The sequence below is a fragment of the Eumetopias jubatus genome, unplaced genomic scaffold (assembly GCF_037043125.1).
Source record: "Eumetopias jubatus isolate StellerSeaLion01/CBP00866 unplaced genomic scaffold, mEumJub1_p1.0 scaffold_13, whole genome shotgun sequence".
NCBI lineage: Eukaryota > Metazoa > Chordata > Mammalia > Carnivora > Otariidae > Eumetopias > Eumetopias jubatus.
Genome location: NW_028274819.1, coordinates 54997252 through 55250522, shown reverse-complemented (window position 1 = coordinate 55250522; position 253271 = coordinate 54997252). Strand labels below are relative to the sequence as shown.

Here is a 253271-nt window from a genome sequence, read left to right as displayed (position 1 = left end):
TGGAATCTCACCCCAGTGTATCTACTGGTTTGGTGTTTTGAACGTAGTCTTGCCCCCATGGCTCCACTGGGCATTGCCCTAGTGGGAGTTGTCTGCTATGGCCTGACTCCAAAGCAGACCTCAATCTGGATTGCATTCCACAGGCTCCTGGACAATCCATTCTTTGGAAATTAGGTGAAGATAGTCACACCTGGCACTGTGGATGCTACCAAGATTTATCATTTGTGCCCTCTGAAGGGGATGCCACTGGAGCCTGCCCTACTCCTAAGGCAGCTGAAGTGCTATGCGCTGGAATTTGGGGAGCAGAGCCTGCTACGTGAAGGGGTGCCTGGCGTTGGAGATCTCCTTTGAAATCCTTCTGCCCTGCAGGCCCATGCTATCTGCAACTGCAATGGGAGGGCCAGCCCTGAAGATTTCTGAAATGCCTTAGAAGTCATACTTTTATTGCTTTGGAGGATATGTCCTGGCTTCTGTTTAGATGGCCAATAAATTCTTAGCTTCTGTGAGATGGTAGTCTCACACCAATCTTATCAAATCTAGCCACACCCTTCATGTACTCTCCAGAAATTAGCTTTCTTATTCTTTCAATACTGATAGGCTGAGAATTTTCTAAATTTTAAATTTCTGCTTTCCTTTTGATTAAGAATTCCACTTTTAGGAATTGTTGAATCATTACTTAGTGCTCATCACGATAAGTGTACTCTGAAACTAATATAACACTATATGTCAATTATATTTCAAATAAAAAACAGAAGTAGATATAAGTGTAGAACAAACTTGTTTGGGGGATAGGCAAAATAGTTGAATGGGATTAAGAAATACAAACTTTAAGTTATATAATTCACAGGGATGAAAAGTACAGGGTAGGAAATATAGTCAATAATATTGTAATAACTTAGTATGATGACAGATGGTAACCACATTTGTGAGCATTTTGTAATGCATATGATTGTTGAATCACTATGTTATACACCTGAAACTTATAATAGTGTATGTCAATTATGCAATTAAAAAATAATTCCACCTTTAAATCATTTCTCTTACATTTTACTGTAAGCATTCAAGAGAAGTCAAGCTACTCCTTCAGCATTTTGCTTAGAAATTCCTTCAGCCAAATATCAATTTATCACACACAAGTTCTACCTTCCACAAAAAACTAGGACATGAACACAATTCAGCCAAGCTCTTGGGCACCTTATATTAAGGATTGCCTTTTCTCTGTCAGAGACCGCATCAGAATGGCCTTTTCCATCCGTATTTCTACCACTATTCCGGTCACAACTGCTTAAGTATCCTCTAAGATTGAAGCTTTCTCTATAGCTCTTACCTTCTCCTGAGACATCAAGAGAATTATCCTTAACAATCCATTCACGGCAATCAATGTAGGCTTTTTCTAGCATGCACCTCCAAACTCTTCCAACCTCAGCCCATTACCAAGTTCCAAAGCCACTTCCGCATTTTTAGGTATTGGTTTTAGGAGCAATCCCACTTCTTGGTACCAATTTTTCTTAGTCCTTTCGGGCTGCTCTAAGAAAATACCACAGACTGGGTAGCTTATAAGCAGCAGATATTTATTGCTCACAGTTCTGGAGCCCAGAAGTCCAATGAAATTAGGGTGCCAGCATAGTCATGTGAGGCCTCTTTTGGGTCACAGACTTCTTGTGGTATACTCACATGGCAGAAAGGGCAAAGGATCTCTGTGGAGCCTCTTTTATAAAGTCACTAATCCCATTCATGAGGGCTCCACCCTCATGATTTAAGGACCTCCCTAAGCTCCACCTAGGAATACCATCACCTTCGGGGGATTAAGATTTCAGTGTATGAGTTTTGAGGTAGACAAACATTCAGACCATAACACATTGCATTTATTTACATCTTTAACTTCTTTCAGCAGTGTCTTAGTTTTCAGCATACAAGTCTTTCATGTCCTTGGTTGTTAGGTTTATTCCTAATTATTTTATTCCTTTTGGTGCTATTGTAAGTGGCATCTTTTTAATTTCCTTTTTGGATTGTTCAGTGCTAGTGTATAAAATGCAACTGATTTTTATGTTGATTTTATATCCTGCAACTTTGCTAAATTTGTCTTATTAGGTCTAACAATTTTTTTGTGGAATATTTAGGGTTTTTAACATACAGTTGATCCTTGAACAATGCAGGGGTTAAGGGCACTGACTCCTGTGCAGTCAAAAATCTGCATATAAGAAACAAGTGTTGGTGAGGATGTGGAGAAAAAGGAACCCTCATGCACTGCTGGTAGGAATGCAAACTGGTGCAACTACTGTGGAAGACAGTATGGAGTTTCCTCAAAAAGTTAAAAATAGAACTACCTTGTGATCCAGTTATTGCACTACTGCCTATTTACCCAAAGAATACGAAAACACTAATTCAAAGGGATACAAGTACCCCTGTGTTTATTGCAGCATTATTTACGATAGCTAAACTATGGAAGCAGCCTAAGTGTCCATCAACAGATGAATGGATAAAGAAGTGATACATATGATACACACACACACACACACACACACACACACACACATACATACAATGGAATATTAGCCATAAAAAGAATGAAATCTTGCCATTTGCAACAACATGGATGGAACTAAAGAATAAAATGCTAAGTGAAATTAGAGAAAGACAAATACCATATGATTTCACTCATATGTGGGATTTAAGAAACAAAACAAACAGAAAAAAAGAAACAAAAAACCAGACTCTCATCTATGGAGAACAAACCGATGGTTATCAGAGGGGAGGTGGGTGGGGTAATGGGTGAAACAGGCGATGGGGATTAAGGAGTGCCCTTGTGGTGAACAGCACTGGGTAGTGTACAGAATTATTGAATCACTATATTGTACACCTGAAAACAATATAACACTGTATGTTAACTATATTGGAATTAAAGAAAATCTGCATATAACTATTGAGTCCCCAAAAACTTAACTACAAATACTGTTGACCAGAAGGCATACCAATAACATAGCCAAATTAACACATATTTTGTATGTTGTTGGTATTATATGTTGTATTCTTACAATAAGGCAAGCTAGAGAAAAGAAAATGTTAAAATCATAAGGAAGAGAACATATATTTACAGTACTGTACTGTATTTATTTGAAGAAAATCTGCATGTAAGTGGACCCATGCAAACCTGTGTTGTTCAGGGTCAACTGTATGAGATCATGTCATCTGTAAACAGAGATGATTTATTCTATTCCAATTTGGATGCCTTTATTTCTTTTTCTAGCCTAATTCCTCTGGCTACAACTCCCAGTACTATGTTGAATACAAGTGACAAAAGTGGGCATTCTGTCTTCTTTCTGATCTTAAGGGAAACCTCACTTTGTTTTCTATAGTTAAGAGTCGGTTTCTGGTTTGTCTCTTTTTTTCTTTGTTTTGTTTCTTGAATTCCACATATGAGTGAAGTCCTATGGTATTTGTCTTTCTCTGACTGACTTTTTAAAAAAGATTTTATTTATTGTTTGAGAGTGAGTGGATGGAGGGCAGAGGGAGAGGGCGAGATTACCAAGCAAACTCTGCACCCTGCAGGGAGCCTGATGCAGCGCCCGATCCCATGACCCCGAGATCCCAACCTGAGGCGAAACCAAGAGTCAGATGCTCAACCAACTGAGACAACCAGGCCCCCCTCTGACTGACTTATTTTACTTAGCATTATACTCTCTAGATCCATCCATGTCGTTGCAAATGGCAACATTTCAATCTTTTTTTATGACAGAGTAATAGTCCATTGTGTATATATACCACATCTTTATCCATTCAACAATCAATGGACACTTAGGCTGCTTCCATAGTTTGGCTATTGTAAATAATGCTGCAATAAACATAGGGGTACCTGTATCCCTTTGAATTCTTGTTATATATTCTTTGGGTAAATAGCCAGTGGTGTGATTATTGGATCATAGGGTAGTTCTATTTCTAATTTTTTGAGGAAGCTCCTTACTGTCTTCCACAGTAGCTGCACCAGTTTGTATTCCCACCAGCAGTGTACGAGGTTTCCTTTTTCTCCACATCCTCACCAACACTTGTTTTTTTGTGTTTTTTATTTTAGCCATTCTGACAGGTATGAGGTGATATCTCGTTGTGGTTTTGATTTGCATTTCCCGGATGATTAGTGATGTTGAGCAGTTTTTCATGTTTCTTTGGGCCATCAGTGTGGCTTCTTTGGGGAAATACCTGTTCCTTTTTTTTGCTCATTTTTAACTGGATTATTTGGGGTTTTTGGTGTTGAGTTTTGTAAGTTCTTTATATATTTTGGATACTAGCCCTTTATTGGATATGTCTCTCCCATTCAGTAGGTTGTCTTTTGGTTTTGATTGTTTCCTTTGCTGTACAGAAGGTTTTTATTTTGATGTAGTCTCAATAGTTTATTTTTGCTTTTGTTTCCCTTGCCTCAGAAAACATATCTAGAAAAATATTGCTGTGGTCAATGTCAGAGAAAATACTGCCTACAGTCTCTTTTAGAATTTCTATGGTTTCAGGTCTCATATTTAGGTCCTTAATCCATTTTGAGTTTAATAATTCTTTAAGTGTTTGGTAGAATTCATCACTGAAGCCATCTAGTTATGGGCTTTTCTTTATTGGGAGGTTTTTGATCATTGATTTGATCTACTTACTAGTCATAGATCTATTCAAATTTTCTATTTCTTTATGAATCATTTTGATAGGCTGTATGGAGTTTGCCGATTTTCTCTTGGTCATCCAATTTGTTGGTGTACAATTGTTCACAGTATTCTTTTATAACTGTTTTTATTTCTGTGTAATCGGTAGTGATTTCCCCACTTTCATCTCTGAGTCTAGTAATTTGAATCTTTCCTCTTTCTTTTTTTTAGGATTTTATTTATTTATTTGACGGAGAGAGACACAATGAGAGAGGGAACACAAGCAGGGGGAGTGGGAGAAGGAGAAGCAGGCTTCCCACTGAGCAGGGAGCCTGATGCGGGGATCCGCCCCAGGAACCCGGGATCATGACCTGAGCCGAAGGCAGACGCTTAATGACTGAACCACCCAGGTGCCCTCTGAGTCTTTCCTCTTTTTTCACGAGTCTTTTTTTTTTTTTAATTAGCTAAAGGTTTGTCAAAAATTTTTTTAAGATTTTATTTATTTATTTGACAGAGAGAGACACAGCGAGAGAGGGAACACAAGCAGGGGAAGTGGGAGAGGGAGAAGCAGGCTTCCTGCAGAGCAGGAAGCCCGATGTGGGGCTTGATCCCAGGACTCTGGGCCCATGACCTGAGCCAAAAGCAGATGCTTAATGACTGAGCCACCCAGGCACCCCTAAAGGTTTGTCAATTTTGTTGATCTCAAAGAACCAACTTTTGGTTTCAGTGAATGTCTCCATTTTCTTTTCTTTTTTTTTTTTATGGTCTTTTTAAAATTCTTTTTATTTTTTAAATTAACATACAATGTATTATTTGTTTCAGAGGTACAGGTCTGTGATTCATCAGTCTTACACAATTCACAGCACTCACCATAGCACATACCCTCCCCAATGTCCATCACCCAGCCACCCCATCCCTCCCACCCCCCACCACTCCAGCAACCCTCAGTTTGTTTCCTGAGATTATGAGTCTCTTATTCTTTGTCTCCCTCTCTGGTTTCGTCTTGTTTTCATTTTTCCCTCCCTTCCCCTATGATCCTCTGTCTTGTTTCTCAAATTCCTCATATCAGTGACATCATATGATACTTGTCTTTGACTGACTTATTTCATTTAGCATAATACCCTCTAGTTCCATCCATGTCGTTGCAAACGGCAAGATTTCATTTTTTTGATGGCTGCATAATAATCCATTGTGTGTGTGTATATATATATATATATATATGTATATATATATATATATACATATATATATATATACCACATCTTCTTTATCCATTCATCTGTTGATAGACATCTAGGCTCTTTCCGTAGTTTGGCTATCGTGGACATTGCTGCTATAATCATTGGGGTGCATGTGCCCATTTGGATCACTACATTTGTATCTTTGGGGTAAATACCCAGCAGTGCAATTGTGGGTCTTAGGGTAGCTCTGTTTTCAACTTTTTGAGGAACCTCCATACTGTTTCCAGAGTGGCTGCACCAGCTTGCATTCCCACCAACAATGTAGGAGGGTTCCCCTTTCTCCACATCCTTGCCAACATCTGTCGTTTCCTGACTTGTTAATTTTAGCCATTCTGACTGGTGTGAGGTTGTATCTCATTGAGGTTTTGATTTGGATTTCCCTGATGCCAAGCAATGTTGAGCACTTTTTCATGCGTCTGTTGGCCATTTGGATGTCTTCCTTGCAGAAATGTCTGTTCATGTCTTCTACTCATTTCTTGATTGGATTATTTGTTCTCTGGGTGTTGAGTTTGATAAGTTCTTTATAGATTTTGGATACTAGTCCTTTATCTGATATTTCATTTGCAAATATCTTTTTCCATTCTGTCGGTTGTCTCTTGGTTTTATTGACTGTTTCCTTTATTGTGCAAAACCTTTTTACCTTGATGAAGTCCCAATAGTTCATTTTTGCCCTTGCTTCCCTTCCCTTTAGCGCTGTTTCTAGGAAAAAGTTGCTGCGGCTGAGGTCAGAGAGGTTGCTGCCTGTGTTCTCAAGGATTTCGATGGATTCCTGTCTCACATTGAGGTCTTTCATCCATTTTGAGTCTATTTTTGTGTGTGGTGTAAGGAAATGGTCCAGTTTCATTCTTCTGCATGTGGCTGTCCAATTTTCCCAACACCATTTGTTGAAAAGACTTTTTTCCATTGGACATTCTTTCCTTGCTTTGTCGAAGATTAGTTGACCATAGAGTTGAGAGTCCATTTCTGGGCTCTCTGTTCTGTTCCATTGATCTATGTGTCTGTTTTTTTGCCAGTACCGTGCTGTCTTGATGATTACAGCTTTGTAATAGAGCTTGAAATCCGGAATTGTGATGCCACCAGCTTTGCTTTTCTTTTTCAACATTCCTCTGGCTATTCGGGGTCTTTTCTGGTTCCATACAAATTTTAGGATTATTTGTTCCATTTCTTTGAAAAAAGTGGATGGTATTTTTTTTTTTAAAGATTTTATTTATTTATTTGACAGAGAGACAGTGAGAGAAGGAACACAAGCAGGGGGAGCAGGAGAGGGAGAAGCAGGCTTCCCGCGGAGCAGGGAGCCCGACATGGGACTCGATCCCAGGACCCTGGGATCATGACCTGAGCCAAAGGCAGCCGCTTAACAACTGAGCCACCCAGGCGCCCAAGTGGATGGTATTTTGATAGGGATTGCATTAAATGTATAGATTGCTCTAGGTAGCATAGACATTTTCACAGTATTTGTTCTTCCAATCCATGAGCATGGAATGTTTTTCCATTTCTTTGTGTCTTCCTCAATTTCTTTCATGAGTGCTTAATAGTTTTCTGAGTACAGATTCTTTGCCTCTTTGGTTAGATTTATTCCTAGGTATCTTATGGTTTTGGGTGCAATTGTAAATGGGATCGACTCCTTAATTTTTCTTTCTTCTGTCTTGTTGCTAGTGTATAGAAATGCCACTGATTTCTGTGCATTTATTTTATATCCTGCCACTTTACTTGAATTCCTGTATGAGTTCTAGCAGTTTTGGGGTGGAGTGTTTTGGGTTTTCCACGTAAAGTATCATATCATCTGCAGAAAGTGAAAGTTTCACTTCTTCTTTACTGATTTGGATGCCTTTTCTTTTTTTTTTCTTTTATTATGTTATGTTCGTCACCATACATTACATCAGTTTTGATGTAGTGTTCCATGATTCCTTCTTTGCATATAACACCTAGTGCTCAATTCAATACATGCCCTCCATTCAATACCCATCACCGGGCTAGCCCATCCCCCCACCCTCCTCTCCTCTAAAACCCTCAGTTTATTTCTCAGAGTCCATAGTCTCTCATGTTTAGTCTCCCCCTCCGATTTCCCCCCTTCATTTTTCATTTCCTACTTTTTTTTTAACATATAATGTATTATTTGTTTCAGAGGTACAGGTCTGTGATTCATCAGTCTTGCACAATTCACAGCACTCACCATAGCACATACCCTCCCCAGTGTCCATCACCCAGCCACCCCATCCCTCCCACCCCCACCACTCCAGTAACCCTCAGTTTGTTTCCTGAGATTAAGAATTCCTCATATCAGTGAGATCATATGATACATGTCTTTCTCTGATTGACTTATTTCACTTAGCGTAATACCCTCTAGTTCCATCCACGTCGTTGCAAATTCAGATGCCTTTTATTTCTTTTTTTGTCTGATTGCTGAGGCTAGGACATCTAGTACTATGTTGAATAACAGTGGTGATAGTGGACATCCCTGCCATGTTCCTGACCTTAGGAGAAAAGCTCTGTTTTTCCCCATGAGAATGATATTCACTGTGGGTTTTTCATAGATGGCTTTTATGATATTGAGGCATGTTCCCTCTATCCCTACAGTGTGAAGAGTTTTAGTCAAGAAAGGATGCTGTACTTTGTCCAGTGCTTTTTCTGAATCTATTGAGAGTATCATATGGTTCTTGTTCTTTCTTTTATTAATGTCTTGTATCACATTGATTGATTTGCCAATGTTGAACTTACCTTGCAACCCAGGAATAAATCTCACTTGGTCGTGGTGAATAATCCTTGTAATGTACTGTTGACTCCTATTGGTTAGTATTTTGGTGAGAATTTTTGCATCCATGTTCATCAGGGATATTGGTCTGTAGTTCTCCATTTTGATGGGGTCTTTGGTTTTGGGATCAAGGTAATGCTGGCCTCATAAAATGAGTTTGGAAGTTTTCCTTCCATTTTTGTTCTTTGGAACAGTTTCAGAAGAATAGGAATTAATTCTTCTTTAAATGTTTGGTAGACTTCCCCTGGAAGCCATCTGGCCCTGGGCTCTTGTTTGTTGGGAGATTTTTGGTTACTGCTTCAATGTCCTCAGTGGTTATGGGTCTATTCAGGTTTTCTATTTCTTCCTGGTTCAGTTTTGGTAGTTTATATGTCTCTAGGAATGCATCCATTTCTTCCAGATTGTCTAATTTGCTGGCATATAGTTGCTCATAATATGTTCTTGTAATTGTTTGTATTTCTTTGGTGTTGGTTGTGATCTCTCCTCTTTCAGTCATGATTTTATTTCTTTTCTCTTTGATAAGCCTGGCCAGAGGTTTATTAATCTTAGCTCCTAGTTTCATTGATCTGTTCTACTGTTCTTTTGGTTTCTACTTCATTGATTTCTGCTCTGATCTTTATTATTTCTCTTCTTCTGCTGGGTTTAGGGTTTATTTGCTGTTCTTTCTCCAGCTCCTTTAGGTGTAGGGTTAGGTTGTATATTTGAGATTTCTTGTTTCTTGGGGAAGGCTTGTATTGCTATATACTTTCCTCTTAGGACCGTCTTTGCTGCATCCCAAAGATTTTGAACAGTTGTTTTCATTTTCATTTGTTTCCATGAATTTTTAAAATTCTTTAATTTCCTGGTTGACCCATTCATTCTTTAGTAGGATGCTCTTTAGTCTCCATGTATTTGAGTTCTTTCCAACTTTCCTCTTGTGATTGAGTTCTAGTTTCAAAGCACTGTGGTCTGAAAATATGCAGGGAATGATCCCAATCTTTTGGTACCGGTTGAGACCTGATTTGTGACCCAGGATGTGATCTATTCTGGAGAATGTTCCATGTACACTAGAGAAGAATGTTCTGTTGCTTTGGGTTGGAATGTTCTGAATATATCTGTGAAGTCCATCTGGTCCAATGTGTCATTTAAAGATTTATTTCCTTGTTGATCTTTTGATTAGATGATCTGTCCATTTCAGTCAGGGGGTATTAAAGAACCCTACCATTATTGTATTATTGTCAATGTGTTTCTTTGATTTTGTTAATTGGCTGCTCCCATGTTAGGGTCATAGATATTTACAATTGTTAGAACTTCTTGTTGGATAGACTCTTTAAGTATGATGTGGTGTCCTTCCTCATCTCTTATTATAGTCTTTGGTTTATTTTTATTTTTATTTTATTCATTTATTTGACAGATAGAGGCATAGCGAGAGAGGGAACAGAAGCAGGGGGAGTAGGAGAGGGAGAAGCAGGCTTCCTGCCGAGCAAGAAGCCCGATGTGGGACTCAATCCCAGGATCCGGGACCATGACCTGCGCCAAAGGCAGACGCTTAACGACTGAGCGATCCAGGCACCCCTATAGTCTTTGGTTTAAAATCTAATTTGTCTGATATTAGCATATAGATGGGTCTTGTTTTTTTATCCAGTCTGATACCCTGTGTCTTTTGATTGGGGTTTTAGCCCATTTACATTCAGGGTAACTATTGAAAGATAGGAATTTAGTGCCATTGTATTGCCTGTAAGGTGACTGTTACTGTGTATTGTCTCTGTTCTTTTCTGGTCTATGTCACTTTTAGGCTCTTTCTTTGTTTAGAGGACCCCTTTCAGTATTTCTTGTAGGGCTGGTTTGGTGTTCACAAATTCTTTTAGTTTTTGTTTGTTCTGGAAGCTTTTTATCTCTCTATTTTCAATGATAACCTAGCTGGATATAGTATTCTTGGCTGCATATTTTTCTCATTTAGTGCCCTGAATATATCGTGCCAGTCCTTTCTGGCCTGCCAGGTCTCTGTGGATAGGTCTGTTGCCAGTCTAATGTTTCTACCATTGTAGGTTACAGACTTTTTGTCCCGAGCTGCTTTCAGGATTTTCTTTTTGTCTCTGAGACTTGTAAGTTTTACTATTAGATGTCGGTGTGTTGACCTATTTTTATTGATTTTGACAGGGGTTCTCTGTGCCTCCTGGATTTTGATGCCTGTTTCCTTCCCTGAATTAGGGAAGTTCTCCAGTGTAATTTGCCTCAATATACTTTCTGCCCCTCTCTCTTTTTCTTCTTCTGGGATCCCAATTATTCTAATATTGTTTCATCTTATCGTATCATTTATCTCTGAATTCCCTTGTGATCCAGTAGTTGTTTATCTCTCTTTTTCTCAGCTTCTTTATTCTCCATCATTTGGTCTTTCTATATCACTAATTCTCTCTTCTGCCTCATTTATCCTAGCAGTTAGAGTCTCCATTTATTATTGCACTTCATTAATAGCCTTTTTTTTATTTCAACTTCATTAGATTTTAGTTTTTATTTCTCCAGAAAGAGATTCTCTACTATCTCCTATGCTTTTTTCAAGCCCAGCTAGTATCTTTATAATCGTCATTCTGTACTCTAGTTCTGACATCTAACTAACGTCCATATTGATTAGGTCCCTGGCAGTCGGTACTGCCTCTTGTTCTTTTTGTTGAGGTGAGTTTTCCTGTCTTGACATTTTGTCCAGAGAATAATAGATGAATGAGAGAACAAAATGCTAAAAGGGTAATGACGACCCCAGAAAAATATACACTAAACAAATCAGAAGGGGGGAAATCAGGGGGAAAAGAAAGAAAGAAAAATATATATAATCAGGCTGGTGAATATAACAGAGCCACATACTAGATTTTGGGTGTGTTTTGGTCTGTTAGAAGAAACTGCCCCCAAAATTAGAAAAACATATATATACAAAAATAAGGATAAATACGATGAAGGGATGGAATATGACTGTAATGATGAAAATTAAAAAGATTTTTAAAAAGGAATTGATAAGAAGTTGGTTGAAAAAAGAAGAAAGATTAAAAAAAAAAGAGAGAGAGAGAATGTGATCAGGTGGGAGACTAGAACAAAGCCATACACTTGACTTAGGGTACATTTTGGTCTGTTAGAAGACACTGTATCCCAAGATTTTAAAGAAAGAAAAACTTATATATATACAAAAAATAAGGTTAAATACAATGAAGGGATAGAATATGACTGTAAAAATGAAAATTAAAAAAGATTTTCAAAGAGTAATTGATAAGCTGTTAGTTGAAAAAAAGAAAAACTAAAAAAATAGGAAAAGAAAAAAAATTTTTTTAAATTAACTTTAAAAGATGAAACCATAATGGGAAAAAAACCATAAATTCTATGTGCTGTATTCCCCTTGCGCTGGGGTTTTGCCATTCTCATTGATTGGCTGGATGTTCTTGTTGATCTTCTGGGGGAGGGGCCTGTTGCAGTGATTCCCAAATGTCTTTGCTGGAGGTGGAATTGCACTGCCCTCGTCAGGGGCCAGGCTAGGTAATCCGCTTGGGTTTGCTCTTGGGAGCTTTTGTTCCCTGCAAGCTTTCCATACAGTTTTGGAGGACAAGAATGAAAATGGCGGCCTCCCGGTCCCTGGCCCCAAAGGAGCTCGGGGCCCCACTCCTCAGTGAGCCCCCAGAGAAAAGCAGTCAATCACTCCTATCTCCCCGGTCTCCGGCCGCACTCCGTGCTCACCCGGCCTGTGACCGAGCGTTTCTATCTCTGGCACACGACTCCATGTGGAGTCTCCAAACCCGGCAGATTCCTGTGGTGCACTCCCGTGCCGCTCCTCCCAGGGGAGGAAGGGGAGTCTCCCCAGATCTGCTGCTTGTTGGGTCCCTGCTGGAAGTGCAGTGGCCTGACTGTGCCGCGGATCACAGTTTATGGCAACCCCAAGCTGAGAGCCCACTCCTCGGCTCCATCTCTGCAGCCAGCTTCCCCACTCCAATACCTGGGAGCTCTGCTGCACTCAGGCACCCCTGGTCTTTCTGGGACTCCAGGGTCCTGAGACCACACTGTCCCAGCGAGGGTTCCACCCCCCACTTTGCCACTGGAGTGACATCCCTCAGTGGAGCATACTTCTAAAAGTTCTGATTTTGTGCTCCGCTGCTCTATCACTTGCCAGAAGCAGCTGACGGAGGCCCCATCCCCCGCCGTCTAGCCTCCTGAATATCGCCTTGGATTCACTTCTCCGCAAGTCCTACCTTCCAGAAAGTGGTCGCTTTTCTGTTCATAGAATTGCTGCTATTCTTTTCTTCAATCTCCTGTTGAGTTTGTAGGTGTTCAGAATGGTTTGATAACCATCTAGCTGAATTCCTGGGACCAGACAAAATTTAGGTCTCCTACTCCTCTGCCATCTTGTTCCTTCTCCATTTTATTTTCTATACTCTTATTTCATTTATCTCACACAGTCTGTATTATTTCCTTCCACCAGCATTTCTTTTTTTTTTCAGTTATATCTGTCTTCTTTAATTCTTTTAATATATTTTTAGTGGACTTTTTTTTTTAAAGTAATCTTTATACCCAATGTGGGGTTCAAACTCATGACCTCAAGATAGGAGTTGCATGCTGTACCTACTGAGCCAGCCAGGTACCCGATTCCTTCTACCAGCTTTGGGTTTAGTTTGCTCTTTTTAAAATTCCTTTAGGTGTACAGTTAGGTTACTGATATGAGATCTTTCTTCTTTTTTAATGTATGCATTTACAGCTATAAATCTCTCATGTGACACTACTATCATCTTCCTGATATAGTCACCCTTTGTCTTTATGAAATGCCTCTTTAGTTCTAATAATTTTTGTCTTGAAGTTTGTTTTGTCTGATATTAAAATAGCTATACTAGCCTTCTGATGCTTACTCTTTACATGGCATATCTTTTCTGTCCTACTTTCAGCCTATCTCTGTATTTTAAAGTACATTTTTTAAAAAAGATTTTGAGAGAAAGAGAGAGTGCACGAGTGGGGGGAGGGGCAGAGGGAGAAGGAGAAGCAGACTCCCCACTGAACCCGAAACAGGACTTGATCCCAGGACCTTTGGGATCATAATAAAGGCAGACGCTTAACCGACTGAGCCACGCAGGTGCCCCTTAAAGTATATCTTTTGTACACAGCATATAGTTGGGTCTTGCTTGCTAACTCATTCTGACAATCTCTTTGTGTTTTTTTTTTTTTTTTTGTCCACTTACATTTTAAAAAATTTTTTTTAAAGATTTTTTTTTTTTTGACAGAGAGAGAGACAGTGAGAGAGAGAGAACACAAGCAGGGGAAGTGGGATAGGGAGAGCAGGCTTCCTGCGGAGCAGGGAGCTCGATGTGGGACTTGATCCCAGGACCCTGGGATCATGACCTGAGCCGAAGCAGACAGACACTTAATGACTGAGCCACACAGGCACTGCTGTCCACTTACATTTAGTGTAATTATTAATATGTTTGGATTTAGGTCTGCCATTTTGGTATTTGTTATCTATTTGCTGCATCTGTTTTTAAATTCCTGTACTGGCATTTTTACTTACCCTCTTTGCATTATATTTTCAGTGGTTGCTGTAGGATTGCAATGTGCATCTTTTTTTTTTATAAAGTTTTTCATTTTAATTCCAATATAGTTAGCATACGGTGTTATATTAGTTTCAGGTGTACACATAGTGATTCAACAATTCAATACATTACTCAGTGCTCATCATGATAAGTGTACTCCTTAGTCCCCATCATTTATTTCACCCACCACCCCACCTGCCTCCCCTCTGATAACCATCAGTTTGTTCTCTATAGTTAAGAGTCTGGTGTTTGGTTTGTCTCTTTCTTTGTTTGGTTTCTTAAATTCCACATATGAGTGAAATCCTATGGTATTTTTCTTTCTCTGACTTATTTCACTTAGCATTATACTCTCTAAATCCATCCATGTCGTTGCAAATGGCAATATTTCATTCTTTTTATGGATGAGTAATATTCCATTGTGTATATATGCCACATCTTCAATATCCATTTGTCTATCAGTGGACCCTTGGGCTGCTTACATAGTTTGGCTATTTCATATAAGTATGAAATAATGCCGCAACAAACATGGGGGTACATGTATGCCTTTGAAATAGTGTTTTGTAGGGCGCCTGGGTGGCTCAGTCGGTTAAGCGTCTGCCTTCGGCTCAGGTCATGATCCCGGGGTCCTGGGATCGAGTCCCGCATCGGGCTCCCTGCTCTGTGGGGAGCCTGCTTCTTCCTCTCCTCCCCACTTGTGCTCTCTCACTATCTCTGTCTCTCTCTCTCAAATAAATAAAATCGAAAAAAAAAATTAAAAAAAAAAAAAAAGAAATAGTGTTTTGTATTCTTTGGGTAATTAGCCAGTGGTGTGATTACTGGATCATAGGGTAGCTCTATTTTTAACTTTTTGAGGAACCTCCATACTGTTTTCCATAGTGGCTGTGCTAGATTGCATTCCCACCAGCAGTGCATGAAGGTTCCTTTTACTTCACATCCTCACTAACACTTGTTTTTTCCAGTGTGCATCCTTGACTTATTAGCATACACTTAATATTGTACTACTTCACATAAAATTCAGAAAACTTGCCACAGTATAACTCTATTTTCCCATGTGCCCTTCATTCCCCTTGTTCTATTTTTTTGATTCACTCCCAGTTTTGCGTATACTTATGGGTAATTAGTTCTCATTGAATATCCATTTTGTGAATAGAATATACCATAAATCCACCTATTCTAGAATTTGAGGTTTTTTTCCCCGCTGCTTTTATACTTTTGTACCTATTACTTTTTGGTAAACATATGTACACATTTCTGTTTGGTGTACCCGAGGAGTATAATTCATGGATTATGAAGTATGCATATCCTTGTCTTTACTGATTAGTTTCCAAAGCAGTTGTGCCAATTTACACTCATGTGAGATTTCAATTTGCTCCACATCAGTACTTAATGTTGTCTATCTTTTTCACCTTTAGCTATTTAGGTGGGCATGTAGTAGTACCACATTTTAATTCAAAACTTCTTAAAAACACTGTGTTGACCAAACAAAAGAATATGTGAGCCAGATGTGATCCATAAGCTACCTCTAGGTCAGACTGTGTTTTCTGAGAATGTTTGTCTTAATTTTTGTGTGAATAATTTAATAATTGTCTACTGGATAGCTGGAAGATTAAAAAATCATGCTATGATCCTATTAGTGGAGAGATTTTGAAGCAAACTGCATCTGAAGCATCCATTTGTATTTGTCTTGCCCTGTTCAGTGGGGTGAGTGGAAAGAACCAGGGTCTCATTAGGATTATGATAAATGGTAGCCCTGAAGTTGTAGGGGCACAAAGAGCCCTTAACCCAGCTGTGGGAGGTTCTCTATAATATGGCCTCATCTACCATCCCTCCTCACCATGCAATCTGCTGTGACATCAGACTGAACTTCACAGTGTACTCAAGACCAAAGTCTTCTAAGGCCATTGCTCATGCCATTTCTTCCATGTGTTCTGTGTGGAAAGCTCTCCTTCCCTTCCCTGCTTGGCAAACTCCTACTCATCCTTCAAGGCTCATCCTAAATTTCTACTTCCTGTCCCAGAGCTTTCCCATTTCCTTGGCAGAGTTGGATACCTCTCCTCGGAGCTCCCACCGTACCATGTTCCTCACTTACCTTACCTCATTGAATCATTGGTGTTTATGTCTCCAAGTTGGTGTCTCTGGGGATATGGCTAGGGCAGACACCCTATGTTTTTGCCACTTCGTTCTCATCTATTCATCCTACTTCTGGCAACAATGCCCCAAACTTGAAAACAAAGTCTAAGGGACACTGTTTGAATCCCTGCATCAAACAGTCTCTGGACTTCTCAGTTATATAACCCAGTGCTTTCCCTTCTTTGGCTTAAATCCGTTTGAGCAGGGGGTTTCTGCTACTTGCAGCCTCAAAAGGCCTGGTGCAAGATGGTTGTGTTTCCTTCCCTAGACACCTGCTTTCTATGAGACTTAACTCATTGATTCACCTCTAGGAGGATGGGAATCTACTGGAAAAGACCTCTACACCACCAGACTCTCAGCAGACAGGGCATAACCTGGATCACCCATCAGATCAGATGACAGAGACCCTGATACAGCCTCTCCCTTTGAGCCCTCAGGGATGGACACCTTCAACCCATCACCTTATGGGTGGGAAAAGCAAGACCCAGAAAGGTTAAGTGAGTTGCCTCCAAATTGCTCAGTTAACATGCTGTCACCAGTTCTACTTGCCCTCAGAATCCACACACTCTTCCCACTACACCAAAGAAGACACTAGTAGGTGCTGAGTCACTGAGATGTCCCAGGGAAATAAGGCCCATGGGGCAGGGGTGGGGGTGGGGTGGACAAAAAAGCCAGAGCCAGGGCTAGAGCCAATTACATCTTTATTAGTCTCTGCAGCAGGGCCACCGGAGCCCCTGCCTACAAGGGAACTTTAGCAGGCTACTCTGGCTACTGGGTAGGAATGTTAGCATTTCTATTAGGACAGGATGGGAAAAGAAATTGGAAGGGAGCCAAACGGAGAGACTGCTGGGCCACCCGACAGGGAGGCACATGTGGGGCTTCCCAGTGGATCAGGCCCGAGAGGTGAACACTGCCATCTCCCCCAGAGTGAAGGAAGAGACAAAGCCCAAGATGGTGACAGCCATAGTTATGGACAGAGGTCCAAGTTCCTGGGAACCAGGAATGCATTTCCTGATGGAGGCACCATCCTAGGGCTGGAGGTCTCAAACAGAGCTCATCTGTCCCCCAGCAAGGGGACCCCAGGTTCAGCTCAGTTGCTGCCCCAGGCACCCTAACATGGGGAGCAGATGTTTTCTGAGCACTGAACGAACAGGGGACCCAGGAAGGTGGTAGTGGAAAGGATGGGGCTAACTTCAGAGAGTGTTTTGGATTTGAGCATGTGTCAGTATTAACAAAACAGGCAATATATTCATTATAGGCACATTCATGAAACTTCCTTCCAAAAAGCTCACATCTCGCCTTTACCCGGCAAGCTCTTTAGCCTGGAGCTAAAGAGCTGATCAGATGATCATGATCTGATCCCAGTCCTCACCCCAGCCTAAATGAACTCTTAATTCCTTGGACATGCCATGATATTCACTGCTCTGCACTCTTGCCAACAACCCTACTCCTAGCCTACCTTCTGCTCTTTACCCTCATGTGTCAAAGGACGGATAACTCTGCTTTGTCAAGTGTTTGTTTACTTCCGTTTTTCCCACCAACCCTGGAGCAGCTGGAGGAAAGAACCTGACTCCTGTGTCTCCAGCACAGGGGAACTTTAAGTCACATTGAGCTGTGTTTTCTGTGTCCTGGTATATTTGGGGGGAAACGTGTCCATATATAACAAAATTCTGGGGTGTCTGGTAGTAGATATGAGGATTTTGACTATGTTTGTGCCTGGGATGATAGCTTCTTCCAGTATAGAGGGTGGGGGAGTGGGATGGATGATCCAAGTCCAGAAGCGGCTAATGGAGAAGGAGCCAAAGTATGGCAGGGCTTAGATAGTGGAGGGCTAGGTCAAGTAAGAACAGGGGTCTGTTGGTCTATGCACAGGGTCCACGCTCCGAGTCCCAGGGCTCAGAACCAGCAGGGCGACCACATGAGCGAGCCCAGTGCTGCACCTGTGGCAGCCCCGGCAAGCATGCCCATAGCCAGTGGAGCGCCAGCACTGTAGCAGGGATCCTCCCGCACTACCACGTGTGTCACGCCGGGGCCTGTGGAGAGAGCCGTGAGGGCTGGGGACTTGAGAACAGAGAGATCTTCGTCCCTCTCCTCCCCTAGACTCATGCCCAACCCAGGACAAGGGGCTGAGCCCACTCTCCTACATTTCAGTTGGAGAAACTGAGGCCTTGATGCGGGAAGGACTTGCGCTCTCTCCCCAGGGCTTACAAGCTTGAATCTGCTATGGACGTTCTGGGGCTGTGCATCTAGGGTGCAACAGCGCGGAAACTCCAGGATCTCTAAGAACCTCCAGGCCACACCAGAGGATGGGCGTTCCCAACCGCCAGCCCTTGGGGCGGGAGGAGGTGGCCGTTCCCGCATCTAGCCACCAGGGGTCGCCACCAGCTCAGAAACGGGTCTTGCAGGACAGCCAGTGAAAAGGGGCCGCCCTTGAGAGGAGAGGTCAGCTCTATAGAGCGTGGAGGGCCGCTGGTCTAAGAGTCTCCGGATGGGGAGGGCTCAGTGGAGGGTCCCGCCTGGGAAAATCCGTGGTCACTACAAGAGTGGGGCCTGGCGCCGTACAGGGGCAGGGGGCGGACCAGGCGGGAGACTTACCTGCATAGGGCGGTCCGTAGTAGCTGCGGATATATGTGGCTTCGTGCGCGTTGGGGGGTACCACCTCATAGTAGTCCTGGTACGGGCTGTAGACACGCACCTGGGGAGCTCCACTGGGTTAGCTGCCCGGGAACTCTCTGGCCCAGGTTTGGTCTCCTACCCAACACACCCGGCTTAGGTCCTTCTGGGCCCACCAAACCACTTCCCCAAGTTTTGAAATGGTTCCCTAGGAACCAGCAAGCTCCTGGAAAAAGGCCCTGCCTCCCCACATGGTCCATGGTCCTTGTCCTCTAAAACCTTAGCCCCTACATCCAGAGCTCCCAGTGATCCCATTTTCCTGCCCTGGCCTCCTAGCTAGGACTCCCCTGACCAAAAATTCTCCATGGCTCCCAACTTCCCTACACAGTCTATTATTTGCTGGCCACTCCAACGGTCCCATTTGGAGAAATCCAATGGATTTCTCTATTCTCCTAGTCATGGGGTGGGGCACCTGGCCAAGCCCCAGGCCCAGAAGTAAAAGCAGGTTGGGGAGGAAGGAAAGGAAAGGAAGGGTAGGGAGGGAAAGTAAAGTATTATCGAGCATCCATCATGTACCAGGTCCTGAGGGAAGTGACCATAATGTGTTACTTCCTCTAGTCATTACTGCAGACATTATCGTCACATTACCACAGAGCTGGGGATGGGGGCTCCGAGAAGAATGGTCATTGCTGTCTCTGGGAGGGAGGCATGCAGTCTCTCCATTAGAATTTTATCAACCCCTCAAAGCCTAACTCAAAAGTCACCCACTCCAGGAAGCCCTTCTGGTTTCAGAAAGAATCCTTTCTTCCTGAGTTCTCTATGGACTCTGCTTGGGCCTTCTGTTCCTATCTTTCTTCCTGGCCTTTCCTGCCTGCACCCCAAATGTGAGCTACTTATAAGCAAGGACTATGATTAATTTCTGTTACATGCAAGGCCTAATGAATAGCAAGAACCAATAAATATATGCTGAATTAAATGGAAGCTCCTAATCCAAGCCCCTCATTTTATCCACGGGGGAGCAGGCCTGGAGAGGGGGCAGGATCCCCTTCTCTCCTGGCCCCTTCTTCTTAGCCCCCCCCACTTTATATCTCTAACTGGGTGTCACACGTGAATGGTCCAACTCCCATTAGAAGTCCAGGTGTCTTAAACTCCAATCTCAAAGTGATGTCATCACCCTTCCATCTCCCAAACTCGCTCTTCTATAAATGCTTTTCTCTAAATGCCACCACCATGCACTCAAACCAGGACATCAGGTTGGCACCTCTTGACTTCACACACTTGTCTTCTACATCACATCAGCTACCAGGCAGGTCTCATGATTTTAACTTCTAAATATGCTCTTCTGTCCATCTTTTTGGCTAGTGCCAAGAGAATAAGCCATTGGTTTTGGCAACTTGGAAGTTGTGGGTGACCTTGAAAAAACATTTTTCAGGGGAGTGGTTGAGGTAAGAATCCAGACCATGGAGAGCTGAAGAATGATTGAGAGGTGAAGGATGGAATCAACATGTCATGACATCTCTTTCAAGAAGTTTGGCTGTAGGGGGCACCTGGGTGGCTCAGTCGGTTAAGCATCTGACTTCGGCTCAGGTCATGATCTTGGGGTCCTGGGATTGAGCCCCACATCAGGTTCCCCGCTCAGCAGGGAGTCTGCTCGTCTCTCTCCCTCTGCCCACCCCCACTCGTGCTCTCTCTCTCTCTCAAATGAATAAAATAAAAAAAAAAGTTTGGCTATAAAGGGGAGTTCTCCAAGGACACCTGTGATTTCAAATCTCCATGCCATTTCTCTTTGATGGGGTTGCCTTTCTCCCCATTTTTCATCAAACTACCTAATTTATCTTTCAGACTGAACCCAAGTATCACCCTCCCTGAACCTCAGGTTCTGATGGGGTCCCATCTGGGGCCCTTAGACTCCCCTTATCACAGCACCAATCACTCTATAGTGTCATTGTTCATATCCCTGTGAGTGTGTATCTCTCCCATCAGACTTGAAGACCCCCACCCCATGAAGTGGGGTCTAATCAGGCCTCAATGGAACATGATAGGTGCCTAATGGATTGAATTTATCTCAAGTGAGTCAAATACCAGTGAGTCACCCAGCTCTAAGTCCAACCTCAAGTTAGGGACAATGACCAGTCCCAGGGTAATGCAGGAGGCTCAGACAAGCAATGCTCAGTCTCAAGTGACTTCCCTCACTGTGCTCTCCCCTAAAGGTGATCCAATCAGGCTTTCTGGTGGAGGGTGGCCAGGAACTGAGCTCCATGCCTAGAAGGGCCTAGAGAGAGCCAAGCACTCAGATCCCCACTTTTATTTGTAGAGAACTTGAGGTCTAGAGCCTGCACCTGCCCAGCAGCTGCACAGTGAGCCAGTGGCCCTGTCGGGCCTGAGAGAGAGTGGAAAATACAACCTCATACCCCTTGTGGCACCTGTTTCTACCCTCTGGTCTGGGAGGCCCAGAGGTAAACTCATGTGGGTCACCTGGCAACAGGGCAGGGGATCCTCCAGCGACCTCATGGATAGAACCTAAGGGCTTGATTTCGGGTCCTCTTCCTCTCTGTAAGCCCAGCCTCTTTTGCAAGCACAGGGTCACCCAATCAGGAGGTCACATACAAATAGATCCCTTCCCTCAGAAAAGCTGTTGTTACTTGGCTTACAGCTTTTTAAATCCTATTTTTAGGCATCTCCACTTTAAACAAACTTATATCCTCATTTGGGCAAGGGGGAGGTCTCAGAATGCTGGGAGAGAAGTCCTAGTCCTGCCACTGATGAATCAAGTGACCTGGTCAAGTTATATCACCTCTCAGAACCTCAGTTTTCACATCTGCAAATGGGAACAGTCCTTCCTACAATGCGCATTCTAAGGCACAATGAGAATCCAGCTGAGCCACGTCTATGCAACTGGACCTAGGTGGGCCTGGCACTTCTGGGTTCAGTGGTTCTGCACATCAGAATTACCTGAATAAGTTTTTGTGGGTTTTTTTTTTTTTTTTGGTATTTTTCAAAATTTCATTCCCCTATTTGACAGAGAGAGACACAGCAAGAGAGGGAACACAAGCAGGGGGAGCGGGAGAGGGAGAAGCAGGCTCTCTGCTGAGCAGGGAGCCCGATGCGGGACTCGATCCCAGGACCCTGGGATCATGACCTGAGCCGAAGGCAGACGCTCAACGACTGAGCCACCCAGGTGCCCCTGAATAAGTTTTTTTTTTTTTTTAACCACAGATTTCCAAGGCCACACTCCAGACCTACAGAATTACAGCATCCAGAGGTAGGATCTGAATGTTTGGATTTTGTTTTTTTTAAGTCCTGAAGTGATTCAAAGGCAGAACCACATTGAACACCACGGTGCCAGAGAAGGAGTTCCGAGTTGGCTGTAAGAGGACAGGCATTCTGAGACAAGCCTGCCCTGCACCTACTCCATACCCTGCTGATTACTGGGGACAGAGAGAGGATTCATCCCCCCACTTCTGCTTCCCAGAGATTCTGAGGTGGGGAAGGGAGACAGTTATAGACTAAATTATGACACATGGTAGTGATGCCATTAACAGAGTTTTCACTCCTCCTTCCTCCCTTTAGTCATTCACTCAACCGCCCATTTGGTGAACAAACACTGCCTGAGACCCACTTGTGCCCTAGCTCGATGCACCAGGAATAAGGGATCAAAACAGACTGTCCTTATCACTGAGCACTCATTGAGCACCTGCTGTATACCCAGCACTGTGCTAGGCACCTTAGGGGCAGAGCTGATCAGACCTGGTCGTTACCTTGGAGGAAGTCCCAGGTCTCCTGGGAGAATAGAGACCGAAATAAAGGGACTTGAGACCAGGCCTAATAAGACAATACTAAGCATTAGTGCAGCAGGCTGGGAGTGGAGGTCTGGGAAGTCCTCCCTGAGGAGGGGGCAGCCTTTGAAGTGGCTCTTAGGGGCTAAGCATCAGTTTGTCAGGTGAATAAGGAAACTAAGAGTTTTCGCAACAGAGAGAATGGCACGTGCAAAGCCTGGGAAGAGGGAAGAGGGAAGAGGTCTGGTGCAGCTGGAAACAGAGCAAACAGCAGAGCACCGGGAGCGCAGGGGAGGAGGGGGATGTGGCAGACGAGACTGGCCCAGGCCAGATCCTGAGGGCCTTGGAAATGGGGCTGTGGGTGGTGTCCTGTGGGTGACAGGGAGCCATGGAATGTTTGTGAGCAGGGAAGGGATGTGACTGGGCCCAGTTTTGGAGGCACAGCCTCGAGGCCAGAACGGAGGCAGGGAGGGCTGAGCCCCACTTACCCAGATCCGCCTTTCAACCTTACAGGGGCTCCACGAGCGGGTCACACACCTGACCTTGGGGCAAACTTGGCGGCTCCTGGGAGGGACGGTGGCTCCAGCTGGGGCCTGCTCAAGCCACAGAAACCCAAGAAGGGGGAGGGAGGGAGGGAGGTGTCAGAGGCCCTCTATATCTAGAGAAACTCAGAGCTTTTGACAGGCCCTCCCAGAGCCCTCTGCCAGCTGGGCATGGGAAAGAGTTGTCCGCCTCCTCAGCCCGTGGTAATGGAGGGAGGCTCAGAGGGGGCAGTGACTTTGCCGAAGTCACACGGAGAAGGATCAGTAGTGTCTCTCCAGAATTAGCCCACCTTCACCTCTTTTAGGCTGCTGAGGCTCCCAGTCTCCAGGGAGGACAGAACAATTCTGATCTGCCCTCCCACCCACCTGCCCCCTTCACTGGCCTCCCAGCCTTGCCCCTGGCTGTGTCCCTGGCCCCGTGTTCCCTGGAATGGCCTCCATCCAGAAGGGGGTATAAATCTGCAGGACACGGAGGGACAAAGTGCAGGTCACTCCTACACAGGCACGGGACGGAGAGAAGCCACACACAGGCATGAACACTCAGAGCCAGGCAGACCCTGGTACAGAGACAGAAGCACAAACACATTCCACTCGAGCAAGCCTGGGGCCAAAGGGGTGGTGTGAAGGGAGGGTAGTGGGAGGTGCAGAGAGCATCAGAGCAGGGAGCTGTGGTAAGCAGAGTAGCGGGAAGGTGCGCAGGCAGAGAAGGGACACGGTAGCTTCATAGAGTCACAGAGCACAGAACGGTCAGCCCTCACCTCCTTCCGCCTCTTTTGGGTGGGACTGATTTGCCCTGCGGGGGGACGATCTGGAGCTCAGAGCCAAGTTAGCCAACCCTGCTGACTGCTGCCCCAGCCTCCTCACTCCCAGATTCTAATCCAACCTCCACCCAGAAGCCTGAGTTGGCTCCCCAAAGTCTGGCCACAATCCTTCCTGCTTAATGCCCTTTATTGCTCCCCAGAGGTCATCTCTCCCATTTCTTTCCCTCCATGTATTATCATCAAGCCAGGCCAGACTCTGGGCCCTTACACACGCACACACACACGCACACGCACATCTCACTTCTCCACCTTCTGCTCATGCAGTTCTTTCTGCAGATAACGCCCTTCCCTCCCAATCTCACTGGCCTCAGTTCCAGTACAGGTTCTTCCACTGACTTAAGACTATGAGGCTTTGGATAAGTCACTTCCTCTCTGAACATCAGCTTCCCTATCTGTAAAATGGGACTAAAAGTACCAACCCTACCAAGGCTATGGGAAGATTAAATGATATAAGCAATGGAAGGTACTGAGCACGATGCCCAGCCCTCAGCAGGTGCATGCCCAAGAAGGGTTCTAAATGCAAATCTGGTCTTTTCTGCTGCTTCCCAGCAGACTTTCTCTCTAGATGAGATTGGGCTCCACCATGCCACAGACAGAAGGAGCAAGCACAGAATGTGGAGTAAGGCACAGGGGCCAAGCTGGGCCACCCTCGAGCTGCGGGCTTTGGGCGGCTCCTGTGCGGAAACCCACACTTTCATCAATCACTAAGTTCCATTGACTCTACCTTGTAAATATGTCTTATCCTTTTCAGCTCAGTCCAGACCTCCAGCCAGTCACCAGGGCTCTGTCCCAGCCTTCTAACTGGTCTCCTGGCATCTACTCCTAACTCTCTGTTGTCATTCCCGACCTACCAGCCAGACTATCTTTTTAAAAAAATACAAATCTGGTCTGATTTGTTCATCTCCTCCCGCTGCTGAAAAGCTTTCAATGACCTCCTGGTATTCTTAGCAGAAACCAACGTCAGTAACACAGCCCATAATGCCTGGCCCTGCCAACCCTCCTCTCCTGTTCTCCCTCCCTAAGCTCCAGCTGCCCCAGCCTTCATTCTGTTCTCGAGCTTGCTAAAGTCATAACCTTTCTCAGGGCCTTTGCTCATGCAGTTCCTCTGCCTGGAAAGCTGTTCCCTTCACCCCATCCCACCCCTTTCACCCAGTCGATTTCTGTTTATCCTTCAGGTCTCATCTTTAGCCTTGTCTGAACTCCCACCAGGATCAGGCCACCAAGGTGGTCACACATTGAATGCATACAGCACATCTCTGTCAGAGCAGTTACCACGACCCCCACAGAATCATTCACTGTGATTAGTTGCTTCACACCCGGCTGCCCACTAGGCTGAGTCCAGGAGGGCAGGGCCTACATCTCCTGACTTAGTTCCCCTTTGGTCCCTGCCCTTTGGCACGGTGCCTGGCACATAGTAGGAACTCGGTAAATATTTGTTGTGTGGATGAATGCAGCTCAATCTTATCATCGGCAGAGAAGGAACAATCATCCCTCCTCAAAGGACTGCTGCGAGGAGCCGCGAGGACTACCCGCGTCAAGCCGGGCATACGATAGGTGCTCCATAAAAGGCAGTTCCTTGCCCCCAGCTCACATGCCACCTCCTTCTTTCTCTTTCCTCCAAGCACCAGTTGTCTGTCTTCTGTCCTTTTCCACTCAGGACTCAGCGCATTGGAGTCCACACAAACCTATTCGCTCACATCTAGGGGAAGTAAGAACTCCTGCAGGCGGAGACCGAGTCTGAGTCACCATGATTCCATGGCGGGAAGCGGGGGGGGGGGAGGAGAGAAGGAGAGAATGGGGGCTCACCGGGGTGGAGTTCGCCTCCAGCAGTGCCGTCTTCCACGCTCTGCAAAGTGAACCCACCAACCATGAGGAGGGAGGGGGGAGATTAGGCCCCTACATGTAGGCCCCTACTTTCTTCCTCAACCCAGTCTCTTGTAAAGGGTGGAGATCCCCATGACTCCCTTGCGTAGACAAAGGTGGCCCCCCCTCCCACCCCAGTCACACGGACAGAGCCCTCACTTGAGCTGGAGCCTCTTAATTCACTCTTAGCCCCACAGTCTTCCCCTCTTCCAGTTTCCCTGTCTAGACGATAGACAGCTGGGCTTGGGTGGTCTCCTCGGGGCCTTAGATTCTGTCACGCCTGGGCTGGTTCTCTCGCTGCAGCTCACCTCCACACCCCAAACCTACCAACACAGTCCCCCAACACTCTGACCCCAGAGCCCATGAAGGCCCGTGGACACTGGACAATCGGGCCTTTGTTGGTTGCCATGGCACCTGGCTGGGGTGGACAAGGCGGCTCTGTGCTTTGTCTGCCCAGAGCTCAGCTTCCCCCACTCCCACACACCCCGTCTCTTTCACTCTCTACAGTGCAAAGGCTGACTGACTCTCGGCCAGAGGGTAGGAAGGGAAAGAATGTGAGGAAGCAGGCACACCCAGTCTCACAGTGTGGATCTGCATCTGACATTGGGTGTCCCCGCAACATAGTGGGCTGACATTGGGTGTCCCCAACATAGTGGGCTGCCTCTGTTTGGCGGGTCAGGGCCTGTGCCTCAGATTGAAGGCCACCCGCCAAGGCATCTTCTCAGAACATAGTGGGAAGGAGGGTCCTTTATGGATGTCACAGAGCTGTCTCTTCCTTTGTATCACCCCCAAGTGAGGGCTTATCTCCGAGCCGGCTAAATACAAGACTCTGTATGATCAGGGACCACACACCTGAGGCAGGTATGCACACTCCTCCCTCAACAGTCCCAAGTTCCATCACATTCTGTGTGAGGACTTTCCTGGGTACCCTACCAATCACCATCAGCCATTCAAATCCACTCCGCCCAGCCTCCACCCTGATGACTAATCTTTGTCTACCCCCCCTTCCTACCCTTTGGGAATCAGAAGGCCCAGCAAAGAGGAGGCATCTGGTTACATTCCCCAAGATTCCACCCTATCCTCTCCTGGAGGACTCACATGGCATCATCCTTGGTCTCTGCACACAAGTGCAGGCGGGAGCCCTCCCGTAGGTTCACGGTCAGCAGGCCATCTCGGCTCCGGCCCTCTGGGGGCTGCACATCTAAAGGCAAACACACATATATGGGTTTTTCACGAAGCACAGGCCCAGGTCTCCTAATAAACCAGAAACAAGAATAGGAACCGACCTCTGGGTCCTGTTTCTTGGCCATTGCCAACCTCCTCTGATCCCACACAATTTCTTTGGGGATTCTGCTTTACTCTTTAGAGCCTTCCAACCTTTCCACATTGCCCATTGCCCTAGTTAGAGACATCCATCAATTACCGTGTTATAATTGTGGCCTGAGTGTTGGCTGAGGAGATTTGCTGTGTGACTCTGGGCCAGTTACTGAACTTCTCTAATCCTCCTTATTTCTTTTCATCTTTAACCAGTTCCTGGCAGCTGGAGGGCAGGAACTATGTTGGACTCACCTCTGTGATCCCAGCATAGGACCCGCGCCCAGCACAGGGTAGGAACTCAATAAGGAACTCATTTTTTAATTCACACCCACATGAGCTGGAGTTGATAGAGGCCCAGAAGCAATGTCTGTGGAAGCCCTCTGAAGCTGCAAAGAGCCTGATGCAGGTGTTACCAGACACAGTGGGAGGGCCATGGCCATAGTTGCAATGCCAGAGGGAAAATGGCTTCTCACCGTGGCACTCTTGGCCAATCTTTATGTCGCGGATGTTGAACTGGATGAGCACGCGGTCCTCCTCGTCCTGCGCCGTCTCGTCATGGTAGTAGCCCAGGGTCCCATCCAGCCACAGGGCGAACCAGTTCCGCTTCCAGCGGCGGAGGATGGAGCCTGTGCAATATTCCACCTTTGCTATGGAGGCTGACAGCAGAGCCTGCTGGGGGGGGGGCTGCGGGGAGCCCTAGACAGGCTCCCAGAATCCCCTTATCCCCAACCCCCAGTGTTGTGACCACCCCTTTCTTATCTATCTACCTCCTGAAATGATGGCAGGGCTCTTTCTGTCTTGCTCATCCAGTGCCTCCCATTGGGCCTAACACATAACAGAGACCCCATAACTGTGTTGAATGGTAAATGAATAATCAGATTCCTTCCTTGGGGGCTTCCAAGGCCAAGCCCCAGGTTTCTTCAAGGACGAAGACCTCTCCCTACACTGAACCTCCATCTTATCTCTTATCTCTGACTTGTGTGACAGTCTTTTGTGTAGCTACCAGACTGGGGGGCCCACAGCTCCCTATACTGGACCTGGCACCCAGCAGGACCTGGGCTCGGTGGTTGCTGAACCGAATGAACTGAGTGTGGTCATGGGTCATTGGGGAGCTCCTAACCCAGGATAGCTCTCATTCAGATCACGATTCTGGCCAGAGGTGGGTCCGGAAGCCTGAGCTCTACCTTCAGACATTTTACAATTGAAAATCTTAACACAAAGGGCAAAGACATAAGGCAGCTTCTTAGGGCTTTACAGATTCCAAAGCACAGAGGTGTTTTCATTTTATTCTAAGCCTTGTTCTGTGGCCAGCCCTGGGCTAGGGTGCTGTGGATATGCAGAGCATCAAACCCGGCCCCCGCTCTTGAGCAGCTCACAGTCTGGGGTCAGTATGGGGTGTGGTAAGACCCATAGGTAAAGGCGGTTCTGTTGTAGGGGGTCAGTGCTATCATGGAGGTATGTATGAAGCGTTGGGAACAGTGTGGGGGGCTCCAACCCAGCTTGGTGCTACAGCAGAGGCTGGAGCGGAGGTTAGGGGAAAAGTCAGAGAAGGCTCGTCACAGAAGGGGACATTTACCAGGCAGTCAGGAACAGGGAGGGCATTCCAAGCAGGAGCAGGAGTTTGGACAAAGGAGGAGAGGGGGAATGAGGGTCTTGTTTCTTGGGAGAGTGGCTCACTGGGGCACATCCGACAAGCCACTTCCCTCCCCCCGTCCCTGGACAAGGTACAGACAGACAAGGATTTGGCCCAGGGTCACTCACTCTGTCTCCACAGCCAGCCGCCCCTCACCAGGGCCATTTCTTCAAAAGGACTTTCCAGGATGGGGTCAGGCGGAACCTGTGAGAAGAGCCACAGGACACACAGGCCTCATCAGCAGCTCCCGGAGAGAAGCCCCAGCCCTGTCCTCGCTGGTCCTCCCTGGGGGAGCCACCGAGGAAACGTTTACAGGAGTGTTCACAAACAAACAAGGGCAAGCCTGCTTGTCTCCTTCTCCTTCTCTGCTCCAGCAGGATAATGGGAGCACTGTTCTTGTGGGGTTAGCAGGGCAGCCACCCATTGTGCGAGGGTGGGAGTGGGGGTCGGGAGCCTGGATTCCAACCTCAGCTCTATAACCTTGACCTTGTCCCTTCTGCCCGGCTTCCATTTCTAGATCTGTGAAAGTGTGTCTATCAGGCAGGTAGAGGCTGGGGTGAGGAATGCTTACAGTGTTGGAAACCCTGGAATTTCGAAATGCTGACAGCACAGAATATTAAAACCATGGCAATGAATGAGGGACTTTCATGATAAGAAAAGCCTCCCTCCCATTTGCACGTCTCCTGAAGCATTTACAAAGTATGTAAAATGATAGCTCAAAAGCAGCTCTGATTGCCTGAGCATTATGTGCCAGGCACGCTTCTCAGTGTTGGCATCTCTTATCTTGGTGAAGCCTCACAAAAATCCTTGTTATTACCAGAAAACGAGAAGTTCAATCACTCATGCAGATCCCCCTGATTAGTAAGCAGGGGAGGCAGCCCTCACACCCAGCAGTCCCAGTTTCTAACCATTACACCAGTAGGAGCTTTAAAAACTCTCGATCCCCAGGTCATATGCCATACCAATGAGATCAGAAGGTCTGGGGCTGGGAGGCGAGCACTGGTAGTCTCTAAAGATCCCAGGTGATTCTAACGTGCAGCAAAGTTCGGAAATCGCTGCACATACTATGCTACTTCACCTTGTCCCCACTGTAACTCCATTTGATGGGTAGAATCTTTCCTCCTATTTTTCAGATGGACAAACTGAGGGACAGCAAATGACTTGTCCATGTATGTGAAGGAGCTTGGACTGGAATCCAGGTTCCCTCTGTTCCTGAGGGCGACTTACTTGCGAGCAGGTGCCTCTGCCCCGCCCCCACCTGCTCACACCTGTTGCTGCGAAGCAATGGCTGGCACACCTGAGTGGAAGGCCCGACTTTGTCCCTGCTTCTCCTGCGGCTCCCTCCCTTCTCCAAGCCCTAACACTGGCCAGACTAGAGGGTCAGTTGCAAACTCCCTCTCCAGCCTCCCCTGGATGCACCCACCTGTCCACACCTCTTGCGGAGGCTGCTGCCAAAACGGCCGCTACTTGCTGCGGCGGCTACTCCCCAAGCTGCTGCGCCTGCGCTTTGTGTGCCCCAGAACGCCTGGGGCATTTCAACCCCTAGGCTGCGCCCTGGGCCAGTCTACCCCTGGGCCCCGCCCTTTGGCCCCGCCCCACCTCCAGGGAGGGGATGGGCGGGGAGAGATGCGCGCCCACAAGGCTGCTGGGACTTGTAGTCTGCAGCCCTAGAGCTGAGCTCTACAAGGCCTCTCCTGGGTGGTAACCCTGAGCGGACCGGGAGCACAGGTGAGAAGCTACACCTGTAATTTTATTTTGCTAAACATTTGTGCACTCATTTATTATGAAATACATTTCCTAGGAATCATTAACTCACTCTCTAAAAAAAGTAAGGTTACAAGGAGGAGCCAGGCTCCTAGTTTTGTCATGTTTTCTCAATACTCAGTTTGTGCCTAGCACTGTACTGGGTGCTAGTGGAGGGCACAAAGGAGCATCCGACAAGGCCTTTCCTCCTTCCTTCCCCAGCTTCCAGTCTGGTGGGGGAGACTAAATGTAAACACAATTAGAGCGCAGCGTATGATTTAACAACGGGAGAGAAGAGTCTCACTTTGCCCAAGAGGTTCAGGAAGGCCGCCCAAGGAAGCTAAAAAGGGTTCTTGTGGGTTGAGTAGGAGTTTCCCAGGGAAGAGCTAAGAGAATCATATGAGCACTGATTAGGAAGTTCAGAGTGTGCCCAGTATTTCAGTGTGTTTGGAAAATAGAGTGCGGGGTGGGTGGGGGGAGGGCATGGGGAGTGGCAGGGGATGAAGCTGCAGGGTTTGCAAGGACATAACATGAAACCTCGGATGACAGGCTCAAGACTTGCTTGGTTCTTATGACATAGTGGCTGGAGCTTGGGGAGTAGGGGTTTCAAGAGTTAGGTGGTCTGATTTATGGGTTGAAAAGATCTCTTTAGGGCATAGTTCAAAATGATTGGAAGAGGCCTGACTGGAAAAAGAAGACCGTTTCTGTATCTACCACCAGGTCTGCCTCTCCAGGATCACTTCCTTGAAGAGCTCAAACCCATAACCACCCCCACCCCCACCCCACCCCCGCTAAGAGCAGACCCAGGATGTCATTCAGAGAACAGGGGCTGTCGGGGGCCTGAAGGGCTCTTGGACACAAACCCTATTTGAGAGGGGCACCCACCCTGCCTTGGGCCCTTCTTCCTGTCCCAGAGACCTGTTCCTTACCGGGGCTGCAGGACTCATGGTTTTTGGCCCGCCAGGGTAGCATTTCCCAGATGGCTCCTGCAGGGAGCATTTCCCTGAGCGCCTTAAGAGATAAGGGGATCAGGAAGATGCTACCAAGTGGGAGCCGGAAGGGGGAGGCAAAGAGGAGGCAAACAGATCCCAGAGAAAATCGTCCTCTCTCCCGGCACTCCCCAACCTTCCCGACTTATATCGGCCGCGGACCCTGTCATTCAGTTCAGTGGATAACAAATCATCCGTGACTCAGAGGTGGTCTTGGCCTGGTATCTTTTTAAGATTCCCGGAGCGGAGGGGCAGGTCTAGTCCTCCTCCCTCGGTCGGAGCGCGTCTAAATCTGCCTTCTCCCGCCTGGCTGGACAGTGCCATCACCCTAGTCCTGGCAGCACAGCCTGGCTCTTTAAGCTTCCCTCTAGCTTCGGAGTTTCGGTAATCCTGACCCTGAGTCACCCTGGCGCTTCGCCTCTTCGTGCAGTGCGTGCCTTGCTGGGGGATTCGCCATGGCCAATCCTATTAGCCGCTGAGCTCACAGTCTCTCTGCAGCCCCAGGCACCAGCTCTCCCAAACCACGCTGTTTCTGACCCTGTGCCTTTCTGTCCCTGGAATGTCCCACCCTTGCCTTCTGGCTGAAATTGGCGCCTCACAGTGCAAGGGAGGAAGGGAGGGAGGAAGAGAGGGAGGAAGGGAGGGAAGACAGAAAGACGGTAAGGAGGGGAAGGAAGAGAAGGAAGGAGAGGAAGAAAGGAAGGAAAGAAGGAAGGAAGGAAGAAGGGAGGCAAGGGAGGTAAAGAGGGGAAGGAGAAGGAGGAAGTGTGGAAGGATGGAAGGAAGGAAGGAAGGAAGGAAGGAAGGAAGGAAGGAAGGAAGGAAGGAAGGAAAGAAGGAAGGGAGCTGGCCTCAGGAAATCTGGACCTGGATCCTGCCCCTCTCCCCAGCTCTCCCTGCTCCCCTCTGAAGGACTGTTTGGTGTCCATAGAGGAATGGGGGAGCAGTGCAGACAGGTTCTAGATGACATTCTCTGGATTTAGTAACTAGATGAAAAACGGAAGATTCTCCAGCAGCAGTGTGGAATTCAGAGGGAGGACCCCCACCAACCTCCCAAAGAGGGGGTGCTCTGTCAAGGAAAAAGGGAATGGTACATGGTAAACTAAAACCACAGATCCCGTTACAGAATCTAAATGCCACCCCATCTGGCTTGTGTCTCTAAAATATGGGTCCATGACCCTCTTTGAAAAGCTGATAAGAGGTATAGACTCTGCCCAGGGAAAAAATGCACACACATATCACATTTTGCATATAATTCCTGGGAGTTCGTAGACCTTGAAGCCACGACAATTACTGCTGAGTTTGTCTTCTAATTTCCAGAGCTGTGGAGACCATTGGAAAGAGTGTAGGTTGACAGGTGAGAGACTCTGAAAGCATAGCAGGAATCCCAGCTCCCAAAGTCTTGGCTTTGAGAGGTGGTTTGTTTAATCAACTAAAATATATTGAGACCAACAAGCTAACAAGTAACTTTTAGGTTTCTCCTGTAACTAGTGCATAGAACCATTGGCAGAGGAAAAAAAAAGCATTTTGCTATTTCAAATGTCTCTAGTGGATGAACAGCTCATACAATATATTGTTTAGAGAATAGTGGACTGGCTCATCAAATTAAAATTTGCTACTTACATTTTCTAGAGTATAACATAATGAGAATAACATGCTATCTCTAGTTTAAAGTTCTGAAATTTATATTAAGGTGCAATTTGAGCAAAAGTAAAAACCAGTTTTGTAAAAGGTTTTTTAATAATCATTTAGTGACATACATACCATAAAATTCAGTATTTGTTTTTAATTTTTTTTTAAGATTTTATTTATTTATTTGACACAGAGATACACAGAGAGAGAGGGAACACAGGCAGGGCGAGTGGGAGAGGGAGAAGCAGGCTTCCCGCTGAGCAGGAAGACTGATGTGGGGCTCCATATCAGGACCCTGGGATCATGACCTGAGCCGAAGGCAGATGCTTAACGCCTGAGCCACTCAGGCACCCCATTTTATTTTATTTTTAAATATTTGTTTATTTATTTGAAAGAGAATGAGCCAGAGGGGCAGAGGGAGAGGGAGAGAGAAACTCAAGCCGACTCAGGGCTGAGTGGGAGCCAATGCAAAACCTGATCCCACGACCCTGAGATCATGACCTGAGCCGAAACCAAGAGTCGAATGCTTAACGGACTGCACCACCCAGGCACTCCTCAGTCTTTTAAAGTGTACAATTCAGCGTTCTAATATATTCAGAGTTGTGCAACCATTACCACTATCTAATTTCAGGACATTTTCATCACCCCAAAGAGAAACTCTACACCATTTAGCAGTCACTCTCAAACCCTTTTCCCCCCAACTTCTGGCAACAACCACTATCTACCTGGTCTCTATGGATTTGCCTATTCTGGACATTTCATATAAACGGAGTCATGCAATATGTGGCCTTTTGTAATGGGCTTCTTTCACTTAACATGATGTTTTCAAGGTTCACCCATGTTACAGCATGAATCAGTACTTCATTCCCTTTCATTGACAACTAATATTCCATTGTATGGATATACCATATTTTATTTATCCATCAGTTGATGGACATTTGGGTAGTTTCCACTTTTTAGCTATTATAAATAATGCTGCTAAGAACATTGTGAGAATTTTTGTGTGGATATATGTTTTTATTTCTCTTGGGTGTGATATTGCTGGGTCATATGGTAACTCTATGATTAACATTTTGTGGAACTGTCAAACTATTTTCCAAAGTGGCTCCACCATTTTATAATCCCATCAGCAGCCTGTGAGAGTTCCAATTTTTCTGCATCCTCACCAATGTTGTTACTGTCCATCTTTTTGATTATAGCTGTCCTAAGTAGGTGAAAAGTGTTATCTTGTGGTTTTGACGTGCATTTCCTTAATGGCCAATGATGTTGAGGATCTTTTCATGTGCTTATTAGCTATTTGTACATCTTCTTTAAAGACATGTTGATTCTAACTTTTTGTGCACTTTTAATTGGATTATTTGTTTTTTATTGTTAGGTTGTAAAAAGTTGTTTAAACTTAAAAAATTGTAGATAATTCAAAAATAATTTTGAAGAAAAACTAAGTGAGATGGTCTAAGGTCCTTCGTGTTTCAGGAGTTTGAGTAGAAGGGTTATGCAGAGGCTCAATGAGCCCAGAAGGTGGGATGGGAGTGTCCAGAGAAAAACCCAGCCCTTGAGTGAGGATAAGGAGCACAACAACTTCTTGGTGGAAAGCCACCTGGGGAGGAGGGGGGGAGGTTCATCCAGTCTTCGTGGAACAGAGGGGTTAGTTTTATGTGTCGACCTGGCTAGGCTATAGTACCCAGTTATTCAATCAAACACTAATCTAGGTGTTGCTGTGAGGTGTTTTGTGGATGTGGTTAACCTCTATAATCAGTTGACTTTAAGTAAAGGAGATTATCCTCAATGATCATCCAATTAATTGAAGGGCCTTAAGAGAAACACCTAGGTTTTCCTGAGGAAGAAGACTGCATTTATAGTCAGTCTATGGATTATAGTTTCAGCCCCTGCCTGAGAGTTTTCAGCCTGCATGCCTGCCTTACACATTTCAGACTTGCCAGCACTCAAAGTCATAGAAGCCAATTCCTTGAGATAACTCTTTATATATGTATGCATAGGTAGCCTACTGGTTGTGTTTCTCTGCAGAACTCTCTCTGATACAGGGAGGAAGTACATGTCTTCTTGTCCTGAACTTCCCATTTGAATCTATTGGAAACACCAGATTTGTCTGACAGGAGGGGCACTGAGACCCTCCCATCTCAGAAGACACAGCACCCCACGCCCAGAGCAACTGCTCCCTGAAAACTGCTCCATCTGGATCATCATCTAGAAGCTCAAGTTCAATTACTGCTTCCACTGTTCTTTGTCTCATGCTTGCAATCTCTTGTCTTGAGATAAAAAGTTTCTTTCAGCCTCCTGTGCTCTTGTCCAATGATCATGACCTTTTAGCTCAAGGGAAGTAATTGGGTTTTGAGAAGGATAAATGATGCTTTCCAGCTTTTCTTCAAGGTCTTTGACTTGCACTCTGAAGGTCTTCAGCTCATCATTTGCATGCTCATCTTGTCGTTTGCTTCAGGACTTTCCTCCTCTTGCTCCAAATAATGTTCTTCCTGGACTGATAATTTCTCAAGAGACTCCATTTCTTTCTCTTGACAGGTTCAGTCACTTCATTTCCTCTCCCCTGAAGATTTTGATCTGCACTTTTTCAGCGGAGGTTTGCTCAGCCTGAAGAATTTTTTTTTTTAAGATTTATTTATTTATTTTAGAGAGAGAGCAGGGAAGAGGCAGGGGGAGAGGGAGAGAATCTCAAGCAGATCTCCCGCTGAGCCTGACGCTCAAACCCCATGACCCTGAGATCATGACCCAAGCCAAGATCAAGAGTTGGATGCTCAACCGACTGAGCCACCCAGGCGCCCCTCATCCTGAAGACTTTTAAGATGATCTGTCATGTTGGCTTTTCTGTTCCCTTCTTTAGCAATGTTGATGTAGAATTGATGTCTCTCTCCATCTTGGATGTTTAAATGCACACTCGACTTTTCAACATCAGTCAGTATCCTCCTGGCTCCTCCTGTCTGGTCATAAATACTGTCTCCACCTCCTGATTCCAACCTATTACCCAAGGTGAGCTATCAGGTCTTTCATCTTTAGCTAACGTTCCTCCAGAGACTTGATCTGACTCATCACACATGCTGTGGAGTTCTGTATGAAGGTCCTGAGTCTTTCTTTTGTTGCCTGTACAGTTTTAAATTTGCTTTTGTGTTTTCCACTTTTTATAGATTTGGTTTCTCTGTACAGATATGGCTTTTTATGGATTTTGGATCTTTCTCATGATATAAGAGATTGGCTTATCTTGATCTGAATATTGAGATTTTTTCTTGTCCTAGCTGGTTTGCTATCAGGCAGAAGATGGACCAAATCATGGGATTAGATGTACCAGGGCATCAGGCACTTCTGGCCTTTTCTCTTCTTTCATCTCAGGGTGAAACTGACAGGAACTTTCATTTTACTAAACTATGCTGAATTGTTAATGGTGTGTTCCTTGACTCTAAGTCCCCCCCCTTCTCCTTCTCCTTCTTCTTCTCTTCCTCCTCCTCCTCCTCCTTCTTCTTCTCCTTCTTCTCCTTCTCTCCTCCTCCTCCTTCTGGAATTGACAAAGGAAGTATGAAAAATAAGAACAGGGGAGGAGACTTGCTCTCCAGAAAACAGGATTGCCTAGAAAGCCAATGTAATCAGAGCAATATGTGGCAGAAACTGCTAGTTTACCCACAATATACATTTTTCTTTTTCTTTTTTAAGATTTTATTTATTTGACAGAGAGAGACACAGTAAGAGGGGGAATACAAGCAGGGGGAGTGGGAGAGGGAGAAGCAGGCTTCCCGCCGAGCAGGGAGCCCAATGCAGGACTCGATCCCAGGACCCTGGGACCATGACTCGAGCCGAAGCCAGACCCTTAATGACTGAGCCACCCAGGTGCCCCACACCCCACATTCTTCTTCTCTTCCTTAGTAGAACCCTAGATTTACATTGGGACACATAGCCATTTGGAATTAAGACCACCTCTCTCAGCATATCTTCCAGCTTATTGTGGCCATGTGAGTAAATTCTGGCAAAGGAGATATAAGCAGAAGTGTCCTGTGCAACTTCAGGAAATGTCCTTTGAGGGAGAGACATGTCTTTCTTTGTCCCTTTCACCTTCTGTTGGTTGAGAGGCAGCCATATGGCTGAAGCTTAAGCAGCCATCTTGGATCATGAGAGAAAAGCCATGTGTTGAGGATGGTAGAACAAGAGAAAAAGAGGCTGGGTCCTTGAAACTGTGGAGGGTCAAGTCAGCTCTAGATTACTTATCTCTGGACTACATTTATGTGAGAGAGAAATAAATTTTTATTTAGTTTAAGCCACTACCACTTTAATTTTTCTGTCAGAGGTAAACCTAATTCTAATTAATGTTGTATTTGGTATCTAGAAATAGGGCACTGCAAGTGACAAAACTGAGGTGCTTAATTAATGAGTGCGTTGGGTTGCAGATGGCAAGGACTCAGGCACTGCAGACTGGAAAGCTTGTGACTCTTGTTATACAGTTGCAAAACATTTGATCAAAAAATTGTGTGGTGGTTGCGTATTACCGTGTGGCAAACCATCCCCGAACTTGATGGGTTAAAACAATGAGCATGTTACTACCTCTCATGATTCTGTGGGTTGACTGTGATAGTTCCAACTGGGTGGTTCTTCTGCTGGTCTCACAAGGGTCTTTGATGAGTCAGATGGTGGCTGGTGATGGACTATCCAAGGACTTCATCGCATGTTTGAGTGGGATGACTGGAAGGGCTGTGACCTCTTTCTCCATGTGATTGAGCTTGGGCTTCTTTACGTGGTAGCTGGATCCCAATTAGGCAAACATGAAAGCTGCCAGACCTTCTTAAGGTTTTAAAGTTAGTCAAGGACCAGCCCAGATTTAAAGGGAGGGTACTACATGGTTGTGAATACCAGAAGAGGTGGTTCACTGGGGGTAAGTTTCAGGCACTAGCTACCTCACCTTGAAAGGCAAATCATAGACTGCTTGAGGTAGCAATGCATCATAGCAATGTAGAAAGACAGGACAATTTAGTATGTTGATGTTTTCTGGCTCTTTCTTGCTACTTTTAGCAAAATCCTACTAGAGAGAAAGAAATACAGAAACTCAAACTGGAGATAGCTACTCTGTAGAGCTTTACTAAGGGAGGAACACTTTGCTATTACCTATAATCTGAGTTGACCAAGACTCCTTTAATTTTGAGTTTTGTAGAGTTTTTGCAGGAGCCAATTTCTTCTGCACTGAAGCACTTAAGAGGGTTGACTGCGAAGTGACAGTCGTAGGAGGAGTTAAGACAAGTGCCCTCTTCAGAAAAGCAGTGGGCCTGTTAGCAAGGAAGGATGGTGCTTTCCCACTCAAGTGTGTTGTTTCAGATGGTCTGAAGAGAGCCATCATCCAGTTGGGAGAATGGCCAATAAGGAAAAGATCAGAGTTTTCAGGCTTGAAAACCATGTCCAGATAAGGTCTTTGGCTGTGGTTACTCACATTGGAACTGACTAGAACCAAACAGACCGAAGGTCTCCTAATTTTTAAGGAATTGTGCTAGCAAGGAAACCTCAAACCCACCCTGAGAAGCCTCTGATTGCTCAACCCTCACAACACTCCTTGGGCCCTTGAACCTGCACCAGCAGGAAGTGGACTTGGATGACTGAATTTTTCAAAAAGGGTAAGCTCTCTCATGTTCTTTGTGGATGTGGCTATCCAGCCCTGGGCCTGTATCTGCTTCTCAGAAATGTGGCTGATCTAGGAATTAAGTGAGGACTACTGATTTACTTATTAGTTTAACCAAGTTTTACCAAATGCTTCTTTGTATCAGGTATTACGTTAGTGCTGGGGATGCCGTTGTAAAGGAAAGGAGAGGCAGCTGAGAGTCCAGAAGGCCTGGTAGGACCCACATTCACTCAGACTCTTCATCTATGGCCATGTCTCCTCAGTGGGGCCTTTCTGAAGGACTCCAGAAGTTCCCACATCTGTCCCTTTTGCTGATCTCAGTGATGTGTATCCCAGCTGCACCAGCTTCCTTCTTGTTGGATTTTTCCAACCAGTCTTGTTGGATTTTTCCAGGTCATGTCTGTATCTGGGCCTGCCATTGACATTTCCAATACACTGGTTGGATAGGGTGCAGAGGTTAGGACTCATGGTCCTGGTGTTTTCTAGGCAAAGGGTGACACCGCACCCTGGTGTCTTGAAAAAGACATCCCCTCTTTTTACCCCTTGATCTGGTCCCTGGGAAGGAAGCAGAAAAACTCGCATTCCAGCCAAGGAACCTCCCAGAAGCAGTGAAGTCACATCATTACAACATTCTTTTTTTTTTTTTTTTAAGATTTTATTTATTTATTTGAGAGAGAGAATGAGATAGAGAGAGAGCATGAGAGGGGAAAGGGTCAGAGGGAGAAGCAGACTTCCTGCTGAGCAGGGAGCCCGATGTGGGACTCGATCCCGGGACTCCAGGATCATGACCTGAGCCGAAGGCAGTCGCTTAACCAACTGAGCCACCCAGGTGCCCTCATTACAACATTCTTAGTTGATGGAAGTGGGTACTGAGCTCTGCCTGCAAAAGAAAAGACACCAAGGCCCCAATTCCCTTGCATGAGGACATGGGTCGCTATCCTGCCACAACTCATGGCTGGAGTTAGAGCTCTGTACTCCATCTCTCCATGTAGAGAAGATTTACGTGTTTTGACAGGGTGCCTGGGTGGCTCAGTTGGTTAAGCATCTGACTCTTGATGTCGGCTCAGGTCATGACCTCAGGGTCATGAGATCGAGCCCCATGTTGGGCTCTACACTGACTGTGGAGCCTGATTAAGATTCTCTCTCTCTTTCCCTCTGCCCCTCCTTCCCCGCTCACATTGTGCTCTCTCTCTCTCTCTCTTTAATATGTGTGTGTGTGTGTGTGTGTACATGCATGTATGGTTTTGAGAACAGTAACTGAACATGAGAAGGGAATGCAAAGAACTCAGTGTGCCCATCAGATTTAGAGTGACACCAGCAGGAGGGCCTGACCCCTGAAATGTCCCTGTGGCCTGTGTAAGGATCTGAATCAGCATGACTATCATGCCAGCAACAGTCAAGGGTGCCTTCACAAGCACAAGAAAAGATGGTGAGAAGTGGATGGATTTCGTATGTATTTTGGAGTTTTATTAGCTTACTGATGGACTGGATATAGATCTTGAGGGAAAGGGAAAATTTAGGAAAGGCTCTTAGTTTCTAATTTGAAGTGGAGGCATTTGCATATATATGAATTTATGTATACATTTGCATATATATGAATTTTATATAAATATTATATATATTTATACACACACATATATATATTGGGGCACCTGGGTGGCTCAGTCGGTTAAGTGTCTGACTCTTAGTTTCAGCTCAGGTCTTGATCTTGGGGTCATGAGTTCAAACCCTGCATTGGGCTCCATGCTGGGCATGGAGCCTACTTAAAAAACACAACACATATACATATATATATATATATATATACACACACATACACACATATATATATGTATATCTGCATTTGTTTAAATATATGCAAAATGGGCGCCTGGGTGGCTCAGTTGGTTAAGCGACTGCCTTCGGCTCAGGTCATGATCCTGGAGTCCCGGGATCGAGTCCCGCATCGGGCTCCCTGCTCAGCAGGGAGCCTGCTTCTCCCTCTGACCCTCTTCCCTCTCGTGCTCTCTATCTCTCATTCTCTCTCTCTCAAATAAATAAATAAAATCTTTAAAAAAAATAAATAAATATATGCAAAATACTTCTAGAGGGCTGTATAGGAATTTCCATGGGAGATGTGGTAGATTGCAAAAAGATGGCCACAAATTCCTCCCAATCCTTGTGTGCCTGGCCTTTTGCAATTTGACTTTGCTGTTCCTCCCATCAAGAGGTGGAGCCTGCTTTTTCCCACTCTCAAATCTGTCTGGCCAAGTAACTTGCTTTGACCACTAGAACGGAACTGAAGTGATGTCAGAGCTCTGGGCCCAGGGGGCCTCGCAGTTTCCCTCCGTTGTTACCACCAGGCAGAGAAGCCTCCTTGAGGATGAGAGATCACAGGGAAAGAGAGGCCCCTGGAGAGCCAGCCTGAACAGCCACACATGTGAGTGAGGCCACCTCAGACCTTGTAGCCCCAGTCCATCGGCCATAGGAGCAAAGCAGCATGATTCACGTCAGGCCAGACCAGCAGAAGCACCACCCAGCTGCGTCCAGCCCAAATTACTGACCCACAGAGTCGAGAGCAAATGCAGTGGTTGTTGCTTTAAGCCATTGAGTTTTGGGCTAGTTTTTTGCACAGTGATAGATAACTGTTACAGGAGGTAACTGAGTGGCTGAAGAACAGGAATAAGAGAGATTTTCATTGACCCTTCTGTATCATTTGACTTTTGAAACTCGTGAATATATTACCTATTAATCTTCAAAACCTTTTGTCACATTTGGTGAACAAATCTCTTACTGTGAACATAAAGAGTATAGTGTTTGACTCATCATTGCCATTGATTGTTTTTAAAGATTTATTTATTTATTTTAGAGAGAGAGAGAGAAGGAGAGTGTGCATGCAAGTGGGGGGAGGGGCAGAGGGAGAGGGAGAGAATCCTAAGCCCACTCACCACTGAGCATGGAACCAACTTGGGGCTTGGTCTGAGCACCCATGAGCTCACAACCCAAGCTGAAATCATGAGTTGGATGCTTAAGGGTGACCTGAGTCACCCACGTGCCCCACCATTGATTTTTTTAAATAAACTTTTCTTGAGGCATAACATACCTACAGAAAAGTACACAAATCATAAAGGTACAGCTTGATGAACTTTCACAAAGTGAACATACCTGTGTAACTGGCACCCAGATCAAGAAACACCACCAGTCTCCCTCATGCCCCTCCTAGTTCCTACCCACAAAGAGTGTATGTATATGTGTGTGTGTGTGTGTAATATATATATATATTTACAAATGTATTTACATATATTGCTACTCACAAGGATAAATATATATATATTTACTTATATTGCTATCCACAAAGGTAAACATATATCTTCACTTCTATTTATAAATGTATTTACATATATATTTTTTATTGTTTTTTATTTAGAAAAACAGTTTCTTTTCCTCACCACTAAATATATTTGAACAAATAGTTAAAGAATGTCATTTTAAAGGCACATGGAGTTATCTGCCTTCACAAGAGCACCCTCAGATCTCCTTCTGGCCCTTCTGCTTTAGCCATGTGAAAACCTCGGAGCTGTTCCTGGTTGAAACCAAACCCTTGCCTCTGGGAAGATGCGTTCCTTCCCTCTTGTGGCCATATTTGGCTACTGCACCCAAGCTAGGCACCCAGGTCTTCCCAGGACTTTTCCAAAGCTTAAGCCAGGGTGCAGAACCAGATAAGCGGGGCTCCGTTCTGGGCTGGCACTTTAGAGCAACTCTTCTGGCGAAGTGACCTGACTGTCCCCAGCTTGGGTAGCACCTACAAGGTTGCCTCTGTGGTTGGTAGATGGTTTCACGGGGAGGAGATGGTTAGAACGGGGAGTGGGGAGGGGCAGCTGAAGGTTCCTCCTGAAAGACAACCGGTTGTTAGAGACTGAGGCCTTGGCATTCTCAGAACACAGTATTTGGGAGGCCCCTAGGTGTCCCTATGTGGCTGAAGCCCTGAAGCCCTGCTTCTCTGGAGTTTCTCCCTCCTGCCAGGTGCTGTGGGAGAAGGTGAGGTGTGGGGGAAGCTTCGGTAAGAACCAGGGGCCTGCTGCTGAGACCTGGGACTTCTAGGGTACGGCCCACCCGGGTGAGCCAGCAGAGACAGGAAGACAGGACCTAACGCAGACTGAATGTGATGGAAAGCTGGCAAAGAAATGACGTGGTGTGATTTCTGTCTTTAAAATTCTCATTTGGGGGACACCTTGGTGGCTCAGTCGTTAAGCGTCTGCCTTCGGCTCAGGTCATGATCCCAGGGTCCTGGGATGGAGCCCCGCATCGGGCTCCCTGCTGAGCGGGAAGCCTGCTTCTCCCTCTCCCGCTCCCTCTGCTTGTGCTCTCTGTCAAATAAATAAATAAAAATCTTAAAAAAAAATAGAATTTTCATTTGGGAGAGAGCTCACTCTTTGGGGAGGTGGAAGGAACTGGTGACTTCTCAGAGGACACCTGGTAGGGGAGGGCCATGAGGAGTGGACCCGCCGGGGAGGTCTCCACAAGCAGGCCTCGCCTCCCGCCGCTCACACCTGGGGCTGGTCCAGAGGACCGAACCAGTTGCAATTCTATAAATATTGACGTTGGTCAATTCTAGTTTATGTCTGTTTTACTGTCCCGATCTTTCGGTTTCCTCCTTGTGTAATATTTTGTCATGTATGGGACATGCACCACTAGCCCTACTCAGCAGTGCAGCTACAAACAGGGTATGAGGGCGGGGACCCATCCGGGCCAAGAGTAGGGCACGGGCAGCCCCTGGAACTCATTTCCCACGGCACTGTCTCCAGAGTCCCAGTAGCAAGGGTCCTGTTCCAGTAATGTTGAAATGGAGGAGGAACATTATTTTGATGATGTGAGTGACCTTAAAAAAGGGGGGGGGAGCTTTTAAATAGAGTGGGTATGGGGAGGAAACAGCTAGGTGACTAGGCTACCTTGGAAGTACTGCTGTCTAGCAAATAGGCTAGTTAGAAAGGGGGTGCCCCTAGAACCTAGTGGCTGATATTATTGGGCTAATTCACACATACTGAGATTGCTGTCTGGGGAGATGAATGAGCCTCTAAGGTCACCAGATATATCTCTCCTCACACTTGAAAAAATATTCTGCATCAATTAGGATGTTTTTGGCTGTAACTGAGTCTTCCTAACCAGAATTGACTTAAGGCATGTCCGGTTGGCTCAGTCAGAACAGTGTGTGATTCTTGATCTCAGGGTCGTGGGTTTGAGCCCCAACTGCATGTAGAGATGACTAAAAAAAATAAACTTTATTGATTAAAGATTTATTTATTTATTTGAGAGAGAGAGAGCATGAGTGGGAGGGGCAGAGAGAGGGAGAGGGAATCTCAAGCAGAGCCCCACGCGGGGCTCTATCCCAGGACCCAGAGATCATGACTGAGCCGAACCCAAGAGTTAGAGGCTTAACTGACTGTGCCATCCAGGTGCCCCCCAAAATAAATAAACTTTAAAACAAAACAAAAGCTACTTAAGCTGTAGAATGTTCATAATCTTGCTTAACAAGAAGCCAGCAGAACAGTCCCTAGATTGACTCAGTGGCTTAGCCTGTCCCCCAGGACTTTGCCATCTCTCCCCTCACCCACCCTCCTTGGCAACATCTTCCCTCAAGGTTGCAAGGTGGCTGCTGCAGATCCAAATATCACACTATCGTGCAACAACATCCTGAATCTTCCCTCCTTCTCTCCTCTTTTTTCTTTTTTAATCACACAGGGCAATCTTTCTTAAAAGCCCACCTCCACCTCCCACCAGGAGACGTCCCCTTTCACTTCACTGGCAGAACTGGGGCACACAGGGTCCACTGACCCAGCCACAGGGCACATGTGGTGGCGTGGGCCATGATTCATCCTATCAACAGGGAAGAGGGAATGCTTGCTGGGAAGTGACCCCCTGTGTCTGCCATTACAGTTTTGTTCTTTCCTCTGATTCCAGGAGTCATATATGTCCAGTGTAGACAATTTAGGAAATCCAGAGAAGGATGAAGTAGAAAATAAAATCGCATATTCTATCACCGGGATCCAAGCACTGTCTTATCACTTTGCACTGCTTTTATCCCTCTCTGCGCTCTGCTCCGCCCCCCCCAATCCTGCTCTTGCACCAGCCCTTCATCTCTGCCCACCCACTCCCAAACCACCTTCGGTTCGGCACGGAAACACTTGCTGTGGGCATTGACCCCAAATTCCTCCCTCGCTTCTTTTTAAAGCTGTGAAAAAAAAATCGTAAATAACAGAGTATGTAAAATGGATGTGTATGGTTTAAATAATGATGTGATGAACGCTTGTGAACCCACCACTCAGCTTGAATGCTTTGAAGCCCTCATCACATCCCCTCCTGAAGTGGCTGTTACTTATTGCGTTAATCATTTGTGGCCACAAAAATGCCATGCATTGCCTCAAAACTCAACAAGCATTCATCTCACTCTCATGGTCTGCAGGTTGCACTAATCTAGATTGGGCTTGGTGGGGTGGCTCTGCTTCAGGTGGTGGGTTGTCTGGGTTTGGCTCCGTACTGCAGGCTGGACCCAGGTCTGCTCCACATGTCTCTCATCCTACTAGGATCAGAGTCTACCTGGTGCATATTCTCCTCCTGGCAGCTCACTGACATGGGAGAAAACGTCCAACAGCAGCATAAACACGTTTAAGGCACTGCCCAAGTCATGTTTACTAACATTCCGCTGGCCAACGCAAATCATGTGGCCAAGCCCAACCTCAGCGGGACAGGGAAGTGCGCTCCCTTCACAGCAGAGGGAGGGACCCCAAACATTTCCTAAACCATAATCCAGACTGCCACAAACATGCCTTTGGTTTTCCTTATGGTTTTGTCAGAAAGGGATGTATCTCTGCGTAATATATTAGTTGGTTTCCTCTGGTTTTGAATTTTATTTTTTTTAAGATTTTATTTATTTATTTATTTGACAGAGAGACACAGTGAGAGGGAACACAAGCAGAGGGAGTGGGAGAGGGAGAAGCAGGCTTCCTGCAGAGGAGGGAGCCCGATGTGGGGCTCAATCCCAGGACCCTGGGAATCATGACCTGAGCTGAATGCAGACACTTAACAACTGAGCCACCCAGGCACCCCTGGTTTTGAATTTTATATAAGTGGATTCTGAGTGGATATATTTTCTCGAAATTATGTTTCTCCTCCCTTCTCCTTACTTTGTTTTCTCCCTGTTTTATCAGTCATGAAGTTTGGTTGTGAACACAGACACCAATTCTGGCTCACTTAAAGGAAAGGAATTTATTGGAAGGTTGGGTGGTTCACAGAATTGATGGGAAGGTTGGATGGAGAACCAGGCTCAGGAAGTGGACAGGATATAGATGAGTAGTTGCCTGGGGCTGGAGATGGAGAGTCCCTCTACAGGGAACTCCCTGTAAAGGGGCACAAAGAAACATTTTGAGTTGGGTGCCTGGGTGGCTCAGTTGGTTAAGCGACTGCCTTCCGCTCAAGTCATGATCCTGGAGTCCTGGGATCGAGTCCCACATCGGGCTCCCTGCTCAGCAGGGAGTCTGCTTCTCCCTCTGACCCTCTCCCCTCTTGTGCTCTTTATCTCTCATTCTCTCTCTCTCAAATAAATAAAATATTTTAAAAAAAAGAAACCTTTTGGGTTGATGAAAATATTTTGTATCTTGATTGTGAGAGTCGTCATATGCGATTAGTCAAAACTCATCAGAACTATACACTTCAAATGCGTGCAGTTTATTATATGTAAATTATACACTACCTTGATATAAAAAAGAGGACCTGCTTCATTTAATAACAATTTTTAAGTCTGTAGTGGCTAGTGCTTGAGAAAACAACTGGGTTCTCCCCAGACCAGTTTTACATGATTTGGGTGCTATTTCTGGCTCTATACCTGGTTCTCTAGGCCTCTTGTTGATTCTGTGAGCTCCCCCATAGCACTTTTTGTTTTTGAAATATAAACAGATATATCTCAAGAAACAATTCAGTGATTTAAGTATATTCACAGAATTGTGACACCATCACCACAATCAATTTTAGAACATTTCATCACCCCAAAGAGAAAGGCCATTATACTCTGGCAGTCATATAGTGCTGCTATAACAAAATGTCTGGGTGGCCTAAAGCAACAGAAATGGATCCTCTCACAGTTCTGGAGACAAGGAGTCCCAAACAAGGTGCTGGTAGGACCATGCTCTCTCTGCAGGCTCTTGGGAAGAATCTGTTCCATGCCTTTCTCTTAGCTTCTCATGCTGCCAGCATTCCTTGGTGCTCCTTGGCTGCCAGGCACATCACTGCAAGTTGCTGCCTCTGCGGCCACGTGACATTCTCCTCTGTGTCTCATGGTTTCACATGGCCTTCTTTTCTCTTTGTGCATCTCTCTGTGTGTCTGTCCTCTTCTTATAAAAATATCAGTCATATTAGATGAAGAACACACTCTACTCTAATATGACCTTATCTTAGTTTATATCTTGATTATGTTTGCAAAGACCCTATTTCCCAAAAAGGTCACAATCACAGGTACCAGGGGTTAGGACTTTAGCATACCTGTTAGGGGGACATAATTCAGCCCGCAACACCTTCTCATCCCTAGGCATCCACTAAGCTACTATCTGTATTTATGGATTTACCTACTCTGGACACCTCATATAAATGTAATCATACAATATGTAGTCTTTTGTGACTACTTTCCTTCACATAGCATAATGTTCTCAAGGTTCATCCATGTTGTAGCATACTGTATTAGTACTCCATTACTTTTTATTTGAAATAACGTTCCATTGTATAGATATACTGTATTTTGTCTATTCATTCCTTAATTGATGGACATTTGGGTTGTTTCCATTCTTTGGCTATCACTAATGGTGCTGCTGTGAACATTCTTTTACATATTTTTGTGTGAACATAGTTTTTTTTTAAAGATTTTATTTATTTATTTGACAGAGAGAGAGAGACAGCGAGAGAGGGAACACAAGCAGGGGGAGTGGGAGAGGGAGAAGCAGGCTTCCCGCCGAGCAGGGAGCCTGATGTGGGGCTCGATCCCAGGACCCTGGGATCGTGACCTGAGCCGAAGGCAGACACTTAACAACTGAGCCACCCCGGCACCCCGTGAACATATGTTTTAATTTCTCTTGGATATATCCCTAGGAGTGTAATTCCTGGGTCATATGGCTCCTCTATGTTTAATTATGAGGACCTGCCAGTCTGTTTTCCAAAGAAGCTACACCATTTTACATCCCTACCAACAATGTATGGGGTTTCCAACTTCTCCACATCTTTGCCAACACTTGTTATCATCTATCTTTTAAATTATTAGTCATTCCAGTGAGCTGGAAGTATTTCGTTGTGCTTTTGATTTAGCATTTTCCTAACAACTAATGATGTTGAGCACCTTTTCATGTGCTTATTCTCATATTCTTTTTTTTTAAGATTTTATTTATTTGTTTGTCAGAAGGAGAGAGAGCACAAGCCGGGGGAGCGGCAGGCAGAAGGAGAAGCAGAATCCCCACTGAGCAAGGAGCCCAAGCAGGACTCAATCCCAGGACCCTGGGATCATGACCTGAGCTGAAGGAAGACAGTTAACCAACTGAGCCACCCAGGTGACCTTCCTTTTTTTTTTTTTTTTTTTTTTTATGGAGCCCAGTGTGGGGCTTGAACTCATAGCTGTGAGTTAGAGACCTGAGCTCAGACCAAGAGTCGATGCTTAATGGACTAAGCCACCTAGGTGCTCCTCCCATATTCTTTTAATGAATTTCTTCTCTTAAATCAGCCAGAAATTTTTGTCATGTTTTTGTTGCTTGACACCTGCAAACAACAAAACCATGAATCCCTGAAACTTTCCTGAAAGTCTCCTTAAGAGGTATCTGTCTTCTGAGTTGGTTGTGGGTCTAACAAAGGAGTTCTCCAGGGGTCCTTTGAGTCTTACTTTAAGGTCCCTTGAAGACCCCCAGGGTACAGGAGTTCCATTTCACAGGGGCCCTCAAAATTCACCAAGGCCCTCAAGGATGAGAGGTTGCTTCCAAACTCATTAAATCATTTAGAAAACACTCATTCACTCTCCCTACTTGTCCCATGCCTGGCTTGGTGCCTAGGGTCCTTCAAGGAGCTCATCATCTGCTACAGAAGGCGGACATGGATAGCCAGTTTCTGCTCAGAGTGACCAGTGCTGCTGCAGAAGAAAACAAGGTCTCTCTGTCCCTGGGAACAGGATGCTTCTTAGAGATGGCACTAGCTGACATAAGTCCTGGAGGATGAGTGGGAGATAGCCAGGTGAAAGGTGGGATGTGTGATGATGCTCGAGAAATGGCTCAGTCAAAGGGACAGCTTTGTATTAGTGATGATGTAAGTTCAACTGCTATGTATCTATACCTATTTACATCACATTACATCTGTGATGTAAATAGGTATAGATCTTTAAAGTTCAAGTGTGAGCTATCCTAGTGGGAATATAAATTATGTAGTTCTACATAAGGAATTACCAAAACTTAGTGGCTTGAAACAATGGACATTTATTGTCTCACATATTATCTGTGGTCAGGGATTTGGAAATGGCTTACCTAGGTGGTTCTTACTCAAGGTTCTCATGAAGTTGCAATCAAGACGTGAGCCAGGGCTGTGGTCATCCAAAGCCTCGACAGGAAGCTTGGTTGCTGGCAGGAGGTGTTAATTCTTCATAATGTGGATCTGTTCTCATGACATGGCAGCCGGCTTCTGCCAGAGCAAGTGATCTAAGAAAGGGTGAGGCAGAAGCCACAATGCTTTTTATTACATAGTCTCAGAAGTCACCTCTGTCAGGGGTGTGAATACCAGGAGGTAAGAATCGAGGGGCCCATCTTGGAGGCTGGATAACATAATCTGCCTTTTAAAAAAAATTTATTCATTTATTTGAGAGAAAGATGAGCGAGAGAGAGAGAGAGAAAGAGAGAGAGAGCACAAGCAGGGGGAGAGGGAGAGGGAGAAACAGGCTCCCCACTAAGCAGGGAGCCCAACATGGGGCTTTATCCCACAACCCTGGGATCACGACCTGAGCTGAAGGCAGACACCCAACCGACTGAGCCACCCAGGTGCCCCTATAATCTGCCTTTTTGACCCCAATGATTTATGTCTCTCCTACATGCAAAATAGTCTCACCTTCCCCTAAGGCCCTAAAAGTCTCATGCTGTCACAGCATCAACTTGAAATCCTGAATTTTGTCACATTACTCAAGTTCTGATGAAAACAAGACTCCTTAGAAGTAGTTCCTTAAGTATTCTCATCAGCTACAGAGTTCTGCTTTATCTAAACACCTGCAAATGAGAGACAAGTTATCTGTTCTCTACCCGCCCAACACACAAGCAGGCCCAAGGTAACTGCTATGGACCCTCCTGCGGAAATAGGGAGGAAACAGGCATACAGGAGTCACTGTCTGTAGTAATTCTGAAATCAAGCAGTTCTCTGATTCAGATCGAACTTAGGACTACTTCTCTGTGGGTCTTGGTTCTGTCCTCTGAATCATCCTTCCTTTCTCATGAAAGGTGGCCAGGGTTTGCAGCTCAGTAGTTGTTTCAGCCTATTTCCTAAACTGTTGTATAAGTTAAGGAATCTGCAGTTCTCTTTTCATTTTATATTGTCCCTGTCTCTTTCAAATGTAGACATTTGAGTTTGTGACACATGGTTTAGACAAAGTTCTTACAGGGAAAAACAAAATCTGTACTCAGGGAACGTCCAGGAGTTCAATATGACCAAAATATTGGGTGTTCCCTGGGTTTCTCTCTGCTAGAATGTCTAAACACGTACCCACAGTTATTGTAGAATTATGTGTCAACCCTCATATCTGACCATGAGAACCTCTGGGGCAGGGCCTCTTTCTCAAGAAGAAATAGACAAATCCATTATGCTGGGATATTTTAATACAACTCTCTCAGTAACTGATAGAATATGCAAATAAAAACATCAATAAGAACACAGAAAATTTGAATAACATGCTTCAAGACTTTGACCTAATTGACATAATAGAACACTGGATCCAATAACCATAGAATACATAAATCTTTTCAAGTGCACATTAAATATATATTGATATGCTCAGCCATAAGGTAAGTCTAACCAAATTTCAAAGAGCTAAAATGGTATAGAGTATGTTCAATGACCACAGTTGGATTATGCTAATCATCAATATCAAAAAGAAAACTAGAAAATCCCAAAATATTTGGAAACTGAACAGCACACTAGTAAATAACCCAAAGGTCAAAAAAGAAATCACAATAGAAAGTAGAAAATATTTGGTTCAAATGGTAATGAAAATATAATATGTTAAAACTCGTAGAATGTAGCTAAAGCCATGTTTAGAGTGAAATTTGTGGCTTTACATGAATATATTTCCCCCCAAAATGGCTGAAAATCAACTATCTAAATATCTACCTCAAGTAGTTAGGAAAAACATTCAGAAATTAAATCCAGATAAAGTAGAAGGAAGAAAATAATAAAGCTGCAGGATAAGTTATTAAAATAGAAAATGAAGATATGGGGCACCTGGGTAGCTCAGTTTGTTAAGTGTCTGCCTTCGACTTAGGTCATGATCCCAGGATCCTGGGATCGAGCCCTGCATCGGGCTCCTTGCTTAGTGGGGAGTCTGTTTCTCCTCTCTCTCTGTCTCTGCCCCTGCTTGTGCGCTCTCTCTTTCTCAAATAAATAAATAAAATCTTTAAAAAAAAAGAAAAAGAAAATGAAGATATGAAAGAGAGGAATCAAAGAACCAAAAGTTAATTTTCTGATAAATCTACTAAAATTGATAAACTTTTGGCTAGACAGATGAAGGACAAAAAGAGAAGACACAATTATCACTTTAGAAATGAAAAGAGTGCCATCACTACAGATCCCACATGAATCAAAAAGATAGTGAGAGGATATTGTAAATAACTATATCCCAACAAACTTGAAATTCAAATGACGTGAACAGATAACTAGAAAAACACAAACTGACACAGGAAGAAATAGGAAAACTGAGTAGTCTTGTTTCTATTAAAGAAATTGAATTTTTTATAAAAAAAAAAACTTCCTACAAAGAAAACTCCAGGTCCAGACGCTTCCAGAGAATAGAAAAAGTAGGAGTGCTTCTCAATTTATTTTATGTGATCAGCATTACCTAGATACAAAAACCTAACAAGGGCATTATAAGGAAGGAAACTTACAGGCCAAACAAAGATGCAAAAATTCGAGGGGCACCTGGGTGGCTCAGTCATTAAGCGTCTGCCTTCAGCTCAGGTCATGATCCCAGGGTCCTGGGATCCAGCCCCGCTTCGCATCAGGTTCCCTGCTCAGCAGGGAGTCTGCTTTTCCCTCTCCCACTCCCCCTGCTTGTGTTCCCTCTCTCGCTGTGTCTCTCTCTGTCAAATAAATAAAATCTTTAAACAACAACAACAAAAACACAAATATGCAAAAATTCTAAACAAAATATCAGCAAACCAAATCCAAAGATCTAGAAGTAGGATAATACTACACAACCAAGTTGTGTTAACTCCAGGGATACAAAGTTGACTTGACATTTGAAAATTAATCAGTATAACTCACCACTTTAACAGAATAAAGTTAAGAAGCCATAGGATCATCTCAAGAGATGTAGAAAAATTTATAAAAGTTACCACCCATTTATGGTAAAAACCTTTCAAACTAAGAATAGAAGGGAACTTCCTTCATCTGATAAAGGACATGCACAAAAAGACCTACATCCAACATCATACTTACTGATGAAATATAAAAGCCTTCCCTCCTGAGATGGGAATGAGTAAAGGGTGCCCACTATCACCTCTTCTATTCAACATTGTGCTGTCCCTTATGAAATAACAAGAAAGAGTGTAGGACCAGAAAAAAATAATTAAAATTATAATTATTTGAGGTCAGGGGCTTGGCTTGATTGTTCTGCTGGGACCCAGCACAGAGTAGGTGTTTGTTTGGTGGGTAATTGTTGAGTGGACAGATGGAGCAATGATGGACAAAGAGAATGTTAAGTAGGGGGGCCCCAAGGCAGGGGCCTATGCTACAGGGGCACTGACCACTACATAATCAACAGAAAAAATAAAACAACAGTGAAATTGCACATGGTGAAATTTTTTATTGATAAAAAACTGATGGAAGAATCAGGGAAATCTTCCTGATAAAATATAGATCAGCAAAGTCTTGGCCACTGTGTCCACTTCTTTTTTCTCTCTAGGAGCTTTAGTAGAGAGGTAAGGATATTTGGCCCCAGCTTTGACCCTAAGGATTTAAAAATCCCTTAACAATTTTTTTTTAATTTTAAGGATTTTTATTTTATTTTACCTTTTTTTAAAAAAAAATATTTTATTTATTTATTTGACAGATAGAGACATAGTAAGAGAGGGAACACAAGCAGGGGGAGTGGGAGAGGAAGAAGCAGGCTTCCTGCCGAGCTGGGAGCCTGATGCAGGGCTCGATCCCAGGACTCTGGGATCATGACCTGAGCCGAAGGCAGACGTTTAACAACTGAGCCACCCAGGTGCCCCCTTTATTTTACCATTTTTAAAAAAGATTTATTATTTATTTTTTTTCATTTATGCATTTTTATTTGCTAATGTTTATATCAGTACACTAAAACTAAATTTTAGAGACACTGGATATCATTAGTTTGGATACCATTAGTTTATTATAAAAGAGTGACATGAAAATTATTTATATGATGAAAGATTTCACAACTTCACTGGAATGGGCAGCTTCACTTCATGCCATTTTAATAATGATTTCAGTCCACATACTATCCGAGAATGTCACCATCTCTAAATAAGAAAGAATCCTTGTCATCTAGAACTACTTTGGTGCCTCCATATTCTGGGAGAAGAACTTTATCTCCAACTTTCACACTAACTGGTTCAATCTCTTCACCCTTTCCTTTAGAGCCTGATCCAACAGCTACTACTGTTGCTTGCAACACTTTTCCTTGAGATTTTTCTGGAAGCATAATACCTCCTTTGGTTACAGTTTCAGCTGCACTCCTTTCAACTAAAACTCGGTCAAAGAGGGAAAGAAACTTTCTAAACGCCTGCCCTGCCATGACTCTGGCCGCCGCAGTTCCACACTCTGCTCTGGAGCTGCTGCCGCTGCAAGGAGACCCGCAGTCCGACGCTATTTATTTATTTTTAAAAAATATTTTATTTATTTCTTTGAGATAGACAGTGAGAGAGAGAGAACACGAACGGGGGCAGGGACCGAGGGAGAGGGAGAAGCAGGTTCCCCGCTGAGCAGGGAGCCCCATATGGGGCTTGATCCCAGGACCCTGGGATCATGACCTGAGCCAAATGTAGATGCTTAACCAACTGATCCACCCAGGCTACCCCTAATTTACTTATTTTAGAGAAAGAGAAGGAGAGAGAGAGACAGATAGAGCATGTGGTGGGGAGGGGCAGAGAGAGAGAGAGAGAATCCCAAGCAGACTCCCCTGAGTGCAGAGCTGGAAGGGGGCTTGATCCCACAACCCCAAGATCATGACCTGAACTGAAATCAAGAGTTGGCCGCTCAACTGACTGAGCCACCCAGGTGCCCCTAAAGATTTTTTTTAAAGATTTTTATTTATTTATTTGACACACAGAGAGAGAGAGTGCGAGAGACAGCACAAGCAGGGGGAGCAGCAGGCAGGCAGAGGGAGAAGCAGGCCTCCTGCGAAGCAGGGAGCCTGATGCGGGGTTCCTGACCTGAGCTTAACTGACTGGGATCATGACCTGAGCTTAACTGACTGAGCCACGCAGTGCCATGAATACAGATTTTTGATGGAATTATATCATATTGATTACTTTTCACTGAGAAAATATTTCCCAGGACAAATCCCATTAAGTCAGTTCAATACCTTTGATTTTTCTACACAGCTATTAAATCTATTTCTAAATTATTCATTTTCCCTTAAATTGAGCTATAATTATCTTCATCTGAAAAATAATTTTCTGTATAAATTTCATAATGATGATTTGTGTTATCAGTCAATTTAAAAAATCCATATCACAGTTTAATAATTATAGCTTCTGCCATTGTAAGTTATCTTTTGTGGTCATTGTTTCTATATTCTATGAAGTTCACTTTTCCTGGGATGAATTTTGCAGATCTACATTTTGTCAAGAAGACTTATTTGACTTTTTCATAAATTTTTAGTCAATGAGTAATTTCACTGTGTGCAATTTAGATGTTGTCAGTTTTATTTTTCCTGTTGATTATATAGTGGGTATGAATCTGACTCCATAAAGTTAGGGGAGTAAAAAATGACACATTACTTTATTCAATTTAAATCAAATTAAATCCAATTCAGAACTTACATTATATGGGCTCCTTCCCTTACAAAGGATCAGTCTTTTGTAGAGAAAAATATTTCATGAGTCCCCTCCCATGCTTAATGGATACCGATGTACTTCTGTCTACCACATGCTGTCCCTCCTTCACCTCTAGAGAGTAGGCCACACATATGTCCAAGCCCCAGACCTTCCTAGTTCTGGGAATCTCCTCTATTTCACTACCCTCAAAGGCATTGGCTCCTTCATGGCCTTTCAAGAAAATAGCCTCCCAAGCTTTCTTGGGTGAGAAGCAGACAAATTTCTTTTCCTGTTAATTCATCCAGTTTAGGATTAGAATATCTCAAGAGCAATTTAGGAGAAAATAAAATGCCTAAAAGAAAATGTGAGAGCTGCAAGGGATGGATTTGGTGGAGGAGCACAAATTTCTCCTCTTTGAAATCAGCTTTGACTGTCAAAGGGTGATTGTCCACAATATATGAAGACTTTCTAAAATTAGAGAAAAAATTGTGGCCCTTAAGACCACAATGAGGGCAGACTAGTGGGTAGACAGGTGGTTGCTATTCTATTCTCAGAACTTTTCCATCTCTTTCATTTCATTAACAACATGGCAGGCCATAGGTATTTGGACAGAGCCTGCCTCTGCCTTTGTGGGAACCCTGACTTCTAGGCTTTCGGCCCCACCCCCACCCCCAGGATTTCCTGCCTCAGTCCTGCTCTCTCTGCACTGTTTTGCTTACCTAAAGTGTATTCTCTGAGAAGTGCTAAGATCACTCCTTCCTGAGACAACTTCTCCTCTGCCTAATCTTGTCCACTTTGCTCTATTCATCCTCGCTACCCACAAGTGCCTCCTGCCAACCTTTCTAGAACTTTCGTCTTTCATAAAGAACCAAAACAATACAGTTATAAACAAAACAAAACAAAATGCAAAATCCTGTCTCTATACAGAGTTGTAGGGTTAAAGAGAAATTTACTTGAGACTCTCATAATAGCCCCGTAGGGTGTGTATCAATATCCACATTTTGCAGGAAGATGAAATGACTTGCCCAAGGTCACACAGCCTGTGAGGATGGAGATGGGAAGGGGGATTGGAATTCAATTCTGTCTGGCTTGTCAGTCTCTGCCAACTGCATCCCATTACCTTTTCAACCCCACACTCCGTTAAAAATTCCTATCACAGACATAAGCCCCAGCCGTTGTCATCCCTTCCTACATACTCTACATTCTAGTTCAACTACTTGGGACAGAGGTTCTTAGCCTGGGTCCTGAGAGGCCAGCGGGCTGTGATGATGGATGGGAGAGTTACATTTTTTTTCTTTAAGCTTCACGCCCTGTGTAGAGCCCAACTTGGGGCTCAAACTCACAACCCTGAGATCAAGACCCCAGCCAAGATCAAGACCTGAGCTGAGATCAAGAGTCGGACACTTAAGCAACTGAGCCACCCAGTCACCCTGGGAGAGCTATGTTTTATATTCATTAATCCTTACAGAAATTCATTTTTCTTTCCATTTTGAATGTAGGTAACAAACCACAGAATTAGCAGTACTTGTGACTTTGTCATCAACAGAAATCACAGATGTTCCCCTATCACATTACGGTTGTTGCAAAACATCTTGAAATATTGTTTGTATTCATCACGACTTTGAAATTGTGCAGTTATTAGACAGGCAGTGAGATCTTATTATTTAATTTGTTAATGAATATATGCATTACTGATGAGATTTTAAAATATTTTGATAACTGTATTTCAGTGTAAATGGTTTCTTTTGTATTTAAGTTATGCACTTAAAATCATTTTTTTAAAGATTTTATTTATTTATTTGACAGAGAGAGAGACAGCGAGAAAGGGAACACAAGCAGGGGGAGTGGGAGAGGGAGAACCTGGCTTCCCGCGGAGCAGGGAGTCTGATGTGGGGCTCGATCCCAGGGTCCTGGGATCATGACCTGAACTGAAGGCAGACACTTAATGACTGAGCCACACGGGCGCCCTTAAAATCATTATTTTGAGAGGGGCTTCATAGGCTTCACCAGACTGCCTAAAGGGTCCAGCACAAAAAAGTTTGAGAACCCCTGACTTAAGTTTTCCTGAGCTCAGGGGACACTTCCTCTGCCCTCAACAGGCTCCTTCACTATCTGCTGAGTTCCTCTTCATCCTTCACCATATAATTCACGAGTTTCCGCTTTGGTAAACGTTCCCAAAGGACCTAGGTCCAGAAGGGAATTTGATAACTAGAGTGCCAGTGACCCCTCTCTTGGCTGCTGTTCCATCCAACCCTCGGGTAGCCACTGCAGGAGTTACTGCGTGGAGCAGCCTATTTCTTTGGCAGTGCAAGGGGCTTCACTTTGCTGGTGGTCCTTTATAGAGTCCGAAGCTGGAGAAAGGTCTTGCTGGGGCCCCAGGTCTGAGAGCCTTGACTGCTTGGGGGCTCAGGTGACTGTGGACAGTACAGGGCTGGGGAGAGGACCCATCTGTCCTCTTCTGAATGGAATCTGGTGCTTTCCTGGAGCCTGCGGCTGAGCTAAGGGCACATCAATACAGGGCACGGGGGAGCTGGGCCAGGGCGGAGAGATCATGGGAATTACATGGGGAACATCTTTTGTTCTCTTAGACCGTGAATTTCATGAAATCTTGTCTGTTCGGCACACAGAATCTGATATCATGTCTGGCAAATGGTGGCTACTCAGGAAAAGCCTGATGAATGAATGAATGAATGAATGAGTGAATGAATATGAGATTATACCTGTGGGGGTGAACAGTTGGAAGGGCTTTGTAGGGGCAGGAAGTCCTGCCCCTACAAAGTGGGGCTTTGTTTAGACACAACCACAAAGTGACTTAATTTATATTCATTCACATGATAATATTACTGAATGATTACTACATGCCTGGCTCTGTTGCTGTGCTGGGGACACAGCTGTAAACTGGATAAAAATCCTGGAACCTCCTGGAGCTTATAATGTCTTGAGAAGAATCTGCAGGTGGTAACCCTGGGCTTCTACTTGACCTCTTGGCCTGGGTTAGGCTTTCCTTCTAGGTTCCCACAGCCCCTTTCTTTCTTCCACTATGGCACTGATCACACTGAGATGTAACTATTCCCCTAGACTGTGAGCAAAAGATCTGGGATCCATATCTTAAAGTAAGTCGGTACCTTATGCTCAAGGAATAATGAATAAGTATACAACATTGTCCATCTTCTTCCATGGGGGTCCATAGACCCCCACCCAGAGGAAACTGAGCTCTTCTGGGAATAAAAGTACTTTTGTTCTTCCTCTCTGTCTGTAAAGCTTTCCCACCTTCTAGTTGAAATGAAAATTGGTGGCTCCTTTTCCCTTCCCCCACCATCCAAACATCGCCCAAATAAAAAGAAAGAAAAGATCTTTGTTGCCCTCCGGACAAGGCAAAGTTTATGAAACTCCTGGGTCAGGCACTGTACGTTCCATGAATTAACTCATTTCACCCTATGACGTAGATGATATTAGTCACATCTTACAGTGGAGGACATGAAGTTTCAATAAGGACAAGTGATTTTCCCAGTGTTGTAGCCATTAAGTGACTGAGCTGGGATATGAACCCAGATCTGGTCTCCTACGTCTGTGCACTTCGTATGACACCAGAGTTCCTCCTACTCATTTGAAGTATGGGCCACTCCAGGAGACAGGTCAAGAACTAACAGTTAAAAAGAGGGCACAGGTTCAAAGACAAGGGATATTAACACAAATTTTCCATAGTTGCTGTTAGAGATGACAAATTAAGTGGAACTGATAAACATTTCCCAAAATATACTCTTCTGAATCTATTTGGGGGTCTCAAAATCTTTGCTAATTACTTGATTACTTAGGTTTCCAGCTTAACTGGTATATTGGTCTCCTAGGACTGCCTTAACAAATTACCACAAGCTGGTGGCTTCAAACAGAAATTTATTCTCTCACAGTTGAGAGGCCAGATGTCTGAACTCAGGGTGTTAACAAGGTTGGTTCCTCTTGGAGGCCGAGGGAGAATCCTTCTATGCCTCCCTCCTAGCTTCTAGTGGCTGCCAGAGGTCCTTGGTGTTTCTTAGCTTGGGGCTGCTTGACTAATCTCTGCCTTTATCTTCACATGGCCTTCCCATTTAGGGTCTCTGTGTCTCAAACCTCTTCTCTTTTCTCTCATAAAGACAGCTCTGCTTTAGGGGCCTTTAGGGGACCCTAAATCCAGGATGGATCTCATCCTAAGATTTTTAACAGCCAAGATTCTACTTTCTTTTTTGTTTTTTAAGATTTATTTATTTATTATTTTAGAAAAGGCAAAAGGGGCAGAGGGAGAGGGAGAGAATCTCAAGCAGACTCCCTGCTGACTGCAGAGCCCAACATGGAGCTTTATACCATGACCCTGAGATCATGACCTCAGTCGAAATCAAAAGTGCGGTACGAGGGTTAAAACTGGACTATCTTTTTGGGAGACATAGTTTAACCCACTGTAATTGGAATGCTTTTTTTTTTGGTAAGTTTATGAACTTGAGCAGCTTTATGTAAAGAATCCCCCTAAACATAAACTTCCCTCCTAATTCTCTTCTGGTCTTTGTCAATAACAATCCTCACTTCTGTTAGCTTTTCAGAGCATACAAAACATCTGGTACCTTAATTCTTTTTTTAAATTTTTTTTAAAGATTTTATTTATTCATTTTGACAGAGAGAGAGACAGTGAGAGAGGGAACACAAGCGGATGGAGGGGGAGAGGGAGAAGCAGACTCCCCACTGAGCAGGGAGCCCGATGCGGGACTCGATCCCAGGACGCCGGGATCATGACCTGAGCCGAAGACAGACGCTTAACGACTGAGCCTCCCAGGCGCCCCTACCTTAATTAATTCTTTTATCTGCCCTGGGGGTTTCTGCAAGGTCAGCCATTTTATGGATAAGAAAACAGCTGTAGGAGGGGGAGTGACTTGACACCCAATCCCGGTTGAGTTAGGATTTGGATCCAGGATGTTAAGGCTCTTTCCTCCCACTGCCTGCTGCTGCACGGAAGCTTCGGGAGCTGTAATCAGTTTGTGCAGATTCATTTATGACTTACCTTTGCCTTAATTTTATTTAATGTGCACTTTTCCCTTGTCCTGTAAAAAAATTCTTTCCCCCAGCGTTATTGTTATTTCCCTTGTCATTTTATTTTATTTTATTCATTTGACAGAAAAAGAGAGCGCACAAGCAGGGGCGAGCAGCAGAGGCAGAAGGAGAAGCAGATTCCCTGCTGAGCAGGGAGCCTGATGCAGGACTCGATCCCAGGACCCTGGGATCATGACCTGAGCTGAAGGCAGACGCTTAACCATCTGAGCCACCCAGGCACCCCATATTTTGGTTATTGTAACTAATGCTGCAATAAACATAGGGGTGCATATATCTTTTTGAATCAGTGTTTTTATTTTCTTTGGGTAAATACCCGGCAGGGGAATTACTGGATCATATGTTAATTTAACTTTTAATTTACAAAAGCTCTTTGAGAATGCTTTGTTTATATTCATGTATTTCTCTTGTTTATCTTAGCTAAACTCAAAAATCATAATTTAATTTTCCATTAAATGATTGCAAAAGTTAAAAATTAAATTACATAACTTTAGAACTTATAAACATTCAAATTGCACTGAGTGTAAAACCAGGTTCTGGTTTCTGATCCTAATTTGGCTTCTCTTTCTCTCTCCGACTCTCAATTTTCTCTACTAGAAAGTGGGCATGTGAAGGAAATTTAGGCTGAAGGATTAAATGAGATAATGGATCTTAGATGCCAGCACAGTATCTGGCTCGTTAAAGATTGGTTCTCCTAACATGGTCTCTAATGTCCATTTTCCTGCAATTCTAAAGCAATTATTATTTTTTCTTTTTTTAAAGATTTATTTATTTTAGGTATACCTGGGTGGCTCAGTCCATTATGCATCTGCCTTCAGCTCAGGTCATGATCCCAGGATCCTGGGATCGAGTCCTGCCTGAGCGCGGGGGGGGGGGGGGGGGGTCCTTGCTCAGCAGGGAGCCTGTTTCTCCCTTTCCTGATGCTCCCCCTGCTGTGCTCTCTCACTCCCTCTGACAAATAAATAAATAAATAAAATCTTTAAAAAAAAAGATTTATTTATTTTAGAGGACAGAGGGAGCAAGCAGGGAGAGGGGCAGAGGGAGGGAGAGAATCCTGAAGCAGATTCCCTGCTGAGCATGGAGCCCAATATGGGGCTTGATCCCAGGACGCTGAGATCATGACCTGAGCTGAAATCAAGATTCGGCTGGCTGCTTATTCAACTGAGTCACCCAGGCCCCCCTAAAGCAATTCTTAAAGTAACAGTCCACCTCGCACATATGTGTCAATGCTCTTAAAGAGATGCTCTGAGAGAAAAAGAGCTCAAACAAATTCATTAACATAGCTGATATAAAACCATCTCCCAGTTAATCAGATAATAACAGGCAAAGGATAGTGTTTTGACACTGTCATTTTGTCCCTGAGTTTGTTTGGGTTGGGTTGCAGAGAAAAAAAAATAGATGTGGTAGAAATAATCAACACAAAATAAAACTGACAATGGCTAAAACTACATGTGGTAAAAATTTATAATGGGTGGAAAAGCAAACTGAATGATCCCATCTTTGTTGGTAACATTAAACATTGCAAAGTTGACCCCTGGGAAAATTCCACTTGGTAGAAATAATCACCACAAAATAAAAATGACAGTGGCTCAACTCTCTTCCAGGAAAAGGTGGAATTGGTGGAAATAATGACCAGAAACTTCAAAATAGCTGAAGCAATAATCAGTGAAAATTGATAAAGATAAAAGATAACTGATAAATATAACCTTTCTTATAAAATTGATAGAGAAAAATAGATCTTGATGAAAATCCATATAGAAAAAAATCTCAAAAAGTTAGAAATTGTTTAACTGTGCCATATAGAAAATTTATCAAGGGATAAAATTGGCTTAATAGAGTTGATTCCTGAAATACTTTAATAAGTTCATTAGTAATGGTATAATTCTGAGTAAATAGCTTACCTGCCAACACTTCGCAGGGATTTGGAGAGAGAATCCTCAAATTAGATGAAGGGTTTGGACTATAAATGCCACCTTACACTCTTCAAAGGACTTTCATACTCATTGCTTTATTGGATTCTCCTAATAACCTTTTGAGGTGACAGGGCAGGATCTTTCCTTCCATTTTACAGATGTAAACACTGAGATTCAGAAAAGTTAAGAGATTTACTTAAGGTCACTCAGCATGTTCATAGCAAAGTCTGATTTAGGATCTGATTTCCAGATTCCTAGTCTGGTAAGCTTCCTCATACCTATGCCCCTAACTCTGCTAATGCTTTATATGCTTGCCAGATCAGATCCCTTCTAATTCTGATCTTCACCCAGCCCCCACTTTCTGCCAGTAGGAGAAGTGGGAAAAAGGAGGAGGAGAGGGAGTAAAGAGACTTAGAAGAGGGCATGGCCAATGCAACACTTAGAGAGGGGAAGGGACTTGCCTGTCACCTAGCCAACATGTCATAAGCATTCTTCTTACTCTTCTCAGAAAAGGGAGCTGAGGGGCTAGGATTTTTTGAGGGGTGTGGGGGGACTGGGATTTTTAAGGCTGGGCTAATAGGTTGAAAATGAGATAAGCAGTTTGAAAATGACAGTGCCTGATATACTTGGGGAAAGTGAGTCATAAGGAATAGGAGTGTAACTAGAGTAGGTGGAGTGAAGCTGAAGAGATTGGCAGCAGCAGGGCTGTGGACCTCATTAACCTCTGATATAGGAGAACTGGCCTTTCTCAGGTGGGCCTGAGGTTCTCCAGTGGGCTGGCTAGTGGAGCTTGAATGTTCTGGGTATTCAGAACATCAAGGAATAATGACATATAAAATCTAAAATACTGTAACTGAATACAGGATTTATGCTACATCAGAGATCGTCCAATGCCATATTCCATATGCTAGGAGAGGTGGACACAGAAGAAGGAAAACTTTTTTTTAAGTATAAGACTTACTTATTCAGTCTATAGACAATGTTTTGTTTAAGTGGAGCTTTGCAGACCCTTTACAATAACTGTTCCTCCCTCCTCACTCCCTGTCTCCACAGAGATATCTGGCCCACAGATTAAAAACCAGTGCTGTAAGAATTCAGATACAAGGAAGATCAATGTGCCTAAAATATGTTCTAGGGAAAGTAGGACTTTGGCTTGAGTTTCAAGAATGAGGAGAAAAGGAGGAAATGGCTGTGGAAAGAACAGAAGGAGGAAAATTTTGAGAATAGACAATGAAAATAGAGAACATTCTTTCTACTGATTTAATGGTCTTTTATGAATTGTAAGTTACCACCATTATTTGTTTTTTTTTAAGATTATTTATTTATTTATTTGACAGAGAGAGAATGAGAGATAGATATTTATTTGAGAGAGAGAGAATGAGAGATAGAGAGCACGAGAGGGAAGAGGGTCAGAGGGAGAAGCAGACTCCCTGCTAAGCAGGGAGCCCGATGTGGGACTCGATCCTGGGACTCCAGGATCATGACCTGAGCCGAAGGCAGTCGCTTAACCAACTGAGCCACCCAGGTGCCCCACCATTATTCGTTTTAATAGTGGAACTGTTGAGCTCACAGAAAAACCAGACAGGCCTCATCCTGGAGCACCACTGAGGGCAATAGGAAGCCGTAGTAAGCTTTTTAGGCAGCAAAGTATGGTTGTTGGATTTGGAAATTACATTTTTCGAAAATAGTCTTATAACTTAAAAAAAACTATGTGCTCTTTTTAAACAATTCAGGCAATAAGAGAATAAAAATTACTTGAAATCTAACACCCTTTCATTCAAGATAATCACTAATAATATTCTGGGGAACCTCTTTCCTGAAATCTCTTTATGCTTATAGAATATCGTCTCAAACATCACATAAATTATACCATTTTATTTTTTTTTTTAAAGATTTTATTTATTTAACTGACAGAGAGAGAGAGAGAGAGTGGGAGGGAACACAAGCGGGGGGAGTGGGAGAGGGAGAGGCAGGCCTCCAGCCGAGTAGGGAGCCTGATGTGGGGCTCGATCCCAGGTCCCGGGATCATGACCTGAGCCGAAGGCAGTCGCCCAACCGAGTCACCTAGGCGCCCCTAAATTATACCATTTTTAAACATGCTGTTCTGTAATCAATTTGTTTCCCTCGAGAGTAAATTGTGAATAGCTTTTCATGTCAATAAATAGATCTATATCATCATTTTGAATAGCTGCTTACTACTATTGTTTGTATATATAATTTAGCCCTTATTGACGGACATTTACATTACCTCTGTAATCAACAATCCCATATAACCACCTTATGCATTCATCTTTCCCAAAATATTTCATTCTCTTTTTAAGATAAAAATTTGAAAGTAATGGAGCGGGGTCAAGATCTTTTCACACTTAGATTTCAGTTGCCAAATCGTCCTCTGATTTGCGGGGAGACCAGGAGGAAGGTGCTGCATTAGTTGTGGTGTGACAGTGGCAACGGGGATGGCGAAGAGAGTACAGACTCAGGTGATCTATCCCATCTAGGCCTATCCTCAGTGGGTTGGCATATTCCTACCCTTTTTCCTCTCTTTCACTTCTTTTTCTTAACATGGAGGAAGAACTGAGAACTGCATCTCCCAGCATTTCGCAGGCACCCCCCCCCCCCCCCCCCGGGAACTGTAGTACCGCGTTTGAGAAGGGTCCGGAAAGAGGGCGGGAGATTGTGGGGCATGCTGGGAAATGTAGTCCAGCGAGGGGGGGGCGGCGGCGGCTGGTGTATGTGTGAGTGTAAAAAGGTTGGAGACGCCGCAAACATCGCTACTTGGAGAAGAGGGCATTTAACTTTCCTCACAAACGGTCTCTGAGTCTACAAAAGCCGCCGGCGGATGGTGGACTTTACTCCATTGTCCGTAACCGGGGACGATTCGGCCCCTCGGCATAAGGCGCGCGGCGGGCAGTGCAGGCCTGCGGGCCGGAGCAGGGGATGCCGGGAGTTGTGGTCCCGGTGAGCTAAGGCTGTGGGACGTGTCGCGGCGCCGCGTTGGCTCCTCCTTCCCCGCCCTTCTTAGCGGTCCCCCGCCCCCTCCCTCCGCCTCCTCCTCCCTCGCCTGCAGCCGAGCGTCCCCTCCCCCCACCCGTCGGGCTCTTCGTCGGCTACTGCAGAGGATTCAGAGCCTAGTCTGAGGAGGAGGCTCCCGTTCCCTGCGCGCCATCCGCCACCTTACTGGGCACCGGCGAGGGAGCGAGAGCGTCGCCACTGTAGCCTCCAGAGAAGACAAGGGCATCGCCGCCTCCGCCGCCGCCGTCGTCTTCGCCTGCAGCGGCTAGCCGGTGAGGAGACCCCCCCTTCCCTGGTCCGCTCTCCCGGAGCCTGGGCCGGTGGTACTTACCGAGAATGAGAGTGGGGGCTGCGGACACCCAGCGCGGGTTGGGGGAAGGGGGTTGAGGTCGCGATGGAACGGCGGGTTGGCAGGGGAGACTTGTCCTGGCGCGGGGCTGGGGGTGGGGTGAGGGTGGGACCCAAGCAGGTTGGGGGGGCGACAAGGGAAGGGGACTTTTAATAGCGATTGACCCGATATGGGACCGGAGCGTGAGGTTGGGAGGTCGGGGTGGAATTTGGGATGGTTCTGGGCGAGATGGATGATGAGAGTGGAGTGGGATGGCTTTTAATGGGGGAGGGGACTGAATGAGGGTGATGGATTTGGGGTTGGCTTGGAGCAGTTGACAGCTTGGGATCCAGCCGGGGTGCAGGGTAGGGGGATGATTTAAATAGACAGTGGGATTTCAGGTTTGGATAGGACCCTGGGGGAGGGGTGTTAATTCACGAGGGTGGAATTTGGGGTGGACCTAAGGCAGACTGATGGATGATGGAGGTGGTAGGAGCTGGGAGTAAGGGGCTTGGCATGGGTTGAGACCTGAGCTTGAAGTGGGTGTTTGCCATCTCTGGGTGGTGGAATTTGTGGAGACTTATGGAATAGAGTGGGTTAGGAGAGCAGAGGAGGTAGAATTTGGGGTTTTTCTGGGGAGTGCTATTGGAGGTTGGAATGGGCGCTGGTGGGGGTGGGACTTTCAATGAGAGGAGTGAGATGGTGAGCTGGCAGGAGGGGGGTAAATTAGAAGTTAGGCCCAAAATGGGCAGGCAGAGATTGAAATTGGAGGGGGGCACAGGGGATGGGATTTAGTGTGATTTTAGAACAACTGCAGAAGGCATGGTGGCTCCCTGGGTTCAGGCTTGAGGCAGAGGGCTCAGAAGATGCTGCTGGGCTAGACTCACTGAAAGAATAGTGGCAGGTGGTGAACAAGGTTGGGGGATGGTATCTTGAAGAAAATGTCCCTTGGCCGAGGTGGCAGAGGGAGTTTTGGAGAAGGAGTGTCTGAGATGAACTGGTAGGACTGGAGAGGTGGTTGCTGATAATAAGGTGGCAAAGAGGCTATTTAAGGAGTGGGAAACCTGGAGTTGTAGGTATGGATGGGGCAGGGAGGATGGAGTGGGGCAGGGAGCAGGGCTGGGAAGAGGTGCATTGAATGAATGATTCTAGAGAGGAAGGATTCTGATGTCCTCCAAGAGACACAAGAGGGTAAGGGGTTGGACTTAAATGGACAGCTTTGGAGTCTGTGGTTGGGGGAGGGACAGTAATCAGAGGGGACTTTGCAGGGGACAGAGAAGGTACATTAAAGACTCTTTTTTCCTAGAGGATGTCCTAAGCTGTTAGTTCAATCTTTTTGTTTCATTTGTATTAGTATCATTAACAAATCAACCCGAAGGGTAAAGTTAAGAGGGGCTTCACTTCAGTTAAAGTAGAATTAAGCAGGGGAAGGGTGTTTTCTATTCATTTATTATAAAAAGAAAGTTTGGGGGAGAAAACCTACTCTTGAACTAAAGGTGGAGAAGATAAAACTGGAACGTGATAGGTATCTTTCTATATGATGTCTCTGCCTTCTCCTTTCCGCCCTCCCCTTGGTGCATTTAAAAATTAGTCCTGGAATTTGGAATTAAATAGATTTGATGAGCTTGAGGTATTTAAGGGAGCATTCTTTGCTTGAGAACCCATGAATGAAACTGAAAAATATGAGGCTGAATTTATTTCCTAGTCAGGCAGCGTGCACGTATGTAGAAAGAGCTTAGGCCTTTTTTTTTTCTCCTCTTAAAATTGATTGTCTGAAGACTCCATTTATTGGTGTCCTGGTTTGCAAGGCAATTAGGCCCATCATTGTATTGCAGGCTAATAATCCTGAGATGAATCTTGGCACCACTGCTTTATGTAAACAGAGAGAAGACAGGAAATATGGAAATGTCATAAATATTCATTGGTGAAATGGTTTGGTATTGATGGAGTTTTTCATTTGATTCTCTTTTGGCATTACTTGATAAGATTTAAAATAATTGGACTATATTTCTATAGATTGAATTTTCTTCTAAAGGAATTCAGGTGGTCAGAATTCTGTCAGATGTGGATAAATAAAGCATATAGAATCATTTTTATTTTATTTTTTAGGGGTCGGTGTTGACGTAGGCACATTGCATTAACTGCAGCAACAATGTCTCCATCTATTCATCAGCAATTTTATTTAAAGCTTCATGATATGGTCATTCTTACGGCAGAATGGTGATGCTGGAAGGTAGAGAGGGGTATGACTGGGGGAAACAGCTTTAGGGAAACAATTTTCTGCACTTAATTGCATTAACTATGATATGTTAAACATGAAGTGGCTGTTGATTAGAGCTCAGACTGAGAAAACGTGGGGAGGGATGTAAAGAAGATAAAATTGGCATCAGCAGGATCAAATGATTCTGTTTTTGTTCCAGCTTCAGAGTTCAGCTCGTAAACAAACCATTTTCTTTGGTTTGACAGTTGAGCACATAAAAATGCCCAATATTTAGGATCCTTATTTTTTTTTTTGTAGTTCCAAAATGGGCAGAATGATGGAAGGTTGGCCTTATCCTTGGAATTGAAAGTGTTTTGTTATAAGGAAGCTTTATTATAATAAAGACCAGGTTTGAGCAGTTACCTGTAATTTGATGAGAGTGTAATCTAACTAATGCAAGCGTTTCTCCTCATAACTTTACTCTGGGGTCCAGACATTGCTTTTGTGGATCTGCAGGCTTGAGCTAGAGGTGAGATATTTATACTAAAGCTCTGGCTTTTGAAAGCTCAAAATGAAAAGTAATCGCCTGGGAGAAATGTCTTGGAGGATTTTTTTTCTCCCCTCACAGCTGTGGGCACCTGTACAGTGGAAATATATATATAAAATGTTTGTTTGATTCTTCTAATGTTCTGGTAAGAAGGAGAGAGCAGATGGAGGTACTGGTAGACAGGCCCCTTGGTAATGAATGGCCTGTGAATTTAGAGGTGGAGAGTCCTGACTTCAAATTTCCCATTCCACCACTTGATAGCTGAGTGATTTCAGTAACATCATTAAAAACCTTTCATACTTAGTGGTAATGGTTGCACAACATTGTGAATGTACTTATCCTGAATTGTACACTTAAATATGGTTAAAATAGTAAAAACAAACAAGAACTTTTATACTTCACAAGGCTGTCAAGGGAAACAAATCAGTTCATGTCCTAAAATAACTTTATGACCTGAAAACACTGTACCTATATGAACTATTCAATATTTATTTGGTTATTACCTGCCAAATATCAGGGGAAATGAAAATGAACAAAAAACAGTTGTCAAGGAGTTTTCATTGTCGGGAGAGAGATGATTTAAGTATGGTGAGAAGTGAGGCATAACTAATGTGATGGTTAAAGGTGTGGATTCTGAAGTGGGTCCACCATTCACTGCTAGCTGTGTGACCTTGGGCACAATGGTCTTATCTGTAAAGTGGGCATGAGAGAGTAATTGCGTAGGGTTGTTTCGAGGATTTAACAAAATAATCCATGGAAAGTATTTAACAGTGTGGGTTGGTTACATAGTACACATTAAAAAATATTGTTGCCATTATTAGGAGATAGGAAGATACTAGAATGGGAATAGCCTTGTATGTCCTACCATTGGGTTTTTGGTATTATGTTCTATAATTTATTAAAGAGGGATTACTTTGTATTATATCTCACAGTTTATCTGCATATTTGCATGTTTACATATTTGCATATTTGTAGTCTAGGAACTTTAATCAGTAAAATACTAAACATATGTCTTAGCTGTTAGCTTCCTCATCTATAAAATAAGAAAAACTGCTCTGAGGGTTTAAATGACTTGCTTAAGGTTACACAGTAAGTGGAAGAGTCTGGGTTACAGCTCCCAAATTCTGATTTCTCAGCCCTGTTTGTATCTTTTTAAATTGTGAATTAAACCATATGTATAAAAGTGCGTATAACATACATCGTTAAGGAGTGGAACAAATTGAAGATCGATGTTTTTCCTACTTGGCTTAAAAAGGAAATCTGTAGTAACTTTAAAGCCTCTGTGATTCCCTGCCTGATTGAATGTCTCCTTCTCTCTTCCTCATAAGTAACCACTCTCCTAAATTTTGTGTGAATCATTCCCTTTCTTGTCTCTGTAGTTTTACCAAACAAGTGCATATCCTAAACAATATATATATTTTTTAGATTTTTTTAATTTATTTATTGAGAGAGAGAGAATGGTAGAGAGCATGAGAGGGAGGAAGGTCAGAGGGAGAAGCAGACTCTCTGCTGAGCAGGGAGCCCGATGCGGGACTTGATCCCGGGACTCCAGGATCATGACCTGAGCCGAAGGCAGTCGCTTAACCAACTGAGCCACCCAGGCGCCCAACGATATATATATTTTTTATCTCTGCAACTTTATATAAGTAGAATCGATAGTGTGAGTATTCTTCTGTGACTTGCTTTATTTTATCTATTATTATTATTTTTAAAGAGTTTTATTTACTTATTTGAGAGAGAGCGCACATGAGCGGGGAGGAAAGGCAGAGGGAGAGAGAGAGAAGGAGGCTCCCCGCTGAGCTGGGAGCCCGATGTGGGGCTCCATCCCAGGACCCCGGAATCACGACCTGAGCCGAAGGCAGATGCTTAACCAACTGAACCACCCAGGTGCCCCAATTTTTTTATCTATTATGTTTTAACTTTAAAAGAGTTTTATTTCTGGGGTGCCTGAGTGGCTCAGTCGTTAAGCGTCTGCCTCCGGCTCAGGTCGTGATCCTGGGGTCCTGGGATATCGCCCCGCATCGGGCTCCCTGCTCGGCGGGAAGCCTGCTTCTCCCTCTCCCGTTCCCCCCTGCTTGTGTTCCCTCTCTCGCTGTGTCTCTGTCAAATAAATAAATAAAATCTTTAAAAAAAAAGCTTTATTTCTTCCACCATTAAAATAACGTATGCACATGGTAGAAATTGGAAATTACAAAAAGTAAAAGGAAGCAGAATTATTTTCTATAATCCCATTATCTGGCAATACTTATATGTATGCGTAAATAAAAAAATATATATTAGTAGATGTATGTGTACACATACATGCACACACAGGCAGTCTAGATAGCAAGAGGAAGCCAGTTTGCATTTATGGCTGATCAGATTATCCAGATGTGGATCAATCATACTTGGAAATAGGAATGGGAGGGGGTAAATAGCAGCCTTTGTGAGCTTTGAAACAGCACTTTCTTAGAGCTTTAACCTTATTGGCAGTTCTTTATTTATTAGATACTAATTCTTTGTTATATCACCTTAGCACTTCATTTCATATTTTGATAAGTTACTTAACTCTTGTGGTCAGAATTTTTGTGCATCTTTCTTTTTGCAGAAAGGCTGCCTAGTACATTGATCCTTTCCTGATTGTCCAGGAGGGTCTGTCATCTGATGTACAGAGAGTACCATGAATAGGAAGTCCTCACTTATACATACCAAAATTCAGCAATCTAAACATGAAGAATTTTTTGTCTAAGAGATGTGAAATCCAAATTCATTAATAATCTGTTGGAGCTTCAGTTTACTTATCTGTAAAATGTGTTTCAAATGGGATAATAAATGTGAAAATGTTTTAAGCTGTAAAGGATTATATAAATGTTTTTCCTCTTAGTTTACAAAATTGAAATCCCCACGCAGAGGTAAAAAGCTTGTTATATTTGGTTTATTGCTTTTCTGAAGGGTTCTTCTTGGAGGAGGGAGTATATGGACAGTTCACAATTTCTCCCTTGAAGATTGTTGGATATAGTGGGACAGAGAAGGTGCTAGAGGACTTTCTCCAAGTGAATTTATGGGACTTGGTTCCACTGTAACTGTGCTGGCTAGCCCAAAATGAAATAATTGAGGCTATATTGAAGTGGAGAATGTAATATACAATGTTTGCTCTTCATTATCCTGACAAAACTCAGTTTTCTACCTGTAACTTATTACCAAGACAGAGTAGTAAAGTGAGATAAATTATCTGTGCATATGTAAAAGGGAGATTATACTCCATTGTTGATTTGTTGTATGGGTTAAATGAGATAAGAAGGACAGAGAACCTGGAACCCTGACTGGCACATATATAATTGGTGCTTAATATGGTAGCTATGACTATTATTTTTATTTTACTTATGAATTATTTAAATTTTTCCTATAGGCTGTTCTTTTGTTATTCAGTGTTTTCCTGGGCTGTATCTCCTCACACTCATTTTATGTTTGGAGGATACATTTATTTTAATATTATCACAAGTAAAGCAAAACAAGAACGTAAATCCACAGCTGCAGTGCATTGCAAGGCCAAAGAGCTAGTAGTCTTGTCTGCTTTAGATATGTTTAAGACATATGTCCAACAAATACATATTGAGTGATTATTAGATGGCAGTGAAGGAGTGCTGGAAGTATGGGAAACAAAAATTAAATTACCCAGCTGTTAAGGAGTTTATAGTCAATTTACTGGGGAGGTAGACATGCCACACATTGCCGTAGCATAGTGTAGTAGGATAAGTGCTACAATGGGGGCATGAACAAGGGGCATGGGGAAGATGATGGTTGGTGTGGCCTGATATGCCTGGGGGAGCAGGGATGAGAGAGATGCTTGGAGGAGTTAATGCTTGAGCTGAAACTTGAAGGAGATTTGGATGTGTTGCGGAAGGAGAGCTTAAGAACAGTTCTTGAAGTCAAACCACAATCTTCCTTGATAGTTCCCTCCCAGTGTTCTTGTAGGCCTTAGTTTGTACCCCTTTTGAAGGCCTTTCTAGCATTTATACCTACTGTACCAAATAAGCAAATCCCCAAACATACTGTACTGTCATGCTCCTGTTCTTTTTGTATGCTATTCCTCCTCCATGGAAAGCCCTCTCCTACTGAATTTCTTAATCTTTACTTTGTCCATTAGATAAGCTGTACTAATGAACACGTTTTGTGGTTTTTGTTCTTCCCAGGTTGTTATTTAGCAGGAAGAGATTTTTGAAGCTATTGAAACTAGCTGGTATTTAAGAAGAGATCTTTATTGTTTTTGCTTTCTTAGTGAATGTTGATATTCCTTAGGGTTGGCTCCTTGGCTCACTGGACTTTTGAAGATTCTTTCCTTAAGTAGTCTTGCCCATTCTGTTGGCTTTAACAGCTACCTATATGCTGATGAAATATCTTCAGCTTGGAGCTCTCTCCTGAGCTCCAGACTTGTAAATCTCATTGGCTTCTGGCCATCTACATATATCCATTTAGATTTTCCTCAGATTCAATAGGTCCAAAACAGAACTCATTTTTTAACCTCTTCCATTCTGTACCCCCCACACACAAAAAGTTAAAATCATCTCTTCCTGAGTTTTGTAACTTAAATGCACTCCATCCAGTCTTACTGGCTAATGAATCTGTGCCATTACTTTTTTTTTAATTATAGTATAGTTAACATACAGTGTTATATTAGTTTCAGGTGTACAATACAGTGATTCAGCAATTCTGTATGTTACTCAGTGCTTATCATGATAAGTGTACTCTTAACCCCCTTCACCTATTTCACCCTTTCCCCCTCCGGTCTCCTCTCTTGTTAATCATTGGCTTGTTCTCTATAGTTAAGAGTCTATTTTTTGGTTTATCTCTTTTTTTTCTTTGTTTTGTTTCTTAAATTCCACATATGAGTGGAATCGTATGGTATTTGCCTTTCTCTGACTTCTTTCACTTAGCATTGTATCTTCTAGATCCATCCATGTCGTTGCAAATGGCAAGATTTCATTCTTTTTTATGGCTGAGTAATATTCCATTGTGTATATATACCTCATCTTCTTTATCCATTCATCTGTTGATGGACAGGTGGGCTGCTTCCATAATTTGGCTATTGTAACTAATGCTGCTATAAACATAGGGCTGCATGTATCCTTTTGAATTAGTGTTTTTGTATTCTTTGGGTAAATAGTAGTGGAATTACTGGATCATAGAGTAGTTCTATTATTATCTCTTTGAGGAACCTCCATACTGTTTTCCAGAGTGGCTACACCAGTTTACATTCCCACCAACAGTGCACAGGTGTTCCTTTTTCTCCACCTCCTCGCCAACACTTGTTGTTTCTTGTGTGACAGGTGTGAGGTGATATCTCATTGTGGTTTTGATTTGCATTTCCCTGATGATTAGTGATGTTGAGCATCTTTTCATGTATCTGTTGGCCATCTGTATGTCTTCTTTGGAGAAACGTCTGTGTTTAAATTGGATTATTATTTTTTTTGGTGTTGAGTTGTGTAAGTTCTTTATATATATTTTGAATACTAACCGTTTATTGGATATGTCATTTGCAATTTTCATTTCCCATTCAATAGGTTGTCTTTTAGTTTTGTTGTTTCCTTTGCTGTGTGGGAGCTTTTTATTTTGATTTAGTCCCAATAGTTTATTTTTGCTTTTATTTCCCTTGCCTCAGGAGACATTTCTAGAAAAATCTCACCATGGCCAATGTCAGATAAATTACTACCTGTGCTCTCTTCTAGGATTTTTATGGTTTCAGGTCTCACAGTTAAGTCTTTAATCCATTTTGAGTTAATTTTTGTGTATGGTGTAAGAAAGTGGTCCAGCTTCATTCTTTTGTATGTAGCTGTCCAGTTTTCCCAATACCATTTGTTGAAGAGACTGTCTTTTTCTCATTGCATATTCTTGTGCCCTTGGTCTTTTCTTCCTTATCTCTCATAGCCAAAAATAAATCTTCCTAAGTATTTCTGGAATTCATCTTCCCTTTCCTCCTATTACCACCTTAGTTCAGACCCTGATCTCACCTGGACAAGTACAATAGTCTCCTAACTGGTTTCTCTATCACCCATCTAGTAAACCTGTCTTTCACTCAGCAGCCAGAACATATACCCAATAGATGTATATGTCCACATCATTCTCTTGCTTAAATCCTTTTATTGGCTCTAAAGTCTAAGCTCCTTAGGATGACTTATTAGGCCTTCAATGCTAGCTCCTTAGCATGACATATTAGGCCTTTTGTGACCTGTCCCTGTGTACTTCTCCTACCTGTGCTCTTCCTGTGACTGATAATACTGAGTAGCATGTAGTTCCTACAGATACCTTGCAATCTCACACCTTTGTTCATGCCATTTTTCCTTTTATTCATCCCTCTGGGTTGGGTGCATCTCTCCTAAGAAACCTTTCAGAACCCTTAAGGTTGCCATAAGTGCCCCATTTTGTTCCTGGGGTACATGCTTCTGTCATAATACTCCGTTCGGTATATTAACTGTTTTTGTTTGCTCCTTCAGTTAACTCTTAAGTATCTTGGTAGCAGGGACTGGGTCCTAGTCATCTTCATAATTTTAGCTCCTGGAGGGTGCGTCACAAGTAGTGAGTGATTAGGTTTTGTACTGAACCTAGTAAGGCTAGATGAGAAGCCAGTAGTATGATATTCTCATAAGGAGTGAGGTGGTATGTGTTTTTCAGATGTGGTTTTTTTAAGTTGTTCAGAACGGAATTTAGCATTTAATTGGATTGATAAAGGGTTTAGTGATGATGATGGTGTTATAGTACAAGGTTCAGAAGTAGAAGACAGCAAGAGGGTATATTTAGGAGTTGGTAAGTGCTTTCATTAAAAAATATTTTAGGCCCTGTGGGTCACATGTAGTCTTTATTATTTCTTCTTTTCCTTTTCCTCCTTTCCCTCCCCATTTTCTTCATGCTCCTCTTCTTTTCTCCTCTTATGTTTCATTCTTAACTCACAGGCTATCAGAAATCAAACTTGAAGTTGTAGAATATTGAAGATCAAAGAGTTTAAAGCAAGGTAATAGTTCTTGTTTTATTTATTATAAAATTTAGTGACTTGGGCAGTTATGCATATCTTTAGTGTAGAGAACAATTATACAGAAACTTTTTTTGTCAAACTACTACCCTGTTTATCTAAAAGTTTAACATTTTATTAAATGGGCCATTGATCTCTATATGAAGATGTTGTAAGAACACTTTGGTTTATAAAGCTCCAATACAACTCCACCTCCTCCCTCTATTTAAGCAGATACCTGGGTCTTTTCAGAATATGCCTATTTTTATGATATAGATTGTGTTTTTTCTTAGATACAGATATTTTCTTTTTAAATATTTATTTTATTTTTAAAAAGATTTTATTTATTTACCTGAGAGAGAGCGAATGTGAGCGAGAGAAAGCACAAGTGGTGGGGGAGGGAGGGGCAGAGGGAGAGGGAGAAGTAGACTCCCTGCTGAGCAGGGAGCCCGACACTGGGCTTGATCCCAGGACCCAGGGATCATGACCAGAGCCGGAGGCAGATGCTTAACCGACTGAGCCACCCATGCACCCCTATATATTTATTTGAGAGAGAGTGCGAGCCAAGAGCTTGAGGGGGAGGGAGAGAGAGAAAGAAAAAGAGAGAGAGAGAGAGAGAGAGATAATCTCCAGCAGACTCCATGCTGAGCCAGGAGCTGAATCCCATGACCCTGAGATCATGACATGAGCTGAAATCAAGAGTCAGATGCTCAACAGACTGAGCTACCCAGGCACCCCAGATACGGACATTTTTTTTTTTAAAAGATTTTATTTTTCAACAGAGAGAGAGACAGTGAGAGAGGGAACACAAGCAGGGGGAGTGGGAGAGGGAGAAGCAGGCTTCCCGCTGAGCAGGGAGCCCGATGTGGGACTTGATCCCAGGACCCTGGGATCATGACCTGAGCTGAAGGCAGACGCTTAACGACTGAGCCACCCAGGTGCCCTCAGATATGGACATTTTGAAGGAACTGCAGCTGATATATTTTTTACAGTAAATTTCAGTCCTTGGCTGACTCAAGATTATGATCTTGATTTGCCTTCTGATCATGTCCTTCAAGCTTGACAGTTTCTGCTGATGCTCATATTTTCTAGCCTTTGTTTTATCATTTTCTCACATATCGTAGTTTTTTTTTTTTTAAGATTTTATTTATTTTAGAAAGAGTACGCACTGCGTGAGTTGGGAGAGGGGCCGGTGGAGGGGTGGAGGCAGAGAGAATCTTCAGCGGAGTCTGTGCTGAGTGAGACGCCCGACACTGGGCTCGGTCTCACCACCCTGAGATCATGACCTGAGGTGAAACCAAGAGCTGGACACTCAACTGACTGAACCACCCAGGTGCCCCACATATCATAGTTTTCTAATGTGTCCTTCTCCTTCTTTTCTTTTGAATTTATAGCAAAAATCTCTATCTGTAAATATAGTTATACTTCTGCAAACATAATTTTAGTATTTTACTTGACCTATAGTGCATAGGTGTGTCATGTTGCATTATTTTCTCTAAGGATGAAGAACTCAAGACTTGAGGTAATTTGGCCTTAGGATGATTAGGGGATGAAGGTGCAAAGACAAAAGGGACCTAAAACTTGAGTATTTGTAGTAGGTAATGGGCTGGGTATTTTCTCTCCCTTATATAATTTAATAGTCACATTTACCCTGTATAGGGTATTGTGTCTGTTTTACAGAAGAGGAAACTGAAGCAACTGAGGCTTGTAGGGATAAAGTAGCTTGCATTTGGTTACATAGCTAGAAGAGAAGAGAAGCTTGTATTAAAAACCTGATCTGGGGCGCCTGGGTGGCTCAGTCATCATCCCAGGATCCTTGCATCAGGCTCCCTGCTCCATGGGAAGCCTGGTTCTCCCTCCCCCACTCCCCCTGCTTGTGTTCCCTCTCTCTCCCTGTGTCTCTCTCTGTCAAATAAATAAATAAAGTCTTTTAAAAAAATAAAAAAAATTAAAACCTGATCTGCTTTGCTCCAAAGTCCTCCCTGGTTTTAAACTCTGAGGTCAGTATTTTTCAGTCTACTTAGATGAGTAGTAAGTACTTGGCTACACATTAGAATCACCGGAGGAGCTGTTTAAAAAAAAAAGGAGAAGACATGCCCCAGTTCCACCCCAACCAGTGCTAACAGAAGTTCTGTAGATGAGCCTAAGGTGGGTTGTGTATGACTCTATGTTTATATAGAACATATAAATTAAAAAAGAATTTGTATTGGGGGTGAAACAGGTGAAGGGTATTAAGAATATATTTATTACGATGAGCACTAAGTAGTGTATAGAATTGTTGAATCACTATATTGTACACCTGGAACTAATATAACACTGCATGTTAATTATACTGGAATTAAAAAAATAAATTGTATTGAGATGTATGTAACCTATGTAGAAAAATGCACAAAAAGTATAACCAGCACTCAGATCAAGAAAGGGGACATTACCCCTTCCTCCAAGGTAACCAATATATATTTTTTTAAGATTTTATTTATTTATTTGACAGAGCAGGAACACAAGCCGGGGGAGTGGGGGAGGGAGAATCAGGCTTCCTGCTGAGCAGGGAGCCTGATGTGGGGCTTGATCCCAGAACCCTGGGATCATGACCTGAGCCGAAGGCAGTTGCTTAACGACTGAGCCACCCAGGCGCCCCCAAGGTAACCAATATTCTGACTTCTGATACCATAGATTATTTTTGCCTATATGAACTTTCATAGGTATGACTGGCTTTTTGCACTCAACTGTGATTTATTTATGTTCTTGTGTGTAGCAATAGATTGTTCTTGCTCATTGCTATATTAGCAGTAGTTCTCAAACATTTTGGTATCTTCACTCTTGCTAATTATTGAAGACTACAAAGAACTTTCATTTGTGGGTTGTATCTATCAATATTTGCTGTATTAAAGATTAAAACTAGAGGCACCTGCCTGGCTGTCGGAAGAGCATGCTACTCTTTATCTTGGGGTTGTGAGTTCGAGCCCCACATTGCGTGTAGAGATTACTTAAAAAAAATTAAAACTGAAATTTAAAAAGTATTAACTTATTTAAAAATATTAAACCTATTAAATATTAGCATATTTTTATGAAAGTAACTATATTATCTCAAGTCAGAGCTATTAGAAGAATGATATTTTACATTTTTCCAAATCTTTTTACTGTCTGGATATACATATATACATATATATGTATGTATATGTATATATGTGTATATGTATATTTATTACTATTTTTAATTGAAGTATAGTTGACACCTGACTGGATACATATCTGCTTCTACATTCATTGTTTTGCAATTGGTTGTCTTGTATGTAGTATGTAAAAATAATCTAGTCCCACATAGATATGTGGCTAGAAAAGAAGGAGTTTTAATTGCCTGTTTAGATAATTGTGGATATTCTTTTTTGATACTACACCAAACTTGACAACTGTTAGTTTCTTAAAGGTCCATTATGTTATAGAATCTGAAACTATTATCAGTGAGCTTTTCATATTGTGTTACATTAAAATCCATCAGTCTGTTTTGTACTTTGAATGGGTCTTCTATCTGTGCATGATTTTGTAGCATTATGCATTGGTCACTTGGAAAATATTGGTTTACTGAGTTATGTAGATCTTCTAAATGTTGATGCATTCTAATATATAATGTCAAAAAAATCACATTAGTTAATATTTCCACCAATCTTATCAGACAAGTCTTTTCTAATTTTTGCTTGAAAGCTCAAATTTTAGCATTGGCAAGAAATAGTGACAGTTGTTTTCCATGCAGTGAGACTCACATTGTTTGTTTTTGAAAAAATGTCTGCTGACCATGGAAGTCATAGTTTGTCTGCCAGTTGTTCTTTCAAGTAAAAATGGTGTTTCATGAAAAAAGCCACTAGTTCAGCTTGAAACTTAATTGCACAAGTGCTTTAATGCTTTTCTTTGAGACAATTCTTGTACTTTGGTATGCAGGAAAAGTGCTTTATGTGTACTTTCCATTTCATCACAATATTAAAAAGTTTTGTAATTAATGATTGAGATTAAGAAAATTAATCATTTTTGTGACTTCATCAAGAACATTCTTTAGTGAAACAAACTAATTTTCTTTTTTTGGCATGGTTATGTAGAATGTAAAGATACTATTACAGTTTGGTGTCACTGTCTTCATTCAATACAAGATGGTATACTTTTATTTATTAGTATGGTTGTTTCCAGGCTTTACTTATTTCTTACTGAGGGAGAAGGTGGTTTTATTAAACCTTTACTAACAATACTATTTGAAAGTCAGCATGACGGCAGTTGGTTTTTCCTTGGCTTAGTAGAATCAAAATACTTTACAATTGAGCAGTTTCACAGGTTTGTCAGAATGTTAGAAAATCACTGGGCTTTGTACTTACTCTTCAACTTGTGGTGAAGGAAAGGTATGAAATGGTCTTTAGAGAACTGTGCATAACTATGCATAAAAGTGGTTCTCTAGGTGTATTTAGTCTTTCTACCCTTAACCTGGAGAATTTGCAATAGAAAAAGAAAAAGATGCAGATGGAGCCACTGCCAAGTAATGTTGCTGCATAATGACTTGGGTTTTTCACTGTGATTGGGCAGGAGAATGGAGGAGGTAGGTTAGACAAGTTGTAGTGCTGAGCATTATTTTACCTTTCTGCCAGCATTTTTTTTTTTTTTTTTTGAGATTTTATGTATTTGAGAGGGAGAGAGATGACAAGCAGGGGAGAATGAACGTTCACTGTGTGTCTACATTGTGCTAGTCCTTTATATATGTTATTTAAACTCACATCCTGTAGGGTGGTCACATTATTTTATTTTTTAAAGATTTTATTTATTTATTTGACAGAGAGACAGCCAGAGAGGCGTCCCCCCTCTTTTTTTTTTTTAAGATTTTATTTATTTATTTGACAGAGACATTGCAAGAGAGAGATTACAAGTAGGGGGAGTGGGAGAGGGAGAAGCAGGCTTTCCGCTGAGCAGGGAGCCTGATGCGGGGCTCGATCCCAGGACCCTGGGATCATGACCAGAGCCAAAGGCAAACGCTTAACAACTGAGCCACCCAGGCACCCCCCCTTTTTTAAAATGTAGGTTCCACACGCAGTGTGGAGCCCAACGTAGGGGTTGAGCTCATGACCCTGAGATCAAGACCTGAGCTGAGATTAAGAGTCAGACACTTAACCAACTGAGCCATCCAGGCGCCCTATGTGCTAGGTAGGTTCTGATGATACACAGAGATGAGTAGGATGTGGTCTCTGTCTCCAAGGGGCTCCCTAGTGCAAGGGAAAAGGTATAAACAAATACATTACATTTTATAGATGCTGTAAAATAACTAGCAGAGAGGGAGGTGTTAGTACCTTTTTCAGGGAAGAGTTCTTGGAGGAGTAGACACCTGAGCTTATTTCTGAAAGAAGAGTGGGTCTGGTGTATGGAAGATTCTGGATATAGAGTCAGAAAACCTAGATTTGAACTCCAGCTCAGCCACTTACTAGCTCTCTGACGTGGGGCAAGTTGTTTAAGCACTCTGAATTTCAGTTTTTTTTTTCCCCTGTAAAGTGAGAATAATCATGTCTCTATCTACCTTTGAAAGTTGCAAGGATTTACTACATGAGAAAGAACTTCACAAATATTCTATACAAATATTATATCTTGGTTTTGTTTTTTATTCAGTGATAATAGTATTTTTTTTTTATTTATTGAGAGAGAGAATGAGAGAGAGAGAGAGCATGAGAGGAGGGAGGGTCAGAGGGAGAAGCAGACTCCCCGCTGAGCAGGGAGCCCGATGTGGGACTCGATCCCGGGACTCCAGGATCATGACCTGAGCCGAAGGCAGTCGCTTAACCAACTGAGCCACCCAGGCGCCCGTGATAATAGTATTTTGACAGATTGGAGCATCAGTTTTCTTACCCAGTCCAGAAATAAGTGAGAAAAAGACTGGGCATGGGCGCCTGGGTGGCTCAGTTGGTTAAGCGACTGCCCTCAGCTCAGGTCATGATCCTGGAGTCCCGGATCGAGTCCCACATCGGGCTCCCTGCTCAGCAGGGAGTCTGCTTCTCCCTCTGACCCTCTTCCCTCTCGTGCTCTCTCTCTCTCATTCTCTCTCTCTCTCAAATAAATAAAATCTTAAAAAAAAAAAAGACTGGGTATATTAGTGTGTAGATGTCATTTTTGAAGTGCTAACACTTTTGGCATTATGAATTAGGGCAAAGAGTTTTAAGTCTAGCGTCCACGAAACTTTGGTTCTGTGATATTATGGAAGATACTGCTTAAGTTGCCTAAGTTGTGGTCTCTGAAAAAATATTGAATGTGGTTCTGAGTGGCTTGGATGGCAATAAGCCAAAGTGGAAAGAGCTCCGTTTCTTGTCAGAAGACTTACGTCTGTGTCAGCTTTGGAGTTGTTTAACGTTTCAGAATTGCATTTTCCTCATCAGTAAAGCAGAGAAAACTAGTAGTTACTTTGCAGACTGAGAATTAAGGGATAAATTGGGTAAAGTGGACACCACTAGCCTTAGTTAAGTTTAATTTGTAGAATATTTAAAAAATTTTTTCCTTTTAATACAGTAGACTTTTGCAGAGAACCTTGCTTTAAAGAATAGAGGGAGCTTTCTGTCATTTATATTGTACTAATACTAATAGTATTTTACTTCCTTCTTCAAATTTATTACTCTGAATAATTTTGCAAGGTGAGTTTACCAGCTCTGGCACTTTAGTGGCTTTGTGACCTTCCAAGTTACTTAATCTTTCTATAACTCATTTTATCCATCTTTGAGGGAATATAGTGGTATTTACAGTATATAGTTGTTAGGATTAAATGAGATAATTAGATAAAGTGTTTAGTTTGGTGTTTGGCATTTAGTTAACAATTTCAACAAATGATAGATTGTTATTATTACTTTCATTTTCTAAGTGAGGAACTGGATAGAGATTTAGGAACTTGACTAGATTCACTTGTAAGAACCAAAGATGGGATTTAGTCCAGGTTGGGTAATGCCAAAGCCTTCACTCTTTATCCTTTTACCAGGCTATGTTTTGTAGTTAATATTACATTTATATGGAAATGTATTATGAGGTGCTGTAGAGTGTTTGGAAAAAATCTGTTACTCTTAGGTACTTAAAACTTTCTTTCAGTGATGTTTTACTAATAGTAACTAAATTGGTTAGGGAAAGAATTCCTTGGCCTGGCTTCCCTGTGACCAGACACAATTTAAGGGCAGATATCCTGGTTAGTAAAAAGTGTTCTGTAGTTACTAAAAAGAACAGTATATTTTTTTCCCCTCCTAAACAGCTTTATTGAGGTAAAATTGACAGTGAATGACAGAAATTTAATAGAGTTTGCTAAGTTTTGACGTATGTATATACGGGTGAAACCATCACAATTCAGATATGAATATATTCATCTCTTCCCAAAAGTTTCTGGTATCCCTTATGTAACCCCTTCCTCCTGCTCTCCCTGACCCCCCATCCAAGCACCCATTGATCTGATTTCTGTTACTATAGTTTAAAGATGGTCTAGAAGTCTGTCCAATCAGGATTCAGTTTCCTATCTGCCACTGTACTAATTGGGCATCTTTGGAGAAGTCATATATCATCTCTCAGCCTAGTTTACTCATCTGTAAAATAGGAATTCTATCACCTGTTCAAAAGACCATGAAAAAGATGGGAATAGTGTGTAGAAAGAGCCTGGCATGGAGCCATAGCAGCCTTCAGTCACTGGAAGTCAGTATTACCAGCCCAGCTTTCAGTTAGTGGTCCAGAGTACATTTAGGAATCCAGAGCTCCAAAATGCTTTTCTATCACCTTAAACCTTGTTGTCCCCTCCCACTGAATGAGCTTTTAATAGGAACATTTAGATTTGGGCAGCTTGGGACCCTAAAGGGCTTTTGGTACTCCGTCCTTCCCTCCTCCCTGCCCAGTGTTCCATGCTATTAATTATGAACAGATGTTCTTCATAAATAAGCAAAGAACTCCACAGAAGATTTCTGAATTCTTGATGCCTATGTTTAAGTCTGGCATTGTGATAAAGCTGCATGAGCAATGAGCTTGTAGTCACAGTTCTGTGTTTTAGTTTCCATGCTGCCTTGGGCAAATCAATAAAATCTTTCTGAGCCTCACACAAAGTTTTTTCACATATAAAGTTGGGAAGGATCATACCACACAAATTTGTTGAGAGGATTAAAGGAGAATTTTGAAAACGAATTGTATGATGAAGTCTTAGTTCATATGCATCATCCCTTGACTGCCTTGCATTGTTAGAACTTTGTAAAAGGCTCAGGTAGCATTTAAACGGGATGTCTTACATATTTTTTTTTTCAAAAATATATTTTAGGGTGCCTGGGTGGCTCAGTTGGTTAAGCGACTGTCTTCTGCTCAGGTCATGATCCTGGAGTCCTGGGGATCGAGTCCTGCAGTGGGCTCCCTGCTCGGCAGGGAGTCTGCTTCCCCTCTGACCCTACCCCCTCTTATGCTTTCTCTCTCTCTCTTTCATTCTCTCTCTCAAATAAAATCCAAAAAGTATTTTATTAGGTTTTACCAATAGCACAAAAAAGCAAAAACCAAAGGTTAAAAGTACTTAGAATTTAAAGTCAGAGAAACTTAAATTCAAATCTTATGTTAGTAGCTGTGTGACCTTGGGCAAGTTATTTAATTTCTCTGAGCCTAAAATTCTCACCTGTCAATAAGGGATATCTAGTCTGCCTCAGAGGGTTGTTGTGAGGATTATAAATAATGAATGTGCAGTGGTTGGCATATAGCAGATGCCCTGTGATGCTAGTTTCCATCCTTCCATTTCCAAAATTAGTAGATTTGTGGAGTTCAAGTGAGCTATTACTGAAAAGATTACTTTTGCCTTCCTCATTCCTTGATGCAGTTTGGCCCAGGATAGCTGTTAGCTAACGTCTCAGGTTTCTCATTTAAGTCTGGAAATGAAGTTGGAAGTTTATGATGCTAGCCGTTATTGTAAAGGGATTTTTTTTTCTAATAATAGGAGGAGCCAATGCCATGCTTTTGTACTTTCTCATTAATTCTCATTGCTGTAGCTGGAGATACTTTGTATTGTGGGAGTCACGGAAACCAGGGGCCATTTTCTTGTCTTTTCTGTTTGTGTTTATTTGGGTTGGAGAATTGTCTAAATGTTTCTCAGTGAATAAAGTGGATTTGCTTGGTTCAGATTCTTCCTCCTGGGTGAGCCCAGGAATGACCTACTGGGGGTGGGGGGAACAAATAGGAAAACACGGGGAAAACTGGTGAGTTCTGCTTGTAAAGTTGTCAGGATCTTTGAGTTTGGGGGCGATAGAGAAGAGTTGATTCTCTGTTCCCCTTTTCCCCTTCAGAGCGTTTACAGCCCAACACAAAGGGAACTTTAAGATGGAGGTCTGCATTGTAATTTCCTAGAAATTGCTGCTTCTGGTAACTGCTCATTCAGTTTGCACCTCTTTGCTGCAGTGGATGAAACAATGGGGACAATAAAGCCATTATCTGATAGCTGTAGCCTCAATGGGATGTTTGTTTTAATAATGGTATAATTTGCAGGGCTCATAAATTGTGATTTTATTCTCATGGAAATAACGGCCCAGTGGTATTTGGATTCTCAGGTCTCCTGTTGTGGATAATTTCACTAACATTCTGGCTGACAATTCCTTTAGAATTAGACTTCGTTTTAGATTGTTCAGGCTGGTTGAGTGATTAGCCCGATGCAGAGCCAATTTTCTTTAGTTTGGGCCTGGCAGGTGGTTACTAGGTAACTAGAGGATCTTCTGAACAGGGAAGAAATTCTGCTTAGGGATTCAGAGAAAAATAGCTGAGTTTGGTTTTGATTGTCATCTGGGATTTTTTTTTTTTTAAAGGTTTTGAGTATTCAATGCCAAAGTATCTGGATGAAAATTAAAAATTTAAATTATCTGAATATTTATTTTCCACGCTACCAAACATCCCATTCGTTTTGGAAAGTTATATGTTTGAGTTTTTAATTTTCATCTACATGTTTTTGCTGGAAATATATCCACAGAGGGCAAAGGATGATAATAGTTACCATGTGCTAGACATTGCCCCTAGGTGTTTTAAGTACATTATCTCTAAATCTTAATTAGAACCCTGAGAGGTGGTATTGTTTCCATTTCACATAAGCAGAAACTTAAACTTGGAGAAATAACCAAATTAAGGTATCTTAGCTAATAAGTGGCAGGCAGTTTACCAGATTCAAAACTCATGCTGGGTTTTTAATTATAGTATAAGACATTCTGAGGTAACACTGAAGTTTTTGTTAAACTCTTAGATATTATAATAATTGGCTCAGTAATATACATGAATTAGTACCTACTGTCAGATTCAGAGGGAGAGAGATATATATATCTGATTGTTCTTCCTGTCATCTAACTTGTATTACAGCAGTAAGGTACCTGGAGTATTTTGATTATCTTACCAAAGTTAAAGGCCTTCCAAACATACACTATTTAAGAATGTTTGAAAGGTACCAAAGCATGGTGTAATGTCTGGAAATCGCCTCAGATTTGGAGTTTGAGGACTGGATTTTTATTTTTAATTTTTTTAGAGAGGGGGCAGGGGAGGGATATAGGGAGAGAGAGACTCTTAAGCTGGGCTTGGAGCCCTACTTGAGGCTCGATCTCACAACCCTGAGATCATGACCTGAGCTGAAATCAAGAGTTGGATGGCTTAACCAACTGAGTCACCCAGGCACCCTGGGGACTGTTTTTTTTTTTAAGATTTTATTTATTTATTTGACAGAGCGCACAAGTAGGCAGAGCGGCAGAAGGAGGGAGAGGGAGAAGCAGATTCCCCACTGAGCAGGGAGCCCAATGCGGGGCTCGATCCCAGAACTCTGGGACCACGACCCGAGCCGAAGGCAGAGACCCAACCGACTGAGCCACCCAGGTGCCCCGGGGACTGGGTTTTTAAATCTTGCCACTGCCACTTATTGGGTGATCTTGGATAAATCTCTTAACTCGCATTGGCTAACCCTTAGCCCTTGGATAAGCCTCATTTTGCTCATCTGCGAAATAGGGATATGATACCCATTTACTAGGAATAGTAGTGTTCATGTATGTGATAGTGCCTAGTATATGCCTGAAACATAGTGGAAGCTCAATAAATGTTTTTTTTTCTTTAGACTAACTCTAGTAGTAGTGAACTGTTGGCTGTGGTATTTATTAAAAGCTGGCTGACTTCTAGTGCCACTGTGTTACATTTCATGTTGATGCTGTTAAATTGACAGAGTTCATTTTTTTGAGAAACTTGCTGCCCAAACTAGGTAATTCGTTTAAGGGACATACAGCTGGTTTGTTGTTCACAGTCTTGGTCAAAAAGAGTGAGTGCATATGTGGTAAGGGCATTGGATTTGTGATCATACAAACTTGTTGAAGTTCCATCTTTGGTGCTTACTAACTGAGTTTCTTGGGACAACTGACTTTTTCTGGCTAAGACTTGGGATAGGGATAATATTAGCTGATCTTCTCGTCTGTTGTGAGGATCAAATGAGATAATAGATGTGAAAATGCCTTTTAAATTGAAAAATGCAGGGTGCCTGGGTAGCTCAGTTGGTTGAGCATTTGCTTTAGGCTCAAGTCGTGATCCCAGGGTTCTGGGATAGAGTCCCACATCCAGCTCCCTGCTCAGCAGGGAGTCTGCTTCTTCCTCTCCCACTTCCCTTCCCCCACTGCTCGTGCTCACTCTCTCCCTCTCTCTCTCAAATAAATGAATAAAATCTTTAAAAAAATAAATTGAAAAATGCTAAGTGAGATAGTAATTATGTGACTTTCATAGATTAGGTGGGGCTTAGTAAGAATTCACTACCATTTTAAGAGAGAAATTTTAAATTTCACTTGAACTGTAAAAAGGAGATATTTTGATGAGTTTTATGTTAGCTCTTGGAGCAGTTGAAGAGAAGAGGCCAGAATGAGGTCCTTGAGCAGAGAAAGTATTGGATGAATGAATGTAACTGGATGGTGGAGGTGAGAATGGGGGTGGTGAGAATCCAACTCTGAGGCTGGCCAAGGGGGTTTAGAGAGGAGCTTAGATATGAGGTTTGGATCTTGGTCTAATCTTGATCCACAGAGCAAGGGTGAGGGAGGCTCCTTGATTAGGAGAACTTAGAACACTAGGCATTGTGTGGAGAATTGGTTGAAAGAGTAAGGATGGTGTAACAGTTGTAGTCTCTCTTATGAGGACACTCAAGTTGAAATCCCAGTTTTAAGTCTTCTAGGAATATGTACAGAAGTTAAAATAGGTTTTATTTTATTCCTAGCTCTCCCTCCTCCCCCCCCCCAAAGCTAAGTATGTCCATGTTTAGGGGCAAGTTCCAAGCGAATCTTGTGCTTATTGTACATAAAGCGATTGGTGGCTCTCAGGTGAGCACATTGGCATATTTTCATTTAAAAGAGGTGCAGGTGGCTGGCAAGTGGGGGATCCCTTTTCACAGACTGGAAAGCTTAATTTTATGTAGACATATTCAGGTTATTTCTTCCCTGAAAATTGGTTCTGTTTACAGCGTTTCTGTAATGCAGATGATATTTTTCCTAAGTGGATCATCAACCAAAATTTTTAATGTGTTTAATTATTGATGTGTCTGAATGCTGCAGTGTATTGGTTAAAGATTTTTTCATATGAAGAAAACCCTGGATTTTGGTGCTGCACCAGTTTTATTCGTTTTTCTTTCAGGGGCATGTCAGTTTTTCTTTACTACAAGTGACTGCATTATGTTGTCTGGATCATTGCCTTTTCTATTGAGTATTGGGGTAGAGTATTTGTTGTACAGGATAGTTTCAAAGTCTCCATTTTATTTGATTATAAGAACACATTTAGACCTCTTCTATTCTGTCTGCTAGTATGAAGGTGTTGCACTGATTAGGTGGGAGGTGAATTTCCACAGGCCCCATTCAGAATCGGTGTGATTTATTTTATCATATTAACTTCATATGTAATAATGTCAACTGATGTTTGCATAATTATTTGTTAAGTATTTTATGTTATGTAATATTTTTCTTTTTACTTACCTGTTTCTTGCACTAAACTGATAGCTCTTGGGGGCAAGACCATGTAGTTTTTCATCTTTGTATTCACTGTGTTCAGTGCAGGTCTAATGATGATGATGCTAGCTAACACTGTGCTGTGTATCAGGCATTGTGCCAAGTGCGATATTTATTTTAATCCTCATCATCCCCATTTTATTGAAGAGAAAACTGAAACTCCGAGAGAGGAAGTAACGTGCTTAGTCTCACAAATAACAAAGGGATGCACCTGTGTTTAGAACTCAAGCAGTCTGGGCAAACAGCCTCTCCTCTGCTGTTCTGTCCACTGCTCCCTTGCGGTGTAGTCAATGAACTTCTGTCTCCTTAAAAAAAAACAACCTCAAGCGGTCTGACTTTAGATCTATGTACTTAACCCCTGCACTATATTGTCTCAGAAACAGCTTGTAAGAGTATATAGGTATATGTAAAATGTAGTATGTATCTTATTGAGCCTTAAACCTCTGTGAAGCAGGTATGATGCTGCATCCATTTTATAGGTGGGGAAAAGTGAAGTGAATTAATTACACAGGTTATACATTTGCTGTGTGTCAGAATCTGGATTCCAAATCTCACATCTCCTGACTGCCAACTCCTATATTTTTTCCCCTCAATCATACTATTGCTATTGGATAGAGCTACACATCTGTTTTCTTAGGAATGCACACTAATCTTTTTAGGTATGGAAAATAAATTCCTTTATCTGGACTAAATGAAGATAAGAGGCAGCCTTAAAAAAAAAACCTTTCTGGGGACGGCTGGGTGGCACAGTCAGTTAAGTGTCTGACTCTTGGTTTCAGGTCAGGTCATGATCTCAGGGTCATGAGATTGAACCTTGTGTTGGGCTCTGCACTCAGCGCGGAGTCGGTCTACTTGGATTTCTCTCTCCCTCTGCCCCTCCGCCCCGCGTTTCTGGGCATGCTTTCTCTCTCTCTCAAATAAATAAATAAATCTTAAAAGAAATCTTTCTATGTGCCTTTTTTTTTTTAAATCCAAGGAGCAAAACTCCCTGGTCAGTAGACTGTGAGAGCTTCTTGAGAGTAGATAGGACAACTCTGTGTGTGTGTGTGTCTGCACATGCATGCACGTGAGGGAGAGAGAGAAAGAGAGAGGGTCTCTTTTCCTAGTTCCTGGCACAGAGCATATTTTCTGTAAAGGTTGCTAAATGCATGATTGCAAGAATTTTTGCTAAGTCTATTATTATTAAAGAGTGATGGTGCTAAAATTGCTAGTTTACTTTGGTGTCATGCTTTCTCCTGTGCTTCATTCTTGGCCACTATTTGATTCTGTTTGAAAATTACAGTAACTAATATAGTAATATATTACAGTATATAGTAATATAATACAGTAATTATAGTGGCATTTAATATTGTTAAGCCAGTATATGGTCACTGCCTATAGTAGAGTCTTCATGAGAGAGAGAGATTGTAGTTACACATTTCTAATCCTTGAAGAAGCAATTTTTCTGGTGTTGTGTGGACTTAATTGTTCTGGACACTTTTGATTGCTTGTCAGGTTCTTTTCTTTTTTCTTCTCTCTCTCTCTCTTTTTTTTCCTTTCTTTCATGTGTGTTTCTATGAAGAAGATGTGGCAGTGGCAAATTAGTTTTCCAGTACTTTGTTTAAGTTTGCATCTTAAATAAATTGAAGTGATGCTATCTTGTGACTTCTCTTTTTTACATTGAAATATTGACATTAAAATAATATATTTTTAATATATCATTAGAATATTTTAAATTTTAATATTTAAAATTTTAAAACTCTGGAACTGCCTAGGCCTGGAAGATACCGTCATCTGCTGCACTCTCCCTCTCTCCTTTATTACAGAGAAAGAACTGGAAGCCCAGGGAAGTCAGTTGATTTGTCCAAGGTCATATAGTTTGAATATGGAGAACCTGAGACTAGAACCTAGGTTTCTCTATTTTTTGCACAACATACTCTTTTTCCTTTGGAAGCTATTTTCTTACTTTGGCAGTTTTGAAACCAGATTTTGCCCTAAAGGTGATGTCACATGGCCAGAGTTACAAACTAAAGTGTATTGGCTCATCTGTCCTGCATATAAATAGTGTGGCTTTTAATATGAACATCCTAATAGTAACCAGTTCCATGAATAGCCTCCTTCCAGGTCATTGGGAAGAAACCGGTTTTGCTTCATTTAGCTTCTAGGCAATATCACATTCACATAGTCATGTCATAGCCTAGCTACTTGGTTTCCCAGGTACATTGCCCTGAATTATTTTTAGGTATGATTGTTGTTCAGAATGTTTGAGAATTCCTAAGCCTTCTTATTTTTGTCTGACATGGTTGTTAGGTTCATTTAAATTAACCCTCACCTAGGAATGTCATAATTGACTCCTTTGTTCCAGATTGTAGATTTGAGTGTCAGGTAGTAATCTACATATTATTGGATCTTTTAAGAGTTGTTCTAATGTGGAAACTGTATGAGATCAAAAATTAGGATTTTCAATCTTGATTACTTGACTACAGGCCTGGTCATGCTCTGTCAGTTGGCACATATCATTCCAACTCTTTTCTCACTTTATGTCTGAGTGCATATGTGCATATTTACTCATGAATGTTCCCCTTTCCAGTCTTGAAGGTACTACCAATATCTAAGTATATTTTTAGGGCCCTGAAATTTGTCTTGCACAGTTTTCTTGCAGGTTTTACAAGCTTGGGAGGATATATAGAGTACAGGATAGCTGCTGAAACAGACTAAAAAGTAGAGTGGCTCAAACAAGATAGACGTTTCTCTCTTATATAACAGTTAAGAGATAGGTCTGTTATGACCGGGTTGGGCAGAGGTTCTGCTCCATGAAATCATCCAGGGATCCAGAGTACTTTTATTTTGTTGCACTACCAGAACGATGTCCTCATTAGAGGACAAGTTTAAGACAGCTTATTAGCACATCCACCTTCTAGCTCATGAGAAGGAAGAAGAGAGAATAGACGGCACATAGTTGTCTTTAAAAAAAAAGAGCTGGAAGTTAAGTACATCACTTCTCCTGGCATCTCATTCATTGTGCTTAGAAACATGGCATACCTAGTTTAAGTAGCACTGAGAAATACAGCTTCCAGCTGAGTTGCATGTGCCTCAAATCTTGGCAGACAATGAGGGTAGGGGAGTGTCTATCCTAAAAGGGGAGGAAGGGAAGATGGATACTAATAGCAGTCCCTTCCACAGAGTCATAGGTAGAAGGTAATAATAACAGAGCCCCTTCCCCATTTATTATTCTCTTTACTACTCACCACAGCCTTTGAGGTATTTGGTATTATAATCATTTTACTAACTAGGAAACTGATTGTGAAGTATTAAGTGATTGGCTTAAAATCACATGATTGGCTTAAAACTGGACTTAACTCTCTTCTTGCCCGAACCTTCTTCTCTTGTGTTTACATTTATCTTAGTGAATGACAGCACCAATCTCTCAGAAATGTGGGATTTCCTCATCTTGCCACACTTCTGTAGTCACTAAGCTGTGTAGATATTATCACCTTTACATGTCTCAAATCTGTGCCTTTCTCTCCATTCCCAAAGCCGTTGCCTCAGCTCAGAGTCTTAGCATTTCTTGCCCAGACAGTAGTCTTCATTTTTCTGTCTGCTGCCAGGGTCACCTTCCGTGACCTCCCTCTCAGCCTCACCCTACCAAACCACTTGGCATCTCCAGGATTTAACATATAATGTTATACTGCCAAACCTTTACTCATGCTGTTTGTTCTGCCCAAATGGTCCTCCTTCTCTTCTCAACTTGGCATACACAGCCTAGTTTTATTTTTAAAAATCTAGCACCAACATCACTTTCTCTGTAAAGCTGTTGCTCTCTTTTCCAGGTAGAATTGATTGTTTTCTCTTCATGTTTCTCCCGGGTTGATGCCTGTCATAGAACCTGTAATACTTTATTGTACTAGTTTGTTTTATGTCTTCCTTACACCGTCAGCACTCAGTATTCTGCCTGGTAGAGAGCAGCTACTCAATAATTGTTTGAATGAATGGAGTATGTGACAGACTGGTACTTGAATCCAAATCCTGTGTTTTTCTTGTCATCATGACTCATCCTATGTGTGTATATATTTCTCGGGAGTTGTTTCCCAACACCACATTTGGGGATCTGACCTCCAGGGAACTCTTTTCTTTGGCAGTCAAGAGTAACCCTGCTTGAAAAGGGCTGTCTCAACAAATGGGTGCTTTGTGGCATCCTCATCACCCTGTCATGTGTTTAGAATTTACATAAACGGTTTAATTTGTAAGAGTCCCTCTCCTTGAAAGGTCACACTTGGACCTTAGAATCATCAGCCTTGTGGGAAAATTATTTTTCCCTTTGGATTTTGGGCATGTGCTTAATTTGGCTTTTATGCAGGTAGCTAAAAACATTGTAATGTGCAAAATAAATGTTGGATATTTGACTTTAATTTTTATTGATTAAATCAAGGAACAAAAGAGGTTTGCTGTATGTTTTGGAGTGAAGGTAGGCAAATTGGAAAAAATGTATCCCCTTAAAAATGGTTTCATTATTTAGATTATTTAAAAGGTAAAGTATATGAAAATGAAAAAGGAATAGCTTCAATTTACAATTGATACAATTTAGGGAAACATGGTAACATCTTAGCAATGAGGGTAAATTCAGCTCCGTCATTATCTATTCTGATCACTGAAACTCACTTGTGGATTTAAACCATCTGTTTTGATGTTAATCCTTTAAAACTCAATTGGTGGATGTTAATGTGATAAAGGGTAATAAAGCTTGAAATATGGCAGTCATTTGGTCTGGTTTACTTTTCAACTAATTGCATGCAAACTAAATGTCTTTGGGAAAAAGGGAAGGGGGGATTAATGCTGTAGTCAACTATTTTGATCTCAGATTGAACCCTGCACACCTGTCACTGGCTTGTGGAAGTTTTCCTCCGTAATTAAGAGCTCCTCTCTCATATTATTACTTAATTGGATGCCACAAGAGCCTGGTGAAACAGTGGAATCCTCTTAATTGCATACCAGCTCTTAAAACAAATCACCGATGTTTAGTGTGGTATTGTTTTTATTATAAGCCTTCCATGGAAACATTTTTGTCTTCAAGTCCCTATGTTTTGAAGCATTGAGGCTTTTGCTCTTTATGTCATGTAATACTTTGAAACATTATTCCACAAAGTTAAAGAACATAATAACATTTACACAGTGCTTTATAATTTGACCATGGGCTTTCCCTTGCTTTATGTATATTTCTTCTATAATAGCTCCATGAAGGAAGGTGTTATATTCATGTTTCCCATTTGACAGGTGAGGAATCTGAGGGTCAGAAAAGTGGCTTGCCCAAGGTTACACAATTAGTAAGTTGTGGAGACCAAAACAGACCCCAAATTCTTGCTCCTTTTTGGTATATTGTGCTATCTCAATAAGCATAAACTGCATGTGTGGAGAAGTCAGTTTTGTGGGATTTTCTTTTAACTTGTTTTGTCATATGATAATGTAGCCTCAGCTTAGTGTGTTTGGTACTTTTGTCTTTGAGCTTTCAACCCTTAACATATAGTAGAAAAGAGGCGGCATGGTAGTAGGTGAAGAGACTAACATGCTGGGAGATGACAGATTGTCTAGTTCCATGTTTGAATCATGACTGTATCTAGCTGTATATCCTTCAGTAGGGTTGGCAGGGTCTTTGTGGTTCTGCTGCTTGTGTGGACAAGGCCTTTATAGTGTATTTAAGTACTGAGCAGTTATCATAGCTGGTTTAAATGAGCTTCTGTGGCAGTCACCTCCATCGATGCTTTAGTACCATCTTTCTCTCATACCATTAGGACCTGGTAGTGGAAAGGCTGAGAGGAGTCAGGAAACCCTGGTCGTGCTGTAGCTGGGGATTTGCTTCCTGACCTATTCTCTTTAGGACTGAGGTTGGTCAGTATTCCCTGGTGCCCAGGGAATGTTTTGCCCATGTTCTGGCAGAGTTACCCTCTTAGTAGGTAATCTTTAGTTCTTTATTGAGCTTTAAAGTTTGAAACCAGATTAAGCAAGAAGTCAAATGGAAAAAGTCTAACTAGCATTATAGACTTCATTCTGTGCTGGAAAACATTTTCATCTTGAAGCAGGACATCTGGATTGTAGACCAAGATCTGAATCCAATGATACAATTTACTGAGGACCTGCTAGATGATTTGCATATATTGTCTTTTATAATCTCCAGAAGAACTCATCAGGGTAAGTATTACTCTCCCATTTATGATAAGGGTCAGAGAGATGAAGAGAGGTCATACAGGAACATGCAACTCTTGATCTCAGGATTGTAAGTTTGAGCCCCACATTCGGTTTAGAGATTAGTTAAAATCTTAGAGAGAGGCCATATAGCTGTAAATATTCTCCTGTAATGTTTTGAATCACAGTCCCTCCTAAAATTGCAGCATTGTACCTCAAGAACAAGAATCCTATAGGATAAGAGGATACTTAAATTATCCAGTTTTTTTTACTGTCCAAAGTGAGTAAAGTGTCACTTTTTACCCCTTAGTTAAATGATACAGATATAAAAATAAAGTCATTGCAGTAATGAGAGGAAGCTTGATAAGGATCTTGGTTTATGGATTTTTTTTCAAGTGAATGGCTATGCCATTTTCAGTCCTATATGCCATAATTTTAATATACTTGTAAGGATATAGTAGGACTTACCAGATTTATATGGTCTTTAGTATATTAACTTCACAAAGAATTTAGGGTAGCTTATAATAGTAACTTAATAAAATACTATAAAAAAGAAAATTACTCAGTACTAATTAGAATAATATATGAGTCTCCCCACTTGCTGTAGGTGAGTTACAAGTTTACCTCTGAATTTCCTGGAAGCCTAGGAGAGAAAGATGACTTAAAAGAAAATAAAACATTTCCTCTGGAAAAACAGTTTAACATTTATGAGTTTATCATTCAGGCATAGGGAATAGCATAGACATAGTCTTATTGGCATGAAACCTGAACCAAATGCTCTTGATTTACATGTTTTATTCCATGTTAATACACTGCTTTTTTGTAAGGTCCTACTTATATGGGAGATGGATTAAAATGTACTACAAGCTACAACTCATAGTATTATAGGGTGAGTTCCCAGAGGTGGTACTTAATTTATACTTCTGTGATTGTAGGAGCACAGAGACCACTTTTTAGCCTGCATAATGAGGAAAGACTTCCCAGCAGAGCAATAGATAGGTTGGGAGTCCAGCAGGTAGATCTGTTTGGGTGGAATGGGGACTTCAGGTAGGAGCCCAGATCATCCAGACACTTAGGCATTCAGAGACTCCTGTTGCAGGATAGGTTTTACCCTTTTGTCTCTCCTAGGGACTCAGAGGCTTCTCATTTTTTATACCAGGTATATCTTTTGCCAAGGCCCTCCTTTGTGGTCTGGCTCAGTCCCATCTCTCAGGATAGATACACTCTGAGAAGATACTTTTTCCTCCTATCCCACTATATGTTCAAATGTACTTTTTCAGGTCCCCCCCCCCCCCATGACTTTTTTTCCTTTACAGCTCACATATTTCTGCCCCTTCCAGACTCTTTGGCTGGTGATATATTTCTGAGCTCTTGATATATTTGTTAATGGTATAAAGAATGTGCTTTGGTAGACAGTAGTAATAATTTCTTTTTTTTTTTAAAGATTTTATTTATTCATTTGCGAGAGAGACAGAGAACAAGCAGGGGAGAGGCAGAGGGAGAGGGAGAAGCAGACTCCCTGCTGAGCAAGGGGCCTGATGCGGGACTCGATCCCAGGACCCTGGGATCATGACCTGAGCCAAAGACAGACGCTTAACCATCTGAGCCACCCAGGTGCCCAATAATGAATTTCTTAAGTGTGTTAATAATTAAGGTTATGATAGTTGCCATATTAGAGAAAATAGTTAATTGATTAGTCTCAGCAAAAAGTGTCTTAATTTTTAAAGTGAATAAGTCAGGGATATCAAAATTGAAAAAAATTTTTGTTTTAGACAACATTGTACTATATAATTTTTTGATGAATAACATTTCTTACAGAATGTAGCACCTAACGCAGAACCTGACATTATAGATACTCAATTATTGTTTGTTAACTGTATTACTTTAAAAAATCCATTTTTATATTGAAATAATTATAGACATACAGGAAGTTGCAAAAATAGACATAAGATCGTATGTATCCTTCTTCCAACTTTCCCCAGTGGTGACATCATATCCAATGTAGAACAATATCAAAACCAGGTAATTGATCTTGGTACAATATTTTAACTAGACTGTAGTCCATATTCATTCATCTTTCACATGTATACGTGTGTGTGTTTGTGTAGAGCTCTGTGCAGTTTTATCCCATGTATAGATTTGTACAGCTACTGCAACAATCAAGATACAGAGGTGGTTCCATCACTACAAAGAAACTCCCTTATTCTGTCCCCTGTACATTTGTGCATATACTTCCCTTTCTCCCCCAGCCTATTTTTATCATTGTCCCTTGGCAACCACTAATCTGTTCTCCGTCTATATACTTTTGTCATTTTGAATGCTATATAAATGGAATCATATAGGATATAACTTTTTTTTAAATTTTTATTAGAGAGACAGCGAGAGAGGGAGGGAACACAAGCAGGGGGAGTGGGAGAGGGAGAAGCAGGCCTCCCGCTGAGCAGGGAGCCCGATGTGGGGCTCGATCCCAGGACCCTGGAATCATGACCTGAGCCAAAGGCAGACGCTCAACGACTGAGCCACCCAGGCACCCCAGGATATAACCTTTTTTTTTTTTTTAAAGATTTTATTTATTTATTTGAGAGACAGAGAACGAGAGATAGAAAGCACGAGAGGGAAGAGGGTCAGAGGGAGAAGCAGACTCCCTGCCGAGCAGGAAGCCCGATGTGGGACTCGATCCTGGGACTCCAGGATCATGACCTGAGCCGAAGGCAGTCGCTTAACCAACTGAGCCACCCAGGTGCCCAGGATATAACCTTTTGAGATTGACTTCACTAAGCATAATGCCCTTGAGATTCATCTGGATTATTGCATCTATCATTATTTTGTTCTGTTTTGTTGCTGAATAGAATTCCATCATGTAGATGTACCAGAGTTTATTTAACCATTCGTCTGTTGAAGGACATTTGGGTTGCTTCCAGTTTTTTGTTATTACAGAGAAAGCCATTATGAACATTTATGTACAGGTTTTTTGTTTGTTTTAATTTCTCTGGGATAAATGCCCAACAGTACAATTGCTGGGTTAATAATAAGTCCATGTTTAGTTTTATAAGAAATTGCCAAACTATTTTCTATGGTGGCTGTACCATTTTACATTCTTACCATCATTGTATAAGAAATCCAGTTTCTCTGCATCCTTGCCAGCATTTAGTATTACCATTGTATTTTATTTTGGCTATTTTAATAAATACATAGTACTTTCAGTTTTTCTTTGATTAAGCTACATTTGTTTTTAGCACATGGCAAGTTGATAGCCTTAATCAAGGCTAGCTTTTCACACTTGCTGTTTGTATCCATTACATTAGTGTTTTCTTTCTTTCTTTTTTTTTTAAATGTACTTTACATTTTGAAGGCTTTCAAAGCTACTTAAAACTTCTTTCAGTTGTTTTAGTTTTCTCTTTGGCTCTGCATGTCTCCTGAATCCCAGCAACAGGTGTCTTAGCAAAAGTGCCTTCATTGGGCTTTCCTGAAGTGAGACGTAGCCACTTGGATTTATTTAATGCTGTAGTAGCGCTATTGAGGATTTTGTTTATGTTCTTTTCATTTGTGACAACTCTGTGGAGCTCTTGTTTTCTTTCCTGGTGAGAATCAAGAAATATACTGTCTGTTGTTACAACTTGGGCCATGGGAAGAAAAGGCAATAACTCAGTATTTGGGGTGGACTTGTGATGGGAGGGTTCTCTTATCCAGTTCATTGATTGATTCAGGTGAAATTCACACAGCATGAAATTAACCATTTTAGAGTGAATAATCCAGTGACATTTAGTACATTTACAGTGTTGTGCAACCACCTTTATCTAGTTCCAAACATTTTCATCACCTCAAAAGGAAAACCCATACATTAGATGGTCATTCCCCATTCTTCCCTACTCTTATCCCCTGGCAACCTCTAGGGTGCTTCTGACTCATTGGATTTACCTATTCTGGATATTTTCATATAAATGAAATCGTACAATATGTGGACTTTTGTGTCTGGCTTCTTTCACTTAGAATAATGTTCTTGAGGTTCATCCACATTGTCACATGTATCAGTACTTCAGTCCTTTTTATAGCTGAATAACATTACATTGTATGGATATATCACAATTTGGTAATTCATGAGATGGTGGACATTTGGATTGTTTCTACCTTTTGGTCATTGTGAATAGTACTGTTTTTAACATGTGGAGACATGTATTATTTGAGTACCTCTTTTCAGGTCTTTTGGATCTATACCTAAGAGTGGAATCGCTGGGTCATAAAATAATTGTGTAAAGTTGTTGAGGAGCTGAAGCTGTTTTCCGTAACAGTTGTGCCACTTTATATTCCCACCAGCAATGTATGAGGGTTTAAATTTTTTCACATCATTGCCAACACTTGTTATATCCTCCTTCCTCTGCCCCCCCCCATGGCCATTTTAGTGGGTATAATATGGTATCTCATTATGGCTCTGATTTGCATTTCTCTAATGACAAGTGTTAAGCATCTTTTCATGTGCTTGCTTGTCATTTGTATATCTTTGGAGAAATACCTATTCAAATCCTTTGCCCATTTTTAAATTAGGTTTTTGCCTTTTGGTTGTTGAATAATAACAGTACTTTATATAGTCTGGATACCAGAACTTTATTAGATATATGATTTCCAAATATTTTCTCCCATTCTGTAGGTTGTTTTTTCACTTTTTTGATAATGTCTTTTGATGCACAAAAGTTTTTAATTTTGAAGTCCAGTTTATTCCAATTTATTTTTTCTTTTGTTGCTCATGCTTTTGGTGTCATGTCTAAGAATCCATTGCCAAAAGGATTATAAAAGAGTACCAGTAAATGCAAGGCTGTTATTGCACAGATGTGGTCCATGTGAGACACAAAGTGGTGGGTTGGATGTGAAGGATGATACGTAGAGATGAGAAGTGCAAGAGAGATTTGTGGGTGAAATTGATAGAACTGTGATAAATTATATATTGGGGATAAAGGAGAAGGAAGTGATAAGGATGACTCCAAGTTCCTGGCTTAATAACTAGGAGGTAGATGGTGGTGTCTTTCACTGAAATGGGGACACTGGAAAGGACCAGTTTGGAACAGAATATCATGAATTCAGTTTTGGACGTGTTGAATTTGAGGTGACTTGAAGACATCCAAAGGATGATGTTGAGAAGTCAGATAAGCATGCTTGGAACTTAGAGAAAGGTAATAGTCTAGAGAAAAATTGGTTATATGTTTGGCATTTAGATGGTAAATAAAGTCATGGACATGGATTAGATTGTCTAGGAAGGGAGTATAGAGGGAGAAAAGAATAAGGAATGGTACAATCTTAAATATTTAATCACTGGGCAGAAGAGGATAACCTTGGAAAGCAGACAGAGAAGGGGCAGACATAGAGACGGAGAAACTAGGAGAAAGTAATGTTCAGAAGCCAAGGGATTCAATAAAGAGGAGATGAGCAACAATGCTAAATGATGCTGAGAGATCAAATAAAAATAAAGACAATTTCTGTTGGATTTATCAATGTGAGGGTCATTCATAACTTTAGTGAACTAAGAAGTGATTGATGGGGGATTATTCAGCTGATACCTGTTTCATTGAAAAATAGAATGTTAATCTGAAAAGGATATTATTGATCATCTGGTGTAGTAGCTTAAAAATTTTTTCAAGTTGCTAGAACTCTTTTTCTATCAAATGTTACATGAGGTTCAATACAAAGAGATCAAATGAGAGCTGCTCTGGTTGGAGTGGGGCTTATAACACTATTCCTTTGTATCCCCTCTCTGTTTACTTCTTCTGGTCCTGGATACCTTTTCATAACACTTAGCTCTCTGAAGACCAGTTTGAAAACACTGATCTAGGTGGTCTCTTAATCCTGAGGGGGAAACTGAAGGGTAGGGAGAGGCAGTCTCTTAGCAAAGCCTGCATGGCAGGCTTGAGTTTAGAATTAGTATTAGATGTCATCTAGCAGAGGAATGCGCATGATTGGAATGTTTTGAAAGGTATATGGAAGTAGAAAAGAGCTTCTTTAGATTAGCCTTGACCTTGGTGGTGCTGGGGGTGGCATAGATGGGAGTGGGGGCGGTGCTGAAGGCAAATGGGCCAGAAGGAGACTAGAACTGGTAATGATTTCTAGGGTTCATCTAGGGGAGGAAAGGGAGTATTAGTGAAGCTTTTGTTAAGCAGCACTAATATTTTAGGTAGTGCCAGTGGCATGTTTGCCCTCCTGGAGGAAACACTGTTACAGATGTTGTGTTTCTGTCCTGCTTGGTCAATTTAGGGTCTGAAAGACCTGTGATGGGCCACTTCTCTTTTCCTCCTCCAGTGGCTCAGTGTCTAGAGCATCTGCATCTCTGGCTATCGGGGATTGCCCAGAAAGTATTTGGTGATTACTTAATCTAGGTACTCCCAGATGATAACTTCTGCAGAGCTGGAAGGCAGGACAGGTTGGGGGTTTGGGCCCTTATAGTAACACAGAAAGGTACCTCATCCTAGATAACTCAGTATGAAAATAAAATGTAACGTTTACCTTTCAAGGTTACTGTTACGATTAGAGATAATGTTCATAAAACAACCATAGTGCCTGGCACATATTAGGTGTTCAAGTAAATGACCCTTGTTTTCTTTTACCAACAAAGGTAAACAAAGGGTAAAGTCAATGAGACTGTTCTTTTATAATGCATCTCTCAGGTTGCCCATGGATTTGCTTGTTTGTGACCCCTTGGGGATTCCACACTTAGTATTTTTTTTTAATTGGGACTCAATTGCATCGTAAGATTATTAAGTTGGATGTAAATGGAAATGGCAGTTGAAGAGAGGAATTGAGGAGACACTGCTGTCTTTGACTCCAAGCTCCTAAGGATTGACCTTAGTCTTTAGTTACACTTTTACTTCTTTAACCTTTTTTCCATTTCTTTTGCCTGCTTCCCTCCCTCCCGCTTTCTTTTTTCTTTCCTTTCTTTTTCTTTTCTTTTTTCTTTCCTTTCCTTTCCCGTTCTTTTTTCTTTTCTTTTCTTTTCCTTCCTTCCTTCCTTCTTCCTTTCTTCCTTCCTTCTTTCCTTCCTTCCTTCCTTCCTTTCTTTTCTTTCTTTTCCTTTCTCTTTCCTATCTCTTTTTCGTTCCTCCCTCCCTCCTTTCCTTCCTTCCTTCCTTCCTTCCTTCCTTCCTTCCTTCCTTCCTTCCACAATTTATTTATTTAAGAGAAGGAGAGGGAGAGCATCTGCATGCATGTGTGTGGGGTGGAGGAGCAGAGGGAGAGAGAAACTTCAGCAGACTGCGCTGAGCATGGAGCCTGATGGGGGCTCAATCTCACGACCTTGAGATCATGACCTGAGCTGAAACCAAGAGTCAGATTCTCAATGATTGAGCCACCCAGGCGCCCCTGCCCTGTTGCTTTCTTTTTAAGTAATATTTTTTGGGTGTGTTTTGTAATTAAAAAAAAATTATAGTAGAATATATAAATATAAAATTTGAGAAACAAACTGAGGCTTCTGGGGGGGATGGGTTAGCCTGGTGATGGGTATTAAAGAAGGCACGTATTGCATGGAGCACTGGGTGTTGTCCGCAAACAATGAATCATGGAACACTACACCAAAAACTAATGATGTAATGTATGGTGATTAACATAACATAATAAAATAAAATTTTAAAAAATTTGCCATTTTAACCATTTAAAAATGTATAGCTCAGTGACATTAAGTACATTCACGTTGTGCAACCATCCCATCCTCCATCTCCAGAACTTTTTTCATGTTGCACAATTGAAACTGTACTAATTAAACAGTAACTCTCCATTTCCTTCTCCTTCCAGCCCTCAGCAGCCACTATTATACTTTCTGTCACTATGAATTCGATTACTCTGAGTACCTTATATGAGTGAAATCATGTAGTATTTGTCCTTTTATGACTGGATTTTTTCACTTAGCGTAATGTCTTCAAGTTCCATCCATATTGTAGCATATGTCAGAATTTCCTTCCTTTTTAAAGCTGAGTAAGTTTTCATTGTATGTATATACCACATTTATTTTTTATCCATTCTTGGTTTGCTTTTACCTTTTGGCTGTTGTGAATTCCCATTGCTTTTAGTATAACAGCAAGCACCCCTCTTTTTCTTCATAAATATTTATAGAGCAGCTTCTTTGTGCTTGATATTTTTAGTATTGGAGACATGGCAGTGAACAAGACATAAGGTCTTTGGAGCTTAAATTCTGTTGATGAGAATGGTTGCCTCTTTGGAACCCTTGCAGGAGGGACTGTTTGCCTAATGTGCAGTTTGTGTCAGGTCACGTATCAGTAGTGTGCTATCATCTTAGATGTTACTGCCCTTAGCCCCATTTTTCCTTTGTGTCTTAACTTTGGCACCCAGTCTCAACTTTGTCTCAACTTTATGAACCCTCAGGTTAGATTGGTTGCTTTTTTCTGTGCTACCTGATTTCACTTATTTTTACCACAACACTGCCACTCTCTTTTGCCGTAGTGAGCTTCTTTTCGACTGGTGCCCTTGTTGATTGATTAATGTGAAGCTGCTTGGCTAACACGCGTGGCATTCAGGTCTTCTGGGACAGTCCCTTGATAACTTCTGAAACCACATCTTTCACCACTGCCTGCCTTGTACTTTGTACTCTGGCAACACTGAAATGAATGCCCTTTCCCTAGGCATGTTAAATTGATTCTGTTCTCTCGGCTGCCCCCTTTTTCATAGAATGGTCTTCTCCCCTTTCTCCAGGTTCATGCCTTTTTCTTTTAAAGTAGTCTTCTTCCATGAAGCCTTCCTGGACCTTTCCTGTACTGTTCTGACACATTCTTCCTGCTGTCTTCTGTCATGGTCTTTATCACACCGAATGGCAATTGACAGGTTCTGTGCTTTTAAGAACTCACAAATTTTAGCACTAGGTTTTAGCTATATTTCTGCCATCTTCTTTACCCATCAAAGTTCATTCCTTCTCTCACTCATTGAATTTGGCCTTGCTGCTGACAGACATTCTAGAATGAAAGTGACCTCCTGGGAATCTGATTGGATTTCCTCTTTATTGCTCTCCTATTGTGTTTCACCCTTGTAGTTGTGTCAGTTCTCACTGGGGTTAACATAATCCTTTTGTATAAAAATAATACACCTTTTATAGCCTTTTCACCTAGCAGAGATTCCAAAGATCTTGATCGGTCCTGATGGCATTTAACGTCCTCAATTTTCTTCTGTAAATCTCTTCTACCCTGTGTTTTTTTTGAAAAATGCCTATTATGGAATATTTGAAAACTTGACAAATCTCTATAAACTGTCCTCTCTGTATCCTACCATGCAGAGATTAACTTTTTAAAACTTTCACCATTTTGGTTTTTTTTTAAAGTTTTTTCCTATTTTATTTTTTAAAGAATTTATTCATCCATTTGACAGAGAGATACACAGCGAGAGAGGGAACACAAGCAGGGGGAATGGGAGAGGGAGAAGCAGGCTTCCCGCTGAGCAGGGAGCCCAGTGTGGGGCTCGATCCCAGGATCTTGGGATCATGACCTGAGCTGAAGGCAGACGCTTAACGACTGAGCCACCCAGGCGCCCCCCTATTTATTTTAAACTTAAAAAATTTTATTTAAGTAATCTCTACACCCAATGTGGGACTCGAACTCATAACCCAGAGATCAAGAGTCACATGCTCCACTGAGCCAGCCAGGCATCCCTCCTATTTATTATATATAAAGGTCATACTATAGAAACAGTTTTGTGGGGTCCTTTTTTGTTTAAAAGTTTTTTTGTTAACATATAATGTATTATTTATTTCAGGGGTACAAGTCTGTGATTCATCAGTCTTACACAATTCACAGCACTCACCATAGCACACGCCCTCCCCAGTGTCCATCACCCAGTCACCCTATCCCTCCCACCCCCCACCACTCCAGCAACCCTCAGTTTGTTTCCTGAGATTAAGAGTCTCTTATGGTTTGTCCCCTCTCTGGTTTTGTCTTGTTTCATTTTTCCCTCCCTTCCCCTATGATCCTCTGCCTTGTTTCTCAAATTCCTCTTATCAGTGACATCCTATGATACTTGTCTTTCTCTGATTGACTTATTTCACTTAGCATAATACCCTCTAGTTCCATCCACGTCATTGCAAATGGCAAGATTTCATTTTTTTGATGGCTGCATAATATTCTATTGTGTGTGTGTGTGTGTGTGTGTGTGTGTGTGTGTGTATACACACACACACCACATCTTCTTTATCCATTCATCTGTTGATGGACATTTAGGCTCTTTCCATAGTTTGGCTATTATGGACATTGCTGCTATAAACATTGGGGTGCACGTGCCCCTTCGGATCACTACATTTGTATCTTTGGGGTAAATACCCAGTGGTGCAATTGCTGGGTTGTAGGGTAGCTCTATTTTCAACTTTTTGAGGAAGTTCCATACTGTTTTCCAGAGTGGCTGCACCAGCTTGCATTCCCACCAACAGTGTAGGAGGGTTTCCCTTTCTCCGCATCCCCGCCAACATCTGTCATTTCCTGACTTGTTAATTTTAGCCATTCTGACTGGTGTGAGGTGGTATCTCATTGAGGTTTTGATTTGGATTTCCCTGATGCCAAGCGATGTTGAGCACTTTTTCATGTGTCTGTTGGCCATTTGGATGTCTTCTTTGCAGAAATGTCTGTTCATGTCTTCTGCCCATTTCTTGATTGGATTATTTGTTCTCTGAGTGTTGAGTTTGATAAGTTCTTTATAGATTTTGGATACTAGCCCTTTATCTGAAATGTCATTTGCAAATATCTTTTCCCTTTCAGTAGGTTGTCTTTTGGTTTTGTTGACTGTTTCCTTTGCTGTGCAAAAGCTTTTTATCTTGATGAAGTCCCAATAGTTCATTTTTGCCCTTGCTTCCCTTGCCTTTGGCGATGTTTCTAGGAAGAAGTTGCTGCAGCTGAGGTCGAAGAGGTTGCTGCCTTGTTCTCCTTTAGGATTTTGATGGACTCCTGTCTCACGTTTAGGTCTTTCAACCATTTGGAGTCTATTTTTGTGTGTGGTGTAAGGAAATGGTCCAGTTTCATTCTTCTGCCTGTGGCTGTCCAATTTTCCCAACACCATTTGTTGAAGAGACTGTCTTTTTTCCATTGGACATTCTTTCCTGCTTTGGCGAAGATGAGTTGACCATAGAGTTGAGGGTCCATTTCTGGGCTCTCTGTTCTGTTCCATTGATCTATGTGTCTGTTTTTGTGCCAGTACCATACTGTCTTGATGATGACAGCTTTGTAATAGAGCTTGAAGTCCGGAATTGTGATGCCGCCAGCTTTGCTTTTCTTTTTCAACATTCCTCTGGCTATTTGGGGTCTTTTCTGGTTCCATACAAATTTTAGGATTATTTGTTCCATTTCTTTGAAAAAAGTTGATGGTATTTTGATAGGGATTGCATTAAATGTGTAGATTGCTCTAGGTAGCATAGACTTTCACAGTATTTGTTCTTCCAGTCCATGAGCATGGAACATTTTTCCATTTCTTTGTGTCTTCCTTAATTTCTTTCATGAGTGTTCAGTAGTTTTCTGAGTACAGATTCTTTGCCTCTTTGGTTAGATTTATTCCTAGGTATCTTATGCTTTTGGGTGCAATTGTAAATGGGATCGACTCCTTAATTTATCTTTCTTCTGTCTTGTTGCTGGTCTATAGAAATGCCACTGATGTCTGTGCATTGATTTTATATCCTGCCACTTTACTGAATTCCTGTATGAGTTCTAGCAGTTTTGGGGTGGAGTCTTTTGGGTTTTCCACATAAAGTATCATATCATCTGCAAAAAGTGAGAGTTTCACTTCTTTGCTGATTCGGATGCCTTTTATTTCTTTTTGTTGTCTGATTGCTGAGGCTAGGACTTCTAGTACTATGTTGAATAGCAGTGGTGATAGTGGACATCCTGATGTGTTCCTGACCTTAGGGGGAAAGCTCTCAGTTTTTCCCATTGAGTATGATATTTGCTGTGGGTTTTTCATAGATGGCTTTTATGACATTGAGGTATGTTTCCTCTATCCCTACACTTTAAAGTTTTAGTCAAGAAAGGATGTTGTACTTCGTTGAATGCTTTTTCTGCATATATTGAGAGTATCATATGGTTCTTGTTCTTTCTTTTATTAATGTATTGTATCACATTGATTGATCTGCGGATGTTGAACCAGTCTTGCAGCCCAAGAATACATCCCACTTGGTCGTGGTGAATAATCCTTTTAATGTATTGTTGTATCCTATTAGTTAGTATTTTGGTGAGAATTTTTGCATCCGTGTTCATCAGGGATATTGGTCTGTAGTTCTCCTTTTTGATGGGGTCTTTGTCTGGTTTTGGATAATGCTGGCCTCATAAAATGAGTTTGGAAGTTTTCCTTCCATTTCTATTTTTTGGAACAGCTTCAGAAGAATAGGTATTAATTCTTCTTTAAATGTTTGGTAGAATTCCCCTGGGAAGCCATCTGGCCCTGGGCCCTTGTTTTTTGGGAGATTTTTGATTACTGCTTCAATGTCCTCAGTGGTAATGGGTCTGTTCAGGTTTTCTGTTTCTTCCTTCAGTTTTGGTGGTTTATACGTCTCTAGGAATGCATCCATATAGTTGCATGTAGTTGCTTATAATATGTTCTTATAATTGTTTGTATTTCTTTGGTGTTGGTTGTGATCTCTCCTCTTTCAGTCATGATTTTATTTATTTGGGTCCTTTCTCTTTTCTTTTTGATAAGTCTGGCCAGGGGTTTATCAGTCTTATTAATTCTTTCAAAGAACCAGCTCCTAGTTTTGTTGATCTGTTCTACTGTTCTTTTGGTTTCTATTTCATTGATTTCTGCTCTGATCTTTATTATTTCTCTTCTCCTGCTGGGTTTAGGCTTTATTTGCTGTTCTTTCTCCAGCTCCTTTAGGTGTAGGGTTAGGTTGTGTATTTGAGACCTTTCTCGTTTCTTGAGAAAGGCTTGTATTGCTATATACTTTCCTCTTAGGACTGCCTTTGCTGCATCCCAAAGATTTTGAACAGTTGTTTTCATTTTCATTCATTACCATGAATTTTTTTAATTCTTTAATTTCCTGGTTGACCCATTCATTCTTTAGTAGGATGCTCTTTAGCCTCCATGTATTTGAGTTCTTTTCAACTTTCCTCTTGTGATTGAGTTCTAGTTTCAAAGCACTGTGGTCTGAAAATATGTAGGGAATGATCCCAATCTTTGGTACCCGTTGAGACCTGATTTGTGACCCAGGATGTTATCTATTCTGGAGAATGTTCAATGTGCACTAGAGAAGAATGTGTATTCTGTTGCTTTGGGACGGAATGTTCTGAATATATCTGTGGTGCCCATCTGGTCCAGTGTGTCATTTAAAGCCTTTATTTCCTTGTTGATCTTTTGCTTAGATGACCTGTCCATTTCAGTGAGTGGGGTGTTAAAGTCCCCTACTATTATTGTATTATTGTCGATGAGTTTCTTTGATTTTGTTATTAATTGGCTTATATAATTGGCTGCTCCCATGTTAGGGTCATAGATTTTTTTTTTAAGATTTTATTTATTTATTTGACAGAGAGAGATACAGTGAGAGAGGGAACACAAGCAGGGGGGAGTGGGAGAGGGAGAAGCAGGCTTTCTGCTGAGCGGGGAGCCCAGTGCGGGGCTCGATCCCAGGACCCTGGGATCATGACCCGGGCCGAAGGCAGACACTTAACGACTGAGCCACCCAGGCACCCCAAGGGACATAGATATTTACAATTGTTAGATCTTCTTGTTGGATAGACCCTTTAAGTATGATATAGTGTCCTTCCTCATCTCTTATAATCTTTGGTTTAAATCTAATTTGTCTGATACAAGGATTGCCACCCCAGCTTTCTTTTGATGTCCATTAGTATGGTAAATGGTTTTCCACCCCCTCACTTTCAATCTGGAGGTGTCTTTGCGTCTAAAATGAGTCTCTTGAAGACAGCATATAGATGGGTCTTGTTGTTTTATCCAGTCTGATAGCCTCTGTCTTTTGATTAGGATTTTAGCCCATTTACATTCAGGGTAACCATTGAAAGATATGAATTTAGTGCCATTGTATTGCCTGTAAGGTGACTGTTACTGTATATTGTCTCTGTTCCTTTCTGGTCTGTGTTACTTTTAGGCTCTCTCTTTGCCTAGAGAACCCCTTTTAATATTTCTTGTAGGGCTGGTTTTGTGTTTGCAAATTCCTTTAGTTTTTGTTTGTCCTGGAAGCTTTTTATCTCTCCTTCTATTTTCAATGACAGCCTAGCTGGATATAGTATTCTTGGCTGCATGTTTTTCTCATTCAGTGCCCCGAATATATCATGCCAGTGCTTTCTGGTCTGCCAGGTCTCTGCGGATAGGTCTGCTGCCAATCTAATGTTTCTACCATTGTAGGTTACAGACATCTTGTCCCGAGCTGCTTTCGGGACTTTCTCTTTGTTTCTGAGACTTGTAAGTTTTACAATTAGATGTCAGTGTGTTGACCTATTGTTATTGATTTTGAGGGGGGGTTCTCTGTGCCTCCTGGATTTTGATGCCTGTTTCCTCCCTCAGATTAGGGAAGTTCTCCACTATAATATACCTTCTGCCCCCCTCTCTCTTTCTTCTTCTTCTGGGATCCCAATTATTCTAATGTTGTTTTGCTTTATGGTATCACTTATCTCTTGAATTCTCCCTTAGTGATCCAGTAGTTGTTTATCTCTCTTTTCTCAGCTTCTTTATTCTCCATCATTTGGTCTTCTATATCACTAATTCTCTCTTCTGCCTCATTTATCCTAGCAGTTGGAGCCTCCATTTTTTATTGCACCTCATTAATAGCCTTTTTGCTTTTGACTTGGCTAGATTTTAGTTCTTTTATTTCTCCAGAAAGGGATTCTCTAGTATCTTCTATACTTTTTTCAAGCCCAGTTAGTATCTTTATAATCGTCATTCTGAACTCTAGTTCTGACATCTTACTAATGTCCATATTGATTAGGTCCCTGGCTGTTGGTACTGCCTCTTGTTCTGTTCTTTTCTTTTTCTTTTTTTTTTTTGAGGTGAGTTTTTCTGTCTTGTCATTTTGTCCAGAGGAGAATAGATGAATGAGAGAACAAAATGCTAGAAAAATGCTAAAAAATGCTAACTAACGACCCTAGAAAAATATACACTAAACAAATCAGAAGAGACCCGAAACTGGGGAGAAAATAAAGGGGGGAGAAAAAGAATATGATCAGGCTGGTGAATATAACAGAGCCACACACTAGATTTTGGGTGTATTTTGGTCTGTTAGAAGAAACTGCCTCCTAAAATTTTAAAGAAAGAAAAACTTATACACACACACACACACACACACACACACACACACACATATATACACACATACACAAAAATAAGGGTAAATACGATGAAGGGATGGAATATGACTGTAAAGATGAAAATTTAAAAAGATTTTAAGAGTTGATAAGTAGTTGGTTGAAAAAATGAAAAAAAATTAAAAAAAAAGAATGTGATCAGGTGGAGACTAGGACAATGTCATACACTAGATTTAGGGTATATTTTCGTCTTTTAGAAGAAACTGTATCCCAAAATTTTAAGGAAAGAAAAACATGTATATATATATATATATACACACAAAAAAAATATGGTTAAATACCAGGAAGAGATAGAATATGACAGTAAAAATGAAAAATTAAAAAAGATTTTAAAGGAATTGATAAGGTGGTTGAAAAAGGAAAGAAGAAAAATTCAACTAAAAAATAGAAAAAGAAAAAATAAAATTAAAAAAATTAACTTTGAAAGACAAAAGCATCATGGGAAAAAAAGCCATGAGTTCTCTGTGCTGTATTCCCCTAGTGCTGGGGTTTTGCTGTTCTCATTGATGGGTAAACTTGGTCTTGGCTGGATGTTCTTGCTCGTCTTCTGGGGGAGGGGCCTGTTGCAGTGATTTTCAGATGTCTTTGCTGGAGGCCAAATTGCACTGCCCTCATCAGGGGCCCAGCTAGGTAATCTGCTCAGGTTTGCTCTCTGTAGCTTTTGTTCCCTGAAAGCTTTCCATACAGTTTTAGAAGATGAACATGAAAATGGTGGCCTCCCAGTCCCTGGCCTCAAAGGAGCTTGGGGCCGCACTCCTCAGTGAGCCCCCAGAGAAAAGCAGTCAGTCACTCCTGTCTCCCCAGTCTTCGGCTGCACTCCGTGCTCACCCAGCCTGTGACCCAGTGTCTCTGTCTCTGGCACACGACCCCGTGCAGAGTCTCCAAACCCAGCAGATCCCTGCAGTGTGCTCTTGCGCCGCTCCTCCCAGGGGAGGAAGGAGAGTCTCCCCGGATCTGCTGCTTGTTGGGTCCCTGCTGGAAGAGCAGTGGCCCAGCTGTGCCTCGGATCATGGTTTATGGCAACCCCGAGCTGAGAGCCCACTCCTCGGTTCTGTCTTTGCAGCTGACTTCCCGGCTCCCAATACCTGGGAGCTCTGCCACACTCAGACACCTGAGTCAGACACAGGGTCTTTCTGTGACCCTGAGGGTCCTGAGACCACACTGTCCCAGTGTGGGTTCCACCCCCCGCCTAGCCACTGGAGCAACATCCCTCAGCGGAGCGGACTTCTTAAAAGTTCCGATTTTGTGGTCGCTGCTCTATCACTTGCCGGTAACGGGCTGATGGAGGCTTCCCCCCCTCCCGCGGTCTATCTTCCCAAATATTGCCACCTCGGTTTAACTTTTCCGCCCATCCTACCTTCCAGAAAGTGGTTGCTTTTCTGTTCAGAGAGTTGCTGCTATTCTTTTCTTTGATCTCCTGTTGAATTTGTAGGTGTTCTGAATGGTTTGATAACTGTCTAGCTGAATTCCTGGGACCCAACAAAATTTAGGTCTCCTACTCTTCTGCCATCTTGCTCCTTCCAGGATCTGTGGGTGCTTTTTAATTTAACATTAGGTCATAAGCATTTTCTGCTGTCATTAAAATCTTTTATTAAGTATTAGTTTTAATGACTATATACTATTGCATTGTATGGCATTATTTAATCATAACTTTATTGTTGGACATTTAGGTTACTTTGCATGTTTTGTTATTATAAATAACACTGTGATAAGCATCTTTGGTTGTAAAGTTTGGGTATTTTTTTTTTTTTTTTTAAGTACACTCTGCACCCAATGTGGTGCTTGAACTCCTGTCCCTGAGATCAGCTGTTGCATGCTCTACCAACTGAGCCAGCCAGGCCTCCCTCCTATTTATTGTATATAAAGATTGTACTATAGAAACAGTTTTGTGGGGTGTTTTTTAATTTAACATTAGGTCATAAGCATTTTCTAGTGTCATTAAAATCTTTTATTAAATACCAGTTTTAATTACTGTTTTTTGATAGCTTATAAAAATTTAGGAATATTGTAATTAGAGTAAAGGTATAAATTTTTTAAGGTTCTTGCTATGTACTGTTTTTTTTTTTTAAGATTTTATTTATTTGAGAGAGAGAGAGAGAAACAGCATGAGAGGGGAAAGGGTCAGAGGGAGAAGCAGGCTCCCTGCTGAGCCAGGAGCCTGATGTGGGACTTAATCCCAGGACTCCGGGATCATGACCTGAGCCGAAGGCAGTCGCTTAACCAGCTGAGCCACCCAGGCGCCCTTGCTATGTACTGTTGAGTTGTTCTAGTTCATTTCTCGGACTGAGTAAGTATTTGTTAAATGAAAGAATGAATACTCCCCAGAAAGACTGTACTTAGTCATGCTTTCTATCCAAGGGGATGAGTGCCTGTAACCCCCATACTGCATTTCATATTTGACCCTCTAAGTGTCCTCTGTCCTCATTTGTCATGGTTAGGGCTTTATGCTCTTATTAGTTTCAGATTTAATTGCTTTCTTTATGCTTGGCCAAATAAAATCTGGTCTTTGCTTTTTCTCTCTTAAAGAGGAGACTGATTTTTTTCCTTATTTGGTCATGTTGCTTCACCTTTCCATCATCCATTGGTAGTATCTTTTTACTCAGAGGTCTCTTCTTGCAACCATAGAGATTTGGAAAAACTTGACTGATTCCATAGGTAATGTGTAAAATATACAGAGAGAACAAGCCTAGGGGGGAAAATCTAGAATTAGTTTCTTTTCTTTTCTTTTCTTTTTTTTATTTTATTTATTTGAGAGAGAGACAGAGCATGAGCCAGGGCAGAGGGAGAGGGACAAGCAGATTCCCCCTTTAGCACGGAGCCAGACTCAGGGCTCTATCCCAGGACCCTGGGATCATGACCTGAGCTGAAGTCAGACGCTTAACTGACTGAGCTACCCAGGGCCCCCCCCCCAAATTAGTTTCTTAGAGACAAAAGGGGATTCTAGTTCTTACCCTCAATGAGTGATCTTAACCTTTAATGGCTCTAAGACTGTTTCTTATCTGTAAAACATCCCACAAGAGTACTTCTACTTACCACACAGGCAGATGGGATGAATGATTCACAATACATTCTTATTGAATGGCTACTATGTGGTAGTTGTGTGATAAATTCAGAAAGGTATTCCTCGTGTCACAGAACTATGATATCTTCAGTTCATGCATTCAGGCATTATTTATTCAACTGGTCAACAGGTCTTTATGAGGTTTTCTGCTAATTATTAGGGAGGAAGACAGCAAATAAAGAAATTACAGTACAGTGGGGAACATGCTATGATAATGGTATGTAATAGTAACAACAGCCAACCACTAATGATTGCCTACTTTGTGCTAGGCACTGTTCTAAGCCCTTTAGTATTAATTCATTTAATTCTCGTAATAAACTTAAGGTGGGTGCGTAGTTACTGTTAAATACAAATAATAGTGAGGTACAAAGGAGAGTATAAAAATAGTTAACATTTATTGCATGCCCATATGCGCCAGATGTTCCATAGATATTTTATGTACATTTTCTATCATCTTCACCACAACTCTGCCAGGGTAGGTGTTATCATTTTACACATGAGGAAATTGGTCTCAGGAAGATCAAGAAATGTGTTAAGTTCATATAGTTTGTAAGAGAGAATAGAATCTGGTTTTAGTCTGATTCCAAAGCCTTCATTCTTAAAATTTTGTTGGTACAAGGCAAGAGGGGTAGGTAAAACTCTCTAGGCTAAGGAACTATGGGATCAGAGTTATCAGAGTCCATTGCCTCTCTCTCTCTTTCTCTCTCTCTCTTTTTTTTTTTTTTTAAAGTAGGCTCCACACCCAACATGGGGCTTGAACTCATGAGCAAGAGTCTCCCCATCTACCAACTGAGGCAGCCAGGGCCACTCAGAGCCCATTGCCTTTTAAGGGAATAGGAGGTAAAACTGAAAGATACTTTGTTAAAATTGCAAGATTGTTTCTTTCATTTCCTCCTCTGTCCCCTCTACTTCAGCATAGACAAGGAAATCTTCCCATACCAGTAAGAGTTTGTAGGTACCTCTTCAGTAATGTACATGGTGGCTGTTGCTTTTGGTGGCACATGGCAGTTCTGAATGCTTTTGCCAAGTGTCTAATAACTGAAAATGCTGTATTCATTCAGGACAGCTGCACCATGCAACCAGATGGGATTTAAAAATTGGCATGTTCATTAAAAAAAAAAAAAAGACCAATTTAAAAATGTCAATTTGCAACCTGATGTTGCCATGTTAGAATTTTCTAATTTTTTTTCTAATAAAGAATAGGAAATGTTTCATTAAACTCCTGTTAAATTGTTTACACTTGTTGCACACTGCACAGATGTGCTTAGCTGGCTGAAGTGTTTTTCCAAAATTGTGTGCAGTGGAATAGAGAAAAATGTGCAGTTTTAGTTCAAAGAATGCCTATTGAATAAAAGAGTGCAGTGTAATTTTTTAGTTTATCTAATTGACTTTAACAGTTGTTTTTGTAGTTGTGCTATATAATTGAATCATAGTGTTACAGCTTTGAGAGGCATAGAATAATAGAGAGAGACCCATTTAAAATAGGTTGTGTTTAAAGCTGTTTGCATCAGATGGGCCCTATCTCATCACTTTTTTTAACTAGTTTTTGTTGCTGTGGTGGTGGTAGTGGTGGTAAAATATACTGTCTCTTTACTTTTTGCAGCAACTTCCCTGCTCCTGTCTTACCTTCTCCAGATCATCCTCCATACTGCTTCTTTGTGAGCTTTCTTGAATATAGGTTGCACTCCTTTTTCCTGCTTTAAAACCGTCATAGGTTTCCCATAGCTTTGAGGTTAAAATTCAAACCCTTTAGTTTAGCATGCAAAGCTTTTTCATGATTTGACCTCTGCCTGCCTCATTAGCCTCAAATCTTACTTCTTTCTGATGTTGCTTCCGCCAGACTGAACCACTTGACATTTACTGTCCAAGTCACATGGCTGCCTGTACTTTGTTCAATGCCAGTGTCTCTATTTGTGATACCTTCCACCCTTTCTTCATTTCCCAGCCTCTTAATTGCCCTTTAAAGCTTAACCTTGGGCACATTTTTGAGCAGCCTCCTTGTGGTTCTCTCACCCTCTACCACATTTCACCATTGGGTTCTCAGTATTTCCTTTGTGCTCTTCATAGTTCCTCGTACTTCCCCTTATCATAGAGCACTTATCACTTTGTATTATTCTAATTTGTTTCTGTCTGCCACTAGAATTTATTTCTTTTTTAGCCCTTAGCCCTTAATAAGTCAAGACTAGAGAGAGAGAGAGAGAGAGAATACTGAGGATATATTCATTCATGTCCAAAAACTGATAAATTTCAAAGTGTCTTCCTGTTTTTATTTCTGCTGAGTTGTAAGATTGTTCCATTATTTGAAAAAAATTTTTCTTTTGGAATTACCTAGAGTTTAATTACATGCCAAAACGGAAATAAGAAATAAGCCCTCTTCTTCACCAAGTCTCACATTAAGTAGTGGAGCTTTGGTTTGAGGAGAGGGACCAAACAGAGCTTTCTGATTACCGCTAACCATTGTGGTTCCTACCTCTTTCCATAAGTTGGGATGATGGTGAATTATTACAGTGATTCTAGCGTATAAGGGACATTGAACTTATGAAACAGAGGCCCTGGTGGTGTGTAATAATAAGAAAGGTAGAACAAGCTGTTAGTCATTCCTAAGAGACATTTACTAGGAATTTACTAAGGGCATGAATTAGGCATACTAAGCTATGAATTAGGCATAGCTCTTGTCAGACTGCCTGCTAGACTGTGTGTGCCTTGGGGAATACATGATCTAGACATAGTACTGTCCCATTACTTTCTGCAGTAATGGAATTGTTTTATATCTGTTATCCAATATGATGGTCACCAGCCAGCCACATGGGGTTCTTGAGTGCCTGAAAGGTGGCTAGTGAGACTGATGAACTGAATTTTAAATTTTATTTAGCTTTAAGTAACTTATTTGAATTTAAGTAGCTACATATGGCTAGTGGCTACTGAATTGGAAAGCACAGAACTGGAGGGGCAAATCTGTAATGAGAGATATGTAAATAAGGAAGTACAATTAAGTATAATAGGTGCTATGATAGAAGTGTGTATCTAGGGTTCTATCTAGGATTAGGTCAGATACATCTGGGGTAAAGTGGAACCCAAAGAAGTAGATTAGGCATTTCTGGGAGTGGGGAGAGGAAATCAAGAAAAGGCTAAGACTTTTAAGAATCTTAAAAGATGAGTGGGTATACCTCGTTGTCACATTTGGTAGCTTAAAAGAATTACCACTTTCGGGGCACCTGGCAGACTCAGTTGGTGGAGCATGCAACTCTTGATCTTGGGGTCATGGGTTTGAGCCCCACATTGGGAGTAGAGATTACTAAAAAAATAAATAAGCTTTTAAAAAAAAAAGAATTACCACTGTCCTAGAACTTAGGTTACCAGTTTTTTAAGAATCAAGATATAATACGATACAGACTTCCAGTTAGAAGATGAATAAGTTCTGGGGATCTAATACATAGCATTGTGAATATAGTTAACAATACTGTATTATGTACTTGAAAGTTAATTAAGAGAGTAGATCTTATATGTTCTCACCAGAAAAAAGAAATGGTAATTATGTGATGGAGGTGGTAGCTAATGGTGTGGTGGTGTGTTGTACCCCTTAAACTTATATAATGTTATATGTCAACTATATCTCAATAAAATTGGAAAATATAAGCGTATAAACAAAAAACAAAAAAGATATAATAAAATATAGTTACTCCTTAAGCCTCACTATACATAATGTATTCTTTGATTTAGAAAGAAATGTAGGGATGTTTCTGGTTATTATTATTATAGTACTTATTGTGTAAAGGCAATAAGAAAGGTGGTAAATTGAGGATTCCTTTTTTTTTTTTTTTTAAGATTTTATTTGAGAGAGAGAGAGGGTCAGAGGGCGAAGCAGGCTCCACTGAGCTGGGAGCCCAATGCAGGACTTGATCGAGAATTCCTTTCTTAATAATAATAATAATTGATAGTAGTTGGCACTTAACACTTTAAGATGGAAAAAATGTTCAATTTTTGCATGAACAAACAACACTATTGTTTTCTAGCTACTGGCAGTAGAGTAACATAAGTATATTCTTGATATGAGATTTACGAGATTTACTGGTTGGAAGAGCACATACTCTGTATTAATCTGTGTATGGGTGTATATCCTCTAATAAAGATAACAGAGTATTGTTGAATGTGGCGTGAATGCTATGGACATTACTACCGTAAGTCAGGAAAAGAAATGAACACTGTGATCTGGGACAGTTATAGCAGATTTTGTAAAGTAGATGGGACCTGAGTAACAACTTCATAATCCATGAAAGATCAGGGGAACTTAGGTGAATCAAATTTTGGTGGCGGTGAGTGTTGTGGGAACTGTGGCAATAGAGGTGCTGAAGCAGGACTTTGGGGCATATTTAAGGGTCAGTGGGTTCATTCACTGGGTGTTCAGAGTTTTTAAAAAGGTGTATTTGGAAAGAAAGGCAAGAGTCAATTTGCAAAAGGGCATTACATGCTGGTTAGGATGTGTAGACTTTATTCTGAAGGTTTACTTGGGATTTGCTGTCACTTTTTATTAGAAGCAGTTGTGGGTTATCTAGAAGTTTTTGGGAAATGACCTGCAGGTGCACTATGCTTTTGTGCGTGTGGGTATTTATGAAGAGTTATGGATTGAATGATAGATGATGATAGGAACCCTCCTTGTGTAGTACTAGTACACTGTGGAAAAGATGGAAAACACCTTTCAGCCTGACTTTATTCACTTACCCATTACTTTATATTTCAACAAATATGAGTCCCTGTCTGTACTGTTCTCTGCCCTGGGGATCTCGTGTAAGTTACAGTTTTAACCCTTAAGAAGCTCACAAACAGACTTTTTGTCTGGTGTAAGTTCTTGTTTGATAGATCAGGGCATCTAACCCATCCTGGGGATCAGAAGTAAGGGCTCTGGTGGATGGTGCTGACCTTCCATTTTAGACATTCCCTAGTTCCTGCCACTTGGCCATGGCTCCTTTTCCTCCCTAGAGAGTGCTTATTTCTCCCCTCACTTTGCTAGCCAGAGAATTTTTGTTTCCCCTGAAGCCTACTGCCTGGCCAGAACGCTGTGGCTTTTTCTCTTTCTGTCACTCTGTGTTAATTAAGTTAATTATGGTTTTAAAAATTTTTGCACCTGCATATGCATCTGTTTGTCTAAGGGAGAATAGAGGAGAGAAAGTAGTCCTTATGCAAGTCTCTGAGCATAAACAGTTCTGCTTCAGGCATCCCAACTGCCAGGTGAGCCAGAATTGCTCCTAATATCCCAGAGTCACATCATATTATGAACATTCTTGTGGTGACCAAGAAAAACCAATTAAAAAGATAGTTTAGAAAAACAGTCAACTTTGGGGCACCTGGCTGGCTCAGTTGGTGGAGTATGCGACTCTTGATCTTAGGGTTGTGAGTTTGAGCCCCACATTGCGTATAGAGATTACTTAAAAATAAAATTAAAAAAAATAAAGTCAACTTTGAAAATTGTGTTTGTTTGGAATAAGCAATTCAAGCATGAAGGGAGAAAAGAACTGATGTTTATTGAGGAGCAGGCACTGATCTGAGCGCTTTGCATGTAGTATAAATTCCTACCTCAACCTTTTTTAATTCCAGTATAGTTAACATACAGTGTTATATTAGTTACAGGTGTACAGTATAGTGATTCAGCAACTCTACATTACTCCTTGATCATCACGATAAGTGTACTTTTAATACCCTTCACCTATTTCACCCATCCCCCCACCCATCTCCCTCTCCTCTGGTAACCATCAATTTGTTCTCTATAGTTAAGAGTCTGTTTTTTTGGTTTGTCTCCTTTTTCTTCATTCATTTGTTTTGTTTCTTAAATTCCACATGTGAGTGAAATCCTGTGGTATTTGTCTTTCTCTGACTGACTTATTTTTAGCATTATACTCTCTAGATCCATCCATGTTGTTGCAAATGCCAAGATTTCATTCTCTTTTAATGGCTGAGTAATATTCCATTGTATTTATATACCACATCATCTTTATCCATCCATCTCCTGATGGACACTTGGGCCGTTTCCATAGTTTGGCTATTGTAAGTAATGCTACAATAAACATACAGGTGCACATATCTTCTCCAGTTAGTGTATTCATCTTCTTTGGGTAAATGCCCAGGAGTGGAATTACTGGGTCATATGGTAATTCTATTTTTAATTTTTTGAAGAACCTCCATACTGTCTTCCACAGAGGCTGTACCAGTTTGCATTCCCACCAGCAGTACATGAGGGTTCCTTTTTCTGCATATCCTCACCAACACTTGTTATTCCCTCACATCCACCTTTGAGGATGGATGATATTATTTCCATTTTGCAGATGAGGAAATTGAGATTCAGAGAAGTGAGATAGAACATTTGAGTTTGAATCCTGGCTCCTCTATTTTTTTTCCTTTGCTTTTTAGTTGTAAGATCTTTGTAAGTTATTTTAACTGTATGATTCTCAGTTTACTTAGTGGTTTAAAAAAAAAAAAAGGTGGGAGCCAGTAATACTTTAGCCAAAGGATTCTTTTTGAGAATTAAATGAGAAACCTCCTTTGAAAAAAAATCTAATTCAGAAACATAGTGGGTGCTCATAGTTTGGTTGAATGTGAGTCTGTTGCTCCTTTGTTTAAGCAGGGATTCCTTTTAAGGAAAGGATTAAAAATCCTGAGAAGGCCAAGAAAATTTTACAAAGAAATGTGGAGAATTAGGAAATGAGGCCTAGGGTTTAATAAATACAGCTAACAAGTATATTTATTATGTAATATGTTTATTTAATAGAAACCACAGGAGAGAAAGGAACCTGTGCTGAGGAACCTTCATTGTCCTTCCTTGAATAATAAGGACTGATTATGCAGAAAGTTAGTTCCATGCTCAGGTTCCTCCTTAGCCCCCAGTTCCTGCTGTTGGCACTTTAATATGGCTTATTGGGTGTTTTTTTTTTTAAGTTTCTGCCTTTTATATGAATAAACCTCATAAACTATGAAGTATGAGGGAATAAAGAATTTAAGTAGAAACGGGAGATTTGCTTAGCGTTGGGCATGGAGTAAGTTCTAGCACCCATTTGTTGGATGAAGATACAGAGAGTGATACTTGTTCTGCAAAGCCTTGGGTGAAAGGGGAGAGTCTTTTGCCTTAGAACAAATATGAAAACTACTCCGAAGTTCCAGGTGCCAGCAAAGGGAGCAGGTGACGCTTGAATCTTACAGTACTGGAGGGCAGTTTTGAAACTGGGATGCTAAAGACTGGGGTCTTAGTAGATGTGTGTGTGTCCCACCTGTGATCTAGAACTGTCATTATTTTCCAAAGAGAAAGACTGTGGATCCTACTAAACATATGTGTGTACATTTTTAATAAGAACAGTCTTGATGTTTCCACAGTGCTTCTGATCTGCTACATTGGTTGTACAGTATTTCTGCTTCTACTGTGGGTCTCTCCGATTGATAGTTTAGGTTGTCAGGACTGACTGGAGTAGTTATCTTTGTCAACTTCTACCTACAGTATTTTATATAGTATTTTATGTTGTAGTATAGCAGTTAAGGTCCTGGGCTTTGGAGTCAGGCTGCCTGAGTTTGAATTTAGTTTCATTCACTGGCTATGTGATTTTGAGCAACTGACTTGATCTTACTAGGTTCAGACTTCTTATTTGTGAGAGATCATAATAGTCCCCACTTTATAGGATTATGGTCAGAGTTGGGTAACATAACATACTTACTCATAGTAAACACTCATTAAATAGTAGCTATTATAATCATTTTATCTCAAATAATGCCCAGCTTATTTATATAAATAAATTATAAAAATACATATAATTACTATCATAATCATTTTTAAAAAATATTTATTTTGAGAGAGGAAGAGGGGGAGAGAGAGAGAGAGCATGAGCAAGGGAGGGGCAGAGGGAGAGGAAGAAGACTCCCCCCTGCTGAGCAGGGAGCCAGATGCGGGGCTCAATCCCAGAACCTTGGGATCATGACCTGAGCTGAAGGCAGATGCTTAACCAACTGATCCACCCAGGCACCTCATCCTAATAATTTTTTAAAAAGATTTATTTATTAGAGAGAGCATGGGTGAGCATGGGGACGTCGGGGAGGGATCTAGGGAGAGGGAGAGAAAGAATCCTTAAGTAGACTGCACCGAGCGCTGAGCCTGACGTGGGGCTCAAGATCACGACCTTAGCCAGAATCAATAGTTGGCTGCTCAACCAACTGAGCTACCAGGTGTCCCACCATCATTATCATTTTTTGTGTACAATTCAGTGACGTTAAGTACATTCATATTCTTTTTTTTTTTTTAAGATTTTATTTATTTGAGAGAGAGAGAGTGCACGAGATGGGGGAGGGTGAGAGGGAGAAGCAGATTTCCCACTGAGTGGGGAGACTCCCCCCTGATGTGGGACTTGATCCTGGGACTCTGAGATCATGACCTGAGCAGAAGGTAGTAGCTTAACCATCTGAGCCACCCAGGCACCCCTACATTCATAGTCTTAATGCAACCTTCCCACTATCCATCTCCAGAACTCTTTTCATCTTTCAAGATTGAAACTCTATACCCATTGAACAGTAACTCCCCATTGCCCCTAGCAACCACTATCCTACTTTCTGTCTATGATTTTGACTACTGTAACTACCTCCTGTAAGTGGAATCATACAGATTTGTCTTTTTGCAGCTGCTCAAGGTTGATGTATGTAGCATGTGTTAGAATTTCCTTCCCTTTTTCTTTTTTTTAATATTTTGTTTATTCATGAGAGAGAGAGAGAGAGGCAGAGGCAGAAGGAGAAGTAGGCTCCCTGCCTAGCAGGGAGCCCGATGCAGGACTCGATCCCAGGACCCTGGGATCATGACCTGAGCCGAAGGCAGACACCTAACCATCTGAGCCACCCAGGCGCCCAATTGCCTTCCTTTTTAAAGCGGAATAATATTCCATTGTATATATACACCACATTTTGCTTATCCATTCATCTTTTGGTGGATACTTGGGTTCCTTCCACATTTTGGCCATTGTCAATAATGCTGCTCTGAATACAGGCATACAAATCTTTTTGAAACCTTGCTTTTGACTCTTCTGAGTATATACCCATAAGTGGAATTTTTGGATCATAGGGTAATTCTGTGTTTAATTTTTTGAGGAAACTCTATAGTGTTTTTCACAGTGGTTGCACCATTTTACATTCCTACCAACAGTGCATGAGGATTCTAATTTCTGCACATCCTCACCAGCACTTCTTATTTTTTTAGTTTTTTGGTAGTAGCTGTCCTAGTGGGGGTGAGGTGGTAGCTCATTGTGGTTTTGATTTGCATTTTCCTGATGATTAGTGATGTTCAGTATCTTTTCATGGGCTGGTTGGCTATTTGTATATCTTTGGAGAAATGTCTATTCAAGTTCTTTGCCCATTTTTTGAATCAGGTTTTTGTTGTTGAGTTTTGGGAGTTTCCTCTGTATTCTGGATTTTAATCCCTTATAAATATATGATTTGTAAATAATTTCTTCCATTCTGTGGGTTGCCTTTTTACTGTTGATTATGTCTTTTGATGCACAAAAGCTTATTTTTTAAATGTGTTTTTTCTTGGGGCTCCTGGGTGGCTCAGTCGTTAGGCGTCTGCCTTCAGCTCAGGTCATGATCCCAGAGCCCCGTGTTGGGCTCCCTGCTCAGCGGGAGGCCTGCTTCTCCCTCTCCCACTCCCCCTGCTTGTGTTCCCTCTCTCGCTGTGTCTCTCTTTGTCAAATAAATAAATAAAATCTTTAAAAAAATCTTTAAAAAAATTTTAAAAAGTGTGTTTTTTCTTAAAATTTACCTTTATTATTTTTTAAAGATTTATTAGAAAGAGAGAGTGCATGTGTCCACACATGGCAGGCGGGGCAGAATGAGAGGGAGAGGGAGAGACAGTCCCAAGCAGACTTTGCACTGAGCGCAGAGCCCAACGTGGGGCTTGATCCCACGACCCTGAGACCATGACCTGAGTTGAAACCAAGAAGTTAGACGCTTAACTGACTGTGCCCCCCAGGTGCCCCTCTCAAATTTTACTTTTAAATTAACAACAACAAAATTGCTTTTCTTTTTGGTCATAAAATTCTATGAATTTTAACACGTGTGTAGATTGTGTAACCACCACCACAGTCAAGATCACCCAGAAAAACTTCCTCATCACAGCTAGCTTTTTAATAAGTGCTTTTCAGTGGTGTTATTGAGAAGCTGTCTTATTTCAAGAGTTCAGTTGCAAACCAGTGTGAAGTGCTTATGGCTCTTAATTGGTTTGTTGAGGAATACTGCATACTTTTTATTTTTCTTTCTCTCTCCTTTTTTTACTCACATAGGTGACCTTGGAAATCAGACCTACCCCCCTCTTTTCATGTAGCAGAGGACTGCTGACCGAGTTATTAAATGCAGGGATATTGGATTTTATGATACACAATTTTGGTAATCATTCTCTCAATCTGTATTTATAAATATATGTTCTTATGATCTCTTAGTCCTTGGTTTATTAATTCATAGGGGTTTTTTTTTCAAGATTTATTTATTTTAGAGAGAGAGAGAGAGAGAGCACAGGGGAGTGGGGCAGAGGGAGGAAGAAACTCCAAGCAGACTCTACTGAGTGTGGAGCCAGTGTGGGGCTTGATCTTGTGACCCTGCGTTCAGGACCTGAGCCGAAATCAAGAGTTGGATGCTTAACAAACGACACCACCTAGGCGCCCCATTAATTCATACTTTTTATGAGTAAGTGCTGTAGCTAGAACTTAATAAGGCTCACTAATAAGAGTGGGGTAAAAGAGGTGAGAAAGCCCTTAGATTTGGAAATTTTGAATGCAGGACCAACTCTTGGCTCTGATAACATCTGTATATTTTAAGTTATTTAATTTCCCTGAGCTGTAGGTTTCTTACCTGCAAAATGGGTGAGCTGATAACCCCTATCTCATAGTATTTTTAGTTGTGAATATTAAATGAAATAAAGAAGGTGAGAGTTGGGGCACCTGGCTGGCACAGTTGGTTAAGCGTCTGCCTTTGGCTCAGGTCATGATCCCAGGGTCCTGGGGTCAAGCCCCGCATTGGGCTCCCTGCTCAGCGGAGAGCCTGCTTCTCCCTCTCCCACTTCCCCTGCTTGTGTTCCCTCTCTCTCTGTGTCTCTGTCAAATAAATAAATACAAAAAAAAAAGGGATTAAAAAAAGAAATAAAATCTTAAAAAAAAAAGGTGAGAGTTATTTAGCATTCAGTAAATGTTAAGTTGAATGTGAATGGTAAGAACGTTGCTAAATGGAACCTAAAATGAACCCCAGATTATGTTATAAAATTTTTTTTAATAACAGCTTTATTGAGCAATAATCCACATACCATACAATTCATCCATTTAAAGTGTATGGTTCAGTGGCTTTTAGCATAGTCACAGAATTGTGCCACCCTCATCGCAATTAGTTTTGGAACACTTTCATGTTTTTACCCCAAAGAGAAATAGATAGCCTTTAGCAGTCACCTCATACTTCTTTCATCTCTCCCTGCTCTAGGCAACCACTGATCTATTTTCTACAGTAGATTTGTCTATTCTGGATATTGCACATAAATATTATACAATATATGGCCTTTTGTGACTGGGCTTCTTTCATTTAGTGTAATGTTGTCAAGGTTTATACATGTTGTAGCACGTATCAATATTTCATTCCTTTTTATTTCCTAATGTTCCCTTGGATGGATATACCACATTTATTAATCTATTCATCATATCATTAATAGACATTTGGGTGGTTTTTACTTTTTAGCTATTATGAGTAATGCTGCTATGAACATTCTTATATAAGTTTTTATGTAGACATGTTTTCATTTCTCAAATGGAGGAAATGCATTCTAGGTGTGGAATTGCTGGATCATATGGTAACTTTATGTTTAACCTTTTGAGGAACTCCAAACTGTTTTCCAAAGTGGCTGTACCATTTTACATTCTCACCAGCAGTGTATAAAGGTTCCAATTTCTGGGGCACCTGGCTGGCTCAGTTGGTGGAACGTGTGGCTCTTGATCTTGGAGTCGTGAGTTTGAGCCTCACTTTGGGTGTAGATCTTTTTAAAAAAAGGTTTCAGTTTCTCCACATCCTCTCCAGCACTTATCTTTCTGATTTTAGTCATCTTAGTGAATGTAAAGTATGATATATCTCTGTGATTTGATTTGCAACTTTCTGATGGCTAATGATGCTGAGCATCTTTTCATGTGCTTATTTTCCCATCTCTGTGTTTTACTAACTTGCTATGTAATAATATCCTTCTTTAATAAGATAGTGCTCTGCACCCAAGGGTGCTTATTAATATTTAGTGATTTGTTAGCTGATTATAAGAGGATTCCAGAAGAAGAAAAATATGGCTTCATCTTATTCTTTGCTTTTTTTAGTTAATTCTATCACTGGTTGAATTGAAAATTCTCAGGAAGGATATCCAAAAATGAGAAATTTTCAAATAATATTTAGTCTGTTTAGGGCAAGACCAGACTGAGATGTTAATTAAAGAACAGTTAATGCTGAATTGATTACTGGTATTGATTATAGAGCACTTAAAATTTGATCTTGGCACTGTGGACACAGCAGTGAATAAATTAAAGCCCTGGCTTTCAGTTGCACTCTAGTGGGCAGAGACAGGAAAAATTAGGCAATATATTTGGAAAGGGAGTTATTGAAAGGGAGGGAGCTATTTTTGATAGGATTGGCTAACCTAGGCCTCTCTAGTGAGGTAAAATTTGAGTGGAGATCTTAATGAAATGAGGGAACAAGTCATATTGATAATTTAAGGGAAGAATGGGCAGAGAGAGCTATAAATGCTAAATTCCTGAGGTGGGGTTGTGCCAGGTTTATCAATGAACAAGAAGGGAAAGAATGAAGAATGTCCCTGCTGTTCACATTAAAGAATCTGAGGCTTGTATGTTCTTGGTCTGTGTTTTTGGCCACTTCGGAGTGGTTCCTAAAGAACATGAATTATGGTGTTAAAATTTAATTTTATTGCAGTGTGGCTGTAGTGCAATGAGCAAAGAAGATGATGGTAGGGGGTAAGATAGATAGTAGAAGGGAGCCAGATTACATGGTGTTTTGTAGGCCATGGTAATGACCTTGTATTTTTTATTCTGAGTGAGATGAGCAGCCATTGCAGGATATTGAACAGAGTGGAGTGACATGATCTGAATTGAATCTAAAGGGCCATTTTGGCCTCTGAGGAGAAGGGGTCAGGGGATGGATAGATGGCAAGGGCAGAAGCAGGGGTATCAGAAAGAAGGCTGTTAACAAGAATTAGGTGATGAGATAATGAAAGCTTGAGCCAGTGTGGTAGCAGTAGAGGTGGTAAGAAATTGTTGGAATCAGGGTATGTTTTGGAAGTAGAGCTGACAGAATTTGCCGATAGGTTGAATGAGGACTGTTGAGAGTAAGAAAGGGAAGGTTTTTGCTTTGAGCAGCTGTAAGATTGGAGTTACCATTTATAAAGATGGGAAAGACTGGGAGGCGCAGATTTATAGGGAAGGATCAGGTATTTAGTTTTAGACATATTACATATTAGATGGCTGTTAGACAAACAAAAGGAGATGTCGTGTAGGAAGTTGGATTTAGAAGTCTAGAATTCAGAGAAATCCAGGTTAGAGATCTAAATCTGGGAGTCATTAGCATATGTATAGCCATAGAGTAGCTGTGATCACCTAAGAAACGTGTGTAGATAGAGCAGAGGAGATTTGACAGTCCTGGATGTTCTGACATAGGGAGGTTGAGATCAAAGGGATAGCCATTGAGGTAGAAGAAGGATCAAGAGAAAGTGAAGTACCAGAGGCCAAGTAATTTGTGGAGGGTAGTGGCAAGTGTCCCAGCTTGGTTGCCTGCCGTCCTGGAGTCTACTTGGTTCTAAGTAACTGTGGGACATGGGACAGTTCATGTTACTTTTTTGGGCCTTGGGGTCATCTCTAAAGTGATTAGAGATTAGTGATTAGATGGTCTTGAAACTTCTCCCCATCATCATAATAAACAAACTTTATAGTTTGCATAAAGCATTTTCATGTCTTTATCACATTTAATTTTTATAACAACCTTATGGAACTTATATTTTTATGCCCATTTTACAGATGAGAAGATTAAAGAAGCTTAGAGACTTGTCCAAAGTCACACTGTCATAGTCAGTTAGAGACACGAACCCAGATCTGCCTGATCTCAAAGCCTATGCTCTTTATATTGTGTAACAGCTATCTTTTTACACTAATATTCTAGAGCTCTGTGATTTTGAGCATATGGCATTCATTCATTCATTCATTCATTGAATATTTCTTGAGTACCTACAATGTACTAGACACTGTTCTGAGTGCTGGGAATACAGTTGTGACCAAGACAAAGTCCTTTTTTTAACTTTGATTTTTCATTCTAGTGGATAAGACTGACAGTAAACAAATAAACTAATAAGTTAGTGCCATAATTTAAAAAAAGAAAAAAGCAAAGATGAGGGAACAGAATATGTTGGGGGAATGATCAGGAGAAGTCTTTCTGAAGTGATGGCATTTGAGCAGAGACCTGAATGATCAAAAGTAGAAAGCCATGAGAAGATGTGATGAAGGAAACAAGAAACAGCAAGGTTCAGAGGTAGGAATGAGTGTTTGAGGAACAGCGGGAAGGCCCTTGGTGTAGGATAGGAGGTTGACAAACAAGATGAAGAGAGCTTTGGATTCATTTAGCCTTGGGGGGGTGGTGGTCTGTTGTGACTCTCTTCACTTAATTTGCTGTGTGACTCTGGGGAGAGTACCTGAACTTTTCTGAGTTTTAATTACCTTATCTATAAAATGGAACTGATAAAATACAGGCTATCTTGAGAATTAAATGAGAGAATGTATATAAAACACCTAGGATGGTGCCTGGCATATTATGATATTAAACATAAGTTTATTACACACCTACTATTATTGACCATATCCTACGCACTCATTCCACTGTCATCCGATAAGTTTAGTCTGTTTTTCTCTGTTTTTTGGTTTTTTCCCCCCCCCCAATTTGTCTTAGCAGATCTTAAAGTTCTGTTTTTGTGCCCAGGCTAGGCACTCTCCCTGAGCTCATCATTGTATTGAAATCAAGGAAAGAAGTGTTGGACTGAAATGAAAATGATTTAGAAGTTGATGAATAGGTATAAAAATAAGGGTTTGAAATTCTGATAATTGCAGCCTCTAATATATTCATTTGTTATGGAAAGAAACTGTGCATTTCTGTCATCTTTCCTCATCACTGGATCTACTCAGGCACTTGCCAGCCAGGTTTCCTGCTGACCCAAACCTGCTTGCCTTAGGAAAATCAGATAGGAGGGAAGTCTTCCATCCTTATAAGACCATCTGTTTTTAGACCCACAGCTGCTGCCCTTACAATTGCAACCCAACACAACTGGAATGATTTATTCATCTCCAGGTAACATTTGTGCACCAGGCTTCCAGCAAAATACAGTATCAGCTTCACACTTAATGAAGCATCCAGCACAGGTGGTGAGCTGCAGTGGAAAGGATGCTTCTGGCTTAGAAATGGCTGATGGACAGGTGGAGGCAAGCTGTTAGTGCTGAGAGTATAACCAGAGGAAGAGCAGAGTGAATACCAGGCAACAACGGAGAATTTCTTGTCTAGGAGGGTCTTGATTGTGTGTCCTATGTTCCTGGAGTTTCAAGATAACTTAACTCGTCTTTCAGTTGAATGTACCACTATTGAGTTAGGTCAGAAAATTAAAATCTAGAGAGAGGAAGGGCTTAGTTTAAGCTGCATAGCAGTTTGGCACAGTTAACACTAGAACTCAGGTATTCCAATTCCCAGTTCAGCGCTTACCTTCACATGTTTTGTTGTGCAATAAAAAAACTTTAAATCATTATCCAAATATGAGGTGGCATTATTTTTTGCTCAGTATAATTTGCTGACACTCTGAACAAATCAGAACTTTTTGCCCCTTAATAACTGAATAACCAAGTAAGTAGCTTAATTTTTTTGAACCTCTCTTCTTATATATAAAATGAGGATGATTAACACTTGTTCTGGATTGTTTTGAGGGTTAAATGAGATTAAGTATATGAAAACTGGTAAGGTAATTTTTGATAATCAGAAGGTACTAAAGAAAAAAACAAAAGACGGTACTAAATAAATGCTAATTTCTCCTCTTTTTCAGATTAGTTGAGCAAACACTGATTAGACTTCTGCCTTGTGCCAGCTCACTTTCTAGGCTCTTTACTTACATTATCTTATTTAACCTTTAAGTTCCTTCCTCTCTCCCCTTATTATTTTGAGGGTCTAATTGGTATTAAAAGTACTTTCCTTCTATGACAGAGTCCTTCCAATAGTCAAATCTCCATCACTAAACACAGTTGTTGTAAACAAGTGCTTACTTTTAGAAAAATCCAGATTATTAGTATTAACCTGTGGTTATAACTATGGACCAGTGTACCTAGAGCCTAGTGTGTAAGATTTGGCTTCTGCTTCTACAAGGTGTTTTGGGGACCCTCTGTTTGGAGACCAAAGCATGACTATGATGGTATTCTTTGTCATCTCAGAGAAGCTTGGTTTCTCTTTTGGAGTGTTTGATTGTAGTAAATTGCTTCCTTTTCACCTTAGGTTTTAGGCTTTTTGACAAGCCATCTGCTTCTCAAACCCAATTTCCTTTTACCACCAAGTGCTTGCAGGCAGTTGTTCAGATGGAGAACAAAAGCTTTCTCCAGTTCCTAGTGTAAGAGTGGGAATGCCTTAGGGAGAGATTGCATCTGCTTATTGGAATTCATTTGTGTTGTGTGCCTGGCTAGGCAATATTTTACCAAGGACTCTGCTGGGGCTGGCTGAAGAGGAGATAAAATTTTGGAATGGAGGTCTGTCAGCATGGGTTTTGGCTATTTCTGTCCTTACCAGTATCTGCTAGGGCTCCAAAGAGCTTGTTGGGATTTGCATGCTGTTGCTGCTTCTACTGTTACTACTACCTACATCTGTTGTCCAAGTTTTCCATCTGCACTTTTTTTGTTGTTTTTCCAGGTTGTTGCTCTGTTCTGTGAGTGGCTCAATATAATGCAGTTCAATAGACTGAGTAAAGTGGAGATTAAGTAATGAATAAAATAAGATATAGGGAAACCTAGTGTGATGTGGTAGAAAAGCCTTGGTAAACCCATAGGCATTGTGGCTTTAAATCTCAACTTTGTTTTACACTGGCTCTGTGATCTTGGGTATATCATTTAATCTCTTTGAGTGATAATTTCTTTATCTCTAAAAGTGGGAATATAAATATCTACCTTGCTTAAGGTTGTGGATTAAATGAGAACTTAGAGGAAAAAATCAAGCTTTAAGTTGGTGCTCATTAAATATTCCTTTCCATCTTTCTTCCCATCTCCTTAAGGAATGTACATGAAGAAATCAGACACATATATGTGTGTGTGTGTGTGTGTGTGTGTGTGTGTAACATAGCTTTGAGAAGTGGCTGGAATTTGCAACAGTCATTGGGAATTGGAAGGGAATTGGAAAGGAAGGACTTGGGGTAGATGCATATCTTCCTTGAAACCAGGCTGAGAGATATACTCTGGTTAGGTGACATAAGCTTTGTGCCTTTTTTTCTTTTTTTAAGATTTTATTACTTGACAGAGTGAGAGAGCACAAGCAGGGGGAGTGGCAGAGGGTGAGGGAGAAGCATGCTCCCTGCTGAGCAGGGAGCACGATGTGGGGCTCTATCCCTGGACCCTGAGATCATGACCTGAGCCGAAGGCAGACGCCCAACCAGCTGAGCCACCCAGGCGCCCCATCTTTGTGCCTTTAAAGAAGACCTTAGGAGGGAAAAAGAAAGAACCTGGCAGTTGAGGTCTTGGGATGCTGGTTTCTTCAGGGGGACCATTAGTGTCTCTGGTAGCTGTTGGTCTCTTAGAGGTACAATAATCTGAGTAAGCTGAGAACAGAACCTTTGTTAAGTGTGAAACCTGCCTTTTGGGAACAGTAAGTACATTGCTTGGAAGGTTGTAGCCATCACCTTTCCCTTCCCATCCCCCAAATCTATAATATCATCAGAATGATCTTTTCCAAGATTCAAATCTGATCATCTTAATTGGATGTTAAAACTCTTCACTGGCTTTCAGTTGCCTTTAGGTTAGAGTCCAGATTCCTTCTATGACATACGAGGTCTTCCTTAATCTGATCTCTACCTACCCTTTTAGCCTCATTTCCCACTGCTCTTGCCTGTGCTCCAGTGACATTGTCATTCACAGCTTCTCATCCCCTCTGCCCTCATATATGTTCTGGCCCGTGGTAGCCTTTCTGCTAGCCTTACTTCCCCTCTTTCTTATTCTTCTGTTTTACTTGACAAACTTCTGCTCTTTCTTTAAAACTTCTCTCAAGAACTATGTTTTCTGTGAGGTGCTCCCTGACTTCTGAAGGTGAGGTGCCATGGGATGAGACTTCCCTCCTCTAGGTTCATCTAGAATTTTGTACATAGAAAAATCTAACTACATGTTGTAGCATCAGTGATTAGTAGACATGGTCTCTTAATGCTTTTATTTATGATCCACTGACTTCTTTACTTTAGGGCCTTCATTGGGATACTCCATTCATATGTAGGTCGATTCACAACAGATATCTTTAGAATTAGAAAAATAAACACAGATATAATACAGCATTTTGCCAGACTTAGCAAATTATATTTTATTATACCTCTTACCCCTGAGGAAGTGAATAGCCACTGGTAAAATGAACCATTAGGTTTGGAAAGAGCTGTTTATTATCAGGTTGAGGATGTAGGTCCATCTGTTCTGATTTTTTTAAATAATTGACAACCTTTGACAAATCACTGACAGAACATCATTATTGTACTTACACTTTCTTTCAAATAACTTTTCACTGGATCCTCAGATTCGATATAAATAGGATCTGAATTCTGTTTTTCATCCTGGAGCTTTCCCCCAAATCTGGTGATCCTTGGTTATCTGTTCATATTAAAATGGGATACCAAAAAGATGATTAGAAATTTTAAATACTAGGGTGGGGCTTACTGATTGTGGACTTCACTGTATGGCAATCTGCCTGGAATATTTGTGGGGCACCTACAATGTCAGTAACATTAGGTCTGTCCCTTGGGGCTGGTCAGATTCTCTGGAAGGATCCTCTAGTCTTCCTAGATGTCATAGGCCTGGCTGCTAGTGGTCTGGAAGCTGAATGGGAGAGGAAAGCTGCAGAGAGGTCCTCGATATTCTTTTCACATAACATTGCTATTTTCAGTATAGTATCCCTGCCTTCAACTGTACCTGCTCTTGCCTTACCTAGAGACTCTCTGTTTTATCCTTTTCAGAGGGAAAAGAAACCCTGAACATCGTGCTACCAGTTTCTGAAAGCTGTGGGAGTTGTATAAAACCCCCACAAAAGTAACAAATCAAGTCCCCCCGCCCCGCCCCCCCCCCCCAGTAGTCCTCTTTCTTGGGTCTGGTAAGTCAGTTATTGATCACTGAAAGCTTTCTAGCTTTCAGTATTTTGTGGCTGTTGCTCCTCTCATTTCTCTGTTTTTATGACTTTGTGCCTTATAAAAAGTCCAAAAGTGGGGTCCAAATACATTATATACTCCCCTCTTCAGAACAGACAATATTATTTAATTTCTTGAGATTCACGTTCATCATTATAAACATCAACTATCCCGTCTTTCTGTGTTATACTGATGCCCATGGGAACTATTGTATTCTGTGCTAACTACTCTGGTGCTATACTTTAAAACAAAAACAAGCTTAACGACCCTTTTTTTTTTCCTTGTGAATACAGTGCTTTTTATATCTTGTGGTTGAGAATTATATTTCTGCCTTTTCTCCTTGTTGTTTATTCTCGTTTCTTTGTCACTTCTTACCTACTGTATGCGGTGCTCTCAAATTACTGAGTTTATTAGATGTGTTTTTAAAGGAAAAGTGAGGCCCTAGGGATTCGACTAGCAGTAAAGTGTGAAGAATTAAAGACAGTTATTTTGGCTTTGAAGAGGTCTTTTTGCAGTAATTTTAGTTCTCCATGTGATCCAGAAGACAAGGTTATTGGATTACTGAATTCCACACAAGTGAGGTATTATAATAAAACTTCACGGCTTGTCAAATAAATTGCCTTCATCCATATCATCTCATTATTTTAAGCTTCGTAGTAATTCTACAAGGTAATAGGGCAGGTAGAATTATTCCTGTTTTATATATATAGGGCGATTTGAGGTTCAGAGATTAAATTACGTGTTCATATCACATAATTGAGTGGAAGAGCTGGGCCTAATCTCAGGTTGTCTGACTCACGCCTAGTGTTCTCTGTCTTTTCTGTATGTGGTCTTCTACAGAGAGGGTCAGATTCATAAGATTAGAGCTCAGCGCAAGAAAGAATAGTCCTCATTTGATCCTTATGATAGCCCAGGGAACAGGTAATATTTTTTCTGTTTCCCCGTCTGGCAGATTTGAAGCTTAGAGGGATTAAATGACTTATTCAAGGTCACCTGGCAAAATAAAGAGTGACAGAGCTGGGACTCATTCTCTTCTTTCACTCCAAATCTTGCTCTCTGATTGTAATGCACGATACTTCCTCCTTCAATCCGAATGAACTTCCAAAAGAGAAAATATGCCAGCCATATGGATATATTAGCACCAGTGGTTTGAACTCTTAGAAAACAGCCAAGTCCTCTTCCCTGGGACGGTTTCAGCTGATTGGAATTCTCAGTCTGTTTTTCTAATTTATGTAAAGGAGGAGGATAAAGAACTATTGTGTTTGGACTTGCAGCAAACTTTAATTCCCTAAGCGGAAACACTAAAGATACACAGTTGCATTGCCAGTTTGGCACAAGGAAATACTTAAACTCTCAAGTAGAAATACTTACTGAGTTTCTAGTATAGCCTAATGTTCTAGACTCCAGGAGGGATTTATCAGTGAATCAGGAAATGTTAGGGTTCTGAAATCCATTCATTCTAAGGCTTAAAGGCAGAGAGTTTATTTAGGCAGTTCAGTAGAACAATTCCGTCTAGCTTGATTCAGCTAGAACTGGAGAGTAAGGTAAACTAGGCCTCCTCTCTCCTTAGGCTGTGGCAGCAACTGCTCACTGGGCGTATTCTTCTTCATGTGCAGGTGTTCTCTGAGACAGGCTGCATCTGCTCTCATCTTGCCAGCGTTTCTTCAGAGCTTAGTACAATTACACTTTCCTCTAACGAGCTTTTTAGGCTGATAGCTGGTACTTGTCTTATCCCAACTCCTGTTGCCCTTTGTAAGCCAGTCCAGTTCCCTTCTAAGTTAATACTGACAAGTGTTGATCCATAATTTGTTTCTATATTGCTTCCTATTCTAGAAGGATTTTCCATTAGTGATATTTCTGATTATGCCCAGAGTGGAGGTTTATTGTTTGGTTACTTGTATTTCTTAAGCCTTGGTTATAGGTTTATATTGAGGTTGTTTAACCATCTAATCAGGAAGCCTTCAGTTTAAGGGAATAAAGTGTGGTGCAGTGAGACCCTCTAAGAAGCCTTCTCTGACCCTCCCAGAGCTAGTAATTCCTTTTCTTTTTGTCTTAGGGCTTGTCACTCTGCCGTAGAACTCTTTTTTTTTTTTTTGCTGTCTGCCTCCGCAACTAGGTGGTGAGTCCCCGAGGGGAGGTATTTTGGTATAGTTCATCTCTTTTGTTTCCAACAGCCAACATAGAGCATGGACACAGAATAGGTGCTTGGTACATGCTTATTGTTTATCGAGAACCAGGATAGAGGAGTTCTGGTTCCAGTTCTACCACCATGTGACCTTGGGCAGGTACGTCACTTCCCATCTTTGAAACTCCAATTTTCTTATGGAGGTTAGACTCCATGACCAGTGTCACAATAGCATTTATCCTACTTACAGCAGTCAGGGTCTGGTTGAAGAGATAGAAGCCACACCAGTAATTTGAACACATAAAATTTAATACAAAGAATTGTTAACTAGATAAAAAGTGGTTAATTGCAAAGGAGATAAAAAGAAAACTCTAAGGTGTAATAGAGGTAGTAACTGCTGAGAACTTTTACCATCTGTAGGGCTGAAGGAAAAACAAATGAGGAAGGAACTTAGAAGTTTAAGAGAGCGCCACAAGGCTGAATGCAGGCCTCAAGAGAAGAGTGTATGCTTGTCATAGGAATGTGCTGCTTGTTGCTGTGGTGAAGAAGAAACTGGCTGGAGGGCGCTCGCCTCAGAACCTGGAAAGCCACTGTGTTGAAGTCTACCATGACCTCCTCCCTGCTGATCTACTTGCTGACTTGTAGGAAAACCAAACACTGGGGGAAAAAAATCCCTCTTTCTCTCTTAGCTTTGTAGTCTCCTTCCAGCACCCTCTACTGGCAAAATCTGACATGAACCCACTGGGAATGGAGACATGTAGCCTGTAGAGTCCAGTCCAGTATCACAAAACAGGGCAGCGAAGAATTGGTTTGGAACCGTAAAGCAAATAATAATTTCCATATTGTAATAATCTGTTTTGATATTTATTTTCCTCATTGCACCATGAGCTTGGTAGTGACTGGAACAGTGTCATATTTATTTCTGTATCTGCATTGCCCCAGAAGGGGCCTGGCACTAAAGAGTTGCTCAGTAAATACTCTTTGGATGAAGGAAAGACTATAAGATAGGGAAAATTAGGTTTTCTCTAGGTTGGCTTAAGTCTGATTATCATGGAAGGAATTGGAGCTAAGCATCCTCCCTGGCAGTTAAAACCATATTGAATGCCATTTGTCTTGTGCCTGTCATGGGTATTCCTTGCATTAGATGCTAGAGTGAGGACAGTAAAAACATTCTCCTGTTAATATTGATATATTGTATGAAATTAAACATCTCCCCTTTCCTGAAGGGTGACACTCTGAAATCTGGGATAGTTATTGTGCACATAAGTATATTGCTCAGAAGGGTAAGGAGATTAATGTATTACGTGTCATGTGCAATTTAGTTCATTTCATCCCTAGAGCCCATTGTATTATCCCCATTTTACAGATGGAGAAACTGAGGTTCAGGAACATCAAGGTACTTGATCAAAGTTAAAACAACCTGTAAGTTGCAAAGCTGGGATATGAGCTCAGGTTTGACTGTTACAAAATTTGAACAGGACAATGAATACTCTATCCTTTGTCCCAGCATATGAAGGCACAAGTACAGAGTTTTTGTTAGCTGATGGCAATGTAAATCTGTGGAATTGATTTCTCTTTCTGGTCGTTTGGGGCTGGGGAAATAACAACAGAGCAAAAAAGCAGCATTTGCAAGGCTGCGATGATAGTGTATCTAATAATTGGCCTTTTAAGTAAGCCAGTTTGAGCCTGAGCTTCAGATATCCAATTTGTGAAGCATTTGCTCTCTGGCAGCAGGGTATTCGGTTTTCAAATCCCACACTAGCAGCTCACAAAAGAGTTCTGATACATTCCCTGCATTAAGCTTTTCTTCTCTTGCTCCTACAAGTTTCTTTCCTTTTCTGGGGCCTGAAACTAGATAGACCACTTAATTATTATTAGGAAGCAAAATTTATGAGGTTGGGGTGTTTGTTGCTTCTGAGCCTGGACATATAGAGACTTTAGGTAAATTATTTAGATTTCAGAGTCAGTTATTTCTTTCTTTGATCATCGGCCAGGCAAAGTTGGGGACCCTGGTGCCTGTCTCATAGCTTGAAGGGTTTTGCATATTGCATATGGCCTGGGAGAGATACTGTTACAAGAAAAGCTTTCCATTAAGCACATTGGAAGAGACCAATAATGTCAGTATTTGCTAATCACATTATTCAGCTAGTTATTTTGTGATTATCCACTGGGATGGCCACTGATTGCTGACATGAGAGTGTGATTTCCTCATGAAAGTGAGAAGCCCTTGGGCCAATGTCACCTTTCCTTCATGTCTTTTGGTACTACCATTGACTAGAGAATCTTAGAATTAGTTACCTTCTCCTTTGATTTTCCTGGCAGTAAATGCTGCTGCTTAACTGCTTTTCAGAAGTGATGACATTTATTCTTTGGAAGGAACTGAAGAAAGAGTCTGCACATGTCATTTATTTTTAACTGCATACTCATGAGAGTTGAAATCTTACTTTCATTTGTGGTTTAGCATCAAACAGGAAAAGCGATGTAGTGGAATTAGCATGGGCTGTAATAGCACTGTCACCTGGGCAAAACCCCATTCTGCTACTTAACAACTTAATAGCTATTTATCCTGTCTGATTCTCAGTTTCCTCTTCACTAAAATGAGAATAATGATAAATAATAATGGCAGTAATAATGATCCATAATTTGGGGTAAATCTATTAATTTCTCTGAGTTCTGAATTTATTTATCTGTAAAATGGAGCTAGTAATTCTTCCAGAATAGGTTTGGTTTGAAAAAGAAACTGGCTAATGTAAATGAAAATGTCTAGTGGAGTGCCTGACACATAGTATTTGCGTATGCTAAGTGCTAACTAGTGGCTATGACTGTTCTTAGGAGATCTGAAGGAAAAGATTCCTGAGAGTATGATAGTTCCTGTGGGATGGATCAGGGCTTAATAAATACTCATTAGTTCTTTCAGTGGGGGAGGTCTTATCATTTCCTTTAGGAATTGTTTTACTTGATCTGTTGGTATTCCTTTTACTACCCTGTCTCCAGACAGAACTATGGAGTTCTTTCCCCTGAGAGTTTCCTTCCCAAGCTGTAGTCCTGCTGTTGCTATTCCAAGTTGCTCTCTATAGAGAAAGTGGAGTACAAAGACTGAGTTGTGGTTCAAAACTTCCACTAGCTTGTATTTCTGGGTTCGTTGTTTGTACACAGGACTGAGGGAGGGTTTGTCAAAGGCCTTTAAAGAGGTATGATCATGCCATTATTTTGCTATTTCTTTGGTATAAGCCAAGAAGGAGGGTTGGCCAGTAAAAAAATGTTTTATAGAACAGTAAACTGGATGTCTCTACAAAGCTGGCCTCTGATCTACTTAGCCTCTTCACGCAAGAGACTCTAGCAAGTCTGAATTCCAACAGTTTCAGATCAAGGGTTTCATTTCTCTTTTTCTCACAGAGTTACAGGATTTCCAGAGATGTTCAAAGCTGAAACACAGAGATTAGAGGACTTGTTTAAAGTCCTGTGGTAAAACCAAAACCTAGATTTCTTCTTTTTAATTCTTTTTCTGTAGTTCTTTGGGAAAATTCACTGTTTTTTTTCATAGGATGTTTAGAGAACAATAGCAGTTTATTTTTAAGAATACTCTCTCGTGGGGCATGTGGGTGGCTCAGGCAGTTAAGTGTCTGCCTTCAGCTCGGGTCATGATCCCAGGGTCCTGGGATCGAGTCGCACATTGGGCTCCCTGCTCAGCAGGGAGCCTGTTTCTCCCTCTCCCTCTGCCTGCCACTCCCCCGGCTTGTGCTCTCTCTCTGTCTATCTCTGGCAAATAAATAAAATCTTAAGAAGAAAAAGAAATGAATACTCTCTCATTTTCCTTCTCATAAATGGTGCAGGATTGCATTGAGCTGTAAAGATTACAAAGTTCTTTCGTGGCCATTGTTGCTTTTTTCTTCACAACAGTCCTGTAAGATAAGCAAGTCAGATACTCTTGATGATTTTGGGTTTTGTTCTTGTCTAAAAACAACAACAACAACAAAACTGATGAGGAAATTGAGGCCCAAGGAGGGAAGACGACTTGTTCAGAGTCACATAGTGAGGGTTAAAATTAGAACTCAGTAGGGGCGCCTGGGTGGCTCAGCTGGTTAAGCGTCTGCCTTCTGCTCAGCTCATGATCCCAGAGTCCTGGGTTGGAGCCCCGCGTAGGGCTCCCTGCTCCTCCCTTTCCTTCCTGCTTGTGCTCTCTCTTGCTATCTTTGTTGTTGTTTCTAAAATAAATGATTAAAAAGAAAGAAAGAAAGAAAAAAATCTTAAAAAAAACTCAGGAGCAAGAAGGCACTTTTATTTTTAGGTTTTTGATTATCACCGGGAACATCATCATACCTTGTCAACGCTGGATATTATCACTCTCTACAGCTTTTGCTATGCTTATTGAGAGAAAAAGACCTCATTGTTTTAATTTTTATCTTCCTAATTACTAGACCAGTTAAATATTTTTTCATGTTTATTGGCCATTTGTAGTTCTGTGAATTGTGTGTCATTTTTTGCATATTCTCTGCTAGGTTCTTTGGGTCTAATCAGTTTGGTGAGGGGGGCTCTTTGTATATTAAAGGTATTCGTCTTTTGATATATAGACTGCAAATATTTTTGCCATTTTATTTATGAAACTTGGTGCTTCTCTAGAACACTGGAGAGAAAAATCCTTTATATTGGAATAACTATTTAAAAATAGCATCTACCCCTACCACTAATACTACTCCTGAACATTTACAAGTTTAAAAAGAACTTTCATATTCTTTCTATCTTTTGTTCTCTCAAGATCTTCATGAGGGGGCTTATGATTAAAATAAAGTGGATTGAGTATGTACATCTTACCTCTTTTTAAAAACCCCATGGAAATAGAATAAAAGTAGTATTAACTCACAAAGGCTAAGAGAACAGGAGAACATGGAAAAAGAGGCACAAGTGGTGAATGGTTTAGTGGATTAGGAAAGGCAGAACGCTGAGGCTGCAGAGGGAATGTGAATATGAACAAAGTAAGCCATTTGTGTGGGGCGCCTGGGTGGCTCAGATGGTTAAGTGTCTGCCTTCGGCTCAGGTCATGATCCCAGGGTCCTGGGATCGAGCCCCACATCGGGCTCCTGGCTCAGTGGGGAACCTGCTTCTCCCTCTCCCTCTGCCTCTTTCCCTGCTCATGCTCTCTCTCTCTATCTCTGTCTCAAATGAATAAATAAAATCTTTAAAAAAAAAAAAAAGCCATTTGTGGTATGGAGCCCTAGAAAGCTCTAGATATCGGGGGTTCTTGGCATCTTGAATGTTAGGCTGAGAGGTGGAGCTGAAAACAAGAGTTCAAAGGTTTTACATAAGGAACAGTTAAAACCCCAGATCTTTTTGCTATTTCAGCAGAACATTGGAGGTTTATTCTCTGGGGAAATAAAATCACGGAAGCTCTGGACTTGGGAATATCACACTTAGAGAAAAGGAGAGGTGACATTCTGAGGCCAGAGATTAAGTGAAGGTCTCTATCCATTTAGTAGCTCCCAGACATATAGGTAATCAGGCTTGTTCTTCTCTGGTGGGAGGTTGAAGGATTCCTTTCTGAGAAACTGACTCACAGATGTTGAGGGCCTCCCCAATAAAAAACTGGTTTGTTATTTTCTTTTGTGACAGTGAAGCCTAGAAGTTAACATGCCCTACTGCTCATACAGTGTATCTGTATGTGCCTTACTCTTAAATATGAAAGAATAGGCAATGATCACCTGATACTTGAAAAAAACCTGTAACATGAATAACAGAATGAAAATAAACAGATGAAACAAACTGCCTCTAAAAAAGAGGGGTGGGTGGAGAGCACGAGACACTGTAGGGAGCAAAAGAAAATTTGAAAAAAACTCAGAGGAGATATTGCCTCTGTGAAACAAGAATAACGTCCTATTATAAAAAAGGAATGGCCCGAGAACAAGAAAGAACTTTTTGACACTTAAAAAAAATCAGAAATAAAGAACAAAAACAAAGTAGAAAATAGGAGATGATGAAGGAAATAAGAGAGAAGATCAGTTTAAAATTTATTTTAATGTAAAAGTTATTTAAATTCAAAAGAATTGATTTAATTATTTTTTATGATTTCCTTCTAATTTCACTAGTTTCTTCCCTTTAGATCTCTGGATCTAATAGTTGGGTGTTGGATCATAAGGTGAAGGAAATCATCAGACATAATACAGTTTCCTAGAACTTAAGTATACATATGTTTAGATTGAAAACCCCGTCAAGTATGCTCAGTACAATGAATAAAAAAAAAAGAAATACATCATCATGAAATTTCAAAACACCGGGTAGAATGAGAATATTGTAAAAGCTTCCAGAGAGGATTAACAGGTCATACAGAAAGACACTAGACTTCTCAAAAGCAATATGGGAAGCTAGAAAAAAGTGGAAGAATGACCTTACATTCTGACAGGAAATGATTTTCAACCTAGAATTCTATACCCAGTCAAAAGTAACTATCAGATATGAAGGTCGAAAAAAACCAAAAGATATTTTCAGAAATGCAACATCTCAGAAGATTTATTTCTACGTATGCTATCTCAAGAAACTTAGTAGTTTGTATATCATAATGGGATGGAAGAGAAGGAGGAAGGCATGGATCCAGGAAACAAGGGAATCCAGTATAAAAGAGAAACATGAGTAGAAACCCCAGAATGGTGGTAAAGAGCTATTCCAGGACCACAGCTATTCAGGAGGCCTAGAGACTAGAGTTACCAGATTGGAATCAGAGGGTGGAGGCCTCCAAAAGGGAAGTTTTCAAGTAAAGGTAAAATGCAACCAATATTTTATTTGATATTTTTGACCATATTAAAAGGAACTGTAATGTTATTTTAGAGTATTTGGAGCTGAAGTGGGGAAAAGGACATTAAAACTGAGGCAACTATTAATTCCAAGAAAAACTAGAATTCTAGTCGTCCAAGAAAGGCAATGCAGTCATAATACATTATGTGGCTTAGCTGTGAAAATCATTTTAATAATGTAAACCTTGACAATTTTTTAAAGCATTTTATTTTGAAATAATTATAGATTTACAGGGAGTTGCAAAGATAGTACGGAGAGGTCCTATGTACCCTTTACCCAGTTTCCCCCAATGGTTAGATCTTATGTAACTATAGTACAGTATCAAAACCAGGAAAATGATGTTGGTGCAATGTGTGTGTTTAGTTCTGTGCCATTTTATCACATGTAGATTTGGGTAACCACCACTGCAGTGAAGATACAGAATATTCCATTACTCCGAAGATTTCCCTCATGTTATCCCTTTATAAGTCATAGCACTCACCATCCCCAACTCCTGGTAACCACTAATTTGTTTTACATCTACATAATTTTGTCATTTCAAGATAAATATATAATTGGAATCATACAGTATATGGCCTTTTTTTCCCCCACACAGCATAATGCCCTTGAGATCCATCCAAGTGGTTGTGTATATCAATAGTTTATTCCTTTTGATTGCTAAGTAATATTCCATGGTGTGGGTGTATCTTAAATATTAATTTAACTAAAAATTGTGATGTGAATATGTTAGTGGAAGGGGTAGTGTGTATGGATAGTTGTGGGGGTGATGATCATGTTGTATAGAAAGATAATATGACTAAAATTGACACCCCCCCCAAATTAAATAAATAACCAGTAAACAAGCATGGTGTTTTTTTTTTTTTCTTTTTTGAAATAAAGAGATAAATGCCAAGAGAAAGAGCTAAAAGTTGAAAGCACTTGCCTTTGGGAAGCAGAAATCAGTAGTAAATAGGGGGCTGCTGCTTTTTTGCTATAAGCTTTATAGTACTACATACATAGGAAGTAAAGGGCTATTACCATACATAGGAAATAAGGCCTGGAGAGTTAGGGGTCCAAGGTTTTAGAATGAATATCTAGAGAAGTTGAGACTCTGGCTCTGGTTCTCTGACTCTCACCAATGCTCCAGCCTACCTTGGAGTGTTTGCTGGTGATGTTCATACAAGTGAATACTTGTGCTTCCAACAGGGCCTTCTTGGTATTTTTTATATTGGTCATTACAGCCTCTGCATCTGGGATACTACAAAGTGCCTGACATAGCAAACAAGAGTCCTAATGACCCAGTCCCTGGGTAGCTGATGCTGGGGTAATAAATTACCATAAAATTACTTTCTGAAGGCCAACTTGACAGCTTTGCCGTGTTTTGTTTTGTTTTCCCTTTTGATGGGCTAGGGATAGCTCTTTTATAGCAATTGCATGGAGGCATTTTTTCATATGCATGGAGAGAGAGAGAAAGAAAGAGATAATTTTTAAAAATCAGTTGTTGGCCCCAGACAAAATAATCCTGTCATAAGAGAGGGAAGTCACAGCCTAAGCTTGGGAGTCAGAGAACTTGAATGCAAGCTGTTGCTCCACTACTTTCTTTGTTTTTTCCCCTCCTTCAGCCAGGTGGGTTTCCTTCTTTTCTAAGCTGCAATTTCAGCTTCCTTGAGAATTCCCTCTTTGGCATCTTTGTTGGACTCTAGTGCTCCCAGATTTCCTGTGTTCCAGGTAGTTCTTTGGGTCACTTCTGTAAATGATTTATTGTTTATCCATCATATGTGAGAATTTTATTCTCAGTGAGGAATCCCATTGTCTAGTGCTGGAGAATCATTCTTCGCCCTCAGGTGTCAACTACAAGATTCAACCTAAGGTGAAGGCTTCAGTATGAGTCAGTGCCTTAGTGGTTTACTTCAAAATACTAGGTTATCCCCTTTTCGTTGGTATTACCATTAAAGCATTCTTGTCCACAGGCATTAGCTGCAAGCTCCTTTGGTTTTCTGTGCTTACTGGTGAGGCTGCTTTGTGGTTGTTAAAGACTGATTTCCTAGTTCTGAAGATGAAAATAAGAGCTGTTATTCGCCAGCAGAGCAAACGTCATGACCAGATATTAGCAAAAACAAGAGCAGAGCTTTATTTTTATCTCTTGCCACCCCTGGGCTCAGTGGAGAGGAAAAGGGAGGGTTCTTAGTCTGGTCAAGTGTTCATGATCACATAGTGGGTAGGGGTGGGTGTGTCTCAGCTTCTTGTCCCGGAGGAGCAATGCCTTCAGAGAGTTCCACAGGTGTTGCAACAACAGTCCAGACAAGAAAGTCCCCGTTCTGTTATTCAGACTGTTCTTGGAGAGGGGGCTGACGGGCTCCTCCTTTTATGGCTCCTACTGAGAGCCACAAAAATAGGCTAGGTTGCACATGCAGAAAAAGCCACCAACCCTTTCAAATTATAAGACTAAAATCCATCTTATTATTAAAGTAATAACATGTGTACTGAAACTACCATAATAAAATTTTATCAGCTCATTTGTAACTTGAAACTTACTGATTTCAACCAATTTAAGAAACAGTCTTCTAGACCAAAGGACTTTGCTGTTTAGGTAGTATTTGCTGGGAGGTCTCAGGCTTGTATGGTGGTTTTGTGAGAACCATTTCCAGTAATGGTTTTTTCAGCTTGTTATTTTAGTTGTCTTTGGGTGCAGGGACAGATGTTTGACAGTAGTGTGAAATAATGTGTAAGCCCATCTCTTCTTTTTCATGGGCTTGACACCTGGTAAGAGGACAAAGCCTTTGGGCAGGATATGTAGGGAGCCCCTTTGATGTTCTGAATTCTATAAAGAGGCTGTTTCTTTTTAGACAGGGCATCCTTTGGTGACAGGCTTGATCATCCTCCCCATTTATGAATTATGGTTTCAGAGAAACATTTTGAGACGACTGCTAAAGAAACTAGGTCAAATCAGGTAGGATTTATGAAATGCACCATTAATGAGTCAATGAGAAAGTCAGTTCTGTCTTTCTGTGTCCTGAAATTCTAAAGAGGTTAATTACAGGAAGGCCTTCAAACCGTATGTTCCTTTGTCTTGGAAACATTCCCCTTTTTGCATAATGTGTTTGCTATGTGACTACATCTAGTTATATAGTATTCAGTATCAGCACTTATTCCTTGAGTTCTTTTGTTTTATATCTGAAGTTGTATAAAGCTGGCTTTAAAATAATATTTAAATTATAATTTTAAGAGGTGAGTTTACTCTTATGCTACTCTCACTGATCTATGATTAACTCCACCAGTATTGCCTCCAAAATCTATTCTCTCGTCCTTGTGCATTCTCCACTGTGTCCACTCTGTTCCACTCATTGTCTCTCAATTCCTCTGAGAACATGTTGGACTCTTTTCTGCCTCAGTGCCTTTGCCCATGCTATTCCTTTCCCTAACAGCTAACTCTGTGGCTAACAGCTCTTCTGTTATGGCTTGTTTAAATGTCATCACTTTGGAGTGTCCTTTCTTGACTTGCCATTCTCAAGAACATCTGTTTGCTTTTTTATGAGCATCTCTTACAAGTTGTAATTATAGGATGTATTAAGTCTGTCCTACCTGCCCTTCATCTCTTTCCTCCTCTATAGTATAAACTCTATGAGGATAAGGGGCAGTGGCTGAGTGGTTCCCTGTTGCATTCTCAGTGCCTAAAATAATGTCTAGGGTCGGGGCGCCTGGGTGGCTCAATCGTTAAGCATCTGCCTTCGGCTCAGGTCATGATCCCAGGGTACTGGGATAGAGCCCCACATCAGGCTCCCAGCTCGGCGGGAAGCCTGCTTCTCCCTCTCCCACTCCCTCTGCTTGTGTTCCCTCTCTTGCTGTCTCTCTCTCTGTTAAATAAATAAATAAAATCTTTAAAACAAAACAAAACAATGTCTAGGGTCTGCCATATAGCAGGAATTCATAACAAATATTTGTTGGAAGCTTGAATGAATGATGAGTGAAGGATGCTTTCTAGGGAGTATCCAAGAGAACCAGGCAAAAGCTGAATGGCCATTCCCCCCACCCCACCCCCGCCGAATGGCCATTTTTGACTTAGCTTTGGAAGTCACACGACATTACTTCTGCTGCATACTATTGGTTGGGTCAATCGAGCTCAGATTCATGAGGAGGAGAATTAGGCTTTACCTCTTGATGGGGTTGTGGCAATCTTTGGGAAACATAATCTGTCACCAGGACATTTTTCCTAGCTGGGTACTTTATCTTCTCTGAGAAATGGATGCAGCTTTATTATAGGCATGTATATGTGCTGCCGAAGCGAGCACTATTATAGGCATGTATACTACTGTCTAAAATCCCTGGATAGACACCCCTGTAGTATAGAGAGGCAGAGGTTTCATATCCTGGTTCTGTCACTTACTAGTGTTAGCAAAAGAAAACCTTTCAAAAAATGTAAGCAGTTCCTTTATTCATTCAGGCTTTCAACAAGTGTATTTTGAGTACTACTATGTGCCAAGACGTAGACATTGTATTAGACACTGAGAATACAAGAGTGAACTAGATAATAGCCTTTGCTCCTGCCCCCAAAGCACACAGTCAGTAAGTGGAATCACTGGGACTCACCACTCTTTCCCCTAACTCCACTTAAAAAAATTTTAAGGTTTTATTTTCTTAGAATAGTGTTAGGTTTACAACTAAATTTGAGAGGGAGGTACCGAGATTTCCCATATACCCCCTGCTCTCACTCATGGGTAGCCTCCTCCTCTACCAATATCTCTTAGAAGAATGGTACATTTTTTACCAAAGATGAAATTACAGTGATACATTATAATCACTCAAAGTCTGTAGTTTCCCTTAGAGTTCACTCTTTGTGTTGTATATTCTTGGGTGTGGACAAATATATAATGACATATCTATCATTATAATATCATACAGAGTATTTCACCGTCCTCACAAGACCTGGTCCCCCTCAACCCTGGCAACCACTGATCTTTTTATTGTCTCCATAGTTTTGCCTTCTCCAGAATGTTGTATAGTTGGAATCATACAGTATGTAGACTTTTTTTTTTTTTAAGATTTTATTTATTTGACAGAGCACAAGCAGAGGGAGCAGCAGGCAGAGGGAGAGGGAGAAGCAGGCTCCCCGCTGAGCAGAGAGCCTGATGCAGGGTTCAATCCCAGGACCCTGGGATCATGACCTGCGAGCCGAAGGCAGCCATTTAACCACTGAGCCACCCAGGCGTCGCAGTATGTAGACTTTTATGAATGTCTTCTTTCACTTAGTAATATGCATTTAAGTTTCATCCATGTCTTTTCATGGCTTGATAGCTCATTTCTTTTTAGCACTGAATGATAGATATAGTCCATTGTCTGGATGTACTGCAATTTATTCATCTATTGGAGGACATTTTGGTTTCTTTGAAGTTTTGGCAGTTATGAATAAAACTGCCTATAAATATCCTTTTGTAGGTTTTTGTGTGGACATTTTCAGCTCCTTTGGATAACTACTAAGGAGTGTGATTGCTGGATCACATGGTAAGAAGATGTTTGGTTTTGAAGGAAACTGCCAAACTGTTTTCCAAAGTGGCTGTACTCTTTTACATTCTCACCAGAAATGTATGAGAGTTCCTATTGCTCTACATCCTTGTCAGCATTTGGTATTGTCAGTGTTCCAGATTTTGGCCACTCTAATAAGTGTGTAGTGGTATCTCATCATTGTTTTAATTTGCATTTCCCTGATGACTTATGATGTGAGGCATCTTTTCATAATCTTACTTGCTACCTGTGTATCTTCTTTGGCAAGGTGTCTGTTAAGATCTTTGGTCCGTTTAAATTTTTTTAAGTTTTAAAATTTTTTATTTATGTTTTTTTGAGAGAGAGAGCTTGTGTGCATGTGTGTGAGCAGGGGTGGGGCAAGGGGCAGAGGAAGAGGGAAAGAAAAAATCCAGCATGGAGCCCGATCTCACAACTCTGAGATCATGACCTGAGCCAAAATCAAGAGTCAGATGCTTAACTCACTGAACCACCCAGGTACCCCAGTTGGGTTGCTTGTTTTGTTGTTGAATTTTAAGAGTTCTTTGTATATTTTGGACAATAGTCCTTTATCAGATGTCTTTTGCAAATATTTTTTCCCAATCTGTGGCTTGTCTTCTGTGAACAATCAGTTGAGATAACTCACTACTGGTGGCTTGTCTTTTGATTCTTTTTATACTGTCTTTTGTAGAGCAACAGTTTTAATTTTAATGAAGTTCAGCTTATCAATTTTTTTATGGGTCATATCGTTGATGTTGTAGCTAAAAAGGCATCACCATACCCAAGGTTATCTAGGTTTTCTTCTGTGTTCTCTTCTAGGAGTTGTATACTTGTGTGTTTTACATGTAAGTCTGTGATCCATTTTCTGCTAATTTCTGTGAAAGGTGTAAGGTCTGTATCTAGACTATTATTATTTTGCATGTGCGTGCCTAGTTTTTCTGCACCATTTGTTGAAGAGACTATCTTTGCTTCATTGTATATAGCTTTTGCTCCTTGATCAAAGATCAATTGAATGTATTTACGTGGCTTTATTTCTGGGCTGTCTATTCTGTTCCATTGATCTGTTTGTCAATTCTGCCACCAATACTACACTGTCATGATTACTGTAGCTTTATAGTAAATCTTGATATCAGGTGGCCTCAGTCCTCCAACTACGTTCTTGTCTTTCAGTGTTGTATTGGCTATTCTGGGTCTTTTGCCCTTCCATATGAACTTTAGAATCAGTTTGTCGATATCCATAGAATAACTTGCTGGAATTTTTATTTGGATTGTATTGAATCTATAGATCAAGTTGGGGACAACTGACATCTTCACAATATTGAGTCTTTCTGTCCAGGAACATGGTATATCCACTTATTTAGTTCTTTTATTACATTCATCAGACTTTTGTAGTTTTCCTTATGTAGATCTTGTATATATTCTGTTAGATTTATACCTAAATATTTCTGTTTTAGGGGTGCTCATGTAGATGGTATTGTATTTTAAATTTCAGATTCCACTTTCTCTTTGTTAATATGCAGAAAAGCAATTTACTTGTATCCTGCAACCTTGCTGTATCCTACAATCTTGCTGTAATTACATACTAGTTTCAGGAGTTTGTTGTTGTTGTTGATTCTTTTAGATTTTCTACATAGATGATCATTTCATCTGTGAACAAAGACAATTTTATGTCTTCCTTCCCAATCTGTATAACTTTGATTTCCTTTTTCTTGCCTTATTGCATTGGCAAGGACTTATAATATGATTTTGAAGATTTCTAGAGGGGACATCATTGCCTTGTTACTGGTCTTAGTGTGAAAAGTTGGAATTTCTCACTGTACAGTATTTTAGCTGTAGTTTTTTGTAGACAGCCTTTATTTATTTAGAGACAGAGACAGTGTGTGTGTGAGGGGTGTGGAGGGGCAGAGGGAAAGAGAATCTCGAGCAGACTCCATGCCCAGCATGGAGCCCGACATGGGGTTCTACCTCACAACCCTGAGATCATGACCTGGGCCAAAATCAAGAGTCTGATGCTCAACTGACTAAGCCACCCAGGCACCCCATAGACAGCCTTTATTAAGTAGAGACAGTTCCCCTATCTTACTAGTTTACTAAAAATTTTTATCATGAATGGGTGTTGGATTTTGTTAAATGCTTTTTCTGCATCTGTTGATATGATCATGTAATTTTTCTTTTTAGTCTGTTGATATGATGGATTATCTTAATTGATTTTTGAATGTTGAAGCAGCCTTGCATACTTGAGACAAATCCCTCTTGGTCATGATGTATATTCTTTTTATACTTTTAAGAATTCATTTGCTAATATTTTGTTGAGGATTTTTGCATCTGTGTTCATGAGAGAGATTGGTCTGTTGTTTTCTTGTAATATCTTTGTCTAGTTTTAATATTAGGGTAATGCTGGTCTCACAGAATGAGGTAGGAAGTATTTCCTCTGCCTCTATCCTCTGAAAGACATTGCAGAGAATTGGTATAATTGTTTCCTTAAATATTTGGTAGAATTCACCCCATCCTGTGAACCCATCCTGGCGGGGTGCTTTCTGTTTTAGAAGACTATTGATTATCGATTTGATGTCTTTCCTAGGTAGAGGTCTATTCAGATCATCTGTTTCTTCTTGTGTGAGTTTTGGCAGATGACGTCTTTCCAGGAATTGATCTATTTCATCTAGAGTTGTTAATAGCATTTTTTCATTGTCCTTTGAATTTCCAGAGGATCTATAGTGATATCCTCTCTTTCATTTCTGATATTAGTCTTTTCTGTTTTCTCTTTTTTTCTTAGTATCAATTTTATTGATCTTTTTAAAGAACCAGCTTTTGGTTTCATTGATGTTTTTTATTGATTTCCTGTTTTCAATTTCAGTGATTTCTGCTCTAATTCTTATTTCTTTTGCTTATTTTGCATTTATTTTGCTCTTTTTCTAGTTTCCTAAGGCCCACTGCCTTTTTTATAGGCATTTACTATTAAGTTATGACCTATGCTGAAAGGAATGGTTCCAAATCTTCTACTTCTGTAATTGACTCTAACATGAATGGCATATACTTCCTATATTATATTGAAGTGTTAGTATCTGCCTTCATGTTTAGAAACACTCAAAATCATATTAGGTATTTCAAAAAAAATTATTGGTATCCCTGAGCCAAAACCAAGTTTGTGCAGTATGTAAGATACTTATGAGTTGTTGTTTTTCCCTGATCTTCTTTAGGGACAGAAATATTTATTTCTGAAGAAATGTACACTCGGAGAACTAATAATGGGCAAGCACAATCCATCATGACCCATATAAGACTTTTCCTCCCTAAATATTGTCTTTTAACTGTTAATATGTATCATCTATTTCTGTTGAAGTTAGAAATCTATGAATTGAAATAGCAAAAAGAGCAAAAGCCTGTAGTAATCAGGTGGCCTGGGTTCTAGACTACCTGCATGAGGGGTGAGGGTGGAGAGATTGTGTTAGGGAGAGACTATTTATTACTCAGCTGCTTAAGAAAGAAAAGTATGTGCGGCGCCTGGGTAGCTCAGTTGATTAAGCATCTGACTTTTGATTTTGGCTCAGGTCATGATCTTGGGGTCGTGGGACTGAGCCCCACGTTGGGCGCGTGTTAGGTGTGGAGCCTGCTTGGGATTCTCTTTCTCCCTCTCCTTCTGCCCTTTACCATCCTCTCCCTCTCAGAAAAAAAAAGGAACTAAAAGTATGTGGACTCACTGACCTTTAAGTTGCCTTACAATCTAAATTTTCTGTGCCTGCGTGCTCTTGGGTCTTCTAAGCTCCCATAGCAATCTGTTTTGTTTTGGTTTTTTAATTTTTTTTTTTTTAGATTTTTATTCATTCATTTAAGACAGATAGAGAGAGCGAGCATGAACAGGGGAGAGGCAGAGGGTGAGGGAGAAGTAGGCTCCCCGCTGAGCCAGGAGCCAAACATGGGGCTCAATCCCAGGACCCTGGGATCATGACCTGAGCTGAAGGCAGACGCTTAACCATCTGAGCCACCCAGGCGCCCCAGCAATCTGTATTTTTTTAAAAATAATTTGTTAGTATACTTGTAATTATTTATTTCATATTGGTCTTCCCCACTGGGCAATAAACTCTGTGAGGGCAGGAATCATGTCTGTTTATTCATTGCCAGGTACCTGGAAGGCACTTAATAAGTATTTCTGGATGAATTAACGAATGAAGGGTTTTCTACCATGCAGACATTCTTACTCTTTAAAGTACCAGAGGCCCATTGATACATTCATAGAATCAACAGACATGTACTGCTAGGCACTGACCTGAAGGTGAATTGCCCCTGGCAAACACTAAACTACTTTCTTTCTCTGTGGATTTACCTGTTCCAGTTTTGGGCAAGTTATTTAACCTTTCTGTGCCTCAGTTTTCTCATCACAAAGTGGGGGCAGTAATACCTACCTCATCAGGTTGTTCAAAGTGTGATATGGGAGCAGGAAGAGTTAATTTAAAGGCTTTAGAATTGTGTCTGAAACAGAGTAAATGCTTTATTGTTTGTTATGTTTAACATTATTGTGATCATTATTTTGTTCCCTTTATAGCACCTAGCATAGGACTAAACACATGTCAGGCACATTCATCCAATTTCCTAAGGCCCCTACTATGTGCCAGGCACTGTTTTAGGAGATGTCGAATATGGATGAAAATACTGTTCCTGCTCTCAAGCTCATGGCAGAGATAGATATATAAAGAGTATATAAATACACAAATACATATATAATATACATACGTGTGTGTGTGTATGTGTATGGAGATATATAAGGATAATAAAGTGGGGTTAGTGCTATATTAATAGTAAATATAGTATGATATGGGAGCAGAAAGGAAGGAGAAATTCACATTGAATGACTGCAGTGTGCTTCACATTTATCTCATTTAATTCTCAGGCCAGCTCTGTGAGTTGGAGATTCTTAGTCACACTGTTTATTATGGATGCAGAAACTAATGCTCAGTGTTAAATAACTTCCCCACAGTTGGGTAGATGGTAAGTAGTTGCTGGGATTTAAACCTGAATCTGACCAATTGCAAAAACTGTTTGTACTATTTCTGATGCTTACAAAAAAAATTTGTTGCTATTTCTCTGAAATTGGTAAGTTCTACAAAGCAAAAACTATGTTTTTGGCTGAAAGAACTTGAGATTTGGTACATATTTTGAAAAATTCAACATCTGGAGTCCTGCTCTTCTGTTCCTTCCATTACCTGCTCTGGCAGGAAAAAAACTTGATGACTGGGAAGGCTGTAGATGTGGCCTCAGCTTTGGGCAGGATGGGCTGTGCCCCATTTGACTTTATCCTTTGTTTATCCTGCGAGGCTTGTGACTGGTACCTCCTCTCTAGGCAGCAAGGCTTCTTTGTGTGGGCTGGGACCTTGGGACCTGAATGAAGAGTTCATGCAGAGCTTCCTGTGAATGAGAAGTGTTCCTTTGATTAGCTGTGACCTCCTAGCAGCAGATACTTTCATCATTTGGCTTCAACTTTCTCACCTCCCCTTTGAGGTTCCATTGGGTCTGCCAGTCACAAAGCAGCTTCCATTGAATCCAGCAGTTTGTTTCTGGTTACATTAGGCATTATCTGTACTGCCCTTTTGGCTCACCTCATGAATGTTGAATTTCCCACAGAATATCTAAGCTGGGAGGGCCCTAAAAAACCCTGATTAACTCCTGCTCATTTTGCAGAGCAAGAAAGCTGAGACCCAATAAAGGGAAGATATTTACCCAGATTCCACAGATTTTGTGGCACAGGTGAGACCAGGGCTCTAATGCTTTAACTCCAGGCCAATTTTTCCCCCTATCAGATTCTCCTACCTTCTGTTTTCTCAGTCACATAGGATCATAAGCTCTTATGGCAGAGATCATGCCTTTTGTACCTTTATATTCCTCAGAGAACCCAAGTTAATTAGGTATACTCAGGTTTGTTATTATCTGATTTTACCTATGGAGAAATGCATTGTCTAGTAGAAAGACATAGGTAGGCCTGGAAGGGGATCTTGGCTAGGAATCAGTGGAGCTGGGATTCTAACTTAGATAATTCTGAGTCCAAGTTGTGCAGTCTTTTTTCTAGTAAACTATAAATAGATTGGTATGCTTTTGACAGGGGAAAAATGATCCAGACAGAGCCAAACCCCAGAGGCAGCGAGTGTTGGCTGCACTTGAAGAGAAGCAACTAGACTGATGTGGCCAGAGCACAGGTTGGATTAAGTGAAGGGACATGGGAGGAAGGCAGCAAGAAACATTGAGGAGAAAAGGTGCAAAAGGTTTGGAGCTGGACAGATCACTTTATTTTATTTATTTATTTATTTGTTTTTCAGTTTCTCAGTCATTCAGAATTTTGTGTTAGCTGAATCAATAAGCACTGTACAAAACAATGTAAAAGTGGCTGTCATTTTCTCTCCCCTGCTTCCCCCACCTGGGGACAATCCCCTGGGCACTTAACTCAGGGGTTCTGCACATTTGGTTCAGCAAATGAGATTGAGTGACACTATAGCCCGGTGAATAGGACAGGTCTCTTTAATGTGTACTTTTTAAAGAAAGCCTCCTGGAGTTGGGAGCCTTGGGCTGGGCCTGAAGATGGTTAGGATTTGAATCTACAGGGAGGGCACAGGATTTGTGGAGAAACGTGAACATACACCTCTCTTCCTCTTAAACAAAGTTGGAAAACCAAGCCCCTGTGTAATTTGCCTAAAGCATTGTTGAGGAGAGGGGACTGCTGGAGAGTGGAGGTTGGGGCTAGGTTTTAGAAAGCATAGAATTCTAGATTTGAAGATTTACTTTTTATTTCTATTAATATCACTGTAGATGTGCTCCCTCTTCAACGATGAGTTGTGGGAACCCTGGATAGCAACTGGGTAATGAGCTCTGCCTTATTACTCTTTACAAACTGGGACTTTGTTTTAGACATTTCACTTTGGATGAACTTACTCTATGCAGCTCTGGCTGTTCTTGAGCAGCCTCAAAGGTCCATGACCTGTTATAATTTCTCATTTTCCTGAGGTGAGCATTTGAAAAGCATTTGATGAAGCAGTGGTGGGTGAGAGTGATTTACTTAGGTAAGGAATGTCTCCCACTTACAGTTAGTGACATATGTAAATTTGGAAATTCTTAAACTGTCTCTGGAGATTTCTCCACAAATGACAAGGCTTTTAATATATTCCCTTCCTACATTTTATACTTAAGTCCATAATCAGCCTAGTCTTTTTTTTTTTTTTTTAAGATTTTATTTATTTGACAGCGAGAGACACAGCGAGAGAGGGAACACAAGCAGGGGGCGTGGGGGAGGGAGAAGCAGGCTTCCCGCGAAGCAGGGAGCCTGATGCGGGGCTCGATCCCAGGACCCCGGGACCATGACCTGAGCCGAAGGCAGACGCTCAACGACTGAGCCACCCTGGCGCCCCAATAATCGGCCTAGCCTTGTGTTCTGATCCCAGCTCCACTCCTTGACTTGCCTTTGTGACCATGGGTAAGCCTCTTTCCTTCAGTTCCTGCATCAACAGTAACAACGATGCCGGGCTGGATAACCTCCAAAGGCTATTTAGGTTCTGATATTTTAGGACTCTATATGGAACACAGATCAGCCTTTTCTTTGACACTCTTCATATACACAGATCATAATGCATTAAAACATAATTACATCATAGTGACTGTACACATACTGGCTTATTCAAGACGTGCACGTGAAACATCGGTCATCATGCTACACTGGCTTTTTGAGTAACTTTCGTGTATCCTGTCCTTTTTATGTCCTCTGCTGCCTGCATAGAAGGCTGTGCCTCCTGTCGTCCTACAGAGCAGGTCACAAACCCAAAGACACCTAGTAGTCCTAGTAGTATCTGGAAAAAAACAACAAAAGCCACATTTTCAATTGAACCAGCTGCTTCAATTTAAATTGGCCTTCCTGGCAGCCACAGATGATCAATTTCTATGCAGGCAGCCTGCAGAGCCAGAAGGAGGAGACATGGCAATTTTGTCCTAACTTGATGGAAAAACCTCAAGTCTCACCTTTTCTGTCGGTTGCAAGTGTATAGCTTGCATTTCCACTCCTGCTTTGCTGCTGTATTAAAGATTTGTGGAAGGAGGCCAAAAATGCAGAAGAGAGACCTATAAGAAACTATATTTACAAAATGTGGTTTAAGACAACTGCCTTTGGACGTGTTTTCTCCTCATTTTTATTTGCCCCATAGTTTGGGATATGAGTAATTGTCATAAGGCATTCCAGACATTTCATAGCATTTAAAGTTTAGAGCCTTTTCCCCCCTTATATAACACATCTTTCTAAACAACCTAAAGATGATGCCTACTATAAGTACTTAACTTTTTATTGAATACTTACCGTGTGCCTGACACTGTATTAAATCCTTAACATGTATTATTTCAGTTAACTCTTATTATCAGCTGTAAAAGTAGTGTTACCACCATTTGAAACAGTTGAGGACACCAAGACCCAAAGAGGTTAAGGTGCCCAAGATCACACAGTTAATATGTGGTGGAGCTCTGATTGGGATTCAGCCAGGAGTGCCTGGCCAGACAGCCAGCTCTGTTAACTTCTGTCTGCTTACTGTCTCTCTGAGAGATACAGCATTTTATGTATCTTTACTTACAGATGAACAAGCTGACTAGAGAGGTTGTAACTTGCCAGTAATCATATCGTAGATATCTGGTAGTTATAGGACCTGAATTTTGATTATTTGATTTGGAGCTCATGTCCCAGCTGCTTTTTATTTTAAACTGTTTTATTTCATATCTTTTTTTTTTTTTAAGAGATGGTGGAGGGAAGGGCAGAGGGGGAGAGAGAGAGAGGATCTTAAGTAGGCTCCACGCCCAGCGCTTGAGCCCAACGTGGGACTTGATCTCACAACCCTGAGATCATGACCTGAGCCAAAATCAAGTCGGATGCTTAACTGACAGAGCCACGCAGGCACCCCTTATTTTTTTTGTATCTTAATAAGATGAACCACTTCAAATTCTTTTGGATTAGTCTTGGTATGGGTTATAAATAAATTAAAAAAAGGTCTTATTAGGAATGCAAAGAAAAATAAGATGTTAGGTCTGTTCTCAGGGACTAATGGTTGGTTGTAAGGAAAAGACATGTATAGAAGTGCTCCCACTTATTTAGTAAGTGGAGGGAAAACCACTAAATGAGTTCAGGCAATGAGTCATTTAAAGGAGAGAAATATAAATGTGAGCTACAATTTAATGAGAGTTTTGTTGTTTTGGGAAGGGTTGTTAAGTATAGAATTTGATAATAAAAGATCCACAACCCTCTTAAGTGTGATTAGAAAAAAAACTGGGACACCTGGGTGGCTCAGTCAGTTAAAGCGACTGACTCTTGGTTTCGACTCAGGTCATGATTTCATGGTTCTGGTCTCCAGCCTTGCGTCGGGCTCCCTGCTCAGCAGGGAATCTGCTTCCGATTCTCTCTCTCTGCCCCTCCCCCTGCTTGTGCACATACTCTCTCTCTCTCTCAAATAAACCTTAAAAAAAAAAGAATAAAAACAAAACTACAGAATTCTGGAGCCAAGTTTTGTTTTTAGAAGGAACACAGTTCTGAAATGTTTATATATATGAGTGGGGTCATTTAGTATATTTGTGTTTTCTATGCCTTGCTTACATAAAATGTTTATTGAATGAATGAATTTTGGGTCTGATTGTGAAGGTACAGAGGTACTGTGTCATTATGACATAATGTATTATAAAGGGCTAAAAATGGAACCTTTAAAGAACATCTAGTCTAACCTCTACTTTTTTTAAGGATTTTATTTATTTATTTGACAGAGAGAGAGATAGAGCAGGAACACAAGCAGGGGGAATGGGAGAGGGAGAAGCAGGCTTCCCGCTAAACATGGAGCCCGATGAGGGGCTGGGTCCCAGGACCCTGGGATCATGACCTGAGACGAAGGCAGACGCTTAACGACTGAGCCACCCAGGCATCCCTCTTGAAACTATTTTGAATCACTGACTTCTTTACAGGTAAAGCGAGGACATGGAGGTTTGGGTTTTTTTCTCAGTTCTATAGACCTTGTGTACCAAGTTTAGATTACAAAGGTTCAGTAGGTTGAACTTAACTTTTGATCATAGTTTTCCCACAGTGCACATCTACCAGAGTTCTTTCCCTCAAAGGCCTGGCTGGAAGCAGTGGCCTTTATCTCTGATGTATAATTTACCTCTCCTTCCTGGTGTTTGAGGCTTGTTGGTCTTGATAAATGCCTGTTTTCTATGCACAGCCTGCAGTTAACATGGGGAGCTCCTGGTGTGGAGCTGCTTAGGAAGCGGTGGGTGATAGTGCCTGTGAAGTGGGCAGGGTGGGTTAATGGCCTCTGCCCACAAGCAACGCATTAACTCACAGAGCTTGTCTAGTCTGAATGAATCTATAAATCTCAGTGCCAGAAGGGGAAACTGATGTGAAAAGGATGCATTGGTATTGTTTCACTGCAGAAAGAGGTCAAACAGGGTCCAGTAGTAGAGAAGGAATTAGAGTCCATCAGTTCCAAATTTGACTCTAGGCTTAGTCATATATAAGCCACATGACCTTGGATGGGTTCCTTAGTCTGAAGCTCTGTTCTCCTATCTATAAAATGGTGTTAGTAATACTAAAAGCACCTCACAGGGGAATTAAATTCTTCCTGAGATACCTGCATGTCTTATTTATTTTCCTCCTCTTTCAGGTCTTTTCTCAGGTATCAACCTCTCAGTGAGGCTTCCCTAACTATCCCCTTAACAAAATTGTAACCCCTATCCCGGCACTCTCTGTTCCCTTGCCCTGCTTTATTTTTCTGCCATACCACTAATTGGCCATATTTTTTGATATTTGTTAATCTTGTTGCTCCCCACTCATAATAATAAGAAAATACATCAGTAAAAGTAACAGCTAGTTCTTATATGTTGGGTACTGTTCTAAGCACTCAAAATATGTTAACTAATTTAATCCTTATAGAAATCCTGTTAGGTGGTAGTACTATTGTCATCCCCATATTATGGATTAAAAAATTGAGGCATGAGGACACTAAATGATTTTCAAAGAACGTGTAGCTGAGTAGCAGTCATAATCTAAACCTGAGCTGTCTGGCTTCAGTCCTTACTCTACTACCTCACTAGAACATAAGCTTCTTGAGGACAGGGATGTTTGTCTTTTTATTCGGTGCTCTTTCCTTAGCACCTAGAGGAGTACTTGTAAACCGTGACTATTTGTTAAATGAATGAGTGAATATACTTTGATAATAATGTGAGAAAAAAAGTTAAATGGAGTTATTTTATTTACTGGCCCCTCTTTATCTTCTAGGGTCCTTTTTTTTTTTAAAGATTTTATTTATTTGACAGAGAGAGACACAGTGAGAGAGGGATCACAAGCACGGGGAGTGGGAGAAGGAGAAGCCGGCTCCTGGCTGAGCAGGGAGCCCGATGCGGGACTCGAGCCCAGGGTCCCAAGATCACGACCCAAGCCGAAGGCAGACACCCAACGACTGAGCCAACCAGGCACCCCTATCTTCTAGGGTCCTAACAATTACTCTAGTCCTGTACTGTTCAATATGGTAGCTAATAGCCACATGTCAGATTTTCAGTTGCCACATGTGGCTAATAGCTACTATATTGGACATTCCAGATGTAGAACATTTCTATTACTGTAGAAAGTTCAGTTTGGGGGCGCCTGGGTGGCTCAGTCATTAAGCGTCTGTCCTCGGCTCCGGTCATGACCTCAAGGTCCCGCATCATTCTCCCTGCTCAGCGGGAAGCCTGCTTCTCCCTCTCCCACTCGCCCTGCTTATGTTCCCTCTCTTGCTGTCTCTCTCTCTGTCAAATAAATAAATAAAATCTTAAAAAAAAAAAAAAAGAAACTTCAGTTTGGACAGTGCTTCTCTAATACCTCCTAGATGCCCAGAATAGAGGGCAAAGAGAGCGAGGCCTGAGGAGGAGCTAGTGATGAGGGGGGGGTAGGCTCATGGAAGGCCTCGGATGCCAAAATAAAGTTTGGCCTTTATTTTTAAGCCAGTGGTTTCTGAATTTGACCATCTATCAGAAATATCTGGGGGAAGCTTGTATAGCGTTCTGATTCTCAGGTGGTCTGAATTAGTAGTTTTGGTGTGGGACCTAAAACTCTGTGTGTGTGTGTGTGTGTGTGTATGGGGGGGTTAATAATACATAACATAAACTTCACCATCTTAACTATTTTTAAGTGTGCAGTACAGTAGCATTATGTACCTTGTACAACAGATCTCTAGTACTTTTCCTTTTGCACAACTGAAATTATACCCATTAAACAGCAACTCCCTAGCCCTCAAAGCCCCTGGCAACTACCATTCTACTTTCTCAGAGTTTGACTCTTAAGATACTTCATATGAATGGAATTACACGGTATATGTCTTTTTGTGTCTGGCTTATTTTACTTAGCATAATGTCCTCAAGGATTATCCATGTTGTAGCATATGACAGGATTTTCTTTTTTAAGACTTCATGATGTATTGCATATATACACCACATTTTATTTATCCATTCATCTGTCAGTGGACATTTAGGTTGCTTCTCCCTCTTGGCTATTGTGAATAATGCTGCGGTGAACATGGTTATGCAATTATCTCTGTAATATCCTGTTTTTAGTTCTTTTGGATCTAGACCCAGAAGTGGAATTGCTGGACCATATAATAATTCTATTTTTAACTTTTTGAGGAACTTCCATACTGTTTTCCATAGCAGCTGTACCATTTTACATTCCCACAAACAGTGCACGAGGGTTCCAGTTTCTCTGCATCTTTGCCAACCCTTGTTATTTTCTGTTTTTTTTTTTAATTTAATTTTAATTTTTTTTATAGTGGCCATCCTAACAGATGTGAGGTGGCATCTCATTGTGGTTTTAATTTGCACTTCCCTGATAATTAGTGATGTTGAGCATCTTTTCATATGAAGGTTAGCCATTTGTGTATCTTCTTTAGAGAAATGTCTATTCAAGTTCTTTCCAATTTTTAAATCAAATTATTTGTAAAACCGTTTTAAATAAGTACCCTGGGTAATTCTGATGGAGGGTGGGTAGTGAGTGGGCCAGCAGCTGTGATGGAGAGTGAGGGGACTTGGCTCACTCAAGCTACATTATTCTCAATTGGATTATTCTTGGCATCACATGTGATCTCCAATTTGATTTTTTTGTTATGTCTATACCATTAAGCCTCAAATTAGACAGGTGCTTCCCTGGGGAGTCTTTGCTATGTCCTGAAATTACCCTCTCTTCTATTTCCTGAGCCTTTAGCTTCTAATACAGTCTCTTTCCTTTTCATCAGGCATGCTTTCTCAGTGTTCGTGCTGCTGGGCAGGAATCTCTCCATTGCTCCTATCTTCCATTCCCGCCCCCCCCCCCAAGTTTCTTTAGCTTCATCACGACAAAACCCTTCCTGATCCTGTGCCCAGGCCTGTAGTCCAGGGTTTCCTGGGGCCTTTGCATCAAACAAGGATGGTTCTGCCTTGTTTTTCTGAGCCTTTCTGTCCTGAGACAAAGGACTTGGCCTAATACTCAGAGTCTCAACTATTTGGAATACAACAGTTCCTGATTCAGTCTCAGACTCCCATTGCAAGGGCCAAGTAGTCTTTGAACTAAACAGTAAGCAGAGGAGATCTCTTGTACTTCAGGTAGAAAAACAGCCTCATTGCCATTCTTCTGGTTTGGGGGGTCTAGAAGCCTGAGGTCCAGTCCTGGATCTGTTACTGACTTGCTGTGTAACTTTGAGGCAGTCACTTGGTCCCTGTTTTCTCTGTTGCAGAATGAAGGGCTTGAATTAAATGTTCTTCGAGGTCCTACCAAGATCCTACATTCTTTGGTTCTTTTCTGTTAATTAAACTGTGTACTACTGTGTGCTTGGCCCTGTATTAGTCATTGGGGAACTCCATACTTTAACAAGATAGCCTCTGCTTCCACAAAGCTCAGAGCCCAGGAGGGAAACACTTATGTGAACAACCAGGTCTAACTTGAAGCAGGTGTAGAATGGGACTATCACCAGGTATGTTTGAACAGAACACAGTGATTGGTTCTAGCTAGAAGGATCTATGAAGTTTTAAGTAGGAGAGAGTGTTTAAGCCTTTGGTTCTGTCTTCACTTCGGTTGTTCTTCCTTTTCCCCATCCCCATGAGTCCCCAGACCCATTCCCTTCTTAAAATTTGCCACAGTTCTCATGGTATCACATTACTCCTTAAAACAGAACAAAACAAAACAAAAAAACCTAAAACACACAGTCATAGAAATCCTTTCCTCCCTTGTCCAAACTCTTGCAATAGTTATATAGGTGTACAGGTTATATGTAAAATTCCTTTAGCCTTTCTCTTATATAATTTGGAACTAAGAGTTCAAGTGGCTTCTGTCATTTTGTCTGTCATCAGGATTTCAAGCTTTGAGTGTTTGGGTGTCATTTTTGCTACTACTATGAGCTCCATAAGGACAAACAATAGATCTTATTCTTTTATCATCTGTACCTCTTCCAAGAGATTTACATAACAAATAACCCGGAGTAGAAAGTCATTAGATGTGGGCTTATTTTAAACTGAGTCTCTTGGCTCTGATATGGATGTCATACTTGATTATTTATTCCAGATGAGCTGTTTATGTTACTAAGTGTTAAATTTAAACATGTAACAGGGGTTTTTTTTTTGTTGTTTTTTGTTTTGTCAATCTGATCCTTCTTTCTTGCTTCAACCTTCTTGACTCTAAGAGGGATAGTGAACATTATGACATGAACGAAAGAACACTGGGTTTAGAGTGTGAGTAATCAGGGTAAAATCTAGGCAAGTTTGTAAGTAGAGGCTAATCCCAGTCTGATTCCACACTGAGTTGTTAGATGACTACAGAAGTGCCTTGAAAAGTAAAAAATTAATCTTTTAATTTTTTTTGGCTTTTAGCATTTTTAATTTAACAAACATTCACAAAGTACTTCTTGTGTGCTAAGTCCTGTGTTGGAGGAATAGAAAGAGGAGTAAGATATGGCCTTTGCCCTCCAAAAACATTACATGCTAATTTGGCAGGCAGGTATGAACACAAGGAATGAAAGGAAGTGAACAAAGGTAGTGGGGAGGGAAAGGGAATTGGGCAAAATGCTTGAATATGGGATTTGCCAGATAATGGGGTTCAGTTTGGGAAATTGGCTTGCCTTCTGAAGATCCCATCTATGATGTCTTTTCTCAGAGTACAGCTGGGGTGAAGGATCTGCATCCCACAAATGATATGAAATTGGAGAGAGAGTCAGTGTTCAGCCAGTTATCATTTTTTGTATAACAACACTGTCACACAGGAGAAAGAATAGGGAACTTGAGTTCATATCTCTAGTCTGTCACTGAAAGGATATACATCCTTGAGCATGTTACATTGTGTTGCTGAAAGATTAGTTTTGTTTTAAAAAATGAGAGAATAAATGCCTCACTTAATTATTCAGTTCAGTTTGATAAGCATTTATCGGAGTCTACTCAGTGCTAGTTGGAGGTTGCAGAAGTGAAAGGACGGTACCAGGAACTCTTAATTTAGTGGGAAGAATTGTGTCATGTAAGAGTGTGAAATAGAAGCCGTTTAAGAGCATGCCTTGATTATAAGTGCTATATAAACATGAAAGCTTCCACCATGGATGACCATTCATAGGGCTGCTTCCCACTAGAACAGTATTACCATAAGTAATGTCTGATCATATCACCTTTCTTTTTTTGGGAGGGGTGTGTGTGTGTGTGTGTGTGTGTGTGTGTGTGTGTGTGTGTGTGTTTTATCAATCCTGAAAGCTCAGGATTGTTATAAGGAATGAATATAATAACAGGTCAGCTGGAATTAGCATCTGACAACAATAGGCAGTGACTAACGGAAGCTTTCATTATCCCTAATCGGTGTGTCATCTGAGTCACAGAACAAGGGGAATCTCTCAAATTAACTGCCATGTTCTGGGCACTGTTCTCGGCATTAGGGGTACAACAATGAACAAAACAGTTGCAAACATTTACCATCAGGCAGCTTACATTTTTCGGGGGAAGACAAATAAGATAAAAATTAAAATATTAAGTGTGGTAGGTAAGTGGGAAGGAGGAAAACTAAAGTGAAGAAGGGAGAACTGTAGTGTTGGGGGTGAAGGTTTGAACTTTTATCTTTTTAAAAAAATTATTTGAGAGAGAGCATGCGCACAAGCTGGGGGAAGGAGCAGAGGGAGAGGGAGAAGCAGACTCCCTGCTGAGCCAGGGAGCCCAACCTGGGGCTTGATCCCAGGACCCTAGGATCATGACCTGAGCTGAAGGCAGACACCCAACCAACTGAACCGCCCAGGTACTCCCAGGTTTGAACTTTTAAATGAGGAACGAAAGAAGGACTCACTTGAGAAGGTGACTTTCGATTAAGACCTGAAGATGAAAGAATGAGTTGGGTGACTTTGGTTAAGACCTGAAGAAGATGAGAGAATGAGTTGGAGGAAGAGCATTCTAGGGAGAGGGAACAGCAAGTGCCAAGGCTCTGAAGCAAGACCTGGTATGTTTCAAATACTAGAAGGAGGCCAGGGTGGCTGAAATGAAGTGATCAAAGGGGAGAGTGATAGAAGAGGTCGGAAGGTTGTGATAGGAACAGATCTTGTTGGGTTTTCTAGATCCTAGGAAAGACTTTTTCCAGGGAGTAAGATGGGAAGTCATTGATGGGAAGAGTTACCTGATACAATTTTTTCATATGTTTTCATATGACTATGATATTTCATAGACTCATTCTGACTACTGTGTTGAGAATAGGTGGAAGAAGGGATAGATCCCAAAGCAGGAGACCAGCTAGGTGGTAGTTACATCAATCCTGGTGAGAGACGGTGGCTTAAATTAAGGCAGTGGAAGTGGGAGTAGTGAGAATTGATTTCCAGGTAGAACCGGAAAAGATTTGCTGTTGGACTAGTTGTGAGGCATAAGAAAAAGAGAAGTGAAGAGTGACTCCAAAATTTTGACCTTTGCAGAAAGGATAGAGTTGCCATTAACTGAACTGGGAAAAGACTTCAGGAGAAACAAATTTCAGGGGAGAGGGTGAGTGAATATAAAAATATAGATGGTATTTGCATTTACGAGATTAGATGAAGTGACCTTGGGAATGCATGGAGATGCAAAAGAAAAGAGGCCCAAGACTTGAGCCTAGGTCACCACAAAGTTTAGATACTGAGAATAAGCTGCCAGAATAATGGGGGGAAAAAAAACAAAACAAAACTCCACCAAAACTCAGTGAGTAGTGTCTGGAAGCCAAGTGTTTAAAAGAGGGGAGAAAGTGATCAACTGGGTCACATTCTTCTAACATATCAAGGAAGATGGTGGAGGTCATGGGTGACTTTGTTAAGAACAGCAGTTGTGGTGTTATGGTGGGAATGAAAATCCGATTGGTATGGGTTCAAAAGAATGAGAGGAAAGATGAGAGAAAGCAAATATAAATAGCTCTTTCTAGAAGCTTTGTTGGGAAGGGAAGTAGAGAGATGGATTGGTAGCTGGTGTGTTAGATGGAATAAAGAAAGGTTTTTTTTGTTATTTTTTTTATTTGTTTTTTTAGGCAAGACAAAAGGAGCAGATGCTAATAGGAATAATCCTGAAGACAGGGAAAAATCTGATAATGCGGGAGGAAGCAGAGGGAAATAACCAGAGTGATGTCATTTGTTTGGTGAGGGGATAGAATCTGATGTATCTGTGGAGGGTTGGAGAGGGACTGGTACCCATGGTAATAGGGCAGAAGTTACAGTGTATGTGCACAGATGCAGTTTGGCAGGTAAATGTGGGAGCTTGTGAAAGTTCTCTTTTGGGTGATTGATTTTATTTAGACAAATAAGCAAAATCACAGATGACAAAATAACCTGTGAGGTTAGGAGCACAGAAAGCATGAAATAGTGTAGGAACGTAAATAGTCTTGGCAAATACAGAATAATTGTCATGTTGCATTTTAGGCCTACATGAAAATAATGATCATAAGTTTAAAGATTGGGGTGCCTGGGTGGCTCAGTTGTTAAGCGTCTGCCTTCGGCTCAGGTCATGATCTCAGGGTCCTGGGATTGAGCCCCTCATCGGGCTCCCTGCTCTGTGGGAAGCCTGCTTCTCCCTCTCCCACTCCCCCTGCTTGTGTTCCCTCTCTCGCTGTGTCTCTCTCTGTCAAATAAATAAATAAAATATTTTAAAAAAATATGAAGTTAACTTTAGTGAACAGAGTTGTGTATGTTTTCTTCCTCTCAAGACGTGTGCCAATGTAGGCAGAAAATAGATGGTGAATTGCATTTAACCAGGGCTGTGGCTTAATCAAATTAGTGTTAATACAAGTGATAGAGGGCCAATGGAATGATTATAAAAATTGACCAAGGAATTTAAACTAGGCAGGATTAGGAGGGAAGTGAGGATATGAGGAAGGTGATGGAAATTAAATGCAGGTAGGATCAGTAGATTAAATGTCCTGATAAACTGAAGGATTGTTAGAGTTGGAGTAACTATAGTGAGTGAACTGGAAAGATAAGAGATAGTGATTGGAGAATGAGATATTTGGAATTAAGATTATAGAAGATTGACAGTTGTTGGTAATGACAAAGTCAAGAGTATAACCATGGTAATGAGAGGCTGAGGTAGGGTGGAATTCAAGATAAGAGAAGAGGAGGTCAAGTAACAGGGAAGGCAATATGTTATAACCATTATATAGTTTCTGAAATTACCAAGACTTATGGCAAGAATGGTATTGGAGAGAATAAAGGTTGCTAGGAACCACAGTCTTTAAGGCATAAGTGGAAATAATGGGCTACAAGTTTCAAGCCCCAGTGGTAGATGGGGAGTGAGGGGAAAAACAGCCCCAGTTGCTAGGGCTGCAGAGGATACTGCAGAGGTAGTCAGGGACTACCAGATTTCACTTAGAGCAAGAAGGCAAGGGGTTCATTCACAGAAGAGATTGAAGATACAGAGATTTGCTAACCTTGAGATGCAAAGGGTACAATGGAAAAAGTCAGGAGATGAAGAGGGGAGAGAGACGAGGGTCAGAAAATACAGTGTACAGAACCTTATAGGGGTAAAGTCTGGGAGATGAGGAACGGCCTGGGGGTCCTAGTGGAGGGGGTCCTAGCGGAGGGGGTGGGTGCAGCAGCTAAGGACATTCCCAGTGGAGGAGGAGGTGATCTTTTCTAATTGTTTGTAGTAACATTATTCACATTGGTCTTCCAATGACATTTGAAATAAGATATGATTTGCTGGGTAAAAAAAAAAAAATCCATGTGGATAATATAAATTTATTTGCAATTATTAAAAACATAATACTTTGGAATAAGAAACATTTATAGATGTATTATAAAGACCAGACAGATGCACACTTATTCTCCTGCAAGAAAATATGTTTGGCAATACCAAAGCAGATCAGTATCTTGTTCTAAGCATTAATTTCTTTATTCAAACATTGATACCACTTTGTCTTTTTTACTGAGTCATTTTACTTCTTAATGGACATGCTGGAATTTATTTTCAGGGAAGCAGGTTGCTTCATCTGAAGGATCTATTCAGAAATAGTTGTTCCAGATTACAAATCAATTTGGAAATCCCAATGGCACTTGAGGGAAGAAAAAATCCTGCAGTGAGTTTTTGGATTTTATCTTGAAAAGCTAATAAGCGGTGGTCAGACTTATTGTTTGTGATCATCTTTATCTAAAGTAGACAGTCTTGGGGCGCCTGGGTGGCTCAGTCGTTAAGGGACTGCCTTCGGCTCAGGTCATAATCCCAGGGTCCTGGGATCAAGCCCCATATCGGGCTCCCTGCTTGGCGGGAAGCCTGCTTCTCCCTCTCCCACTCCCCCTGGTTGTGTTCCCTCTCTCTCTGTGTGTCTCTCTCTCTGTCAAATAAATAAAATCTTTAAAAAATAAAATAGAAAGGCTGTAATGTTTTTTTTTTAAAGATTTATTTGAGAGAGCGAGAGAGAGTGAGAGAGAGCAAGCGAGGTGAGGAGCAGAGGGAGAAGCAGGCTCCCTACTGAGCAGGGAGCCTGACTTGGGGCTCCATCTTGGCACTCCAGGATCACGATCTGAGCCAAAGGTAGCCGCCCAACTGACTAAGCCACCCAGGCGCCCTAGAAAGTCTGGAATATTTTAAAGACCAACGTTTTCATGCTATAACATAGATAAACCTTGACAACATTATGCTAAGTGAAATAAGCCAGTCATAAGGGACATATATGATTCCTCTTATATGAGGTTCCTAGAATAGTTAAATTCATAGAGACAGAAGGTAGAATGGTAGTTGCTGCAGGGAGGAGAAAATGGGGAGTTAGTCTTTAATAGGTATAGAGTTTCAGTTGAGGAAGATGAAAAAGTTCTGGAGATGGATGGTGGTAATAGTTGCACAACAGTGTGAATGTACTTTATGCCTCAGAACTGTATACTTAATGGTAAATATTATGATATATATTTTACCACCACAAACAAAAAAAGCTCCAGGGTTTTGAGTGTCCAGTGCCTACCAGACTGCTTGGCTAAACTAGTTGACCATTCTCATATTGAATTACAAATAACGAACCCCCTTTTTCCCAATACCTTATGTTTGTGTACTACTCTGTAGTTAAGTAAATGTTTTCATACCTGATTCAGAACAGCCTTGAGAAGTAGGTAGACAGGAATAGATAAGAAAACAGATTCTAAGAGACTTGCTACTGGTAGGTCAGAGACAGAGGTCAGTGCCTAGTTCAACATGGTCTAGTCCCAGAACCTCCCTAGCCGTAAATGAGGGGGTTTAAAACTTAAAAGTGGGGGGGCTTTCTCTGAAGCAGTATAGTTCCCTCAGCAGAGACCCCATCCCTTTATTAGAGCTCAGAGGCAGAACAGTTGAGATCTACATTCCTAACTTGCACATTCTGCCTGGTTTGTATCCAGATCTTCAGCAGAGCATCTGGACAAAGTAAGGAGACTGATCACACCATCTGCAGTTTGACTGATTAAATTCTATATGCCCATCTCTCTCTCTCTCTCTCTTTTTTTTTTTTTTACCCCAAAGGGAATTAGTTTTTCAAATATGCATAATATAATAGAATCAGAAGTAAATAAAGAGATTCACAATGAAGGGGAAAATAAGGAAAGCAGAATAAATGAAGCCAAGGTAAATTTAGTACCAGAAATTCCTACTTTTGCTAAAATTCAGTAGCAGATTCAACTCTGAGCTTCCTAGTGGCCAGAGCAAGGTCTGGTTCAAGGTTCAGAATGTCTGTCATTCACTCATTTATTCTTTCAACTATAGTTTATTCTCAGAAGACACACATGTATCTCTGGCTCTAATATCTAAAGAAAATAGAGCTCATCTTAAACAATAGATGACGTTAGTGGTTGCCACAATAAACTTGATGTTAGGCTCTATGTCTGGTTTATTTCTATTTAGGTTATACGTGGCGCCAGTAATTGGCTCAGACTGAATACTTATTATGGACTTGCTGAATGAATAAGAAATTATTGCTTTTTTTAGGATCTGATGTAAAACTTGGACAGTGGATAATCATTTTGATGCTCAGCAAATACTGAGTACCTGTAGTGTATACTTGCTCCTGTGCTGAGCTGTTTGGGAAATAAAGATATGAATAAATTATGGTTTTATCCTCAAGGAGTATTTTTAAAAAGCTGATGATACAAAGTACTGTGTGAGGATATAAAATGCTTTGTGAGGACTGTGGGAGCTCAGAGGAGAGAGTTCATCATAGGCTAGCCTGTTCAGTTTCCCCACTGGTAAAAAGGAAATAATAGTACCTACTTCACAGGGTTGTTGTGAAAAGTAAAAGAGTTAACATATGTAAAGCTCTAAGAAAAAGGCCTGGCTCATAGGAAGCATTTCATAAATTTTAGCTAATAATAATATTTAGGGAAGACGTACTGAAGAAGGGGGTACATGGAGTTAGGTTCTTTAGATACCTGTGCTTGTCTCTACCAAAGCATGTGAGTGTCCTAATCGACTCTTTACATTTCCCTTCTCTGCTAGCTCCAAGGTCCTTCAGGGCATGTACCATAATAATGTTGGTACTGGGCCTGGTATAACATAAATACCCATTGAAAGTTTGTTGACAGAAGGAAGAAAGCAGGGGCGCCTGGGTGGCTCAGTCGTTAAGCGTCTGCCTTCGGCTCAGGTCATGATCCCAGGGTCCTGGGATCCAGCCCCACATCGAGCTCCCTGCTCCGCAGGAAGCCTGCTTCTCCCTCTCCCATTCCCCCTGCTTGTGTTCCCTCTCTCGCTGTCTCTCTCTCTGTCAAATAAATAAAAATCTAAAAAAGAAAAAAAAAAAAAACCAAGCAAGCATATTGGGAGCCAAGCAGGCTTGCTGCTTTAGCGACTGAGAACGTTTTAAAGACATGCTTTCTAGGAGCCTACTTGGCTCTGAATTATATCTGACAGCGTATTCTGCTGTCCTATTACTCTCCCTCCATGTTCCTTCATTCATTACTGCTTTTATACCCTTGTTGGACTACCGCTGACCTCTAAGCAAATGAACTAATGGTTGGTGTGTAGTTAGTTCACAGCAGTCATCATCTCAGATCATATTGTTTCCCAGTTTTTCACTGGACATCTTTGCCTCTGCTTGTTCAAAAATGAAGGCCATATAGGTGCGCCTGGGTGCCTCGGTCAGTTAAGGGTCTGCCCTCCACTCAGGTCATGATCCCAGGGTCCTGGGATGGAGCCCTGTGTTGAGCTTCCTGCTCAGCAGGGAGTCTGCTTCTCCCTTTCCCTCTGCCCCTCTCCCCTGCCCCCTGGCTTGTGCTCTCTCTCTCTCTCTCACAAATTTTAAATGAATCTTAAAAAAAAAATGAATGCCATCTTTCAGTGCTTACCTAGAAATCCCTTACTTTCCCCTCATTGAGCCCTGCATACAGAAAGTTTCTAAATACTATCAGTTATGACTCAAAATAATTTGTGTTCTTTCTTTTGTATTTCTATTCTTCCTTTCTAGTGGAAACCTTGTTTCTTTTCTGCCAGTTCATCCTCCATCTTCTCATGAAATATCATTTTATTTTTTTATTAACATATAATGTATTATTTGTTTCAGGGGTACAAAATATTTTAAAACGCAATTAGGATATGTCACTTTGTTACTTTGATCTTTCATGGCTCCCTATTCATCTTCACAGCTGTTCTTTCGATTAAATGGTAGTATTTCCATGTTGTAAATGAGGAGATGATTGCCTTCTTGTAGCAGATAGCCTCAAGGTGAAATTAGTACTCCTCTTAGTCTTTTGAGGCTCTCTAATTACCCTTTTAAAACCTTAAACTCAGGAAGAGCACAGTCCAAAGGCCTGGGTGTGTCCCTGTAGATATTGTGGGTCCAAGCCATTGAAAACTGCACATGATGAGGATGTTTCCCTAGATGCAGTAATGATAAAGTCACCATTTGTTGAGTATTTACATGTACTCTGGCAAAACATATATTGTCTCATTTTGTCCTCCCAACAATCCTAGGATGTAATTAACACTAGTATTTCTACACTACACAAGAGGAAACTGAAATTAAGTTTGCTATCTAAGGCTTCACAGTTGCCATGACTTAAAAACCTATGTTCTTAACCATTACATGAAGTTTTCCAGGTAGCATTTTGCACATGTTGCTTCCCTAGGAAAGATGATAACTTTATGTGCTATAAACTTGCTGCTGAGAATTGCTGATCTAATGGGCTTCATGAGTTTTTCAGGGAACTAACATTCTGGTAGAGCACTTTGAATAGGTTCTTCAATGAATACCTTTATTTCTTTACATTTCCTTAGTATCCTGTGTCTCATGACAGATCAATCTAAAATGCCACCTAAGACTTATGACCAGCAAAAGGGGAAGAGAAGCTTTACTGGGACTGTTTTCATATAGCTAACTTGCTTATTTGTTTGTCTTCCCATCCGGTTGTCTGTTCATCTGTCCATCCAGAGAATGATATCAAAGAGAGATAGTAGAAAGCCTCCAGTCTAAAGTTAGAGACCTGGGTTTTGTTAAGGACCCAGTCCATGACCCTGACTCACCATGTATTTCTAGGGTAGTCCCTTCATTTCTCTGTGCCTCAGTTTTTTTCTTCTACAAAAAAGTAAATAAAGGTATTAGACGCCATGACTGTAGACCTCTTCAACCAGCTCTCTACAGCTGGGTGTGTTAGGTAATACGGCAGTTGTACTTTTGAAAAGTAGCACTGGTACTTTTATACTATATTACAGGCCTCTCCTAAGAAGATAAAATCTGGTGCATTTTATATATATATATATATTTGTATTGCAAATCTAGTCTCTTGTAAGTAACCATTAAAGAGGGGCTCTGAGGATGCTGATTTATAGCCTGTCTAGAAATGCCTGATGACCATTTCTTGTAACTGGGGATGTTATATAGCAAGTCTGCATGTAGCAATCCATTTCCATCAAATTATAATTTTGCTTCAGAGGTGTGTGATAATTTAAGGTCATTGTATTATGTGGTCGTGAAACTGTGGTATGCAGTCAATTTGTTCAGCAAATAGTTTCCAAGCACATACTGTGTGCCTGACTTTGTGCTAGGTAGTAGAAATGAAACTCTGACAAGACAAATCTCTGCTTTCATGGGCTTGGCAGGAGTTGGGAATGTGATATAATTACTTTGGAGTGTGATAAATACTACAGAAGCTTCCCGGTGAAGGAGCCATCTAATAGAGCCCTGAAAAGGAGAGTAGGAATGATCCAGATTAAGAGATAAAGTAGATTAGGGAGAACCCCTGAATGATGGAGAAGGGTAGTATTTCAGGCACAGAGAACAGCATGTGGAAAGACTCAGAGGCAAGAGAGTATGGCATGTTCAGGGGAACTCAAAGAAGATAAAATCTGCTGGATTATAAAGTGTGAAGGCAGGAAAAAGCTATTTTGAAATTACAGCCATTTTAGGTATCATATCTAGATTGTGAAATTAGCATGATGTTATAGAAAGGATTGGACATGGGATCTAAAGACCCAGATTTTAGTCCCTGGCTTCCCATTGGCTATCTATGGGATTTTGAACAAATTATTTAATTTCTTTGTTTCTGTTTATCTGCAAAATGGTAATTGTTAACTCTTGCACTATCCTTTTAAGCTATAAAACTGCTACACTGTGAAAGCTTTTCTTAATCCTTGCTCTGTTTTAATTGCTTTGGTTTTTTGTGTATTTATTTTTAAAGATTTTATTTATTTGACAGAGAGAGACACAGTGAGAGAGGGAACACAAGTGGGGAACGGGAGAGGGAGAAGCAGGCTTCCTGCCGAGCAGGGAGCCTGATGCAGGGCTCGATCCCAGGACCCTGAGATCATGACCTGAGTCAAAGGCAGATGCTTAATGACTGAGCCCCAGGTGCCCCTTAAACAATTTGTTTTAATATAGCACTTTTATTATGGTCATTCTTATGTAAAACTGTTTCCCCACTAAGAACAGCTCTTTTAAGAGCCCAGAATGACACAAGGTAAGTCCCAAGTACTTGTAAGGTTTAATGAATAATTGGATTCTATATTAAGGGAGATTCCCTCTGAAATTTGTTTGCCCTTAAAAAAAAAAACCCTTGAGAAGAAATTTTGTATTTTTTGCAAGCATTTGACTTGAGAGACAATTTTGTTGTGTTTTTGATTAGCAAAAAAGCCATTTTCTTAAAGCTATTTCAATGGGCTGAATGCTCTAGTGGTTAGAATGTGACATTTTGCAGATGAGCATATCATTTACAGGCAGGCACAAGAGGTGATTATTGAGGTTTTGCATGAAAAGATCTTTCTGTTAACTGTGGAAACCTTTTTGATATTGAGATCCTCTTGGCAGATCCTAGAAATCAGAGTTCTCCTCCATTTCACCTTTAAATTGAAACATTTTCTGAGATGAAATGATATATACAGAACTGTAAAATGTGGAAATCTGATGTGCAGTTTGATTACATTTGACAGACAGTATAAAGAAGTAGACAGCTGCTGTAAAAACTGGCCTTCCTTATGTATCATCATAGTGATATAATTAAGAAAAAAACCCCACTAAAACTGCGTTTTTTTAAATTTGGTAAGAAGTTAATGTGATATTAAGCTATTGAATTCCAATAAAAGGTTTCTTTTTATTTACCCATTAATTCATTCATCTTGTCTAGTCAACAAATATTTAGTGAGCACTCTGCTTTATACCAGTCCCTTTTCTAGAAATTTAGTAGCGAATAAAACAGATATGGTCCCTTGACCTCATGGTGCTTCAGATGTAGCAGGAAGAAAATAATTGGGTAAGCAAATTACAGCTGCAATAAATATTTATAATAGAGAAGTTCAGAGAGCTCTGGGATCATAAAATGCCCTGTAGCCATGTCCTGACCTGACACAATTGAGAAATGGGTCCGGGATGATAATATCCCTGCCATGTTTTCCCTCAGCTTCTGTGCTCCAACCTTTCAGAACTGCTCGACATTCTCTGTGCCTTGCTCTCTCATGGCATAATCTCATGAATGCCCTTTCCTTCCCCTTCTCCTTCTGTAGACTTCCTGTCATCCTTCAAAACAGATCAAATGACACATTCTTTTGAAATCTTCAGTATCTCTCCCCCAATTAAATAGGATTAGGTTTGGCTACGACATTCTAAAATAACTGGTTTAGAAATACAGGGTTTTAGTCTCTCATATAAAAGAAGTACAGAGGTAGGTAGTCCAGGCCTGACCTGGTTGTTACATGAAATCATCAAGGGATCCGGGCTCTTTCTACCATCTTTGATATGCGACTTCCATTCTCAAGGTTACTTCATGGAAAAGAAAGCTGATAAGTTCCAATCATCATGTCCTAATTCTAGATAGCAAAAAGGAAGGAGTAAGGGAAGAAGGCAGGGCACCTCTGCTGGATAACACTGTTTCCCTTAAGTAGCCTTTAGCAGAAGACCTACACAGTATTTCAATTATATCTTATTGAGCAGAACTAATTTCATAGCCACACCTAACTACAAGATGGGCTGGGAATTAGAATCCTTTAACTGAGTATTTTGCCACTTAGTGGTAGTCATACTGTCCTTTCCTGGACCACCACCCTTTAGTTAGTTGTTCCTTAAATTTTCAGCACTCAGTATAATAACAGTACTATATTGCTATTAATTGTCAATTTCCATGTCTCTTTCCTTCTTATAAATACCACAGGGGTAGAAATTGTGTCCTGTTATCTCTGAATCTAACACTTTGCACAAAGCCTGGCACAGGAGGTATCTTCATGTGTATAAAATGAAGGTGTTGACAATTGAATGACAATTACTTTTAGCTTATAAAAGATCTGTAATTATTTCTCGAATCACCAATTCATACCTTTAAACAGATTTATTGAGGTATAATTTACATATGATAAATTTCACCCTTAAATTAAGTGTACAGATTCAGTGCTTTTTAATAAATTTACAGAGTTGTGCAACTATCACCAAAATCCAGGTATAGACCATTTTTATTACCGCAAAGAGATCTCTTGCTCCCGTGTGCTGTCAATCCCCATTCCTACTCCAAGTCCCAGGTGACCAAATATCTACTGTCTGCCTCTATAAATTTGCCTTTTCTGAACGTTTCATATAAATAGAATCATACAGTATGTGGTCTTTTGCTCTCGCTGCTTTTACTTGGCATAGTATTTTCAAGGTTAATTCATGTTGTGATATGTATCATTGGTTTGTTCCTTTTTATTGCTGATATTGTTGAAATTTTTATTAAATTTTAGAAGTCATTTTCTTTGCTTTTGGGATTAAATATATATCTTAATTTATTACAAATTATTGTACTTATTATTATCTACATGCAGTCTACTTCAAATACAAACTAAATTAATTTCGGTAAAATACAGAAACTTTGTTCCGGTATAATTCCATTCCCCCTCTTCTGTACTTGGGCTCTTGTTTTTTGGGCTTTTTTAAAGATTTATTTATTTGGAGAGAGAGAGAAGGGGGAGGGGGAGGAAGAGGGAGAGGGAATCTTGAGCAGACTCCATACTGAGCACAGAGCCAGATATGGGGCTCAGTCCTACAACCTTTGAGATCATGGCCAGAGCCGAAACCATGAGTCAGAGCCTTAGCCAGCTGAGTCATCCAGGCGCCCCTGGGCTCTTGTATTTATATAAACTAAATATTTATATATTATATACCCAACAATACAGTTTTAGAGTTATTGTTTTATATAGCTCTTTTATTTTTTTTAAGATTTTATTTATTTATTTGACAGAAATACAGCGAGAGAGGGAACACAAGCAGGGGGAGTGGGAGAGGGAGAAGCAGGCTTCCCGCGGAGCAGGGAGCCCGATGTGGGGCTCGATCCCAGGACCCTGGGATCATGACCTGAGCTGAAGGCAGATGCTTAACCAACTGAGCCACTCAGGCGCCCCTATATAGCTGTCTTTTAAATCTATTAAGAGAAAAATATTTATACTTTTACATTCACCTACATAATCACCTTTATTGGTGCTCTTTATTTCTTCACGTGGATTTGAATTACTCTCCAGTACCGTTTCCTTTCAGCCTGAGAGCTTTCGGTATTTCCCCTCCCCCCAGTATTTCCTTAGTATTTTTTGAAAGGTGGGTACTACCACTGAATTATCTCAGTCATTATTTATGTGGGAATGTCTTTATTTTTGCCTTCAGTTTTTTTTTTCAAGATTTTATTTATTTGACACAGGGAGAGAGAGAGAGAGCACAAGTAGGCAGAGCGGCAGGGAGAGGGAGAAGCAGGCTCTCCACTGAGCAGGGAGCCCGATGCGGGGCTCGATCCCAGGACCCTGGGATCATGACCTGAGCTGAAGGCAGATGCTTAACGACTGAGCCACCCAGGCGCCCCTGCCTTCAGTTTTGAATGATAACTTTGCTGAGGTCATACATTTTTTTTAAGGAGGATATTTTATTTTTTATTTCTATTTTTTTTTTTTTTTTTAGTAAAGTTGACATACAGTGTTGCATTCGTTTTAAGTATACAGCTTAGGCATGTGATAAGTTAATACATTATGCTGTGTTCACAAGTATAGCTACCATCTGTCCAGTTACATTGCTATGACAATATCACTGTATTCCTTATGCTCTTTTTATCCCATGACCTACTCATTCCATAACTGGAGGCCTGTATCTCCCTCTGCTCTTCACCCCTTTTGCCCCAACCCCCACCCCCTCCCCTCTGGCAACCAGTTTGTTCTCTGTATTTATAGTTCTGATTCTGCTTTTTGTTTGTTTATGCATTTTTTATAGATTCCATTTATGAATGGAATCATATGATATTTGTCTTTCTCAGCCTGACTTATTTCACTTAGCATAATACCCTCCAGGTCCATCCATGTTGTCTCAAATGGCATGCTCTCATCCTTTTTTATGGCTGTGTAAAGTTCCATTGTTTATATTCCATTGTTTGTATATATATATATATATATACACACCTTTTCCTTGTGCATTTGTCTGTAGAAGGACACTTAGGTTGCTTCCATGTCTTGGCTATTATAAATAATACTGCAGTAAACATAGGGGTGCATATATCTTTTTGAGTTTGTGTTTTCATTTTTCCTGGATAAATACCCAATAGTGGAATTATTGGATCATATGGTATTTCTAATTTAATTTTTTGAGGAACCTCCAATACTGTTCTCCACAGTGGCTGTACCAATTTATATTTCCACCAGCAGTGCACAGGGCTTCCTTTTCCTCCACGTTCTTACTTTGTTGTTTCTTATCTTCTTGATTTTAGCTATTCTAACAGGCATGAGATGATATCTCATTGTGGTTTTGATTTGCATTTCCCTGGTGATGAGCGATATTGAGCATCTTTTCATATGTCTTTTGGCCACCTGTATGTCTTATTTGGAAAAATGTCTTTTGAGGTCCTCTGCCCATTTTTTAATCAGATTGGTTTTTTGTGGTGGTGGTGGTGGTGGTGGTGGGTTTTTGGGGTTGTTTTTGTTTTGATGTTGAGTTATATAAGTTCTTTATATATTTTGGATATCAGCCCCTTATCAGATACATCATTTGCAAGTATCTTCTCCCGTTCAGTCCGTTGTCTTTTTGTTTTGTTGATGGTTTCCTTCACTGTGTAAAAGCTTTTTATTTTGATGTAATCCCAGTATTTTTGCTTTTGTTTCCCTTGCCTTAGGAGACATATCTAGAAAAATGTTCCAATGACTGGGTGTCAGAGAAATTGTTGCCTTTGCTCTCTTCTGGGATTTTTATGGTTTCAGGTCTCATGCTTAGGTCTTTAATCCATTTTGAGTTTATTTTTGGGTGTGGTGTAAGAAAGTGGTTAGGTTTCATTCTTTTACATGTAGCTGTCCAGTTTTCCCAGCACCATTTATTGAAAAGACTGTCTTTCTCCCATTGTGTATTCTTGCCTCCTTTGTCAGATTAATTGACCATATAAGTGTGGGTTTATTTTTGGAGTCTCTATTCTGTTCCATTGATCTGTGTGTCTGTTTTTTGTGTCAATACCATACTGTTTTGATTACTAAAGCTTTGTGGCATATCTCGAAATCTGGAATTGTGCTTCCTCCAGCTGTTCTTTCAGGATTGCTTTCGCTGTTCAGGCTCTTCTGTGGTTCCAAGGGGGTTATTAATCTTGGTTAACATATTTGCTTTTTTTCTTTCAGCACATTTTATATATCATTCCTCTGCCTCTAGCCTCCCATTATTTCTGATGAGAAGTGAGCTGTTAGTCTTGTTGTTCCCTTTTACCTGATAAATTGTTTTCTCTTGCCACTTTCAAAAACTTCTCTTTGGCTTTCTGCAGTTTTTACTATGATGTATAAAGGTATGGATATTTTTTGTGTTTAGCCAACTTGGGGTTCATTATCTATTTTAGATATGTAGTTCAATGTTTGTTTTTAAAATCAAATTTGGGTATCTTTTGTCCATTATGTCTTCAAATATTTTTTCTATTCATATTTTTCTTTCCTCTTTCTGGAACTCCCATTACTTATATGTTGGTTTGATTGATAGTTTCCCTCCCACAGGTCACTCACTCTATTTTCTTTTTGTTTTTCCGATTGCATAATCTATATTGATCTGTCCTTGAGTTTGAGGATTTTTTACTTCTGCCAGCTCAGATTTGTTGTTGAGTCCCTTTTGAATGTTTCATTTCAGAATACAATTTCCATTTGGTTCTTTTTATTTTTATAATATCTGTATATTGATAATTCTCTGAGTTATCATCATACTTTCATTTAATTCTTTAAATATGGTTTCCTTTGGTTCTTTTTAACATTATTTATAATACCTGTTTCAGAATATTTCCCTGATGATTCCAACATCTGGGCCCCCCTGATTTAGTATTTATAATCGTCCTTTCTTTTTTTTCCTGGTAAATGGAGCACTCTTCACTGTTTCTTTGCATGATTCATGATTTGTTTGTTTGTTGAAAACTACATATTTTAGATAATATATTGTGGCAATTCTTGATTCAGATTCTTCTCCCATGGAGGTTGGATATTGTTGCTGGGTGGTTTTGTTTATTTAGACTATAGTGTCTGTCTTTTTGCAGTGTGTGACTACTGATGTCTTTAAAAAAAAAAAAAATGAATATTTAATTATTTAACATGAAAGTTTATTCTGGTCATATTTTTTAAATTATTGTTTTAATTTTTAAACCTGGCTTTTTAAAAGTCACCCCTGGGTCAGCATAGATTAGTGGTCAATGATTGGCTTAAACCCTAGGCCAGGAAATCTTCTACCTTTTGCTAATGGATCTGTCATTTGGAGAATGCATTCAGAGTTCAGTCAATTTACAGTTCCGCTCCAGCCTTTACTTTCAGTGTGTTCAAGACCTTACATTCACATAAAGTCAGTAGCTAGCTAGGACCCTTTCCAGTTTCTCCTTAGCATTTGTGAAGTCTTACACCAGGGATCCCATAGTGGGTCTTATCAAGACACATTATGGCTTTTTGTTCCCTAGTATTCCCTTTGAAATTTCTTGTTTATCTGCTCTGTTGCCTGCCCTAACTAGTACTCTGACCTTAGTCTAGCTACAGTAGTGGCCTTCCTGGATTGTTTACTATTGTTCCCCAGATTGTCCCTCTATTGTTTTTGACAGTGATGTTGGGCAATATCCAGAGCTGATTTTCTATGCTCAGCTTCAGATTAAATCAGCCCACTCTGGCACCAGTCATCCTCTTGGCCTGACCCGGCCTGCCCTGATGGAATTATTCCCAGGGAGTTGGGGGTTGGGAGATAGGGGCAGCCCTAGGTTAAAATGCCACAGATTCTCACTGTTCTTAGTATGGTTCAGTAATTTTTCTTTTTCTTTTCTTTTCTTTATTTTTTAAAGTAGGCTTCATGCCCAGTGTGGAGCCCAGTGTGGGGCTTGAACTCATGACCCTGAGATCAACATGTGACCTGAGATCACGAGTCAGACGCTTAACCAACTGAGCCACCCGGGTGCCACGGTTCAGTAATTTTTCTCAAACATTTCTCTATTTGATGTATGCCTTTGGTTAATTTTCAAAGGCCTAAATTGGTTGGTTTTGACCATTTTGTCCAGTTATATTGTTGCTTTTTGGGGAGAGGGTTTGCTAAGCAGTTTAAACATTCCAGAACTTTAAGAATTCCCCAGCTAGACCATAGCCTCTTTTGGGCAGACACCATCTTTCTCTTTTCTGTACAGTTTCCATCCAATGTGAATTAAACCCTTGAGCTTTCATTTCTTTGTCTGTCAAATGAAATTAATAATCCTTGCATTGCTTACCTCAAAGGATCAAGTGAAATAGTGGTTTAAAATTTTGTAAAGTATAAACACTTTGTAAATGGTAAAATTCTTTGAAAATTTTAAAGTAGTTTGCAAGCTACAACACTGATTCTTAACACTGCAACCTGTTGTGCATATAGTACTTCCAAGTATTCATCCTGAATACATGGGCTTTTTTTTTTTCCTGGTCATTTTATGCATGTAGGTTTTGCTGTTGGTTTGAAAGAGATAGTTCACATGTTTTTTGAGGGCAGCAGCAGGCCACTTGCAGAACAGTCCGGGGATGAAAACTAGGTCCACCAGGAGGAAAGGTTTTAGGACCTCTGTCTGTGTTCTCTCTCACATGTTCCACTGCCTGGCTTACCACTTCTGGTCCTGCAGTTAGAGAGGTGAGCTATCAATGGAGGCTTCTGTGGACATTGGAAATAACTACTGGAGAGATGTGGAGCCAAGTAGTTGACTGGGATATGCCAAGAAGTGTCAAACACTTTGAAGCTTTTTTCAAAGTTGTCTTTTGGAAAAGCATGAAGGATGGTTCATCATTCATTGAACTACTATGTATTTAGTGTCCATTATGTGTGTGGTAATATTCTGGGTACTGGGGATACAAGACAAAGGGAATCCTTGTTCTCATGGAACTTACTCTAATGGGGGATAGGATAAATAAATAGGCAAGAAAATATATCAGGTAGTGACAGGTGTCAGTAGGAAAGGTAAAGTAGGATGAGGGGACGTGGAATAACATCATTTGGAGAAACTGTTCTAGGTAGGTTGGTTAAGTTAATAAAGAAGTCATTTCAGATAAAGTGATGTTTGAGCAGAGGCCTGAATGAAGTGAGGGAGTATGCCATTTGGATATCTGAGGGAAGGGTATTCTGGGTGTGGAGAAGAACAAATGCAGAGATTCTGAGATGTAAGCATGCATGGTATGTTCAGTGAACAAGGAGGTCATTGTAATTTGAGTAGAGAAAGCAAAGGGATAGTGGTAGGAGTTGCAGAGATGTGGGCATATGAGGTCAGGTCATATAAGGCCTTGTAGACTTTTATAAGGACTTTGGATTTCATTCTGAATAAAATGGGAAGCTATTGCAGAATTGTGTTTGCTGGCACAAGAAATTTAGGCTTGCTGTTGTTCAGCCCCAGGAAGCAGGGGCAACTCCATACTTGGCTCAGGAGAGATAGGTAGGCAGGATGTGCACAGAGGGCACTTATCTAAGAAGTGAAATCAGATTGGATGAGTAGTATATGGCAGCTGAGATTGTAGAAGTCAGGCAGGCATATTTGAGGCCACCATTATCTTTCATCTGGATTATTTCAAATAGCATCCTCACTTCTCGAACTCTTGCCTTCCTGCCATCTGATCTCAGCTCAACAGTCAAAGTAATCTTAAAATGAAGTCAAATCATGTCCCTTTTTTGCTCAAAATACTCTAGTGCTCTTACCTCATTTCAGATAAAAAAAAAAAGTCCTTATCCTGGCCTACAAAGCTCGGCATGTTTAGGCCCTCATCACCTGTCTGGTCTCACTGTCTACTCTTTTCTCTTTCTTTCACTGCCTTCCAGCTAAACTGGCCTCCATGCTATTTCTCAACCATGGTTCCACTTCAGGGCATTTGCATTTGCTGTTTCCTCTACTGGACAGTTTCCTCTCAGTTGTGTGGTTTGCTTCTTCAGCTTATTCATTGCTTAGATGTCACTCAATGACATTTTCTCTAGCCATTTTAAAAATCCCACTCTCCCCTTAGCACTCCCTGTCCACCACACTCAGTGGATTTCTCTATTGCCATTTACCACTATCTGATATACAGTATGTTTTACTTTTTAGAAAATTTTCTCTCTCCCCCCTCCAACTCAAATGCAGGTAGGAATATTTGTTGTTCTTGTTCACTGCTGTTCCTTTATCAAGCTTATGTGGGACAAATGGCATTTGGGAAAGAGAGTCGCAGGCAATGTCTTCACACAATGTTGCTGCCCTCAAAAAACATCTGAACTATTTCTTTCAAACCAACAGCAAAACCTACGTGCATAAAATGACCAGGAAAAAAAAAAAAGCCAATGTATTCAGGATGAATACTTGGAAGTACTATATGCACAACAGGTTGCAGTGTTAAGAATCAGTGTTGTAGCTTGGGAATCTCCTTGGGAACATAAATACATAGATTCCTGAGCCGCATCCCAGATAGAGCATAGAGAATATTGTATACCATGTGAAGGAGTTTGGATTTTATTCCCAAAGCCTTTGAAGAGAATAACCCATCTAACCCGTGGTTTTGGGTTTTTTTTTTTTAAAGATTTTATTTATTTATTTGAGAGAGAGAATGAGAGAGAGCACGAGAGGGCAGAGGGTCAGAGGGAGAAGCAGACTCCCTGCTGAGCAGGGAGCCCGATGCGGGACTCGATCCTAGGACTCCAGGATCATGACCTGAGCCGAAGGCAGTCGCTTAACCAACTGAGCCACCCAGGCGCCCCTCTTTTTTTCTTTTTTTAAGACTTCATTTGAGTGAGAACGGGAGAGCATGAGAGGGAGGAGGGTCAGAGGGAGAAGCAGACTCCAAGCTGAGCAGGGAGCCTGATGCGGGATTCAATCCCGGGACTCCAGGATCATGACCTGAGCTGAAGACAGTTGCTTAACCAACTGAGTCACCCAGGGTGCCCCCCAACCTGTGTTTTAATAAAGAATATCAGGGATGAGGTAGACTGGGTTAAATTTTGGAAAAAGAGACCTCTTGGGACTATTGTAATAGTTTAGACAAGAAATGATAAAACTTAAAACAGGGACGATAGCAATGAGAAATTACGGTTTTTTGGGAGTAGGTGATTGATCAGGTGTGAAAGAGTGGGAGGACTTTAGGATGATGTCCAGGTTTTTCTCTTAGGTGCTAGGTGGATGGATTGTCAGTAACTCTGAGATAGGCAATACAGGATGGAAGAATGGGCCTGGGGAAAGATAGTGAGTTTACTTTTGGGTATGGTGGGTTTGAATTGCTTATGGAGTGATTAGGAAGAAATGTTCAGGAAGTAGGGTATGTGTGGGTATGGGTGTGTGGTTGAGTGTTATAATTATTGTGAGAAAGATGTAGATTTGGAAGTTATTAGGTTTCATGTATCATGAACTAATCTAGGCAACTGCTAATCTACCTTTTGTCTGTATAGGTTTGCCTGTTCTGGAAACTGCGTATAAATGGAATCACATAATATGTGGCCTTTTGTGACTAACTTCTTTCACTTATTATAATGTTTTCAAGGGTCATTTATGTTGTATCATCTATCAATACTTCATTTCTTTTTATCGTCAAATATTTCATTATATGGATATACCACACTCCATTTATCCATTCACCAGTTGAACATTTGTTTCCTTCTTTTGACTATTACAAATAATGCTGCTATGAACATTCATGTGGACATACATTTTCATTTCTCTGTGGTATATACCTAGGAGTGGAATTGTTGGATCTTACGGTAACTCTATGTTTAACTATTTGAGGAACTGTTAGACTTTTTTCTAAAGTGGCTGTATCATTTTACATTCCTACCAGCATTGTATGAGGGTTCATTCTCCACATCCTTGCCAACACTTTGTTATCTTTTTGATTATAGCTGTCTAGTGTATGTGAAGTGGTATCTGATTTGGTTTTGATTTGCATCTTTTCATAAGCTTATTGGCCATTTATATAACTTCTTTGAAGAGATGTGTGTTCAGATCCTTTGCCCATTTTTTAATTGGGTTAGTGGCCTTTTTATTATTGAATTAAGATAAGAATTCTTTATATATCTTAAATACAAATCCCCTATCCTGTACATTTGATCCTTGAACATCACAGGTTTACACTGTATGGGTCCACTTACATACGGATTTTTTACAGTACAGTACTGTAAATGTATTTTCTCTTCCTTATGATTTTTTTTAAATATTTTTTTAAAGATTTTATTTATTTATTCATGAGAGACAGAGGGAGGCGGAGAGAGAGAGAAGCAGAGGAGGGAGCAGGGAGCCCGATGCGGGACTCAACCCCAGGACCCCGGGATCGCGACCCGAGCCGAAGGCAGACGCTCAACCATCTGAGCCACCCAGGCGCCCTTCCTTATGATTTTCTTAATATTTTCTTTTTCTAGCTTGCTTTGTCATAAGAATACAATATGTAATACATATATAAAATATGCTAATCAAATGTTTATGTTATTGGTGAGGCTTCCAATCAACAGAAGATTCTTGGTAGTTAGGTTTTTGGGGAGTCAAAAGTTACATGCAGATTTTGGACTGCAGAGGGGCTTGGTGCCCCTAACCCCTGCATTGTTCAAAGGTCAGCTGTTAATGATTTGCAAATTTGTCTCATTCTGTGGGTTGTCTTTCACTTTCTTAATGGTGTCCTTTAAAGCACAAAAGTTTTTAGTTTTGATGAATCCAGTGTATCTGTTTTCTTCCTTTGGTTGTTTGTGCTTTTGGTATCATATTTAAGAAACCATTGCCAAATCCAAGGTTACAAAGGTTTATTCCTGTATTTTCTTCTTTCCTATATGAGTTTTATATTTTCAACTCTTTCATTTAGGTCTTTGATACATTTGGGGTGCCAGTCTTGGCCTTGCCCTTACTTGCTTTGTGACCTTGTCTCAGCCTCACTTTTTTCATCTGTAAAGTGAAAGTTGATATGTATGTATATATATAGAACAACAGAAAACAGATCAGTGGTTGTCATGGGCTAGGAATCGGTGGGAGGGTATTGACTACAAAGATGAGAAAATTTTGGGGGGTGGTGAAAATGTTTTATATCTTACTTGTGGAGTGCTTATATGACTACATTTTTCAGAGCTCATAAAACTATATACCTGAAAGGGGTAAGTGTCACATATGTAAATTATACTTCAAAAATCTGTCTTTCAAAAAAACAAATGTTACAACAACTCTACAAAGTATACAATATTCTTTTCCATTTTAAAGCTAGAGGAAACTGAAGCTCAGAAAAGTCAGTGGACTTGCCAGTGGTCCCACATTTGATATGTGGCAGTTTCAGGATTTGAACCTAAATCTGCCTGATCAGAGTTTGTGATCTTCCTACTCATTTTTAGCCTGTCCCTAAAACTATTAACAGTATGTGGATTCTCTTGTAAAAGGTTGACCTTCCCTTGAAAGCCAGGAACCCTCTTTTCCTGTGAGCAGCTTCCCCAGACATGACTGTCATATTTGTAACCTAAATTTTGAACCCCTGGCAGATATCATTTCTGTCAGTCATTAGTTGGGCTTGGAATCGATACTGTTGTGGAGTGCTGCCCAGGCATGATCTCCTTTTGAGGCTGTGGCCCTTATTTTGGAGCAGCAGGAGACCAGTTCCAAAGCTGATGCATTTCTTTGGTTATGAAAAGCAATTTCATACCTTGCCCAATCAGCAGCACAAGGTACCTTCTCAGTGGGAGAGTGACCATATGTTTATAGGGCCAGTTGTACTGCTTAGCACTTTAACAGTCTTGCTTACCCCAGCTTATTTAGCAGAGAACTAACTGGGCAGAAGAGAGATCCAAGGCAGGGAAAGTGTACAAGTGGTCTTCTGTGTTGTTGTTGTTCCATCATCACCACCATCATTTACCTCTGCCTGCCACCCGACAGTTTGCAATGTATTTTTGACATTCTGAGATCTCTCTTAATTCTCCCAGTACCTTTTAGGAGAGTGCTTGTATTCTGAGAGAGTGTTACTTGGTTGTATTCTTGGATAACTCTGGCTGCAAGGGTATTTTCTCTTTAAGGTGTGCTGAAATATGTATCTTCTGTAACTTTCATCCTCAAGTTTTTCTGGTTTCAGTTTGTCAACTGGTGGTAGTTTAGTCTGTTGCCCTGCGGTGATTTGCCAGGGCTGCCCATTGGGTACATTTCAGGAAGTTCTAGCCTCTGAAGTTGATCAGTGGCATTTCCTTTTTTGCCTGTTTGACTGCCCTACCTTCCTCTCCTTGGGAACCTATTTTTACTCTACCTTTCCTTCCAGAACCCTGGAGAGACTTAATTAATTGCAGAGCAATTGTCATCAAGCCAGCTGTTCACTGCCTATCTTGACATTTGACTTGTTTCCTATCCTGAGGTGCTACAAGAGAAGTTAATGACCTAAAAAATTGCCCGTCCATCATGTGAGCCTAGTTAGGAGGGAATTGTTTGATTTTTATGAAGTGTAAATAATATATTTGTAGAGACCAGTTTTTTAAATGTGTTGGCCTGTATGTCAGAGATGGTTCCCTAAACTAGATGGGACAAATTGGCTGGCTAATAGAGTTTAATGACAGATTTTTCCATTAATCAGAATGGAGAATGTGCTTCATTAAGGTAATTAACAGAGCACTTGTGCAGGTGATACTTCTTGCACACAAATTTCCAAGTTTATTTCTTTCCGTTGAATACATTTTGAAAGAGATCTTGGCTGTGTTTCCTTGTTTGCATGAAAATGATCAGTGGCAATAAATTTCTATTTTTTCCAAATCTGGTAACTGGTATCTTGTCCGCTACAGGTGCAAAGGATTGGTGAGACACTTGATGCTCTTCCTAATAGTGTGTGTGCTCATTGTTTGGCTCTTGTGCTCCCCTGGTGAGCAGTAGAAGTGCATCCTTTCCTAGCTCATGAACTAGCATCCTTAGAATTAGAAAGTACCTCAGAGAGCCTAAACTAATGGATTTCACATCCGGACATTGGAGTCCAGTGAGGCGAAGTGACTTGGCCAGTGCCACACAGTATACTAGTGGGAGAGTCATCTGTGGGATAGTGGGTCTAGTTCTGAACTGAAAGGCAGAAGGCCTGGGTTGACATTAGGCAAGTTGTATCACCTCTCTGCTTCTCAGTATCTTCATCTGTATAATGAGCAAAGTGTATAGCATAGGGTCAAGTACGAACAAATGGATTTTTGTTTAGTTCTCTTTCTGCTGTACCATGTTGTTCTCTGTGAGTATAAATTGAAGATTATAGAGGGGAAGCTGATATCAGGGAAAATGAGCAATCAATAATCGGTGCTGTTTTCTTTGTTTCTCTATAGGATCCTCAGTCTTCCACAATGAACCCTGTGTATAGCCCCGTGCAGCCTGGGGCTCCTTACGGCAACCCTAAGAACATGGCCTACACAGGTGAGTGGTGTGAGAATAGTTCCTATTTTGAAAAATGGTGGTTAAGGACATTACCAGATAACTTGCTGAATGACTTTTGGTGTACTTTACCAGAGCCAAGCTTTACCAGAGCCTCCCAAAGCTCTGATAAAGCTTTGTAATTTATAGAAGAGTGATATATCTGGGGTCCAGTTCTTACAACTAGCATTATTGAACTGTCAACTAGGGGAAAGGAAGGGAAGTAACATTTATTTATTGAGTACCTACCATGCTGGCCCTGTGATACACACTTTAACATATGTTTAATTTTAATCTTAAAGCTTCTTAAAACCATTTCACAGTTGAGAAAACCATAATCATAGTAAGAGACCATGAAACAAAAACAAAAATAGATATTTGAACCCAGGTCTATTGATTCTGAAGACTGATCTTTTTCCTGAACCCCATACCAAGCTGTTTCCTACTTCTCTGTCTGTGTGTATGTTGTCCCTCTGTCTGGAATGCCATTGTCCCTGACAACTTCACCTTATTCTTGAAGAACTCAGCTCTGAGCTCAGACGGCACTCTTCCAGGAAGCATTCTCTCCCTTACTTGGCCTTAGGCAAATTTTTTAACCTTCCAGAGCCTTGGTGTTCCCATTATAAAATGAGGGCAATAGTATTTTCTTTCCTTCTTTCCTTCCTTCCTTCCTTCCTTCCTTCCTTCCTTCCTTCCTTCCTTCCTTCCTTCCTTCCTTCTTTACACTTAGTCTAGGTTTTTTTAATTGATTATAGTTGACATACAGTATTCCTTTAGTTTCAGGTGTAAAACATACTGATTCAACAAGTCTATATGTTGTACTCTGCTCACCACAAGTGTATCTACCATCTGTCACCATACAACACTATTACAATATCATTGACTATCCCTATGCCATCCCGTTTATTCATTTTATATCTGGAAGCCTATATCTCCCACTCCTCTTCACCCATTTTGCATCCTCCACCAAACTCCCCTCTGGCAACCATCACTTGGTTCTCTGTATGTATAGGTCTGTTTCTGCTTTTTGTTTATTCATTCCTTTTATTTTTTTAGATTCCATATAAAGTGAAATCATGCGGTATTTATTTTTCTCTGACTTATTTCACTTAGTGTAATATTCTCTAGGTCCATCCATGTTGTCGCAAATGATAAGATCTTATTCCTTTTTATGACGAGTAATATTCCATTTGCACACACACAGACACACACACACACACACCCATTTTTTTATCCATTCATCTGTCAGTGGACATTTGGGTTGCTTCTATAATTTGGCTATTGCATAAAATACTGCAACAAACATAAGGGTGCATATATCTTTTTAAATTAGTGTTTTCATTTTCTTTGGGTAAATACACAGCAGTGGAATTATTAGATCATATGGTATGTTTTTAATTTTTTGAGGAACCTCCATACTGTTTTCCACAGTGTCTACCAATTTACATTCTCATCAACAGCGTGCAAGGAATCCTTTCTCTCCATATCCTTACCACCAATACTTGGTGTTTCTTGTGTGTTTTATTGTAGCATGAAGTGATACCTCATTATGGTTTTGATTTGCATTTCCCTGATGATGAGTGATGTTGAGCATCTTTTTATGTGTCTTTTTGCCATTTTTATGTCTTTGGAAAAATGGCTTCAGATCTTCTGCCTATTTTTAATTGGATTATTTGTTTTTTTGGGTGGTGAGTTATATAAGTTCTGTATATATTTTGGACAGATCCTCTGCCCATTTGTGATTGGATTATTTGGATTTTTTAGTGTTGTCTAAGTTCTTTATGTATTTTGGATATTAATCCCTTATTGGATGTATCATTTGCAGATACCTTCTCCCATTCAGTAGATTGCATTTCCATTTTGTTGATGGTTTCCTTCACTGTGCAAAATCTTTTTATTTTGATGTAGTTCCAATAGTTTATTTTTGCTTTTGTTTCCCTTGCCTTAGGAGACATATCTAGAAAAATGTTGCAATGGCCAGTGTCAAAGAGATTACTATCTATCTATCTATATATTTTTTTAAGAATTTTATGGTTTCAGGTGTCATGCTTAGGACTTTAATCCCATTTATTTTTGTGTATGGTGTAAGAAGGTGGTCCAGGTTTATTCTTTTGCATATAGCTGTCCAGTTTTCCCAGTGCCATTTATTAAAGAGACTGTCTTTTCCTCATTGTATATTCTTGCCTCCTTTGTCATAGATTAATTAACCATATAAATACATAAACGTGGGTTTATTTCTGGACTCTCTATTCTGCTCCATTGATCTATGTGTGTACTTTTGTGTCAGTGTCATACTTTTTGATTTAGCGTTGCTATCAGGATTAAATGAGCTACTACTGTAAGGCACTGAGCATGTAATATCTGGCACAAAGTAAACACTTAAAAATGTTATTATTTACAAATAAATAAAGATGGGTAAAATATGGTAATAGAAGTAAATGAGAAAATGTATTCATGTTGTCTAGCATGGTGCTTAGCATATCATGGGCCTTCAAAAATACAGTATTCCAAGGTGAAGGCAACAGTATTAATATACACATGGGGAAGTAGGAAGGTATGGTCAGGGTACAGTCAATACTTGAGATTAGCTGGAGTAAAGAGTAGAAAAGGGGAAAAAGGGGCAGGGGGCACTTGGCTGGCTCAGTCAGAAGAGCATGATCTTGGGGTCGAGCCCCATGCTGGGTGTGGAGATTACTTTAAAAAATAAAATCTTGGGGAACCTGGGTTGAGCTCCAAACTCTTGGTTTTGGCTCAGGTCCGTGATCTTGGGGTCGTGAAATTGAGCCCCACATCGGGCTCTACACTAGGCACAGTCTACTTGGATTCTCACTCCCTCTCCCTCTGCCACCACCCCTCATGCTTGCTCGCACACATGCTCTCTTTCTCTCTCAAATAAATCTTTTTAAAAAATAAGATCTTTATTAAAAAAAAGGGGAAAGTGGGAAATGATGCTCAAAAAGTAGATGAATGTCTTGATGGCAGGATTGGAGTTGGGGGGGTAGAGAGTTTTGCCTCAGAAGAGAGCCATTGGCAGTGAATAGAATGTGCTGGTTCCTTCTTACAACTTTGCACTTTACTGTGTATTCTATATAATTTCCTAGACTGAAATTGGAGGGATCTCAGAGAACTTTTTTTTTCTTGATTTCTCCATACTTTGTTCTATAAGAACACTAGAGTGGTGCTTCAGAAATTCCTCAAGTATGTGATTTGATTTTGAAAAATTTTTAGAACTATTTTTATAAAGAACTATTTTTAGTAAATATTTAAAAATATTTAGAACTATTTTTATACACATAAGATGAACAATGTGTTAACTTAAGGTTTTAAGAATGCATGTTAAAAAACACCGGGGCACCTGGGTGGCTCAGTCGTTAAGCGTCTGCCTTCCGCTCAGGTCGTGATCCCCCGGGGTCCTGGGATCGAGCCCTGCATCGGGCTCCCTGCTCTGCAGGAAGCCTGCTTCTCCCTCTCCCCCTGCTTGTGTTCACTCTCTCGCTGTCTCTTTCTCTCTGTCAAATAAATAAATAAAATCGTTAAAAAATAAAATTAAAAAATAAAATTAAAAAAACCCCCAATAGTTGCAGCTACTTGTTTGTAAATCAGGATTTTCTCAATGCTTGGCAACCTAAATAACATTCAGAAATGTTAGAGGGTGAGCCTGATAGAACTATAGCTGTTATCACTAACTTTTAATTTCATATGTTTGTGTTTATCACAACAGCCTTATTATCCCTATTTAACCTTAGTAGTAAATATTTTGAAATTTCTGTGTGAAAATATTTACTAGAAACTACAATTGTTGTATGTTTACTCTAATAAAATTAATTCCAGTAACCAGGACCCACTGAGCGGTAGTTGCTCTTTTTCTTCCCTGTTTAGTGTCTCAGCAACCTAAGTCCCTTTGGCAGAGAGGACTGAGCTGCTCTGGCAGACAGAGCCCAGGGGAATCCTGTGGGTTTCCTGTGATACTGGCTGCCTTCATTCTCACTGAATTGCTAAAACTGAGAAAGAAGAAAATAGTTGCATTTATCTATTGATTTACCCAAAAAAGATTAGGCAATGTGATATATTGGAAAGGAGGTGGACCTTGTTTTTGCTTGGCACAAAGTAGAACTTGGTAAATGTATTTTGATTGAATGAACAACAACCAGATTCAAATCCCACCTCTGTTAGATAATAGCTAGGTGACTTTGGACAGGCTGCTTAGCCTCCCTAAATTTAAATGCCTTTAATAAACTGGGATAATATTACTTATTCCATAGGATAGTTGTGAAAATTAAATGAGATAATTAGTACTCCTCCCAAGGGAGAGAGGGAAGATTGTCTTTGTTTCTACTAAGTCTGAAACTATATTTTAAGTTAATTTCTCTGCTGCAGATTCTAGGACCACATGGGAAGAATAAACTCCACACAAGTAGAATAAATTCAGACTTCACACAACCCAAAGTTTCAAATTCTTAGGGAAATTTTCTTTTTTAATCTAAGCTTCCTGTTGTCTCTCTGTACTTTTGAGTCTTTTTTTTTTTTTAAGATTTAGTTTTATTTATTTGACAGAGAGAGCAAGAGAGCACAAGCAGGGGGAGCAGCAGAGGGAGAGGGAGAAGCAGGCTCCCTGCTGAGCAGGAAGCCCAATGTGGGACTCGATCTCAGGACCCTGGGATCATGACCTGAGCCGAAGGCAGACGCTTAACCATCTGAGCCACCCAGGTGCCCTGAGTCTTTTTTTTCTAAACTGACAATATGACTCCTCTAAGGCCCGAGCTTTATGGAGGGGAATTTGAGTTCCAACTCATGACCTCTCCAGGGCCCAAAGCCTCATCTCCCACCCCCAGTGGCTATAAAAAGCAAGCCCTTTAATTGCCCAAACCAAAAAACCTTCCCACAGCAGTTCAACATTGGCTATGAGAGTTCCTGATTTTTAGTTTCCTCTTCAGTTTTTCACTCCTGGGGATTTCTTTTTCTTTCTTAAAATCCTAACTCTGCCTATGTTTGTTACATAACACGAAATGTTTGTTATACTTTATCCAGCTTTTCCACGTGTTATGTAGTAGGCAGATTTTCACGTTATCTTCTCCTCCATAGTGCTGGAAATAGAAGACCCAAGTAAGATAATTTGTAAACAAATGCCAAATATAATGCATTAAAGCAAACATTTGTTATTATTGTTAGTAACAGTAATGGTTATGTTAAAGAGTTTTATCATTTGGCAAACACATGCTAAGTACTTTTTATATATTAATTATAATCTTATCATAAAGCCTATAGTACTTGTCTATTACTGTTAAAGAAATTGGTAGTTTAATTCAAGTTGTAAGACTTGACCAGTGTATATCACTCCTAAAAGATGAGGGAAAGACTTGAACTCAGGTCTTTGTGATTTCAAAGTGTATATGCTTCCTTATAGTAAGCTGATCTGTCTTAAAATATGTACTCCTTTCACTGTTTCCAGTGATAAGCTAGGTGAGAGGGTTGTTTTTTAGTCTCAGAGGTTCTAGGACTAGGGATCCTCACCTTTGAGGGACTACAAGTCTGCTCCTGGCCAGCAGTTTGGGGTAGGCTAGTGGAGTAGGGTAGAAGGAAAAGTGGAAGGTCAAGTCCATTGTGGTATCCTCTACTTCAGGGGTAATGGGGTAGTGGCCACAGGGAACAGAGAGGTTGGGGAAACTCCTGATTTTAAATTCTCTGTGATATCTGAGAGGGAAATAAAATATGACTTCACAATTAATGATTCTGAAAACCAATTCTAATGTGTGGGTCTTTTCCTCACACCACGCAATTCTCCAATACCAGCTGCGTGTCTTATAGTTCAACTCAGTTCTGATATATCTACCTGGCAATAGCATCAGATTCCACAGGTTGAGGCCTCAATCCCACAAGACTGTCCTCACTTCTGATGCTAATTGCAAGTCCAGGTTGTTACCTGTGCTTTTGGCTGATAGCCTGTAAAACAATCAGAGGTTCCCACAACCACTGCTTAGGGTTCAAATAATCTTATAGAACGGCTCATAGAACACAGGAAACCAGTTTACTCACCAAAAGGATGTAATTCAAGAATAGGTAGATGGAAGACATGCATAGGACAAGGAATGTAGAAACGGGCATGGAACTTCCATGCCTGCTCCAGAGGGTGCCATTCTCCCAGCACCTTCATGTGTTCACCAACCTGGAAGCTCTCCAAACCTTGTCCTTTTTGGCTTCTATGGAGACTTCATTGCATAGGCATGATTGATCAAACCACTGGCTATTGGCAGTTGATTCAACCTGCAGCCCCTTTCCCCATAGGTCAGGGATTGGATGGGACTGAAAGTTCCAACTTTCCAATCACATGGTTGGTTCCCCCTGGCAACCAGCCCCCATTGCTTTCCAGAAGTCATTCCATTAATATAAACTCATTTGTGGTTGAAAGGAGTTTGTTATGAATATCAAGACATCTTTATGGCTCTTACCACTCAGAAAATTTCAAGGGTTTTAGGAATTCCTGTTCCAGGAATGAAGATGAAGACCAAATGTGTATTTCCTATTATAAATCACAATATCACAGCAATACAGTGTATTCCAGTGAACAGCTATCTTATAGCCAGTTGACAGTATTGTCTCTTCTCCCTTTTCAAAGTTCCTTTACTGAGTGCTTACTATGTGCCAAAAACTGAACTCAGTGTTTTACAGACAATATTTTTATACTTGCAACTGTCCTATGAAGTGGTTATAATTAGCTCCTTATGCATCTTGGAAAGGAGAATTTAGAGAATGTAATATGTTCACATACTTTAAAACACTTAAAGCATAGATAGTGTAATTGACTGAATGTTTGTGTCACCCCAAATTCATATGTTGAAGTTCTGATTCCCGAAGTGATGGTATTTGAAGATGGGGCCTTTCTGAGATAGATTTAGTTGAAGTCATGAGAATGGGGCCCTCATGATGGGATTAGTGCCCTTATAGGAGGAGGAAGAGCCACCAGAGCTCGCTTTCTCTCTGCCATGTAAGGACACAGAGGGCTGCCATTAGCAAGGCAGGAAAAGAACCCTCACTAGAACCCAATTGGGCTGGCATTCTGATCTCATACTTCCATCCTCCAGACAGTGAGAAATAAATGTCTGTTGTTTAAGCCACTCAGTTGTGGTATTTTATTATGGCAGCCATAGCTGGTTAATAAAGATAGTAAGTACAGTGAATATCCTTTACATGGATTTACTGTGGCAGGGGACTCTTTATAGAATGGGGCATTTCTTTTCCTGAAAGACCTCAGTAACATTTCTCTGCCAGAAGTTTGCAATATGGACAAGACCTAAATATTCTCCACACTTTTCTTAAAATGCTCTGGTGGTGAGAGCATCCAGGTGTCACCAGAGATCTAGGATAGGTGCTGAAAAGACGGGTTTTGGAGTCTGTCAGATCTGGGGTAGAATCTAGGCTCTGCCTCCAGTTAGCTGTAGAACCTTGGGCAAGTTACTTAATTTTTTTCAATCTCAGTTTCCTCATCTCTAAAATGGGGTAATGATCTATACAGATGGTTAGTTCACAGGTCCATGAAAATGTTTATGAAGTCCCAGGTACCATGCTGGGCTCATAGGTGGTGCTCAGTTAACAGTTGTTACAATGCACAGTGGTGAGTATATCTCTACTGGGGAAAGAGTGTGGAGTAAAGAGTTAGTTATTTAGATTCTGCCACTTAAAAACTATGTGATGTCACATAAATTACTGAACTTTTCAGGCCTTAGTATATCATCTGAAAAAAAAAGGAAAAAAAGAAAAGCATTAGGAATTTATTCCTCACAAGACAGCTGAGAGTCATAAATGTAACAGGGCCAGCCATTGACTTGACTTGTAGTGAAGTTTCCAAAACCCGACTAGAAAGAATTCTGAACAGATGGACCTCTTAAAGTATCCCATCATTTTATAAGTGAGAAGATGGAGAAGTGTTTTTGCAGGAAGTGTTGGAGCTGGGTCTCCCTATTTCGGGTCTGTGTATTTATTGTCTCTCTACCACAGAGTAACAACCAAGGTTTCATCCTTGAAAATCTTCCTTGTTTATACCCTCTCCTGGCTACTACTCAGTCCTCTGCTGGGCCATACCAGCTCACATGCTCTCCCCCACTCTTGTGCCGGGTCCTAAATGAATATCCCACTGTCATCTAGCAGCAAATATCTGTTGAAATACTTCAAATACCCTAACAAAACACATGACCCTCAAGTTTGGAAAATTAGGAAATTGATATGTTCAAAGACTTCACTGTCATTTTCAGGTTTTTTTCTAGAATACTTTTTTTTACTTAAGAACAATTTAAGAAACATATTTGTATTTGACAGTTTTTCAGCTAGGAGACCTTGATAATTAAGCTGACAGCCTGCAGATACAATGAATAATCTGATATATTAGTAGATTGAAAAAGAATCTCTTTCTCTGCAGTGACCCAAGCCTTGCACCCTTCACCCTCCTTTGTGAAGATCACCTGATAGAGGTTTTAAGACTGACTAGTTTGTTCTTTGCAAAGAACTTTTGTGGGGGTTTTCCCCACATATTTATTTCTTATAACAAGTCTAGGGAGGTAGCCCCTGTTTTCCAGATGAAACGACTAGGGATCAGCTGTCCCAAGGTCACACTGTATAGCAGAGCCGAAACTCCAGATCTTCTGCATTACAAAGCAAGAGCTTTTACTGCTCTAGCCCTACTTGGCTATATCTTGGACACCATAGAGATTAGCATCGTAGATGAGCCTGGGAAATGGATTCTGATTCCTGAAACTGCTCCACAAAACCCCCTTTTGATAGTCAAACGGATCTCTACTCAGAAAAGACTTCTCAGGTCACTTAATAAGTTTTTGCCTATGACTGAAAAAGGTCTCTTAAGAAGAATTCTTATTAACTGTTCTCACTATGGTTACTAGTAATCTCCTTGTTGTTAAGTCCAGTGGACATTTGTCAGCCTTCATCCTAATTTGACACCCCTGTATCATTTGATGTTCCAGATTCATCCCTTCTGGAAGTTTTCTCTTTCCTTGCTTTTCTTTGATTATAACATAGTTTTTTTGTTTGTTTATTTTTCCATTTGTTTTTTCCTTTCTTCCTCTCTGGCTATTCTTCTGAACATCTTCTCCATGAATGTCTTATACTTTGCTCAGATGTATCATGTCTAAAACTGAGCCCATTATCTTTCCCTGTAACTCATTTTTCCTTTTATCAATTTGTAATTGGTACCATCATTCACCTATTCCCTCAAATCAGAAACAGTCTTTTTTTTTAAGATTTTTTTTATTTGACAGACACAGAGAGAGCACAAGTAGGCAGAGCGGCAGGCGGAGGGAGAGGGAGAAACAGGCTCTCGCTGAGCAGGGAGCCTGACGCAGGGCTCCATCCCAGAACCCTGGAATCATGATCTGAGCCGAAGGCAGCCGCTTAACTGACTGAGCCACCCAGGTGCCCCGATAAGAGTCATCCTTGATATCCCTTTTTCTTTTGCCTTCTAAAGTTAGTTACTAAGTTCTATCTTTTCTTTTTAGAAATTCTAGAGAGAGAGAGAGAGAGTATATGAGTGGGGGCCGGGGGGAACAGAGGGAGAGAATCTTGAGCAGACTCCCCACTGAACACAGAGCCCAACTTGGGGCTCAATCCCAGGACGCTGAGATCATGACCTGAGCTGAAGTCAAGAGTTGGCCGCTTAGCCAGCTGAGCCACCCAGGCACCCCAGTCCTATCTTTTTTTTTTAAATTGTGGTAAAATACACATAACGTAAAATTATTTGCCATCTTAATCACTTTTAAGTGTACAGTTCGGTCACATTAAGTACATCCAGGCTGTTGTGCAAGCATCACCTCCATCCATATATAGAAATCTTTTCATCTTACAAAACTGAAACTGTATGCCCATGAAATAACAGTTCCTTATTCTACCCCTTTCCCCAGCCTCTGGCAACCACCATTCTATATACTGTGTGTCTCTATGAATTTGACTACTCTATATACCTCATACAAATGGAATCATACAGTATTTGTCCTTTTGTTTCACTCACCGTAATATCATTGAGGTTAATCTATGTGTAGTATGTGTCAGCATTTCCTTCCTTTTTAGGCTGAATAATATTCCCTTGTATGTTTAAGCCACTTTTCTTTTTTCTTTCTTTTTTTTCTATATGGATTTAAAAAAATTTTTTTATTGTTAATCACCATATATTACATCATTAGTTCTTGATGTAGTGTTCCATGATTCATTGTTTGTGCATAACACCTAGTACTCCACACAGAATGTGCCCTCTTTAATACCCATCACCAGGCTAACCCATCCCCCCACTCTCCTCCCCTCTAGAACCCTCAGTTTGTTTTTCAGAGTCCATCATCTCTCATGGTTCGTCTCCCCCTCTGACTTACTCCCCTTCATTCTTCCCTTCCTGCTATCTTCTTCTTCTTTTTTCTTAACATATGTCGCATTATTTGTTTCAGAAGTACAGATCTGTGATTCAACAGTCTTGCACAATTCACAGCGCTCACCATAGCACATACCCTCCCCAATGTCTATCACCCAGCCACCCCATCCCCCCCACCCCCCACCACTCCAGCAACCCTCAGTTTGTTTCCTGAGATTAAGAATTCCTCATATCAGTGAGGTCATATGATACATGTCTTTCTCTGATTGACTTATTTCACTCAGCATAACACCCTCCAGTTCCATCCACGTCGTTGCAAATGGCAAGATCTCATTCCTTTTGATGGCTGCATAATATTCCATTGTGTATATATACCACATCTTCTTTATCCATTCATCTGTCGATGGACATCTTGGCTCTTTCCACAGTTTGGCTGTTGTGGACATTGCTGCTATAAACATTGGGGTGCACGTGCCCCTTCGGATCCCTACATTTGTATCTTTGAGGTAAATACCCAGTAGTGTAATTGCTGGATCGTATGGTAGCTCTATTTTCAACTGTTTGAGGAACCTCCATACTGTTTTCCAGAGGGGTTGCACCAGCTTGCATTCCCACCAACAGTGTAGGAGGGTTCCCCTTTCTCCGCATCCCCGCCAACATCTGTCGTTTCCTGACTTGTTAATTTTAGCCATTCTGACTAGTGTAAGGTGCTATCTCATTGAGGTTTTGATTTGGATTTCCCTGATGCCGAGCGATGTTGAGCACTTTTTCATGTGTCTGTTGGCCATTTGGATGTCTTCTTTGCAGAAATGTCTGTTCATGTCTTCTGCCCATTTCTTGATTGGATTATTTGTTCTCTGGGTGTTGAGTTTGATAAGTTCTTTATAGATTTTGGATACTAGCCCTTTATATGATAGGTCATTTGCCAATATTTTCTCCCATTCTGTTGGTTGTCTTTTGGTTTTGTGGACTGTTTCTTTTGCTGTGCAAAAGCTTTTTATCTTGATGAAATCCCAATAGTTCATTTTTGCCCTTGCTTCCCTTGCCTTTGGCGATGTTTCTAGGAAGAAGTTGCTGAGGCTGAGGTCGAAGAGGTTGCTACCTGTGTTCTCCTTTAGGATTTTGATGGACTCCTGTCTCACGTTTAGGTCTTCCAACCATTTGGAGTCTATTTTTATGTGTGGTGTAAGGAAATGGTCCAGTTTCATTCTTCTGCATGTGGCTGTCCAATTTTCCCAACACCATTTGTTGAAGAGACTGTCTTTTTGCCATTGGACATTCTTTCCTGCTTTGTCGAAGATTAGTTAACCATAGAGTTGAGGGTCCATTTCTGGGCTCTCGATTCTGTTCCATTGATCTATGTGTCTGTTTTTGTGCCAGTACCATACTGTCTTGATGATGACAGCTTTGTAATAGAGCTGGAAGTCTGGAATTGTGATGCCACCAGCTTTGCTTTTCTTTTTCAATATTCCTCTGGCTATTCGGGGTCTCTTCTGGTTCCGTACAAATTTTAGGATTATTTGTTCCATTTCCTTGAAAAAAAGTGGATGGTATTTTGATGGGGATTGCATTGAATGTGTAGATTGCTCTAGGTAGCATTGACATCTTAACAATGTTTGTTCTTCCAATCCATGAGCATGGAACGTTTTTCCATTTCTTTGTGTCTTCTTCAATTTCTTTCCTGAGTATTTTATAGTTTTCTGAGTACAGATCCTTTGCCTCTTTGGTTAAATTTATTCCTAGGTATCTTATGGTTTTGGGTGCAATTGTAAATGGGATCGACTCCTTGATTTGTCTCTCTTCTGTCTTGTTGTTGGTGTATAGGAATGCCACTGATTTCTGTACATTGATTTTATATCCTGCTACTTTACTGAATTCCTGTATGAGTTCTAGCAGTTTTGGGGTGGAGTCTTTTGGGTTTTCCACATAAAGTATCATATCATCTGCAAAGAGGGAGAGTTTGACTTCCTCTTTGCCAATTTGGATGCCTTTGATTTCTTTTTGTTGTCTGATTGCTGTGGCTAGGACTTCTAATACTATGTTGAATAGCAGTGGTGAGAGTGGACATCCCTGCCGCGTTCCTGACCTTAGGGGAAAAGCTCTCAGCTTTTCCCCATTGAGAATGATATTTGCTGTAGGTTTTTCATAGATGGCTTTTATGATGTTGAGGTATGTACCCTCTATCCCTATACTCTGAAGAGTTTTGATCAAGAAAGGATGCTGTACTTTGTCAAATGCTTTTTCTGCATCTATTGAGAGGATCATATGATTCTTGTTTTTTCTTTTGTTAATGTATTGTATCACGTTGATTCATTTGTGGATGTTGAACCAGCCTTGCAGCCCAGGGATAAATCCCACTTGGTCATGGTGAATAATCCTTTTATTGTACTGTTGGATCCTATTGGCTAGTATTTTGGTGAGAATTTTTGCATCCATGTTCATCAAGGATATTGGTCTGTAATTCTCCTTTTTGATGGGGTTTTTGTCTGGTTTTGGGATCAAGGTAATGGTGGCCTCATAAAATGAGTTTGGAAGTTTTCCTTCCATTTCTATTTTTTGGAACAGTCTCAGGAGAATAGGTATTAATTCTTCTTTAAATGTCTGATAGAATTCCCCTGGGAAGCCATCTGGCCCTGGGCTTTTGTTTGTTGGGAGATTTTTGATGACTGCTTCAATTTCCTTAGTGGTTATAGGTCTGTTCAGGTTTTCTATTTCTTCCTGGTTCAATTTTGGTAGTTGATACATCTCTAGGAATGCACCCATTTCTTCCAGGTTATCTAATTTGCTGGCATAGAGTTGCTCATAATATGTTGTTATAATTGTTTGTATTTCTTTGGTGTTGCTTGTGATCTCTCCTCTTTCATTCATGATTTTGTTGATTTGGGTCATTTCTCTTTTCTTTTTGATCAGTCTGGCCAGGGGTTTATCAATCTTGTTAATTCTTTCAAAGAACCAGCTCCTAGTTTCGTTGATCTGTTCTACTGTTCTTTTGGTTTCTATTTCATTGATTTCTGCTCTGATCTTTATTATTTCTCTTCTCCTGCTGGGTTTAGGCTTTATTTGCTGTTCTTTCTCCAGCTCCTTTAGGTGTAGGGTTAGGTTGTGTATTTGAGACCTTTCTCGTTTCTTGAGAAAGGCTTGTATTGCTATATACTTTCCTCTCAGGACTGCCTTTGCTGTATCCCAAAGATTTTGAACAGTTGTGTTTTCATTTTCATTGGTTTCCATGAATTTTTTTAATTCTTCTTTAATTTCCTGGTTGACCCATTCATTTTTTAGTAGAATGCTCTTTAGCCTCCATGTATTTGAGTTCTTTCCGACTTTCCTCTTGTGATTGAGTTCCAGTTTCAAAGCATTGTGGTCTGAAAATATGCAGGGAATAATCCCAATCTTTTGGTACTGGTTGAGACCTGATTTGTGACCTAGGATGTGATCAATTCTGGAGAATGTTCCATGGGCACTAGAGAAGAATGTGTATTCCGTTGCTTTGGGATAGAATGTTCTGAATATGTCTGTGAAGTCCATTTGGTCCGGTGTGTCATTTAAAGTCTTTATTTCCTTGTTGATCTTTTGCTTAGATGATCTGTCCATTTCAGTGAGGGGGGTGTTAAAGTCCCCTACTATTATTGTTGTTAGTATGGTTGTCGATGTGTTTCTTTGCTTTTGTTATTAATTGCCTTATATAATTGGCTGCTCCCATGTTAGGGGCATAGATATTTACAATTGTTAGATCTTCTTGTTGGATAGACCCTTTAAGTAGGATATAGTGTCCTTCCTCATCTCTTATTACAGTCTTTGGTTTAAAATCTAATTTGTCTGATAGAAGGATTGCCACCCCAGCTTTCTTTTGGTGTCCATTAGCATGGTAAATGGTTTTCCACCCCCTCACTTTCAATGTGGGGGTGTCTTTGGGTCTAAAATGAGTCTCTTGCAGACAGCATATCGATGGGTCTTGTTTTTTAATCCAATCTGATAGCCTGTGTCTTTTGATTGGGGCATTTAGCCCATTTACTTTCAGGGTAACTATTGAAAGGTATGAATTTAGTGCCATTGTATTGCCTGTAAAGTGACTGTGACTGTATATTGTCTCTGTTCCTTTTTGATCTATGCTGCTTTTTGTCTCTCTCTTTGCTTAGAGGACCCCTTTCAGTATTTCTTGGAGGGCTGGTTTCGTGTTTGCAAATTCCTTTAGTTTTTGTTTGTCCTGGAAGCTTTTTCTCTCTTCTTCAATTTTCAATGAGATAGGCCACTTTTCTTGATCCATTAATCTCCCGATGAACACTGGGTCACTTTCACTTTTCGGCTATTGTGAATATACTGGCTGTGAACATGTGTGTACAAATATCTCTGTGAGACCTTGCTTTCAGTTCTTTTGAGTATATATTTAGAGGTAGAATTGCTAGGTCATATGGCAATCTGTTTTTAATTTTTTGAGGCACCTCAATACTGTTTTCCACAGTGACTGCACCATTTTATACTCCTACCAGCAGTGCACAAGGGTTCTACATCCTTGCCAACACTCTTTTTATTTTTTAAAATTTATTTTGTTAAAGATTTATTTATTTGAGAGAGAGAGGGAGAGCGAGAATCCAAGGCTGACTACATAGATAATATAGGAGGTTGGAGGACAGCTTTTCCTTACTAAGAAGCTCAAAGGAATTGCCAGACTTCAGCTATCATTGTTCTAAAAGAAGAAAATTTGCTATAAACCAAGTTTCTCTGAGGATCTGTGCTCTCTCTACATAATTCATAAGTAGAAAAATCTCCTTGTTTCATCTGATCCATCCAGAGGGGTTGACCAGTCACAACAGATTATCCAGAGTAAATGTCCTGAGTCTCAGGTCATTCACCTACAAAGCAAGAACAGTTTCTTCCACACTGGCTACCTGTCCCAGACTCTCCTTGCCATGGCAGAAGGCTACTCACTTCTCTTTCTTTCTTTCTTCCTTCCCCCCCTTCCTTCCTTCCTTCTTTCAAAATTTGCTGAGAGTCTATTCTGTACCAATCCCTGTGCCAGGTACTGGTGAAGTACATGCACACCTCAGAGATATCATAGGTTCCATTCCAGACCACCGTAATAAAGTGAACATTGCAGTGAAGTAAGTCAAATGAATTTTTCTGTTTCCAGTGCATGGAAAAGTTATGTTTAGGGGCACCTGGCGGGCTCAGTAGGTTAAGCATCCAACTCTTGATTTCAGCTCAGGCCATGACCTCAATGTGTGAGATGGAGCCCACTCAATGGGGAGTCTGCTAAAGATTCTGTCTGCCCCTCCCCCTGCTTGCTCCCGTTCTCTCTCTCTTTCTCTCTGTCATAAATTTATAAATCTTTTTTAAAAAGTTATGTTTACACTATACTGTAGTCTATTAAGTGTGCAGTAGCATTATGTCTAAAAAAAAACCAATGTATATACCTTAATTAAAAATATTTTATTGCTAAAAAATATAAACCATCATCTGAGCTTTCAGCAAGTAGTAATCACCAATCACAGATCACCATAACAAATATAATAATGAAGAAGTTTGAAATATTGTGAGAATTACCAAAATGTGACACAGAAACATGAAACAAGCAAATGCTGTTGGCAAAATCACACTGAGACTTGCTCGTCTCAGTGTTGCCACAGGCCTTCAATTTATAAAAAATGCACTATTTGTAAAGTGTAATAAAATGAGGTATGCTCATAGTGATGACTAACAACAAAACAATGGCTACTGATGCTTTAGTACCTAGTAAGAGCATAACCATATACCAGATGTCTTACACGTGAGTGTCTTGGAAAATAAAACAGCAGCATAAGGTGAAGAGAAAGAGAACTAGTTTAGCTGCCAAAGTTTCGGGTTCTATTCCAACTTTGGTATCTGCCAGTCCATCTATCTCTCTAAAAAATACTTAGTATTCATGGCACATCAGGGGCTGAGTACTAGAGACACAGAAGTAAATCAGATATTGAATTCATGGTGAACTGTAGTGTTTTCCTTAGGTACTTACGAGGCCTCAGGTTCCTCACCTGAGAAGAGGATTGGACCTGATGATCTCTAGTGAAACTATAGCTCTAAATAAAAACATAATGCCAGCCACCATCTGGAGTAAAAATATAGATACATAAGATGAGTAGGAAATGGTCTGGAGGGATCTGAATGGTCAAGTCAGAAAAACCTTCTCTTGCAAGCTAAGGAGTTTGGACTTCAACCAAAGGGCAATGAAGTATCATTAAGGGGTTTTAAGTACTGGAATGAGGTGTCTAATTTTCAAGTTAGAAAAATGATTTTGGCTGCTATGTAAAGAATGCATTGGGGAGAAGGTATGTGACAAGTCAGGAAGACCAGTTAGGGGAAAATGTAAATAATCCAAGAAAGAGTGGGGGCGCCTGGGTGGCTCAGTTGGTTAAGCGTCTGCCTTCGGCTCAGGTCATGATTCCAGGGTCCTGGGATTGAGTCCCATGTCTGGTTCCCTGCTCAGTGGGGAGCCTGCTTCTCCCTCTCCCTCTTCCTGAGCTGCTTACCCTGCTTGTGCTCTTTCTCTCTCAAATAAATAAAATCTTTTTTAAAAAAATCCAACAAAGAGTAATAATGGCCTGATAAGGGTAGGAAGGATGGAAAAGAGAGGTCAAATCTGAGAAATGTAAAGGGTTTATAAAAAATAAAAATAAAAAACAAGTGGGGTGCCTGGGTGGCTCAGTCGGTTAAGTGACCGACTTTTGGTTTCGGCTCAGGTCATGATCTCAGGGTCCTGGGATCAAGTCCCGCATTGGCCCCCATGCTCAGCAGGGGTGTTTGCTTGAAGGTTCTCTCCCTCCCTCTCCATCTGTCCCTCCCCTTGCTCACACATGCTCGATCTCTCTCTCTCTCAAATAAATAAATCTTTAAAACAAACAAAAATTGACTCTCCAATGACAGATTTTCTCTGAAGCTTGAGAAAAGGGGGCCCACAAAACCCCTGATAATAATAAGAGGTACAATACAACTTAGAAAATTCTTCACCATTTGTAATTTCATTGAGTCCTTACAACAATACTGTGCTCTAGAAATTTTTATTAAAACATCCATTTTACAAAGAGAAGGGTTAATACATATGTACAAGTTCATACTGTTAGTAAATTGCAAGGCCACGACTAGAGCTTAGGTTTACTAGACTCCAAATCCAAATCCAATGCTCTTCTTACTCCACCAAACTGTCAAGCAAGGCCTCTTTGGGTTTTGGAGAGAACTCAAAAGCAGTGAGTGTGTCTGCCTCTGATGTATTATGTGTGATGTCAACAGAAAAAGCGGATGGATTAAATCTTATCTGGGCAGAAATCATGCACATTAAACTAATTTGCTGTTTGTTTATGACTGATTTACTTTCCTGGATCACAAAATGATTTCCCACTTCTGTAGAAAAGATCAACCTTTTCTCCCAAAAAAGAAGTATTGTTGGTGATATTGCATTATTATTCCCCTGCTCCTTGGCTTCCTGTTCTCTGTAGGAGTTGTTCATTTATTTCATGTCTTTCTAGACTTTGAGCTCCCTGAGGGCAGCAGTCATGTACCTCCTGTGTTTAGAACAGAGCAGGCAGTTACTTATTAAATATTCATTGGATTAAGTTATTTATTGTTTTCATTATGTTTATATTAATTATAATGTTACTGTTGCTGTTGATACCTATTATAGTAATAGCCACCAGTAATGACTATCAGTCTGGAGTGCCAGACACTTTACAGACTTTGTCTCCAGTTCTCTTAGTAACCATACAAGGGAGAGCTATTACCATTATGCATATGAGGGAATATAGTTCAACTATATATATATTTTTTAAAGATTTTATTTATTTATTTGAGAGAGAGCACAAACAGGGGGAGAGGCAGAGGGAGAGGGAGAAGCAGACTCCCCACTGAGCAGGGAGCACGACCTGGGGCTCAGTCCCAGGATCATGACCCAAGCCGAAGGGAGATACTCAACCGACTGAGCCACCCAGGCGCCCCAGGTTCAACTATATTAAGTAACTTGCCCAAGGTCATATAGCTTGTAAGTGTCACCTTAAGTGAAATATAAGTAATTTTTTTTACTTTATTGCAGCAAAATATACATAAAATTTACCATTTTAACCATTTTTAAGTGTGTAATTTATTGACATTAAGTACCTTTACAGTGTTGTGTAACCATCCCCAGTATTTCCAGAACTTTTTCATCATCCCAAACAGAAATTTTGTGTCCATGAAATAGTAATTCCTCATCCCCCCACCAGCCTTGAGAACCTCTAATCTCAGTCTCTATGAATTTGCCTATTTGAAATATTTCACATAAGGGGAGTCATATAATATTTGTCCTTTTATTCAGCTTATTTCACTTAGCATAATGTTTTCAAGGCTCATCCATGTTGTAGCATGTATCAAAACTTCATTCCTTTTTATGGCTGAATAATAGTCCATACCGTGTATCTGCCATGTTTTGTTTATCCATTCATCTGTTTCTTTAAATCTTCTGGAATAAACTTCAGCCCGTGGAGGTTGGACCATGGCTGCCAGCCTCCGTGCTGGCCTCTCAGCCATCAAAAGCAGTCATCAGCAAACACATACATAAACCCTGTATTTGGAGGACAGGGTCCTTGTTGCCCACCCTAGATGAAAAAACTGACACAAGGGAGGTTAAATTGCTTTTCCAAGGTCATAGAGGATTTCATTAGTTTTGCCAGGCTTTAAAGACCCTACTCTGACCTCTGTGCCATGCTGAATGAGGGGAAGACCTAGAATAAAATAGTTTCTTTATTTTGGCTCAATTTTGTCATTCAAAAAATGAGGTTGTTTTGCAGGTTGCCTTAGGAGCTGTTAAAGGGAAAGGTAAGCCAAGTGGGTGCCCCCTTCCCCCTCCAGTAGAGATCTGTTCATGCCTATTTTATATATTAGACTTCCAGATGAGATTTTATTTGACAAAAAGGGTTCTGCCGCCAGAGCAGGGAGCTAAATGAACTGCTCAAGATGAACTCTGACCTTCCAATTTTCTTATACACTCTGTTCTTCAAATTGTAAGATGATCAGTTTTGTGAAGACACACATATACAGTGACTGTATGTCCTTTGTGTGTATTGCCCCTCGATGGACTCCCCACCTTAACCAGCACAGATTAAGAAGGGGAAGGACACAGATGTTAAGGAGACAGTTACAGTATACTGAGACAAATGCTATGGCAAAGGGATGTGCCACAGCGTTCCAAGAGTCTCACATAATAAATAGATGTGCAGATTGCTATGAAAACTTGGTGGGTAAGTGGGAGAGGCCACAACTCTGGCAGAGGTTGGTGTCAGGAAAGCCTTTTCAGAAGTCAAGCATGGAACTAGGTCTTGAAGCACGAGGAGGAAATGAGTTCCAGGTGTGCTGCTAATGACTCGAGACACTGGACAAGACCTGCCCATCTCTCTTATCTTCCCTACCCATACAGTCTGAGGGGCTTCAACAAGATTGTGGTTTAGCAGTTCCCCTTCCAGCTCTAACATCTGGGCATTGATGTATAAATTTTTGTTAGCTCTCTTTCATTATAAAACAACTGGCTAACTCATTCCCTTAATCTATTTCTTTTGCCTCCTCTTGAACAAAATTTTCTGTGCCCCTTCTTGGAGTCCCTGGTATTAATGAAGAGTTCAGAAACAGGGAAAATGAGGTGAGCTGAGAACCCTCTCCTGTGGTGGCTGTACCTTTGTTAGCCCAGGGCTTCTTACCCCAGAGCTCTTGACATTCCTGGGCAAGATCAATACGAAACCATGAAAGCTTTTTCACAAGTATCCTTCTGTGAAAGGTCAGGTATTGCCATAGCCACCACCAGTGCCCTTGTCCTGCTAATTAAGCTCCTGTAATTTAATTTAATTTTCTATTAAGTTACTTATGGTTCTTAGTCAACGGAAAAATAACTTTGTGGCTGTGAATACAGCTGAAAATTGGGGGATACTGATAAAGGACGTGAAGAGCTTTTGGCCATGCTACATAGATTCTCATTAGAATGACTTCTGTTGCTTAATGTAGTGGGGAGAGTCACTGCTAGAAGTCAGAAGGCCTGAGTTAGACTCCTGGCTCTGCCGCGAACTGAAAACTTGAACAAGTCACTTTGCTTTGGAGGACCTCAGTTTCCTCCTTTATAAAAGGAATAATAGCACCTACCTTATCTATCACTTGTTTGTGAGACTTTAAGGAGATAATTGATCTGTAAGAGTTTTTTAAATGAGATAAAGTCAGGAGTGGAGCTGTGTCCACAATTGCACTTACTGTTCTTATCCTGGGGGTTAACTGCTTGGGCAGACTGAGGCCTGGAAGGCCTGGAGGTTGATGAGATTAGCAACTTTGCTGGTGCTGAAACATTCTTTTTTGCATGTTTCGAAGAGAACTCCCTGGCATTTGGGGGCAGGATTGGCCAGCTTCCTGGAATTCCACTTCCCAAGGAATCACAGGATTTCTGGGGAGCAACTGAAGAAGTCTAGAGCTTGGAAAAAAAGGGATGCCTGAGTAGAGAGGACACCTTCTTATGCCCCAAACACTATAGAGTAGGTTTGTTTCTCCCTGTGGATGGGTTAATGATAACAGCTATCTATTATTAACAATAATGGTTGCTATTTGTTGGGCATCCATTAATGGCAATGCAGAGTGTTGTGGAAACTTTCCTACCCAAGTGTACTTGACATCAGGGGAGAACAAACTCATCCCTGGATCAGCTGGGGGGGGGTGCAGATAGCACAGAGCAGGAACTCCAAGGTTAAAATTTATTTGAAGCCTGTGCCTTATCTTCAAAATGCATATGGATTTCCTCTTAAGTCACCATTATATAGTCATAATTGTTTTCTGTACAACAAATAATTTATTTACTCTCTGGTATAATTACCCTACCAAGAAAATGCATCATATTTGTTCATTTACGCTGTAGTATATTGTTGAGTACCACAGAGGTTCCTACGCTCAGTTTGAGAATGATATCATCATTCTCAAATGATGATTTTCCAAAGTTTTAATAGATGGAGACATAAGTCAAGAAAGATGGAAAGACTTGTCCCTGTCACAGAACCAGAAAGTAGTGGAGCCAGAATCAAGTCTAAGTTTGGATATTCCATACTCTTAATCACTGAGCTACATGTAGTCTCTATTATTTACTGCCTTATAATTGTTTACATGTCTGTAACACTCGTTCCTCTTACAGGCAATCACTATGTCTTCAGGGCCTAACACTGTGCCTGATACAAAGTAAACTCTCAGTGACTGTTGATTGGTTGAAAGAATAAATGACTAAATTATCAGGCCCCTAATAAGCCTTTTCAGAGGTCCATAAGTGTCTAGCAAATTGACTTCAGTTTGGAATAAACGTTTTTGTCCTAAGACTCTTCTCTGAAGCAGTGATGCACAGTTAGCTCTAAGCCAGTACCTCCACACAGAAAATGATGATATTTATAGAGAACTCTGGATAAACAGACAAGGCTCTCAGGAGCTCCTGTGCCCCACTCCCTCCCAGACACCCTATATGCTTAAGGAATTAGTATCTCAATTCACCTGTAACCCGTTGATAGCTCCTAAACTACCATGAATGGTATCTAGGAATTATCTGGTTTTTAGTTGTCTTTCCATTTCCACAGTATGCACTCACACACACTCTGTCTGTTCCATCCTTGTACTTATCCACCCCTCATCATTGCTATCATGAGTACAGGTGTGTTGCGGAAAAAGCTTGAGAGTTTGGACCCAATGGTGGGTTTCCAAAGTCTCTGTCACTTATTGATTTATATCTTGTGTCAGTGGCTTCTTTTTTTTTTTTTTTAAGATTTTTTATTTATTTATTTGACAGAGAGAGGCACAGCGAGAGAGGGAAAACAAGCAGGGGGAGTGGGAGAGGGAGAAGCAGGCTTCCCGCGGAGCAGGAAGCTCAATGCGGGGCTTGATCCCAGGACCCTGGGATCATGACCTGAGCCGAAGGCAGACGCTCAACGACTGAGCCACCCAGGTGCCCCTATCAGTGGCTTCTGAGTGTAGTTCCCAGGTATAGGAATTTGTTAAAGATGAGAATTATTAGGCCCTACCCCAGACCTATGGAATCAGAAACTCAGGAGGTGGTTCCCAACAATCTATTTTCACAAGCTCCCTAAATGATTCTGATGCTCATATCCACCATCTAGTGTAAGTGTTCAATAAATAGGCATTCTCTTCTCTCCCAGTTCTGTGAGCTTGTCTAGGAATCTTGCCATCATTAATGCCGTAATTTCTCTGGGAAATGCCCTTTGAGTTCCAAACAGCTTTAAAAACAGAGATCATGTGTCAGCTATGATGTATGTGTTAGCTGTGACAGAGGGGTGGCTGGCCCCTTCTCAGACAGATTGGGAGGTCTGTGAGCAGACAGCCTAAACCTTGGACATGGGAATAGAAGCTGCATCTTCCAGCAAGATAGCCACCAATACTATCTTTTTCCCTGCACGTGTTAGGAAAACTGAATAATTGACCCCCAAAATTGACTTTAAAAGGACTCATGGTGGGTGAGGTCAAAAGTGTGATTACTTGAAAATTGCTCTGCTGGTGGGGAAGGTACTTGAATTTAAGTGTCTAAATCAGATTTTTGCTATTACTGCTCTCAGCAGGAAAAGAGGCAGAAAAATCAATAGTCCTGGGTCTTGTTTAAACTACAAAACCACACTTCTTGTTACCCCCAAAGGTCTCTGGCTGCCAGGGAGAGACTTCGGCTTTCACTGTCACCACAGGTGCTGTCACGATTGTAAGTTTATGCTGAGTTCCTTGAACTCTGTTCTCTTATATGTGCATGGTAGGAGGCCTGGAATCTTTGTGGTGCCATGAGATAGGTAGGTATGAACATCCAAGACCTGGCTCCAGACCTTCCTTTCCTCTTCCCTCCTTAGGGTAAACCCTGAGCTGGGAGAATTGAATTCAGAAATGCAGACAAGGGGCGCCTGGGTGGCACAGTCAGTTAAATGTCCAACTCTTGGTTTCATTTCAGGTCGTGATCTCAGGGTCGTGCAGACTCTGCTCAAGACTCTCTCTCCTTCTACCTCGCCCATCCCCCCCCAAAAAAAAATTAAAAAAAAAAAGTGCAGACAAAAGGGCTGGACACAGTGTCTAAAAGGGTTGGCCTATTCCTGAGTAGCTGCATTGTGATTTAGGTTACTGGCAATCCTGGAGTTTCCGGAGGAGCTTGGAACCTTGAGGAAGAAGGCTGAGTGACTGATATTATTATAATCATTTCATCATTTGTGTACCCATTCCCTACCAAGTCCAATGCTAAGTGTTTCTTATATAGCTTAATGGTTAAGACTACCTAGTTTTGAATCTTAGCTCCATCATTTGATTACTGTGTATCATTTTTAAATGCCTGAAGATGCTACTGGAAGACTTACTAATGGTAGCTTAAACAAAGAAAGTATATTTTTCTTACATTAAAAAAAAAAGTCTGGGGGCGCCTGGGTGGTTCAGTCTGTTAAACGTCTGCTTGTGGCTCAGGTCATGATCTCAGGGTCCTGGGATCAAGCCCCACATCCAGCTCCCTGCTCAGTGGGGAGTCTGCTTCTCCCTCTCCCTCTGCCCCTCGTGCTCTCTCTCTCTCTCAAATAAATAAAATCTTAAAAAAAAGAAGATTCTCTCTCCTCCTCTAACAGCCCCTCTCCCCCCACTTGTGCTCCCATGCTCTTTAACAACAACAAAATCAATTGTATTTCTATACAGTTATAGTAAACAATACAGAAATGAAATTAAAATGATTCCATTTACAGTAACATCAAAATGAACAAAATACTTAGGGATAAATTTAACAGAAGAAGTGCAAAACTTTGAAAACTACAAAAAATATTGTTGAAAGAAATTAAGGATCCATTGGGGTGCCTGGGTGGCTCAGTCGTTAAGCATCTGCCTTCTGCTTGCGTCATGATCCCAGGCTTCTGGGATTGAGCCCTGCGTCGGGCTCCCTGCACATTGGGAAGCCTGCTTCTCCCTCTCCCACTCCCCCTGCTTGTGTTCCCTCTCTCGCTGTGTCTCTCTCTGTCAAATAAATAAATAAAATCTTAAAAAAAAAAATTAAGGATCCAAATAACTGGAAAAACATCCCATGTTCATGGATTGAAGGACTTAAGACGTTAATAGTTCCCAAATTGATCTACAGATTCAGTATAGTTAATCCCTGTCAAAATCCTGGCTGGTTTGTTTGCAGATTTTGACAAGCTGTTACTAAAATTCACATGGAAATTCAAAGGACCCATATTAGCCAAAACCATCTTAAAAAAGAACAGAATTGAGGACCCACACTTCCCAGTTTTAAAGCTTATTAGAAAAGTATGATCATAAAGACAATGTGGTTTTGGCATAGGATAGACATGGATCAGTGGAATAGAATTGAGTATCTAGAAGCCAGCTCTCACATTTATGGTCACTTTTCAACAAGTGTACCAAAAACAGTTAAATAGGGAAAGAATAATCTTTTCAACAAATGGTGCTGGGACACTGTATATCCATGTATGTAAGAATGAAATACCTCACACGACATGCAAATAACTCAAAATGGATCAAAGACCTAAATATAAGAGCTAAAACTATAAAACTTGTACAGAAAAACTTGGAGATAAATCTTTGTGAGCTTAGATTTGGCAATAGTTTCTTAGATATAACATCAATAGTACAAACAGCCAAAGGAAAAAATAGATAAATTGGACTTTATCAAAAGTAAAAACTTTCATGTTTCAAAGGACACCATCGAAAAAGCAAAAAGACAGCCCACAGAATGGGGTAAAATATTTGCATATCATCTTGTCTGATAAGGGACTTGGATCTAGAATATATCAAGAACTCTTACGACTCAGTAACAAAAAGACAAATCCAGTTAAGAAATATGCAAGGAACCTGAATAAACAGTTGTCCAAAGAAGATATACAAATGGCTAATAAGCACATGAAAAAATTTTCAACATAATTATCAGAGAAATGCAAATGAAAAACCACAATCAGATACCACTTTATACCCCTAGGATGGCTGTAATCAAAAAGTCCGGTAATAACAAGTGTTGACAAGGACGTGAAGAAATTCAAGACACTCATACTGCTGCTGGGAATGTAAAAAATGGTGTGGCCACTTTGGAAAACAGTCTGGTCATTCGTCAAACGGGTTCCTGTCTCGATTTGGCTTATATTGTGTTTGTTTGGGTGTTTTGTTTTTTTTTTTTTTTTTTTGGTTTTTGTTTTGGTTTTGGTTTTGTTTGGATGTCAGTCCTTATCTTTGCCTGTCAGAATCCTGCCATCTCACAAGGCCCAACTCAAAATCCAATTTCCCAAATGCTAGGCTGTGTATCTTTAGGTATTACAAAATTGCCCTTCAGAATGCTTTTACTGATTCCCATGGTTTAGATCCTTCCCAACACTTGATATTGTCACACTTTAAAATTTCTGTCAGTCTGGGGACGCCTGAGTGGCTTAGTCGGTTGAGTGTCTGCCTTCGACTTGGGTCATGATCCCAGGGTCCTGGGATCGAGTCCTGCGTCAGGCTCCCTGCTCAGCTGGGAGCCTGCTTCTCCCTCTGCTGCTCCCCTCTTTGTGCTCTCTTGCTCTCTCTCTGACAAATAAATAAATAAATCTTTTAAAAAAATAAAAATAAAATTTCTGTCAGTCTGATAGGTTTGAAATGATATTCCATTTATTTGCATTTTGTTGATAACTAATATGATGGAAAATCTTTTCCTTTTCTCCTTTTCCCTAGTCATTTGATTTCTTCTCTGAATTCCATGGTTAGAATCTATTAGCTTATTTTTATTTTCTTATTAGTATGAGTTCCTTTTTAAGATTTTATTTATTTGAGAGAGGGAGACAGAGATAGTGAGAGAGATAGCGAGCACGAGCTGGGAAGAAAGGGAGAAGCAGGGAGGAGAGGCACTGAGCAGGGAGACGGACACAGCGCTCAATCCCAGGACCCTGGGATCATGACCTGAGCCGAAGGCAGATGTTTAACTGACTGAGCCACCCAGTCGCCCCTAGTATGAGTTCTTTATTCAGGATACATTTGTTATAAATATCTTTTCTCACTCTGTACTTGTTTTTTAACTTTGTCTAAATTTCAGTGAGTTAAATTTATCAGCCTTTTGTGGTTTTTCCTTTTGGTTTCATCTAAGAAATACTTTCTAATCCCAAGGTCAAACTATGTTCTCTCTCTCTTTTTTTTTTTTTCATAATTGTTTTAAGGTCATTTTATAATATTTAGGTCTTTGGTCTTTCTGGAATTGCAGAAGTATGAGGTGGGGATCTAATTTTTTTTTTTCAGATGGAAAAAACAAGCATTCCACTCTATTTTACTGAATTTGGGCAAGATTCTTCCCTTCCCCAGATGTCTTAAAACAGAATAATAGAATAAAAAAATGAGTTGACCTGGGAGGGAAAGGGATTTATGGACCAAAGAATCAATTTACAAAATTTCACCTTGCGGGGCGCCTGAGTGGCTCAGTTGGTTAAGCGACTGCCTTCGGCTCAGGTCATGATCCTGGAGTCCCGGGATCGAGTCCCACATCGGGCTCCCTGCTCAGCAGGGTGTCTGGTCCTCCCTCTGACCCTCTTCCCTCTCATGCTCTCTGTCTCTCATTCTCTCTCTCTCAAATAAATAAATAAATAAAATCTTTAAAAAAAAATTTCACGTTGCTCTTTGCTTTTTAGAAGATAAATACAGGGAGGGTGGGAATTATTCACCAAACAATTTGTAAAATGTTGAGTACCTGCCATCTGCCTTCACATAAAATAAATAAGTAAGTAGTAGTAGAAGAAGAAGCCCACTCCTGGAATGGAGATTAAGACAGAATAGGCCATTTGCTTTCCATTAAAATTTCTCCCATACCCCATACTGGCGAATAGGGAGCTTTACAAACTGTTAGGATTGTAAAGGAATTTTCCCCCCTCAGGAACAGCACACACTTGGCTTTATGTACTTACCTAAGGAGCAGTTTTATTATTAGCTTTAACATAACTGATTTTTCTTTTTTTCCTTTTTTTGTGATGATAGTGGGTTTTTTGCACTAAAGACATATCAAGTTAAGCCTGCTCTGGCTTTAGCAGCCTTCCTCTTTTAGAACTCAGCCAGAGTGAATGACCCACACAGGTTGCTGGCTTTTTAACTGTAGGGTAAGTTCTCCCTGAAGATGCAACACAAGTCAGAGCAAAATTAATCATGATATTTCCCCCTTTTTTTGTTACCTCAGAGGGTTTGCCTTGCCCAAACTGGGAAGAACAGTACCTTACTTACACCCTTACAATTTCATGGGGCTCACTAGTGGGAGCCTGGGTGGGGAGGCCTTAAATCCAAGTGTTTAGGGTACCTCAGATTCAAGTCTGGTGGGCAGGTCCAGAGCCAGCACTGCAGAATGGCTCCCTGCCTGGACTGACCTGCAGTTTCACCAGGAGAGCACTCTCAGGCAGCTAGGCCTCCCAGCTAGGAAGAAATTCAGATTCAGGCTGTTTTCTGGAATAAACAGATTCAAAAGTCCATTTAATTTATTTTCTTTCCTTATGCCTATTAAAGAAAGGAAGCAACAAAAAGCCTACAAAACCTGTGGTTAGAATGTTTCCCATCTTGCTTCATAGCCTTTCAGCTCATAGCAGTAAAAGTGAGGTTTTGCTCTCAGGATGGTGTTTTGTAGGCTCTGTCTCCTTAACAACTTTGTCGTTCCCCCTCCTCTTTATCCCATTGTTACTGTTTTAGCTTTGCCTTTGGGCTCTTGCAGTAACTTCCTATCTGGTTCCTCCTCTGATCTCACCCACTCTGAACCCCTGTGCACAACTCCTGCCGGAGTAGGTAAAACACAAATCTGAAACTCCCAGCTTAAAATCCTCCATTACCGAGTGATAAATTCCATCCCTTAGCCTGGCATTCAAATCCCTTCACAATCTGTTCTCAGTCTACCTTTTTATCTTCATTTCTTGTTGCTTTTCCCAACACACTATAAATTCCTACCATACTGAACTACTTGCCATTTCCCTAGTATGGCATATGCTTTCATGCTGTTATGCCTGAAAGGAATATATATTTCTTTGTCTCCACTCTTCCACACCTCTGACAAACTCCTCCCACTCATTGTTCAAGGCCAGTTAAGATGTTTCTTCTTTTGAGAAGCCATTCCCAGCTTTCCCAGACCTGTTCTTCCCTCCCTCCTTTGTTCAAGGCCAGTTAAAATGTTTCTTCTTTTGAGAAGCCATTCCCAGCTTTTCCAGACCTGTTCTTCCCTCCCTCCTTAGTGGTTCAACATTCTGATAACACCCTAGCATTCTCTGATTATATGTCATACATATTACCTATAGATTAATATAAGTAACCTGTATTATTTCTCTATTAGACTTTAAGTTCCTATGTAAAGAACCTTACATCTCTGGTTAGCATAGAGTAAAAGCGTTTGCTAGATGTTAACTGTGCTGATGCATAATGATGAAAAAATCTGGATTAACTCACTTTGGCCTTCACTGACCACCCATCACCAGAATCTTGTTATGTCAATTAATTTTTTTTTTTTTAAAGTCAGGGGGATAACCTGTCAGCAGAAGAGTGAACAAGACAAGAAGAAAATTGAATTGCTTTAAGGGAAGGTGATTTATAAATTGAAGTCTGGCTTAAAGGTGGGCAACCAGCATGAAGAAGGGGTTGAAGGAATTAGGTCTGTTTGGATTTGGACAAGAGAAAGGCAGGAAGAATAACATATCTTCATCTATCTAGAGGATTGCCCAGGAGCACAAGGAATAGACATGGTCTGTGAGGGTAGAACTGGCACCAGTAGCTGGGAAACTTTCTAGGGCTAGATACCTTATGAAGCAGATTTTTAGCCAGAGTGAAGAATTTCTTAACTTCCAGAGCTCTCCAGCAGGAGCTTTGACTGCCTGAAGAGGTTCTGTGCATACCATGGTTGGAAGGGTGGGCTGGCAGAGGCCCGGTGGCCAGCTGTGTGGGCCATTATAAAGGGTATTCCTGTACTGGCTGGCAAATTGGGATTAATCACTTCTAATACCTCTTCTAACTCTGTAATTCGGTGCCTGTGTGATGCTTTTCAATAACAGGAGCATGACCTCTATTAGTATGCGGAGCAGGAATAATAGCTTGTTTGTTTGTTTATGTAACTGAACCATCTTTGACCAAATTGACTCTCCATAGTAATTTTGTTTTCACAGATTATGGAGCTGAAACATGGGGAGAGGGTGTTAGGGGGATAGCAGCCAAATCCACAGGTTTATGTTGAGTGGAATCATGTTTTGAGGAGAGGTAGGGAAGTTGGTAAGAATAGACTTTGCCTCACTCAGGTCTGGGTTATCTCCACTCTTTATTTGCAAGCTGTTTAAGATAAGTCTAAGTTTCAGTATCCTTATCTCTAAAATAGGACTAAGATTTTTCATGGAATTAGTGTGAAGATTAAATTAGATAAAGAAGGCCTGACATAGTGCTCAGAACATACTACAGATTCAAAAATATTCTTCCTTTGGCCTTCTTCTTTTTTTATTTTGAGAGAATTAAACTTTTTGCTTGTTTGGGTTTTGGTCACCCTGGTCTTCGGGTGGACCAAAGAATCAACAGTTTTTTTCTTTTTCATCTTGAGCTGCACCCTGGCCTTCGGTGGACCAAAGAATCAACAGTTTTTTTCTTTTTCATCTTGAGCTGCAGACCTAAAATGTCTTCTTTGCATAAGTGTCTCCTTGCTCACAAAGGAATAATCCTCTTTTGTCTTCCACTAGCCTTTTGATACTCTGGCTTTTTTACTTCCTAAGGATCAGGTCATTTCAGACACAGTCCTCTGATTTCTCTTAAAAAGTATTCTAATTTCCATATTAATAAAAAAATAGCTTAACATTTTTTCAGTCCTAATCCTAGTGATAACAAGAAGGGATTAGATTGCATTGACATCTATAAAGCAATTAAAATGTATACATCAGAATCCCAGGAAACCTAATCACTACTATAGCTTTTGTGATACAAAGGAGAAAAGCTCATTTGTGTCCATTTATTTTCTTCACTCTTGACCTTCAAAGAATATAGGTACTGAAGGGGCAGACTTCCTTCCAAGGACCAACTCACAGTTATTTGGCAGGTGTGGAAAAAGCATTGCTTTCAGGATTCCCTTCCCAGTTCCACCACTGACTTGCTGAAAAATCTTAGTCAAAAAGACACTTTACCTCTCCAAATCTGTTTCCTTATTATAAAATGGGGGAAATAACATTAGTGGGTTGTTGTTTTTTTAAGATATTTTTAAGTAATCTTTACACCCATCATGGGATCCAAACTACAACCCCAAGATCCAGAGTTGCATGCTCCACTGACTGAGCCAGACAGATGTCCCAACATTAGTGTTGTTTTGAGGCTCAAATGAAATCACAGGTATAAAAATATCTTTTGTATGAGCAGTGGAAGAAATGTATATGGTGTATTATTTGAACTCAGTATCTTTATCCCTAATGAGCTTCCACAGATCCAGGTAGCCTTGGAGGACTAGGACCTTGAATGCATTCTGCTCCTTTGGGTCTTTGGGAGTCAAAGACAGTGTCTTTGGAGTGTGTTAGGAGGAGACTTCGGCAGGGAATAGCCACACTGGCAAGTGCTCCTGTGGCCTAAGCTTACATTCTAGTGGTGGGAGGCAGACTGTCTCCCCTAAGCGAGTAGATATATAGTATGTCAGGTGAAGTGCTGAGGAAAAACAAAACAGGATGAGAAGCATAGCGATTAATGGGAGTTGAGAGTACTCTTTTAGAAAGAATGTAAGGTGATCTTTGGACAGAGTTCCAGGAAGAAGGAATAGAAAAGGTAAAGGCTGAAAGGGGAAAGTGCTGGACACATGAAGAACAGCAAGGAGGCCAGTGTGACTGGAGTAGATGAGCATGGGGGCTGATAGTAGGAGAGGGTCTGGTTAGAAGAGGTGGCAGAGGCCCAGGTGAGTTGTTAAAAGGATTTCCCTGTGATTGTCATGGGAAGCTACTGTGGGGCTCAAAGAGAGGAGTGTCATGATCTGATTGAATATTTTAACAGGATCACTCCAGTTGCTGTGGGAAATAGACTGCACAGAATCAAAGGTGGAAGCAGAAAGACCAATTATGAAGCTAGTGCAATAATGTGGAAAGAAAGTGTGTAGGCAACAAGAGATAGTAAGATTCTGAGTATATTCTGAAGGTGAAACTGAAAGGATTTGCTGACGTGGATAGGAGAGAAAGAATAGTGTCAAGGATGACCCTAAGGTTTTTGGCCTGAGGAAGTGGAAGAAAGAATTGTCATTTACTGATGCAGAGAAACCTGCAGAGGAACAGGTTTGGAAGGGAGTAGGAGGATAGAAAGTAAAAATTTATTTTTTAATATCTTGTTTGAATAATAATAATAGCTGACTTTTTGAAGTCTTAACTATTTGGCTCCTAGTGCTTTGGCGTCTTAACTAATTTAATACTTACAACAACTTAATTAGGTAAGTAATAGTCCCATTTTACAGATGGGAAAGCTCAAGCACAGAAAGGGTTAAGTAAGTGGCCCAAGATCACATACATAATCAGTGGTGTTGCTGGGATTCAAACCTAAGCCTAGATCAAGCTCCAGAGACCACACTCTTAACCACTCACCATATAGCCTTGATAATCTAGCAAACATCCAAGCACATGTTGAGTAGGCAGTTAGATACTATATGAGTCAGGAGTTTAGGAGAGAAGTCCCGTCTAGCAGTATGAAACTCAGACATAGTGACAGAACTAGGAAGATAAGTTAGGGCCATCCACCATAAAGGGAGACACAGTTATAAGAAGACAAAATTATGAGATCAAGCCAGCAAGACAACCTTTCCCCTCAGGTTAGCCCATCAGTCCTGCTTCTTAGAGCCAAGGAGGGTGTAAACCAGGCCACTTATGGATGCCCCCAAAATGCTACCTATCATGCTTTTGCCTGGAATGTCTTTCTTCCCCCTTCTTATCCACATCCAGGAATACCTAGTGCCCAGCATAATCCCTGACAGACAATAGGCACTAAAAAAATGTTGGTTAATGAAGGCCCTTTCTCTGCCTACTCTCTACCGTTATCATGGCACTTTCCGGGCAGAATTCTAACTGTCCACTTACCCATCTTTCTCCTTCATTAGTTGGTGACTCTCTCAAAGCCAGGGACCCTGTTGGATTTGTTTCTCTTGTTTACAAACCTCTCATAGCTCCCCAGTACAAACCGCCCCCCGGTAATCTCTGCATTGAGTACCTATTTTCTGCCATATGTGTGCTAGGCTTTAGAGATGCCAACATCATCAGCAACAGAAGCAGCAAGATGAATAATATCATTTGGGGACAAGGAAACAAAACAAAACCAGGAAAGTTGTAGGGAGGAAGCTAGCTTACCTCTGATGCCCTTTTTACAGAGGGTGGGGAAGAGATTCTCTACTGGCCACAAAGACTATTTACCACCACCTTATGTTTGAGAAGCTCAAATGCTTCCTGTCCAGGCTGAGGGGGAGGGGTGGGGGGAGGGAGGTCATGGTGTGTTTACGGAGAGTAGGAAGGAGGAACTGAGCAAGAACTATTGTGCGTAAGCAAATAAGACATAGCTGTGTCTTCAGGGAGCTTACAGCTTGGGGAACGGGGGCAGGACAGGAAATATAAACATACCAGTAATGTACCGTGTGGTAGATTCTGTAATTAGGGATGAATGTGTCTTCAAATTTGTTCTGTTCTAAAGGGCAGAAGCTACAGGTAGAGTTAGTGAAGTATGAAAAGTCATTTTCAGACAATCAGAGTAGTCTCACAGTGGAGTAGGGGTCTCAGGAAAGGAAGGAGTTCAGTGTCTATAGAGATGTAAGGGCTGGGTTGAATGGATCCCTTGAGCATGTCACAGAGGAGGCTCTAGCCCCAAATGTGAGGGTGGACCAAGTGGCCTTTAAGGTACATTCTAGCATCAGAAATCTGTAACCCTGAGTCCTTTCCTTTCTCTTGGCCTGAGGACGTCCTTTATAAAATGGAGAGGGTTGGAGGATCAAATAAAGCTCCTTCTATTCTGCCATCTTATGTCTGCCAAATTCAAGTGAATGAAAAATAAACCTGCTTGGAACACTGAAAGAAGATCCTATAATTTACCCCAAAGTAAAAGGCATCTGAAATGACAAAACAGGGGTATAATTACCCTTGGCCACACAATCTTTCACATGAGGCTGAATATAGATTTCAGCCTTGAGACTGGATCGTTTTGCTTTCCAGGTTAAACCCCTGACTTTTCTTCTTGATAAGCGGCCAACCTCCATAATACTAATCAAAAGACAACAAGTTGGGGCACCTGGGTGGCTCAGTCGTTAAACGTTTGCCTTTGGTCCAGGTCATGATCCTGGAGTCCTGGGATCCAGCCCCGCATCAGGCTCCCGGCTCAGCGGGAAGCCTGCTTCTCCCTCTCCCACTCCCCGTTTGTGTTCCCTCTCTCGCTATGTCTCTCTCTGTCAAATAAATAAATAAAATCTTAAAAAAAAAAGTAGTTGTCCACCTTGGTTCTGAAATCAGAAAATGATTGGGGGGTAAAGTGAGATGAATTTTCTTTGGAGTTGGAAAGGATTTAGGGAAAGGCATATTAACAAAGATACATTATTTTTTTATAAAGATTTTATTATTTTGACAGAGAGACACAGCGAGAGAGGGAACACAAGCAGGGGGAATGGGAGAGGGAGAAGCAGGCTTCCCGCTGAGCAGGGAGCCCGACGCAGGGCTCGATCCCAGGACCCTGAGACCATGACCCAAGCCAAAGGCAGACGCCCAACGACTGAGCCACCCAGGCGCTCCAACAAAGATACATTATTAAAGTGCAATATTTACAAATCCCAAAGAAGCTTTTAGGGATTTAGAGATTTAATCTTTGACTTTTAAAATCAGCTTTCCATTGTCAGTCAAAATACCAATGAACATTAAAAAGCTGCAGGCAGCAGTGAGACAGGCACTTAGCTACTGCTAGTGCAAGTACAAATTGATAGTCTTATCTAGGAAGCAGTTTGGCAAAGTAGGTGAAAACTTCTAGCATGCCACTTCTCTTCACTTCTGCTGATTTTACCCTGTTCTGAGGCCCATTATCTATTGCCAGGAGTTTGCAATAGACTCCTAAGTGATCTCTGTTTCTCTACCCTGTCCCCATTATAGTCTGTTTTCTTTTCTTTTTTTTTAAGATTGTATTTATTTGAGAGAGAGTGAGAGAGAGCACAAGCAGGGGGAGTGGCAGAGGGAGAAGCAGGCTCCCTGCTGAGCAGGGAGCCCGATGCGGGGCTCGATCCCAGGACCCCAGGATCACAACCCAAGCCGAAGGCAGACGCTTAACCAACTGAGCCACCCAGGGGCCCCTGTAGTCTTTTTTCAACGCAGTAATCAGAGTGACCCTTTTCAGACGAAAGTCCGATTATGTTATTCTTCTGCTCAGCCCCTGTGATTGCTTCTCATTTCACTCAGAATGAAAGTGAAGTCCTTTCAGTAGGACTATAAGGCCCTCTGTGAACTGACCGGCCCTTTCTCTCTCTCACTTCCTCTACTACGACTGTCCCTCTCATTTGTTCACTTAGCCATACTGGCCCCTTTGCTCTTCCTCAGATACATCCCATAGGCTTTCCACTTAGGGGCTTTGTACAGTTTCCTTCATCTGAAATGCTCATTCTTCAGCCATCTACTTGGTTAACTCTGTTTCCTTCAAGTCTTTGTGAAAATCTTACCTTCTCAATGTGTCTTATATTGGTTACCCTATTCGGTATTGCAGTGCCCTCCCTTCAGCACTCTGGCACTTCTGACACCCTCTGCCCTGCCCTTTTTCTCTTTTCCATAGCACTGTAGACTGTTTGTTCATATTTACTATTTATCCATTGCCTTCTCCCACCCTTTAAAAATATAAGCTCCACAAGTACAGGTTTCACGGTGTCTGGCAGAGTCGATACTCAAATATTTGTTGAATGGATGAGCTTTAAAAATAGCAGTATCTTTTGACCTAGAAATCTCACTTCTAGACTTGTTCCTAAAATAGAGATGTAGCCAAAGATTTATTTAGGTTGTTCTCATAGTTGTATTTATTATAGTGAAAAATTTCAAACAACCTAAAGCAGAGTAATGGTTAAATGATTTGATCTATCTACATAATGGAATATTATAAATATTTAAATTTAATTTAAAATAATGTTTTGAAGAATATGTAATTATATGGGAAAATGCTTATAATGTTAAAGTGGAAGAAGCTAGGATGCCTGGGTGGCTCAGTCGGTTAAGTGATTTCAGCTTAGGTCCTGAACTCAGGGTTGTAAGATCGAGCCCTGTGTTGGGCTCTGTACTTGGCGTGGAGCCTGCTTAAGATTGTCTCTTTCAAAAGGGGAACCCTCTTACACTGTTGGTGGGAATGCAAACTGGTGCAGCCATTCTGGAGAACAGTATGGAGGTTCCTCAAAAAGTTAAAAATAGAAGTGCCCAATAATCCAGCAATTGCGCTACTAGGTATTTACCCAAAGGATACAAAAGTACAGATTCAGGGGGCGCTTGGGTGGCTTAGTTGGTTAAGCGCCTGCCTTCAGCTCAGGTCATGATCCCAGGGTCCTGAGATCGAACCCCATGTCAGGCTCCCTGCTAAGTGGGGAGCCTGCTTCTCCCTCTCCCTCCGAAGCTCCCCCTGCTCGTGCTCATGTGCACTCTCTCTGTCAGATAAGTAAGTTTAAAAACAAAAAACTACAGATTCAAAGGGGTACATGTACCCTGATGTTTATAGCAGCATTATCAACAATAGCCAAACTATGGAGAGAACCCAAAGGTCCATCAACTGATGAATGGATAAAGATGATGTGATATATATGTACAATGGAATATTACTCAGCTATCAAAAAATCTTGCCATTTGCAACGACGTGGGTGGAGCTAGAGTGTATTATGCTAAGTGAAATAAGTCAGAGATACACAAATACCATATGATCTCACTCATATGTGGAATCTAAGAAAGAAAACATGAACATATGGGAAGGGGAAGGAAGAAAGAGAGGGGGAAATAAACCATAAGAGACTTTATTTTAAGATTTTATTTATTTATTTGAAAGAGAGCAAGAGAGAGAAAGCATGAAAGGGGGGAGGGTCAGAGGGAGAAGCAGACTCCCTGCTGAGCAGGGAGCCCGATGCAGGACTCGATCCCGGGACTCCGGGATCATGACCTGAGCCCAAGGCAGATGCTTCACTAACTCAGCCACCCAGGTGCCTCCATAAGAGACTCTTAAAGATTGAAAACAAACTGAGGGTTGATGGAGGAAGGTGGGTGGGGGATGGGCTAGATGGCAGAAAGGTATTAAGGAGGGCACTTGTGATGAGCACTGGGTTGTATGTAAGTGAATAATCACTTCTCCTCCTGAAACCAATATTGCACTGTATGTTAACTAAGTAAAATTTAATTTAAAAATTTAAATTAAAAAAAAGGTTCTCCCTCTGCCCATCCCCCCTCCTCTTTAAAACAAATGTGAAAGAAGCTAGACACAAAAGTATGATTCCGTTTATATAAAATATCTAGAATAGGCAAATTCATAGAAACAAAGTAGATTAGAGGTTAACAGGAGCTATGGAGAGAGAGAATGGGATGTTACTGCTTACTGGGTACAGAATTTGGAGTGATTTTTAAAAAGTCTTAGTAACAGGTACTGGGGATAGTTGTAAAACATTGTGAACACAATGCCATTGAATTAATCATACACTTAATATGGTTAAAATCACAAATTTTATGTTATATGTATTTTGTCCCAATAAGAATTTAAAAAAAAATGGGACTCCCCGCTGGCTAAGTTCATAGAGCATGTGACTCTTGATCTTGGGGTCATGAGTTCGAGCCCCACTTTGGGGAGTACATTGTACTTAAAAAAAAATCCTTTAAACAATTTAAAAAAAAAAAACCATATATATAATATGCAGTGGCAGGCTGGATCTGGCTTGTGGGCTAGAGAGCCAGTTGTGAGCATCTTTTCCCAGCTATTCCTTTTGACATTGGTAACTTGAAATTGGCCATGGTGGGAGTTATTTATACCATGGAACTTGACGAATGCTACACATAGAGCTCCACTTCAATCCCCTCAAGCCAGTTGTTAAATATTTACCAGAACACCACTGAATATATGTGTATAAAAATGTGTAGAGGGTGCCTGAGTGGCTCAGTCAGTTAAGAGTCTGCCGTCGGCTCAGGTCATGATCCTGGGCTCCTGGGGTCAAGCCCCGCATTGGGCTCCCTGCTCAGCAAGGGAGTTTGCTTCTCCCTCTCCCTCTGCCCCTGCTCATGTGCTCTCTCTCTCGCTCACTCTGTCTCTCAAATAAATAAATAAAATCTTTAAAAAGTGTAGAAAACTATCTGGAAGGATAGCTGTTACTACCCCCCCGGGGAGTAAAGTAGTGTTGCAGCAGGAATGTGAGAGTAAACTTAGACTTTTTACCACGTACACTTCTCTGGTGTTGTAATTTTTTTTTTTATGGAGTTCACCAAGCCAATTGAGTATATGGACATATAGTTCTTATACTGCTTTTAAATAAACAGAAAAAGAAAAAAAAATCTGCATATGTTGAGATTGTGGTATTCGTGACTTTTTTCATAGAGGCTAAAAGCTGGTCACATATAGTGTCTGGAAAGGCCCACACAGACGCTGAAGGCCAAGCCTGGGACTTGGATTCTGTTTCCTTTTCTTCTTGCCTAACTAATTGGGGCTTTTTTGTCTCTTTATAGGTTACCCTACAGCCTACCCGGCAGCAGCCCCTGCCTACAATCCTAGCCTGTACCCCACCAATAGCCCCAGTTATGCTCCAGGTAAGGAGAAAGTGGAGACCAGCAGTGATGCCTGGGGTGGGAGGTGGTCTCTGTTTGAAAAAACAAACCCATGTTCTGGCCTTTCCCTGTCCTTAATTGCTCTGGACTCAGTCTATCTAAGCTGGGAGTCCCAGCTGGGAATCCCCTCGGGGAACTGGGGTAGTTCAGACTCAGGGTTGGGGTGGGAATAGAATCTCCTCCATTCTCTTTGGGACTTAAGGTTGGCCCATCTCTTCTCTGCTGGCATATCTGAGACCTGCATCCTCCTCACAGAACCTTTTCTGCTCTCCCAAACAATGTCCAAATCCATTCTTTGCTCAGTTTCCCCTAAGGCTGCCATTGAGACACACACAGACGCAAACACACACTCACCAGACTTCCTGGATGTGGATTTGGAAGAGAGTGAGAGACTTGCCACCAGAGGATAAAGAGCTGATTTTCAAGCTGAGGCAAGGAACCTGTTTTTCAAAAACAACAAAGGCCCAGCACTCCTTGGATAGAGATTGAAATAGATTTGAAAATGTTGAAAAAGTTTGTTCTAGTTTGGGCTAGGAGCAGTGCAGAGGTCTTACCACTGATACTAACCCTCACAATTAACGGGTTCTTTAACATTCAAGGGGCTGGAGAAAGAGTATGGACGCTGCCTTTAGAAAGTCCTGGGTTTGAATCCTGATTACTCAACTCACTAGCTGTGAGGCCTTGGACAAGATACCTCATCTCTCAGAGAATCTCGGAGAAATGTGTTATTTATCTCAGGGGTGTAGATGTTTGTTTTGTTTTGTTTTTAAATATTTTATTTATTTATTTGACAGAGACACAGTGTGAGAGGGAACACAAGCAGGGGGAGTGGGAGAGGGAAGCAGTTTTCCTGTGGAGCAGGGAGCCCGATGCAAGACTCTATCCGAGGACCCTGGGATCATGACTTGAGCCGAAGGCAGACGCTTAACAACTGAGCCACCCAGGTGCCCCTGTAGATGGTTTTATATAAGTTCCTCTTCATTTACTCAACAAGTATTTATTTGTTGGATGTCCTGCACACTAGAATAGAGAAAAAGAGTCATCTTTGCCTAAAATAACTAATAGTTCATTTGGTAGTTGACATTTAAACAAATTTATAGCTGTGTAATGAGTATTGTGAAGGGAATACATGTAGGAATAGAGGAAACAGAGGAGAGAACAACAGTCTGCCTGAGGTTGAAAGTATACAGGAGGCTTTACAGAGGGCCTAGCGATAGAGACCTGAGGGTGAAGTAGGAGGCATTCTTTTAAGCACACAAAGGAAGAGTTGGGCATTCTAGACAGAGTAGAGCCTGGGCAAAGGGACAGCATTGTGAGGATATGATACTGAGGAACCTAGAAGTAGTGAGAATGGTTGAAACACACTGTGGGGGTGGAGATAATAGATGAATCTGAACTACAGATGTCCAAGGGCAAGATGTGGAAAGGCCTTGAATGCCATGGTAACACCCACTTTCTTGTTAATAATGATTATTCTAAAGTTAGAAAGCTTAAAAAGATCTTAGAGACCCTCCAGTTCAAGCCCTTCTCATGACTTGGGAGATTCAGAGATAAGCAGTGTTTTGTCTGAGTTACCCAGTGAATCAGCTGTAGCATATGGACTGGAACCTTTGGCAGATCTGGTTCTTGGTCTCATGTTATTCTGGGCCAGTCTAGCACTCATCCTACCATCAGTCCCTTTCTTCTAGAATATCTAAATGAGAGAAGAACATGGGCTATGTCAGAAGACCTGGATTTGAGTTTTGACTGTCACTTCTTAAAGTAGCAACCTTAAATCACCTGACCTCTGAACCTCAATTACTTCATTCTGAAGTAGGGATCATTTTGTAATTGTACACACATGCACACACATACTATGAACCCCCTCTTTTTTGGGAGACAAGAACTATTTTATGCAAATAAGTGATGTTAACCCCTAAAGTGCTTACATAGCTGTGTCATTCCACAGACATTAATTTTGGCCCTGCAATGCCCAGGGCACTCTGGAACACACTGGATATGATTCAAACTTGAGGAAGCTAAAGTCATTGCCCTCAGAGCTTGTGAGGGTAGCAGTGACCCACAGGCTAAAAAAATCTATCGGAGCATTAACAGTTTATTCTATATTCACTTTTAATCAAGATATATATTTCCAAAAAAATGTATAATAGGCAGAAACAATAAAAGCTGCAGAAATTATCTCTGATAAAATATTTAATCAAATTCGATAAGTTCTGTCTTAAAAACTACAGTGGTTTTCATTATCAAGTATCTCACAATATAGAAATGATATAAATCTAAATGCTATGAGATCTGTGAATTGGCTTGGTGAACTCCATGGTCTAAAACAGAATGAGGTGAGTAGTTGCAGAAGGTCAGCTAAGGTCAGGAACGAAGAAGCTGTGTTGTCTGTATAGTCACAAGGCCGCCAGGGACGTGTGGAAGCAGAGTCAATGAGATGGTGAGGCTGAGCGCAAAGATGCAGAGTTAGCAGAGAAGGCCTGTTCTTATAAGACGCTTGGCTACGAGGGCAAGGAGAGCAAGGGGAGGTGGGATTAAAGGAGGCATTTTTTAGATATGAGCATGGTTAAATAAGTGTTGATGGGTAGGAGCCAGTGGGGAGGGCAAGTCAGATGCAGAAGGAGGGGTGCCAGAAGGAGCCAGGCCTTCAAGGAGGCTTTGGTGAGGTGTGAAATCCAGACTTCTGTTCTCTTCTTTGTTTGGGGGAGCAGGGGGAATGGAGTGCCTCACACAGGAGCACAACTCTTCCTCTCAGACTAAGGAAAAGGTCATGGACAGATGTGCTTAGAATAAATTGCCCAGTGGAAAGTGGAGAGAAAGTCTTGTCTGATGATTTTGATTTGCTGAGAGAGAGGTGAGCAAGAACAGAGGGAACGTTCTTAAGGAGAGAGGTCAAGGTGTGAAAGCCTTACTGAAAGGAGAAGGTAACACAGCTGTGTAACAGGAGGTCCCCCTGAGGGTGGAGGCCGTGAATTCATCAAGGCTCTGATTTCCAGCACTGGGACATGGTCTCATAATGTTCAGAACTTATGGTGATGGTTTGTGGAATTGTTTAAGGATTAGTTTGGCAAGAAAGTGGAAGGACAGAGAATAAAAATAAATAGGTGATATTTGTTGAATGGTTCTCTATGTGCCAGGGACTGTTTTAAGCTTTTTATGGATATTGACTTGTTTTCTATCACAACAAACCTTTGCAGTCATTACTCTTGTTATTCCCATTTTCCAAGTGGGAAAACTAAAATTTAGAGAAGTTGGGAACCAGTCCAAAGATCCAAACCCAGGCATCCTGCTATGTGTTCTGCAGTTGGTCAGAGAGAAATTAAGGAGTTAAACTAGAGCAACCAGACTAGGGAGAGCAGACAGGAGGAGCCTGGGACTGTGGAATAAGGAGATGAGATTGGAAAGCTCCTGGCATGTGTAAAGTAGTAATAAAGCTTTAGTTTTAAGACATAAAATATCAGCCCTCACCTAACTTGATCTTCCCCAGTTTTGTGTTTTCAAAAGTTCAACATATTTGTAAGCTATGACTGCAGCAACCTGACCATTTCCTTAGAAACCCATATACTGTAGAGGGTGGTGTTAACACATTGTGCTGGAAAGCCCCTAACTAGGCATTGGAAGGACTGGGGTTATAGCCCTAACTCTTCTACTGATTTTGATGTGACCTTGAGCAGATGCCTTTCCTTTGGAGTTACACCACACACACACACACACACACACACACACTCACTCACTCACTCACTCACTCACTCACTCACACACTCACGTACGCATGCACGCAAGCCCAACTGGTCTGTTTCATATTTTGGGAGGCCAGCCTCGGCATTCACCAGCTCTCCTGACTGCCGTAGGGGAGTCCTGCTGAGGAAAGGCTGGCTCAAGGACAGAGAGGGCAGTGTAGGTTTCTCAGCTTCCAGGCAGAACCAGCTATTGATGATGCCGGGAGATGCCTGCGGGGTAGAAGCCTGCAATGGAGCCAGGCTCTTGGGCTTAAATTTCTCTTAGCTTCTTCAAAGAGGCCAAGAAGTTGCTTTAGAGAGAGCTATTTTTAGCAGCTCTGAGTACTCTAAGATGTCATCTGGGGATGCAGGGAAGCATTTCACTCTGTCATTGGTTCTGAAAGCAGTGTGGGTACTTGGAGCTTTTTTTCCAAGCCCTTAATGACTTCAGGGATCTTATTTAAGAACTATTTGGCCCTGCAGGAGGCAGGAGCCAACTGAGACTTGTTTTCAGAATCTGGAAACCAAGGGATGTATCACATTATTGGTAATCTGACTTGAAAATGAAAGGATAAACAGAATATAGAAATGAAATACCTTGTCAACAAGAGGTCTGTTTATAAATCATTTATCTACTGTCTTACTTGATTTCATTGCAACTTTATAAAGTACAAATATATTGTTCCTATTTTGCATATGACAAACCTGAGGAAAGGCAAGGGAAAGGAATATGTGTTTTCTGAATACCTGCCATGTTCCAGGCACTGTGTAAGGCATGTCACAAATGTTCTTACTTTAGTCTTGTGTGAGTTGAATCTTCCTGCTTCCAGTTTTGCTCAGAGGTTAAATAACTTGTCCAGAGTTGCACAGCTAAAAAGCAGTGGAGCTGGAATTCAAACCCAGTCTGTCTGACCCCACAGCCTATGCTCCTTCTAAAGCACCACAGTCTCCCAGAGGTTTCAAGTGAAGTATCCCTGCATTGGTCCTAGCGCTCTGGGCTTTGCAGAGAGTTCTTCAGAGGCCAAAGGTGATGATTTTGTCCTTGAACCTGACTTCTTCCTCTGGTACATAAAGCCTTGGTCATGTATGAAGTCCCTCTGCTATGCAAAGAGCACTAACTTGGGTCAGCTACCTGGAAAATGTCATGGCATCAAGGAAGTGCTTCTCCTCAATGAATGGGCTTTCCTGGATGGCAAGTCTGTCATTCCTTCCAGGGTAGAGGCACTTCACACCCTCTGCATTCACTGTTTCTTATGTTGCCCGGGAGAAACTGCTATCTTGAGACATTCTGTTTTTGTAACTGCGATGTGTACTACTTTGCACAAATTCTTAGTGGTAATTTCAACTAACATTTCTATCCAACAGAATTTCAGTTCCTGCATTCAGCTTATGGTAGGAGAGCTATTTTTCCTCATCTGTATTATGGCCTATGAATGTGTTATCTCGTAACAACGGTAGATCCCCTCTCCTTCCCTTCCCAAATCCCATCCCTTAGGCTTGGGCTCCCCCAGGTGGCTCAGCAGCAGTTCCTAAAGCATGCAGGAACATGTCTGATGGTGCAAAATCATGGGTTGGAGACACACATCAACCGTCCCCTAGGGCAGCAATGAAGGATCATGGCACTAAAAGGCATCTTTCCCCTTCCTCACCTCCGGGGTCCCATCTGACCTAGGTCAGAAACTTTCATCCTAACCTGGCTGCTGAATTCAAACAATCCAGTGAACAAAATTCTTCAGCCTGTATGGCTCCTCTCTTGGCTTTGTGGCAGCCCCTGTGGAGGAGTGGATTATGCCTATAAGAACCTGAAAAAACAGTCTGCCCCAGGATCAGATTTTCCATCTCATTGGCAGTCTGACATGTTTGAAGACCTGGTTGACTTTAGATACAATCTGTTCCCTTAGCCCAGATCTTGAGCTCTGGCTCATTTTCAGGGCATTTTCCTGGATGGTGAGAGGTGAGGGCCAAGTGTGCTAAATAAGTGAGGTCCCATGGGCAGTGTGGACTCCAGGCCCGAGGCACCACGGGAACTTCTGGGCACCTGTGAGGGTCCCAGCGGTGTAACTGGACTAGGTCCTTTTTGTCACAGACAGTAAGGGACCATGGGAGGGATTTGCTACTTTCACTACTCTCACCTGGGCTGCTCAAGACAATGTTTTCATTAAAATCTCTGCACACTTTCTCAACTTTTAACCTTGAATTATTTGGATGTTGAATATTGAATTTGTGTGTGGCGCATCTTTCAGGAGATGAGCTGTGGAAATTTCTCCTTGCTGCTGCTGTGGGCTGTGTGATCTTGGGCAATTTGCTAATGTCTCCAGACCATAGGTAGTGTTTTATTCCAGATGATCTCTTAGGTCCCTTTAAATGTTAACAGCCTATCCTCTTATGTATTATTTTAATTTTTGCTAGTCACAGACCTGTTTCTCATTTTTTTGTTTGCCTCAGGATATATGAACTTGGACAGAAGACTCCATAAAAAGTGAGAGAAGCTCTCATGCTTCCTTACCCCTCTAGTTATAGCATCTGAAATAGAAATACTAAAAAGTATGTGTGGAGCTCTTCTCTTCACAAAATGTTTTGTGCCAGACCCTACACTGGCCCTTTAAAGATAAAGACCATAAGACAAGGTCCCTATTCTAAAGGAGCTCACAGTTTAGTCGGGGAGACACATGAGCCAGCAAGTACAGGGGTTCTAAGAATCACAGAAATTGGGATAGCGAACCATATGGGATATGTGTAGGGACTGTGGTCAAAGGGTGGGAAAAGAAAAGACTTCATAGTAGAGGCAAGTTCATGACTGGTGGATTAATAAATTTTTACCAGGTAGCATTTGGGGAAAGACATACCAGGAAGAATGAACAATGTGAGCAAAAATATACAGATGTGACTGTGACACTCCTTGGCATAATCTGGGAATGATAAAGTTTGTGTGGCTGTAGTGTAGGGTTGGAAAGTGAGAACAATGAGAGTCTAGAGAGATCACAGGGCTAGATCATGAGGGGCTTTGAATACTGTACAAGAAGTTCAGACTTAGCCTGTAGGAGTGGAGAACCATCGAATGTTTTTAAGATTTTGTGATTAAGTTTGGGTCTTAGAAATATCTCTTGATTGCAGTTTGGAGATTGGAATTGGCAGGTTTAAAAACAGAACGATGAGGAAGCTGTTGCTGTAGTTCAGTTAAGAGATGATGAGAACTTAAATTAGAGCTGTCCATAACTATGGGGATGGAAGATGAGCAGATGCCAACATTAGAAACTCTAAGACTGGATGACACTTCACTTTTGATCCTCACGTGAACAGTATGAAGCAGTCAGGGAGAGAGTATTACTGCTATGTTATGAGACAACAGAACTGAAGCTTAGGAAGGTTAAGTGACTTGCCCAAGATCCCCCAGCTAATAAGTGGCACAGCCCAGGCTAGAACTCAGATTTCTTGACTTACTGCATTATTCAGGATGATGGTCCCTTGCTGCCTCTCCTCCTTGTAAGTGTGCTTAACAGATTGTTCCAAGTGTCAGAGGGCGAGAGGGCCCCGTATCCCAGGAAGTGAACAACCCAGCACCTGGATGTGGGCAGCATGCTGTGACTGGGCCATGGCCCTTCACTGCCAAGGGTTCTCTCTGTCTCTCTCTCCTTTGTGAATTGCGGAATAACACATATACAGTAGTACATAAAGTACACTAGTGTCAAATGTACAGCTCAGTAATATTTGACATATGTATACACTTGTATTTAACTACCACCCAGTTCAAAATATAGAACATTTCTAAAAGTTGGTACCTTCCATGGTACCCAAGAGCAGGCATGCCTGCCAGAGCAGCCTCCTCTCTTACTATGCCTCCAAAGTTTCCGTTGGATTGTCTTCATCCCACAACTGAGCTCTGAATTGCTACCACCAACAGAATGGATTACTTTAGAATTGTACATGGAAGATGAAGATCATATGGTACAACCAACCAATGAGGAAGTCAGGTTGGCAGCTAATATTTGTTGGTTTTCCTGGTCTTGATACTTGTCCAATTATTTAAATTATTAAGTATTAAAATATAGAGAGAAATGGAGAAAATACTAGTATTTGTTTTCTTTTTCAATGAAACCAGAAGAAAATATGCACGTCTTCAAGAACATATGTAGTTTAGTTCACTTAGTTAGATAAGACATAATCAAAGGCACAGTCGCACTTGCTTCTTTCCTGGTTAATCTGGAATGTTATTTTATCGTGTGTAATGCTGTCTTGTTCACTCTCTGGTTGGCGTGTGGCTGTGTTGCATCCCCAGCTGGCCTATGCATACCTTGTGTGCAGTGACCATGACCCACGTGTGTTCCTGTCCACCGTGGCACTCCCCTCAGTGCTGAGTGCAGTGTAGGCTTCAATTACTCTTTGGTTAATTTTGATTTACTTTGTCATGCAGTCCTTCAGACTAATGTCAGACTTTTGGCTTATGATGAAAAGTATGCACCACTTGGGGAAAAAACTGGACTGGAACAGGACACCCAAATTCTCTGTGGCTAAATTCAGGCCTCCTGCTTCCTTATGGAGTCCCTATGGGGTCTTGAGGACATGTGACTTCTCAGAACTACATGTTTTACTTTTTAGGGAGTTGTTTTGAGTGACCAGGGCTTCCCAGCCACATTGAGTGGCAGGTTCTAAATTTGGAGACATCTTGATAAGAAGTTTCAACACTAATTGGATCCTTTATTAATCCCAACCCCCCTCCCCCATGCCGGGGAAAGGAAACCTTAAGATAATTGTTTAAAACTGACTGCCCTCCTCCAGGTTGTCCATCCACAGAGCCATGTCTTGATATCCAGCAAAGGTTTTGGACTCTGCATGGAATTCTGCTGGATCTCCATTTCTTCTGCCAGAATTCTCCTTTTAGTGTCACTTTCCTGCCCATGATTTCCTTCTCATTTCTCGGCATCTGCTGTATATATTGCGGGCCATTAACGCAAGTGCAGTGTCAGCCCAGAACAGCTACACTTCTAGCCTTAGTTCGGCAAAACAACGGAGTCCTTGACCTCCTCCTCTGGCCCCAGTACTTCCGTGACTGAAGGAATCAGAGGCATTAGCTGTTACCTGGTTGGGCAGAGGGGTTATGGGATCTCTCTGGAGGTGGACTACCCTTGCCTTGGTGGAATTAGGGTGTATAGGCATACTTCTCATGCCACCCTGCTTTACCTTAGCCCCTTGGTAAAATGTTTCAAGTGTATACAATTGTTGCCAGTGTAGCCCCCATCCTGCTAATGTTCTTTAAAACCCCTCATGTCCAAGATCTTATTTGAGTGCAAAAGATACTGTTAAAATTATTCTTCCTACTCTAAGTAGAAACTTGGGTCAAAAATGGTTTCTCCTCTAGGAGAAAGTATATCAAGAGAAATCTCTAAAAAGTTAGGCGTTTTCCCCCCTTTGAAACCCTCTTTCCTCTCTCCTTTCCCACAGGATACCATGAAGGTAAGTTTTTTGAGTCATTCCCCACTTCTAGATCATATGAAGCATCATCCTTCAAATTTCTCAAGCTGAGCTTCAGGTCAGCCTGGGAAGTCTCTGAAGATTTCTTTCAAACTGGGCCGCATCTCTATTTTACACCTGCCCCAAGTTTGACGTAGAATTTCTTAATGGCCCAGCAGATCCTCTAATTCATGAGGGGACATCTCAAGTGGGGCAGCAGCAGCACCTCCCCAGGAGCTATAAAAGGGGTGTGTAGGAGGTTTATCTGTCTGGCCCTAGCTGGGTGTACAGGAGGAGGAGTGGGAAGTGCCCCACTGGACAACCTGTGCCTTCTGAGCTGCCAAAACTCAGTCCCTTCAGAAGAGATGACAGTCCAGCAACGTTCATGTCACGTGGTAACTCTCTTGAGGTCTCTCTTTGAGAACAACTTATTAAATACCGCCCCCCAGGTGAGATTTCAGGCATAAAAAATGAGTACTCAGTTGATCTGGCCCAGTACACAGTCAGAGACTCCCAAGTTGCTGCATATTAATAAGAAAGCAGCTAAGTAATATCCCAGAGCCTTAGGCCAGAATGTCAGGCAGTAGGAGGTGGGATTCATAAGCATCTTCATGGTTTTTGGTAGTGGGTAGAAAATCCTGGCTCTCTTAGGGTAAGCTCAGATTTCCTTGGTTTCAGATCATTTGGAAGCTCACTTCAGCACTCCTCCCAACCCACTCACCCATCTCAGAAAGGCTGAACCATCCTGTGTGTCTGAACAGGGCCCCTTGGGTTATATGTTTCCATCCAGCACAAGACCCTTGCTTTGTGTCTGTGATTGTGGTGCCCACTTCTTATTTCTGCCTAATGCCATTCTTGTGTCTTCCCTTAAGCAACTCTGCTGATGAAACAGGCCTGGCCACAGAACTCGTCTTCCTGTGGTACTGAAGGCACCTTCCACCTCCCAGTGGACACCGGGACCGAGAACCGAACTTACCAAGCATCCTCTGCGGCTTTCAGTAAATACAGCCTGTCTCCTCCTTTCCTTGTTCCCCTTGGTTGGGACTGATTTGTCTCTTAGGAAGAAAGGAAAGGGAACTTTTTTTTTTTTTTAGATTTCTATTTTATTTTTTTTCTTCTTTAAATTTTTTGTTATGTTAATCACCATACATTACATCATTCGTTTTTGATGTAGCGTTCCATGATTCATTGTGCATAACACCTAGTGCTCCACGCAGAACATGCCCTCATGCCCTCTTTAATACCCATCACCAGGCTAACCCATCCCCCCACCCCCCTCCCCTCTAGAACCCTCAGTTTGTTTTTCAGAGTCCATCGTCTCTCATGGTTCGTCTCCCCCTCCGATTTATTCTCCTTCATTCTTCCCTTCCTGCTATCTTCTTCTTTTTTTTCTTAACATATATTGCATTATTTGTTTCAGAGGTACAGATCTGTGATTCAACAGTCTTGCACAATTCACAGTGCTCACCATAGCGCATACCCTCCCCGCTGTCTATCACCCAGCCACCCCATCCCTCCCACCCCCCCACCACTCCAGCAGTCCTCAGTTTGTTTCCTGAGATTAAGAATTCCTCATATCAGTGAGGTCATATGATACATGTCTTTCTCTGATTGACTTATTTCACTCAGCATAACACCCTCCAGTTCCATCCACGTCGTTGCAAATGGCAAGATCTCATTCCTTTTGATGGCTGCATAATATTCCATTGTGTATATATACCACATCTTCTTTATCCATTCATCTGTCGATGGACATCTTGGCTCTTTCCACAGTTTGGCTGTTGTGGACATTGCTGCTATAAACATTGGGGTGCACGTATCCCTTTGGATCCCTACATTTGTATCTTTGTGGTAAATACCCAGTAGTGCAATTACTGGATCGTATGGTAGCTCTATTTTCAACTTTTTGAGGAACCTCCATACTGTTTTCCGGAGTGGTTGCACCAGCTTGCATTCCCACCAACAGTGTAGGAGGGTTCCCCGGAAAGGGAACTTTTACAACTGACATTATAAGACACTGGTTTTTTGTTTTTTAATTTTATTATGTTATGTTAATCACCATACATTACATCATTAGTTTTTGATGTAGTGTTCCATGATTCATTGTTTGCGTATAACACCCAGTGCTCCATTCAATATGTGCCCTCTTTAATACCCATCACCAGGTTAATCCATCCCCCCACTCCCCTCCCCTCTAGAACCCCCAGCTTGTTTCTCAGAGTCCATAGTCTGTCGTAGTTCGTATAAGACACTGTTTTAAGAGGTTCTCCTACTCCCACAAAAAATTGACCTTCCTCATCCAGAAAAGGTCATCCTCTTTGATCATGTACCCAGCTTTGGGGAGACACAAAGCAGTGAGGGAGGGGGGAGGAAGTATGCACCTGGCCAGCAAGTGTGATTAGGAAAAGCTGGTACTGCATTTCAAGGGAAAGAACAGAGGGCACCCTTTGAAGGCCAGTGGACCCTGGGACAGCGAAGACTCCTCCAGCTAGCACAGGGTTTCTCAGCCTTGCCACTATGGACATCTGGACCAGATAATGCTTTGTTGTGGGGGGCTAACTTGTGCATTGTAGGATGCTTAGCAGAATCCCTGGCCTCAGCTCCCTGGATGCCAGCAAACCCTCATTATGGCAACTAAAAATATCTCTAAACATTTCTAAAGATCTCCTTGGGGAGGCAGAATTGCCCTCCACATGAGAAACACTCCCCTAGTGGAAGCTACACCGTGGGAGCAAGGTGTGTACGTGGAGTCCTCAGGGAAGACAGAAACCATCTGTCCAGTCAGATTGCTTACATTCATCTTGAGGTTCAGCAGGGTGACTAATGGTTTCACCTTTACACCTGATTTTTAATACAAGAATGCTCCCCTGGGTAAAATGAGGACCGGTGTTTAGAAATTACTGAGTGGCACTTGGACTCCATAAGAAGACTTTGTGCCTCGTTGGAGCTGTCCAAGAGAGGAGTGGCTGGCTTTGGATGGGGGTGGGGGTGGTGCTTATTTCTTAAATTGTACCAGCAGGGGCTTGACGTACCCTTGGAGGGATGCTGCAGTCTAAGCCTGATAGTCTGTGGTTCAGTAAATTATTAGTCTATTAAATAGATTAGAAGAAAATGCTGCATTTTTTTCTTTTCTTTAAAATACCCATGTTATTTTCTCTTTAGTTACCATTGCCCCTAGATGTTAACATCAACTTACATTTAAACAACATAACTCTCACCTGTTAGAGGATTTGCTTTCATAATCACCCTCTCATTTAATCTACACTAGAGTCCTATTATTATGGTGGATTTTCATTCAAGTTTGAAAGCTGAGGCTCAGAAAAGTAATGTGGCCAGTGCCATCCAAATAGCAAGCAGCACAACTAAAACACGATGATATCACTTAGGTTAAATTTGAGGTTAAATTTACTGACCTTTTTCATGAGATTAATTTTATTTGTTCAGAGAGGGATGGCAGTAGTAAGGCGTTTTTCCAGGTACCTCAGGTGGAATTGAATGAACATATAGGTAAACAGGCTTATACATACATATTTTCTCTTAAATCCACACATATGGTCATAGATGCATATAGACACACCTACTCTAGTGGAACAGAAAGAGGCCTGGAACGGAAACCAAAAGAGTTGGATTCTAGACGTGGTTCTGTGTAACCTTGGATAATTTATGTCCGTGGTTTGGACCTAGGTTTTTCCAACTGTAAAATGGAGAGGCAGAATTAGGTCATCTTTAAGTTTCTCTCTAGCTTTTAGACTCCTGATTCTGTCACCTTGATGCTGTGTACACAATACCCACCACCCCAGCAGGGACCTCCTTTCTAGCTGCCCTGCCCATGTTGACCGATGGGCCTTCACTCCCATATCCCCAGGGCACTCATTCCCTCCACAGGCAACCCCTTCTACGGTGAGAATGTCTGAATAATAGGCTTTGCCTTCCCATGTGCGGAAATCTTCCTGAAGCCCCATTGAAATGTCCAGCAGCTCCTCCCACTGTCCTCTCACAGGCTGTCACATTTCCTGGAAAGGGCCAGAATGCACCCGTTCTCCTTTAAGCAAGTCCTGTGTGAACCTGTGCAATTGGAAAATAGAAGTGGGCTTGACTGACCCTCCCGCATTCACCAGGGTTCCTCCCAGCACACGGATTTTGTGGCTTCTAATGCCACAGAAAATTCAGGGTACTTTGACAGATTCAATTTTACTAACACTTGCTTAAGCCTATTTGTAATTAGGTCTCCCTACTTATCCCCACTCTCTTGTTCGGCTACCAACAAGGAGACTTGGCGGGTCAAGGCAAGACTCAGACATAGAGCTTTGTTCAGACATGTAAATCTGATGGTCAATAAACCGATTAGTCTAAAAGGCATCCTTGATGTGAGGATCAATGCCTTTAAGGTGGTAGGGGCTCTCCAACTGAAAAAGATTTATGATAGTACAGAAAGATTGAAGGGAGGGCTGAAATGGTTTTATCTCACTAATGTACATACTTTATTTATTATCCTGTTTGATGGAGCCTAAAATTATATTTAGGAACCTGAGAGAAAGAATGGGGCCTCATAAAGCCTCTTTTATAAGGCAGAGCAGGGACTTCTAGTGATCTAATTCCTTTTTTTTTTTTCCCCTGTCATGATACTGCCTTTAGTAAAATAAGGACACAAAGGCCAATATGTCAAATGTCCAAGATCGGACTGCAGAGACCTATAACTCAGAAAGGAGCCCTGCCCAGGGCATGGTAAACCCTAAACTCTGAGTTCAGCTCTGCACTGATTTGCTGTGCAGTTTTGGGAAGGTCGCTGCTCCCATCTTAGCTCCAGGTTCTTCATTTGACACGTAGAGAGTTGAATGCAAGTCTCTAATGTCCTTGAGGCATAGCATTCCCAAGTCCTAATTCTGTAACCTTCAGACTTAGGTAGAAATCCATTCACAAGTGCCAGGCCTCCACTGAGGGAGCTGAGTCTGAGTTCATGTGAGCAAAATCAGTGAGTTTTTTTGCATCCAGCCTAACAGCTTCTTTTACTTAAATGCAGAGTAATAAATCCTAAAATATTGTGTTACCCAAGGTAGCCCAGGCTCCAGCCCCGGGGGAATTTCTAATCCTCAGTTGTATGGACAGGACCACCAAATCAGTTATAGAAAGTCCTCTGCAATGATTTTCTCATGAAAGTCTCACTGAAATACTCAGAGACTTAGAACACCAGCACTAGAATGGTCTGCTGATATTGTCAAGTCCAAATGAGGGTATTCCTTGAGAGAAGAATTGACCTGACTCACGGACAGAGCCCAGGCTGGGGGCCCAGGCAGTTTCTGCAGCCTCCTCACCCAGATGGAGACCTTAAGAACCACTGTAGTTGGAGGAAGGAGCACTGAATTCTGAGTCCTGGGCGAGCAGTTGCGCTCTCTCAGCCATCTATTCGTCATCTCATCTGTGAAACGTTTGTGTTGGGCTTAATGATCCCTAAGGTCTCCTTTAGTTCTGCAGTTCTACTTCTCCCTTCTCAAACTGTCCGGACAAACGAGCAGGGCCTTCTTCTGCAGCATTGTCTTTTTGCCTGCCAAGGGCATTTTGGCTGCTGATTTGTATTCTGAGTATGTGTGTATCTCATTTTGTAACATGAAGAAAGGGAAACATTCTCCGACAAAGTTATTCTTAGATATGGAAACCAAATTCTCCTGCAGACTCTTGGAGCTTTTTGATTTTCCTCAGAGAGGGAACCTCAACACTTTGTAAGATGGTTGTCCTTGCGGCATAGAGGGGTAGTGCAGGCTTCCCCTGGGGATAAGAACTCCACAGAGCACATTCTTGGGGAGCATAAGGGAAAGATGCCAGCATCGTTGGCTTGTTAACTTTAAAGAATTTTAAAGTCATGGTGTTTTAAACCATATGGTTTTAGAATCTTAGAATCCTGGAGTCTGTGTTCCAGTTTGGATCGCACCATGGAAGTCATAGCTTAACCTCTCTACTGTAGTCTTGCAGACCAGTCTCTGCTTGCACATCCCCAGGACAGGAAGCTTACTATTTCTCTACACAGTGAGAGAGAGAAAAGAGTAATAGCTCACTTTTATGAAGTGCTTTTAATGTGTCAGGAGCTATTCTCAGGTCTTTGCAATTATTAATGTGTTGTTATCAGAGTAACCCTATGAAGTAGGTACTGTTGTTATCCCCATTTTACAGATGATGAGACTGCTGTAGTCTGTAGCTACTAAATAGCAGGGCTGGGGTTCGGACCCAGGCGGTCATTCTGGCTCCAGACTACTCATAACAATTACACTGTGCTGTGTAACTTTCAGAGCAAGCTTCTTAGGATTCAGGGGGTGTCCTGCCCTTCTGCATAGAAAAGAGATGCTCTCCACTCTAGCAGGACTCCTCATACCTTATTTTATTCCTCAAATCAGGAGTCAGCAAGCTTTCCCTAGAGAGGGCCAAATAATAAGTTCTGTAGGTTTCTCGGGCCATATGGTGTCTGTCATAACTACCATTGTAGCAAGAAAGCAGCCGTAGTTGATAAGTAAATGAATGGGCATGGCCATGTTACAGTAAAACTTTATTTCCCAAAATAAGCTGCGATAACAAAAAAAAAATTAGAGTTTGTATGTTTTATTTGTTTGTTTGTTTACTTTTAGTAATCTGTACACCCAGTGTGAGGCTCAAACCCACGACCCTGAGATCAAGAGTCACAGACTCTTCCAGCTGCACCAGCCAGGCCCCCTGTAGTTTGTGTGCTTTAAATGTTAATAGCATGAATAAAAGATTTGGTAATAAATAAATTTGGAAATAGTCTCCTGCATATCCCTGTCTTGGAGATTCATAGTTCATCCTGTCATTTAAAACTTCTCAGGGTCATGGAATAAAAAACAAACTATTCATCTCTATTCTACATTGCTGCTACTCTTCTTTTTGTTTGTTTTTTTAAATGATTACAATCCTTCAGAATTATATAGTCCATTGTACAGGTTTGGGACATGCCCATTTTGAGAGCCCCCTTTGTTTTACAGATAGATTGTGCCCCCAAGGTGAAGGAGCCCTCAGATGGCTCCTTTTAGATGTCATAAACCTAGACTTCCTGTCTTCCCCCACAGTAGCTGCTTCACCTGCTCTAACCTGTTATCTGTATCCTGTTAGCACCACAGTCTAGAAACTTGGAGGAATCTGCTCCATACTTCTCTCTCAGCTGGCTCGTACCTCCGCGTCTAGTTTCTAGTTCTTCACGATGCTGCCTTCTCATGCATGTATTCTTTCCACTCCATCCTCATCGCTACTTATTTCCCAAGCATATTTGACCATAAAACCAGTTTCCCATGGAACAAACTGGTTCTGAAAGGGGGAAGAGTAAATGGCATGATTCCAGGGAAGAGGGCAGGACAACTTTTGTGACGATCAAGTAGCAGCTCTCCCGTCCTAGTGAGTACCTCCACGGGCAGGGGGATGCCAGGTCAGTGCCGGGGACTGAGAAAGATTCGTGACCTTATGGCAGCTTGCTTTTACTTAGGGTTAAGGTAAAGAGACTCAGGATCTTTAGAAAAAGGGGATTTTAGTTCAGGAAGAGATCTTCATTCTTAGCCTTCTCTTTTAACAGAATAGGAAACTAAGGCCCAGAGACTTGGCAATAGTCACCGCAGATTGGAAGAAAGCCTGAACTGAAGCCTAGATCTGTTCTCTTCCAATAAAGCACCCCTCTCCGCTCTGCCCCCCAGCCCCTTATTGCAGAATCAGCACCATGTCGCTGACAAAGTCCTTGGTGAGCATCCCGTAGGTAAAAGAGCTGAGTTGAGGCCTGGAGAAGCTCAGTCAGAATGAGCCGGAATGAGAAGCACAGGGAAGAAGCTCCAGCAACACCCCATTGGAAAGCAGAAGCCAAGGTTTCCTGGCACTGGCACTTCAACTCAGACAGAAGTTGTTTCTGAAAACACTTGCCCTTTCTGAGACCTTTGTATAGAGTAAGAGAGTTGGGGGTCACTTGATAATCACCTGGTTTCCATAGAATCATTTCATTTTGTGTTCTAGAAGTACATAGTCTTGTTCCTGAGTGATTTATGTTTCAGGTTTTTCCTGCAGACATAGGATCTGATTCTATTTTCCAGAAGATTCAAAGGCAGCACACTTTGATTGGATGGCTGATTGTGAACTCCCTGGGGCCGGGTTCCAGGTTGATGTGAATTTTTGTGACCCCTGACTTCAGGCCTTCAGGCCACAGTGGTCCTTCCCTGAGCCCCAGGAGTGGAAGAAAGTCTGGCTCTGTAGAGCAGTTTTTTAGCATCAAAGGAGATGAGGATCTCTGAATGTTTTCTATGGGCTTTTGGCCTTAAAATTTGTCAGGAGAACATGGTAGAAGTCCAAAAAGAGAGATACAAGGAGAAAAAGGGGGGAAAACAGAAGAGAACCAGCAGCGGAAGATGCCCTGGGCCGCTGAGGGAGGAGACAGAAAGCAGGAAGACGGAGCGCCGTAGAGAGCGGGCAGGCACACGTGCCCGTCTCCGGGTACACAGAATCCCAGACTGTCCGAGCTGCAGGGTCCCTTAAGAGATCATCGGGTTCCGGCCTCTTATTTTATAGATCATACCCCAGAGAACCAGAGATAAAAGATGCCAGAATTACTTATGCAGCCCTGTGCACCAGGACTGAGGGAGCTGCCTCTGGGCCAGGGCTCTCTGGGTGGAGCCCTGTTCTCTGTTCTCATCTGTGTTTCCAGCCTGCAATCAGCCCCTCCTTGTCTGGGGAGTCGTGACTGGGACCTGCTGCCTTCCAACAGTGCTGTTCTGTCAACTAATTGGAAGTCTCTCTCATTGCCTTGGTACAGGATATACTGCGGGGACACCATACAAGGTCCCACCGACCCAGAGTAATACTGCTCCGCCCCCCTACTCCCCATCACCCAACCCCTATCAGACGGCCATGTATCCAATCAGAAGTGCCTACCCCCAGCAGAATCTGTATGCCCAGGTAGGTGCACGTGGAAGCCTGGGCCCACCTCTGCTGCAGGCAAAGGAGCCACCGCCCTAGGTGGGGTGGGGTTGGGTGAGAAAGAGAGGGAAGGCAAGTTTTGGCTCTGACCAGTTGTCACTGTTGTATCATGGAAACAATAGCCCTGTAGTCCACACACACCCTCACCCCATCTCAGCTCCTGGAGGGGTGATGCATGAAGTCATTTAGATTAACAGAGCCTAGAATGTCAAGAGTAGCAAGAGTCCCTGGAGATCATCTAGCTCAATTCCTTTTTATACAGGTGGGGAAGCTGAGACCCAGAGAGGAGAGTGACTTGTCCAAGGTCACACAGGGAGCTATTGGTTGAGTCAGGATGAGACCCAGTGTATCTGGGCTTCTCCCTAACCCCCACATCTGCCCTTCCTTGATAAAGTCCGTGAGCTAACCAGGGAGGAGGTAGGGGCTCAGGCTCTGTTACCAGTTCACTGTGTGATCTTGGGTAAGTTATTCTCTCTCTCTGTGCCGTAGCATCCCCACCTGGGCTCCTTCAGCTAGAGAGCGTGTGCACTCTGAGGGGATGGCTGTGACGGACTAGACGAGGCTCCAGCATGCACATGGCACATTTTTCTGGGGTGACAATTCTATGTGAGGTTTACTTAAGTAGTGAGGAGAACACACTGTAGATTGGAATGTGAAACTTTTAAAAGATAAAACAATAGGCTTGAGGTGGATTTTTCTTGTTTGTGGTAAGCTGCTTTGCACTATGTTCTCAGACCTCTGGGATTATAAACCCATATTCTGAGGCTCCTGTCAGTAGTTAGTAGAGGCGTTTGAGAAGTTCTGGATTAAGATGATCCAGGGGCCTGTGTCTGTGCCCCACAAAGGTCAGCAGGCCTGTGGGCTGTGGCAACAGGAAGCAACCATGTGATCTAGGCAGTGGGAAGTCACCTTAGACCTCTGTCTCCATCCTTACCTCTTTGCCTAAGAGAAATAGTAAGAGACATCTGAGGAAATGCTCTGCATTTGTGACAGTTTCCAATAGGCAAATGGCAGTACTCACACTAATGTGACCGTCCCACTAGTAATGCTTCATGTGCATGCACACAGTGGTCTGGATGCACCAGCCGCGTTCATATCTTTTCCTTCACTGACCCTGGTCCCTGCCTTTACGTTTTAGGCGGCTTGCAGAAGCACACTGCCATAAGATACAAACATTTTAAAATGTTAAAATCAGGGCTGTTACCCCATTAGATCATCATAGCAGCCCCAGGAGCAAGGCAGGATAGGGTTGGAGCCTTATTTTTCATGCCAGAAGCTGAACCCGATACTGAACTGTCCACAGTCATGTAGTCGGACAGACGCAGAGTCCCCGCTGGGGCCCAGACCTTGAGTCCCTGGGCCCATGCTCCTCTGAGCCCATCCCACAGGCTCTGGGAGGAACAGGCTCCCCTCCCTTCTTCTCTCTCCGTATCCTACCCTGCGTCTCCAAGAGCCTGTCTGACCTCAGCCTTTTTTCGCCCAGGGAGCCTACTACACACAGCCGGTGTACGCTGCCCAGCCCCACGTCATCCACCACACCACGGTTGTCCAGCCCAACAGCATTCCCTCTGCCATCTACCCGGCGCCTGTTGCTGCCCCCAGGACCAATGGTGTGGCCATGGGCATGGTGGCCGGCACCACCATGGCAATGTCAGCAGGTGAGGGCAGGATCTGTGTCAGTGTCCATCCCCCTTCTCCAGAAACTCATGACAGGCTGGAGAATACCGTCGTGGAATCGAGCGTAGCATAGCATGAGAAATTCTGTGCCGGGGGGTTCTGGGAACCCTGTCCACAGGGATGAGGAAGATTTCACCGAGAAGGACATCTTGAGTTAGGTCTTAAAGGGGGAACAAAAGCTAACCAGAGGGATGAAAGAGGGAAGAGCAGTCCAGGTGGAAAGAACATGAGCATGGCACGTTCACGGAATGGAAATGGTCCAAGGCCCTTAGAAAATAGGGGCATGGAGTTGGAAGGGCGGCTGGAGGAGTCAGCAAGGCTAAAGTGGAGAGGCCCAAATACCTTTAGGTAACGGGGAACTGGCAAAGGGGTATAAGCAGAGGAGAGATGGGTTTGGTTTAAACATTCTCTGGCTGCAGGGCGGAGGCATGGTTAGACGGGAGAGGCTGGAAGCAGGTAGATCAGTGGGGAGGCTGTAGTTTAGAGGAAGGACGATGGTACTAGGAGTCCGGATCTAGAAAGGAGGGCGTGAGGCAATGTTATTTAGCAGGCAGGAGCTCAAGACCCTGTCCAGTAATTACTTGTAAGACATGGAGGACCCCTTCTCCATTTCTGGCTTATTCTAAAAATCACACCAGAGCCCTGTCCATCTGGAATCTTGAGGATTGGAGTGGAGACACCACAGGAATAGCAGGGAAGGGAAGTCTCTGGATGCGCTGACATTCAAAAGAAGAGCATGAGATGGCAAGAGGGCTACAAATAACCTTTAGAAGACCCAGCTTTTACAGAATCATTTGAGGGAAGAGAGTACAAGGGGTCTAGTGGGTGGGGGGCGAGAGTTGGGATTTTATTCTGCCCCTAATGTAAGGGGTTGTTGAGGCCTCATTCCCCAGATCAGGTCAGTAAGCTCTCAGTGATCTGCTTGGTGTCAGCCTTGTTGTTCTGGTCCTGGGGACCAGTTACTGATAGATCAGAGCCCTGCCTTTAGGAACAGCCGGGCTAGGGTAAGTACAACCATACAGACCAACAGTGTCCACTTGGTAGAGTAGGAGGAGCATACAAAGAGGAGTAAAAGTGAGTGCCTCTGTCCTGGAGCATCAGCAAAACTTTCCCTACGGAGATGAAGCCTGGCAAGGTGGGAGGGGCAGGCAGTTCATGAGCAGGTGGGGAGGTGGGGGGCCCAGATTGAGGAGCAGCTGTGTGAAAGGCCATGGCTTCATCCTCCTCATCCCAGTGCCCTGGGACGGCCTCATTGGATTTACTCTTCTCTCTGGATGCTCAGGTACCCTGCTGACCGCACCCCAGCACACCGCGATCGGGGCACACCCTGTCTCCATGCCAACATACAGGGCCCAAGGGACCCCCGCGTACAGCTATGTGCCCCCGCACTGGTAAAGCCTGCAGCCCATCCAAGTGAGTGGGGCCCGGGCTGGGAGAGGTAGGAGGATGGCCGGATACCAGGACTGCCCCTAGCAAAGCCCCTGGCCTGGTCTGCAGCACAAGTGTCAGCAGGGGCCAGTGTCCGTCACCAGCTGCTTTCCTGCTCCAAGTTCAGTAATAGCACTCTTAAGGACAGCTGTGACTTTACATATATTCTAGGTACTTTACATGTGTTCTCTCATAATCCTTATTATGGTAGCCCTGTGAAATGAGGATTATTAGCTCTATTTTACAGATAAATACAAAGTTCAACATCACTTAACCAGTAGGACTCCAGTCCTCTAGTACTGAATTCTGTGCTCTTCACCTACAGCCTTCAGCCTTCCTTTAGCTCTGGGCCTCATTCTTCAAATGAATTCTTACCTTAATCAGATGAAGACTTTGGGCCACTGCCCCCCGCACCCCTGCAGCTCCCAAGGCAGAGTCAGTGAACCGCAGGGCTCCAGGGATGTCACTGTTGAATTCTCTGCCTTCCCTTCTGATCTCCCCTGCCCTCCACCTCCTCCAGGAGCTCTTGGCACTGGACGGGAGGCAGGCAGCTCCACCAGGAAGGCCCAGAGGGCCCCTTGTAGGGCTCCCATGGGGAGGGGAGGGGAGGGGATCTGGTGGCTTCCTGAAGTGGCCTCAGGAATATCATTGTCGCTAATGGCTCTCCCCTTCCTTCCTCAGATCTGGAGTCACACATTGTATGCAACTACTCAAGTCTTACACAGGTGCTGGAGCAGTCCCCTAGCAGCACCACCTCTATTTGCAAGAAGAGACAACAGAAGTGCAAGGGTCACTTTATGCATCTTTAACGGTTTTGGTTTTTATTTTTGGTTTTTGTAAAAGCTGCTTTTTCTAATCTCCTGCCTCTCCCCACTGTCCCCTTCTTAGCCGCTACCCTTCCAGCTCTGTCCCCTCCTTCTGACCAGGCACATCCTCTCTGCTCTTCTTCTCTCCTTCCCCAAGCATCTGGTCCCCGGGGACCCCAGTCTAGTGGCAGGCAGAGAGGGGGGTTTATTGCAATGGTTCAGCTGAAGATGTGATTTCCTTTGAAGAGCATAACACATGTGGCCCTCGGGTCCAGGGTAGAAACTCAGAGCTGTCGAGCAAGTTACATCTCTGGGGGATTATTTCTTTATTTTTCCTAAGCAAGATTGGTTGGGGACATGACCATGTCCTGACACAAAGGAAAGTCTTCTGAGAACCATCGCAACAGACCAAGAACAGAATCACCTGATTAGGTGGGAGTGTTCATAGCAGCTTAATACTCCAGGTGAGAACCTGGGAAAACCAGATTCTTTCCTTGGGAGAACTTGAGGGAGGGTGGGGAGGAGGGAGGGCACTGTGGGAAGAAAGAGGGGAGAGGGGCTTGCCTGCTGGCTTTGGTTTGTAAGGTCTCTGGCCAAATTGTCTGGGCCTGGATCCTCTGATTTGCACAGTGTTGTTAACTGACCTGGCACTTCCTCAAAAGGTAATTTTGACCTCAGACCTGCCAAGCAGCTGCAGGGTGATGGTATCCCAGCCTCCCAAAGCCTTGGAAGGCCAGGTGCCCTATGTAATCCAAACCTTGGCCCCTGAGCCCAGTGGACCCACTCTGATAAGATGCTTCCTCCTGATTCGAGTGGGAACCTATGACATTTCTCTCCCTTCCCTCTGCCCTTCCCGGTGCCAGGGCTCACCAGTCTGTCCATGGGGCTCTTGGTTACCTTGTGCCATTCACGGCCGAAGTGAAGGAACCACATTCTAGGTGGGTGCTGGCAGCTCTGAAGGTCAGGATAGTGAAGGAAAAGCAATAGCAATAAACATTTCATAGACTCATGGAACTGAAGGGACCTTAGCAATCATCTCATCCATTCCCCTGTTTGATTGATGAGGAAGCTGAGGCCCAGAGAAGACAAAAGGACTTCCCTAGATCTAGCAGTAAATTAGCATTAAATGCAGCCTTCCTACCTAGGGGCATGTTATCCACAAAAATTTACCTAGGGATGGAGTAGCTTGGTTTTGTAAAAATTAAGTCAGCAGCACCCACACCTGGTGAACTCTGGAACAGTCTCTGGGCTTTGGTTTCTGCTCTTTTCCTCCATGGATTCCAAAGGAGGGGGTTGAAGCCGAGGTCACATGGGGGCAGATGGCAGGAACAGAAATTGCAAATGAGGAAATAGCATTTGGAAATTCTGTGAAGACATCTGGAACTTTCATTTTATACCGGACTCCAGCCCTAGAAGGAGCAAGTGGGCTGGCTAAGAAGGAGAATCTATGCTTTTAGGACAGTAGCCCCTCATCCTGAGACGAGAGGACAGGAATGAGGCCCAGGGGACAGGGGCCCTCCTGGGAGAAGAGGACCCCCCGAGTCAGGAATCGTGGCTGGCCTCAGCCAGGAGCCCACTGTCCCAGTGCTGTCCCCTGCACCCAGCTTCTGGCTGGGCCAGCAGCCCCTCTAGGGGTAGAGGGGTGCAGGAACATTTTACTGTACAAAATGGGATCATCGACAACATTTGGGACTTTTAAATAACCTTTTTGATTTTAAATTCACATATACTTGGATACACCCCTACCCCTACCTCCCATGTCTCCCTTAAAGCAGGAAAAAATCAGGAAACTTGAGCCAGAGGACCTCAGAGGCTGTCTGGCCATTCCCAGGAGGGCAGAGCCCATCAGCATCCAACTGAGAGCCAGGAGTTGGGGGACCCACCTTCTTGGCCTTCCGGGGAACTGCAGGACCAGTAAGGAGAACCCTAACTATTCTAAATGGTCTGTTCTAGGGTGCTGATGGGGTTTCTTTTTAAAACAACAGTTTTCCAGTGTTAATCCATTTTTTGCAAATACCTCCTCCTACTCTCTGGTTTTGTAAGGGTGGGTGAAGGTTGTTCTAGATTATGTCATATGTGTTTGGAAAATGCCAAAATAATACTAATGATAATAGGAAACCTTTGCATTTGTCAGGTGCTCCATAGATTCAGAGCGCTTCCCAGCCTTTAATTTACTAGCCCTGAGAGAGAGAGGCGGGGTCAGAGTTCTTGCACCCATCGAACAAGTGAGGAAACTGGTTCTAGAAGGAAAGGGAACTTGCCAATGTGAGCGGAATGCTAGTATCTTAATAGGCTTCTCTGAACCTTGCTGCCTCTAGGGGCTGGGTAGAACCACAGAGAGGGAGAGAGGAGACCTAGGAATGACCTTGTTACTTTTGTTCTTTCTATACCAGTAAGTAAAAACTAACATCTAGTACATCACAGTTCACAAAGCAGTTTCACATCCGTTCATCTGGCTTAACCCTGTGAAATAAGAGTATTCCTCCCATTTGATCCATGGGGACACGGTGACTTGGGACGGCAAAGGGACTTACTCATCAGCGGCAAAGTCGCCTGAATCCCAGTTTGTCCACTTTCCCTCCAGTGTGACTCCACACACAAGCTTGTGGACTGAAGCGTCTATACTCTGCACCCCTCTTTGCCCTAGAATGTAATTCCAGATCAGAGGCCCCGAGGCAAAAACAAGGTGCAGAAGGGCTATGGTCTGGAAGAGCCCAAGTCCAGCACCCCTTTTTCGGTATATGTGCTGGAGCCCCAGTTCTTCTGGCCTCCCCCTCTTGCTTTGACAGAGATCCACAAGCCTAGCCAAGCTTGGGGAGTCATCGCAAAGGGAACAAGTCCAGGAGAGCAGGGGTAGTAGTGTGCCTTGGGCAGAAGGAACATTCCCAGTAGGATCATAGGTGTCTCCTGGGCAGCATCCAAAGATACTGGGTGACCCAGTGGTAAAGCTGGACAGAAGGTCAGCCAGAAGGGCCTGGTCACTGTAGGAAGGCCAGCAAGCCAGAGAGGACGAGGGTTGTGCCCACAGGACATAGTGAGCTACAAAGCTGGCACCAGCATGCAAACACCTCTCCACTCCACTGCCTCCCCGCCCCCCCCACCCCAGTACCACAAGCTTGGTGGCCAGGGTTAGGGGCACAGGTGGTTCCAGGCAATAGTCAGCCCTCTTCGCTTCCCCAGTTTCTCCTTGACTCCCTCTCCTCAGTAGCCTAGGGCCCAGGAATCTGGTTCTGGAGTGCCCCCAAGTGGTCAGAACATAACTTTTTTGCCACTTTTTGAAAAAACTCAATCTTTTCCTGAGACAGGACAATTTGCTACAGCTCTTCTCTCTTGGCAGTAACCCTAAAGTGTATATCCCCTTAGCTAAATATTGAACAAGGCCACATACACCTATCCACAGTTTTTTTAATGTACAAAGTACTTTGACATTGATTGCCAAATCCTCACTTTATAGATGGAAAAAACTAAGTCTCAAAAGGCTTAGGAGACTTGGGGCACCTGGCTGGCTTGGTCAGTAAAGCATGTGACTCTTAATCTCGGGGTCATGAGTTCAAGCGCTATGTTGGGCCTACAGCTTATTTAAAAAAAAAAAAAAAGCTTAAGAGACTTGACAAAAGTCATACAATTAAGAGAAAGAGCCCAGATGTGAACTCTTCAAATCCTCTGCTCTTTCAGTTGGCATCTATCACCTGCTGGGTCTCCAGTGGCAGGCATGAAGAAGGGGTGAGCTATCTGTCTGCCCCAAACAGAGGAAGACTCCCAAGAGACCTGGGGAGCTCAGTCCTCCCAGCTGAGATTTTTATAACAGGTGGGCCCTGAGGACCCTGGCAGCATCAGGAGGATGAGAATTGGCAACAAAAAGACCTAACTTGAACAAAACACTTTGGGGTCATGATGCCTAGGACTGAAGCCAAATTCAAGGGCAGCCCCAGGTATCTGTTCATTGAAAGACCCGTGGCCCTGGAAAGCCTGCCCACTGTCTGCACCCAGTGAGTTGGCACTCCCAGGGGACCTGGTATGGCCCTGAATGGCCAAAAGCACATCTGACTTCAATGCCTGGGCTTGCTTTTCCCATGGATGAGAACCAGGACCAAAGAGTTCTTGCTGTATCCCAGCTCTTACCCCTGGCCACCCAAATTGTTCCAAGTTTGAGGTTTACCATCCCAGAGAGCTAGGGGGGCTCCTTTGGAGGGTTTGCTTTGTTCTGAGTGGCATTCAGAAATGAATCACATAGAGTATAAAAATAGGGCAGGCCCCTTGGTTGCCAAGCCTGGAGCCCTGCATATCAGAATCCTTGTCTCTGCTCCATGGCCAGAGAAGGAAGGCCTGGAGGGCATGGGTCTTGGTCTTTGTGTGGTCGTAGTTATATAGCACTTTGGCTGGATTAATCACTTAGATGTCACTGTGGCATTCCTCCGTTGCAGTTGAGTGAAGATACATGGAAGCTCTGCTTGTCCATCCTGTATTCTACATCACTACAGTATGCGGCCCCATCTGCTTGCCGAGCTTCAGAGAGGGGCAGATCAGGCAGCGGAGCGGGCTCCCAGCAGGTGCATAGCCCCAGGGGCAGCCAGGCCCCACCCAATAGCAGGATCACAGCAGAGGAAACCCAGCCAGGCTAACCATCAGATTCCATACCTGAGCCTCCGAGATCAGGCTCCCATGGGTACGTCAGGTTGACTACAGTCCTTTACCTGTGTTCCCCTCACCTAGAAAACTTGTTTCTGAAGTTACGTATTACATGGTTCCAGGGCCCAGCCTTCAAAATTCCTGCCTGGCAGGCCAGCTTCAACATTCCATAGCCAACCTTGCCTGAGCCAGACTTGGGCCCCATTCCCTCAGTTTCTCCAGTGGTGGTTTTCTATCTTGCATGCTGTTGAGTCCAGCCCAGTGGCCAAGTGAGGAACACGGGGGTTGGGACTGGCCGCCACAAAGCCAGAAAGGGAAACTAGAGCTCTTGTTTCCCGTGGCTGCATCCATAGTCCCTGGGCATTCATGTTGCGGTGGTGGGGCCCTGTACCCATCCCAGCTCCTGGTAAAGTGGGTACTCTCTTTCCTGAAGAGAACAGATATTAACAGCTTTGCAGATAAGTACCAGCCCATAGGAGTCAGATGGGTGAAATCCTCTTTGGGCCGGATCCCAGCAAGACCAGCAGCTCGAGGCTCTAGCCTTCCTCCTCATGCCTGTGAGTCAGGGAAAGAGTGGGAATGCCCACAGACCAATTCTCGGGTCAGCCAGATCATGTGGATCTGTGAGGGGACTCCAGCTCCTCCCTACCCAAGGGGAGGTAAGGCCAGGCCTCTAGCAACCTGGAAGTTGTCTATAATGACCTTTAAAGGCCCAAGGGTCTGTCCTCATCTCCTGACTAAAAGGCATTGCATCCCTATTTCATATCACATGACAGAGAAACCTGTTCTTGTGGCATGTAACATCCCTGTAAGAGCATTGTATATGATTTTGTATTTTTTAATTAATTTTAATCTACAGGTTGGAATCTAATTTTTAAATTTTATTGGAACTCACATTTTAAAGAAAAACATTTAAAATAATAATAATAATAAACCTTTGACCGGTGTCTTCCAAGTAGTTTGATCAAAGAACTTATAAGTGTTTTCAAAACAGCCTGGAGTGTAAAGATTGGAAAGTCCCATGGCCTCGCCTTGTGTGTATGAAGTGTAAATCTGGTTTTGTTTTGTTGTTTTGGATTCTTTTGGGTTTTTGTTTCATTTTATTTTGAAGATCAGATAGTGATCACTCTGAAAGATTGAAGCCAAGAATTTGTAACTATGATATTTACTGTAAGCTGTAGAACATTCAATAACTATTAAAAAAAAAAAAGTTTCCAAAAACTTTTTGGAAAAGTCCGGGGTGACCAGACTGGTGGTTCTTGGGGCAGGGAGACACAGACCACTGCTTAGGCCAGTGAATTCCCTGGGTTTCTTCCCAAGCTCATTCTGAACTTGTTTTCACCAGTCAGGTAACACCTATGGTGCATCTCCCCGCAGGCGTAGCAGGCCTTCCCTGGGATTCAGCTGAGGGGCCTGGGAAGTGGCCCTCAGCACCTGGATTAAGGTGGGTGATACATGAGCCCTCAGGGGCCACGAATGATGAGGGCTGCCGTCTGCCGAGGGCCTACCATGGGGCCAGCACTGTGCTTTATGTTGGGTTAACTCTCCTAATCCTCACAGCCCAATGGGAGGTGAGCCGGTCGAGAGGGTGCAGCTGGAGAGTAAGTAACTTGGCCAAGGGACTGTCACAGAATGACAGTCAAGGGAAGTCAGGTGGTCTCCATCCCAAGAGTCACATGCTGTCAGTTTCTATCCTGAATCTCTTCCTTCTCTCCCCTCTGGGCAAAGCAACTGCCCTAGTCCAAGCCCATGCTTTTCCTGGTCATTGTGGCCACCATGCTCTCCCAGCCTTTAAGTGTTCAACCTCCTCAACTGGAGAGAAAATGGAGGCCCCACTGACCTGGCCCACACTAGAGCTATAATTACAATTCAGGACTCCTAAACTCTCCTTTTCTGCCACCCCGTGCCCTGTGCCTTTGCAGCATGCCCCCCCAGTTTCCCCTCCTGTCCTCACCTGACAGGGAACTCATTCTCCCTCCCTTGCACAGTGGAAAGCTCTATCAGATGTTGGAGTGGAGGGCACCTCTGGCCAGACTTGGTCGGGCTGTGTCAATAGCAGTTTCTCCAGGGCAGGAAAGGGATTTTCCCCAGGGACTCAACCCCAGGTCACAGTGGTAGGACTGAGGGCCAGGAGCAGGCAGAGAGGTGGAGATCTGGGCCCCCATCCTCACTCGTCTGGTCCCTGGGGCGACAGGTGGAGTAAGGAGAGGTCAAACTCAGAACTCCCCTCAGCCCAGTGCCCCAGCTTGTCCTCCAGCTCCCAGGACTGCCAAGATTCAGAGGGGGCAAGCCTGGGAGGGGACAGGCCAGGAAAACTTCCAGATGAGTGTGGGGGCCCTGAAGGCTGCCAAGAGCATTGGATGTACCTCTACCTGATCCCTCAGCAACTCATCCCATCCTTTTGGG

General features: G+C 41.7%; 2 protein-coding genes and 1 pseudogene across 12 annotated transcripts; 1 reads left to right on the top strand and 2 right to left on the bottom strand.

Moving 5' to 3' along the window:
* Nucleotides 1-16957: 16957 nt before the first annotated feature.
* Nucleotides 16958-30372, bottom strand: PLEKHB1 (pleckstrin homology domain containing B1). 2 transcript variants are annotated; one of them, XM_028116063.2, is made up of 8 exons: nucleotides 30262-30372; nucleotides 28967-29042; nucleotides 27679-27831; nucleotides 26987-27089; nucleotides 25832-25871; nucleotides 23151-23255; nucleotides 18869-18968; nucleotides 16958-18306 (listed from the first exon to the last, which is right to left on the bottom strand). In XM_028116063.2, exons 1-8 carry the CDS (start codon nucleotides 30370-30372, stop codon nucleotides 18170-18172), a joined length of 825 nt encoding a protein of 274 aa, XP_027971864.2. In that variant the 3' UTR covers nucleotides 16958-18169. The 2 variants fall into 2 exon arrangements, with proteins under 2 accessions (XP_027971864.2, XP_027971862.1); XM_028116061.2 differs by lacking the exon at nucleotides 23151-23255 and having other exon boundaries at nucleotides 30262-30331.
* Nucleotides 30373-53520: 23148 nt separating this feature from the next.
* Nucleotides 53521-53829, bottom strand: LOC114218795 (10 kDa heat shock protein, mitochondrial pseudogene; annotated as a pseudogene).
* An 11312-nt stretch (nucleotides 53830-65141) lies between these two features.
* FAM168A (family with sequence similarity 168 member A) lies at nucleotides 65142-252098 on the top strand. 10 transcript variants are annotated; one of them, XR_003611223.2, is made up of 11 exons: nucleotides 65142-65342; nucleotides 186016-186103; nucleotides 209113-209172; nucleotides 224108-224188; nucleotides 229291-229317; nucleotides 234246-234371; nucleotides 242162-242304; nucleotides 243809-243983; nucleotides 245285-245415; nucleotides 246112-246700; nucleotides 248012-252098. XR_003611223.2 is itself a non-coding variant. In XM_028115751.2 (11 exons), exons 3-10 carry the CDS (start codon nucleotides 186034-186036, stop codon nucleotides 245395-245397), a joined length of 795 nt encoding a protein of 264 aa, XP_027971552.1. In that variant the 5' UTR covers nucleotides 65142-65342; nucleotides 122907-123009; nucleotides 186016-186033; the 3' UTR covers nucleotides 245398-245415; nucleotides 246112-251823. The 10 variants fall into 10 exon arrangements, 7 of the variants coding, with proteins under 7 accessions (XP_027971552.1, XP_027971551.1, XP_027971555.1 ...); XR_015766657.1 differs by having other exon boundaries at nucleotides 248009-252098; XR_003611224.2 differs by having other exon boundaries at nucleotides 246112-248150; nucleotides 249912-251823.
* The last annotated feature ends 1173 nt before the right edge of the window (nucleotides 252099-253271 follow it).

What these genes read in the sequence shown, in the direction of transcription:
- PLEKHB1 (XM_028116063.2), bottom strand. Translation starts at nt 30,372, where the DNA reads ATGCCCCAGGCGTTCTGGGGCACACAAAGCGCAGGCGCAGCAGCTTGG. An exon ending in GATTGGCCAAGAGTGCCACG is followed by an intron (nt 27,090 to 27,678) that starts GTGAGAAGCCAT and finishes GTTTGCCTTTAG; the next exon opens with ATGTGCAGCCCCCAGAGGGC. An exon ending in AGGTTGAAAGGCGGATCTGG is followed by an intron (nt 18,969 to 23,150) that starts GTAAGTGGGGCT and finishes GGAGCTCCCCAG; the next exon opens with GTGCGTGTCTACAGCCCGTA.
- FAM168A (XM_028115750.2), top strand. Translation starts at nt 186,034, where the DNA reads ATGAACCCTGTGTATAGCCCCGTGCAGCCTGGGGCTCCTTACGGCAAC. An exon ending in TAAGAACATGGCCTACACAG is followed by an intron (nt 186,104 to 209,112) that starts GTGAGTGGTGTG and finishes TTACCCCCAAAG; the next exon opens with GTCTCTGGCTGCCAGGGAGA. An exon ending in AGCATCCTCTGCGGCTTTCA is followed by an intron (nt 234,372 to 242,161) that starts GTAAATACAGCC and finishes GCCTTGGTACAG; the next exon opens with GATATACTGCGGGGACACCA.